The following is a 279,329-nucleotide window of genomic DNA, read 5'->3' on the forward strand; positions in this document are numbered from 1 at the left end:
ACTCTTTGCAACCCCATGAACTGCAGCACACCAGGCCTCCCTGTCCATCACCAACTCCCGGAGTTCACCCAAACTCACGTCCACTGAGTCGTTGATGCCATCCAACCATCTCATCCTCTGTCGTCCCCTTCTCCTCCTGCCCTCAATCTTTCCCAGCATCAGGGTCTTTTCAAATGAGTCAGCTCTTTGCATCAGGTGGCCAAAGTACTGGAGTTTCAGCTTCAGCATCAGTCCTTCCAATGAATATTCAGGACTGCTCTCCTTGAGGCTGGACTGGTTGGATCTCCTTGCAGTCCAAAGGACTCTCAAGAGTCTTCTCCAACACCACAGTTCAAAAGTATCAATTCTTCAGCGCTCAGCTTTGTTTATAGTCCAACTCTCACATCCATTCACAACCACTGGAAAAACCATAGCTTTGACTAGACGGACCTCTGTTGACAAAGTAATGTCTCTGCTTTTTAATATGCTGTCTAGGTTGGTCATAACTTTCCTTCCAAGGAGTAAGTGTCTTTTAATTTCATGGCTGCAATCACCATCTGCAGTGATTTTGGAGCCCAGAAAAATAAAGTCAGCCACTGTTTCCACTGTTTCCCCATCTATTTGCCATGAAGTGATGGGACCAGATGCCATGATCTTAGTTTTCTGAATGTTGAGCTTTAAGCCAACTTTTTCACTCTTCTCTTTCACCTTCATCAAGAGGCTCTTTAGTTCTTCACTTTCTGTCATAAGGGTGGTGTCATCTGCATATCTGAGGTTATTGATATTTCTCCCAGCAATCTTGATTCCAGCCTGTGCTTCCTCCAGCCCAGCGTTTCTCATGATGTACCCTGCATATAAGTTAAATAAGAAGGTTGACAATATACAGCCTTGACGTACTAATTTTCCTATTTGGAACCAGTCTGTTGTTCCATGCCCAGTTCTAACTGTTGCTTTCTGACCTGCCACCACCATTACCCAGCTATGAAAAATCACCACTGAAATTATGAAATTATGCCACTGATCACCAGGAAAATGGAACTTGGAGGACCATACATTAAGGGAAGTCAGCCAGATGGAGGAAGACCATAGCCTTTGATGTCCCTTCTAGGAAAAATTTAAAAAGAGAGAGAGAGAGAGATGCAAAGGACCCAATTTACAACACAAAAAGGGACTCTAAGAATTCAAGCACAAACAGAAGATTGCAAAAACAACAATAACAAAAACAGAAAAGAAAAGGTAGGGATGAATTAGGAGGCAGGAGCTAACATATACACAGAAATCTGTATCTCTAATAGATGCTCAAGAACAACCTGATGTTCAGCATATGGAACTTTGCTTGACCTTCTGCAATAACCTCTATGGCAAAAGAACCCAAAAAAGAATAGATATGCTGTATGTATATGTCATAACTGAATCAGGTGGTTTGTACACTGACAGCAAGCACAAAACTACAAATTTACTCAATTCCAACTTAGCTTCACCATGAGATTAAAGAAAAGGAGCAGAGGGGAAGCAATGTTTAGTTTATTCCCTGCAATCTCCCTGACTTGTTCTGTTATCCCATCCCTGGAGTCTGAGCAGGCTTCTGTCTCATGTCTGGACTGGAGTGGGGTTGAGACAACCAAGATTTTAAAAGATATGTGTAACCCTGTGATTTTGGCCCCACAGGGTACAGTAGTCATGACAGGCGATCACGGTAGCTGTAGAAGCACAGGTGAATGGATCGGTGGTGGGGCACATGCACACAATGCAGCATTTCTCAAACACAAAGAAGTAGGAAACAATGCCAAGTCCAGCCCCAGGAAAGAAAGTAGAGATGATCATTCTGAGTGATGTAAGGGAGACAGGGAGAGACAAGTATCAGATGATATCACTTCTAGGTGTAACATAAAGATGGATACACATGAACTTGCCCAGAGACACAGCCTCGCAGACTTAAAGATGTGGGGCATGGAGAAATGAGTTGACTCAGACTAATATATGCACACTACTCTTTATAAAGTAAATGACCAGGACCCACTGTATAACACAAAGACACTTAGCCCACACCCTGTAATAGTTTATATGGAAAAAACAAAAACAAAAACAAACAAACAAAAAAAAAATATATATATATATATATATCTACATATTAATGGAAATGAAACAAATTGTGGTAGAAGGAAAAAAAAAAAAACACCCACAATATTGTAATTCACCTGTATACTCCATTTCAAATGATGACATTAAAACAGAAGAAACAAAGAAGAAATGCTGACATTATTCCCCTCAGGGCACAGTGACCTGGGCTGGTGTCACACCCCTGGAGGCTGGTTAGCTTGGGTCCCAAGCCAATCAGAGTGTCCTGGGGCTGACATTGGAAATAAAGAAGGCTGAGCACTGAAGAACTGATGCTTTCAAACTGTGGTGCTAGAGAAGATTCTGGAGAGTCCCTTGGACTGCAAGGAGATCAAACCAGTCAATCCTAAGGGAAATCAGTCCTGAATATTCATTGGAAGGACTGATGCTAAAGCTGAAGCTCCAATGTTTTGGCCACCTGATGTAAAGAACTGACTTATTGGAAAAGACCCTGATGCTGGGAAAGATTGAAGGCAGGAGGAGAAGGGGACAACAGAGGATGAGATGGTTAGATGGCATCACCAACTCAATGGACATGAGTTTGAGCAAGCTGGGAGTTTGTAATGGACAGAGAAGCCTAGCATGATGCAGTCCATGGGGCCGCAAAGAGACACAATTGAGTGACTGAACAACAAATCACCTATATGCAAAAAAAAAAAAAAAGAATTGATAAATGCCTATGCATTAATATAACTGAATTGAGTTCTTGTACACTTGAAACAAACACAACGTCAGAAATCAACTATATTTCAATAGGAAATAAAAGGAAATTACTGGGGGAAAAAAGGAAGAGTGTGACATGAAGTAATGCTGCCACCTTGTGACCATTAACAACCATGAAGAACTGTGCTGCTGCGCATTTAATATTCACCAGGATCCAGATGGTTGTTGAGTCGCTAAGTTTTGTCCGACTCTGCATGGAGGAAGAATATTACCACAGTAGATTTCAATCACACTATTTAAAATATAGCCCATGAAAATGTGCTGAACATTACAAATTATTAAGACAAATAATAAATGGACTTCCCCTGTAGCTCAGCTGGTAAAGTATCTGCCTGCAATCTGGGAGACCTGGGTTCAATCCCTAGGTTGGGAAGATCCCCAGAAGAAGGCAAAGGCTACCCACTCCAGTATTCTGCCCTGGAGAATTCCATGGACTGTGTAGTCCATGGGGTCGCAAAGAGTCGGACATGAGTGAGCGACTTTCACTTTCACTTTCAAAGAATAAATGGTGGGATAGGAATGGAGAAGAGGTATTACTTTTATGGAGTTGGTGGAAAATAAATGGTAAAGACTATTATAGAGAGGTGCACGGCACAACAACAACATGGGAATTACTGTTTACATGCAGTTACTTTTACCCAGACTGATGGGCTGTAAATCACACCTGCCCTCAAAAAATTACATTGGTAAGCAGGGAAAACAAAAACTAGGGAGAGTATAAAAAATATAATTTCAACAGTTAATTTTACTCACACTATTTGTTTTTAAAGAAAGCCCTTGAAAACATGCCCAACATTGTGAACTGTTTGAGAGATTAATTTGCCCACTGTGAATGGCCAAAATGAAAATTTCTGGAAAAATAACTAGTGGTGAGGCCATGGTAAAAAGGAAACCATACCCTTTTATGTTGCTGGTGGAATGTAAACGGTAACAGCCACTACAGAGAACAGTACAGAAGTACCTTTAGAAGGAAAAATAGAACTAGTACATGATCCACAAGGAACAAATGAAGAGTATATTGGGAGAACACAAGATTTAAAAAACGCAGATGCAAGTAAGCATGCACTGCAGCACCATTTACAACAGACATGGCAGCACAGAAAATGTGAATGGACAGATGAAGGTATAAATAAGTGATATATGTACACAATAGAATATGACTCAGCCATGAAAAAGAATGGAAAAAAATCGCAGGAGCATAGATAAATCTTAGGGATAATCATACTGATTGAAATAAGTCGGAATGAAAAGACAAATATAATAAAATATCACTTAAAATCTTAACATATATGCCAACAACTTAATTGGGAAAACATAAACATATTCAAGAGCTTAGAAAACAAGCATATTTACAAAGAAAAAAGAAGGAAAGGCATAAATTAGGAGGTTAGGAATAATCTGGACACAATACCACTTGTAAGTGAACTCTAAAGAACACACATCAATGAATTAACTGAGAAAATACACATAGACTCAGAGACTTAAAAAACAAGCTTATGGTTACTAAAGAAGAAAGAAGGGGCATGAGATATATCAGGTGTTTGGCACTGAATTATACACGCTAATACATACAAAGTAGATTAATCAACAAGGACCTACTGTACAGAAAGGAAAGTACTAAACACCTATATGTGAAAAAAACTAAGCTCATCAGACATATCCATGGGTATAACTATTGTTGTTGTTCTTTAGTCATTAAGTCACGTCCAACTCTTTTACAACCCCATGGACTGTAACTGTCAGGGTCCTCTGTCCATGGGATTCTCCAGGCAAGAATACTGGAGTGAGTAGCCATTCACTTCTCCAGGGGATCTTCCTGACCCAGGGATCAAACCTGAAACTCTTTCATTGCACTGCAGGTGGATTTTTTTACCAGGAAGCCCACCTACAATAATTCTGTACAGCTGTGGGGGAAAAAAAAAAACACCTTTGTTACACAAGTCAAGAGACACAGCTTTTGGTGACTTCTGGCACATTTCGCTCCAATTGACAACAGGAACTCTAACTCTTAAGGCTCTGGTTGCCTGAGGAAACTGATTTGGGCATGAAGGAATGCAGCTCCCTTGTGGCAGTTTCCCATAACAACACCTTTAAAACTGCAGCACAGCTCAGCTCAGTTCAGTTCTAGTCGCTCAGTCGTGTCCCATGGCCTGCAGCACAGGCTCCCTGTCCATCACTAACTCCCAGAGTTTACCCTGACTCATGTCCATTGAGTCGGTGATGCCATCCAACTATCTCATCCTCTGTCGTCCCCTTCTCCTCCCACCTTCGATCGTTCCCAGCATCAGGGTCTTTTCCAATGAGTGAGTTTTTGGCATCAGGTGGCCAAAGTATTGGAGTTTCAGCTTCAGCATCAGTCCTTCCAACGAATATTCAGGGATGATTTCCTTTAGGATTGACTGGTTTGATCTTTTTGTTGGAACTGATGGGCTCCTAATATTTGCAAGGCCTTTGCGGCTGTAAAGGACACCTGCCCTCAAGCAGTGTCCCTGGGTTAATTAACAAAAAATACTTCAAAACAGGGCTGACTTTTAAGTGTGAGACTGTCAAGACTAGCACCATGACAGGCTCCCTGAACTAAGAGTAGGCCTAAGTTTCAGTTTCTCCCAAGGGTAGGGTAATTATCTGCCCTCAACAGGCCACCAGAGACCAGCTAATCAGTACGCGCCCAGTAAACCTCCGAGAAGGTCCCCTGGGAAGTCCTGCGTGCGTGAAAGTTTGTACCAATAAAATTGCTTTGCAAACATGTAACCAATCCGCTTGCGCCCACTACCCACTGCTTATGTTTGAAATCGAGCACCCTATAAATGTGCGTGGAAACGGGCTCGGGGCTCTCTGACTTTGCACCACTGCGTTGGTTGCAGCAGGGGCCCTGGCTCGAGTCAGCAATAAATTTCCCTTCCTTTGCGTGTTGCATTGTCATGGAGGTCTTATCTTTTCCCACTGGGGGATTCGGACAGCGGGCATAACATAAGAAGCCAGTTTCAAGAGGTAAATTGTATTCACAACAGGTAAAGTATTAGAACACATGCAAAAACACTTCACTAACTACTAAATCAATGTAAATCAAAACTACAATGAGGCATCACCACCCACTGGTCACAATCAGCTCAGTTCATTTCATTCACTCAGTCGTGTCCGACCCCATGAATCGCAGCATGCCAGGCCTCCCTGTCCATCACCAGCTCTCAGAGTTTACTCAAACTCATGTCCATCGAGTCGATGATGCCATCCAGCCATCTCATCCTCTGTCGTCCCCTTGTCCTCCTGCCCCCAATCCATCCCAGCATCAGCGTCTTTTCCAGTGAGTCAACTCTTCACATGAGGTGGCCAAAGTACTGGAGTTTCAGCTTCAGCATCAGTCCTTCCAGTGAACACCCAGGACTGATCTCCTTTAGGATGGACTGGTTGGATCTCCTTGCAGTCCAAGGGACTCCAAGAGTCTTCTCCAACACCATAGTTCAAAAGCATCAGTTCTTCGGTGCTCAGCTTTCTTCACAGTCCAAATCTCACATCCATACATGACCACTGGAAAAACCATAACCTTAACTAGACAGACCTTTGTTGGCAAAGTAACATCTCTGCTTTTTAATATGCTATTCTAGGTTGATCAAAACTTTCCTTCCAAGGAGCAAGTGTCTTTTAATTTCATGGCTGCAGTCACCATCTGCAGTGATTTTGGAGACCAAAAACATAAAGTCTGACACTGTTTCCACTATTTCCCCATCTATTTCCCATGAAGTGATGGGACCACACTGGTCACAATGGCCATCATTTAAAAAATCTCCAAATTCCTGAAGAGCATCTGAGTGTTAGTGTGTCTTATTCTCCCCAAGTTTCTCCCAATTTAGTAAATGGTACCAACTTCCACCTACTGATTAGGCCCTAGACCCCTGAAGAGCATATCAGTGTTAGTGTGTCTTCATTTCTCCAAGTCTCTCCCGTTTTAGTAAATGGTACCTACTTCCACCTTCCAAACAGACCCCAAACCCCTAAAGAGCATCTCTGTTAGTGTGTCCTCTTCTCCCCCAGTCTCTCCCACCTTAGTAAATGGTACCAACCTCCACCTCATGATCACTTTCCAAATCCATGAACAGCATCTCAGGGTCAGCGTGTCTGCTTCTCCCCAAGTCTCTCCCATCATAATAAACGGTACCAACGTCGACCTACTGATTCGGCCCCAAACCCCTGAACAGAATCTGTGTGTGTGTGTGTCCTCTTCTCCCAAAGTCTCTGCCATATTAGCAAATGGTAAAAACTTTCACTTACTGATCAGGCCCAAAGGCCTGCGCAGCATCTCAGAGTTAGTGTGTCTGCTTCTCCCCAAGTCCCTCCCATGGTAGTAAATGGTACCAACTTCCAGGTACTGATCAGACCCCACACCCCTAAACAGCATCTCAGTGTGAGTGTGTCTTCTCCCCACATCTCACACATCTTAGTAAATGGTGCAAACTTCCACCTTCCGATCAGGCCCCAAATCCCAGAAGAGCATCTGGGTGTTCTCCCCAAGTTTCTCCCAACTTAGTAAATGGTAACAACTCCCACCTACGGATTAGGCCCTAGACCCCTAAAGAGCACCTTCTCCCCAGGCACAGCCCCCATGAAGTGTGTCCCGGGTGCAGGGGGAGTTTCCTGAGTCTAGCTGGGATCTCGGATTTCTTTTCCTTCGAACAAGCTGTGTGGGGCCAGCAGCACTTGACTTGGCTCCACCCGTGAGTCAGGACACGGCATCCCCATGTCCTGGGGGACCCCAGGTGGGGTGGGGAAAGGGCACAGCAGCTGGGGTTGAAGGTCCGCACCAGCCTCTGTAGGGAAGTCCTGCCAGTGTGGACACGGCCCTGAGCCCCCTCACCACAGGCAGGAGAGCCTGAGTGGACGACCTCAGTGTGCTTCCTCCTGCAGGTCCCCCAGGCCCCCCGGGGGGGCGGCATCAGATATCACCCCCTGGACAGGAGCAACTGGAAGGGCAGGGGCCTCAGCTTTGTGCTCTGCTGGCCGCTGTAAATTCTGTTTCTTGTTACCCTGCTTCAATGCTGGCTATGCCAAATTTTATATGCTGTGCCAAGTCACTTCAGTCTTGTCCAATTCTTTGAGACCCTCTGGACTGTAGCCCACCAGGCTCCTCTGTCCATGGGATTCTCCAGGCAAGAATACTGCAGTGGGTTGCCATGCCCTCCTCCAGGGAATCTTCCCCATCCAGGGATTGAACCTGCATCTCTTACGTCTCCTGCATTGGCAGGCAAGTTCTTTACCACTAGTGCCACCTGGGAAGCCCCATTCCAAATTTTAGGACCATAAATAAATGGGACTGTTTTCTAATACATGCATGTGCTTCCTTTACTGGTTCTGTTGCATCGGGGTCATCATCGATATGCCTCCCCCAGGGACCTCAACCCCCATGACTTTGGGGGATGGGGCGCTGGGCAGCAGAAGCCCCCTGGGGTCTGCCTGGTTCACATCCTTGTTTCTTGCCCTGTGGGGGGCAGGGGGGACATCAGAAGAGGTCCCCCACCACTTTCCACACACACATTGCCTGCATGACAATACTGGGGTCCCCCCTGGAGCATGACACCTCCCCATGACCCCGCAAGGGAGGCACTGCTGAGGCTCCAGGGAAACAGCAGGCAGAACGGTCCCTGAGGGGGGTCCGACCCAGGCAGAGGGGTGGAGGGCCCAGCCCACGTGGGTCCCCAGGCATGACAGCCCCAGCCCTATGCTCACTCACACCCTCAAGTTCCTACCCCACCCCCACACCCCTGCACCCCTACCAGACCCCACCTCCTGGAGTCCAGTGGCTCCTGACCCTCCCCTCCCAGGGTCCTTTCCACCTTTCCCCTCCTCTGTCTCTTGATCTGTCTTGCTGTGTCTCTGTCTCTCTGTTTTTCTGTCTCTCTTTCTGTCCTCCTTGTCCCCTCCCTAGATCAGGGATTGTATGGACAGTCTATCAGCTCCTAAAAGATGCTGAAGTCGGGAGGGAGCGTGCACCATCAAGTCACTGGATGATGATCTAACACCCATCAGAGCTGGGAGCTGTAGGAAGGAAGAATTTTTTTCCCTGCCCATCTTGGTCTGGGGCTCTGTAACAAAGAACAGAGTCACTAGAGAAAAGCACATAGATTTATTTCATGTAAGCTTTTATGACATGGGAGCCCTCATGAAGAGATGAAGACCCTAGTTGCCTAAGTGTTTCTGGACTAAGCTGAGAGACGAGGTGACTGTGGGAAAGTAACTCAACACACAAGGCAGTAACATTAACAAGGAACAATCCTGACTCTCTCTGGCAATGAGACTGTCTCTCTCCTCCCAGTTCAGGGAAGGTGGCTCACCTTCCTGCGTTCAGGAAGAAAGGGGATCCAAGCACCCTTAGCTCAGAATACTCTTGCGTGTTCAGGGGCACACGTTCTGCCACCCTCCAGAGTGAGGACCCAGGCTCCAGGCTGTGGGAGTGTCAGGATCCCAGGGTCCCCACCTCACCTGTAGCCCCACATACTGCATGGGTCCCAGGGCTGCAGGGGATTCTGCTCAGGGAGGCCCCGCAGCTGGGGGCACATGGACCGGTGGGAGTGCAGTCGAGTGTGGGATGGGGGTGGATGGCTCCCAGCCTGGGTCCTCAGTGACAATGAAGTCAGGTTAGGGTTAAGCCCCTCAGGGGCCTTTATCTTCTCCTAAAATAAGGAGACAGTCATTGGAGAGGCCAACCCGTGCTCACTGCCACATCCCTGACTCTGGAAGCAGGGCCAAGGAGGGACTCAGGCCCAGGGATCCAAGGAAAGGCTTGCTGGTCCTTCCAGCTGTGGAGCCCGCCCAGGGCTGGGGCAGATCCACTCCCCGGAGGGGATGGGTGCCCCCAGGACAGGCCACCCCAGAAGTGGACACTGGCGGCAATTCCAGGGGCCCGTGCCCTCCCCCAGCCAAGCTCAGCTTTCCCCAGCTGAGTGTCTGCAAGACACGCCAGACACAGCCAGACGCCTCCACAGCCAGAGCCAAATGGGCACCCAGGACAAAAATAGCCATCAGATGACCAGAGGGCTGGCTCCCCACCCCGTCTAAGGCAAGCTGCTTGCAGCAGCTGCAGCTAAAAATAGGCAAGAAGTGGCCTGGTCTTTGTCAGAAGCACAGGGGGCAGCTCGGTCCTGTCCCAGGCTGCAGGTGAGCCATGCAGTCGCTGCGCTTCATCTCCGCGGAGGCCCTGGTGTCCCACCCCCCGGGGGCCCAGCAGAGCCTGGACGCCGTGGCCCACAATCTATATCCACTGCTCTTCAAAGCCAGCTACCTGCTGGAGCAGTCCGCTGTGATCCGCCTTCTGCTGGAGCGCTGGCCGCTGGAGGAGTTCCGGCTGGGCCCTCTGCTGGGTCCGAGTGCAGACCATGCGGGGGACCTGCGGGACCGGGCCTGCCGGGCCTGCCTGGAGGCCTGCGTGCACGGCCTGGCCGACCATTTGCTCCAGGGTGGGGGCCGCCGGCGGCTGCGGGTGGCCGACCTCACGGGCATCCGAGATGTGCAGGTGCAGAGGTGCCCCTGTGGGCGGGCACTGGGCAGGTGGGGCCGGACAGAGCTGCTGGCCAGGACCTGCTGTGAGCTGCAGTCGCAGCCCTGTGCCGCCCGGCACCCCGTTGAGGTCCTGGCCGATGTCTTCATCACTGCGGGCAACTTTGAGGTAGTGGCACGTGCCCTGGGCCCGGTGGGCCCCAGCCCTCTGCGCGTGCGCTGCCTCTCACTGCGGGCAGATAGCCTGGACCCCGGGCAGCTGCTGCACGTGCTGCGCCTGGCAGGGCCTCGCGAGCTGCGCCGTCTGGAGGTGGTGCACAACGTGCGTCTGCACGCGGGCCATGTGCAGCAGCTTCTGGCCCAGGGGGGCTTCCCGCGGCTGGTCTCGCTCACCCTGCCCGCCAAGGCCTTTGACGCACCCCCAGCCGGCACCCCCGCCCCCGACAGCGGGGAGCCACTGCTCGCCTCCATCTCCCAGGCACTCAGTGGGATGACGCAGCTCACAGAGCTGCACGTGGCCTTCTCCACGCTGACCGGGAAGCTGCAGACACTGCTTGGGTGAGTCTGCGATGACCCGAAGGAGGGGGGCGGGGGTGGGGTGGGGTGGGGGACATCTGCACTCAGCCCCTTAGCCCAGGTCAGGGCGGCCCAGGGCTGTGCGCAGACCTGGTTACTTACAAGGCACAAGACCCCATCCCTCTGGGTTTTGCCCAGCCCAGAGCAGCCAGAGAGGACCCACGGGGCGGGAGGAGGCCTGGCTGGGACTGGAGTTAGGGGCCACCTGGGAGCCCCATGCCTCAAAGGAGACTCTCCAGTTGGCAAGGAAAAGAGAAGGGTCCTGATTAGCAAGCAGGCAATATAGAAGTAACTCCATCACATTGTATTAATTACCTGTCGGTGTAACAAATCACCCCGGTGCTGGGGCTTATGTGGGCAAGACAGGAGCCCTGTGGGGGCAGCTGTGGTCTCTCCTGAAGGCCTGTCCGGTGGGAAAGTGGAATAATCCACTTCCATGATCATTTCCATGACTGTCAGTGAAAAAAAGTGAAAAGTAAAAGTCACTCAGTCGTGTCCGACTCTTTGCAGCCCCATGGACTCTACAGTCCATGGAATTTTCCAGGCCAGAATACTGGGGTGGCTAGCCTTTCCCTTCTCCAGGGGATCTTCCCAACCCAGGCCAGGCCTCCTGCATTTCAGGTGGATTCTTTACCAGCTGAGCCACAAGGGAAGTCCAAGAATACTGGAGTGGGTAGCCTATCCCTTCTCCAGCGGATCTTCCTGACAAGGAGTCAAACCGGGGTCGCCTGCATCACAGGCACATTCTTTACCATCTGAGCTATAGGCGACCTCAACTCCTTGGCTCATAGGCCCCTCCACAGGCCCTCTGGACAGAGGCCCAGCTCCTGTAAACTTCCCTGCAGAGTACGATGCCAATGCTGATGCTGCTGCTCACGGTGTGGTGAGGGCCGGTCACCAGGCCAGGGGAGGGCACCACCGCGGATTGCCACCTTGGCAGCCACCAGCTGTGAATATACTTACAAAAATTATGGAAAATAACTTCTTATTTCTGAGCCAGGGAGTGTGAGGACATCTTCTCTGGTTTAGGGAGCCCTTGGCTTACAAGAATTTTTCCTTTATGCAGTGGCTGGCCAGGGCCTGCACGGCCTCTCTTCCCTGGGGCACCTGGGCCCCCCTCCCCGTCCCCCATCTCTGCTCCTCAACCAGGTAGTTTCCCAGCTCAGGAAAGGCAGGCCCTGAACCCACACACAAACACAACTGCCGTGTGGCCATGCTCTGGGACCCTCGGGACAGTCCTGAGCTTGTGATGCCTGGGGAAGCATGTTCACAGCCAGACTACCCGGCACAAGCCTGCAGGGCCATCTCATTGGCTCCGCCCGACATCACCTGTTTGCCCTGACCCTCTGTTCTGCACACTCGCTGAGGGTCGTCCAAAGCCCCAGAAGGTCCAGGTGTGTGGTGTGTCAGGCCTAAGTGGGAGGGAAAAGACAGCTCTGTGGTCAGGGAAGGTCAGTTTCCAAGGTGACCTTTGAGCAGAGAGCTGACCCCTGAGTGGAGGGCCCGGGGAGAGTGAACCGGCAGGAACCCTGCAGGTGAAGGGCCTGAGCTGGGGCTGTGGCCAGGTCTGGGAGACACGGGAGGGGTGACCTGGGCTGGGGGGTGAAGGACAGGTGAGGAAGGGAGCAGGGAGGAGGAACAGGGGCGGGGAAGAGCCCCGGCCAGCCCTGGAGGCTCTGAGCCAGACTTGGGGTGACCAGCCCCACAGGACAAGGGTTGCCCTGGATCCCGTGGCTCACACAGCAGACCTGGTGGAGAGACGGGAAGACCGGCAGACAGGGCCGGCCTCCCACAGTTCCCAGGTTGGTGACTCCCTGAGAAGACTCACTGCTGAGTCGAATTACAGCAGACGGACACCAGGCAGATTTGCCGGGGAAGGCGCGGGTCTCGGGGGAGACAGGGCACACACCCAGGGCCTGTCCTGGGGGAGGAGCCCCGACTGTGATGACGGGCACATGCCTGTCTGCCTCCCTCCCACTTAGGCCTGACACATGACACGCCTACACCTTCTGGGGCTTTGGGTGGGCTCTCAGCGACCAGCTGACTGAAGCCCAAGTGTGCAGATATTCCGGGAAGAGAGGTGATGTCAGGGCGGAGCCAACAAGACAGCCCTGCAGGCTTGTGCCGGGTCGTCTGGCTGTGAATGCGCTTCCCAAGGCTCCACAAGTGCAGGACTGTCCCGAGGGTCCCAGGGCGCCGCCACATGGCAGTCGTGTTTGTGTGTGGGCTTGGGGTCTGCCTTTCCGGACACATGGGGAGCACATTGGAGAACCAGGCCCAGGGGTTTCACTGGGGGCTTGTTGGGAGGGCACCTCGGCCTGGCATGCATGGAGATTTCAGATCCCAGAAGGAGGCCTGTGTCAGCAGGCACCACGTGGCTTGTACAGACAGCTCATGCCAGGGGCCCCTTATCGGCTGAGTGGGGGGCCTTTCCCAAATCCAAGCTCCCAGACACACGTTGGCAGTCAGGCCTGCCCTTTGACTCTTTTCCACACAGGAGGCCCCCCACAAGGGTTGGGGCAGGGCAGCTGGGGAGAGGGCTCCTTATGGATGGATGTGGGCATGAGAGAGATGGCGGTGGAAATACTCCGCACAGGTCAGGGCCTGAGCCACAGCCTGCAGAGCCGCGGCAGGTGGACAGCAGGCACTCTACTGTGTCGGCAGCGGGAAGACCGCAGGAGCTCCGGGCCCAGAGTACAGATGCAGGGTGAGGCGGGAAAGGAGCCCCGCGGGCAGGTGGAGAGTGGACCCCCACATCCTGGCGCTCGGTGCTCAGCCAGGTGACCCCAGATTCAGGCCAGGAATCCCCAGGGCGGGTGTGGGTCTGTGAGAGCACCTGGGCAGGGCAAGAACTCCTACTCAGAGCACAGGAGGGTCTTCAGGTCCCTGGCAGGCTAAGAATAGACCCCTCCCTGCCCTAAAGCCTGCACACTCCAGCGCTTCATTCGGAGCCAAGCCAGGGTTTCGTTTCCTGCCAATTCATAGCCTCCTCACGGCCCCACAACAAGCTTGTGAACACACAGAGCCCTGTTGACAAAAGAGACTGATGATTTTGGTGGCTGAGGACAAAGGCCAGGCCTGTCTTCGGGTAAAGTTGAGCCTCTACTGCGGGTGGCTACACGCTGTCTGGTGACCCAGCCCTTCTGTTGCCCCGGGGCAGCCGCAGACAGGAAGTACAGGAAGGTCTTGCCTTGTTCAGATTATACTTGATTTACGGGCACTGAAACTTGAATTTCATATGATTTTCACATGTCACAAAATATTCTCATTTTGATTTGTTCAACTGCTTAAAAATGAAAAACACAGTCCTGTTCTCAGGCTGAGTGGAGTCCCGGGCAGGTGGGTGTGGCCCTCAGCCGCAGTCTGCTGTGCCCGAGACGGAATTCACCCTGAGACAGGATTCACCCCAAGGCCTCAGAGCACCCCAGGGCCTGCTCTCAGCTGCTATTTCCCACCTTGCCGCAGCCCCCTCCGGACGCCACTGAGAGTGCTAGACGTGGGCAACTGCGCCCTGAACCACGAGGACATGACCTTCTTGGCGAACTGCATCCACGCAGCCCACCTGGAGGTGCTGGACCTCAGTGGGCATTGCCTGGTGGACCTGTTCCCTGCCACCTTCCACCGGCTGCTGGGCCAGGCCGCCCCCACGCTAAGGGCCCTGACCCTGGAGGAGTGCGGCCTCGAGGACCGGCACGTGGGTGCGCTGAGCCTGGCCCTGGGCACCTGCCGCCGGCTGCGGGAGCTGCGCTTCCTGGGGAACCCGCTGTCGGGCCGCGCGCTCCGGCGCCTCTTCGCCGCGCTCTGCGAGCTCCCCCGGCTGCGGTGCGTGGAGTTCCCGGTGCCCCGGGACTGCTACCCCGAGGGCAGCGCCTACCCCCAGGACGAGCTGGCCATGTCCAAGTTCGACCAGCAGAAATACGACGCCATTGCGGCAGACCTGCGCGCGGTGCTGCAGCGCGCCGGCCGGGACGACATCCAGGTCTCCACACCCCTCTTTGGGAGTTTCGACCCGGACATTCAGGAAACCAGCAATGAACTCGGAGCTTTCTTGCTGCAAGCTTTCAAAACCGCTCTAGAAAACTTCTCCAGAGTGCTGAAGCAGATGGAGTAGGCCCCGCACGTCCGAGGCGGGTGCGTCCGCGGCTCGGACTCCGGGCTCGGCGGCTCGGACTCCGGGGTTCCCGCCCCGGGTATCCCCCCGCCCACCAACTGGGCGCCTCCTGGTGAACATTCAGGCGCTGCCGGAGGGCGGCCCTGCCTCCGCCCGACCCTCTGCTCTCCCGGCTCCCTGGGAGCAAAGACAGAATGGGTGTCTTCTTGAGCCCCATGCTCAGGGTTGTGGGGGAGCAGGCCGGATTCCCAGCGGTGGGAGCAGAGGAGCAGCCCAGGCAGTAGAGGGTCGAGTGAGCTGCAGGGGCAGGACCGGCACTCAGGTGCTGGGAGGACAGGCCAGTGTGAGCGCGGAAGGACAGAGAGGACACCTCTCTGGACACACGGATGAAAGCGAGCAGCTGAGGAGAGAGCGAGCGAGGGGCGCAGCGGCCCCCGGACGGCAGGGCGCAGGTGTCCACCGCGCTGCCCCGTGTGAGTACTTAAACTCCTGTCCAGGAGGACATTGGCTCTGCTGGTTAATGGCGCTCCCTGCCCTCTGGCCTGCAAGCGGGAGGCGAGGGCTCTGCTGGTGCCAGGCTGAGCCCAGAGCAGCCAGTGGCCTCTGGCTCTGATGCCTCCCCTACTCCCACCTCCACTGACCCTGGGCTCAGGGGGCTCCTGCTGGGGTTAGGGGAGGCTCCTTCTGGCAGCTGAGTCCTGGCGCTTCAGGAGTGGTCAATTCCAATGTTTGGACTTGGTTTCTTCTAAGATCAGATTTGTGCACAGTGCTGCATATTAAGATAATTAAATATTAATGCTAATAAAACAGAAGTGTGGCTTATTCAGATATGGTATTCTTTCTTTTTTAATCTAATGGGTGAAAAAAATGTCTTGCATTAATTTGTATTTCCTAGATGTTCATGAAACTGGGTGTGTTCATATGCTTGTTGGCCATTTGTATTCCTATGTTAACATGATTTATTTAAACAAAAAGTTCACCCACTTCTCCCCTTCCCCCACAGGACCCTTGCCTGTTCTAATCTCTTTAACTTACATGTAGAGTATATCATGTGGAATGCCAGGCTGGATGAATAACAAGCTGGAATCAAGATTGCTGGAAGAACTATCACCAACCTCAGATATGCAGATGATACCACTCTAATGGCAAAAAGCAAAGAGAATAACAGCCTCTTGATGAGAGTGAAAGAGGAGAGTGAAAAAGCTGGCTTAAAACTCAACATTCAAAAAACCAAGATCTTATGGCAGAGGGGAAAAGTGGAAGCAGTAACAGATTTTATTTTCTTGGGCTCCAGATTCACTGCAGGCTGTTACTGCAGCCATGAAATTAAAAGATGCTTGGTCCTTGGAAGGAAGGCTATGACAAACCTAGGCAGCATATTAAAAAAGCAGAGACATTACTTTGCAAACAAAGGTCCATGTATGGTCAAAGTTATGGTTTTTCCAGTAGTCATGTATGGATGTGAGAATTGGACCATAAAGAAAGCTGAGTGCTGAATTGATGCTTTTGAACTGTGGTGTTGGAGAAGACTCTTGAGAGTCCCTTGCACTGCCAGGAGATCCAACCAGTCCATCCTAAAGGAGATCAGTTCTGAATATTCATTGGAAGGACTAATGCTGAAGCCGAAGCTCTAATACTTTAGCCACCTGATGGGAAGACCTGATTCATTGGAAAAACCTTGATGCTGTGAAAGATCAAAGCAGGAGAAAGGGGTGACAGAGATGAGATGGTTGTATGGCGTTGCCAACTAGATAGACATGAGTTTGAGCAAGCTCTGGGAGTTGGTAAAGGACAGGGAAGCCTGGTGTGGTACAGCCCATGGGGTCGCAAAGAGTCGGACATGACTTAGCAACTGAACAAAACCAAATATACATAGTATTCCATAGGGCTTCCCAGGTGGCTCAGTGGTAAAGAATCTGCCTCCCAATGCAGGAGCCACAGGAAACGTGGGTTCGATCCCTGGGTCAGGAAGAGCCCCTGGGTCTTCGGGAAAGACACAGAGCGGGCCAGAGCGACAGCGTGGTGGCTTCTTGCTCCCTGCGCTCATCAGCTCTGCCCTTTCGCTCACCCCTGCACGTCTCCTCAGGTGATGTGCTGGTCAAGTCTCACTGGCACCTATTTCAGCCACGTGGACTTTGTTATTGCAAGAAGCTCCTGGGAGGCACAAGGCAAAATTTTGAAATGATTTTGTTCTAATTCTGAAGAGTAGAGTAGCTTCTGCTGTTTGTATCTCTCGAAGTTTTTCGATGAGACCTGGCCTCTGGGTAGTCAGCAGGTAGGACCTGGCACATGCGAGGCTGAGCCCAGCAGCTGTTGTAGAGAAGAGCCCGGGGAGACTGTGGCAACGTAGGACCTGAGATCTGCCACAGGAGTGGGCACACAGGGGCCTGCTGGTGGAGAACACTCCCAACTGTCCCCACCCCACCTTGAGGAATAGCCCACTTTTGTGGAACTGAAGAGCCTGGGAGGCTCGTCTGGAGCACTTCCAAGGTGCACAGGTGGCCCGAGTGGGACCTACGCCTCCCACTCATCCCCGGGCACTGAACTCACTTGCCGTGGTCCTGCTCAGCCCCAACACTGAACATGCTGCTTGCAGCCTGGTGGATCTTCCCTGCACCAGCCCAGCCCGACTGGTGGTCCTGAGGATGCCTAGTGATGCTGGCGGTGAATGTGACCGTGGGTACCCATCAGGGCCAGGACCACCCTTATGCTTCTCGTGCTGCAGACGGCAGAGCTCCCACACGAGTGCAAACCACACTCCACGGGGGAGAGGACAGAGCAGCAGGGTCAGGACACCGTCAATGTGCCACACGGTGGCTCAGCTGGGCTGCTCTCGGGGAGCCTGAGGTGCCGTCACCTGCCTGAACCCACCCGGTCTTACCAGGGGCCAGACCGTTGAATGGAATGGGGAGACGATGGGGACCCTGATGGACCCTATGGGACCACAGCCTAGACACGTGGGGACCACCATCTTTACCTCCCCTTGGCTTGTGTGGATTGAGAATTGCCCTTCCTCCAGGAATGCAGCACTGCTTCCTGCTGACCATCCTGGCAAGAAAGGGATGCAGCTTCAGGGGCTTCAATGCATCTGTCCCACCTTAACAGTTCTTGTTCCAGATGGTTCTTTACAATTGTATACGCAGAGCTGAGGAGACACCCGCAGACCCAGCGGACTCTCACACGGTGGCCATACCCAGAGACCCAGAGACTTCAGCCTGCAGCTATCTCATCAGCTGCCCCCTACTAGACCCAGGAACCCCCTCCCCTCCTTGGCAGCTGCCAGCAGCCCCGTGGAATGTGCAAATCCTTCCTTTGCTGGAGGGCCTGCAGGACATGTGCCTCCTTCAAAGCTGCCTGAGCCAGCTTTGATTCTCTGCTCCTGCTCCACTCAGAGGCCATGGCACCACACAACCCCGTGGCCCCCAAACTTGGCCACTGTGGGAGAACTGGTTGCTGTTCTTACCCTGGGGCCAGAAGAGGGAGAGCTGGTTTGCCAGCAGAGAAGATAAAATGAGATCTGAGGCCAAAAGGTAGTTTCTCCAATGTTCGAGATGTCGCTCACTAGCCATTCCTGGCTCTTCTCCAAGGTCTAACCACCACGCCCCATCCCTGCCCTGAGGTTCCATGAGGTGGCCTTAGTCAACCCCCCGGCTGTCTAAGCCAGCAGGACCAGAGCCCTGTCGAGAGCACAGCTGCTGTCAGGGTTCCTCAGATGGAGGTGAGCACCTCTCGCATAAACCCACAAACCCACCAGTCACTCAAAACTGACCTGGTCTCACTCGGGACAGTGCAGTTCTGAAGCCCGGCTGGCTGGGTCTGAACTGGACCCATGACCACCTGTGTGACCTTGGAAGTGATGGCTGCAGCGAAGAGTTCACTGCAGGCCTGAGAAGCTGCTGACAGGCTGGCCCTCGGCTGGCACCTGGGACCTGGACTGGGGAGGGTTCCCGCCACCATCAAGTAGTAGGAGTGGCTCTCTGCACCCAAACCCTACCAACAGTTTGCACCGGACACCTGCTTCCTATGGGAGTCTGGAATTTGGGTCTGTGCCAGGCAAACTGCCTGTGTGACTGGCCCTCCACAGAAACCCGGGACACTGTCTCCGAGGCACATCCACATGACCGTGTGACCCTTGGCGGGGGGGGGTGGCAGGGCTGGAAGCTGCATCTGGTCTCCCCCTTTGCCAGGTACCTATTCCTTTGCTGACCTTGCCTTGTCCTCTTTCTATGTGATGAGCCTCAAGTATGAGAACAGTCATGCATTAAGTCCTGAGACCTCCCAGCAAGCCATCAAGTCTGGGGTGGTCTCGGGAGCCCCTACCCCAAGGATAGTAAGAGTGCTCACTGCACAAGACCAGGGTCAGGATGACATGAGTGATGTGCATAACACAAAGGCCAGTTCATATTAGCTCTGTGGAAAATGGACCTAAGCTTGTAGTAAAAAATTGAGATAATCTGTTTCAAAAAGCCTCATAAGCAGTAAGGAATTACACACATAAAAAGTGGTATTGTTACTTTCAAATTGCAGGTGTTTTAAATATACGCCACTGCTAATATTTAGGTTGGTGAAAAAGTAACTGTGGTTTTGGATCCTAACTTTAAATCATTGTAACTATGCTTAAACACATTTTTATTAATCAAAACAGGAATCATTACAACCAACACATTTTTGCCAATGAGAAGTTTACTCATTCCTGTAGCATTAAAAATCCATGTCTTGGGATTTGATGAACTCTTGGAAAGCATTTTATGCATCCTACTGGTTGTGGAAGCATTCTCCCTGCAGTTGTTGAGATGCTTGAAGAAGTAGTAGTTTCTGGCAAGAGTTCAGGTAAATATGGTGGATGAGGCTAAACTTTGTAGCCCAATTTTTGTTCAACTTTTGAAGCGCTGGTTGTGCAATGTGTGGTTGGGTGTTGTCAGGGAGAAGAATTTGGCCCATTCTGTTGACCAACGCCAGCTGTAGGCAGTTTTGGTGCATCTTGTCAACTTGCCGAGCATACTTCTCAGATGTAATCGTTTCACTAGGATTCATAAGGCTGTAGTGGGTTAGACAGGCAGGAGACCACCAAAAGTGACCATGACCTTTTTATGGCCCAAGTTCGACTTTGGGAAGGGCTTTGAAGTTTCTTGTCGTCACCAGCCACTGATCTGGTCATTGCCGGTTGTCATATGAAATCCATTTTCTGTCACGTCGTAATCCGATTGAGAAATGGTTTGTTATTGTTGCACAAGTGAAGACTACACTTCAAAACACGATGCTTTTTTATTTTTTGCATAAGGCACCCACATTATTGAGCTTTACCACCTATCAAATCTGCTTCAAATGCTTAGCAACTGTAGAATGGTTAACACTGAGTTCGTTGGCAACTTCTTGCATAGTTTTAAGAGGATCAGCTCCGATGATGGCTCTCAGTTGGTCACTGTCAACTTCTGATGGCCAGCCAACACACGCCTCATTGCCAAGGCTCTCGTGTCCTTTACAAAACTTCTTGAATGGCTACTGCACTGTACGTGTGTTAGCAGTTCCTGGGTCAAATGCGTCACTGATGTTGCTAGTTGTCTCTGCTGATTTATGACTTATTTTGAACTCAAGTAAGAAAATCACTCAAATCTGCTTTTTGTCTAACATCATTTCCCTAGTCTAAAATAAACAGCAAGTGATAAATCATTAACAAAAAAACAGGACGTGAGAAACGTGCACTAAAATGATCTAAGACATAAGCTGGGGCTTCCCTGGTGGCTCAGGCAGTAAACAATCTGCCTGCAAAGCAGAGATGTGGGTTCAATCCCTGCATCAGGAAAACTCCCTGAGAAAGGGAATGGCAACCCACTCTAGTATTCTTCCTGGAGAATCCCAAGGACAGAGGAGCCTGGCGGGCTACAGCCCATGGCATCCCGAAGCGTCAAACACAACCGAGTGACTAACACTTGCACTTTCAAAACATAACTTCATTTATTTAAGAATGTATTTCAATATCAAATGGCAAAATTCAACAATGCAAAACCACAATTACCTTTGCACCAACCTAAATAAATAGTATCTGCTTACTGAATACAGACACAGCAAACTCCAAACACCCACAAGGGTTATCAAGTGGAAAGCAGAAACACTGATGGGATTCAGACCACGAAACCTTGCTGGCGTCACCACTGTCTGTTCCCATCTGTGAGGCAGTCCTCACTGCTACCTGACAACTTCTAACTGTAGTTTTAGGAGAGAGAAAAATCATTTGAGGAGAAAACAGAACTTATTTAGGAAGTGACAAAATGACTTATAGGGTGAACACTGTATTTGACATACTTAAAAACAATTTTACTCTAAAGCTATGAGGTTATCCTGTCCTGCTTAATAAAATATTGACCTGCTTCTGAGACTGTGTCCTTAGCTGCTGCAGGGTACAGAGGCCTTGCTGTCCTCCTCAGAGGGTGACGGGAATGGCCATTGCTGAGAGGTGGCGGTGTGCATGCACAGTCACAACTAGGGAGCGCTGGCAGGAGGAGCAGCGAACATCAGAAAACCCACAACCCATGACTCTGACCTAGAGCCATTCATTCCTGTCTTACTTTTCCAGTATGGCTTTCTCTACCTGCTTAAACTTTTTCAGTTCAACGATTAGTTCCCAGTATCTGAGATACAGCCACATGAGCCTCCCGTTTTGGCGCTTGTTGGTGTTCCAGACGTCACCACAGTGCGTATCATGCTTAAATATGTCAGTGAGGCCAGCTGCCATCTCGAGGTCTGCGGCCACCGGGTCAGTGGACGCGCGGACCAGCAAGCTCTTCTCGAGCTCAAGTCGCCTGCGGCGCGGGAGCACCAGGCTGCAGTAGATGCTCTGTCTCTCGGTGAGTGCGGCCTCGAACTCGCTCAGCAGGAGCCTGGCCCTGCGCTGCCAGTCCTCCTCCTGGCCCAGGCAGCGCAGGTACGCACTCCGCAAGGGCTGCCTCCTCTCCTGCAGGACCTGAGCCCGCTCCTGTTCCAGAAGTTTCTTCTCTTCCACCAACTTGCGCCCCTGAGAGATGAGGGCTTCTCGGTAACTAGTTGTTCTGTTCTGCTCCTTTTCAAGTTCCAGGGACAAGTGTGCCACGGCCCGCCGGCTTTCTGCGATTGTGGCATGGTACCTGGCTTCAAGGTCCTGCTTAAAGGCAGCCGTCCTCTGACGGTATGCTTCTCTCTCCTTTTCTATTTCTTTTCTCGACTCCCGAGACCAAATCCAGCCTGACACAAATAAATTGGGGGAGGAAAACACACATAATGAACATCAGAGCTCAAGTGCTATAATCTCTATTTACAGGAAACATAAAGCAGCTATAGAGCATTTCAATAAATTCTTAAGTCCTGAGATAAAATGATAATAGTTTGTATGAAGCTATGTGGGCTTCCCAGGTGGCTCAAATGGTAAAGAATCCACCTGCCAATACAGGAGACGCTTGTTTGGTTCCTGGGTCGGGAAGATCCCCTAAAGGAGAAAATGGCAACCAACTGCAGTATTCTTGCAGGGATAATCCCATGGACAGAGGAGCCTGGTGGCCTATAGTTCATGAGTCACAAAGAGTCAGACAAGACTGAAGCAACTAAGCACACATACAATATGCAAAGTGCTTCAAATCAGGTAAGGGCTCTCCAAAGAGAAGTACAACAAGACTGCAGAGACCCCTTCCAGCCTCCTAACGTTTGAGGGCTGAGAAAACCTACCTCTAGCCTAGCACCACGTGCCTATACTCTGGCCACAGGGCCCCGAAAGGCCATTGGCAAGGTTTAAAAATGACTATGGGCGAGTATGCTTCACAGTGTTGGCCAGGTTAGTACAGAACTGAAAAAAGTTCAAAGTGTGTTCAAAGCTGTGCCTGGTCATCACTAGTAAACAGGTAAGCCCAAGATGGCTGCTTATATCCTGCTAGGGGGTCATACAAACAAGAAGTCAGAATTTCAGCCTTGAGACACAGCTCCACCATAACCTCACAAATACAAGACACAAGGTGTGGGCAGCTGGGGTGGGTTACCCTGCTCTGCTCCACAAACTGACAAGCCAAAGTGAGAAAGAGAGCTGATGACCATGAAGCCTGTAGCTAGCTGGTGCCTGGTTCTGGGTGCTGTCACCAGACCTTCTCTATCCTATGAGTAAGAGTTTTGGTCTTTTCTGATAACAAGACAATAGACAGTGTGATGATTTCACTGGTATAGGATATGCCCCAAGTTCTAGATTGCTGCTTTTGTTACTGAGTCGCTCAGTCATGTCCAACACTTTGTGACCCCATGGACTGAAGCACACCAGGCTTCCCTGTCCTTTACCATCTCTTGAGCTTGCTCAAACTCACATCCACTGAGTCGGTGATGCCATCCAACCATTTCGTCCTCTGTCGTCCCCTTCGCCTCCTACCTTCTATCTTTCCCACCATCGGGGTCTTTTCCAATGAGTCAGCTCTTCGCATCAGATGGCCAAAGGATTGGAGCTTCAGCTTCAGCATCAGTCCTCCAAATGAACTTGAAATCAGGGTTGATTTCCTTAGGATTGACTGGTTTGATCTCCTTGCTGTCCAAGTAACTTTCACAAGGCTTCTCCAACACCACGGTCAAATGCATCAGTTCTTTGGTGCTCAGCCTTTTTTATGATACAACTCTCACATCCATACATGACTACTGAAAAACAACAGCGTTGACTATATAGACCTTTGTCAGCAAAGTAATGTCTGTGCTTTTCAATATGCTGTCTAGGTTTGTCGTAGGTTTCTTCCAAGGAGCAAGTGGCTTTTAATTTCATGGCTGCAATCACCATATGCAGTGATTTTCAGTTCAGTTCAGTTGCTCAGTTGTGTCGGACTCTGTGAGCCCATGGACTGCAGCACACCAGGCTTCCCTTTCCATGACCAACTCCCGGAGTTTACTCAAACACATGTCCATCGAGTCGGTGATGCCATCCAATCATCTCATCCTCTGTTGTCCCCTTCTCCTCCTACCTTCTATCTTTCCCACCATCAGGGTCTTTTCCAATGAATCAGCTCTTAGCAACAGGTCGCCAAACTACTGGAGCTTCAGCTTCAGCATCAGTCCTTTCAATAAATATTCAGGACTGGTTTCCTTTAGGATTGACTGGCTGGATCTCCTTGCAGTCCAAGGGCTCTCAAGAATCTTCTCCAACACCACAGTTCAAAAGCATCAATTCTTCGGTGCTCAGTTTTCTTTATATAAGTCCAACTCTCACATCCATACATGACTACTGGAAAAACCACAGCTTTGACTGGAGGGACTTTTGTTGGCAAAGTAATGTCCCTGTTTCTTAACATGCTGTCTAGGCTGGTCATAGCTTTTCTTCCAAGAAGCAAGTAGCTTTTAATTTTACGACTGCAGTCACTGTCTGCGGTGATTTTGGAGCCAAAAAAAAATAAAGTCTCTCACCGTTTCCATACTTTCTCCATAATTTTGCCATGAAGTGATGGGACTGGATGCCATGGTCTGAGTTTTCTGAATGTGGAATTTTAAGCCAGCTTTTCCACTCTCCTCTTTCACTTTCATCAAGAGGCTCTTTAGGTCTTCTTCGCTTTCGGCCATAAGGGTGGTGTCATCTGCATATCTGAGGTTATTGATATTTCCCCTGGCAACCTGATTCCAGCTTATGCTTCATCCAGCCTGGCATTTCCCATGATGTACTCCACATATAAGTTAAGTAAGCAGGGTGACAATATATACAGCCTTGACAAACTCCTTTCCCAACTTGGAACCAATCTGTTGTTCCATGTCCGGTTCTAACTGTTGCTTTCCTATCTGCATACAGATTTCTCAGAAGACAGGTCAGGTGGTCTGGTATTCCCATTTCTTGAAGAATTTTCCAGTTTGTTGGGATCTACACAGTCAAAGGCTTTGGCATAATCAATAAAGCAGAAGTAGTTGTTTTTCTGGAACTCTTCCTTTTTCAATGATCCAGCAGATGTTGGCAATTTGATCTCTGGCTCCTCTGCCTTTTCTTTTTTTTTTTTCTCTGCCTTTTCTAAATCCAGCTTGAACATCTGGAAGTTCACGGTTCACATACAGTTGAAGCCTGGCTTGGAGAATTTTGAGTATTACTCTGCTAGCGTGTGAGATGAGTGCAACTTTGTGCTAGTTTGAACATTCTTTAGGATTGGAATGAAAACTGACCTCTTCCAGTCCTGTGGCCACTGCTAAGTTTTCCAAATTCGCCGGTATATTGAGAGCAGCACCTTAATAACATCATCTTTTAGGATTTGAAAGAGTTCAACTGGAATTCCATCACCTCCACTAGCTTTATTCATAGTGATGCTTCCTAAGGCCCACTTGACTTCACATTCCAGTATGTCTGGCTCTAGGTGAGTGATCACACCGTCGTGGTTATCTGGGTCATTAAGATCTTTTTCATATAGTTCTTCTGTATATTCTTTCTACCTCTTCTTAATATCTTCTGCTTCTGTTAAATCCATACCATTTCTATCCTTTATTGGGCCCATCTTTGCATAAAATGTTCCCTTGGTATTTCTGATTTTCTTGAAGAGATCTCTGGCCTTTCCCATTCTATTGTTTTCCTCTGTTTCTTTGCATTGATCACTGAGGAAGGCTTTCTAATCTCTCCTCACTATTCTTTGGAACTCTACATTCAAATGGGAATATCTTTCTTTTTCTCCTTTGCCTTTAGCCTCTCTACTTTTCTCAGCTATTTGTAAGGCCTCTTCAGACAACCATTTTGCCTTTTTGCATTTCTTTTTCTTGGGGATGGTCTTGATCACTGCCTCCTGTACAATGTCACAAACCTCTGTCCATAGTTCTTCAGGCCCTCTATCAGATCTAATCCCTTGAATCTGTTTGTTACTTCCACTGTATAACTGTAAGGGATTTGATTTAGGTTATACCTGAATGATCTAGTGGTTTTCCCTACTTTCTTCAATTTAAGTCTAAATTTGGCAATAAGGAGAGTTCATAATCTGAGCCCAGTCAGCTCCCAGTCTTGTTTTTGCTGACTGGATAGAGCTTCCCCATCTTTGGCAGCAATAAATATAATCATTCTGATTTCAGTGTCGACCATCTGGTCCATGTATATACAGTCTCCTCTTGTGTTGTTGGAAGAGGGTGTTTGCCATGACTAGTACGTTCTCTTGGCAAAACTGTTAGCCTTTGCTCTACTTCATTTTGTACTCCAAAGCCAAATTTGCCTGTTACTCCAGGTATCTCTTTGACTTCCTACTTCTGCATTCCAGTCCCCTATACTGAAGAGGACATCTTTTTAGGGTGTTAGTTCTAGAAGGTCTTGTAGGTCTTCATAGAACCGTTCAACTTCAGCTCCTTCAGCATTACTGGTCAGGACATAGACTTGTATTACTGTGATACTGAATGGTTTGCCTTGGAAACAAACAGAGATCATTCTGTCATTTTTGAGACTGCACCCAAGAACTGCATTTCAGACTCTTCTGTTGACTATGATGGCTACTCCATTTCTTCTAAGGGATTCCTGCCCACAGTAGTAGATATAATGGTCATCTGAGTTGCTATTTAGAAACTCACTAGTCTGCCCTCTTGTAAAACCTTACTTAACACTCAGAAAGGCTGCCTGTAGTTAGAGCAGTGAACTTGGTGAGTGAAGTGGAAGGCTTAAAATTACAGCTACTATGTAGTTAGTTTTTTTTATTAGTTTTTTAATTTCTTTTTTAACTGAAGGATAACTGCTTTACAATTAATTCATTTTGAGGCTGGGAAAGGCCCTATGGTGACTTTCATTTTCCATTTGTTTTTTCAGACTCTTCTCTAGCTTTTATAGCTTTTTATAGTAATCCTTACTTTCAAAGTTCCTGCTTTCTGTCCCTGAGAAGGGTTGAGGAATATTATATTTCCTTCATTTTGGTTATCTTGCTTAGGTAATGCAGAGAAAAATTTTAATTCTGCATTCTTATAATTATTCTCCAAAAAAGTATTATTACAAGATTAAGAAATTATATCAAACAGATGGGTGTTAAGTGGCCTGAGCATAGTCTAAAGGTAAAGGCAGACAAAGGAAGTTGATAAATGCTACTCTTGTCTGTCAGGAAGCAGTTAACAAGAGGCTTGGAACCCTCTGGCCCTTATAGATTCCTGAATATTCAGGAATTAAGAGGAGAGGCATGCCTTTCCCGGGGCTGAGGAATCCAGGCATTTCTCATTACAGTGATAAGTATCCTCTTCCTTTTTATGAGCCAAATGGTAAGGGGTGATTGTTTGCAACTCTCTCTTTGATAGGGATCATCTTATGTTTTGCAAGTCTGGAATTTTAATCTTTGTCTTTGCTAAGAATAACCACCTTGTAAGACAGTATATATGCCCAAGCCCTGTTGATTAAAACACCTTTGCTCCATCAAAGCTTTGGTCCCCGTGTCTTTCTTTCTTTTCTCTCTCTATTTCTGGCTAATTCCTTGGAGCACGGAGGCCCACTGGGCTCACTTTCTTGCCCAGGCTTCTAAGACCCTCTCAAGAAGGTGCACTGTGCCTTCACCCACTTGAGAGGGCGTCTGGTGCCTACGTGCAGCAGCGCGAGCCCTAAGAACAGGACTCTATTGGCTTTCTGTGTAAACCAGGGGTTATCAGCCTCTTTCTCTCTCTCACTCTCCGGACCACCAGGTTCCGGTCCATTAAAGGACCAACACTTGTCAGCCTCCCCTTTGTCTACTCAATCCTGTTGACCTGAGAAATCCAGGCAAATAAGTCACTCCATGAAAAGTATGCTTGCTCACTTTGGCAGCTCATATACTAAAAATTTAAAAAAAACTGGAACGACACAGAGAAGATTAGCATGGTGCCTGCGCAAGGAAGACATGCAAATTGGCCAAGTGTTCCATATTATTAAAAAAAAAAACAAAAAACCTACCCCACAACAGGCAGCGCTTTTCCCAGTTTCTCAGATTCCTAAGAGAGACCCAGAACCACAGGGTATGACTCAGGGAGCACAACGTGCCACCGCACACCCGTCTCTCTGGCCTGACTAGCTACGGACCACTGCTTCTTGAGGGTCAGGGGAACCACCCTCATCATGAGACGGTTCTAACAGAAAGCGGTAAGCAACAGACAAAATCTGGACCTGAAACAAAGGCCTCAGTAGACCCTGGACTATGGAGTGTTAAGGCCCCCAGAGGGTGATTATTAAAACCTAGACTGGAACATCCCCGTAGACAGCAGTAACCGAATGGGAGGCCACAGCTGACATTTGGAGCCATCTAATAAAAACTGGTGGTGGAGAAGGAAGGGGAGAAGCCTTCTCCGCTAAGCTAAAAACCATAGCTTTGACTAAACGGAACTTTGTCAGCAAAGTGATGTCCCTGGTTTTCAATACACTGTCTAGGTTTGTCATAGCTGAAAAGACACTTGCTCCTTGGAAGAAAGCTGTGATAAACCTAAGCTAAATAAGGGAAAGAAAAACCTTGCAACACAGATGAATGGGTGTAGCAGTCATTTGATATCATTGAGACAGCTACTCAATCCTTTGAGGGGAAAAAACTTTTTTTCTGGCCTTAGAACAAAAAACTCAACATTCAAAAAACTAAGATAATGGCATCTGGTCCCATCACTTCATGGCAAACAGATGGAGGAAAAAAATGGAAACAGTGACAGACTTTATTTTCTTGAGCTCCAAAATCACCATGGACAGTGACTCTAGCCATCAAATTAAAAGATGCTTGTTCCTTAGAAGAAAAGCTATGACAAACCTAGACAGTGTATTAAAAGCAGAGACATCACTTAACCAACAAAGGTCTGTGTAGTCCAAGTTATGGTTTTTCCAGTAGTCATGTATGGATGTGACCAAACAGAAGATGAACCGTAAAGAAGGCTGAGCACTGAAGAATTGACTCCTTCAAACTGTGGTGCTGGAGAAGACTCTTGAGAGTCCCTTGGACTGCAAGAAAACCAAATCAGTCCATCCTAAAGTAAAACGGTCCTGAATATTCATTGGAAGTATTGATGCTGAAGCTGAAGCTCCAATCCTTTGGCCACCTGATGCGAAGAACTGACTCACTGGGAAAGACTTTGATGCTGGGCAAGATTGAAGGCAGGAGGAGGAGGCGACAGAGGATGAGATGATTGGATGGCATCACCGACTCAGTGGACATGAGTTTGAGGAAATACTGGGAGATAGTGAAGGACAGGGAAGCCTGGTGTGCTGCTGTCCATGGGGTCACAAAGAGTTAGACACGACTAAGCGACTAAACAACCACCATAAAACTGATGGGTTTTACATTGTAGTACCTGACTCTGAGCCACAGTTAGCTTCTGGTCTTGTTTTTGCTAAGCAACTGAACAACAACAACAAACTGACTCAGGGCTGAAAATCTGAAATAAGAACCATGAGGTTTCTGTGTCTTCATGTGGGAGATATACGGTATTACCAAAATTAATTTATAAAAGAGCTCTGCTTAATTGACTTAATTGTTTATACTGGAGAATAAAATGGCAATCCACTCCAGTATTCTTGCCTGGTGAATTCCACGGAAAGAGGAGCTTGGCAGGTTACAGTTCATGGGGTTACAAAGAGTCAGACACAACTGAGTGATTAAGCACAAGTGCTTGTATAAGTACTCAGGAGTATAAAACTGGCCCAAAAGAATTTTGGGTTCATGTGATCTAGGAAATATTCAACATTAAATTAATATCTGGTATTGAAGGTGACTTGTTCGTAGGTTTGACTAATACAGACATGTATTTAGAATCATCAATGTCAAGTACTGCATTTCTGTTATACCTAGGTTTATTAAAGGTCAAATAAGATCTTATTATACGTTGCAAATCTGTCATCAATAAAAATAATCTGAAGTGGAAAAAGAAAAAAAAACTTAAAAGGAAAGTAGAATACATGTTTTCAGTAAAAGAAGGTGTAAAGAATGAGAAGAAAATACTGGAAAAGAAAGTTCTACATGATCAAGATTTTCTAAGACTGGGACTGGGTAAATGGCTCTTGTTAGGAGTAGGCTGGGGCAAGACTGGATTTGGCTTCTTCGAAGTTTTCTTGAAATGCTGCTTTTAATGACAGTATGAGTTTTCTAGTGGCAGAAAGTGAAGAGGAACTAAAGAGCCTCTTGATGTGGGTGAAAGAGGAAAGTGAAAAAGCTAGCTTAAAACTCAATGTTCAAAAAACTAAGATCACGGCATCTGGTCCCATCACTTCACAGCAAATAGATGGGGAAAAGGGGGACACAGTGACAAATTTTTTTTCTTGGGCTCCAAAATCACTGTGGACGGGGACTGCAGCCATGAAATTAAAAGACACCCGCTCCTTGGAAGGAAAGCTATGACAAACCTAGGTAGCATATTAAAAAGCAGAGATGTCATTTGGTCAACAAAAATGTTCATACAGTCAAAGCTATGGTTTTTCATGTGGTCACTTAGGGATGTGGGAGTTGGACAATAAAGAAGGCTGAGCACTGAAGAATGGATGCTTTTGAACTGTGGTGTTCGAGAAGACTCCTGAGAGTCCCCTGGACTGCAGGGAGATCAAACCAGTCCATCCTAAAGGAAATCAACCCTGAATATTCTTTGGAAGGACTGATGCTGAAGCTCCAATACTTTGGCCACCTGATGTGAAGAGCCAGCTCACTGGAAAAGACCCTGATGCTGGGAAAGACTGAAGGCAGGAGGAGAAAGGGGCTACAGAAGATGAGATGGTTGGATGGCACCACCAACTCAATGGACTTAAGTTTGAGCAAGCTCCAGAAGATGGTAAAGGACAGGGAAGCCTGGCACATTACAGTTCATGGGATCCCAAAGAGTCAGACACAACTTAGCAACTGAACAACATATCTAAAAAGGCACTAAATCCATTCATGGTGATATGAGCTCCTGTGACTAGCAGAAAACCTTTTGTAAAATGAGTGCTTGACTGCATTCAACTTCCCCTTCACCAGAGTCTTATACATCGACCTTCCTCCACTTCCTCTGTGCAGCTTTCTCTGAGCTATCTGAGGTGCTGCCTCCCAGGCTGCAGTCCTCATTTGCCCCAAACAAAACTTAACTCTCAACTCTCACCTTGTGCATCTTTTTGTTAGTCAGCAAGTCTTTTGTCATTTACAGATAGTTATTTTTGTAGTCTGATATAATAAAAAGTGCTTCATCATCAAGAAGAGTCTCAGGAAGGTTGTGGAAGCTGTACACCAGCTCCACATCAAGCTGACAGCTATGTGAGGATTCCAGCCCAAACCAACTGCAAACAAGGAGCGATCCTGCCCCTGGGGCCCTAGACCAGGCATCCAGAGATTTTTACTCCCTGACAGGTAACATCAATACCCCGCCTCAGCCTTGAAGCCACAGAAATTGGAGCATCACCCCTCTGCTTTCCATAAGAACATGGGACTAAAATCTGAAGGGAGAATAAAACAGGAGGGAAGACAGCAGGGCACAACTTTTAAAAGAATGACATAGCCATTGGTGCCAGTGATAATGAACCTGTCTGCCAATGAAGGTGACATGGGTTCAATTCCTGGGTCAGGAAGATCCCCTGGAGGAGGGCATGGCAACCCACTCCAGTATTCTTGCCTGGAAAATCCCATGAATAGAGGAGCCTGGTGGGTTATAGTCCATAAGACTGGGAAGAGTAGAACACGAATGAAGCAACTTAGCATGCACACGTTGTTCAGTCACCAAGTGATGTCCGACTCTTTGCGACCCCATGGACTGTAGCACGCCAGGTTCCTGTCCTCCACTATCTCCTAAAGTTTGTTCAAAATCATGTCCACTGAGTTGGTGATGCTATCTAACCATCTTATCCTGTGACGTCCCCTTCTCCTTTTGCCTTCAGTCTTTTCCAGCACCAGAGTCTTTTCCAATGAGCTGGCTCTTCCCATCAGGTGGCCAAAGTACTGGAGCTTCAGCTTCAGCACCAATCCCTCCAATGAATATTCAGGGTTGATTTCTTTGAGGGTTGACTGGTTTGATCTCCCTGCCACTGGTTAGAATCAACTAGGTCCAAGATGGCAGGATCCACTGCCAGTGGACCTTAAGCCTCATTATACGCTCACTGTAAGACATCAGCATGCTAAATTACACAATGACCAGCTCTAGAACAGTTCTAAAGCCAACCATGAAAGGTCAAAAAGTAGGCTGTGGCCCATTCCTGGAAATCCCTGCTCCCGTACCCAAATGATTAGAATAATCTTCCCACTCATTAGCCTATGAAATTACCCAGCCCATAAAAGCTAACCACCCCACATTTCAAGGTCTCTGCCTTCTGAGATGGGCCATATTCTGTGGAGTGTGTCTTTCTCTAAATAAATCCACTTCCTACTAATTAAAAAAAAAAAAAAGGTCTCTTTGGCATAAGGATTATATCAACTGGTTATTTCCTAAGAAACAGCAGACATGGAAGAAACTTTGAAAAGCAAGTAGGAGCTACCCGTTCATAAGAAACACTTGGGGCTTCCCTGGTGGCTCAGCAGTAAAGAATTCACCTGCCAATGCAGGAGACGCAGGTTTGATCCTTGGACCAGGAAGATCCCCTGGAGAAGGAAATGGCAACCTACTGTAGTATTTTTACCTGGGAAATCTCATGGACAGAGGAGCCTGGTAGGCTACCATCCACGGGGCTGCAAAGAGTTGGAAACAACTTAAGAGACTAAACAACAACACAAGAAACACTTAAATTTATAAGGGAAGTCTCTAGTTGTGAGGGTGTCTCCCTGGTTGTACCAGGAACAGGTTAACCAAATTGCTTGAAAGTTATCAAATGAAAAGGCTACAACCTAAATCTGCACAAGAACCTTACCCTCAATTACTGTGCTTTTCCTGTTCTTCTCTGGTAACTAACTCTCCCCACCCCCAACATCCTCTTTTGTCTTTAGCTGAGGATGGTATTTAAGGTGAGAGCTTATGCCATTTTGGTGAGTTACTCAGTTTTCCTGGCTCTCTCCTATGTTGTTGTTATTGTATGTGTGCTCCGTTGTGTCCAACTCTTTGCCACTCCATGAACCGTATCCCACCAGGCTCCTCTGTCCATGGAATTTCCCAGGCAAGAACACTGGAGTGGGTTGCCATGCCCTCCTCCAGGGGGTCTTCCCAACCCGGGTACTGAGCCCACATCTCTTACGTCTGTGCACAGGCAGACAGCAGAGTCTTTACCAATAAGCCACCTAGGAAGCCCCAGCTCTCTCCAATGGGTAGACGTTAGGAACTTTGGTTTTATTTTCTCCTGTTAATCTACCTCTTAGCAATTTAATTCTTAGACCAGCCAGAAAAACCTAAAAGGGTAAAGTGTCTTCCTCAATCAACAATGACAAAACATAAAACCAACTCCTAACCATCAAGAAATTCATCAGGGATTGAAATGGCCAAAAAGTCCGTTCAAATTTCAAACTCAAACTTTTTGGCCACCCCAATAGTCAGGATAAAAACTAAGAGCTGGAAAAATTACAACTGACCAGTGACTGCTAATTTCCCTCAAGAGGTACAAAGTTGATTCAACGTAGAGAGAATTTCTAGTCAGCCTGAACAGAGGTTTCAGGGATGAAGTCTTCCAAAGACAGATATCCTAAACATTACACAGACATCCAAAACCGGTTTTCTTTCATGCCTACTTTATTCTTCCTCATTAGCGCTTATGAGGGCAACTGAAGCAAGGGAGCCCCCTTCAGAGCAACGAAGCTTTGAAAAGAACTAACAGTTACTAAATCACTCCACATAAAACACCTCTATCTTGTCTTATTTAACCCTCGCATTGCACTAAGATAATTATGATGTCAGAAAAACTGACGCTCAGAGGGTTAACCCATTTGACCAGGATACACAGTACCCATCTGTGTAAACAAAGACTGGTGCCTGCCATTTATGATTAAGTCATTAGCCACTGTAGTCAGTGACCTACACGTTCACCCTGAAAGGCATTCAGGGTGAATGCACTCTGTCTTGGATACATGAGACCCTAAATAGTTAAGATACATATTTATGGAAGAATTTTAATGACCCCAGATTCTTGCACCTTCCCGTATTAAAATCATTAACTTGAGATACCTGGCTTTTCTTTTATGACAAGGAGTAATCTTTCACCAAGATGTAGCCTGACCACATGTATTCCCTGGCTCCTCCTCTACCTCTGCAGAACAGGTCCTAACAGGTTATCTGAAAGGCTCTCTTCTGGGCTATAGGGCTTCCCAGGTGGCTCAGTGCTAAAGAATCCATCTGCCAATGCAGGAGACACGGGTTTGATCCCTGGGTTGGGAAGATACCCTGGATAAGGAAGTGATAACCCACTCCAATATTCTCACCTGGAAAATCCCATGGACAGAGGAGCCTGGCGGGCTACAAACCATGGTGTCACAAACTGAGTGCACACACGCACACATCCTGGGCTATAGTCTTCACAGCTCGCACACTGTGCATTTTTTCCCCAGTCAACATTTGTTAGGTTTCAAAGCCCAAAATCTCTGGGCTCCACACTCTCAGCCCAGAAAACAAGTTAGGAGAATCACGACTTACGAAAAGCAGCTAGTCCCAGCATTGGAACCAACAGGGCATAATTCCATCTGCTTCCATCACCTCCATCAGCCCTGGAATTGGGCCGGATATTCCAATTTGGGGGGTCATTTAGGTTATTCATGGAGATACACCTTGAAGTAAATAGCAATATCGTTAACCACAGAATGGAACAAAATACACTGCTCACAATGTATCATCTACAGGGGACCTGGTTTGCTCCCTGGGTCCTGAAGACCCCTTAGGGAAGGGGAAGGGCACCCACTCGAGTATCCTTGGGCTTCCCTGGGGGCTCAGCCGGTAAAGAAGCCACCTGCAATGCGGTAGACCTGGGTTCCATCCCTGGGTTGGAAGATCCCCTGGAGGAAGGCATTACAACCCACTCCAGTCTTCTTGCCTGGAGAATTCCCATGGAGAGATGAGCCTGGTGAGCTACAGTCCATGGGGTCACAAAAAATCCGACAAGACTGAGCGACTAAACACAGCATGTGGTCCATGTGAGTCCTGTTTTTTTTTTTTCCTCTCTTAAAGAACTTTGTTCAGATCTAGGTATGTTGCTGCACAGCAGGGAGCCTTATGAGATTAAAAGAAAAAAGACCTCAGACAAAAGCAACTCGAAAATCGTAGGGGAGCGTGATGTGTCTTAAAAAAATGAAATACAAATAGAAGGAGGTGAATATAGACCAAAAACAAAAACAAAAACCTCAATTCAGCATCAAAGACTCTTCATACGATTTCCAATAAATACTTGCTTAACACCTAAAGGTATAAAATCCTAATTGGCAATAAAGAAATGACACACACACAAAAGCTCAGTAGTTAATGTGAAGGCGCTTGTGGCCAGCACAATAAAAAATGTCAGAGATCTGAAGTACGGAAGCTCACGACCCTCAAAGCGTAGGGCTGGGAGCGGCACTCTGCCCCCGACCCCACAAACTTCAGGGCCTGAACTCCCCTTCGGACAGCGCGCTCCAGAGTGTGCCCGCGCGCCCGCCGCCACGAGACACGCAGAGGATCCCGAACCGGCCGGGCGCCCTGCAGGTGACCCCGGAACGTCGGTCCAAGCTGGCGGCCCGCCATCAAACTGCCCGATACCGGAACTCCCGCTCCGTCCCCGAGAGAAAGCGGGACAGGCACCCCGATACCGCCTCACAAAACTGCCGTAATCTCCAGAAAAACCCAACATTGTTCAGATATAAGGAAAAATCGGGGGAGCCCGAAAAGACTCCAAAACGAAAACTTACCTCCGGCCGGGAGCTCGCCGACCAGGTGCCCTGAGCGCCCCCGCCCGCCAGTAATTCTGCGCAGGCGCGGCGCTGCCCAGTCTCCCCCCCCCCTCCCCCGACCGGGCGCGGCGACGTAAGACCCCGAGCGCGGCGACGTAAGACCCCCGGGCGCGGCAACGTAAGACCCCGAGCGCGGCGACGTAAGACCCCCCAGGCGCGGCGACGTAAGACCCCCGGGCGTGGCGACGTAAGACCCGGGCGCAGCGACGTAAGACCCCGGGCGAGGTGACGTGCGCAGGCGCGGTCTGCGGGGAACCGGCCGACTGCTCCGGAGGGCAGACATGTCGGGGGTTGCCGCTGTGTCGCGCCTGCTGCGCGCCCGGCGCCTAGCGCTGACCTGCACGGTGAGTGTCCGCCGCGGGCGGGGCGCGGCAGACACCGGGTCCCGGGTCCCCTGCTTCGCGGCGAAACGCGGGGGAGGGCCCGCCCCACGTTCCGGAGCCGGCCGGGCGGCGGCGCGGTGAAGGTCACTGCCCCGTGGCAGCCCGGGGCCTGTCCGGGAGCCCGGCGCGGCTGCGAGGCTTCTTGCCCAGCCGCGGGCGCGCCCTCGAAGATTTGGCTGCTCAAGGTCACGCGGCGGGACGCGGCCGGACGGCCGTGGGCCCGTGAGGTGCGGTCTGAGCAGCGCCCCGGCACTCGACTTGCACCCGGCCTTGCTTCTGGGGCTTTGCGCGGCCCCTGGGCACTGACCGCAGAGCGGCCGGGGCGGTCGCGGGGCCGGTGTCCTCCTGAGCGTTTCCTGCGGAGCCCCGTGAGCCCTACTCGGTCGGTCTGTGTTGTGCTTTCCCGAGGCCTGGCTTCTGGACCGTGTCCCTTCCACTCCTGACAGTTAAGTCTTCCGAGTTGATCCTCTGGAATTTTGCTGAAGCACTGAATTTAGAGGGTTTAGTTACTTGGTCCCGTTATGTGAACTTGCCCAGCCACCTAGTTAGTGCTTTAATTACAAAGTAAAGATCGCAGTGAGAAGCAAGCCTTTCAACAATGTAGACTTGATTCGTGCCTGTAATTATACCCACAATGTTTTTCTTTTTAAAATCCTGGTATTAGAGGTTATGCTAAATGTGAGGAAGTTGAGTCGGACATTCTGCCAACCCCAGAAAGTGTTTTATAAATGTTGTCCCATGTTGTTGATGCTTACTGAGCAAAGGTTCCCCCCAGCTCCCCAAATCTTGGGCTGTAAGACACAAGGGTAGCAGGGGGTCCAGAAGCAGGTGATGAAGTCCATGGTCAATGGGGGTAGTTTTAGTCAACCAAGCATAAGCAGACTTCTGAGTGGGCCCTTCTTGTTAGGTGAGATGGCAGTTTCGTCTGGTGGTCATTGGGGAAGAGAGGACGGGTCTGTCAACCTGGACCGGAGCCAGACGATCCTTACTCCAGGCTGCACTTGACCTTCACCCATCACTTGCCCTTTGACAGTTTATGTACGTGTTGCTGTCCTTTATCCAGGCTGGGATATTCAGGAATTCAGCTCTGAGGTTTTAGCTGAAAGTGGAAGTCTCACAAACAACAGATTGGAGCCTGAACCTCTCCTTTCCTGTTGGCTTGATTGGAAGTGATCTTAGTGCAATCTGCTGTTAACTGCCAGCACTGTGCTTCACTGTCTCCATGATTCTTCACCAGGTGCTTGTGTTCGGGTGCTTGTGAACAAAATGGTGAGAGAGAGTTAGCAAAATTAAACCACAGGTTAGATCTACCAAAGATGGTCTTGAGTTTTAAAGTCTTTTATCTTGATGAAAGTAGCTTTTAAAATTATTTCCACCTATGTAAATTAATCTGTCTGCAAGCTGCTTAATGGAATTTAAGGTTGGCAAGAACAGAAGCAGCAAATTAGCAGAACAAAAAGAGAAAGGAATTCATAATCTCCCACTGAGAAATGTTCAAGGACTGTACTCAATAAGAATAATTTGAATAAAGTCCACATAAGATTTATCTTTATCCAATTCTGTGGTGTTTTCAAGTCATATTTACAGCTACTTTCGAGTTACAAAATTATCAAACCTGTTTTGCCTTTGTTTCCTTTTTAATTGTCCCAATATACTGACACAAATTTGCACGCTATTTGAAAGCAGTTAAATCAAAAGGAAGAGTAAAACCATTAACCTTATATAGTTGTTGCTTAACTTCAGGTGATATTTTTCCATTTCAACAAGCTATTCAAGAATAAATCAATTTATTCTAATGTATCGTTCTGAATATGTGTTAGTGGCGTATCTAGATTTACATTATTTAGGCCACTGTAGTAACTAGTAACATTTTGTTTCATTTCTTGGGATAATTACAATGGCACTGGCTTTCAGTTCTACATTCCATGTCCTGTTTTTCCTGGTTCATTTGAAAAATTGTGGCTGGTTTTGGTATGTACCTGGATATTCATCTTAGTTTGGAAGCCCGGAAATTTTTTCCCAGGGATCCCTGGATCATAGGGAAAGTATAGGATCTGGAGCCAGCCAGGCAGATCCAATACCTTGGAAAGACTCCACTGCTCTGTGGCATTAATGAGGGTTCTGTGAGGGAACATGTGAAACTTGTGTGGTGTTCCTCTGTGCCAGGACCTGCAGCTCACAGCCTATCCTCAGTTATCATGTGAATGATGTTTTAAACATCCTTACTTTAAAAACCTTTAAATTTTAAGTGAAAGTAATTGCACATAGTAGCGAAAAAAAAAAAAAAAAGTGAGTACAGAAGTTCTTGTAAGTGAAAAGAAAGAAGACCACCTCTTTCCCAGACCTGTTCTCTAGTGGAATCAGTTCTTAACTGATTTTGGTATTGATGCCTGCTATTTGCCTCCATTTCTCTAGCTAATATGCAGGTGCATTTTGTCCATTTTAGACATTTATTTTTGCTGGTAAATAAGGGTTTAGTTCTCCTGCAGAGGTATGGGTCAGCCGTGGACTGCCGCAGGGGCAGGGGCTTTGGGTGCAGCAGACCTGGGTATAGCATAAGCCGTCTTGGAGGAAGTCGCCATTAACCCCCCTAGGGCCACCAGAACTTACACAGGACTGGGGAAACAGACTCTTGGAGGGCACAAACAGAACCTTGTGTGCACCGGGATCCAGGAGAAAGGAGCAGTGACACCCCCCACCCCACCCCCAAGAGACTGGCCCAGACTTGCTTGCAAGTGTCCAGGAGTTTCCGGCAGAGGTGTGGGTTGGCTGTGGCCTGCTGCAGGGTTGGAGGTACTACCCTCAGGGGCACTGAGGGTAGCAGGAGGTCGCCACTATCTTCATTGCCTCCACCATAGTTTGGCCCCAGGTAAATAACAAGGAGGGAACACAGCCCCACCCATCAACAGAAAATTGAATTAAAGATTTACTGAGCATGGCCCCACCCATCAGAACAAGACCCAGTTTCCCCCTCAGTCAGTCTCTCCCATCAGAAAGTTTCCATAAGCCTCTTATCCTTCTTCATCAGAGGGCAAACAGATTGAAAACCACAATCACAGAAAATAACCAAACTGATCACATGGACCACAGCCTTGTCTAACTCAATGAAACTGTGAGCCGTGCTGTGTAGGGCCACCCAAGATGGACAGACGGGTCATGGTGGAGAGTTCTGACAAAACGTGGTCCACTGGAGAAGGGAATGTTAAACCACTTAAGTATTCTTTCCTTGAGAACCCCACAAACAGTATGAAAAGGCAACAAGATAGGACACTGAAAGATGAACTCCACAGGTCAGTAGATGCCCAATATGCTACCAGAGATCAGTGGAGAAGTAACTCCAGAAAAGAATGAAGAAACGGAGCCAAAGCAACAACAACAGCCAGTTGTGGATGTGACTGGTGATGGCAGTAAAGTCCAGCGTTGTAAAGAGCAATATTGCGCAGGAACCTGGAATGTTAGGTCCATGAATCAAGGCAAATTGGAAGTGGTCAAACAGCAGATGGCAAGAGTGAACATCAACATTTTAGAAATCAGCAAACTAAAATGGACTGAAATGGGTGAGTTTAACTCAGATGACCATTATATCTACTGCTGTCGGCAAGAATCCCACAATGAAGTGAAAGGCAAAGGAGAAAAGGAAAGATATACCCATTTGAATACAGAGTTCCAGAGAATAGCAAGGAGAGATAAGAAAGTCTTCCTTGGTGATCAATGCAAAGAAATAGAGGAAAACAATAAAATGGGGAAGATTAGAGATACCAAGGGAATATTCATGCAAAGATGGGCACAGTAAAGGGCAGAAGTGGTATGGACCTAACAGAAGCAGAAAATATTAAGAGGTGACAAAAATACACAGAAGAACTATGCAAAATGATCTTCATAACCCAGATAATCACGATGGTGTGATCACTTACGCAGAGCCAGACATCCTGGAATGTGAAGTCAGGTGGGCCTTAGGTAGCATCACTACAAACAAAGCTAATGGAGGTGATGGAATTTCACTTGAGCTATTTCAGATCCTAGAAGCTGATGTTGTGAAAGTGCTGCACTCAGTATGCCAACAAATTTGGAAAACTCCGCAGTGGCCACAGGACTGGAAAAGGTCAGTTTTCATTCCATTCCCAAAGAAAGGCAATGTCAAAGAATGCTCAAACTACCACACAATTGCACTCATCTCACAACGCTAGCAAAGTAATGCTCAAAATTCTCCAAGCCAGGCTTCAACAGTACATGAACCGTGAACTTCCAAATGTTCAAGCTGGGTTTAGAAAAGGGAGAGGAACCAGAGATCAAATTGTCAACATCTGCTGGATCATCAAAACAAGAGAATTCAGAGAAATATTTGCTTTATTGACAGCAAAGCCTTTGGCTGTGTAGATCACAAAATACTGTGGAAAATTCTGAAAGAGATGGGAATACCAGACCACCTGACCTGTCTCCTTAGAAGTCTGTATGCAGGTCAAGAAGCAGCAGTTAGAACTGGACATGGAACAACAGATTGGTTCCAAATCAGGAAAGGAGTACGTCATGGCTGTATATTGTCACCCTGCTTATTTAACTTACATGCAGAGTACATCATAAGAAAAGCTGGACTGGATGAAGCACAAGCTGAAATCAAGATTGCCAGGAGAAATATCAATAACCTCAGATATGCAGGTGACACCACCCTGATGGCAGAAAGTGAAGAAGAGCTAAAGAGCCTCTTGATGAAAGTGAAAGAAGAGAGTGAAAAAAGCTGACTGAAAGCTCAACAATCAGAAAACTAAGATCATGGCATCTGGTCCCATCACTTCATGGCAAATAGATGAGGAAGCAATGGAAACAGTGACAGACTTTATTTTTCTGAGCTCCAAAATCACTGCAGACAGTGACTGCAGCCATGAAATTAAAAGACGCCTGTTCCTTGGAAGAAAAGTTATGATCAACCTAGACAGCTTATTAAAAAGCAGAGGCATTACTTTGCCAACAAAGGTCAAAGCTATGGTTTTTCCAGTAGTCATGTATGAATGTGAGAGTTGGACTATAAAGAAAGCTGACCTCCAAAAATTGATGCTTTTGAACTGTGGTGTTGGAGGAAACTCTTGAGAGTCCCTTGGACTGCAAGGAGATCCAAACAGTCCATCCTAAAGGAAATCGGTCCTGAATATTCATTGGAAGGACTGATGCTGAAGCTGAAACTCCAGTACTTTGGCCACCTGGTGCGAAGAACTGACTCATTTGAAAAGACCCTGATGCTGGTAAAGATTAAAGGTAGGGGAAGGGGACTATAGAGGATGAGATGATTGGATGGCATCACCGACTCAATGGACATCAGTTTGAGTAACTCTGGGTGTTAGTGATGGACAGGGAGGCCTGGCGTGCTGCAGTCCATGGGATCGCAAAGAGTCAGACACAACTGAGCAACTGAACTGAACTGAAGGGTTTAGTTCACTTGCCCTACTACCCACATCCTCAGTTTTCCCATTGATTATGCATCCACTTTCAGAACCTTTACTGTGTAGTTCTGTAATTGTGTAGCTTGTACCTGTTCTTACAGAGTAGCTTCTTGGTCCTGATTCATAGGGTGCTGTGCTACATGAGGACTCTCCACTTTGCTCAGTTGGGGAGATAAGTATCTCTGCTCTTCTCACTTGTTGCTCTCTTTATTCTCCTGATTCAGTGACCTGTACTGTTATGCTAACTCTGTTAATATCTTAGGTAGATTTCTGCTTTCTTTTTCATGTTGCTCTGTTGCAATATTTTGATATTTTTGTCTTCAAAAAACATGAGATTAATAAGTGGCATAAAATGAGTTTTATCTAAAGACAGAAATTGGATTAAAATAAAATTGGACTCTCCAAATTCTAAAATCACTCCCCAAATCTGATTTAGGTACAAAAAATAGTGTTACTGTTTTCCACGGGGCGATAATGTGATAATTTGTTACAGATTTCATTACAGTAGCTACTGCTTTTTAAGCTAACCATGTGGGTGTGTGTGTTTGTCTGTCTTCATTCAATGTGAACATCCCAGAAAGAAGAAATAAATACTTAGGGAATCTCACAGTTTCTATTTTAATTTTAACTTGGTATCACAGAGTATGCTATTCTTATTGGTACTATTCGCTATATTTTTATTGTTCAGTTCAGTTGCAGTACTTTATGATATTTTCAAGAACATTTGTATTAAAATTCCTTCAGGGACTTGGTTTATGTTAAAATATGAATTTGCCATTTAAGAAAGTGTAGTAAAGCTGGAGAGTATTCTTTTAAATTCACATCTGAAGGAAAAAATTTAAGTTTTGTCAATAAAGGCAAATGTACTGGAAAAAAAAACAAATACACTTAACATTACCAATGAAAAATTCAAGAATCTACTTAAAACAGTTCAAATCTACTTAAAACTGCAAGAAACTACACTTTTTAAGTAGAGCTATTAAAATAAACTCAGATGTTTGCATCAACCACCACTCAGTTTCTGAGTTAGAGGGAACCTTCTGCCTCTGACGTTCCTCGCTGGTGGTCAGCCAGGTTATCCAACCCCTGCCAGAGTTCCTCATCTTAAAGAAGTTTGTCTGGTTTCAAACAACATATTTGCAGTTCATTTTGTATTTGGAAATTCTCCCTATAATCCACATGTGTTTGTCCCAAAGCATAGTTTCTTTTCTCCACAAAATTGAAACATCTCTTCCAATTGAAGAATAATTGAAGACATCCCTTTTGTCATTGCTGAATGTATTTAGTTCCCAAAACTGTTGTTCAGAATATTCCAAGTCTCTTTTACCAGAGTCTGCTAAAATGTGGTAAGCAGAACGAAAAGACTTGTTCCCTAAATTGCAGACCTTTCTTAGTCCATGAAGAATGTTGCCTCTCTTGCTGGGTTGTGATTTCGTTGCCACCCTTTTCTTGGGTAAATGGTTGTAGGAAGGGACGTTTTCGCTGAGGCTTGCAGTTGTACAGGTTGGCCAGGGACAGGTGTCCAGGCAGGGGGATGGAGGTGAAGTGTGACAGGCAGGGACATGGCTGAGCCGCTGCAGGTGTGGAGAGGGTGACGCAGGACCAGGAGCGTCCCGGGGCCTGGATGCGCGTGTCCATGAAGGGTCAGCCCCGGGCCTGGGGCAGCCTGGTCTGCAGCCTCACTGCCCCCTCCTCACTGTCAGTCCCTCGTCCAGTGACCCGCAGGCCCCGTGTACAGGGTGTGGGGCCAGTGTGAAGAGGGCTGGGGTGGACCCGGGAAAAGCACTCGGTTGTTTGCAGAGCTGCCGCTTAGGCAGCACAGGTGTCCTTCCCATTCTTCTCTAAGTACTGTAAGTCAGGAAATTTGAAAGTGTGCCGTTTACATTTTCTGGGTCATTGAATGTCCTGTCTGGAAACAAGCTTCATGTGGAAGGGCCTTTGCTGATTACCACTTCCTCAAGCTGGGCCTGGGTCCTTAGCCCCTACCTTAACCTTCAGAGCTAAGTGGAGGGTTCCAGGAAAGGTTTCTGGGTGAGAGCGTGCACCTGGGTCCATGAGAAGATTCGCGACTTACGAAATTAGAAGTCCTTGGTTCTCTGAAGACAGTTAGCCCTCCCTCTGTGTTTCAGAAGTGGCCGGCAGCATGGCAGACAGGAGCCCGCAGTTTTCACTTCACCGTTGATGGCAATAAGAGGTCGTCTGCTAAAGTTTCAGATGCGGTAAGTTCAGGGCTCTTTGTTGTAAGTGATTTTCTTGACTTAGCAGAGTAGTGTTCTATACCAGTTTTTTACGTACTTGAGTAACACACAGGTTTTTACTTAAATTCTCTTTTTAACTCGTACCCAAGTTATTTTTGATATGTTAGTAATTATAGTACAGACATGAATAAAGATACTGATGTTTTTGCTTGTAGCTCTTGTATATGTATAAGCAATTGAAACTTCAAGTGAAGTAAACAAAATACAGATGTCAGGTGAACAATGTTTACTGGAATGCGAGGTGACAGACGCCTTCTCAGCTGAATGTGGGCTCCTCTGTGTCTACAAGGCCCTTCCTCACTCTGTTGAAGAAACCGAAATTTGCTTTTGAGGCCCTTTTCATAGGCTCACAGTGGTGACTGAGTGCTATGGCACCTTCTCAGTCATAAATACAGTTTGGACCTCGAACATACTTGGGTTCTCGGTTGTCTCCCAGGTGAATGGACTCTGCTTATCTAAATGAAACAACATTTCACTCTTTTCATGAGAAACTTGCAAAGCATGGTCCATACTACTTTATAAGCTTAGGTTTGTCTAACCATGTATACACAGAGTAAATGTAAAAAGAAAAAGTAAAAAATGATAACTGTAAAGAGAAACCATAATTGGAACTGGTGTTTTGATCTGTGGCATTGCCCTCCACTGCGTCTATGGTCCCATGCTGTGAGTTTCCAGCCTTTCAGCTGATGATGGGTGTCCCAGCTCCATGGATCGGTGCTCTGCCGTGATGGGAGCACCCTTTTAACTTGAGGACGTGCCCACCGAGTTTGCCATTGCCGCCACGGCTGGTGTGCAGCCCAGCACGATGGAGGCCCTCCGGTGGTGGCAGCAACTCCTGTGTGTTGAAGTCCTTCACCGTGACCACAGCCTCAGTGTCCAGCCTAGTTGAACCAGTGACTAACGGGGACTTTTCTTTTCCAGATATCTGCGCAGTACCCAGTCGTGGACCATGAGTTTGATGCCGTGGTGGTTGGTGCCGGGGGGGCAGGCCTTCGGGCCGCGTTTGGCCTCTCCGAAGCAGGTTTCAACACAGCCTGTGTCACGAAGCTATTCCCCACCAGGTCCCACACTGTCGCGGCCCAGGTATGAGAAGGCGCTCCCGTGCTCACAGTGCCTGCGAGGTGCCGCTCAAGGAGTCCTGCCCTGCACCGTGCCCCCTCTGCTCCTGGCACTCGGTCCCCAGGGCTCTCTGCCCACTCTCACCGCCCACCCCTTGGGGATGCGTCCCTCCTGTTTCCACTGCAGTCACGCCCCTGCACCTGCCCCCATCATGGTGTGACCACCTCCCCTGCACTCGCTCCATGTGAACGAGCGGGCTGTGTGCTTGCCCTGTGTCTGCCGGAGACGCAGGGCCAGCCTCCAGCGCTGGGGACGGGCTCTGATGATGGCACGAATGTGCAGCAGAGAGCGGTGGCCTGTACTGCTCTGGATTTAGGGAAGGGGGTGAGTGAGGTGGGAACTTAGGTGACTTTATGGTTGTGGTTTTTCACTCTAGGCACACTGTAGGTAGTGCCCGGCTGACATGCAGGGAGTATCCTAGGGTCACACATGGCTGTCTTTTCTAGTATTCGGGCACATTTCCTTGTTGGCACAGCAGAGGATGTGGTGACTCTCTGGAACCAGTAGGAGCTCCTGTCGCCATCACACCTGGAGCAGCAGCGTTCTTCAGCCACCGAGCTGTCCAGATACTTTGTTCAAAAACTGTGCTTTTTAAACTGAAGAATAAGTAAAAAACTTCTGTGGCTAATTCATCATCTAAAAGGAAGAATAGATATAAACAGATAATTTTAAGTAGTATTGCAAAAATAATACAGTTTTTAGGTAGAGTGCAATATTAATAAAACGGAATGAGAAAAGGGTAGCATGACTTGAATGCTGGTTCTCAAGAAAAGAACGTTTAGTTGGGGAAGGATAACATTTGTGTGTGCACTAGGCTATGTATTTTTGCACTATTTATTTATTGAGAATTTTTTACTTACTAGATAAGCAAAACTCCCAAGTTTGACAAAACTGTTGCCAAGTCTGTGGGGAAACAGGAATTTTTTTACATCGCTGGGGAAGATATAAATTTATATAACCCCTTTGGAAGACAGTTTTATTTTCATATCATTTTTAAACCAGCTTTCTATATTCTGCTACCCTGGTACTTAAGATTTCTTATTAGGAATGTGTTTGGGTTTAGAGTCGGAGGAGGGAGGAAGGAATGAGTTAACTCGTGTGTGTCTGGCCGAGGCTCCTTGCTCTGTGCTAGCATCGATTTGGTAGCAAAACACACAGGAGGGTGAGGGACAGCAGCACCAGCTGGGGAAGGAGCTCAGGAGAGTCTTCCTGAAGAAGTTACTCTTGAGTAACAGTTGGGCAGAGGGCGATTAGAGAAAGTGTCGTGTGTGAAAGACGCTGCCTGAAGAGGAGATGGCAGATTGAAGTTTGGGGGTGAGGTGATGGCCAGCTGCTAAAGTTTGCTCTGTGCTGCGATCTCCTCAGTGACTGACGGGCTGGGCGGGGGGTGGGGGGGTGGGGCAGTGCCCAGCAGGGGGCAGCAGGGGTGGGGAGTGTGGCTCTGAGCCTCAGCAATGGGCACTTCCTGCCTTTAACGCCTGCGCACAAGCACTTCTGGGGACACTGTCATAAAACAGTAGACAGCTCTGAATCCCCTTTATGTGCCAGGCTTGGTAGGAAAGCGGCCTCACCCAGGGGACCTCAGTCGACACTCCAGACAACTCCCTGAGGGCTCGGGCCCCATGCCCTTCTCCCGGGTGAGGCGCCTCAGGCTAGGGGCCTCTAAAACCGGGCCCTGTCTGTGCACGGGGGGAGACCTGCTTCGGAGTCTGCCAGGTGGTGGGATCCGTCACAGACACTGGCACTCGAGGAGCTGGCTTTATCTGCATCTGTTCCATCAGGGGTGGCGGGGAGGTGGGCTGACGGTGCAGCTGGGCTCCCGCTGTGGTTCACAGGCTGCTGTGTTTCAGGGAGGGATCAACGCCGCCCTGGGAAACATGGAGGAGGACAACTGGCGGTGGCACTTCTACGACACCGTGAAGGGCTCTGACTGGCTGGGAGACCAGGATGCTATCCACTACATGACGGAGCAGGCCCCCGCCTCCGTGGTGGAGGTGCGTCCTTGCTGGCTGCGGGCACAGCAGCAGCCGGAGGCCAACTGGCCGGGCGGCAATGAGCTGCCAACACGGGAGGGCTGCTCCCCGGGGCTGACGTTCTCATAAAGGGTGTTCATCCTGGTCTGCAGATTGGTGTTGAAGTTCTGGTATCGGTTAGCCATGAGTGTCCAGGTCCTGTAAGATTCTAGGTGTCTCCTTTTATGTTCCTCAGCTGGAGAATTACGGCATGCCCTTCAGCAGAACTGAAGATGGGAAGATCTACCAGCGTGCCTTTGGCGGACAGAGCCTCAAGTTTGGGAAGGGCGGGCAGGCCCACCGCTGCTGCTGTGTGGCTGACCGCACCGGCCACTCGCTGCTGCATACGTTGTATGGAAGGGTGAGGCGCCGGGCCCACAGGCAGTGAGGGGCAACCTGGCCAGGCATGTGCAGGGTGGGAAGCAGGCCGCTCCGGGCCAGGTCACTGTCAGCCCAGGGGTCGCTTTCTAAGCAGCAGTTACTTGGTTAGTTGTTAATTTGAAAGTGTCTGTTTTTGGAAACGTAAGTGGTGGTCATTACATGCCAGGTTTGACCCTGGCCTCTGTCATGAAAGTACGAGAACAGAACACACGTTTTGAGACTTTTTCCCCACCTCTGAGTTCCTAAATTAATTGATTTAATACTTAACTGTTCAATCTGACTTATGACTTGAGGGACAGTGGTCACTGGATAATCACGGCCAACTTTGGCCCAGTAGTCAATATTCTGAACAGTGCTGCTCTTGAACTCTTGTTTTGCAGGGGGGCACAGATCATTGATTTTCAAGTCAGAATTGTGTGTCATGCAGGGGGCTGGTGGTTTGACAAGTCCCCCATCCTTTTCCAGGGCTGTCAGATCCCAAGTCCGGGCTGCACAGTCCAAGATGAACCCTCTGCTGTGGTGGAAATGTGCTTAGCGTCTCGTTTTACTTAGACTCGGTGGCCACGTGGCAGCAGGCCCCACGTAGCACAGCCTGGTCCAAGTTGGACCCCGTGGTCCATGGCTCAGCCCTGGCGGCGGCTGGGGGGAGCTTGGTGCTGCCTTTGGCGCCTATCAGGGCTGCTTGGAGCTGAGACAAGCCCCACATGCAGCCCCCTCTTCTGGGCTGTGTTCTTTGTACCAATGAGCTGGCATTCGTGGGTTGAAATCTACGGCTCCTTTTTGAATCCATTGTTCCCCTCTGGTCTGCCTGATCCCTCTCCCCTCAGATCGCGGTCTCTAACTGTTCAGGTTTACAGTGCCACTGCAAATGCAGGATCCCTTTTTTTCCATCTTCTCCCCCTTTCAGTCTCTGCGCTATGACACCAGCTACTTTGTGGAGTACTTCGCCCTGGACCTCCTGATGGAGGGCGGGGAGTGCCGTGGTGTGATTGCTCTGTGCATAGAAGATGGGTCCATCCACCGCATCAGGGCCAGAAACACCGTCATCGCCACAGGGTGAGAGCCTGCCTTTGTCATGTTCAAGTTCTCTGCAGGCGAGCTGCGTTTCGGAACTTCCTGTTTCTAGTGAGAATGGAGGCATCGCGGGGCGGTGGGTGCGGCCCAGGCTGCGGGTCACCTGCTGGGCTTGTACCACTGCGGGCCTGAGGGGTGGCACCAGCACCTACCTCAGGCGTGGTCAGAAAGAGTCAGCAGTTCCCAGCTGGGAGGACCTTCGATGAGACCAAGGCCTGGAGGGTCATGTGATGCTTTCTGGAGTAACATCTCTTCTGCTTTGGTGGGTGCTCTGTTTATATTGGTTTCTGGGATAGATAAGTGCTGTTTATTCACATGAAGAAAACGAGTAAAATTCCATCTTATATACTGTCAGGAAGTGAATCCATAAACATTTTTACGTTTTACTGTAAAAGGAGCATTCTTTCAGAGAAGCACACAGCACAGACATGCCCTAAAGCACAGGCATCCCTAGGCTCCCGTCACTGTGGCCAGGGCAGCTCGGTGCAGACGCACCAGAGGCGCTGCCCAGGGCGCGGCCCCGAGGGGACACGTGTGCTATAGCGTCCCTGCTGACCTGTGTTTTCCAGCGGCTATGGGCGCACCTACTTCAGCTGCACGTCCGCCCACACCAGCACCGGTGACGGCACCGCCATGGTGGCCAGGGCTGGCCTGCCCTGCCAGGACCTGGAGTTCGTGCAGTTCCACCCCACAGGTAGGACGCCTTGGGCTCCTCATCTTTCAGGTGATCAGGAGCTACAGGAAGGCCCCTCTGCAGTTACCGGTGCTTGCTTTCTCAGATCTCAGTCCTGAATCATGGCTTCCCCAAGGAGCTTCTTCCCAGGGTCCTCAGGGCGGTGAAGCCAGCGTCTTAGCTTCACCTCATCTTGGAGCGCTCGCGATGCAACGCAGTGGCTGTTGGCTGCCCCTCTCCTCGACGAGGCTGTTAGCTTCCCTGGGAGGCCAGAGCAGGTCTGCCGCTTTACCACTGTCCAGTATTGCCTGGAGAATTCCGCGGACAGAGGGGCATGGCAGGCTACAGTCCACGGGGTCACAAAGAGTTGGCCACATCTGAGCGACTAACACTGACATTCACAGCGCCCAGCACGCGGTAGGGCCGGAGGGAAGGCATTTGAGTGGAGAAGCAGCGCACGTGAACTTAGGGCTGCTGCAGTGACTGAGTGACAGGCAGGCCAGAGCCACCCCTAGGGAGGCAACTTGGGCACGGGCGTGGGAGAGGCCGGGGAGGGGCCCAGGGACGACCTGTCAGCCGAGGAGCAACCCTGTGCTGAAGAACCAGGCACACTCTGTCAGTGTGTTCTTCCCGACCCTGGCGTGAATGAGAAAAAGCAGTGTGTTAGGTGGTAGTTTTATTGTTATTTTTAACCAGTAAGATGTCTGAGACTTCTGATTTCCTCTGTAGTTAGATTTTTTGTTTTGTTTTTTTTGCTTCCTTTTCAATATATGAGAGATAAACTACTGGAAGAAATGGCTGTTGAAACTAGGAAGTCTGAAAAAAGACAGGAATTTGCATCTAGTTCTAAAAGCAAGGTAACCCTTTAGAGCACTAATCGAAGTGTTAGGCTTCAAACTACAAACTACATCCAGCTCCAGGCGTCCTTGTCCTCATCACCTTGAGGGAAGTCGAGGGACGATCGAGATACGCTGCAGCTCCCCCTCCATGCTGCCAGACTTGAGTCTGGCTCTGCACTTCCCAGCATCATGTTGGCGGGCTTGTCTGTGAAGCTGGGGAGACTTGGACTGTCCGTGGTGGGCACAGCCTCCGTGAGGGCTGCCACCATCTGCAGCCTCATCCGTCATCTAGTTGCTGCGGACACCAGCTTTCCAGCCAGGCTTCCTAACCTTCACCAGTCAACACAACTCCGTGGTGTTGAACAGTTAAAACCTGAGCTGTTAAATGTACACTTCGCCATGTTGAGAGGGTGCAGCACAGTCATGGTCGGGGCATTGAGCAGAACTGCGTGGATGCTGCAGCCAGACCTTCTGTGCAGCTGGGCCGCGCCACTTCTATGCTGTGGCATCGCCACCTGCCTTGGCTTTTTCTCTATCTTCTCTCCTGGGAGTTGTGCTCTTTGCACACCCTTTCCTTGCTCCTCCCAGAGTATCTTGGGAAAAGCATTTGCATCTGAAGTATAGACCCAGCAACTAGGTTGTAACTGTCTCATCGGTTTGTTCTTTGCAGGCATATATGGCGCTGGCTGTCTCATCACGGAAGGCTGCCGTGGAGAGGGGGGCATCCTCATCAACAGCCAGGGTGAGAGGTTCATGGAGCGCTATGCCCCCGTCGCTAAGGACCTGGCGTCCAGGGATGTCGTGTCCCGGTCCATGACCCTGGAAATCCGAGAGGGAAGGTCTGTGTGGTCATGCCCCCCCCCCCCCCCACCCCATCCTCTGGTGGCTGGGGTTCGTGTCTGCATTTCAGCAAGGGCTGGAGGGCTCCTGTGTGTGTCAGCTTGCTGCCCACCCTGGAGGCCACGTGCGGTTACCTCTGACAGTTGTCTGCTAGTTTATGGTCTCCAGAGACCTGTAGTTTGAGAAGTTTAGCAGTTAGCTCTGACTCCTTCTCAGATCTGTGGACCAGTTCGTGTGTGTGAGAGTGTGGTGGCTTTGTGTGCTTAGTCACTCAGTTGTGTCAGACTCTTTGCAACCCCATGGACTGTATCCTGCCAGTCTCCTTTGTCCATGGGGATTCTCCAGGCAAGAACACTGGAGTGGGTTGCCATGCCCTCCTCCAGGAGATGGTCCCAACCCAGGGATTGAACCCAGGTCTCCCGCGTGGCAGGCAGATTCTTTATTGTCTGAGCCACCAGGGGAATTTAACGGTGAGCTTCCAGTGCCTGTTGCTTAACCCTGGGTGGATGGGGGCTCTCACGGTGAGTAGGATTTGTTCTTTGTGAAGCAGTGTGAGGTCTCAGCTGAGGTGAGACATCAGGTGTCAGGTGTGAGGTGTCACGTCTCCCTGACACCGTGCCAGCCGTGGCGATGCTGGTTAAATGCCTGGGTTGTGGCCTTTGGACGCATCGTGTGTGCACAAGAAAGAAGGCAGGTTGTTCTTTGGCATGAGAGGACTAATGCATTCACCCAGCAGAACACGGCAGATTGTGACCTCCCGACACTCAGGTGTGAGCCTGGTGAAGGTAGGGTGTCCGCCGTCTTAACAGCTGCATCCCAGCACATGGGGCCCACTTCGGTGCTTGGCTGCCGAGAAGAGATGCCCCAGAAAGGTGGCCTTAGTGAAGGGGGTGCTTTCTCCTGGATCAAAGCAGGTGTTGCCTCATGCACCACGAAGATGCTGTGACCTCATATTTTCTGGATGTCGTTCTTGACCTGTTGCCTTGCTGTTCTCTTCCCCCAGAGGCTGTGGCCCCGAGAAGGACCACGTGTACCTGCAGCTGCACCACCTGCCCCCGGAGCAGCTGGCTATGCGCCTGCCCGGCATTTCAGAGACGGCCATGATCTTCGCGGGCGTGGACGTCACCAAGGAACCCATCCCTGTGCTTCCTACCGTGCACTACAACATGGGCGGCATCCCCACCAACTACAAGGGGCAGGTGATCAGCTGGGGACCCCCCAGAAGTGCTATGTGGTGTGATGGGTGCTGAGCAGGTGATAGGCTGCGGGACCCCCCCCCCCCCCAGAAGTGCTGTCTGGTGTGACAGGGTGATTGGCTGGGGAACTCCCCGCTCCGGGGCTGGGCAGGTGATAGGCTGAGGGGCTCCCCTCCCAGAAGTGCTGTGCGGTATGACGGGTGCTTCTGCTGGAGGGCGGGAGGCCTTGGTACTCCTCCAGTGTTTGCATTCACACCTTAATCAGCTGTTAGCATTTGATTAATTCTTCCTTAGTCATATATTAGGTCGTTTGCAGTTTTTCCTACATGAGTGCATGCTTTCAACAGTCATTTGTGAGCTCTTCACAACAGAGAGCCTTTTCATCAGTGTTTGAGCCCCTCGTCCGGTGAGGTGGGCTGTACTGACGCCTCCGGCCCTCCACCTCCCTGTTGAGTGCACTCCCGCCTGCTGCCCTCCCTGTGTTGCACCCACAGCTGGTGTGGGGCTGCGGGGGCACGTCAGGTGCGGGGAGGGTCTCCTGGGCATCAGATTGCCGTCCTTAGACCTCAGCACAGGTGGCCGGGGAGGGGGGTGGGTAGTGTCTCGGGGGAGGGGGTGTCCAGTCTTAACTCTTCTCCATTCTCTACCCCTGCTGAGGAGAAAGGGAGCTAGGCAGACTGTGCTTGCTAATCTTGGTCTCCTTCCCCAGGTTCTGAGGCACGTGAATGGCCAGGACCAGGTTGTGCCCGGCCTGTATGCTTGCGGGGAGGCCGCCTGCGCCTCAGTGCATGGCGCCAACCGTCTGGGTGCAAACTCACTCCTGGACCTGGTGGTCTTCGGCCGGGCGTGCGCTCTGAGCATCGCAGAGTCCTGCAGACCGGGTACGTGCTTCTTCCAGGAGCCTAGCTGTTTGCAGGGGCTTTGCTTTTTGGTCATATAGTGGGGAGGGGTCGGAGGGGGGTAGTCCTGGTTTTATCCCAGAGAAGTGAAGAGACAGAAATTCAGAGATTTTTATGGTGATAGACCCGAGACTAGACACAGGCTGGGTGGAGTTAGAAGAGTAACTTGAGTCAGGTGTTTTTGCAATTGTTCTGCTCAGAAGTCACTCCTGGGAAATTGTTAGTTTGAAGGGGTTTATCAGATATTACTTGCCTGGTGTGAATTATCTCCAAAGAAATGTTTTAAATAGTAAGTATAAATGAGCAAAATACAACTACATCTCTTAAGGGAGAAAAGGATGAGTTGACGCAAACAAGAGAAGCCTGGGTCACAGCTCTCCCCTCCAGAGAGGCTGGGTTTCTACCTGTGATTTCCCCTGTGGACATAAAGTAACTTCATTTGCTGAGGAAGAGATACCACGTGCTAGTCTGACAACAACTCTAGTGCCCACTTTGCTGAAGCTGGAGCACGATAGCAGTCTCTCAGAGCAAAGGAGAAAATTCGAGGTTCCCTTTCTTTTGACCTGAGAAGAAGGAAGTTTTATAAGAGCACCGTTTAAGGATTACACTTTTAAAACTTCTGGAAATCAGCAATAAGAGGGACAAACTACCCACACACGTAGCACCACGGATGAGTCTATGTCAGGTGGTGCAGTGCAGACCCGAGAGGCCACATGTGTGTGATTCTGTGTGTGGGGTTCTGGAGCAGGGAGACGGGCAGCAGGTGGTGGGGTTGCCACTAAAGGCCTGGGTCACGCAGCCCTGCCCGGCAGCACCAGCAGCCCCGCGAGGTTAGGCTGGGTGCTAAAATCATGGCCGTTTCAGCAGCCTATGTGTGCTACTGAAATCTGTAGACGTGTGCACCTAAGAGAAACTCAGCTTTACAGAACAACTGTTTTAAAGCATTCGAAACAAAAGGGAGCAAAGCCTCCCGTCTGGCAGAGCTCGGCCAGCGCTCAGCCTTGGAGAGAGAGTGACTGCAGGCCTTTGTCTCCTGAGCATCACACCTACATGCGATACCTTCTGCAGAAAACACATTTGTCATCCCCAAACAGCTTAAAAACCCTCAAAAGTGTTTATCTTTTTAGAAAGGCAAGAACAGCAAATCTTGAGGTTTACATAAGAGGGTAAAGAGCCAGGATCAGCAGGAGGCTGTTAGACACCCCCGGCCAGGTCCCTCCCATCCACCCCCACCCCCAAAGTCTGAAAATCAGAAGGATTGGGCAGAGAGAATGGCTCTCCTGCAGGGTGCGGTGTTTCTCCTTCAAAGATTAGTAATGCAAGATTGATTTGCATACATCTAATTTTTGATCTTAAGATATGTTTCTGTTCTGTTTGTGCAAAGATTACTTACTGGACACAGACTTTTTGCCAGAAATTTAGTCTTTTTGTTTACTCTTTGACCCCAAGTCAATAGATGCTTCCTTGGGGACAGGGTAGTTCAGGTAGAATATTATGTGTGCATTTTCCAAACTCCCTGAAAACAGTATAACACATTTGGTGGGGTGGTTTTTTTTTTTTTTTAAGGAGATAAAGTTCCCTTGATTAAACCAAATGCTGGGGAAGAATCTGTCATGAATCTTGACAAATTGAGATTTGCCAATGGAAGCATAAGAACGTCGGAACTGCGACTCAACATGCAGAAGGTAGGAACCTGGACAAGCTTTGGAGTGAGCAGGCCAGCTTCGTTGACAGCCCTGCCGTGGGGTTGCTGTTTCTCAGAGGCATGTTTGGGTCTTCGTAAGATTCAAGTGTGTGCTTTCCATACCGAAGGCTGGAAGGGGGAGCCCAGGGCAGAAACAGCAGCTCCCCGGCATTGGGACGTGGCTTTCTCTTTAATTTCACTTTAAAATGTAGGTACCTGTGGTTGGTGGCTAATCCATCAGGTAACACAGGTTTAGGTCAATTAAAAACAAAACAGCTAGGAATCCAATTATTTTAACATGGGGAATCTTGCTCCATGAAGGAGACCTTGCTCTGTCCACTTGAAATTTCTGTGTGGGAGCGTTTTCTGGAAAGAAGCCCGAATGGTTCCTGTGGCCATACACACAGACACCAGCAAAAGGGAAGAGGTGCATGTGGCCATTCTCAGAGGACTATGGTTCTCTCTTCACGAGTCTGGGCTTCGGAGAGGCCTCGTGGAGTGGTAAGGTAGGAGGGAACAGAAGCGTGGAGAAAGACAGTCCAGGGTACAAGCTTCAGGATGAAAATCAGTAAGCCCTGGCGTGTACAGCAGCATCCTGACTAGTTAGTATTCTTGTACACATGGGAGTTACTTAGCAGGTTTTTAAAGTTCTCACAGACTTCATTTTAAAATCCAGAGTAATAAACTCAGTCTGAATTTTTTAGTTTTTCTGTTGAAGTAAATATTTTATTTAAAAAAAAAAATGCCCAAGAGAAAACCTGAAGGTTTAACAGTTCTTGGCGTGGCTTCTCCGCGTGAATTAAGAGCTTAGAGGTGTCTCACGTCCCAGTCGATGCAGAGCCATGCCGCAGTGTTCCGCGTGGGGAGTGTGCTGCAGGAAGGCTGTGAGAAGATCAGCAGCCTCTACGGAGACCTGCAGCATCTGAAGACGTTCGACAGGGGTGAGTGCGCCACGCCCGCCCGCTGTCACAGGGTGCACAGTCCTTGTTCAGTGGGCCCTGTCGTCTTGACGGCTGCTTTGTGTGCCCAGGAATGGTCTGGAACACTGACCTGGTGGAGACCCTGGAGCTGCAGAACCTGATGCTTTGTGCTCTGCAGACCATCTACGGAGCCGAGGCCCGGAAGGAGTCACGTGGCGCCCACGCCAGGGAGGACTTCAAGGTGTGCCTTCTCCCCGGGCTCCCGTGGCCCGCTGGGCTCCCCGTGACCCGTCAGCCCCCTGCGGCCCGCACTCCCTCAGGGCAGTCTCCATGCGTTTCCCACAAAGCTGTGAGGAGAGCGCCTCACTCTCCTGATCACCTCAACACCTGTGTCCTCGTGTTTTTGGTGCTCCAGTGCTTTCCTCCTTCCGCTCAGTGTCTGCTGCTGCCTCTAGGGCTGGACGGGGTGGAGGCGAGTGCAGCCGGCGCTGCTCACTGACTGGCCCAGTGACCGGCCTGCCCCTGGTCTGGAAAGAGCTGTGGAGCCTCATCTCAGCTCACTCTTCTTTGAATGAACTGATTTTTATGCTGAGCTCACCTGCCAGATTCTGCAGAAAAGTGCACCTAGCACGTAGTAGTTAGATTTTCCTGGAAGGAGGTTTTTGGGGTGGCAGTCAGGTTAGGATTAGGCACATTTACTTTACCTGAGCCGCTTTAACACGACAGACAGGCAGTCTTTGGTCCAGGACCATGTTTGGACGGCTCAGCTAGAGGCTGAGCAGGAAGAACTGGATTTTGATCCACTAGACACTGGTTGGAGCTGCGTTAGATTTGCCAGGTACTTAGAAGAGGACATTTGTGAGCACGCTCGTCCTGTGTGCCTGGGACAGAAACCTTTCCTGGAAGCTGGTTGGTTCCTGTGGCTGAGATGTCACCGAAGACAGGCAGAACCCCCTCACCTGGAGTGGGTTGGGGTTGGCGGGGCTTGCCCCTCCCTGGGGTACAGGTGCAGCAGTCAGGGAGGTGTCCATTGCCCCAGGCAAGAGGTCTGGCCTTGCTCAGCAGAAGCTGCAAGTGGGTGGATGTGTGGGGTTTTATTTGAAGAGGTTTTGTGCGTCTTATCGGTTACCACATGCAGGGTATCCCTTAATAGCATTCAGCTTCTCTTTAAAAGTTTTGGAAAACTTAAATGGCTAAGATTAGAACATTAAATTAAAAAGGCTGAAAGAGAAACTTGGAGTCTGAAAGAGTACAGAGCAGAAAGACAAGGAAGGTATTTGATAAACTCAAGTGCATAAAAGACCAGTTAAATTCCAGTACCCATCCACTGGTTGTGGAGAGAAAATGGAGAAGTGGAGTTCCGAGCCGTGCTGTGCTGCAGGCCTGCTGCCAGCCCTGTGGCTCAAGGGCCTGACCTCATCAGCGCTGTGGGGGGATGGGATGGACAGGGGCAGGTAGGGGTCCTTGACCAGGCCAGCCCAAGGTGAGGGGTTGGCGGTTCATTGGTAAAGGCCCACGGATGTGTCTAGAGGACTGGCCACTGGCCAAGGGATCCCAGATCTTGTTCGTTTTATCTGCGTGTGGTGCGAGTTCTTGCTGTGTGCTCTTCTGGGTCAGGTCTGCACACTTAGTTTCAGTGGGAATGATGAGTTTGCCGTGCTTTCTGGTTGTCGGGCTGTATAGGGTATTTGTTGATGGCATTTTCTGAAATAAACTTACTTTCTGTGGCCTTAGGAGAGGATTGATGAGTACGATTACTCCAAGCCCATCCAGGGGCAGCAGAAGAAGCCGTTTGAGCAGCACTGGAGGAAGCACACGCTCTCCTACGTTGACATCAAGACTGGGAAGGTGCGTGGGGAACGGGTTCCACCTGTCCACACGGGCACATGGCCTGGCCCTCAGGTGACGCAGGTCAGCATTCGCTGAACTGTGAGGAACAGCGTGGATTTCAGTTGACTGCTGACAGATGAGAGACATCGCTGAAAACACACTGTCAGTCAGGCTTCTGCCTGGAAAGGAACCCAGCAGGGGCAGATGGTTCAGAGGGCCGCCTCCTGCTTACCATTTTGAAATAGTTACCTCAAGTATCGTGTGCATATAAACTTCCACTTAAAAGTAGGAAAAACTGCAAATACATGATTTACACATAATTAAATGATGACAGTGTATACAAAGTTTTACCTGCTTTTTAAGCGTTTTCAGTTTAAGTTTGAATTTGAAGCGTTGAGAATTTGATACAGTGTTATTTTAATTGTTGTATTCCATATGTGAACTTACATAATCTCAAGTTCGTTACTAAAGAATATTCCAGTAAATACCTTTGTTTTTAAGTTCCTGAATGTGTCTTCACACCTGCTTTTACGATTTTTCAAAAGCACAAGAGTGTTGTGTGTACATTTCTCTGCTCATCACTGGCTCTTCTTTTTTTAAGGTCTCCCTGGAATACAGACCTGTAATCGACAGAACTTTGAATGAGACTGACTGCGCCACTGTTCCCCCAGCCATCCGCTCCTACTGAGGAGACTGAGGCATCCCCTCTCCTGTAATTATGTATAATAGCTCACGCCTGCGTTCAGGTCGTAACCGCCTTCTTGATTGTGTCCTTGACGGACTGAGGAGGCCATCTGATAGAAATTCCTACCAGAGGCCAGTAACTTGCCAGTGATCACCAGCCAGGAAGTGTTCAGCCTGCCTTCATCCCTGCCTCCTTCTCGTGAAATAATAAAACTAGATGACACAAGTTACAGACTTGTGTTTATGTCCAGGTTCACCTGCAATATTGTACTGTTTGACTTGAGGCATACTTATTGACCTGAAATACAAAACATAACTACCTTTCTATTCTGTTGCATCAAAGTCCAGAGATTTTGCTGTGGTGTGTGTGTAAGTCATGAGTTTTGGTGCTTGACAGCAAATGAAGACAACAGACATTACCTGCTAGGTCTTAGCAGGCTAACGGTTTAACACCTGAGCGTGTGTCCTGAATAATTTAAACGACCAAACACTACGCGACGGTGATGTGGGCACGAATGGATCTTCCTCCCCATGCAGGTGCTGCTTGGAGCCGCCTCACGAGGTCTCGTCTCGAGGCTGGATTCTGTAGAATCCGGCCCGAGGTGATCGGGTTCCTTCATTTCAGATTGTTCTTCTAGGTTAGAGATTGCTCAGAACTTCTGGCTCAGTAGGTCCTGGGATTGGGCCTGAGAATTTGTATTCCTAACATGACCAAGGACCACACCTCAAAAACGGCCTGTGTCGAATGATGTGGTCCAGCAAGTATGAAGGAGGTAATTTTTAGGAGGAAAGAACATGTGGAAAGACTGCATGACAACCTCAGACTAGTTTGCCCAGCCAGTGGGTACTATGAGGAAGTATGTGCCAGGGCATTTTGTAAGCTGGGTGAAAGTGTTAACATGGGCATCGAGCAACATTGAAGTGTTAGGACAAGGAATTTAAAGCTGGCATGGGTATCCCTGAGGCATGAGAGGGTAACAGGAAGGCTGATGGTTGCAAAGGATGAGGGTGGTTTCTTGATGTCACTGCCACTAATTCTGAACCAAAAACAAACCTGTTTTCATGAGTATTCTGAGACCCGGGAAAACCACTGGGGAGTGGGTAATCTGGAAATGTAAGTCTCTGTGAAATTCCTTTAGTTAAGGATATGCAGGACAGAATATTTCATGCTGAAAATGTTAAGCAAATTGACAGACCAGAGAAGTAAAAGAAAAAAGAAGAGTCAAGATAACAAGAAAATAGAATACTGCCCAGAGAGCTGTAGATAATTTCTAATATGGATCAAAAAAAGGTAAGATACATCGTAAAAGATTCAGACCTGCAATAGCTGTAGCCACATCGCTGTTTATGTTTAAGGTCACTAAAATTAAGGTTTTCTTCCCCAGTCATCTTGGTGTGTTTCGGGTGCTCCAGGACCACATGTGCCTAGTGGCTGCCACACTGGATGGCAGATAAAGGCAGTTCCATCACTGCAGGAAATTCTGGGGGCCAACACCAGTGTAGATCTAAACCTATACCAAACCTCTGTTCAGTACATTGACTGCCACTCAGTAAAAAGCCAGAGTTAAAACTGGAAGGTCACTGACTTTCATACTGGGTTCTGACAAGAATACTGGTTGGAAAGGAAGGGGGGAGGGCAGGCACAGTAAGCCTGTGTCCTGGAATTCCATGCCAGGCTGGGAAAGGCAGAGAGAAGGAAGGGTCTCCAGTGTGCAGGAGCCATAGTGGTCCTGATAAGCAAATAAAGACAAGTAATGAGCCAGAAGGCAGGAGGAGAAGGGGACGACAGAGGACGAGATAGATGGCACCACCAGCAGCGGACATTAGTTTGAGTAAACTCCCGAGAGTTGAAGGACAGGGGAACCTGGCGTGCATAGGGTCACAGAGAGTCAGACATGACAGCTACTGAACTGAAAGCCAGAGTGGCTTCCAGGGGAAGCTGGTAAGGTCGATGATACAAGATCTTAGGTGTGCACACGTGTACAAGGACAGGACAAGGGTGTATAGCCTTGGTTGTCCATGAAACATGTTTCATGTTTATTAAGGGCTTACTGTGCCCAAAGATGAACAAGGGGTGGGTTTAAAAGTGTTAGTGCCAGCACTCTGTTTAGAACCAATGTTCAGAAAAATTCTAGGAATAACAGGCATTTTCCAATTAGAGAAATCAGACCAAAGGAAAGACTGGCCCAATAATTAGGGACTGTTGTCTTTCAGTTCATCTCTCTGCGCCACCCAGAATCACCATCTAAATGGAAAGCTTAGAACAGACCTAGTTAGGAGGGAATTGAATCCCAAGATGGGCGAGGAGATAGTGGCAAGTATATCAATACTTTAATGACTTCTGGCCCAGAGAATTCCACGGACTGTGTAGTCCATGGGGTCACAAAGAGTCAGATACGACTGAGCAACTTGTACTTCTTCAGCAGAGCCAGGGGTAGATGGTCAGCCTCTTTCTGTTACCAGAGGGTGGTCGTCACTGTTGCTGTCCATCTTTGTAAGGTGGTGTCAGGACTCCAGGCAACAAGACACCACCACCACCCCACGCCCCACCAAATGGATGGCAGCCATCTGGTTAGGACTTGCAGGCTGGGTCCTGCCCTGGAACCCAGCCCAGGGACCACTCCCATTACCTCTAGAGCTGCAGTCTTAGCCATCAGGGCTGAGGAGAAAGTGCCAGTCTAGTCTCTGATGAATCCTAGACTCATTTGTACATACGGAAACTTATGACCAACCTAGATAGCATATTAAAAAGCAGAGACATTACTTTGCCAACAAAGGTCCGTCTAGTCAAGGCTATGGTTTTTCCAGTGGTCATGTATGGATGTGAGAGTTGGACTGTGAGGAAAGCTGAGCACCAAAAAATTGATGCTTTTGAACTATGGTGTTGAAGAAGACTTTTGAGAGTCCCTTGGACTGCAAGGAGATCCAACCAGTCCATCCTAAAGGAGATCAGTCCTGGGTGTTCATTGGAAGGACTGATGCTGAAGCTGAAACTCCAGTACTTTGGCCACCTGGTGCGAAGAGTTGACTCATTGGAAAAGACCCTGATGCTGGGAGGGATTGAGGGCAGGAGGAGAAGGGGGCCACAGAGGATGAGATGGCTGGATGGCATCACCGACTTGATGGACATGAGTTTGAGTAAACTCCGGGAGTTGGTGATGGACAGGGAGGCCTGGCGTGCTGCGATTCATAGGGTTGCAAAGGGTCGGACATGACTGAGCGACTGAACTAACTAACTTAACGAAGGGGTATACTTGGGAGGGCGGGGGGTGGTATTTAAATCTTCAATTCCTAATCTCCCCTTTAAGACTGGCCATGGGACTGGAAAAGGTTTTCACTCCAGTTCCAAAGAAAGGCATTGCCAAAGAATATTCAAACTACCATACAATTGCACTCATTTCACATGTAAGTAAAGTAATACTCAAAATTCTTCAAGCCAGGCTTCAACAGTACATGAATTGAGAAATTCCAGATATACAAGCTGGATTTAGCAAAGGCAGAGGAACCAGAGATCAAATTGCCAACATCAGTTGGATCATAGAAAAAGCAAGGAAATTAAAAAAAAAAAAAAAAAAATTTCATCATTGACTACACAAAAGCCTTTGTGTCAGTTCAGTCGCTCAGTCATGTCTGACTCTTTGTGACCATGGCCTATAGTCCACCAGGCCTCCCTGTCCACCATCCAGGAAAACTCTTAACAAGATGGGAACACCAGGCCACCTGACCTGCCTCCTGAGAAACCTGTATGCAGGTCAAGAAGCAACTGTCAGAACTGGACATGGAATGGACTGGTTCAAAATCGGGAAAGAAGTACACCGAGGCTATATTATTGTCACCCTACTTATTTAACTTATATGCAGAGTACACTGTGTGAAATGTGGATAATTCACAAGCTGAAATCAAGACTGCCAGGAGAAATATCAACCTCAGATGTGCAGATGGTACCACTCCAATGACCAAAAGTGAAGAGGAACTAAAAAGCCTCTTAATGATGGTGTAAGAGGAGAGTGAAAAAGCTGGCTTAAAACTCAGTATTCAAAAGACTTAAGATCATGGCATCTGGTCCCATCCCTTCATGGCAAGTAGATGGGGAAAAAGTGAAAACAATGGCAGATTTTATTTTCTTGGGCTCCATAATCACTGCAGTCAGTTGCCTGCAGCCATGAAGTTAAAAGACGCTTGCTCCTTGGAAGGAAAGCTATGACAATCTGGTTGTTCAGTCGCTAATTCATGTCCAACTCTGCCGCCCCCTGGGCTACAGCACGCCAGGCTTCCCTATCTTTCACTGTCTTTCGGAGTTTGCTCAAATTCATTACCATTAAGTTGGTAATGCTACCTGACCATCTCATCTTCTGCCACCCTCTTCTTTTGCCTTCAGTCTTCACAGCAACAGGGTCTTTTTCAGTGAGTTGGCTCTTCGCATCATGTGGCCAAACTATTGGAGCTTCAGCTTCAGCATCAGTCCTTCCAATGAATATTCAGGACTTATTTCCTTTAGGATTGACTGGCTTAATCTCCTTGCAGTCCAAGGGACTGTCAAGAGTCTCCTCTGACACCACAATTCAAAAGCATCAATTCTTGGCCACTCAGCTTTCCTTAATGTTTCAAGTCTCACACCCATACATGACTACTGGGAAAACCATAGCTTTGACTATACAGAGCTTTGTTGGCAAAGTAATGTCTCTGCTTTTTAATATGCTGTCTAGGTTTGTCATAGCTTTCCTTCCAAGGATCAAGCATCTTTTAATTTCATGACTGCAGTCACCATGTGCAGTGATTTTGGAGCCCAAGAACTCCCCTTATATTTGCCATGAAGGGATGGGACCAGATGCCATGATCTTAATTTTTTGGATGTTCAATTTTAAGCCAGCTTTTTCATTCTCCTCTTTTCACCCTCATCAAGAGGCTTTTTAGTTCCTCTTCACTTTCTGCCATTAGAGTGGTATTATCTGCATATCTGAGGTTGGTATTTCTTCTGGCAATCTTGATTTCAGCTTGTGATTCATTCAGCCGAACATTTCGCATGATGTACTCTGTGTATAAGTTAAATAAGCCGGGTGACAATATACAACCTTGATGTACTCCTTTCCCAATTTTGAACCAGTCCATTCCATATCCAGTTTTAACTGTTGCTTCTTGACTATTAGAAGGACTGGTGCTGAAGCTGAAGCTTCAGTCCTTTGGCCACCTGATGCAGAGAGTCAACTCATTGGAAAGGACCCTGATCCTGGGAAAGATTGAGGGCAGGAGGAGAAAGGGGTGGCAGAGAATGAGAAGGTTGGATGGCATCACTGATTCAATGGAGATGAGTTTGAGCAAACTTCAGGAGATGGTGAAGGGGAGGGAGGCCCGGCGCGCTGCAGTCCGTGGGGTGGCAGAGGCGGTCATGACTGAGTGACTAGGCAAGGTAAGAGCGTCTGCTGCCTGCCCTGGCGGGCTCCAATCCTGTGCTGCTGCTGACCTTTGACATACCCTGAAAGGAGTCCAGGGTGGAGGCTGAGGCACGCTGTGCTCCAGGAAAACTGGTGGGACAGGTCTTCAGATAGATATTTTCAGGAACCGATTTTATGGTCCCAATCCTTGCATCTCATGTCTGAAAGTGAAAGTCACTCAGTCATGTCTGACTCTTTGTGACCCCAAGGACTATACAGTCCATGGAATTCTCTAGGCCAGAATCATGGAGTGGGTAGCCTTTCCCTTCTCCAGGGGATATTTCCAATCCAGGGATTGAACCCAGTCTCCCAAATTGCAGGCACATTCTTTACCAGATAAGCCACAAGGGAAGCCCAAGGATACTGAAGTGGGTAGCCTATCCCTTCTCCAGTGGATCTTCCCAACCCAGGAATCGAACCAGTGTCTCCTGTATTGCAGGTGGATTCTTTACAACTGAGCTATCAGGAAAGCCCACATCTCATGTCTAGAGAACCACTAAATCCCTTCATGGTAAAGTTAGCTTCTGGTGACTAGCAGAACACTTTTTATAAGATAAGTGCTTGATTGTATGAACTCCCCCTTCACCAAAATCACATATGTTGATCCCCCCACCCATACCTCTTTGGAGGTGTTTCTCAGAACTATCTGAGGTGTTGTTTCCTGGGCTATTTCCTTCATTTTGCCCCAGATAAAACTAAACTCACAACTCTCATGTTGTGCATTTTTTTTTTCTTAGTTGACAGATTTTAGGCCAGCATGTGAACTTTGGGTACCTTGCCATGAGGTTCTGGTGTAAGGATTACACACAGCAATATTTAAACACTAGGGTTGATTCAGTAATTGATTCTTCCCTTGAATGAATCATTTCCAACTCCTAGAACTAAACATAAAGTAGAATGAAGTAATTCTGGGCCCCATGGTTGGTGTTGGCTGTGGCAATCCAGGCTGGAGACTCAACCAAGGGTTGGTGGAGGCTGTGTCACTATGGGGAGAGGGAGACCAAGGCCAGCTAGAGTTGCTGAGGGGTTCCTTGCAGAAGTTGCCCTGTATACTCTGTGCTGGAAAACTTACAAACTGGGTGCAAAATCAGTTATTAATTTTGTAGTGTTCTAGAGAAAAATGCTCAGAAGGCAATGGTGCCCCACTCCAGTACTCTTGCCTGGAAAATCCCATGGATGGAGGAGCCTGGTAGGCTGCAGTCCATGGGGTTGCTACGAGTCGGACATGACTGAGCAACTTCACTTGCACTTTTCACTTTCATGCATTGGAGAAGGAAATGGCAACCCACTCCAGTGTTCTTGCCTGGAGGATCCCAGGGATAGGGGAGCCTGGTGGGCTGCCGTCTATGGGGTTGCACAGAGTCGGACACGACTGAAGCGACTTCGCAGCAGCAGCAGCAGCAGAGAAATATGAGCCAGAGGTGGGAGACAGAATAAACAAATTTCAGAAACTACAGATCAAAGAGCTGTGGAAAACTGTAGAAAAGATTAGTCAGCAAGTGATGTGAATGCTTTAGGAAGATAAAACTAGAAAGCACTTGAATTCATTAAGTCATGAAAAAAGCCACATTGTTGAGTTTGTAGAGTAATCTGTGTGAGTGCCCAAGTCAGAATACCTTAATCTCTTTGAGGAGTTTAAAGAACTCTACAGCATATGGTCTGGTGGTTAAAAGGGGCTGAGGACAATACAACTGGAGAATAACAACAGGTCAGATGCAGAGCCCTGGAAAATGAAAGTGAAAGTCGCTCAGTCCTGTCTGACTCTTTGTGACCCCATGGGCTATACAGTCCATGGAATTCTCCAGGCCAGAATACTGGCATGGGTAGCCTTTCCCTTCTCCAGGGGATCTTCCCAACCCAGGGATCGAACCCAGGCCTCCCTCATTACAGGCGGATTCTTTACTAGCTGAACTACAAGGGAAGCCCAGGTATACTGAAGTGGGTAGCCTATTCCTTCTCTAGTGGATCTTCCCAACCCAGGAATCAGGTCTCCCGCACTGCAGGCAGATTCTTTACCAACTGAGACACCAGGGAAGCCCAAGAATACTGGAGTGGGTAGCCTATCCCTTCTCCAGCGGCTCTTCCGGACCCAGGAATCGAACCAGGGTCTTCTGCAGAGCTTTGGAGTGCTGAATAATGAAATCCCTTCAGGAAAGGAAGGATCAGGGGCTTCCTTGGTGCTCGGCCCTTCCACAAACTAAGCAGGGGAGTAAGATGAACCTAGTCAGTGAGATTGCATCAGCAGCTCAACACTCTTGAGAGCCTGGAAGGCGGCGGGAGCGCCCTGAAGCTGGGCTTCCCTGCGCGGAGGGCACTCTGGCTCAGTCGAAGTCCAGACGGAGGCGGTGGTGTCTTCAACGGGCCGGAGGGACACGCTGGCCGCTCACCATGGTCAGCAGGGGACATCAGGGCCTGGTCACGTACGTGCAAACCGAGCTGGGAGCTCCAGGCCCTGTCAGACACCGGAGGGGACGTAGTGTGGTACCGAGAAAAAGTGGGTGTGGGGAAGGAACGCAGAGAAGCGCAGGCAGGGGCCGGGAGAGAAGTCCAGGAAAGCACAGGAATCTCTGGCGCGTTCTTCCGCTCCATCACCGTCCTTCCATGGCCTTCATTTGGTGCAAGGACGGTCCATGCTCGAAGGAACTGCCCCCGCCCATCACGTTCACTCTGTGCCGCGGGAGGAGCAGCTCCCACGCGCGTCCGTGACCCTGGAAGCCGCGTGGCCTCGGCCACCGGCTCCAAGCTGCACGCTGGACCCTGACACGCTGGCCGGACGCGGGGGCGTTGCCTGGCAACAGGGCAGCGACGGGATTGGTCGCGCTCGCTCCCGTGACCGCGCCCCTGGAAGTGGCGCGTCCGACCCCGCCCCCGCCGAGGCGGAAGTGGAGCCACCTGCCACCGCCCGCTTCTCAGCCGCGCCTTAGCAGTGCCTCAGCCCTGCCGCTCCTCGGCCCATGGCCGCCTACCCGTACCGCCCGGGCCCCGGCGCCGGCCCTGCCGCGGGCGCCGCGCTCCCGGACCAGAGCTTCCTGTGGAACGTCTTCCAGAGGTGCGGCCGACCGGGCGAGCGGGCACGGGCAAGGCCTCCCCTTCCCTCGGTGTCAGCCCCGGGCCTTCCCCGTCCTGCCCCTCGGCCCGCAGTCCGGCCTCCCTCCTGGAGCCCTGACTCCCTCGGCCCGCAGTCCGGCCTCCCTCCTGACGCCCTGGTCCCCCCGGCCTGCTCCTTCCCCCCAGCTTTGACCTCCTCTCCGCCCCCGGGCACTTCCCGGAGCGCAGAGCGGCCGTCCGGAGGCTCGGCCTCCGTCCTCCTCCCCCGAGAGCGGGGCCTTTGCTCTGGGACGAAGGTCTCCCGGGGACGCTTGTTCAGTTAGGGCTGTAGAAACGCGGGCTTGCCGCGGCTGCCTCAGACACCAGGCGGGAAGCCAGGCCCTGGCTGTGCGCAGGGGACCGTCACCGCAGTGTCTTCGGTACCCGGTCGTCCTTCCAGCGAATCGGCGCCCCATGCTAGAGTGATTTAAGGTCAGGGAGTGACTTAGTTGTCTAAGAGAACCTTTTCCTGTTTGTGAAAAGGACAAGATCTGGGTGGAATTCAGACAGGCTGTGGGAGAAAGGCTTGAGAGAAACGGAGAAGCAGCTTGGCCTTTTGGCAGGGGAGTTCCTCAGACAGTGAAAGAGACAGGCTTGCTTATTCCCCCGGGGACTGTGGGAGTGCGATAGTCTAGCAGCCAAAGGGAAAGAAGCAGGGAAATTAATTTAGGATTGACAGGAGAGGTAAACCTTGGTTTTGGCCCTGTATTGCTTTTCCTGCACTTTGAATCGCTAGTTTAACTAATCTTAATTTTTTAGGGTTGATAAGGACAGGAGCGGTGTGATATCTGACAACGAGCTTCAGCAAGCACTGTCCAATGGTGAGTGCACCCGGCCATCTGGACTTGTGAACTGCAGGCCTGACCACCCGTAGTAAATAACTTCTTTCCTGGATTTATTTTCCGTGTCATTAAGACTTAATCCCTAGCTTGTGGTGGAGGGCTTCCAGGTTTGTTTTGTTGAGTGCTTTCCTGGGTGTCCTGTCAGTGCTTCTCCGAGTCCTTGCTGAGCTGGGGGGCAGCTGCATGGAGGGCACAGGGAAAGCCTGAGAGTTGGAGGCTGGGGTGTGGGCTTCAGGAACCTGGCTTTGTACAGCCGATGGTCCTCCCGTTTATTGAAAGCTGTTGAATTTCTCTGATAACTGCATCTTGTGACTTCTGGGGAGGGGCACCAAGGTCCCACTGACACTGACAGGGAAGTAACTGGGGATGCTGGTGGCCCTGCAGCCGGATCTCGGGGCTCAGGCTTTTCAGTCGGTGAATGCTAGTCATCCAGACGGGGGCGAGAGGATCCCAGCTCTTTGTGCCGGTTCTGGGGGCACATCTTGGAGTCATCTTTTTGCTGGTCTCAGCATGATTAATCCATTGACGTGGAGACCTTACTTCAGTAATTACCTGACTTGAAATAGAGACCTTATTTCAGTAAATACCTGACTGTGTTTCCCTTCTTTTGATCCGTCAGACACCACTGTCTTTTTCTGGTCCTTAGTTTGCGGTGTCTTCCAGAGGGGTGCCATTTAAACTCGAAGAGGGATTGATTTTAAGAGGTAATGACAATGCTGAAAGGCTCACCCTTACCAACGAGAGCAGGCTGGTGTTGTGGGAGGTGGACGGTGCCTCCCAGGCCTGCATATGGACTGGAAGGGAGGTGTGCCCCCGCTGTGGGTACTCCTCTGTTGCTGTTGGTGAACGGTTGGTTATTTACAGGATCATACAGGTAATACTGTCTCTTGAGGATGTCAGTACTGCCTCCAGCTCAGCTGGTTGTTAAAGCAAATGGCTCTGTCAGAACACAGCCTTGAACCAGGAGCCTGCTGGAGAGGGAACGTGTTTAACACAGCCACTAAGTGTGCATCAGGACTATCTCACGGTGACCCTGTGGAATCACTTTTCTTGATCTGCCCCGAGGGAGCCCTCAGCCACTGGGGTGAGGGTGAGGCCGGGTGAGGCCTGACTGGTAGTCACTTAACCCAGAGGGAGGCAGGGACTCCCTCCCCCCACCTGCCGTGCTGCCTCTCTCCTCCCTGGGGATGTGCTGCGTTTTGTGTGGAGCAGTTTGTGACGGCTGTTCTACCTGTTTTGTGTGTATCTTATAAACTGTGATTTTTTTAACCAATCACATTTTCCTCTTCAAATTAGCTGCTAAAATTTTTAAATTTCTAGCTCTACAGTGCCGCAAGCTGAGAATTTTAAGATGTAAATTTTACTGATAGTCGGGGACCCGTTACTTCCTTAGGCTTTTGTCCTCCCATCCTGCATAACGAGAGTTTGCTTTGTTTTGCTGTGCTGTGAATATCTTTATAAATTCTATTAGGCTTTTTCTGCAGGAAGCCTGGTTATGAATGGGTACTGATCGCTCATCCTTTCTCAGCCCCAGAGTAGAGGTAGGTCGCACACTGGAATCAGGATGTGTGCACACATAGCTCGGCGCTCCCCCCACACCTGGCGCCATCCCACCTCCCTCCTCCTGTTGGCCCCCTGAAGGCACAGGCCCACTGTGGCTCTCACCCTGACCAAGCAGGCTCTGCTCCTCCTTCCAGGACGCCCGCCATTCCTCCTGGTCTGGGTGCTCCTGTCTCTGCACCCACGGCCCCTCCCTTTCCTTGGGTGCTGCCTGTTTCCTCCTCTCCTTCTGCTGGAGTTGTTTCTGCAGCTGTCTCTGGCTACTGGGCCTCAGCATCCTGGAGGAAGTTCAGGCTGGTCTCTAGTTTTCGGTTGTATCATGTTTCCTGGCCTCAGTCACTGAGGATGGACACTGAGTCAGTTCTCTTCCTGCTCCTCGAATTCCCAGAGTTGTTAAGATTGGAGTTATTTTGACTTTCAGTTTTCTCCCCAGAATGGACCTCTGTTTTCATATTGCTAAGTTGCTTCAGTCAGGTCCAACTCTTTGTGACCCCATGGACTGCAGCCTGCCAGGCTCCTCCATCCATGGGATTCTCCAGGCAAGAATACTGGAGAGGGTTGCCATTTCCTTCTCCAGGGGGTCTTCCCAACCTAGGGATTGAACCTGCATCTCTTAGGTCTCTTGCATTGACAGGCAGGTTCTTTACCATTAATGCCACCTGGAAAGGCTGTTTTCATATTAGGACTAGAATATTATTTCAGGAAATTAGTTTATTACTGGTGGACAAACTGAAAGCATGAAAGAGCATGGCTTCCCTCTTCAGTTCGCTCTGCGCCTCCGGGGCACTGGTAGAATCAGCTGAAACCGCCCTGAGGAAGTCCTTGTGGGCCCGGCACACTGAGTCCTTATGTCTTCTTTCCTGGGGGACCTTTCCCACGGCTGCTCTGAGGGAGGTGTGGTTAAGAGGTGTGAAGAGACACAGGACTGTCTTGCCATCTAAAATAACATGTCACAAACTATCTTCAGTTAGATACTTTTTAAAAAAATTTTTACTTCCACATTGTTACTTTGAATTATTGGAAATTAAATTTGCTTAAGCCCCTTTTTTTGTACTTCTGTAGATTTGCAGTAGCATAACATTGGTATACTTTGAGAAAGCATTTTTCAAACTGGACTTCATGTATTTATGGCTGTGCTGGGTCTCCGTTGCTGCAGAGGATTCTTTGTGGTTGCAGTGAGTGGGGTAGCTCTAGTTATGGAGCCCGAGCTTCTCACTGCGGCGCCTCCTGTCGAGGAGCACAGGCTCTGGAGCGCAGGCGCCATGGAGCGCGCGCTTAGTTGCTCCGTGCTGCGAGGGATCTTCCTGGGTGAGATCAAACCTGTGTCTTCTGCACTGGCAGGTGGATTCCTTACAATGAGCCACCTGGGAATCCCTAGTTGGACTTTAAATAATAGGTCATATAATACATTCTTTTTGAGGTGTTTTTCTAAAAATGGACTTCAGCTCTCCTAGAGACCCGGCAGTAGTGCCTCTTTGAGGCTGTGGATGAAGGTGACTGGTGGGATATGGAATTCCTGACCCTGTAGAAGCACCAGGGTCCTGGCAGAGTCCACGTGAGCCTGCAGGGTGTGCCCAGCCTGCCTTCGCGGCTCCTGCCTCCCCCAGAAGGGCTGGGCGGCCGGCTCTGCTGCAGTGAAGTGGAAGGGGACGGCCGGTGGTGCTGTGAAAGGTCCAGATCGTCCGCTGATTCAGTGTTGCTGCTGGATGCCGTGACAACTCTACCCACTGACCTCTCACTGAAATACACGTCTGTGCTAACAGGATGCAATTTCTAGAAAGAAAACTCTGGAGAGCAAGAAGAATATATTATCACAGAGCAGAGTGGCATTTTTCTCCTTTAAGAAAGAGTCTGATATAAATTTGTTAAAATCATCTGTATTCCTGAGGGTCGCAGAAAAACATCTTGAGCTTCTGGTGTGACCCCCCTGCCCCTCACCCACCGCCATGGAGCTGTGGCCCTTTCGTGTTCGAATTATGGGTGAAAAGAGTTATGTGTCCTCAGTGTACATGGAAATACTGTGTGTGTTTCTGTTTTCTTTGGTTCTTTCAGATGAGACTGAGGCAAGACTTATAGGAAGAGAGACTATATATTTCTAAGTAGAAGTCTGACAGGAAATCTTTTGCAGGCTTGGCTGTGACATTCCTAGACGCGTTGGTTACCGAGGAAAGCGGGTGGGAATGTTTGAAATTGGGGTTGGCCCTGAAAGCTGCGTGAGGGTCACTGGCGCCGAAGGGACTCTTCCTGCCCAGTGTGTCTTGGGCACCCAGCAGGCTGTTAGGTCTGCTTCTCTGCGTCGCAGTACATTTTCTTACAGGAGGTTGTAGGTTTTCAGGCCGACCCTCTGGTGTATTTGATACCTAGCATTACTGAAGCATTAAGTGCAGCGTCACTAGGGGCTGTCAAGCTTTGATGTTTAGTCTTAGGCCACAGGACCTGGCACGCAACAGAGAGTCTATTCACTGTTGGATGCTGTCGTGACCCCTCGGTTTCTGTGGCGAGTCGGCCCGGTTTGGGTGGCAGGAAGGGCCAGCTACAGGACCAGGAGCCTGCCTCTGCCTCCTGAGCTGGCCAGCCCGCGGGCCTCCTGTCTCTGCGCCGGCTCAGCCCAGGGTGGCCTCTGCTGTCCCCAGTCCCCATCCTCCAGCTCTGTCGGCTGGAGCTCCGGTCCACCCACATGCCCCTCTGCCTCCACAGGGGCCTGGCCTCTATCTTGCAAAGTGCCTGTGTTTGCAGCATCATTTAACTGTTTTACTCAAGTCACTTCTGTTTAAAATTCATTTGCCAATGTGACCAGGACACCCTCCTCACAATTGGGATGAGCAGTGGGCGCAGCCTCCTCTTCCAGAGTCTGCGGAATGCTGTGGCCACGCACAGGCCCCCGGTGGACGGTCCCTGTGGACTCCTGGTGTGGGCACAGCCAGCATCAGAGGGAGGCTGTGGGAGGCAGGAAGAGTCCAGCAGCTGCATTTGGTCCCTCGGGTTCCAGGTACCTGGTGAACATTCCATCATCACAGCTTATGAAGGGTTCTAAATTACCAAATCTGTCAGAGTGAACAGTTCCCTTCATAACAAATGTTTGGTAAGATCCCGTTACTGTTCTTAAATTATCATGGAATGATGCGTTCTTTTCACAGTTTCAGAGAAGATAGTGTGTTGCCCAGCCTGTTACTTTAGGAGGAGCACGTAAGCCTGTCTTCACGCTGTGGTTTCCAGAGCTCTTCGGCTGTTTCACTCACCGTGTGTGCAGCCGTTGTGGGTGCATGGGCAATGCTGGTCCTGGAGCGGTGGTGCCCCTGGGGGTGGGGTTTTCTGAAGTGCAGTTGTGACACTCCTAGCAGGGCTGAGCACCCTCTTCTCAGCTCACCTGGTGCTGTGGGTCTAGGGAAGTTCAGTGAGTGGTAAAATAGCCATTTCTAGTTATAAAGTGAGGAGGGGCAAGCTGCCGGGTGCAGGTCTTCATGAGCAGCTGTGAACGTGTGGCTGGACCGGAGTGACTCTTGGGCAGCGTAGACAGGACCCGTCGTCTGGGGGCAGCCTCCCCACTGAGGTCTTGTGGCTCTCAGGTCTTGATGTTGAAAGCTACTTACTTTCTCTGGCTTTGGGGGTTACAAACTGGGGATTCAGAGATTCTGCTCTGTCTTAATTCCTGCTGTTTGTTTCAGGCACCTGGACTCCGTTTAATCCAGTGACTGTCAGATCGATCATATGTAAGTATGGGCAACCCCGTCGGGCCTGTGCTCCTGGCTGATTGTCTTCCGGGTGTCCCGCCCGCCCCACCATCCCTGAGCCTTTACTCAGCGTCCGCCGTGCGCCCCGCCCTCATTCCCGCACATGCTTCCATTCCCCCTGGGTTGCGCGACTGTGACTGGAGGAAGCAGCTGAGTTCTCACATGACGAGTCACTCCGCTGGAGTGACTTCTGTGCACCCCAGGAACACTTCAGTTTCCTGAAGAGGCAGATGGCGCACTACGTTTTCTTACCAGTGTCTCAGACTGAGATTTCATACATGCATCTCTATCCATTTTGCATGCAGTTATATGTAAATGTAGTTACAAGTTCTTATTTGGACCTGAAATGAGGCTGATTTTTTTAAAATGAAAGGTGGATCTTGCTTAAAAAAAAAAGAACAACCCAAAAGCCGGTAGTTTTTTTCTCATTGGAACGGGCCTCCCTGACCAAGCCCTCTAAGGAGCTCCCCCTTGGGGACGCGAATCCTCTGGGGGATGGATGGGCAGCTCCAGGAACCAGACCTGAGCCTGGAGGGTTGGGTTGGGCTCCTTGATCCCTCTGCACCCCGGTTCCTTCCCGAGAGCGGGCATGCCCAGCTTTTAAGGAGCATCCTTCTGTGTAAATCATTCTTATTGTGGATCTACCAGGGTGTTCGGCTTGCACATCCCTCTTCACAGCCGCCTCACGCCCGCCTGGCTGATGTAGGGCTGGTGTTATCACAGCCCCTGGGGACCTGCTGGCCGAGCTCTGGGCTGGTCCTGGGGGAGCCCAGCCTGCAGAGCTGTGGGTGCACCTCTGCCCTGGTTCCTGCTGAGCCGTGCCCTTTCGCTTCAGCCATGTTTGACAGAGAGAACAAGGCCGGAGTGAACTTCAGTGAGTTCACTGGTGTCTGGAAGTACATCACGGACTGGCAGAACGTCTTCCGCACATACGACAGGGACAACTCGGGCATGATCGACAAGAACGAGCTCAAGCAAGCCCTCTCAGGTTTCGGTAAAACACTTGTCTTGACTGCATAGCTATTTCATTTTGGAGCCAAGGGCCATAACGTGTATCTTGTTGCTTTGTTCAGCTTAATGATTTGAAAGTAGCCTATGTGAAATTTTGTTTACATCGCAGTTTTACATTTTTGATGTTTCTTTATCATGCAGGCTTATATTTGACTTGGGGGCTTTTATGCGGTTTTCCATCCAAAATGAGATAAGGGCTATGCAGGAGTTTTCTTTTGTGAAGTGGTGTCGCAGTCACGCTGAGAATGTGGCTTTCAAAAAGTTTAAAGTGAACGAGTCAAGATAAAACAGCTTGCATATATAAAGCAGCTTCTGTTCCCTGACATGAGAATACATGGACCGATGATAAAATGCCCATGAAAGGCGAGCCTGTGGGTTGCATGGAGCGCAAGCGTGAGCACGGAAGCCCTCATTCTCAAGTGTGTACAGCCTGCGTGCTTGCTGTGCTGTGAGCGGTGCTCTCATGGCGCCTTCCAGAGCGGTCAGCAGGCCTGGTCCCGGGGCTCACCTGGGCCTGCGGGGAGCTCGGGGTTCATGAGGAGGGACGCAGTCATTGCACCAGAATTCTGGTTTGACGGGCGTGAACCCCCCGGCCCTGTGTTCGCTGGGCCCTTCTGTTAAAAGAGGCCAGTGTACTTTATTCTGGCTGTTTCTGGTTTCAGTGACAAAGTACATTTTGGTCCTTGTGGTTATCGCTGTGCTTCTTCCCCACCCCTCTTGCTCTGTGTTCGTCCTTTGAGGCTGTCTTCTCCTCTTTGTCTCTGTCTTGCTTTAGAGGCTGTGGGACCCCACAGAAGTTTGTTTCATGAGCCCACCAGGCGCAGGTCAGGATTTGGGCAGGACATTGGCCCCGGGTTCTCTGGATTGGAACTTGGAATGCAGCTGACCTTGCTGTGCCCGTAGGTGGGGGACTGAGCGTTAGGGGTGTCCCCCACAGAGCAGTCCTGGGCAGGAGAGAGCTGGAGGCCTGGCTGACTGGAACCTGGACCCTCTGAATTAATTTCCAGACTGGTGATCTCAGCACCGACCACAGTGTTTCTAACCTTGTCAGGCCTGGAACCCGCTTTTTCTTAGTGCCAGCACCCGTCATGTCCTGGACTCGGGTTGGAAACGCTGAGGTCGACCAGCTGGTCTCTGGCTCTCGGGCCTGCAAGTTCTGGTCAGACTTAGGAGGTCAGATGCTGACAGGCTCCACAGTGCAGGGCAGAGCCAAGAGCCTTCCTGACTTTCAACTTTTCCTGGAGAAAGGACATACTCTGTTGCAGCGTTTCTTCAGTTATTCCGCAGGTTTCCTTCCTGCCCTTGGCCTCCATTTCTCAGGACTCCTCTGGCTCCTCATCTCCCACCCAAGGTGACTTGTCAACCTTTTGCCGCTTACTTGTTAGTAACTGTTAGAAAACTTGCTCTGTTAGTGAAATTTCCTCTTTGATTTTTAAGACCAAGTGTCTGTCAGTCAAGCTGGAGCTGCATTGCAGCTCAGCAGACGCGTGAGGGAGCCAGGGCGGCTGAAACCCTAAGGTGCCCTCTGACCTCTCACCCCCCTACATGGGTCTCAGGCTAACCCTGGCAGGGCTGTGTGACCCTGAACAGCCCACCTGCTGGATTTGATGGTCCATCCGTTCATCTTTTAGGCTTTTATTCCTATTAGGTGCTCCATAATAGGAATAAAAGAGCCTCTTGATAACGGTGAAAGAGGAGAGTAAAAAAGGCTACTTAAAACTCAACATTCAAAAACCTAAGATCATGGCCTCTGGTCCCATCACTTCATGGCAAATAGATGGGGAAACTATGGAAACAGTGGCAGACTTTATTTTCTTGGGCTCCAAAATCACTCTAGATGGTGACCGCAGCCATGAAATTAAAAGCCACTTGCTCTTTGGAAGAAAAGCAATGAGCAACGTAGACAGTGTATTAAAAAGCAGACAACACTTTACCAACAAAGGTCTGTCTGGTTAAAGCTCTGGTTTTTCTAGTAGTCATGCATGGATGTGAGAGTTGGACCATAAAGAAAGCTAAGTTCTCAAGAATTGGTGCTTTTGAACTGTGGTGTTGGAGAAGGCATTTGAGAGTTCGTTGGACTGCAAGGAGATCCAACCAGTCATCCTAAAGGAAATCAGTCCTGAGTCTTCATTGAAAGGACTGATGTTGAAACTGAAACTCCAGTACTTTGGCCACCTGATACAAAGAGCTGACTCATTTGAAAAGACCCTGATACTGGGAAAGATTGAGGGCAGGAGAAGAAAGGGACAACAGAGGATGAGATGGCTGGATGGCATCACCGACTTCGATGGATGTGGGTTTGAGCAAACTGCCGGAGTTGGTGATGGACAGGGAGGCCTGGCGTGCTGCAGTCCATGGGGTTTCAAAAAGTCGGACGCAACTAAGTGACTAAACAGCATGTTTTGCACGCCAGGTACAGAGACTGGAAAGTAAGATGTGTGTAAGGCAAGGCCACACACTCCACTCGTTGGGGACAAACAGTCCTGCTGTCCCTGACAAAGGCAGGCTCCCCACCACAAGCGCCCCTCCAGCACTCCCGCCCCAACCCTGCACCCAGCCCCTGGCAGCCTGAATTCAGCTTGGTTTGTGGGGACGTCATGCGGGGGCAGTGAGCCTCCAGTTACTCGTCGCCCTCGCTGGCTGCTTTCCGTCTTGTGCTGCACCTGCCCTGCCCCTTTTAGTGCAGCAGAGTCCAAGCCCTGCCACCCACGCGCCCACTCTGCATCCCACAGCCCGGGCCGTCAGCTGCCCTGACCAGGTCAACGGCGTCTTTACGGTCGGGTTGACCAAGTTACGGCCCTGACAGGGCCACGGCAGCCCCCACCCCTGTCTGTGCCATTGGCTGCGTCTGTCCTCTGCCATAGTTTCTGACTGGCATCCGCTTTTCTTCCTGGTGCTGCAAGTGGGCGCTGGGTGGTCAGTGGAGGCACCAGGCCACCTCGCTAGCTTTTAGGGAAGAAGGGATTGTTCCCTCCACTGGAAGTGCAGCCTCGGGGGAGGGGCATTCTAGGAGGACGTGCATGACACACAGTGAGGTGGCCGGCAGGGTTTCCACCTGCCTCACTGGCCTAGAACAGGCTGCTGAGGTGGGTCCACATCTGGGATTTGGAGGGCGGAGTGGGCCCAGCGGTTCAGCGGACCCAGTGGCACCTGTCTGGTTCCGTGAGCCCCGGTCTCCGTAATGCTGTGTCCCTGTCACCATCTTGCCACCCTTCCCCAGCCTGGGTGGGAGCCCATGGAACAGCGAGGGCTGGACAAGCACTGCCCTGCGCCAAGTCCCAAGCGCACGCTCCAGCCTGGCCTCTGTCTGGCCACAGGCTGTGCCAGGTGTAGGAGGGTCCTGTCTGCTGCTCAGCTGCAGGGCCGGGGGCCTGGATTAGTTCACGGGATGTGAGGAGCTCGCTGACCACTCTGGAAGGTACTGTCACGCGTGTGCACGTTTGACTTTTTCAGTAAAGTGATGAAGTGCTTATACAGGTAATTAACTGTGACATTCACTCAGATAATAGGTGTACATATCCTTGCAAAGATTCCAGCGAGACTGAAAAGTGGTAAAAATATTTTGCACCTGGATGTTGTCTCCTGAATAAGTAAGGAAGCCACGGTCACACAGGTGGTGAGACTGGTGGGGTGGGGAGGGAAGGGCTGAGAGAGCCAGGGTATCCCTGCTGGAGGCCAGGCTACTCAGGCATTGGAGGGGGAGTCGAGTCACCAGGATGGCCCCTCTGGAGCTCCGTCTGAGTGCAGCTGCTGCATCCTCGCAGCCTTGACTTCCTGATGTCAGGGAGCGGCTGATGCGGGGGAGGGGCCATCAGTTAACTTCCTGTCCTTAAGTTTACACTTTGTCTCCTTGGGAGCCTTAGTGAGGTTTTATTTTGCAAAGCATTCTCTAGCAGTGAATAATCCAGGACAGCTGGGTTATTGACAGCTTCACCACTAGGTTAAGAATGAAGTAAAGTTTACCAGTAAGGGCTTTTAAGAAGGTTGATATTCCAGAAGCCCCTGCAGGGCGACTGTAACGCTGGAGTTGGTGTGAACAAGTGATTTTGTGGTCCCTCCAGGAGGGCGCCTCCGTGGGGCCGAGGGCACAGTGCAGAGACTCTGTGGAGCTCTCGGCGCCTTGCCATGTGCTTGCCCCCGGGCCTGACTGGGGGACCCCGTTGTGTTCTCGGGGGTGGGGGGAGACTGGGTTCCGGGGTGGGCATGGGGTTGACTCTGCCCGCCCCCCTGCAGGGTACCGGCTCTCTGACCAGTTTCACGACATCCTCATTCGGAAGTTCGACCGACAAGGCCGGGGGCAGATCGCCTTCGACGACTTCATCCAGGGCTGCATCGTGCTGCAGGTACCGCCCCCAGAAGGCCCGGGGTGGTGGGCAGTGGGCACCTGAGGCCCCGCGCTCCGGCAGTTGAAGTGAGTCAGACGCGTAAGACTGGCTCTAGAACCTGCAGAAGTGAGTGTGCTTTTTGGAGAAGTAACTAGTTCTGTTAAATGGAGGTGTAGACAGCGTGTCCCTCCTCCCCTGGAAACCCTGAGAGCCGTCCATTTGGAAGGGGTCCAGCGGGCGGTTTACATGAATACCTGGTGTTGTATTGTGTTTCTTCCTGAGTATTGGAGAAGGTTTTGTTGTGAGGCTTGCTCTGCGCCCTCACGTGAGGCTTGTGCCCCAGCAGGAGTCGGGAGCAGTGCCTGGTGGGCTGATGATTGCAGTGCCCGCCACCTCGCAGGCCCCTCCGAGCTGGCTCCTCCTGCGGTCCCTCGGCTCACCCAGGAGGAACCAAGGGCGGGCACACCCTCCAAGGGTGGAGGCAGCAGCACCTGACCCGCCTGGCTGTTCCCACACAGGCCCTGCTCCTGTCTCCAGGTGGGGGGCCAAGTTCCTTAGATTTCAGCCTTAGAAAACGCAGTGAATTGGTGTAAACCCTTATGTCTCTCAGAGTCTTTATTGTGAGAAGTCTCAATAATAATAATAGCGAAGACAACCCATGTGCCCATTATTTAGAGTCAGCAGTTACCACCTCACAGCCAAGTCCATATAATACTCCATTCGCTCATAATTCTGACACAGTTCCATTTATGGGAAGCAAATGTATTTTCCAGAAGTATTTCAGTAGAACCCGGCCCTGAAAGACACCCTTGCTGTTTACATCCAAACCATTTTGTTGTCTTTAGAATCTACAGAGAGGTGTGCATGAGGTTATCAGTGTGACTGGTAACCTGGGGGACATTCTCAGGGCTCTCCTTTTCACAGTGATAGTTGAATGACTGAGGTTTCTCTCCCTGACCTGCCGTCCTGATTTCTCTCCTGGGGAATCTGGGCCGGCCAGGCCCTGTGCTTCAGTGGCTCCTTGGAATGCCAGGTGTCTCCCTCTCCGGGTCTGGCGAGGTGAGGTTACAGGGCTTCTCTGGTGGCTCAGACAATAAAGAATCTGCCTGCAATGCTGGGGACCTAGGTTCGATCCCTGTGTTGGGAAGATCCCCTGGAGGAGGGCATGGCAACCCATGCCAGTTTTCTCGTCTAGAGAATCCTGTGGCCAGAGGAGCCTGGCGGGCTACAGTCAATGGGGTCACAAGGAGTCAGATATGACCAAGCGGCCAACACTTCGCTTCTGTGCTGTCAGAATATGTTAGGAATAGGTGTGATATAGAAATTTCACCAGGACCTGTGGGGTTAGGGTTTTCATTTGAGGTTATGTCCCCTAAGTAACCAGCTGATCTTTATGTCTGCATAAGCAAAGGTCATCCTGTGTCACTTTCAGCCCCTGGAGTAACAGGATCTGAGTCCCCACTGCCTGTAGACTGAGCACAGACTGTGGGCTGCCCACAGCCTGCCGCTGTCCAAGCCTGGTGTCACTGCCCCCACCCCTTAGAGAAGGAGCCCAAACTCTGCACAGAGATGGGGGTCAGAAAGGAAAGGCTCAGCTGCAGGCCACCTGCAGAAAGTCCTCAGAAGCCCTCAGAGGTGTTTTCTTCCATCTGCCTCTTTTGAGAAAGAAAAAGCCTTTTTGAAAGTTGTTTTTATGAAACAATGTGAAAATTGGTAGAAATCTTCAAGTGTAAAGAAAGGGAAACCACGCGGTGTCTCCCAGCAGAGGGGACTGCTGCTGTGGTTTCTGTGGTCTGTATCACACCAGCGTTGGCCACACAGGAAGTTCCAGCTCACCCCCACGTGGACCATCACCTGTGTCAGCCTGTTGATTGTTGGCCGTCGATCTGCCCAGCTTGGGACAGAGAGGGCCAGAACTGGAGACAGGTGTGGGAGGCTCAGCTCACAGGCCAGGCTGCAGCCTTGCTCGGTCCTGGAGCAGGTGGACAGGCAGCTGCCAAGGTCTCAGTGAGACTGGGCGCTGTCTTCTCCTGTCTCGGTTCTTCTGAACCTGTGGTGGTTTCCAGCTTCTGTCGTTCAGGCAGCGCTGACCTGGCCGCCCCAGTCCCTGTTGTCTGGTGACTGGACTTGTGAACAGACTGAGGGGGAGCCCTGGGGGCTGGTCAGCCAGGAGGGGATGGGGAGGGTGGGCATCGGGACAAGGGACTGGGCTGGCACAGAAGAGAGACCCCACCCTCTGGTTCTGCGGCCAGGCTCCCCCCCCCGTGGGGGGCAGGTTCTTGGGGCCCAGTGGAGGCTGGTTTCCTTTCATCCTGAGAAGCCTGTCGCCAGAACAGAGGGGAGCCTTCAAGGAGGGTCCTGGGAGAACGGTCTTAGGGTGGGAAAGGAGGGCCCAGGCACATCACCCACTTTGGGGAAACCTTGTTCTGGGGCCAGAGGCCCCACCAGGACCCGGGGCTGTGGCCTACACACTGGGCCCCCCCCGTCGCCCGCTGTCCTGCCCGACCTCCATCTCCTGGGCGGACCGGCCTGCCCTGCGGGTTGTTAGGGACACCTGCGCTGCCTCCCTGTGCTGGGGGTGTGGGGTGTGGAGACAGGAACTCTTCTGAAATTGGGTTCCTGAATGTCTGTTTACCAATACATTGTGTTCCTTCTGTTTGGTAAGTGTCAGGTCTAAATACCTGCTGTTTTTCCTCAGAGGTTGACAGATATATTCAGACGCTACGATACAGACCAGGACGGCTGGATCCAAGTGTCATATGAACAGTATCTGTCCATGGTCTTCAGCATCGTATGACCCTGCCTTTCTGCAAATACCAGCATGACTTATGGAAAAAAAAAGACTGAAAATGCCAAATCTCTTACCTTTAATGAAACAGACACCAATGCAGTTAGATACTGTTCTTTCTTTAAATTTTGTATAACTACTATTTGGGGACCCAACTGTATATATGTGGATAAGCTGGTTAACGTTTCCCGCTTGTAACAATAGTTATATCTTTCCATAGATACAGACATTTGATATGAGGCTGTTTAATTGTGCCATGAGGTAACATAATAATGTTTCAGGTATTCTGCTTGCAAAAAACTTACCATGTGCTTTTTTAGATAGCTCTAGTTCTAGAGTGGAAATACTTTATTAGCCAATAGGAACTTTAAATAATGTGGAACTTGCACAGAAGGCCACTCACGTGCCTTACTTTTTAAAGGGGGTTTACTGTATTCACTTGAATGTGCAGCGTAAGCAATAAAGCACACATATCCTTGTGCCCGTCTGTCTCAGCTGGACTCACGTGGAGCTCCAAGGGGTGCAGCAACCTGGGGTGTCCCCTGGCCCTGGTCATGGAGTCCCAAGATTTGTCCATCCTCTGTGACAGGAGTTGGTTTACATTTGGTAAAACTTTGGAAATACAAATCCAAGTTTAATTTGGAAAGGAGTGGTCTTCCTTTCACTTACTAATGGTGTACCTCTGCCCTCTGATGGACTTGGTCAGAGTTTTTCACACGTGACTGTGGAGCAGGGGTGCAGCCGGCCCCGCCCCATGTGCTCACTGTCCGGCCGGCCCCGGGTCCCTGTACCCGCACCCGCAGATTCGCTTCAGGCTCCTGTGCCCCCGCCCTTTAAAGGTGCCTCCCTAAACCAGGATTTGGGGCTGGGGCTGTGAGATTTGGGGTGGGCTTCTGGGTGGGTGTCAGTGACCCATAAATGGATCTGGGGCATCAGAAACAGGCGGTCCATTTTGGGGGACCTGTGCTGGTGGCAGATAGGCGCCTGGGGAGCTGTGAGTTTTATCTGCAGTGTCTGATTAGGAGGAACATCACTGAGCACAGTACCTGGGGCTGAGATAAAGAATCTGTGGGGCTCCACCTGGCCTTGTGAGCTCATGGTCGAAGGTCCAAGGGGTTCTCTGAGGATTCCACGCCTTTACCCTTCATGGATCTCTACACTTCGAAACACTTCTGAGGACACCAGCCCACATTCACAAGTTGTACTCCAGATGTCGGTTCCCAAATTCCTGACTCTTGAGGCCCAGGACATCCGGGTGTGCAGCTTGACTCATCTTGTACCTGGTACCCACTGCCTCAGCCAAAACTGCCCCTAGTCTATCTCCCTGTCTCCCACTGGATGGAGGTGTAGACAATGTGACCCACTTCCCCTCTGGAGGTTCCCCAGTAGCAGAGGTGTCGACAGTGGACCCACTTCCCCTAGAGGTTCCCCAGTAGACAGAAGTGTAGACAGTGGGTCCCTCCTCCCCTGGAGGTTCCCCAGTAGATGGAGGTGTAGGCAGTGGGCCCACTTCCCCTGGAGGTTCCCCAGTAGACGGAGGTGTAGGCAGTGGGCCCACTTCCCCTGGAGGTTCCCCAATAGATGGAGGTGTAGACAGTGGAGCCCACTTCCCCTGGCGATTCCCCAGTAGACGGAGGTGTAGACAGTGGGTCCCTCCTCCCATGGAGGTTCTCCAGTAGACGGAGGTGTAGGCAGTGGGCCCACTTCCCCTGGAGGTTCCCCAGTAGACGGAGGTGTAGACAGTGGAGCCCACTTCCCCAGAGGTTCCCCAGTAGACGGAGGTGTAGGCAGTGGGCCCACTTCCCCTGGAGGTTCCCCAATAGATGGAGGTGTAGACAGTGGAGCCCACTTCCCCTGGCGATTCCCCAGTAGACGGAGGTGTAGACAGTGGGTCCCTCCTCCCATGGAGGTTCTCCAGTAGACGGAGGTGTAGGCAGTGGGCCCACTTCCCCTGGAGGTTCCCCAGTAGACGGAGGTGTAGACAGTGGAGCCCACTTCCCCTGGAGGTTCCCCAGTAGACGGAGGTGTAGACAGTGGGTCCCTCCTCCCCTGGAGGTTCCCCAGTAGACGGAGGTGTAGACAGTAGGGCCCACTTCCCCTGGAGGTTCCCCAGTAGACGGAGGTGTAGGCAGTGGGCCCACTTCCCCTGGAAGTTCCCAGTAGACGGAGGTGTAGACAGTGGGTCCCTCCTCCCCTGGAGGTTCCCCAGTAAACAGAGGTGTAGACAGTGGGCCTATTTCCCCTGGAGGTTCGCCAGTAGATGGAAGTGTAGACAGTGAAGCCCACTTCCCCTGGAGGTTCCCCAGTAGATGCAGGTGTAGACAGTGGGCCCACTTCCCCTGGTGGTTCCCCAGGTGTGGATAATTGGTCCCCAGTGGGTGGAAGTATGGACAGCATGGTCCCTCTCCCCTAGGAGGTGCCATGCTTGTTTGTCCCATGAGCTCTGCAAGCTTAGAGGGAGGGCAGGCATCCTGCATTTGCACTTTGGGCCCCTGTGATGTGAGCCCCTCACCGTTCTCTGTCCTCCCCACCCCCCCCCCAGCCCCCAGCCCTGCAGTACCTTAGGCCCTGGATTCCCCCTGGACCCCAGGATCCGGGATCGCTGAAGCTGGTTGGGGTGACAGCAATTCCCAGCTTCACTGAGGAACCTGCCCAGTGCATGGTCTGCCTTCAATTTCTGGAGATCCCTGGGGCCTGTGCCCAGACAGAGCAGACATTGAGTTGCCTGCTCTCAGTGTGGGCCGGCCGCAGTCAGGGACCTGTGCACATGTGATTGGACACGTCCCCTGATTCAGGGAAGTAAGGGAGAGGGAAGTTGCAGAATTGCAAAGAGGTCTGATGTGATACAGATGTGCTCAGGTGGCACAGTACACAGAGTTGGTGCAGGTACACAAGCCAGTGGTAGACACACAGGTGCGTGGTAGGGGTACTCACAGGCAGTTCAGGCACACAGTGGGTGATCTGGTATATACTCTGCACAGACCCTCAGTGGACTCTCCGCGGGAGAGGCAGGTGAGTTAAGGGCTGGGGGGTCCCCGAGCCCCGCCCAGGCCGCCCAGGCAGGCACGCAGGAAGATGGGGACCCCTTCCCTCCAGGGCCACACCTGACTGGTCTCAGCACCGGTCGGCCACACGGGGGCGGTGCTGTGCCGCCTGATCCTGGGTCTCACCCAGACCCGAGCTCTGACTGCAGGGGTGGAATTTCCAGGAGCAACAGAGAAACCCGAGGGATCGGGGCACAGGTCGTGAGGGTGGAAACAGCTCTGGGGCTTTTTCTTCGTCAGGATGCTCCACGCTCAGGATGGCCCAGGGCCCCTGAGAGTCGGTTCGGGGATGGGGCAAAGGAAGGGCTGCCGGGAAGCCGGCCCAGCCTCCGGGGGGGGGGGGGGGGGGGCTCGGGACTGGGCCGTGCAGGGGGCCAGGCCATCTGCTGCCTCATGCCTGGTCACTCGGCCCCGCCCTTGGCTGCCTTCTCTCGCGCTCCTTCCCCACGGGTGTCATGAGCTGATGACCCAGCTCCGTGTCTGACTCCCAGGAACATGACGGATGTGCCCGAGATGCCGCCGTTCTCACCTAGCTTCCAAGCCCAGTTCTCCACGAAGAAGGTGGTCGTCCGGCCACCACCCTGGTCACCGCTCGTCACCACAGCCAGCTGGGGGAGTCACCTGCGCAGTCCAGGTGAGCCTGGTCAGAGGGGGAGCAGGCAGGGGCCCAAGGTGGGGGGTCGGGGGCTGCAGGAGGAGCTGATGTGAGGAGCAGTGTGTGGTGTGGCCGCATCACTGCGTCTCCCCTTAAGGGCAATTGTGAGGGTGTCTGTGAGCGTGAAAGTGTGCCAGGGCGCACGTGAGGATTTCATCAGTGTCCAGGCTGGAGGCACCAGGAAGCCAGCCTGTGTGAGTCTGAATGTACCTCTTGGGAAAATGGGTAAAGGCAGAGATTCTCACCTGTTGTGTGATGGTTAAAATATATATAACGGAAAGTTTACCATTTTAACCAGTTTTAAGTGTGCAGCTCACCGGTATGAAGTGCACGAAGTGTTGTGCAGTCACACTACCCTCTGTGTGACTCTCCGTCCCGTGAATCCGGGGCACTGTCCCCATGAACACCAACTCCCCACCCCCGCCCACCACCACCTGTCCCAGGAGCCCGACTCCTCTGGGCCCCGGTGTGAGCAAGTCCTGCAGGGTCTGTCCTCCTGGGACTCCTGCACGTCGCTGAGCACCAGGTCCTCAAAGCTCACCCGTGCTGGAGCCTGTCTTAGAATCTCCTTCCTTTTTAAGGCTGAATAATCACCTGTTGTATGAATGGACCACCGTGCAATCATCCCTCATCTGCTGATGGACACTTGAGTTGCTTCCAGCTCTTGGCTGTTGTGAACATGCTGCTGTGAACCCAGGTGGACAGGTTCCTCCTCGAGACCGTGCTTTCAGTTCTTTCAGTTCTATCCCCAGAGGTGGTCAATTATATGGTAGATCTATGTTTAATTTTTTGAGGGACTTCCATCCTGTTTTCCACTTGACTGAACCATTTTACATTCCCACCCACAGTGGCCAAGAGCTCCACTTTCTCCATGTCTTGCAACATTTATGTTTTGCCAACTTTTATGTTTTGACTGGTTTTTGGTTGTTAGTTCTATAAGGTCTTGTATGTAGGTCTTCATAGAACTGTTCGATTTCAGCTTCTCTGGCATTAGTGGTTGGGGCATCTACTTCGATTACTGTGATGTCATTCATAAAGGAAATCAACCCTGAACATTCATTGGAAGGACTGATGCTGAAGCTCCAATACTTTGGCCACCTGACGCAAAGAGCCAACTCACTGGGAAAGGCCCTGATGCTGGGAAAGATTGAAGGCAGAAGGAGAAGGGGGTGACAGAGGATGAGATGATTGGATGGCATCACCGACTTGATGAACATGACTTTAAGCAAACTTCAGGAGATGATGAAGGACAGGGAAGCTTGGTGTGCTGCAGTTCATGGGGTCACAAAGAGTTTGACACGACTAAGCGTTTTCTTCAAAGATGGAGAAGCTCTATACAGTCAGTAAAAACAAGACCGAGAGCTGACTGTGGCTCAGCTCATGAACTCCTTATTGCCAAATTCAGACTTAAATTGAAGAAAGTAGGGAAAACCACTAGACCATCCAGGTATGACCTAAATCAAATCCCTTATGACTATACATTGGAAGTGACAAATAGATTCAAGGGATTAGACCTGATAGACAGAGTGTCTGAAGAACTATGGACAGAGGTTTGTGACATTGTATAGAAGGCAGTGATCAAGACCATCCCCAAGAAAAAGAAACACAAAAAAGTGCAATGGCTGTCTGAGGAGGCCTTACAAACAGCTTCGAAAAGAAGAGAAGCTAAAGGCAAAGGAGAAAAGGAAAGATATACCTATTTGAATGCTGCGTTCCAACGAATAGCAAGGAGAGATAAGAAAGCCTTCCTTAGCGATCAATGCAAAGAAATAGAGGAAAACAATAGAATGGGGAAGACTAAAAATCTCTTCAAGAAAATTAGAGACACCAAGGGAACTTTTCATGCAAAGATGGGCACAATAAAGGACAGAAATTCTATGGACTTAACAGAAGCAGAAGATATTAAGAAGAGGTGGTAAGAATACACAGAAGAACTGTACAAAAAAGATCTTCACCACCCAGATAATCATGATAGTGTGATCACTTACCCAGAGCCAGACATCCTGGAATGTGAAGTCAAGTGGGCCTTAGGAAGCATCACTATGAACAAAGCTAGTGGAGGTGATGGAATTCCAGTTGAGCTATTTCAAATCCTAAAAGATGATGCTGCGAAAGTGCTACACTCAATATACCAGCAAATTTGGAAAACTCAGCAGTGCCCACAGGACTGGAAAAGGTCAGTTTTTATTCCAATCCCAAAGAAAGGCAATGCCAAAGAATACTCAAACTACCACACAATTGCACTCATCTCACATGCTAGTAAAGCAATGCTCAAAATTCTCCAAGCCAGGCTTCAACAGTACATGAACAGTGAACTTCCAGATGTTCAAGCTGAATTTAGAAAAGGCAGAGGAACCAGAGATCAAATTGCCCACATCCATTGGATCATCAAAAAAGCAAGAGAGTTCCAGAAAAACATCTACTTCTGCTTTATTGACTATGCCAAAACCTTTGACTGTGTGGATTACAACAAACTGAAAAATTCTTCAAGAGCTGGGAATACTAGACCACCTTACCTGCCTCCTGAGAAACCTGTATGCAAGTCAAGAAGCAATAGTTAGAACTGGACATGGAACAACAGACTGATTCCAAATAGGGTAAGGAGTATGTCAAGGCTGTATATTGTCACCCTGCTTATTCAACTTATATGCAGAGTACATCATGGGAAATGACAGGCTGGATGAAGCACAAGCTGGAATCAAGACTGCTGGGAGAAATGTCAATAACCTCAGATATGCAGATGATATCACCCTTATGGCAGAAAGCTAAGAGGAACTGAAGAGCCTCTTGATGAAAGTGAAAGAGGAGAGTGAAAAAGTTGGCTTAAAACTCAACATTCAGAAAACAAAGATCATGGCATCTGGTCCCATCACCTCATTGGAAATAGATGGGAAAACAGTGGAAACAGTGGCAGATTTTATTTTTTGGGCTTAAAATCACTGCAGATGGTGACTACAGCCATGAAATTAAAAGACACTTGGTCCTTGGAATAAAAGCTATGACCAACCTAGACAGCATATTAAAAAGCAGAGACATTACTTTGCCAACAAATGTCTGTCTAGTCAAGGCTATGGTTTTTCCAGTGGTCATGTGTGGATGTGAGAGTTGGACTGTGAAGAAAGCTGAGCACCAAAGAATTGATGCTTTTGAACTGTGGTGTTGGAGAAGACTCTTGAGAGTCCCTTGGACTATAAGGAGATCCAACCAGTCCATCCTAAAGGAAGTCAGTCCTGAATGTTCATTGGAAGGACCGATGCTACAGCTGATACTCCAATCCTTTGGCCACCTGGTGCGGAGAACTGACTCATTTGAAAAGACCCTGATGCTGGAAAAGATTGAAGGCAGCAGAAGAAGGGGACGACAGAGGATGAGATGGTTGATGGCATCACCGACTCAGTGGACATGAGATTGAGTAAACTCTGGGAGTTGGTGATGGACAGGGAAGCCTGGTGGCTGCAGTCCATGGGGTCGCAAAGAGAGGGCATGACTGAGCAACTGAACTGAACTGAACTGAACTGAACTATAGCAACTAAAGAGTGTTTTGACAGTAGCCATCCTAATAAGTGTGAGATAGTATCTTATTTATGGTTTTTATTTGCATTTCCCTAATGATCTGTGAAAAAGCCAACTCAAAACTCAATATTAAAAAAAGTAAGATCATGGCATCTGGTCCCATCACTTCATGACAAATAGAAGGGGAAAATGTGGGAGCAATGATCAGATTTCTTCTTCTTGGCTCTAAAATCACTGTGGATGGTGACTGCAGCCATGAAATTAGAAGACACTTGCTTCTTGGCAGGAAAGTTGTGACAAACCTAGACAGTGTATTAAAAAGCAAAGACATCACCCTTGTCAAGAATCTCTGACCATAGTGTGAGGGTTTATTTCTGGGCTGTCTGTTTCGTTGGTCTATACTTACCTGTTTTACAGATGAGAAAGGCAAGGCTCAGAGAGGACCCATAATTTTGCCGAGGTCATGTGGTCAGTGGTGCTCAGGCTGGGGTTTGGCGGAAGGATGCCCTGGCCCTCGTCTGTTCATGCAGAGGTGGGTGCACAGGGTGCCCATCGGACCCAGCCACTCTTCCCACCAGGTCCCCCTCCGGGCCAGCTGTGCTGGGCCCTCACCTGGCTCATATAGGTTCAGACTAGCTTCCAGTAATGAGGTCTCATTGAAATTGTCTTCAAACAATGCACAGAAACACAGAGGTAAATGTCTGCCCCAAGAACCCAGGAAGGGCAAATTCCAGGGAAAAGCTGACAGTCTCCTGAGAGCCTGGGGAGGCTCAGGAGGGCAGGGGCAGGGGAAGGGGGGCACTGAAGTTTCCCTGAACAGGGAGCCCCTCCACCCTTGAGCAGGACCCACCCCCTGAGATGTGCCCATAGGTATGCACAGCCCGACAGGCCCAGCGCTCTGCCCACCTCGAGCAGTGCCTCCCTCAGTGAGAAGGGCGGGACGGTTCACTCGGCATCTGTGAGAAGGCAGAGCAAGGACCTGAGGAAACAACTCAGAACTCCTGCCGTCCAAGGTCTCAGAGATGACCAAAGACATCGCATTCATCATAAAAGAACCACTTCTATTCAAAGAAATGATACAGAATGGAAGTAGAACATCTGGAAGGGGAAAAGCTAGAGAAAAGAGCAAACTGTGGGGAATAGAAATTCAGAACAGAAAAGGGCCTTTCCAGAGCTAAGGTGCATTCCGGAGGACTGCAGGGGAGCAGGGGCGCAGACAGGAGAGGGAACTCTGGGGGAGCTGCCCTCAGCCCAACAGGACAGTTTCTGAGAAGGTCCCCCACATTCCTTGAACTGGGAAGCTCCTGCAGGATGATCCACAGCCCAGATGGAGAAGGGGCTGGGTCCCCGGTGGACAGAGCCCCAAGGGTGGGCCCGGAGGGGCAGAGGCGGGGGCTGAGGCGGCCTGACTCATGGGCTGCGGAAGGCTAGCTTCTCGGACACCAAAGGATGCGGGGGACAAGGCAGGTTCAAAGAAAACCAAGTGAGTCATTGTTCATGGGGACCGGGTTGTGCAAGAAAGGAAGTAGCTGTAGTGAGCTGCCCGTCCTTCCCTCCTCCCCGGCCCCGTCCCTCCCCCTGCGCTCCTCCCTCTCCCCTCCCCCTCTTCCCTCCTCCCCACTCCCCTTCCCTCCTCCCCACCCTCCCCCTCCACCCTCCCCCTCGCCTATCCCCTCCCTCCCCCTCCCCCTCCCCTTCCCTCCTCCCCCTCCCCTTCCCTCCTCCCCCTCGCCTTCCCTCCTCCCCCTCCCCCCCTCCCCCTCCCCTTCCCTCCTCCCCCTCCCCTTCCCTCCTCCCCTTCCCTCCCTCCCCCTCCCCTTCCCTCCTCCCCTTCCCTCCTCCCCCTCCCCCTTCCCTCCTCCCCCTCCCCTTCCCTCCTCCCCTTCCCTCCTCCCCCTCCCCTTCCCTCCTCCCCTTCCCTCCTCCCCCTCCCCTTCCCTGCCTCCCCCTCCCCCTTCCCTCCTCCCCCTCCCCTTCCCCCCCCCCCCTCCCCTTCCCTCCTCCCCCTCCCCTTCCCTGCCTCCCCCTCCCCCTTCCCTCCTCCCCCCCCCCTTCACTCTCACTCCCCTTCCCCCGCCCTTCTGTCCCCACAGTGGCTGCTTCTGGGCTGTGAGGCTGTAGCAGGTTAGGGTTAGGGATGAAGTTAATAGATGAAAGTTCCTGCTGCCTGCCCCGCCAACAAAAAACCCAAACGTGGGGAGTGAGGGAGGTAGGGGTGGCCTCTGCCTGAAGCTGAAAGAAATGCTGGACAGCACTCCACTCAGAAGGAACAGTGCCTGCGAAGCCCCTGGAGCAAGAGGAGGGAGGGCAGAGCCTGAGGGGCTTGGCTGCACCCTTTTCACAAGCAGGGCTCCTGGGGATCCTGACCCCCACCAGGCTAGAGGGCACAGTCCCTCTTCCGCTCTGTGCCCTGTGGCGGGAAGCCCTGCCTGGCTGTGCAGCGGACCCGGGGACGCACTCAGGGAGACACACTCAGGGATGGCCCTCAGGCTGGGCTGGGGGGGGCACTGAGGCACTCCAGGTCCCCCCTCGTGCGGGGACAGAGAAAGCGCCGCCCTGAACGAGGGCTGCTTGGGCAGCGTGCTGTCCCCCGGGCCCATGTGGCCTGGCTCCTGGCTGGGCACCTGCAGAGTGACCGCATACCCCTGTCTGACCCTGAGGAGGCCTTGGCTGTCTGGGGGCAGGGTGAGGGGTTGGAGCAGGCCGGTGAACCCTGGGGGAGGGCAGGCGGGCACAGCAGGGATGGCAGTCAGGCTCGCGTAGCCGTCACGTCACCCGCCTCCCAGGATGGCAAGGCTGGGGTGTGGATGCGGACACCCCATGAGCAGCGAAGGCACCGGGGATGGTCTCTTTTCCAAACCTCTTCCCTGCCAGGTGGTGGCTGCCCTCTCACCCTAGGAGGATAAATGATCCAGGCAAGAGGAATTTGTCCCCGGCTGGTTGGACCTTCGTTGCCAGGGTGAGGAGGGCGGGGAGAGGGGGCAGACTCAGCAACCTGGAGCCTATTTACAGTTGGGGTTCCCGAGTGCAGAGGGACGGCAGGTTCTGAAGAGAACCCCACCCAAGTCGCAGCCCCAGAGGGAAACAGTGTGGGGGGGCAGTGGGCAGGGTGGTCACGATGCTCAGTCGCTCAGTCTCATCTGACTCTCTGTGACCCCACGGACTGCAGCCCACCAGGCTCCTCTGTCCATGGGATTCTCCAGGCGAGAATACTGGAGTGCGTTACCATTTCCTTCTCCACAGAGTGGTCATGATGGTGAATAAAACAGAGCACCCACAAACTGTCATGTGTCGCACTATCTGTGTGGACTGTGTCCTGTCGACCTCCTGAGAACACTGCCGGGGAGGCCCGGTGTCACCTTCGTCCTGGTGGGAATGGCACCCAGGGACTCTCACAAACGGGGTCACCCTGAGTCCCTGGGACTTCAGAGGGGGCACCGCCCTAGGAGGGGGTGCCCTGTTTGTGTCCAGTCCCAGTGACGGCCTCCAGGTCTGCAGAGGCTGCGGGCTCTGGGGCAGGCGCAGCCTACGGGCTGAAGGCAGGGTGGCTGGAGGCGGGGCGTAGACACTGGGAAGAGGCAGCAAGAAGCACTGAGTCGTCTCACTCAGGCAGGCTCCCCAAGGGGCTGGTGGGTGGGTAGGAATGATGCCCGGGCAGCAGGCTCGAAGGGGACACAGGGGGTGCAGGTCTCTGTCTACAAAGCTCTGCATCCTCCAGGCACCCACCCAGGGGTCTCCACCCTCCGTCCTGCTCTGAGGGCCCCCTACAGGCCTGGCCTTCACAGAGGGGACCCCATTACCCCTGCCATCCAAGATGTATCCTCCCAACGTCTTACACATGCTTACTCTTTCTTTTTAACAAAAAGGAAAAACAATGAAAGTAGTTCAAAAGTACTCTGTGCTTCTGCAAGATAATCAGAATTTGTGGCACTTTTAACAAGGAAAAAGAAATGAAAGTTCACCTGTAACCCAAGTTATGCACCCAGATTTTTTCTGTGCATAATGCACTTTACAAAAATCAGATCAAGATACAGCAGCTGATTTTAACTACTTAAAAAATACAGCCACATAGCTGCATGTTGCTCAATGTCAAAAGGTAATATACAATAAGAATTATAAAAGCTGACACTTTGAGTCCCTGTTCTGCATTGGGGACTCTGTTTTTCCTCAGGTAGAAGTGAATAGACCTGGTGAGTTTGCCTATTTGACACTGGAGCAAAAAAAAATCTGTGTGATTTCAGGCAAGAATAAGCCCTGTGAAAGGTAGAGGAGATAGACAGCAGGGTTTGATCTGGGGTGGATATTCTCTCTGAGGACAGAGGATCAGAGTGCCAGCCCTGCCAGTATCTGCAGAAGAGATTTCCTGGAATAGGAGCAAGTGCCAAGGTCCTGAGGCCTGTGGTCTGTGAGGTCAGGATGGGCCTGGGGCTCTGGGTAGGGGTGGGATGAGGGCTGGCTGTGGGGGGTGGGGGTTGCTGGGGCTTGCATGAAGACAGTGTGAGGTTCCCTGGGGACCCGGGAGGGTCTGGATTGCCCTGGCAACACAAGGAGGCCCCTGGGCCGAGGTCTCCTGAGACCCTTCAGACTTTGTGGAGAGCCTAGGGTGTGAGGTAAGGTTCATGGGTGTCTGGGAGGCTCTGGGCCATATATGCAGCTCCAACCCAGTGAGGGAAAGTGGACCTTCCAAAGTCTGTACATGTCCACCAAGATGGAGGCAGGGTGGGAGGGTCCGGTTGGAAGAGAGGGAAGGAGCAGCAGGAAAGATGGGAAGGGTCGGCTGGAGGCCTTAGCTCCTGTGAACCAGAAAAGTCCGGATCAAGACTTCCTCCTGGAAGGTGAAAGGTTAAAAGTACTATATTAATATTTTAAACTGTAAGACCCTTTGGTTTTAGCAATAACTCCACCGAAGCAGGTAGAGCAGGACATGCTACACTCACGTTACACATACTGATCCGGGTGCCGGGACCCAGCGGCTAGGGGAGTTTGCACCCTGCACCTCCGCACTGCGGTTAGGTGCGCACCGGTCTCAGCTGGCGGGCGGAAGGGGGCCGCGACTGGAGGCGAGGAATAGAGAGTCCGGGGCTCCCCGCGGGGAGCATGGGGGCCTCGAGGGGCACAGAGCAGCCTGGAGGCGACAGAGCGTTGAGGATTCCACGAGGACGCGAGAGACGCAGGGCACGAGCCCACCGTGGCTCACTCGGACCCGGGGACCACGGGGAGAGAGGGGCGCAGGGCAGGACCTCACCAGAGTGCACAGATTCGGAGGACCGCGGAGACAGGGGCGCAATGCAGGACCTCACCGGGCGGGGATGCAAGAGCCGACCCGGGGACCAGGACCGCGAGGGGTGCACGCGCGCGCCCCCTGCCGCCGCCGGGTCTCGGTCGTCTCGGGGCGGGGCGGCTCGCGTGCCGGGGTGGAGCTGTCCTTTCGCGGCCGCAGCCGCCGCCTGGTCCCTGAGATGCGAGCGCCGGCAGCCGTGCCAACACAGCTCCCGGTCCTGGCGGACGCCTCCCGCGGGCGCGCCCGAGCCTCCGCGCCCCGCCGGCCGGGTAAGTGCCCCGGGCGCGCTCCGCGGCTCCGTCTCCGTGGTGGAGACCCGCGCGCAGAGCCATCTCCCCAAGGGTCCCCCTCCACTCACCCCATCCTCACGTCTCCAGGCCCGGGAGTCCAACCGGCAGCTCCTCACCTAAAAATAAAACAAGAACTTTCGAGGGACTCCAGTGCACTTCCATTGCTTGTGGTCACTCAGTTTCCGACCTGGGAGCGTCAGACAGCCCCCTCCCCCAGCTTTGGAAGAGTTGGGCCGATTGCCCTTAGCTCTTGGCCCAGTTTCCCTCGGAAATGTTTCGGGCAGATGCTAGGGGTTGTGGGGGGAGACTTGGAACCGAACCCCTGAGCCCTCCCCAGGGCAGCTGGTGAGGGTGGGGGGCCCCAGAGCTGGGGGTGCGCAGCTAAGCCCCCTCCTTCCGGGCAGGGAGTGCCAGCCTTGGTTCTCACACTCGAGAAGGCTGAAGGCATGTGTTCCAGGAATTCACTGGGCTTCAGTTAGTGGCACCAAGAAAATTTTTCTCCCTAAAGTCTTACTTTGAGTGGTGGAAAATCCCCAGCTTGTGGGCACTTTGTGAGAGGCACTGGGCTGCCCACAGGGCAGGTGACCAGTCAGAGGTCAGAGGCCAGAGGCCTTGGGAGGTTAGCCCTGGGGTTCCTGTGTCTGTCTCCCAGTTGGTCTGAGGGGCTGGGGCCGGAGGCTGCCCCCTTGGAAGCGTCCAGCGGGTCTCCAGCTGTGGCTGCCCCGTGACTCACGTGGGGCCTGTGTGTGACCAGCCGCAGGCTCTGACCCTCGAGGGGCTGGGCGCAGACTGGAGGCATGAGAGCGTGCTCTGGGCACTTGCCCTCTCGCTCCGGGTACTCGACAGTCGTGACTGGACCTCTCCCGGACCGGTCAGCGGCCTGGCCCACCCGGGCCGTCTCCAGGGGCCTCTGGCGGAGGCGGGCTCCTGAGCCTGGCCGGTCTCCGCCCAGCGTCCGCCATCAGGGCCTCCAGCCTGACTTCTGCAGCCTCTTGGGCCAAAGCCCGATCCCGGTGGTCTCGGGACCCACTCGTGGGCAGGTGAGCGGCTTTCTGTCCCCCCCGGGGGGGTGCGGTCTGTGCTGGCTCCAGCCACCGGGGCCAGCAGACCGCGCCTGTGGTCTGTGTGCTGGTGAGGACTTCGGGGTGGTCCTGGGCAGAGCTTGGACTTGGACCTTGGGCTTTGTCCCCTCTTGATTTGGCCCCAGAGTGGGGCAGCTGCGTGGGCAGGGGCTCACATGCTGGGCGGGAGCCATGGGCACTGCTCTGTGGTGTGGGAGGCTCTTTTATTTTTGTTTTTTGCTTATGTGTATTTTCTGAAGTGGACAACTATCATTTTTACCATGAAAGGGTCTTAGGAAAGCCCAGATTTCTCCGAGCAGCACAGTCGGCATAGAGCTCCGGGAGGCCAGCCCCGCGCTGCTCGGTGGTGCGTTTCTGGGGAGTATGATCCAGGCCCGCCAGGGCTAAATCTGTTTGAGGAGAGTGTGCAAGTGGTCAGGAAAATGGAGCCCGTGTTGAAGATTCCTAGGGCACGACAAGGCTCTTCCAGGGAACAGCAGCATCCTGGGGTGCCTCTCCCACCCCTGACGGGGTGCCTGGCCTGTGCTTGTTTGCTCCGGTGCTTTTTGCCATAACTTGTGTTTTTAGGGCCTTACCACCCTGGGACTTTGTGGGCTGGCTGTGTGCACACTGGGGAAGGGCTGCTCCGGGGAGCCTGGCTCCATCTCATGTCCTGCTGCTGGAGGGGGTTTGTACGGAGGGAAGTAAGGGGTCAGCACCACCCCCTCGATGTGTCCCCCCCAGCTCATCTCCCCTGTCACCCCCACTCCGCGCCACCCCTGGTCCGAGCTTTGGGCTCGTTTAGGGAATAGTGGTGCTGGGGAGGGGTCTCCTGGGGCCATGCAGGTCAGCCCCCCTCCCCCACTTTGGGTCTTGATGGGGCTCAGTTGGTCTCTGAGTGCCCAGCCCCTCTCGGGTGTGGGGGAGCTTCCCTGCCCGGTGTCCGCTGAGGCTGGGCCGGGTCTGGGTGCGGCTCAGTCCTCTCCTACTGGCATTAAGCGGCTTTGCAATTCAGATGGCACGACTTCACCCTCTGGATTCCAGCCCCCGAGGCTCTGACCTGGCTTCCCAGAGAAGGGCAGGCCTGGTGGCCGTGGCTCCGGGTGAGCTGAGAAGGCTGGACCCTTCCCAAGCATCTGCCCACCTATCCCTGTTCTGGCCTGCGGCCACCAGGCCCAACTCACCCGCCCCAGCTCATCTCCAGAGCTCTTGTTTCCTCGGACTTGTCACCCCGCAGCCTCAAAGCCAGCTGTTGCCCCCCAAGCCCTGCAGCTTCCCCCCTGCCCAGAAACCACCCCAGCCCTGCCAGGAACACCCCACTAGTGCTGCCACCACTGGTCCTCTTCGCCACTCCAGGCATTTTATTTCTATTTATATAGGAATTTGTGTTCTTTGTTTTTAGTATGGTAACATTCAATTACATAAAATTGACCATTAAAGAATTTCCAGTCCCGTGGTATTTATTGAGTCTATTGCCAAAGCTGTGCAACTACCACCTCTGATTCCAAAACATTTTCTTCATCCCAAATGGAAACGCATATCCTTCAAGCAGTCACTCCCCCTTCTTTTTCCCTCCAGCCCCTGGCACTCATCTCCTTTCTGGACATTTCCTCTACATGGACTCGATGTGCACCCTCTGGGGCCTGCCTTCCGGCCCGTAGCATTGTGTTTCCAAGCTCCATCCGTGTTGTAGGGACGTTAGGGCTTCACTTCTTACGGCTGAGTGTAGTCCACAGCGAGGATGGACCACGTTTTGTTTATCTTTTCATCAACTGATGGGCATTTGGGTTGTTTCAGCTTTTTGGCTATGGTGAATAATGATGCTCTGAGTATTTGTGTGCCAGATTTTGTCTGAACGTATGTTTTTAGTTCTCTTGGGCTAGGAGTGGAATTGCTGGTATAGTATCGTGACTCTTGTGTTTCACTTTTCGAGGAAATTCTGAAATGCTTTCTACAGGAGCTGTGCCATTTTCTATCCCCACCAACAAGGCACTCAGGACCCATTTTCCCTACATCCTCACCAACATTTGTCATTTTCCTTTTTAAAAAAATTATAGCCGTCATCGTGGGTGTGGAGTAGTATCTCATTGTGAGTTTGATTTGTATTTCCCTGGTGACTCATGATGTTGAGCATCTTTTTATGTACCTGTTGACCATTTGTATGCTTTTTGAGGGAGAAATATCTATTCAGGTCCTTTGCTCATTTTTAATTAGGTTGTTTGTCTTTTTGTTGTCGAGTTTTAAGAGTTCTTTTTATAGCCTGGATACTAGACTTTATCAGATATGTGATTTATACTTAATATTCTCTGTGTGAGTGTCTCTTCACTTTCTTGATAGTGTCCTTTGAAGTCCACGTTTTAAATCTTGATGAAGTTCGATTTATCTCATTTTTATTTTCTTACTTGTGCTTTTGGTGAAGAATCCATTGCCAAATTTAAGGCTGAAAGAAACACAGCATCATGTTTCCTTCAAGAGTTTTGCAGCTTTAGCTCGTACCCTCAGGTCTTTAACTAACTGGCTGGTTTTTGTCGCTGGCAGCTGGCTCCCCCACCCTTCAGTGTGTGCATGTCCAGTTGCCCAGCATCTTTTGGTGAGGGGGCCCTTCTTCCCCATCAAACGGCCTCGTTGTTGAAAATCCATAGACCACACGTGTTTATTCTTATGCCACCTCTCTCTTCAACGCCTTTAAAGCCCTTTTATTATGAAAGTTTTCAAATCTTCTACAAAAGTGGAGAGTTTTATAATGAGCCCAATTTATTCATCAAGCAGCATAAACCCCACACTACTCCCCAGATTACGTAGAAACAATCTCTGACATGTCATTCTTTCACAGGTGTTAGCGTATACGTATCTCTAAAATGTGTAGACTTTTAAAATCAGCGTTTTATGTGTTTTTTTACTTAATTTTTTAAAATTGAGAGACTTTAGTTAATATAAAGAAGTATCAGCAACAGTGAAAAGAGAGCTCAAAAGGGTACTCAGGACTGAGGGAGGTGCCCGGAGGGCTCACTTGGGTGTGGGGGTTCAGGCTCCAGGAGAGTGGGGGTGGTTGCCCTGTTTCTCAGCCCCTGGCATGGGAGGGCAGGAGCACACAGGTGGTGGGACGTGTGGGAGCCGGAAGCCCCTGGTGGTGGAGGGTGTCCCACGGCGCTCACTGCAGAGGAGAGGTGCCAGGAAGGCCCAGCCCTGGGAGCAGGCAGGTGCCTGGCACACGGGGTCCCTCGGACCGTCCCCCGAGTCCCCCCGCTGCCGGGCGCCACCACGTCCCCCTCCTGGCCTCTGTGCTGTAGGTGCCTTATTCATCTGCATAGGTCGTAAACCCCACAACACACTGTTGTCGTTGTTTTAAACAGTCAATTATCTTTTACAGATATTTAAATGGTAAGAAGGGTCCCGCATTTTTACCCGTGCAGTTACCACTTCCTGTGCTTTCTGTTCATTTGTGGATCCACGTTTCCATCTGGTATCATTTTCCTTTGGCCTGAAGACACTCTTTCACATTTCTTATAGTGTGGGTCAGCTGGCAATGAATACTTTCAGCTTTTTCATGTCTGAACAAGTCTTTATTTAGCCTTAATTTTCCGCAGTGATTTCCACAGTGTCAGGAATTCTGCTTTCATGCCTTCTTCTCCAGTGCTTTAAGGATGTGGCTCACTGAGTCCTCTGCATCCGTGTTTCTCTGGCGGCGTCTGTGGCCACACTTACCTGTACGTCTTTGTGTCCAACACTGTGCTCCCTGGCAGCTTCTAAGATTACCCTCTTTATTGCTAGTTGTGAGTGATTTGACTTTGATGTGCCTTGTATAGTTTTTTTCCTCTTTCTTATGCTTGGGATACATTGACTTCTTGAATCTGTAGGTTTGCAATTTTCACTGTTTGGACAAATTTCTGCTATTATTACTTACTTCTGTCACCTCCTTTGTCCTCCGATTCTTTAGGGCCCCAGTTACACATATTAAGCCTCTTGAAATATCTAAATATTTGATTTTTATTTTGATGCTATTGTAAATGGTATGGTTTTTTTAAATATCTGTATTCAGTTGTTCATTGCTAGTGTATGGAAATACAGTTGACTTTTCTATATTGTCCTTTTTCTCTGTGACCTCGCTGAACTCAGTTATTATAAGAGATTTGTCATAGCCAAATTTTATTATTTCCTGTGTGTACCGTCATGTTGTCTGTGAAGGTTAAGGGGCATGATGACAGAAGACACCTTTGTATTCATGGTCTCTGGGCATGTATTCGGTCTTTCACTGTTAGGTGTGATGTCGGCTGCACATCTTTTCGTAGATGCCTTTCATCAGGTTGGGCTTTTCTGATGGCTCAGCTGGTAAAGAATCCACCTACGGTGCAGGAGACCTGGGTTCAGTTCCTGGGTTGGGAAGATCTCCTGGAGAAGGGAATGGCAACTCACTCCAGTGTTCTTGCCTGGAGAATTCCATGGACAGAGGAGCCTGGTGAGTTACAGTTTATGGGGTCAAAAAGAGTTGGACATACGTGAGTGACTAACACTTTATCAGATTAATTAAGTTCCTTCTATTCCTAGTTTAATGAGAGTTTTAAAAATCATTCTACATAGATTTGGCCTCATGCATTTTATATATGTTGAGGTGACCATATATTTTTTTCTTTTGTTCATAAATAAAGTGAATTATACTCAATTTCTTGAATTCCTTGAGCAAAACTCATTTGTGATATGTTATGCTCTTTACATATTTCTGGTTCCCATTTGCTAACATTTAGTTGAAGATTTTTGTGCCTGTGTTCATGAGGGATGATTTTTGTCTATAGTTTCCTCAAAACATCTTTGGTTTTGGTATCAGGGAATGCTGAACTTAAATAAATTAGTTGTCAGTTTTAAATTTGATTTTTAGATTTTTGCAGAGAATTGTATGGCTTCTTCCTTAAATTGGTAGACTTCACCAGTGACTCCACCTGGGCTTTTGCTTTTGTTTGTCGTAGGAGTAGATACAGGCTCAGCAGGTTATTTTTCCTGGGTGAGTTTGGCAGTTTATGTCATTCGGGAAACTGGCTCATCCCATCTGAGCTGTGGAATCTGTGGGGTGTTTGTCTTAGTCTCTGTAGTGACAGTGCTCATCGCTCAGTCATGTCTGACTCTGTGCAACCCCGTGGCCTGTAGCCCGCCAGGCTTCTCTGTCCATGGAATTCTCCAAGCAAGAGCGGGCTGCCTTTCCCTTCTCTAGGGGGTCTTTCCGACCTAGGGATTGAATCGGGTCTCCTGCGTTGCAGGCAGATTCTTTACCGTCTGAGCCACCAGGGACGCCCCTTAATCTCCCTGGACTGCCACAACAAGACACACTGACCCAGGGGCTTGAACAGCACCTGTGAATAATGAAGATTTGTTTCTCACAGTTCCAGTGGCTATGAAGTCCAAGATCACGGTGCCTGCTGACCTGACTTCTGGTGAGAAGGGGCTGCTTAGCTCGCACGCAGTGAAGAGTGTTGTCCTCTCTTTCCCTCTTCTTGTGAGGCCAACAGTTCTGGCAGTGCAGGGTTCCACCTGGAAGACCCCATTTAACCCTAATCGCCTCCTTGCAGACCCATCTCCAGGACAGTCAGATGTGGAACCAGGGCTTTAACACGTGAACTTGCAGGGCACACAGCTAAGTTCAAGGCTGTGTTCTCTTGTTTTCCTTCTGATGGTTGTGGTATCTGTAGTGATGTCCCTTTGTTACCAAAAGAGTGAGGTGGGGTCCAGCTGCTCGCTGCAAAATCTGTTATCAAAAGGTATGTGGGGTCTGGCTACTCGCTGCCCAAAAGTCAGTAAACAGGCCAGGTTGGTGGAAAGTTTATTTCAGATGCTGGCAGCTGGAACGGAGAGAGGATGGCAGATGTCTGTCCAAAGGCTGAGTCCCACCCCCTACTGGCAACCAGCAAGGCAAGAGCTTTTATAGACAGAAGTGATGGTGGTGGGGGGTGGGGTGGGTTTCTACATGCAGAAACAGCAGCAGCAGAAACAGCACAGTCAGCTCTGACAGTCGTCTTCAAATTGGTGGTCTTCACCATCTTCATCAGTGGTCTGACCAACATCATCTTGGTTGTTTTAGGTACAGTTAATTTTCAGCTCCAGGGTCAGTTTGTTACCGTTTCTTTGAGGCCAGTTCATGGGTACCGTCTGGTCATCATGTAGTTTTAAATTCTCCATCTGGTGTTTTAGTGTCTATAAGACGGCTCACAGGATATGGCTCAGAATATTATATATAGCCTTTGAGAAAGGGTTAAAGGTCCTTGACTGTGCTAATGACTGCATTATTATTTAGTCTCTGACTGTTCTCCTTTGTTTCTGCATTTCTCACTTCTCTGATTAAACTTATTCTTTGACTAAAGTTTTCTGCAGACAAAAGACAGATAGAGGAATTGGTAGGGGGCAAGGACCATAGGGTCCTCTTCTGTTTCACCTTCTTTCATTCATGATATTGGTAATTTGTCTCTTCTCTATTTTTTGATCAGCCTGGCAAGAGGTTTATCAATTTTGTTGGTCTTTTCAAAGAACCAGCTCTTGGTTTCGTTTATTTTTCTGTTTTTCTGTTTTAAGTTTCACTGAGGGACTTCTCTGGCAATCCAGTGGGTAGGACATTGCCTTCCGATGCAGGGAGTGCAGGTTTGATCTGTGGTTGGGAAGCTAAGATCTCACATGCCTCCAGGTCAAAAAAAAAACCCCAAAACAACAAACAGAAGAAACATAAGTTTTATTGATATTTCCACCTTTCTGCTTGATTTGGATTTGTTTTCTTGTAGTCACTTAAAGTGGAAGCTTAGGTTACTTACCTGGAACCTTTAATTTTTTCCTACAATAAACATTTAATGGTACGTTTCCATCAAAGTACTTCTCAGCTGTACTCCATAAAGTCTGATGTGTTGTTTTTTTTATTCAGTTCAAAATACTTCTAAATTTCTTTGAGACTTTCTCTTTTACCTGTAGTTATTTGCATACCAGATAGTTGGGAATTTTCCAATATGTTTCTAGTTTAATTCCATTATTATTAGAGAACATACTTTGTATGATTTTTATTCTTTTAAGTCTGTTAAGGATTACTTTACGTTTCAGAATATGGTCTGTCTTGAATGTTCCAACTACAAAGAGTGTGGACTCTGCTGTTGTTGGGTGAAATGGTCTATATATACTTCAATTAGTCTATGTCTGTTTTTTGGATATTCCACAACTTTTTGATTTTCTATATTGATTACTGAGAAGATTGAAGGCAGGAGGAGAAGGGCCCGACAGAGGATGAGATGGTTGGATGGCATCACCAACTCAATGGACAGGAGTTTGAGTAAACTCTGGGAGTTGGTGATGGACAGGGAGGCCTGGCGTGCTGCAGTCCATGGGGTCGCAGAGTCAGACACGACTGAGTGACTGAACAGCAATGATCAATTAGTGAGAGAGGAATGTTGAAGTCACTGGTGAATTATCTTCTCATTTTTTTTTTTAGTTTCTGCTTCATGCATTTTGAAGCTCTGGTGGTGCATTGTTATTGAGAAACATGGGCCCATCCATCCTCGCGCGACGTCCCTGTCCGTGCTGGTGACTCCTTTGTCTGAAGTCAGCTTTGTCTGACGCTCACTCAGCTATTCACATGGCTACTCCAGCTGGACTTTGGATTGGTGTATCTTTTTTGATCCATTCACTTTACCTACTTTTGCCAGTAGTCAAAGTGTGTTTCTTATGCTTAGAGTGGATTCATGGCATGTTTCCGGCATTGTCACATCACTTGCTGAACGTAGAGGAAAGGGTGGAAGTCATGAGTTTGAATCTGCTTCCTCTTCCAGGTTGGACACTCGAGGCCGGGCAGGGCTGCTGGCCTCCTCTCTGCGTCTGCTGGCGCGGAGCCTGATGCCAAGGGTCATTGGTCTGCAGGGCGTCTGTGAGGCTCAGCCCCACTGCACGGGAAACCGAGGTTCTGACGTGTGTCCTGAGGTGACGGGTAGGCTGCCCAGCCTCGGACCAGAGTCACGGGGCTGCTCCCTTGGCCGGCGTTTGTGTCCACACTGCAGGTGGCGGCCACCAGGCGTGGTCAGCGGGCTCAGTGCAGCTCTGAGTTAGTGGCCAAAGCAGATGCCCGGTGTGGTGGCATCGAGAGAGATTTTACATAGAAAAGAGGAAGCCCATGTGCCCAGAAGTGTAGACCTTGGGGGAGGTGGGCTGCTGGGAGGGGACAGATGGGCCACAGGCAGCGGGGGTGGGGGGCGCCTGCCCGGAGCCCCAACCCAGCGCTCAGCCCTCTGTGCCCGCGGCCCAGTGTCCTGCTGGAGCAGCGACTCCTGTTTCCAGTCGCTTTATGGGGTCTACCTGCCGGGAGCTTTCCAAGCACAGGGCTGTCTTCTCAGGAATGTGGTGACAGGACAGGGTCCTCGGGCCACCCTGGGGGCCCAGAGGCCACCCGTGGAGAAGGGGCGCGGCAGGAGCCTGCTCCCACGCTCGGGGCCTGGGCCTGGGGGCCGTGGTTCACACCCGGGCATTGTGCCCTCGCGCGCCTCGCTGGGTGGGCACGCCCTGGCCGCTGCCTCAGGGCTTGGGGCATTGTGTGGACACCCGGCTCCGTTCAGTGTGACCGACTTGATGCTCCCTCTCTTTTAGGGCCCGAGATGATGATCCCACCGGGGGAGTGCCTGTACGCCGGGAGGAAACGCAGGAAACCCGTTCAGAAACAGTAAAGTATCATGTCTTTGCTGACGGCTGCTGACGGAGGGGAGGCCTTGTGTTTTCATTAGAAAAAGTGAATTTCAGGAAGAAAGCGAGTGAGACAAGGGTTCTGTCAGGCCTTCCCGAGGGCCAGGCACCCTCAGGATCTTGGGGTCTTGGCTGCGGGGCGTGGGGGCAGGACCCTGGGCCACTTTCCCAGCCCTGATTGCAGCTGAAGTCTGGCCAAGGGGTACCCCCCCTGCCTGGGTGAGACTGTTTCCAGCTGGACACACCCCAGTGCCCTTGGGCTTCACCCCAAGTGAGAGGAGACCGAGGCTCATCCTCCCAGCCTCCAGGAGGCTGAGTTGGGGGGTACCCCAGGCGTGGCCCCCACCAGCCCTGTCTGTGGCTGCCCAGTGGGGCTCGGAGCCTCCATGCGGGCACCCTGCAGTCTTGCAAGTGGCCGGCCGGTTGCAGAGAGCAGCCCTCAGAGCCTGGGGCCAGGTTCTGTGATGCATCCACCGTGTAGGGCTATGTGTATGTGTGTGTGTGTGTGTGTGATCATATGTGTGCATGTGCAGTGTCACTTCCTGTGTGTGACACAGCTCTGTTGGTGTGTGTATGTGTGTGCACCTGCGGTTGTGTCTGTGTGGGTGTCCAGGTTTCTGTGACCCAGGCAACCCTTCAGCTCCTGGGGGCTGCAGGACCCGTGAGAGGTTGACAGGAATGGGGACCCCTCCAGCCCCAAGGACGGGCTGCAAGACTGGTGAGGCTGGACTTTGGAAAGTGGCTGTCACCTGAGTCAGCTGTGTTGCTTCTGTGACCTTGGGATGGGGCTGGGGGCAAGTGTGCGGCCTAGTCTGCGGGGGGCAGGGGGACAGCAGAGCTATATGCCCAGGGAGAGGCCGGGCAATGTCCTGAGCTCCTCTGCTCTGGTGAGAACACTTGTCTTCTTAGATAGGAAAAGAAAGGACCTGGAGACACAGCTGTGTGCCCTGGGATCTGGGGACTGGGGCGTGTCCGCCAGGATCCAGGGGGGCATGTCCACCAGGATCCAGGGGGGCGTGTCCACCAGGATCCAGGGGGGCGCGTCCACACCTGGGGGCTGAGAGCAGCCAAACCAGCCAAAACAGTGTTTATCAGGGCAGCTCCCCGCCTCTGTGCACGAGGGGCCAGCCGTGTCTGCACACCTGGCAGTGAGCCTGCGACAGTGTTCCTCGAGGGTTCCTTGTCCAGCAGTTCAGGACGCACCACGGTGTGTGGGCCCCAGCCCTCCGCCAACGCCTGCTCAAGCTGTCTCACGGGTGTCTACTGTGACATCAGGCCTCGTGTTGAACTCTTCCCCGTCTTTGCAGAGGCGGCTGCCCTGGCCGCGTGCTGGCTTTTCCTCATGGGCTGAGCAGGCTCGTTGAGTGTTCACGCTGGGAGTGGTGGACTCCTTGGCTTTGACACAAAGCCCACACTGCAGCCCCTGCCTGGCCACATCTGTGTCACCCTTGTGGACTTGGGGGCGCGGGTCAGTGATGCAGACAGAGGGGCGCACCCTGCTGTGCTGTGAGCAGTGAGTTTCCTGCTGAGCTGGGGAGCTGGTGCCTCGGCCAGGACTGGTGGCCAGCAGCAGCTCATCAGCTTGCAAGCAGGTGATTCAAGGCCAGACCCAACAGGCCCGTGTGTTCCTACAAGTGGCGTTGCTCAGACCAGGAGTGTGGCGTTTGTGATTTCACAGGTGTCACCACACTGGCCGGTGCTGGAGCTGAGCCCTGCCAGTGCATGGTGCTCCTCGGTTTTGGGGAATGTGGGTGCTTTTCTCAGACACAAGCCTGTCAGACACGCTGTCTCCTTTTCTGTGACTGTATGTTGACAGCTTTCGCTCACTTTTCTATCGGATTGTTTATGTTTTTGTGCTTCGTGATTTGTGAGAGCTTTTTGTACACTGGGGATACAGATTCTTGAACATGTTTCACATACTTTCCGCCAGTTTTTATTTCACTTGTGGTATTCTTTGCCATGCAAAAAGCACTTAATTTTCATGTACTTGAGTTTATTAATCTTTTCCTTTGTGGCTAATTTTATGTCACATTTAGAAAGGTCTTCCGTGCGTCAAGTTTATGAGAATTTTCCTAGAAGATCTTGAATATACATTTGGAAGTTCTGAGCCTTTGGAGTCTTTCCTGGTGAAAGGTGTGTGTTCTGAATCTGTTTCTTCTTCCCTGTGGCTGCTGGTGGTTCCCAGGATTTCTGTTGGATGAGCAGTGTTCTCTCTGATTTGTCATGGTATTGGGCATTCAGCTCTGTGATTTCAGGGAAGGCGGAGGACCCCTGAACACACTCACCCAGCTGTGCCTGTGGACATGGCCCTGCCGGCCTCTCTGGGCACCCGTGTCTGTGGGTTGCAGAGGCCAGGGAGGCGGCTGGGATGTGTACCAGGGCGTGAGCCCCATGTGCCAGCTGCAGTCCTGCCCCCTTGCGGAGGCTATGGGCTATGGGTGGGCAAAGAAAGTCTGGAGCCTGCCATAGATGGACTGCAAGGTGGAACCTGCTAGAAGCCCAGGTGAGAACGTGCTCCCCCAAGGCCCAGGGCTGGGCCCACGCTGAGCAAGCAGGGCAGGCTGCAGGGTCCCTGCCCCCAGCCGCTAGGGGCAACCGGGCCCCCCCCCGCCCCGTCCCCTTTGGGCCCCCGCTCCTCACCGTGAGGGGTGACCGGGTCCTTGCCCCCTGCCCACCGCGGTGAGGGGTGACCATGTCCCCGCCCCCCGCCGTGAGGGGTAACTGTGGCGGTGAAGTTCTCCGTGCTCTTGGGGGCGGCACCTTGCACTCTGAGCTCAGAGGTATGTGAGCAACGGGGCGCCCCCTTGTCTCCACTTCTGTCTTCTTGTGACTGGCTGTGACCAGAGCGCCCTGGGCTGAGAGTGCTCGCTGCACGTGGTCTGATCCGTGTGGGGACTCGGGGTGGCTCAAGAAGGCCCTCCTGAAACTGAGGTTAGCGAGGCTCTGTTGCGTCTGAGGCTCCTGTGCCTGCCATTCCTCCACGGCCTCACAGGCGACCTTGCCTGTGCCCCCGTCCTGCAGGCGGATCTGCACTTCCTGGGACTTTCCACAAACGGGACCTTCTCCATGTGGGAGCTTCAGTCCCCTGTCGTGATGATGTAGCTTCCTCCGCACTTGTGTGCCCCTCGTGTGGCTGAACCACGTGTGGTTACTCATCTCCAGTGACAGTGGGGTGGGTCCCGGGTTGGGGTGTCACCAGCAAAGCTGCTGTGAACATTTATGTTTGAGTCTTCGGGTGTGTGCCTTCATTTCTCTTGGGTGGGATTGAGTCCGTGTGCAGTCGAGGAGGGCTCGACTTTCTGAGAATCCACCAGACAGATGATTTTCTGAGCAGCTTTGCTGTCCATGCTGCTGGTGGCAGGGCGCGGGGCTCATCCGCCTCCTCACAGCGCCTGGGTGTCCGTCCTGGTCTCAGCTCCCCGACCGGCTGTGGTGGAGGCTCATCGTGACTTTATGTTGCATTTCTCCAGTGAGGAATGGTGCTCATGGCCTTTCCTGTGCTTATTTGCTGTCCACAGAGCTTCTCCCGTAAAGAGTTTGTCTAAATAACTCATCTGTCTTCTTATTGGGCTGTTTGTCTTCTTGTTGAATTGTGAAACTTCTTTAAGTGTTCTGTATATAGGCTCTTGTGAATATTTTTAGCCAATTAATCTATGGCTCCCCTTTTAATTTTCTTAATGGTGACTTTCAAAAGTCATTTTAAATTTTTTGAAAAAAATAAATTTACCATTTTTTTCTTTCACAGTATTTTTAGTGTGTGCCCTGAGAGTCCCAGGACTCCTTCCAGGGTCTCCAAGATTTTCTAATGTATTTTCTTGTAAAGTTTTATGGTACATTTTAGACTTAGGCCTACAGTCTGTTTTGATCTAATTTTGGTATTGTGTGAGGTAAGGATTGATGTTTACTTGTTTTCTCGGCTGTCCAGTTGATTAGCACCATTTGTTGAAAAGAGTTTCTTTTCCTATTGAATTTCGTTAGTGTCTTTGTCAAGTGAATTGACCAAAAGTATGTGGGTCTGTTTCTGGATCCTCTCTTCTGCTCCATTGATCTTTTTCCATCTTTGTCTGAAACCAAACCAAAATGGAACACTTAACTCCGAGAGGATTATGGTCAGTCAGGTAAGTCCTCCAACTCTGCCCTCTGACTGACGATCCCCTGCACATCCACATAAAGTCTAGACTGCTTGTCGTTTCTGCAAAAAGTCCTGCTGAGATTTCCGTCAAGGCTCCATCGATTCCACAAGTCACTTTGGGGGTAACACCGTCTTAACAGTACCCAGCCTTACTAGCTGACTTTCCATTGTTTGTGTCTCTTTCCTCAGCACTGTTAAGGTGTCAGGGTGTCTCCTGTTGGACTTGTCCCGGGTGTTTTAGGTTTCTGGCTTTTGGGTCACTCACCTCCTGCCGAGTCTCCACCCTGCAGAGTTGGGGCTTGCCCCCATGGCCCTGAGCCTGAGCCTGAGGTCAGCTCAGAGGGGCGCTTCCCTCCAGTGGCCCCTCACCCACCTGGTGGGGGCGAGGGTCTCTGCCCCAGCCCCTGGAACCAAGGCCTGGGGAGGTGTGTTGGGCTGCATTCGAGGGGAGCCGGGTGGTCGATTTGAGAAAGCTGGAAGGACAGAGCCTTCCCAGCCCCCGGGTCTTCATTCAGGAGTGTCCCCGGCGCCTCATGGGGTGGGAGTGGGGACAGTCACCACTCAGCCCATCCCAGGTGTGGGTGGGGGCCTGCTCCCCACAGATCTGCCCACAGCGAGGTCTTTGCCCTCCTCTGGCCCTGCATCTGCCCTCAGTGCTGCTCTGCTTTCTGGGGGGGAGGCCTTGAGTTCTCTCCCTTCTGGGCGGGGCTACCCTCTGGTTGGCACGTCCAGTCCACACGAGGCTGCTCCATCTCCCCATGCCTCCTGGCTCTGGATTTTGTTAGCAGATGACCAGTGTTGGTGTAGGCACCTCATTAAGGAAGAAAAAAGAAAAGAAACCAAAGAAAGTCACTAGATAACCAGAGAATGGGAGAAAATGTGTGTATCTGTTAAGGATCTAGTATCCTGAATATATAAAGACTTCCTACAACTCAAGAGCAAAGGAAATGGCAACCCACTCCAGTGTTCTTGCCTGGAGAATCCCAGGGACAGGGGAGCCTGGTAGGCTGCCGTCTATGGGGTTGCACAGAGTTCGACACGACTGAAGCGACTTAGCAGCAGCAGCAAGAGCAAACAACCCAATTTAAATTTGGGCAAAAGGCTCGAGTAGACATTTCTCCAAAGGAGATACAGAGATGGCCAACAAGCATGTGAGAAGATGCCCAACATTATTGGTCATTCATTCATTCAGTCAGTTCAGTCGCTCAGTCGTGTCCGACTCTCTGTGACCCCACGGACAGCTGCATGCCAGGCCTCCCCGTCCATCACCAACTCCCAGAGCTTGTTCAAACTCATGTCCATTGAGTCAGCAGTGCCATCCGACCATCTCATCTGTTGTTCCCTTCTCCTCCTGCCTTCAATCTTTCCCAGCATCAGGGTCTTTTCAAATGAGTCAGTTCTTCCCATCAAGTGGCCAAAGTATTGGAGTTTCAGCTTTAGCATCAGTCCTTCCAATGAATATTCAGTACTGATTTCCTTTAGGATTGACTGGTTTGATCTCCTTGCAGTCCAAGGGACTCTCAAGTCTTCTCCAACACCACAGTTCAAGTGCATTAGTTCTTGGTGCTCAGTTTTCTTTATGGTCCGACTCTCACATCCATACGTGACTCCTGGAAAAACCATAGCCTTGACTAGACGGACCTTTGTCGGCAAAGTAATGTCTATGTTTTTAATATTCAGTGATTTTGGAGCCCCCAAAAATAAAGTCAGCCACTGTTTCCATTGTTCCCCCATCTATTTGCCATGAAGTGATGGGACCAGAGGCCATGATCTTAGGTTTTTGAATGTTGAGTTTTAAGCCAGCTTTTTCCACTCTCCTCTTTCACTTTCATCAAGAGGCTCTTCAGTTCCTCTTCACTTTCTGCCATAAGGGTGGTGTCATCTGCGTATCTGAGGTTATTGATATCTCTCCCGGCAATCTTGATTCCAGGTTATGCTTCATCCAGCCCAGCATTTTGCATGATGTACTCTGCATGTAAGTTAAATAAACAGGGTGACAATATACAGCCTTGAAGTCCTCCTTTCCCAATTTGAAACCAATCTGTTGTTCTATGTCTGGTTCTAACTGTTGCTTCTTGACCTGCATACAGGTTTCTTAGGAGGCAGGTAAGATGGTCTGGTATTCTCTTCTCTCAAGGAATTTTCCACAGTTTCCATACAATCAAAGTCTTTAGCATAGCCCATGAAGCAGAAGTAGGTGTTTTTCTGGAACTTTCTTGCCTTTTCTATGATCCAGCAGATGTTGGCAATTTGATCTCTGGTTCCTCTGCCTTTTCTAAACCAAGCTTGTACATCTGGAATTTCTTGGTTCACATACTTTTGAAGCCTAGCTTGGAGGATTTTGAGCATGACCTTGCTAGCATGTGAAATCAGTGCAACTGTGCGGGTAGCTTAAACATTCTTTGGCTTTGCTCTTCTTTGGGACTGGAATGAAACTGACCTTTTCTAGTCCTGTGGCCACTGCTGAGTTTTCCAAATGTGCTGGCATTTTGAGTGCAGCACTTTAACAGCATCATCTTTTAGGATTTGAAATAGCTCAGCTGGAATTCCATCACCTCCATTAGCTTTGCTCATGGTGATGCTTCCCAAAGCCCACTTGACTTCACACTCCAGGATGTCTGACTCTAGCTGAGTGATCACACTGTTATACCATCACACATATGAGAATGTTATTTTAAAAAGGACAATAGCAAGTATTGGTGAGGCTGTGAAGTATGGCTGGTGTGGAAGACGGTTTGGCAACTCCTCAAAAAGTTAAACATAGAATCACAGGGCCATGGAACACGACTCAGCTCTGAGAAGTAGTGAAGTTCCACAGAGGCTGCCTGATGGACGAAGCTTGACTGTGTGATGGTCAGTGAAGGATGCCAGCCGTGAGAAGTCTGATTCCATTTTTAGAAATGTCTCAACAAACAAATCCAGAGAGACAGAGAACAATTGTGGCCACTGGGGGCTGAGAGATGAGAGAAGCCACTTGGTAGGAGTGTTACCTGGGGGTGAAAAAATGTTTTGGAGCTTGATGGAAGTTGACAGCTCTGTGAATGTCCTAAGTGCCAGCACGCTTTCACTTTGAAGCAGCTTTATGTTACGTGAATTACAGCTCAGTCAAGAGAAAGAAGCAGCGATGGTGGAGCTTCTGCTCTTGTGTGGTTTTGTGTGGCCTTGGCCCCCCATGGCCGCGTGGGTGGGGGGTGCCCGGGGGTTTCTGACCGAAAGGACTGTGTGGGGCAGGTTTCCATGTACTTACAAGTGAGCGTGCGGTAGAGACACGGGACCTTCTGGACCCAGGAGCCCGGAGCCCCAGAAGGCTGCTCCCGACCTGGGGAGCGTGGGCCCGGGGGAGGCGGCCCCTGCCCAACTGGCCTAGCCTCGCTTTCTAGGAAGGAGGTTAAGGAGATGTTTCTGCGCGGAGGGGGTAGGTCCAGGGGCGGGTAAGAGGGCCCGTGAGGGCGGCCGCGGTGGGCAGGATGTCCAGCCTGGGCCGCTCCCTTGTAGGGAGCTTAGTAGGAGTGTTAGTAGCCTTAGTAGGAGGGGGAGCAGGCCTGTGGCGGGGGCCCTGGCCTTCCGCTCCTGAGTGGAGGGGAGGGTGGAGGGCACCATGGTGCCCAGGCCGCCTTGCTCACCTTGGCCTTGTTAGCACCTTCCAGCCCTGCTGAGTAGGGGCACGCGGGCCCAGAGGGGGCACGCGGGCCCGTAGGGGCCATGCAGGCCTCAAGGGCAGGACCCAGAGGAGCTCCCGAGAGAGCTGAGCTGTGTGCCCAGGGCTGGTGCCTGCTGCTACTGCAGAGTAGCAGCGCAGTAGCTGCTTTGTGCTCACCCCAGCACAAAGAGGCCACAGGGCCTTCCTGCTGGCTCTTCCCCATCTCTGGGCCTCCCTCCAGAGCTGCGACCAGTGGCTGGCATGGTTGGTGCGGCCAGTGTGGCCGATGTAGCTGGTGGGGCGTCTGTGGCTGGTACAGCTGGTGTGCCCAGCATAGCCTCTGTGGCTGGTGTAGCTGATGTGCTCAGTGTGGCCTCTGTGGCTGGCGTGGCCTCTGTGGCTGGCATAGCTGATGTGCCCGGCGTGGCCTCTGTGGCTGGCATAGCTGGTGTGCCCGGCGTGGCCTCTGTGGCTGGCATGGCCTCTGTGGCTGGCGTAGCTCATGTGGCTGGCATGGCCGCAGTCTAGCTTGTGCATCTCCAGGAACTGGTGCCTTTTCATCCCGTGAGGCACGTTTTTGCCAGCAGCCACTTTTTGTAGCCAAGTGCTCCTCCTGAGGTCACTGCCTGGGACGCTTTCCACCTGGGAGTCCCAGCCTGACTGAGGTCTTCCCCTCACAGGAGGCCTGCTGTGGGTGCCGAGAAGTCGAACCCTTCCAAGCGGCACCGTGACCGCCTCAATGCCGAGCTGGACCACCTGGCCAGCCTGCTGCCGCTGCCGCCCGACATCATCTCTAAGCTCGACAAGCTTTCCGTCCTGCGCCTCAGTGTCAGCTACCTCAGGGTGAAGAGCTTCTTCCAAGGTAAGACCCTCACCTCTGTCTGCCCGGGCCTCACCTGGGCCCACCTGGCTTCCTCGGGATGGGCCTGTCTTCGCTTCTTGTCTGGAACCCTTTAGAGGCAGAGTGCTGAGTGTGACTGACCAGAGCAGCTCTGGTGGGGAGGGGCCTGGGGCTGGCTCTCCCCCTGTTTGGCTCACCTGCCTGGGGATGCTGTGCTGGGCCAGGTGCGGCCCTCCTTGGTGCAGGGCAGCTGGTGTGTCCGTCAGGCCCTTGCAATGCGCTGGGTACTTGCTCGTGCCTGGTGCCCCTGGGCAAGCCTTACTCTTCGCGTGGCCTGGCTGAGCTACTGGGGAAGAAATGTGGTTTTCACCGGCCTACTTCAGCCTTCGGCCATCAGCCCTCAGCCAAGTCTGAGCTTCTTACAAAACTGTGCATTTATTCTGTCTTCGGGCAGAGGTAAGATGAGTGTTTACAGTGGGCACGTGTGGACACCAGGGGGTGGCGGACAGCAGCTGACCACAGGCTCACGCTCTGCTCAAGGCTCTGGGAGTCAATGCGTGCACAGCCTCCTGTGGCCGAAACCCACCTCGGGCTGTGGTTAGGAGGGCCAGCCTCTGAGGCTGTGGCCCGGAACCACAGGGACCCGGGCCATACAGTGCCGGCCCCGCTGCGGGGCTGGGGATGTGCGTGCGTCCGACGTGCCTGAGGTGTGGCAGCCACTGTGCCTTGCTGGCTTTCTCGGCCTGGGAGGGAACTTTTCCTGAGGACTCAGGCTGCTTTCAACCTCTACACCCCCAGGGACCCGCTCACTGCACCCTCCAGCTGGGCCAGCGCCGACCAGCCTGGCACCGGGCCCTCCCGGCCTTCCCTTTGTCTCCTGGAGCGGGAACCCCAGTCTTCCCGCCACGGCTGGCCCTGGAGCCCCCTTTGTGTGAGGGTGCTGACAGGGTCTGGGTCCCACTCCCGGGGTCCCACGGCCCCTCCCCTGTGTCCGGCTCCGATCTGGGGCTGGACCCCTGTTAGGGGTGCGCACGGCACACTGGGTGGTACTGACCCCAGTGAGCCGAGCTGTCCCTCGTGGAAAGGACCTCTGTCCCCGAGGGAGGCTGAGCACTCAGGGCTGTGTCTGCTGACCCAGGCTTGGTACTGGGGGTGGGGAGGTCCTTGCTCCTTGTGACACCCACGTGTCCACCCCCCACACACATACACGCGGGCTCAGGGAAATCATAGGGTGAGGACATGGGCAGAGTTTTGACAGCTTGGGCTGGAATTTGCCCAGCACCAGCCCAGGTTCGTCCCCCAGTAAATCACCCAGACCCCCCTGCCCCACCATGGCTGGAGGCACAAGCTTATGAAGCATTTTTGGAAAAGTAGGCTTGGAGGGCAGCAGAGAATGGTGGGTGCCATGGGGACAGGAATTTGGGGGGTCACCAGGAGTGTTGTGCTGGCTGGAGGGCTTCCAGGAGGAGGCGAGGGGGTTGGTGTGGTCTGTAGGCCGCATAGAGGCAGCCCCATCATGGAGCTGTCGAAGGGACCCTTGCTACTTCAGTCCTGCACTGAGAAGGCCCCACCCTCCCCAGCTGTGGTCTGGGCTCCTCCCCCATTAACTGGCGCCCTGCCCTGCCAGTGCCCCCTCCCCGTGGCCAGCCCCGAGGCCCCCACTGATCCCCAGGTTCACACTTCTTGCAACCACCAGGAGTCCTGCGTTCTCCTGCGTGTCCCACTGGCCCACTTGCAGAACTGGGCCTGAGTTCTGTCTGAGTCCCTCCCATGCCCACAATCTCCTATCCCTCCTTAAAGCACCTGTATTTCCCTGGATCTCGGGTTATGGTTGCCCGGGCCTTGGATCTCTGATGGGTGCAGGAAAATGGGGAAACTGAAGGGGTTATGTGGTTCTTTGTGTGAAGTGGGCCACTTTCCCAGCTCCTCCATTCCAAGTGGAAGTTGAAAGTGACAGTTCTACAGGGGCTTCCTGTGACATGTGTGCGTGCTCAGTCGCTTCAGTCGTGTCCGACTCTCTGTGACCCCATGGACTGCAGCCCACCAGGCTCCTCTGTCCATGGGATTCTCCAGGCAAGAATCCTGGAGTGGGTTGCCGTGCCATCCTCCAGGGGATCTTCCAACCCAGGCATCAACCCACATCTCCTGTGGCTCCTGCATTTCAGGCAGATTCCTTACTGCTGAGTCCCTGGGGAAGCCTTCCAGTGACACTACTTCTACATTAAACATCAGTACCTCCAGCTGCCGGGACCTGCGGTGTGGGGCCCAGGGCACGTGGTTCCCAGCCACCGTGGACTCCACGGTTCCTGGGTGCTGAGTCCTCAGGGGCTTCGGGAGACCAGGGGCTGCGGCCAGCTTTCTGCTTCAGGGTCAGGCCCTCAGGTGTCTGTCGGCCGCTCCTGAGTGCCTTCCGGGGAGGGCTCCATCCTGAGTGCCTCCCAGGGCTCCATCCCACAGGGGCCCTGCACCTCCCCGAAGGAGGGCCCATGAGCTCACCGTCCCCAGGGCCCTGCCATGGGGGCATCACACACCCGACCAAGCCCCCACTGGGGCTGATGCACAGACTCGCTAAAGCTTTTCTCACCCATCCAAGCACTAACCAGGCCCCAGGGCCCTGCCGTGGGGGCACCGCGGACCTGACCAAGCCCCCACTGGGGCTGACGCACAGACTCACTAAAGATTTTCTCTCTCATCCAAGTACTAACCAGGCCTGACCCTGCTTAGCTTCTGAGGTCAGAACAGATCAGGTGCATTCAGGATGGTATGGCTGTAGACAAGCCTTTATCCCTGAGAGGGTTTTACTGTCCAGGTTTCCAAGTCTTACTGAAAATGCATCAGGTCTTTAGGTAGGAAAAATGCAGATGTGTGAAACAGCAAAAGCAGCCATTCAGCACTGGTGTGACCTTGGTGTGGAGTCCAGGCCCTCGTCTTGGAACCGCAGGCCCTGCTGGTGCTGCCGGTTCTCCAGCCCCGTCTGTGCTCACAAAGGAGAGAGTTCCAGGAAGGCATAACAGGACCTCTCCGAAGGCCTGGGGATGCTGGGGGCTCACGGACCCATATTCAGAAACTCTCAGACCCTGACTCCCAATGCCTGGTCTCCATCCCCACTGTGTGGTGTCCACCCCATTGTGAGGTCTCCATCCTCACCGTGGGGCCTTCATCCCCACTGTGGGAATCTCCATCCCCACTGTGCACTCTCCATCCCCACTGTGGGAATCTCCATCCCCATTCCTGGGCCTCTGTCCCCATTGTGGGGTCTCCATCCCCGTTGTGGGGTCTTTATCCCCCACTGTGTGCTCTCCATCTCCACTCTGGGGCCTCTCCCCACTGTAGGGGTATCCATCCACACTGTGGGGTCTCCATCCTCCATTGTGGGGTCTTCAATCCTTTTCTGGGGTATCCACCTCCATTGTGGGGTCTTCATTCCCTTTATGGGGTCCCCACCCCCCATTCCAGGGACCCCATACCTGTCCCCAGGGTTTCCCCATGCCCGGGGCTTCCTAAGTGACCCATGTGGACAGCTGAGCCAGGTGTGGGGCTGCTCAGGAGGGTTTTCTGTTCACCTTCTTCCCACAGAGGCTTCCATCTGCCTTTAGGACACTGATAGGGGACTGGTCACTTCCTCTCTGGTCACTTCCTCGGGTACAGCTGTGTCCAGCCAGGCCAGGGTTGGTGGCCTTGTAAAGACTTTGGTTCTGTTGTTTCCAGGAGTTCAGGTATCGGCGTGGTGTCCGCCTGAATGCATGCTTCCTCTTAACCAGGAGCAGAGTGCTTCTCCTGCACTGTGCCCGATCCCTCTCCCTGCCCCAAGGCAGGGGGATGCCCCATCAGGTCTGTGGAGCCCTCATGCTGCCAGTGGGTGGCCCTGCTGGTCACAGCTGGGGGAGGTAATGAACTTGACTTCCCTATCACCCTTTTGTCTCAAGGATTCCCAAGTTTGTGATCTTCCTCAGGCTGTACATTTTAGGGGAAATTCTAAACATTTTCCTGAATTCATTCCCTCTGCATAGTTAGAAAAAAGTCGAGCTATAAAAATTGGATTTTAATCTCTGCTTCCTGACTCAGAAATGGATAATTTCATTAAAGCTTCCATAAAAAGTCACCTTTGGGAAGGACATGAACTGGAAAGTTCCAGCCTCCAAGAGTAATAATGGCCTGCAAATTTGCTTGTAGTGTCGTGTTTGTGTCAACTTTCATGAATTTTTAAAAGGCAGTGAGCTTATTTAATTAGTTAACTTGGTTCTGAGTAGACTGAGGGCTGGTGCTTCTTAGTTATAAACCCTTTGCTTGTACCCAAAAGAGGGATTTTCCACTCTTGCAAGTTTCGCTGTTTGCAAGAAGGAAAACTGGGAACTGATCACAGAAAAGGGAGGCACGGTGGGTGGAGAATGTGAAGGACCCTTGGGGGGGCGGGAGCCGGGTTCCCGCTAGGACATGTGGCCCAGGACGTGAGGTCCCAGGTGCCCCCTTCTCAGGCCCAGCAGATGATGCTGCAACATTGACCCAGGCAGGAGACTCACTGGACCTGGGCTTCAAGGGCCTAGAATGGGGACCAGCATGCAGATGACCAAGGACCCCAGTCACCCTAGCCTGGCCGGTGGCATGACCCAGGACCCCCGGCCCCCCTACCCTGGTAGGTGGTGTGACCCAGGACCCCCTGTCACCCTAGCCTGGCTGGTGGCGTGCAGGCAGGACCCCCCATCACCCTAGCCTGGCTGGTGGCGTGACCCAGGACCCTGGTCACCCTAGTCTGGCCAGTGGTGTGTAGGCAAGACCCCAGTCACCCTAGCCTGGCAGGTGGTGTGACCCAGGACCCACCATCACCCTAGCCTGGCCGGTGGCATGACCCAGGACCCCCCTGTCACCCTAGCCTGGCTGGAGGCATGGAGGCAGGACCCCCATCACCCTAGCCTGGCCAGTGGCGTGACCCAGGACCCTGGTCACCCTAGCCTGGTCAGTGTCGTGCAAGCAAGACCCCAGTCACCCTAGCCCAGCTGGTGGAGTGACCCAGGACCCCCAGTCACCCTAGCCTGGCTGGTGGAGTGACCCAGGACCCCAGTCACCCTAGCCTGGCCGGTGGCAAGACCTAGGACCCCCAGTCACATTAGTGTGGCCGCTGGCGTGCAGGCAGGGCTGTGGGTGGGATGAGCAGAGGGAGGGGACACTCAGCAGACAGACCCAGGAGGGGAAACCACAGGTTTGGCCTCCCAGGATGATCCAGAGATCCCTGAGCTGTGAGGACACACCCCTGCTCACTGTCTGCCTGGCCCGGGCAGCCCACCTGCACTCTCTGTGCCAGATGGACCCTGGCCCCAGGCTCTCCTGAGCTGGGTGGGTCTGCTTCACCCGCTCCGGGTGGCAGGTCCACAAGCCCCGTGTCCTAAGCTATGTCCGGGACACATGGGACACTGGACTCCTCTGCGGGTCAGAGATAAAATTCTCCCCGAGTCTTAGGATCCCGTGACCTGGGAGTGCAGTGGATGCAGCTGAGCTAAACTGTGCAGTTCTCAGCTTTCACTGACGAGTCATCCTTCCCTGATGAGTTCTGCTGGGAATGAGTGTCTGTGATCCCGCAGAGCACATCCTGAGGCCTGGCCCCACTGTGCCGTGGGGCGAGGCGGGGCTCTGAGGGGTGCGAGCTGGGACCCCGTCCCTGAGAACGAGCACCCTTGCGGGTGGAGGCTCCAGGGGGCCCTCCCCACTACGTTCTGCAAGTGGGCGCTCCCACCTCTGAGTGGCAAGGCGTGCGAGGCCTCTGAGATGCTGGGAGCCGGGTCGGGACCAGACTGCCCTGCCTCCATGGGGCTGCTCCGTGAATTCCTCCCCTCTGGGATGTGGCTGTGGCTGGTCTGGGGCTGCGTCTCCTCTCCAGCTCTTCCCCTGTGGGAGCCCCACCCCCGCAGCACAGACAGCTTCTGGAGGACAGCCCCTGGGGTCTTTCCAGCAAAGATGTGCTGCTCTGGGTCATGTCAGGCTACGTGCAGGCTCCTCATTCTTTCACTCTCTCCTGGTTCCTGAGTCCTTCCAGGACCTGTGTCCCCCACAACACAGGAAAGAGCGTTGCTTTTCCTCTCACTGCTGTGGGATGGACCAGGGGCAGTCCCGGACCTTCCCTGTCCCTTCTGGGTCATTTAGGGTCTTTCGGTCACTGGTACTAGTGTGATCAGTCCAGCCGAACAGTAAATCTCTGAAAGAATTTCAAGTGTGAGCCTTCTCGCTGCCTAGTCTGAGGGTCCAGCAGGCAGGGTTGGGGTGGGTGGGGAGCCGGATAGTGATCCCAGAGCCATGGTTTCTAGCCTTTCCAGGTGAGAGCAGCAGCACGAAGAGGTGAGTTTGGAGGAAGTCTGCCTGGCGCTGCCGGAAGCTGGCACCCAGGTGGTCTTGGTGTTTTCCCGGCCTCTGAGGACCACATGCCTGGGGTGTCTGTCTGCCTCGGTGGCTGACATGTGTCACCCATCCTCTCTAGTCACTTCCTTGCACTTCCTTCCTTAACACAAGTGTCAGACGGCCACATGCCTACAGGCATCCTCCCGGGAGGAGCTGAGATACTCTCAGCAAGTGTTTGGATATTGTGGCCCCACCTGCTCCACAGGAGACATACGTCTTTGACGGGCCTGGTTGATACATGGTGCTTCTCACTTGCAGCCCAAACACCTTTGGAGTTCTTGAACATAGAGAGACAGCCACCCCACGGGCCCCTGGAGGCATGTGCAGGCCTCACAGGGCCATCACGAAGCTCCTCTCGCTAGGCGCTGGCAGGGGCAGGGGCCTCCAGCCCTCTTCTGGTGCAGGTTGGGGGGTGGAACCAACAGCATCACCCTCCAAGGAAGTCCTACTTCCAGCCTCAAACATCTCTCACCTCTGACATCCTATCTGAAGCCTTGCCAAGGTCATCTGGGGCCAACAGTTGGAACATGTTGTGGTGGGGCCTTGGCCCAAATTGAGACTGAAAGTTCCACATTAACAGCAAGCTCTAATGCAGGTAAACAGAACAGTGGCTGTGGTCCTCACCTCCCAGGATTTACAGTCCAGTGGGGAAGGTCTGCCACCAAGCACACAGACTCTTCCATTTCCAGCAGATACAGTGTCGAGTAACTGTAGCCATCAGGCAGATGACATGTGAAATACAAGATGAAATATCTGAAACCTTTAAATATGTATTGCTCAATCAGCAGAAAATTAAGGAATACTCAAAGAGACTAAAAACTAAGTGCAGTTGAGAACCCAAAGATAAATTTTTAAAAAACATTTTTAAAGGATGTACCTCCTTTAAAATGCAGAAAGAAGGCAAGGTTTGGGCTGCAAGGAGGGATGGAGAAGGGTGTCAATCAGAGCAAACACTGATGTGTGAAATAGTAATAATGGCATATGGTAAGAGCAAAAAATGAGAAAAATAAAGCCCTGGCCATGACAGTATATAAATTTGGAGAGGGAGATTTGAGTTAAAGATTTCAACATTTCTTGTATTAATTAAATTTGGAGGTTGAGTAACTAATTCATAATAAAATTTTCAGGATAATCATCAAGACAACAGAAAGGTTTAACTTTCAAAATAATGGAGAGAAAAAAGTAGAATGAGAAAATGTAATTAATCAAAAGAAAAAGACAGGAAAGAAGAAAAAAGAAACGTGGAAGAGTGTAACAAATAGAAAGCGTAAAATTCCAAATGTGTCATTAGTTACAGACAATGTAAGTGGACTAAATAGGCCAACTAAAAGATAAGGATTATTAGAGTGAATATCTCTGTTTACAAAAGGCACAGAAAGGTTGAAAGTAAAAGGATGGAAAAAGATATATTGGAAAAATACTAACTGAAATACATTTGGTGAAGCTATATTAATGTCAAAAAATTGATTTGAGGGTGAAAAATATTACTGGAGATCATGAGAGCCTATCATTTAAAAGTCATTAAGCATTTTATTTTGTCAAGCAAAGAGAATAACTTTAAATTTCTGTGCTTTTAATAACATCATCTCAAAAATATTAAACCAATATTGACAGAACTATAAGGAAAAATACATGAATTCATCATCAGAAGAAAGATTTTAGATAGTTCTCTCAGTACTTGATAGATGAGATAAATAAAAATCGGTAACAATTAAAGATTTGAGCAGTGCAAAAAAGGGTTAAACATGGACATACATAACACTGTACTCTGAAACTTAACACTCACATCTTTTCAAGCCCACATGTAACTTGTAAATATATTGAAAATATGCGTGCATGCTCAGTCACTTCAGTCATGTCCAACTCTTTGCCACTGCATGGACTGTAGCCCACCAGACTCCTCTGTCCATGAGATTCTCCAGGCAAGACCACTGGAGTGGGTGGCCATTCCCTCCTCCAGGGGATCTTCCCCACCCGGGGTTCAAACCTATGTCTCCTGCACTGCAGGTAGATTCTTTACCCACTGAGCCACCTGGGAAGCCCAAACTGAAAGTATGTTGGTCAATAAAGCAAGTCACAATAAATTTCAAAAGACAAAATCATGAAGAATGCATGCTGAGCCCTCAAGCCAGTTAAGCTGGAAATCTGTAGAAAAGATGACTTGAAAGCCCTTACATTTGGAAATAAACACATTTGTAAATAACATAGACCAATGTAGAAAACATGACAGAACTGAGGAAATATTTGCAAATCAAAATGTGTGTGTGTGCTCAGTTGTGTTGGACTATTTGTGACCCTGTGGACTGAATACCACCAGGGTCCTCTATCCATCAAAATGTGTGGCTGCAGCTAATGCAATTCTTAGAAATAAATCAACTTGAGGGTCTAATGTGAAAGAAGAAGGGATGAAAATTAGCATTCAGTGTTGATAAAGTGAGCTAAATAAAGAACAGTCATAGGAAATAATAAAGCAGAAGGTATTTGTGAAATAGAAAGGTAACATACAATAGAATTCCTTTAAAATGATAAAACAATAAAGATCTGGTGAGACTGATCAAGGAAAAATAGCAAACAGTATTAAGAAGTAAAAGGAATATTATATAGCATATTATATATAAAGCATGATGATATATGCTGCAAATATTTAAAAGATGGCTTGAAATTATTATGAACAAATTTATGCTAGTAGATTTGAAAATATAGTAAATGCTTAGAAATATAGCTTATTAAAATTGAAGAAGAAATAAAACACCCAAATAGTCATATGGCTATTTGAATGAGTGGTTAAAATCTTCCCACAGAGAAAAATCTAGGCCCAGACAGTTTTAAAGCAATTTCTACTAAATGTCAAATGAAAAATCAGTCCACCCTATACTGAATCCATGGTACAGAATTGTAACAGAGGTCCTGATGTGAACTCACATTGTGCGCGCGCACACACACACACACACACACGTGTGCCTGCACGTGTGTGCATGTGTATGTGTGTTCCAGCTCTGTCTACTGAAGGGGCCACCCCAGAACAGGGGACACAGGTGGCCTTCAGACCTCGGTTTCCAGACACAGTTCACCACTGAAAGGGACTCATGCCTTCTGGCCTCTGTCCAGAGCAGGAGCAGAGAAAGGACAAGATGAGCCTGGACCGTCCATGCTGGACAGCAGGCTGTGTTCAGAGCACGAGGGGACATACCCCCAGACCCAAGCCTCCTGAGGAGACATACCCCCAGACCCAGGCCTCCTGAGGGGACATACCCCTAGACCCGGGCCTCCTGAGGGGACATACCCCTAGACCCAGGCCTCCTGAGGGGACATACCCCTAGACCCGGGCCTCCTGAGGGGACATACCCCTAGACCCGGGCCTCCTGAGGGGACATACCCCTAGACCCGGGCCTCCTGAGGGGACATACCCCTAGACCCGGGCCTCCTGAGGGGACATACCTCCCGGGACCCAGGCCTCCTGAGGAGACATAACTCCCAGGACCCGGGCCTTCTGAGGGGCTCCCCTAACCAGGTTGGGACAGTCTCAGCATTAAGATGAATGTGGGTGGTGACAGATGATAATCCAGCAAATGAGATGGGATTCCCTAAATCTGCATGGATATAAGTAAATGAACAACTAAACAGACACCATGATACCTGACCAAACTGCCAGGAGAGAGGACTCTAGATGGGTGACTTTTGAGCGGAGGTGAATTATAAAATGCCCAGTTGGTAACCACTGTAGGAATAATTCAGGCTGGAAATGTCAATGGACACTAAAATTGGTGAAAGTAAGAAATGGAATATTTGAGTCTTGAAAAACAAAGTACTAATTAGCTACAAAGAGGGAAGCCCTGCAGTGGGGAAAGCCAGCACACTGTCCCAGTGACCGAACGTGGCATCTGCGGTCCCAAAAGAAACCGACCCCGTGTGCCAGGCTGCAGGATGTGTGAGGACACTGCTTAGTTTTGTGATGTTCCCACCGGACATGCTGAGGACACATCAGCAAACCGGACCTCAGGGGCAGCCTGCAGAGCGGCTTGTCCCATCTTGAGTCAAGAAGGACTAGGGGCATCTAGATGGAGAGTAGCCTGTGCCTGACTGAGAGGATGCTCTGGGCAGTCGGTGAAGTCCCGGGGTGGAGGGGGGTTCTCTGGGCAGAGGACATTGGGTGTTGTTCTTACAACATTTCTGCATGCTTGATATTGTCTCAAAATAAAACACAAACGAAAAGAAGAAGTAGAGAAAACTGTGGACCGGGGAAGCAGCTGAGGGTTTGAGTCAAGGGGAGGAGCTGGAGGAGGAGCAGCGGAGAGGGCGGGGTGGGGGGCTGGCAGGAGCTGATGCTCCTAAAGCTCGCCTCGAATTTTTAGGGGAAGGAACTAGTCCTTTTGCAAGGGAAGAGTGTGCTTTGAGCAGCACGGTTTCTTGCAGCCACGTTACCACCAGCGGTTCCATAGGTTGAGCCAAGGGCCCCTGAGGGGACAGGTGCTGGGAGGGAGTGAAGGGGGCTCCTGGGAGCAGCTGACCCAGCTCACCTGCAGCCGCTTCATGACCGGGCCCTGGGGTCTCCCTTCTCCAAGCGTTTGCTCAGGGTCATCTCTTTGGAGGCTTCCTCCAGCCTCACTGGGACCTTCAGTGCTGGGCTGTGTCCCTGGACGGGGGTGGAGACTGACTCGGCCATAGAAGGCCCCAAGCACCTGGGCAGAGACCTCCCCCCCGCCACCCCATTGCCCAATCAACCCTGCCTGTGGGTGGTGAGTCAGGCAGGACTGTGGTGGAAACGACCCCTGGAGTCACTGGTGGTGACCAATGGGCTCCAGGTTGGGTGACGTGCAAGTTCTTTACTTGGAGGCTTCTTTGTAACTTTATTTACAAATTCATCCTATGCCCATGCATCAGACACTGTGACAGCCAAGCTGGCCACTCCTCCAGATCCGGCCTGTTCTTGGCTGGAGCTGCCCTGAGGACAGTCTGCCCCTTCAACCTGGAGTGCCTGACTTGGTGTTATTGTAGATAAGCAGGAGCTGGAGAAGGAGCAGCAGAGAGGGTGAGGTGAGGGGCTGGCAGGAGCTGATCTTCCTAGAGCTCATCTGGAATTTTTAGGGGAAGAAACCAGTCCTTTTGCAAGGGAAGAATGTGCTCTGACCATCCTCTTATCTATTTGTCTGTGAGTTGCAGCACGTGGCATCTTCGTTGCGTCATGTGGGCTGTTTCACTGTGGTGAAGGGCTCTCTAGTGGTGGTGACGTGGCCTTGGCCTGCGATGGCTTGCGGTGGGGCTTGGGTCCCCAGCCAGAGAGAGGCCAAGTTGTGTCAGTGAGAGCCCCAGATCCTGGCCACCAGACTAGTTGTCAGTGACCAGGCCTCTGGCCCTTCAGCTTTGCAGAAAAGAATTCCCACAAAGATGGAAAGTCCATGAAGCAAGTGTTTATTAAGGGAAATAAGTACAGTATATATGGACAGACACATGGGCGGACTCAGAGAGAGTCTCTAGACTTGTGTCCTTGTGGCAGTTTGAATTACCTTTATGGGGCATTTCTTCTGGGTTTCCTTCGGCCAATCATTTTGATTTCCTTGGTTCACAGTCCACATTTTGATGTATCTCAAGATCCTCCCATGTGTTTGCATGCATCCCTTAGCCAAGATGGATTTTATAAGGCATATGGGTAGAGAACATCCCTTGACGTAACTCCCCCTTTGACCTCCAAGGAGTCTTTATGTGCATATGTGGTCTCCTGACTTCTAGAATGAGATATATGTGGTCTGGGCAGGGCCCAGCCTGTCTTAATTGTCCTGCTATCCTCATTTTGGAGTTCCAGTCCACAGGGAATGACTCTCCAATTACTTTACCCTGCAGGGTGGTATCTCCTCCTGCCTAAGTGGTGGGTGGGTTTATTTGCCCCACAGCTTGTGGGGTGTTGGTCTCCCCCATTGAAAGGCAGAGTCTTAACCCCTGGACCATGAGGCAAGTCCCTGTGTCCTGCTTATCTTGACACCATGCAGTTCCTCATGGAATAACTACTTGACTTTATAGCACTGTTTTTTTTTTTTTCTTTTTGGTTTTGTCTGCTTTTTCAAAACGTTTCTTGAGCCCTGGGCTTGCCAATGTACACTTCCCTTCAGACTGTTGAAACTAAGTGAGAAACCTGAATAGTTGACCTACCACCAAGAGCATGTGGAACCAAAACGCGTGTAAATAAAATTCCTTTTTCTTTTTCTTCCCAAAGAGCTACTTTTAGTTGTGTCTCCCCCCCACCCCTTTTCTCTTTTTAAATTTATAGGTTTAGTTTAATTGGAGGATAATTACAATATTGTGATGTTTTTCCCATGTGCTCAGTCGCTTCAGTTGTTGTTGTTGTTCATGGGGTCCAACTCTTTGCGACCCCATGGACTGTAGCCCGCCAGGCTCCTCTGTCCATGGGATTTTCCAAGCAAGAATATTGGAGTGGGCTGCTGTGCCCTCCTCCACAGGACCTTCCCAACCCAGGGATCAAGCCTGTATCTCCGGCATCTCCTGCATTGCAGGCAGGTTCTTTACCCCCTGGGCCACCTGGGAAGCCATACATCAGTATGAACCAGTCATAGGCATACATGTGCCCCTCCATCCTGAACCACCCCCACCCCTCCAGGTTGTCCCAGAGCACCAGCTCTGGGTGCCCTGCTTCATGCATCAAACTCAAACTGGTCATTTATTTTACATACGGTAATGTACGTGTTTCAATGCTACTCTCTCGAATCATCTCACCCTCTCCTTCTTCCACTGAGTCCAAGTCTGTTCTTTATATTTGTGTCTCCTTTGCTGCCTTGCACATAGAATCACTAGTACCATCTTTCTAGATTCCACATACATGCATTAATATGTGGTACTTGTCTTTCACTTTCTGACTTACTTCACTCTGTTTAATAGGCTCTAGATTCATCCACTTAATTAGAACTGTCTCAGATGCATTCCTTTTTACAGCTGAGTAATATTCCATTGTGCATATGTACCACAACTTCCTTATTCATTCATCTGCTGATGGACATCTAGGTTGTTTCCATAACCTAGCTGTTGTAAATAGTGCTGCAATGAATATTGGGGTGCATGAGTCTTTTTCAGTTCTGGTTTCCTCTTGGTGTATGCCCAGTAGTGGGATTGCTGAATCGTATGATAGTTTTATTCCAAGTTTTTTTAAGGACTGTCCATGCTGTTCTCTATAGTGATTGTATCAGTTTGCATTCCCACCAACAGCGTAGGAAGGTTCCCTTTTCTCCACACCTTCTCCAGCTTTTATTATTTGTAAACTTTTTGATGATGGCCATTGTGGCCGGTGTGAGATGAAATTTCATTGCAGTTTTGATTTGCATGTCTCTAATAATGAGCGATGCTAAGCATCTTCTCATGTTTATTAGCCATCTGTATGTCTTCTTTGGAGAAGTGTCTGTTTAGGGCTTCTGCTCATTTTTTGATTGGGTTATTCATTTTTCTGGTATTGAGCTGCATGAGCTGCTTGTACATTTTGGAGATTAATCCTTTGTCAGTTGCTTCATTTGCTATTATTTTCTCCCATTCTGAGGGCTGTCTTTTCACCTTGCTTAGTTTCCTTTGTTGTGCAAAAGCTATATTTGAGGAGATAACAGTTGAGTAGATAATAATTGAAAACTTCCCTAAAACTTGCACTGCAGCATGGGGATTAAGGAGAGAGCACAGTTCCTCTGCAGGACTTGCAACCCTGGTCTCCTGCCTGCCAGACCCCAGAAAGCCAGTGAAGAGGACTGGGCCAGGCAGCGGTGGAGACGGGGGCTCCGCTTTCCTGGTGCCCGGAGCCAGACTGAGCTGTGAAACCTCTGGAGCTTCCCTGGTTATTTTGGAAAACAGGGAAATTCTTTCTGTAAAAAACCCACAAGCTGATGCAGTCTGCGTCCTGTTTAGAACACCTGCGTTCTAAACATAGGCACATTTATTCACACGCATGATGTTTCTTCTCACCTAACTGAGCTTGGGGCTCTGGATGCCGTTGGAGTCCCTCCTCCGCACCCACCTAACTGTGGAGCTCAGAAGGACACGCCCCCACGCCCCCACCCACTCCTTCGGGGCTGAGATGAGAGCTGGTCCAGCCCTGGCCGCTTATGCCCACATGCTTCCGGTCACCTTTCCTGTGCTGGGCGGGCAGACTCTGGCACGACAGCACATAACCCTGTGAGCACGTCTGTTCTTGACAGCGCAGGTGCAGAAAACCACTGTCCAGAAGGAGACAGAGCCGGCCGGCCCCTCTGTGGACCCCTTTGCTGTCGAGTCACAGGACAGCACTTTCTGCCAGCCTGTGTGATTCACGGTCATGCTCCAATGGCAAGACAAGGAGTTTATCTTTTAGTTCTTGAAAAGCGAGGCGTGGGAGAGAGTTTGAATGTCTGAAAGCTGAGGTGCTCCATGAATGTGATGCCAGAGTTGCCGCGGGGTCTGCAGGCACGCTGGGGTGGGAGCTCAGGTCAGAGTGGGGCCCCGCATTCTCCATCTGCCCCCCAGGCCTGGCCACTGGTTCCCCCAGCAGGTGCACCGTGCTGCGTGGGACCCACACGTGCTCCTGGACTTGTGGGGCCTCTGGGCCCGAGTGGTATCCCCAGGGTCACCCAGAGGGGCTGGTGGTGGGGGCAGGGGTGAGCGAAGCCAGTTAACCCCCCAGTCTCTCGGGAAGGTTGGTTCTCTACGTCCTGGGCCCCTGTCTCAAGGACGGCACGCGGTCCCTGCGGGAAGTGACAGGGCACGTCGGAGGGTTGAGTTCGCCTGCTCCCCGAGCCTGGTCTCAGCTGCTGAGAGGGGGTGGCCAAGAGTGGCCACCACAGACGTGGCTGCGGTCACTCCCGTCTCAGTTCTGCTGCTGTGACAGACACACAGACGTCACCTCTCAGTCCTGGAGGCCGGAGTCCCGAGGTCAGGCGCCCCATGGCTAGGCTCTGGTGAGGGCTGAATTCTGAATTGTCCTCACCCGGGAAGGGGTGAGAGTGCCCCTGGGGTCTGTTATAAGGACACTCATCCCGCTCGTGGGGCTCCCCTCGTGGCCCAGAGCCCCTCCTGACACCTTCACCTCAGGGGCCAGGAATGTGGGCACACAGGTGTCTGCATGGAGGTCTGTGCCGAGTTGGTGGCAGCAAGACACGGAACATCAGGGCACTGCTGCCCAGGCCCCTCTCGAGGCACATCAGGTGGGTGGTGTGCTGGACCCCCAGCGGCCCACCCCCATCTCAGGGGGCGCCGAGGTCCCCGGACCCCTGCTCTGAGCCTGTGCTCCTCTGCCGAGCAGGCCTCAAAGGGCATCTGGGCTGGAAGTGTGCAGGAGAGGGGGGCAGGCCTGCTCCTTGGGGTCCCAGGGGCTCCACGCTCTTTACCTCCCTCCACACTGACCTCCCTCTGTAGCATGGAGGGAGCTGGGCTGCGCTGTGGTCACACCAGCTGCCTCCGGAGGGACACACGGCCGAGCATGAATGCGGCCCTGGGCGCACGGGCCAGGGTGGTGTGCTGCTGGAGGGTCAGAGCTGGGCTGTGTGTGCAGTGACCTGTCCATTCCAGGAGCTGCTGCTCATCAGAGCTGAGGTCCAGCCCAGCTCCCCGGGGTACCCTGGCTCCTCTCTCATCACCCTGGTGGCGGAACTCCTGCACCCCATGCCCAGACAGCCCCCTGCTCCCCACATTCCCTGTGTCCATAATCTGGACTCACCTGTCCTGTCCCTGGGGACCTGGCCAGGAGCAAGGTGGCTTCTGGGCATCATGCACTTCCAGAGGCAGAAACGGGGCATCTCCAGGTTTCTCCTCCACCAGGGACACTTGGCACCTCTCGGTGGCCAGACCCAAGCACAGCACCCTGAGCAGCGACAGGTGGGGCTGGGTCCTTGTGCCACGTGACTCGGCCCAGTGTGGCAGCTGCCCTGAGTCTCCTCTGTGTGAAGGACAGGGAAGGAGGTGAGGTACGGAGGGGCTGAGCCCCCAAGGGCAGCAGCCTCTCCAGTCTCCCCCCCAGGCTATGTGTGCAGCCCAGCCCACACAGGGATGCCCGCCGTCTGCATGATGATCACACACAGCCTCTCTCCTCCAGACAAGCAGCTCAGGGTTGGACTTGGACATTCACTCATGTCCAACTCTTTGCAACCCTTTGGCTGTAAGCTGCCAGGCTTCATGGGGTTTTTCGACAAAAATACTGGAGTGGGTTGCCATTTCCTCTAGGAGATCTTCCCCAGCCAGGGATCAAACCCATGTCTCCTGTGTCTCCTGCATTGCAGGTGGATTGTGTACCACTGAGATATCAGGGAAGCCTTTCAGGGATGCAGGGAGTCAGTGAAGTGAGGGAAACTGGTTCTGGTTGGTTCTGGGGTCTACTGGCGGGCAGCTCAGACAGGGCAGTGAGAACCCTCTGCTGTGGCCAGAGCTCTGGGGCCTGCGGGGGGCAGGGAACCCTGGGCCTCCGGCTGAGCCCCAGGTCCGGCAGTCTCAGGGCTCAGGCTGGACTGTGTCAACCTCAGGAAGTCCGTGCGTTTCTGGGCGGGGTCAGCCCTGACCGGCCGCCTCTTCTGCCTGCAGGCCCTGAGCTCTGTCTGCAGACAGTGAGGAGACCGACCCCAGTCTCTGCCCCGGGCCAGGATAGCTTCCATGGGGCTGGGGGTCTTGGCGGCCCCTCCCACTGCCCCTCAGAGACCAGGTTGTGGGGAGGAGGCCGGCTGCCTGCAGGGTGGGGCGGGTGGGTCGTGGGTGCTGGCCGGAACCTGTGTCATGTGACTTGGCCCTCTCTGGGGACAACACAGGGCTGGCTGGTGGGGATAGCAGCTCAGTGGGGGCACAAGACCCTTAGACGTGCGGGCTCCTATCCCTGGCTGGACCTCAGGGGGTTCCTGGAGCCCTGGGCCTTGGAGCACCCCCACCAAGTCCTTCTTCGCGGGGCCCAGAGGCCGCAGCGACTCCTCTCCAACTTCCACAAACTTCCCCATGGACCCCACACACACACACCTGCTCTCTGCTAGCTCTTCTCCCTGGCATGTTACCGGGGCAACCAGGAGCACACGGCAGAGGAGCGTGGTGGTGGGCTTGCCCTTTGTCTGAGCGGAGGCCTGGCGGGAGGGCACCAGAATTGGGGTTGTCTGCAGAGACCCTGTCTGCAGCCCTGGCCTCCCCTCTGGGGCCCACTCAGATGGAGCTGGAGCTCAGTCCCAGGTCATCGTGGGTGAGACCCCCCAACCCCGCCTGCCATGGCAGGGAGGGAGAGAGGCCAACCCTGGAGAGAGATGCTGAGATGAAAGAGCAGACCCAGATGCTGGCCACAGGGCCACGGGGAGTGCGGGCTGCTCCCCCCACCCCTGGGGTGCTCCCCCAACCCCCCACCCTGGGGGTGCTCCCTACTCTCTCTCCCTCCCCACTCCCCCACTGCTGTGCCATCCCCCATTAAGAGGACTGGCACCACCAGCCCCTGGCCCTGGCTCTGACCCCTATCCACACCAGAGTTTGCTGCCCTGGCAACTTCCGGCCCCCTGACCTGGGGGGCTGTGGCTCAGAGGGGTTTTCAGAAGGCCCCGCTCCACCGCCTCCCCCCCCCACCCCCACCCCCGTCCCCGCCCCGGCCCCTGCCCTGGCGGGGCCTCCGGGAGAGCCTCGGAATCGCATTCGGCTTCTTCCAGTCTCGCCGCAGGCCTGGGGGTGGGGCGCGCGGGCGGCCCTGCTCGCACGCGAGGCCCTGGCCGGGGGCCAAGCGGCTGTCACTGCGGCGCTGACGCCCCATCGCGTGACAGCGGCCCGCGGAGGCCCTGCCGGGCGTGCCCCGCGGAATGTGGCTGCGGAGGCGGGAAGCTGGGGTGCCTGCTGGGGGCGCACGCGATGCTGCCGCGCTGTTGGGGGGGTGGGGAAGGGAAGTTGGAAGGGGACCCCCACTTCTGCCTCCAGAAGCGACCTCCGCTCCCCAGGCCGCCTGTGTCGGCTCTGGCCCCTGCGAGCCTGTGTCCTCCAGTGGGGGGGGGCGAGGTCCCAGCAGGGGTCAGCGAATCCCCTGTGTGGTGACGTCACCGCCTGGGGATGCCCCCAGGCAGCTGTAGGCAGCAGCACCCCCACTCGGGGGCTGCAGGGCTGAGAAGCAGGAGAACCTGGAAGCCTGTCCCCAAACCTCCCCTTCCCCTTGGTGGGGGGGTGCCCGCAGTGAGCTTTGCAGTGGGTCCCTTAGGAGGCCTCGCTGGTCTGGGTCCTGGAGGGGACAGCCCTGGTGCCCTGGGTTGGGGAGTGGGGTCCTGCCCCCCTCCTCCTGGCCTCAGACCACCTGGGAGACGTGGCCTCTGGGTGGGCGGTTGGGCCAGACCCTCTGGGAAGCCCGCAGCAGGGATGGGAGTGGGCCTGGGCGTCAGCCCACTCCCTCCTGGGTTTCTCAGCCTCTGGAGCCAGGCTGTGTGGTCCTCAGTCAGAGGCGGGGGGGGGGGGGGGGGGGGGGGGGTGCGCCCGGGCCCCAGGAGGTTCTTGCAGACCCCAGGGCAGCTCCTGGTCTCACTGAGCCTCCGGTCGGGGGCTGGCTCCAGGAGTCTTGGGCACTCACCCTTCTGCTTTCTGAGCAGAGAGGCACACACAAGGGATTAAGTGTTAGCTCCTCTGGCTTCTGAGCTCAGGATTTTTCGGTGCCTTGAAAACCAGCAACCATGAGAGGGGCTCCGATGCTGGAGGGAGAGAGAACTTCCCCTTCGTGGGGAGGGAGCCCGGCCATCTGTGTCTCTGCCCGGGGCCCAGGTGGACTGTCCTGTTTCCTGGAGCTCAGCACCTTCTGCTGGGAAATGGGTTGTCTCTCCTACAGGAGAGGGAGGGGATGGAGCGCAGTTTCTGAGGAGGAGGCAGGGGATGGAGCACAGTCTGAGGAGGGAGGGAGGGGATGGAGCGCAGCTTCTGAGGAGGGAGGGGATGGAGCGCAGCTTCTGAGGAGGAGGGAGGGGGTGGAGCACAGCTTCTGAGGAGGAGGGAGGGGATGGAGCGCAGCTTCTGAGGAGGAGGGAGGGGATGGAGCGCAGTTTCTGAGGAGGAGGGAGGGGATGGAGCACAGCTTCTGAGGAGGAGGGAGGGGATGGAGCGCAGTTTCTGAGGAGGAGGGAGGGGATGGAGCACAGCTTCTGAGGAGGAGGGAGGGGATGGAGCACAGCTTCTGAGGAGGAGGGAGGGGATGGAGCGCAGCTTCTGAGGAGGAGGGAGGGGGTGGAGCACAGCTTCTGAGAGGAGGGAGGGGATGGAGCACAGCTTCTGAGGAGGAGGGAGGGGATGGAGCACAGCTTCTGAGGAGGAGGGAGGGGATGGAGCGCAGCTTCTGAGGAGGAGGGAGGGGATGGAGCGCAGTTTCTGAGGAGGAGGGAGGGGATGGAGCACAGTTTCTGAGGAGGACGGAGGGGATGGAGCGCAGCTTCTGAGAGGAGGGAGGGGATGGAGCACAGCTTCTGAGGAGGAGGGAGGGGATGGAGCACAGCTTCTGAGGAGGAGGGAGGGGATGGAGCACAGCTTCTGAGGAGGAGGGAGGGGATGGAGCACAGTTTCTGAGGAGGAGGGAGGGGATGGAGCACAGCTTCTGAGAGGAGGGAGGGGATGGAGCGCAGCTTCTGAGGAGGAGGCAGGGGATGGAGCACAGTTTCTGAGGAGGAGGGAGGGGATGGAGCACAGCTTCTGAGAGGAGGGAGGGGATGGAGCACAGCTTCTGAGGAGGAGGGAGGGGATGGAGCACAGTTTCTGAGGAGGAGGGAGGGGATGGAGCACAGCTTCTGAGAGGAGGGAGGGGATGGAGCACAGCTTCTGAGGAGGAGGGAGGGGATGGAGCGCAGCTTCTGAGGAGGAGGGAGGGGATGGAGCGCAGTTTCTGAGGAGGAGGGAGGGGATGGAGCACAGTTTCTGAGGAGGAGGGAGGGGATGGAGCACAGCTTCTGAGGAGGACGGAGGGGATGGAGCGCAGTTTCTGAGGAGGAGGGAGGGGATGGAGCACAGCTTCTGAGAGGCGGGAGGGGATGGAGCACAGCTTCTGAGGAGGAGGGAGGGGATGGAGCGCAGCTTCTGAGGAGGAGGGAGGGGATGGAGCGCAGCTTCTGAGAGGAGGGAGGGGATGGAGCGCAGCTTCTGAGGAGGAGGGAGGGGATGGAGCGCAGCTTCTGAGGAGGAGGGAGGGGATGGAGCACAGTCTGAGGAGGAGGGAGGGGATGCAGCGCAGCTTCTGAGAGGAGGGAGGGGATGGAGTGCAGCTTCTGAGGAGGGGGGAGGGGATGCAGCGCAGCTTCTGAGAGGAGGGAGGGGATGGAGTGCAGCTTCTGAGGAGGAGGGAGGGGATGGAGCACAGCTTCTGAGGAGGAGGGAGGGGATGGAGCGCAGCTTCTGAGGAGGAGGGAGGGGGTGGAGCACAGCTTCTGAGAGGAGGGAGGGGATGGAGCGCAGCTTCTGAGGAGGAGGGAGGGGATGGAGCACAGTCTGAGGAGGAGGGAGGGGATGGAGCACAGCTTCTGAGAGGAGGGAGGGGATGGAGCTCAGCTTCTGAGAGGAGGGAGGGGATGGAGTGCAGCTTCTGAGGAGGGGGGAGGGGATGCAGCGCAGCTTCTGAGAGGAGGGAGGGGATGGAGTGCAGCTTCTGAGGAGGAGGGAGGGGATGGAGCACAGCTTCTGAGGAGGAGGGAGGGGATGGAGCGCAGTTTCTGAGGAGGAGGGAGGGGATGGAGCACAGCTTCTGAGGAGGAGGGAGGGGATGGAGCACAGTCTGAGGAGGAGGGAGGGGATGGAGCGCAGCTTCTGAGGAGGAGGGAGGGGGTGGAGTGCAGCTTCTGAGGAGGAGGGAGGGGATGGAGCGCAGCTTCTGAGGAGGAGGGAGGGGATGGAGCGCAGCTTCTGAGGAGGAGGGAGGGGATGCAGCGCAGCTTCTGAGGAGGAGGGAGGGGATGGAGCACAGCTTCTGAGAGGAGGGAGGGGATGCAGCGCAGCTTCTGAGAGGAGGGAGGGGATGGAGTGCAGCTTCTGAGGAGGGGGGACAGAGGCCACAGCAGGGCCACCGAGGGGACCACGGGGGCGGGCTGGGGCTTCCGGCGGAGCCCTGTGTTCCTGTGGACACCCTCAGCCTGGACCAGGGAGGTAGGGGGTGGTGAGTTTGGCTGCTGCCTGGGTGTGTGCGTGTCTGTGTCCCTGTGTGTGTCCTTATGTGTGTGTGTGCGCGTGCCTGTGTATGTCTGGTGTTTCTGTGTCTCTGTGTGTATGTGCACGTCTGTGTCCCTGTGTGTGTGTGTGTGACTGTGTGTGTCTCTGTATGTGTGTGCATGACTTGTGTATCTCTGTGTGTGTCTGTTTCTGTGTGTGTCTCTGTGTGTTTGTGTGTCTCTGTGTGTGTCTGTATGTGTCTCTCTGTGTGTGTGTATGTCTGTGTGTTTCTCTATGTGTGTGTGTTTGTGTGTCTGTGTGTGTGTCTGTATGTGTCTCTGTATGTGCATGTGTCTGTGTGTGTGTGTATGTCTGTATGTGTCTGTTTCTGTATGTGTCTGTGTGTGTGTGTATATGTGTGTCTGTGTATGTCTGTGTGTGTGTTTCTGTATGTGTCTCTGTGTGTGTGTGCGTGTGTCTGTATGTGAATGTGTGTGTGAGGGGTCTCCGTCTGCAGTGGGCCCCACCCAACCTGGAGGGAAACTGGGGGCCTGGGACCCTGCATTTCTGACCAGCTCCTGGGGAACCCCATGGCCCCTGGAGGGAGTGTTTAGCACAACTTCTGGTTTGGGAAGAGGTGTTGGGGAACTCTGCTCTGTGCTTGTATTTTACCCCAACACAAGACAAGGTGGTGATGGCCTGCAGGGCCCTTGGTGGCACTGACATCCCCCAAATCAGGGGAAGTGGAAGCGCAGTCCTAGAGGCCTCCATGGAGGCGTCAGCACCAGGCCGGCTCCTGGTTGGGAACCCTCATAATTCCAGGAGCTGATGACAGAGCGTGGAGTTCAAGGCTGGGATGTGGACGTCTGTCTGTCTGAATGCTTCACCTCAAGTGCAGATGAGGCCAGAGTGGGGGTGGCGGGCAGCAGGGGGCTCTGGCAGGGGTGGGGGTCCGCAGGGCACTGGTCGCTCCAGTCTGGGTCAGGCCAGGGCTCCAGGACGGAGAGACGTGAAGGGGTGTGCAGGGCTCCTGGCGACTGGTTCCCTTGAACAGTGGTGTCCCATTTGGGGACCTGCCTAGGCTTGGGTCTTGAGAGGGGAGCTTTGGGACCCCTGGAGTGTTCCTGAGGCGGGAAGGGGGTTAAGAGGCTCATTGGGGAGGCGGAGGGCAGGGCGGGGTGGGGTCTTTGGAGTGCAGCCAGTCGAGAAGCCCCATCCCTGAATGTCCCCCACCAGCTGTCCGGCGCTGCCCTGGGTACCTGGGAGGAGAGCAGACCTGGGCTGGCGTGCCGGCAGAGGGTGGGAGCCGGGGACACAGGAAGAGCATGACTGACTGTGCCCCCCTCAGCCCTGCAGGAGAGGCGCCCGAGGAAGCCGGTAGCTGCTGCCCCCTCGCCAGGAGACCGGGGTCCACGTGGAGGGTCCACAGGCTCAGCCATGCTGGAGGGAAGGCTGCTGCTGGAGGTGAGCCCCCCCCCACCCCCGCCCCGCACTCCCGGGTCTCCTGGCCATGTTGCGGCGTCAGTCATGACCGTTCACAACCACCAGGGAGCTCAGTCTCTGGAGGGCTTGGTTGCAGGTGGGCTCCAGGACCCCTGGGCAGCATACACGGGTGACCTCCAGGCTGTGGGCTTCAGATGGGAACCTCGCTTCCCCTTCTGCATTTTCTGGTTTTACTTGTTGATGCAAGAACCTAATAAAATACCGAGCAGGCTTTTCCCCTCAGACTGAGGACAGAAAATCATGCACTGTGAGTCCCGGGCTGACCCTGTTGTTGATACCACACAGTGGACATCACGGGCGGGGCGGGCCTTCTCACCGGAGAGGGGCCTGCCTGGTGGTTCTGAACTGCTTTTCCTGACCAGATAAGAGAGGTGGGGCTTCCTGGGTGGGATCAATCACTGCTCACAGGGTGAGAGCACTGCGTGGCTACCAGAGAGATGCAGGCCCCCCCGGGAGGGCGGGGGTGCAGGCCGTCTCTCCCCGGGGGGTTGGCGTGCGGGGACCAGCCCCCAGCAGGCTGCCCGTAACCGGCGGCCGTGGTGCCCTTGGAGCTGGGCTGTCCTGGCCGTCCTCCCGGGCCCCCGTGTCTCTGGCGTGTCTGCCCGCAGGCCCAGAGCTGAGCCTCTGGTTCTGGGCCCCCAGCCTTGTTTGGTGGGCAGTTCTGCCCCCAGATGATGCCAGCCGCAGCCTCGTGCCCTCTGAAGTTCGGCATGTATGTTAGGGGATGGGGCGGAGGGCAGGTACACTCAGCTGGGAGAAGCCCCGCAGAGCAGCCGCCTGTCCGCCCGCCTCTGAGAGCAGCTCGGTCCCTGCAGGTAGCTGGTCTGCAGCCCAGGCTGCTCCACGGCCCACAGCCCCCTCCCCACCAGTCACACTGGGCCTGGCATGATTGTGGTCACCTGCTGATACCCACTCGGGTGCCCCCACCCGCCAGGCCAGCGCCCCACTCGGGGTCTGAGTGTTGCACGGGGATACGCAGTGACCTTGGCAGTGACCACAGGGCCTTCCTTCCCTCATGCCCCTGACAGCTCTTTCCCGGCAGCCTCCTCCATGAGGGAGGGGGGCCCAGCAGACACCTTTTCATCTCAGCCAGGCTCCTGCCTCAGCGCTTTGTTAGCGGTGTGGACCAGGAAGAGAGGGTGGAGTAGTGCAGGGACAGGCAGACTTGGCCGACTGGCTCCTCAGGGTCTGCCTCCCGGCCCTGCTCTGCCATGTCTGCTCAGCGGCCCCCCCACCCCCGATTGGGCCCCCCGACAGCCCACATCACACTGCACCTTCTCGTGCTGGCCACATGCCCCCCCCCCACCCGCATCCCACAGTCCCCAAGCCTTGGCCTTGCCGAGGGGTCTGGATGCTCGGAGGCCCTAGGAGCTTATAGACCATCTCTTTCCCAAAGAGGTGAAAACATGTGAGGGCAGACGGTGTTCTCGCAGGTGACAGGGTTTGCATTTGAGTTTGCAGGGTGCTGGGTCCTGCCACCCCGGGGCCTGTGGAGCAGAGAGTAGGCCTAAGAGTAGAGTGCTTTGGGAAAGATATTTTCAGAAGAGGAAACGTTCCCATATTCATTACTTATTGGGTTTGTAGGAAGCAAATCTTAAATGTTATTTTTCCTTTGAAGCAGTTTTTTTCTGTTAGTGCTAGTGATCGTGGAGAACGTCCTGCCAGCCTGGATTTCATTCTTGCCAGATGATAACTGGCATCACTCTTTCCCTATTCACGTTCAAGATTAAAATGACATCTTAACCATAAAATCGTGTTTAAAATTTCTCTCTGCGCTATAAACATAGAAGCCAATGCACACAGCTTGCTGTCCCGGTTAGAGCACCAGGCACCGTCCAGCAGCCGGGACCACCTCCCGGGACCTCACTTCCCTGGTGTTTCCGGGCTGTCCTGCCTCCACGGGGGAGAGGCCTGGGCCTTTGTGTTCATGGCCGTGTTGTGGGCCTTGGGCCCCCCCCACCAAGGAGGGTGTCTCCTGCTTGGCCGGGAGACACCTTGACCCCTTGACCCTGGCTAGAGATGAGGTGTCCTGGGCTGCATGGGACTTTTCTGAGCTGTGTCCTTTCTGGCGGTGTAGGGAGACAGCACTGAGCAAGTCCTCCCCCCAAGGTTTCCCTCCTGCTCTCCGTTTGCAGCCAGAACCCCACCCGCCCCCAGCTCCGCATCCTGCGCCTGAGTGTCCGAGCGGCCGGCACCTGCAGTGTGGGCATCTCATTGCACTGGCCCTCCCAGCCGCTGAGGCCTCTGGGCTGCTTCCAGGCTGTGCGACTGTGAGTAGAGCTGTGGTGAACATTCACACACAGGTTTCTCTGCACACAGGTTTTCCTTTGATTTGGATGATGGGCGTGTGTGTGCTTAATTTTGCAAGAGACGGCCACCCTGCTTGCCTGGGCGGCTGTGCCGGCGCGTCCCTGTCACAGGGACGGAGCTCTGCGCTGCTCCAAGTCCCTGGTGTGCCCAGTGTACCAAGCCGTTTTAGGAGCTGGGCCACTTGTGGGTTTGATTTGTGTTTCCCTCATGACCCATAATGTTGAGCATCTTTTCGTGAGTCTCTTTGCCATCCACAGATCCTCTTTGTAAGCTGTCTGCTCAAGTCTTTGTCCACCAAGAGAAGATCGGGTTGTTGCTTTCTTAGCTGTTGGGTTCTGAGCGCGTGTAAATGCTCCAGCATGTCTCCCTGTGTGTAGGTTCTGTAGTGTTTGCTCCCAGCCTGACTGGTCTTTTCATTCTCTTTTGTTTTGTTTTGTTGTTGTTGTTGTTGTTGTCTTCATTCTTGACAGGGCCTTGCAGAGAGTGAAAGTATTAACTTTGACAAAATTCAGTCTATCCATTTTTTAATAATAGGTCATGATTTTGGTGTCAGCTATAAGAAATCTTTACCCACTCCAAGGTTACAAAGATTTTTCTTTTATGTTTGAGTCCAGCATTTCATACTGTTGCATTCAGTTTTAAGTTTTACACTCAAGTCTGTGATCTATTTTTAATTTAGGGTAAGGTGGGAGACATAGGGCAAGATTTGTTTATTTTTGCATATGAAGTCTAGTTTTTTCAGAACCATTTATTCAAAAGTTGATCCTTTCTCTATTGAATTACCTTTATACCTTCATAAAAACATCAGTTGGTCATAGTTTTGAGTCTGTTTCTGGACCCCACCTGGCGCATTGACCACATGTCTAACCTTCCACAGAGAAACACCTTGCTGCCTTAATTACTGTGTTGTTGTCGTTCAATTGCTCAGTCGTGTCTGACTGTTTGCCACCGCATGGACTGCAGCACGCCAGACTTTCCTGTCCTTCACCATCTCCCAGAGCTTGCTCAAACTCTGTCCATTGAGTCGGTGATGCCATCCAACCATCTCATCCTCTGTGTACCCTTCTCCTCCTGCCTACAATCGTCCCCAGCATCAGGGTCTTTCCTAATGAGTCAGCTCTTCACATCAGATGGCCAAAGTATTGGCGTTTCAGCTTCAGCATCAGTCCTTCCAGGAATATTCAGGGTTGATTGTCTTTAGAATTACTGGTTTGATCTCCTTGTTGTCCAAGGGACTCTCAAGAGTCTTCTCCAACACCACAGTTCAAAAGCATCAATTCTTTGGTGCTCAGCCCTTATGATCCAACTCTCACATCCATACATGACTGCTGGAAATACCATAGCTTAGACTATTTGGACCTTTGTGGGCAAAGTAATGTCTCTGCCTTTTATTATGCTTATTTTGCTTTTTATAGATGTCTTAGATTAAGAAACCTATAGATGTCTTAGATTAAGAAATGGAGAAGGCAATGGCACCCCACTCCAGTACTCTTGCCTGGAAAATCCCATGGACGGAGGAGCCTGGTAGGCTGCAGTCCATGGGGTCGCTATGAGTCGGACACAACTGAGTGACTTCACTTTCACTTTTCACTTTCCATGCGTTGGGGAAGGAAATGGCAACCCACTCCACTGTTCTTGCCTGGAGAATCCCAGGGACGGGGGAGCCTGGTGGGCTGCCGTCTATGGGGTTACACAGAGTCGGATATGACTGAAGCAACTTAGCAGTAGATTAAGAAATTTCCCACTATTCTTTCATCTCTGAGAGTTCTTATTATGAATGGACATTAAGTTTTGTTAGATGTTTTTTCTGCATCTATTGAGATAATCGTGGTTTTTCTTCCTGAGTCTCTGTATATTTAATATTGTGAATTACATTAATTGGTTTTCAAATGCTTACTCAACCTTGCATGCCCAGAATAGATCTTATTTATATATTGCTGGATTAAATTTTGCTAATATTTGTGGAGATTTTTGTACTTATGTTCATAAGAACTATTTTATTGTTTTCTTGTAATGCCTTTGTCTGGTTGTGGTGGCATGCTGATGGAGGCTTCATAACATTGGTTGAGAGTGTTCCCTTTTCTTTTTTTTCCTGAAAGAGCTTGTGTAGAATTAATGTTATCCCTCCTCAAGTGATTATAGGATTCACCAGAGAAAACAACTGGTCTGGGGATTTTCTTTAGTTTATATCATAGAAGATTAAACTGTGAATGCATTTTCCTTAATTAATAAAGGACTTTTCTAGTGCGAATTTGAGTAGTTTGCGTATTTCAAGGAGTTGGTCTACTTCATCTACATTATTGATTTTATGAGTACAACGCTGTCCATGGTTTTCACATGTTGCCCTTTTAACGTCTGTGGGTTCTGTAGCTTTGTCTCATTTTCCGTTTCATTGGTAATTTGTGTTTTCTCTTGGTTTTTCTTAGTCACTTGGGCTAGAAGTGCATTCACTTTATTGATTTTTTCCAAAGGCACACAGCTGTTAGTCTCACTGATTGTTGCTGTGGGCCGGACACTCGTGTCCCCCTGAGCCCCCCAAAATCAATGTCATTCAGATTCACACTAGACTGACCCCCAAAGTTAATGTAAGTCAGACTCACACTGTACTGGAGACCACCCTCCAGCGTGGCGGTTTGCAGGTGAGGTGGTCATGAATGGGGTTGGTACCCCTATGAGAGATCCCAGAGGTACCCCTATGAGAGATCCCAGAGAGGCCCTGCCCCTCCATCCTGAAGGACAAGGCTGTCTGTGAGCCCAGCTGCTGTCCTCGGGCGAGGTGTCCGCGGAACATTAGCCACGTCAAGTCATCTGATGGCGCTGGCAGTTTCTATGTCCTTGCTGGTTTTCTGTCTGGTCCTAACCTTAAAGATACCTTCTGGTGTGACTGTGGGCTTCTGTCCTTCTCTTTAGGGTCTATCAGTTTTCCTCTGTGTTCTTTGGGGCTCCATTGTATGCTGCAGACTTAACTTAGGATCATCACATTTTCTTCTTGAATTGACCTTTCTATCATTATCACTAAACACCTCTTTATTGTAGTTTTCCTGATGTCTGCTTTGTCTGACACTAATACAGTCATTCCAGTTTTCTTCTAAGTCATGTTTCCTTGGCATACCTTGCTTCATCTTTTCATCTTAACCCATTTGTATTATTACATTAAATGTATTGATGGTGTATTTGGGCCTTTTTTTGGTTTTGTTTTTCTGAGTCCAGTCCAACAGTATCATTTTAATTGGTGTATTTAGGGCATTTATATTGCAGTAATCATTGACATTATTGGATTTCAGTCTACCATTTCATAATTTTTCTATATTTTGTTTCTTTTCTACGTTCCTTTTGACTTTAGTAATACTTATTAGTATTCCATTTCAGTATCTCTACTGACCTTTGCTGCTTAATTTTGATATGCTTGGGCTTGGGTATATGCTGGGTTTATTAGATTGTCTTATTTAGGGTTCACTGAACTTTCTGAGGGCTTCCCAGGTGGAGCTAGTGGTAAAGAACCTGCTTGCCAGCTCAGGAGATGAAAGAGACTCATGTTTGATCCCTGAGTCTGGACGATCCCTTGGAGAAGGGGCATGGCTACCCACTCCAGTATTCTTGCCTGGAGAATCCCATGGACGGAGGAGCCTGGTGGACTACATAGTCCATAGGGTCGCAAAGAGTCAGACACGACTGAAGCAACTTAGCATGCATGCACGAGCTACCTGAGCCTTTAAACTTACGTCTTTCACCAAATTTGGGACTATTTCCAGCCATAGTCTTCAAATAGTTTCTATTGCCCCTGTCTCTTTCACTTCAGAAGCCTCACTGCCCAGCTGTTAGGCCTTCTCACCCTGTCCACAGGGAGTGAGGCGCCCCTCACTTTCCCCCCACATTTTCTCTCTCAGGCTGGTCACTTCCTAGTGTGTCTTTACTGGCTCTTCTGTGTCACCTCCATCCTGCCCTTCAGCCCATCCAGTGAAATTTTTACTTCATATATTTTATTTCTCATCTAAAATTCTCAGTTTTTTTCATGGCGTCTATTTCTCGTCTGAGATGCTGCATCTTTCCTGGTGTTTTCCTTGCTCAGTGCTTCCCCTTCTCTCCGGGAGGAGGCTGGCCATTCTGTACCCCTTCCCTGACCGCCAGCTGGCGGCCTCTGCTTCCTGTGCCCTGAGCGCAGCCCGCACACTCTGGGTCTGTGTATGCGCAGTGATTGTGGCTGTGCGGCTGGTCGAGTGAGGCGCGGGTTCCTGGCCTGTTCTCAGAGCCTGTGAACTTGTTACTTTACACAGAAGAGGGCCTGTGCAGACGGGACTAAAGGTGTGGACATCCAGGCTTCCCCACGGGACACGCAGCTCCGAGGCTGCACAGGGGGCCCGCGCCTGCTCCTCGAGTCCAGCATTGCTGAGGGGTCGTGGGTCTCTGGGAGGAGGCTGATGGAGCCAAACCCAGGAGCCCCGAGAAAGCAGCTGCACAGAGACGGCCATGCGGAGAGGAGAGGATGCACAGACAGGCCACGCGGCCCTTGGGCTCCTCAGACAAAGGGACACGCACCCATGAAAGAGACTGCTGGAGATCTTAAAAGCACTCAAAATTAAAGGCATGAGAGCAAAATCTGGAAATCTGTGGAAGGGCCCAGAGTTTGAGTCCTCCTGCGCGTAACTGAGGAACAGGCGGAGAAAAACAGGAAAGTTGGGGAAGTTACCAGACCCCGGGGACCTGTGTACTTAGAGCTGCAGAAAGATCAGAGGGGGGGAAATGGTCACGGAAGCGACCCGGAAGATTCCCAGAGCCCGGGACTGAGTTTCCGGCCCGAAGGCCCCATGGCGACCAGGACAGAGAGAAAGGACCAAGTGTTTCCGTTCAGTTCAGTCGCTCAGTCATGTCCCACCCCACGGACCGCGGCACACCAGCCCTCCCTGTCCATCACCAACTCCCGGAGCTTGCTCAAACTCATGACCAATGAGTCGGTGATGCCATCCAACCATCTCATCCTCTCTCGTCCCCTTCTCCTCCCACCTTCAATCTTTCCCAACGTCAGCATCTTTTCAAATGAGGCAGTTCTTTGCATCAGGTGGCCAAAGTATTGGAGTCAAGTATTGATCAAACCAGTCAATCCTAAAGGAAATCAGTCCTGAATATTCACTGGGAGGACTGATGGTGAAGCGGAAGCTCCAATACCAAACATTTGCCTCTGTGAAACTGAACACCCAGGACAGGAGGGTCGGCTCTGAGACAAGGAGGCAGAGTCGGGAAGGCCATGGGGAGGTGCCCGAGGGGTGGGGGCACCTGCCTGCCTTAGAGGGGTGGGGGCACTCCTGAGCATCCCAGTTCAACTTTCTCCGCATGGAACAGGCCGTGACCAGTGGCAGGCAGGGACCTGGAGCCTGGGGCCCACCGGGAGGTGGGGAGAAAGTGGTGAACCACTCGCTGTGGAAGGGCGGGGTAAGTCATCGCCCAGCGGGCACTGAGGACAGTGCATCCCCCCATGCCCACTGAGAAGCATCTGGAGCACGGAGCAGCTCAGGTTCTAGCAGAGCCGTGATGCTGCTCAATCAGCAGAAGCGGGGCTGTGGTGGCGGTGGGGACACATGGACACCTGAAACCCCAGGGAGCCTGGGGCAGCCTCTCAGGGAGCTGCGAGCAGGCAGCCCTCACACCCTGTGCTTACTCTGTCCCTCGTCCCGCTGGGTGTCCATTTGATGCTCAGGTTGCCCCGCTCTCTGGCATCCCGCAGCTGGGACGGCGTCTCGCTGTCACCGCCAGGCTCCCGCTCCCGTTAACTGGCCTTGTGCTGCACCACAAGGCCTGGCCGGAAGTCTAGCCTCCTTATTCTTCGTGTAATTACTCTTGCTGGAGGCTAATTTCTGCCCTTGTATTTTGTAATTTCTATTGACTGTACTTTCCTGGGTTTCTTGTTCTTCTCTCTAGCTCCCCATTCAGGTCGCGCTTTCTTGAGCTAAAGGAGTCATGCACTCTGCTTTTGTTCGCAGGGATCACCCAGTGGCCCTGCATGGACACAGTGACTGTCCAGAAGTTGAATCCTGGATGACACAGGTCCTGCAGTTCTCCAGGCCCCTCTGAGGTTCTGCACATGCCCCCCCTCCCCACAGCCCCCGAGCGCTTTGCCGTGGGGCTCCTGTGAAATCTTTCTACATCTCACCCGTGCTTTCACACTGGGATCACAACTTGGCCGAGTATAGATTTTTAAGTTCAAAGTTTTTCCCTCAACCTTCATAAATCCTGCCTCACGATTTAGCCTCACGATTTGCAGCCTGGTGCTGCCACCAGGGTCTGAGGCTTGTTCTCTGTGGTAGGTCCGCTCTGGCTCTGTCTGGAGCTTTTGTGAGCCTGTCTTTGGCCCTGATATTCTTGAATTTCACTATGGTGTGTCTTTCGTCTTGTTTTTCCTGCCTGGCGCTCTGAGTTCTTTCCTGCTGAGGCCTTTCTTCTCCAGTTTGGATATTCTTCCCGTTGTCCCTCTGGGCTGCTGGTTCCACCTCTGGAGCCTGCGCCCAGGGCCCCGGGCAGACCTCCCATCCGCAGCTCTTTCTCTCGTGGTCTGTCTGGTGTTCTCTGCTGCCCCAGGGCCAGTCCTCCAGGCTGTGCCCATCACATGGACCTCAGCAGTCCTCTGTCTGTGCTCTGCTTGGTCACTCAGTCCTGTCCGCCTCTCCGCCAGTCTCCTCTTCATCCCTACATTTTCTTACCTAGTAAGTGTTTCCCCTTGATTTGCTCGCACTATTTCTTCTTATCATTTCATTTTGCTATTTTCTTACCTCCTTAAATCTGTATTTTAAACTCATGCTCATCTCATCCTCTGCTCTGTGCTGCCCCATCCGCTGGGCATCCCCCGAGCTGTGTCCTGGAGCCTGTGTGCTGGGGGCCGGAAGGTCAGGGAGAGGGGGGTGGGCCGGGTGGACTTGCCTCCTTGGTGAGGGTCCCCTCTAGAAAGGGCCGCCCTGGGAGGAACCCTGGTCTGGGGTGTGCATGGGGCGGGAGGGGTGAGTGCCTGGGATACGGCTCAGCTTTGCCCTGCAGCCCTGCTTCCCTCATCCTACCAGGCAACGCAAGGGGCCCAGCAGAGGAGGACAGGGTTCCTACTTCTGTTCTCTACGCCCCCCGAATGCCCAGCCCAGGCTCAGGCCACAGCCCTCCTCATCCTGACCCAGACAGCCCTGGGCCCCCACTAGGATAAGGAGGGTGACTTTGCAGGGTGGGGCATGGAGCCTGTGCTGGCTCGCCCTGTGCAGACACGGAAGCCTGAACCTTGCTGCAGGGCAGGGACACACAGGGTCACTGGGTTGTGCTGCGCCTCTGCCTTTGAGGCCGCAGCAGCGTCCCTGGGTTTCAGCTGTCAAGATCCTCCAGGGAGGGGTGGCAAACGGGCCAGCGTGCTGACTCCCGAGTGAGGGGGTTTTGCCATTCCTGCTGCCGGCCCTGGGCCTGGGCAGGTGACTCACGTGGCCTCGTGGCACCCACGAGCCTCGAGGAAGCACCGTGAGAGGACCTTGCGTGTCTGGGAACCCTGAGGACCACGCTCACTCAGCAGGCTGTCGACCCGTGCCAACCAAGCTGGCGCTGTTTCTGGAAAAGCCAGCACAATTCCCGGGAAGTTCTCAGGAACCACAAGTGACGTGCCGAGAACGAGAGTGCAGACTTTCTCACCTTCGGGCTGTTGCTTTCCTAGAGAAAGACCCAGAAACCCCTTCTCCTGGTTGGGAGGAGGGAGCAGGGGTCAAGTGTATACCCTCCTGGTGGGCTATGGCTGAGGACTCCCTGCTACAGTTTCCTCCGCTTAGTGCTGGGCCCACGGGTCCTCAAGAAGCAGGGGCACAAAACCCCAGAGCCCACACAGTGGGGCACAGAATCAGCCGGCAGGGGTGGGAGGCGAGGCGGCCTGGGGGCAGGGTCTCAGGGTCGCCGTCAGAGGGGCCGGGCTGCAGGAGGGGGCATCGCACACCCGGGATCCCGACTGCTGGATGGTAGTGTTGGCGAGGTCGCAGGTATGCGTCTGAGGCCCTCCTACCCCTCGGCTCTGGGGAGAGCACCTTGGTGTTCGTGTACCTGCACCCACGCATTTTCTGGATCCGCTGAGCGGGCTGCTGCAGGGGCTGCTCCATCTCCCACTCTGGTCTCTGCGCTCAGAGAAATCCTGTCTCACCTTCTGCTGTGACCCTGTTGTTCCCAAACTTCTTTGATGTGGCTCTTCTTTCAGGGACGTGACAGGCGTGAGTAAAAGTGTAAATTCCCCAGGGGCTGGCCTGTGGGTGGACACAGCCCTGAAGGGCAGGCTGCCCCCACTGCACAGCAGACCCCAGGCCCCACCCCACCTGTCTGACGTCCACTGAGCATCCCAGGACAGTACCAGCCTCAGGCTATGTCCACCGTGGTGCAAGGTTGTACTTTCTGTCCATCCAGCAGTCTCCCTGTGGTCAGAAGCCCACAGCTCCTGGCCCTACCGCTGAAGATAGTTCAGCTGTTAGGAGCCTCTGTATGGCTTTTAGACCTAGAACTCTCCGCTGTGTACCTCCTGGCCGTCCATGGTCACTTCAGCTGTCCACCTTGAACCCCTGATCGTCCATGGTCACCAAGCAGAGCTTCCTGGTCAGTTACCCCTGTGGCCACTCAGGCCCTGGGCTCTCCCGGACTTGGCCGTATGTACCCCAGGCTCTGCCTTCACTGAGCCCATGGTCATAGGGAGGGTCCCAGTGGGGACTTGAGCGGGGTGAGGCCGCAGGCCAGCCCCCTGGAGGAGGACCTGCGGGCCGGCTCGCGCCTGCTGCATGGGCTCCATGTCAGCCTTGCTGTTCATCGCTAGGCCCTGAGACGCTGCGGGCCCGCGTCATCTGCAGGGTTTATCACTAGGGAAGAGCTCCTGGCTCACTCTGGGTCACCCTGGGTTCACGGAGGAGCAGCTGAATGTCGTGGGGCCTGAGAACCTGCCTGTCCCACAGCCAAGGCCATGGCCAGTTTGTTCCACATGAAGCCCGGGTCCCCCCCGTGGAAGCCGGGTTCCCCCCTGCCGTGGAGCCCGGTTTACCCCTGGTTTGTTCCATGTGCAGTCTGAGGGCTCACACCAGCTCCTCCCTGCTGTGCCGGCAGGTCAGCTTTCCTGTGTGATGACGACTCTTCCGCAGGGGCTCTCTCCAGCTCCCAGCGGCGCTCCCCCTCCTGCAGGCCCCCTTGGGCTCCCCGGGGGCAGAGGAACGGTCTAGAACCTGTCCACAGGTCTGGAGTGACCCTCGGCTATGAGGCTGAGGCTGGTGGCCCCCGGTTGGAGATTTGGGGGGTGAGTGGGGGCAACCCCTCCCGCCCCAGGACCCCGGCAGGATGGACTCTCAGACTAAGCACTGCTGCTCCCTTAGGGTTGCCAGGAGCACCTGTTTATCGATTGCCCATAACTGCTTCTCAGGAGCTAAACTTAAGTTTATATTCAGAGAGTCGTCTCAGTCTTCAAACAGGCTTTGTTTTCTTTTTAGGAAACACTGCCAACACTTTTGGTAAATCACTCGTTCCAGCACAAAACCCCAAGTTCTAATTAACAGGACCAATATTAATTTTGCCCTTACTCTGTGTGGGTGCTTATTTGAGCTCAGAGATGGTCCCTGCTGTCATCCCTATTTTTTAGATGAGGAACCTGAGGCCCAGAGAGGTTAAGTAGTTTGCCCAAGGTCACACAGCTGTTGAAAAAGCAGCCTTTGGTTGAGGTGTTTTTGAAATGGTCACGTCTGCCCAGGGAAGGAAAAGCGATGTCTGCAGTGGCCATATTCTGTGTCTGGTTCTGGGCTCCGCTCCCACCGGCCGCAGGAGGGTCCAGGGCCAGACTCACCGTCCAGACACCTGTACTGTGCAGCTGCTCACCTGGAGAGGATGGCCCCGGGGCCGTGGATAGTGGACAGGGCCAGGCAGCACAGCTGCGGCGCCCAGGGCCCGGGGGTCCACACCTGCCTCCACCGTTGTGGCTCTGCCCCGTCAGCTCACTGCCTCTTTCAAGAGCTGTTTGCAAGTACCGTCGCCCTCCGAGGCTGGATCCCAAGGCCAAGTTTACTGTTTGTGGGATCTATAAACAGCCGGCGAGCCGTCCCCAGCAGAAGCGCCTCGCACGCACACGAGCCCCGCGGCGAGGCCCAGCGAGTGATCTGGCTCCAGCAGGCCCAGCGGCCGGTGCCCTGCTCGCGTGACTGGCGGCCTGGCCTGTGGTGTTGCCCTGTTGCCACGGCGACAGCTCTCAGGGGAGGACCCAGCTCCCAACTTCCCTTCATTCCAGGGAGGGGCGAGGAGAGGGGCTGCTGGAACTGTTCCTTTTCTCTCTTCTTTTTCCTCTGCTGTGACCTTGACGAGCAATCTTTGAAGTGCTCGCCGGCTATTTTTTTCTGCCTGCGTTGGAAGACATCAGGATGTTCAAGGGCTGTCCAGAGGAAGTGCTGCTTGCTCAGCCGCTCGCCCCGCTCCCCACCGCGGGGCCGCCAGCGGGGGCCGGGGCAGGACAAGTGGCCGGCCCCGCAGTGGCAGGTGCGGCTCCCGTGACTGGCTGTCATTGAACGTGGACGCGGTTGTTTCTCCTCTTAAAAAAGCGCAGCCTTCAGCTTGGGGCCAAATTCTTTTCTCCACTTGGAGAAGTGATCTCATTTTCCATGTACCATATTTAAAGAAACACAAAAGTCTTGCAGGATTAAAAGAGAGAGAGAAAACAAACAAACGTTTGCGATGCATATTTGCTCCGGCCGTCCCACATGTGCAGCAGTATTTGGCGTGAGGTTTCCAGGCCAGTACGTCGATCTGATATTGAATCCATATGACTCGGCAAACAGCATTTATGGTCGTTTTTCTTTTTAAAATTTCTGCCTGGTGAGTTAAAATTAAGGTTGTTTTCGGCTGTGACTAATCTCGTAAAATCTTTTTTGAGACGGCATTTGATGCACTCAGACCATGAGCATCTCTTTGGGCTTTGGACTGTTATTAGTGGGACATTGTGAGTCTGGGCTGCCTCTGAGACGGGAAACGCTGCGTGGACGGCTGGTGGTGCCCACCTCACCCATTCCCGCCGCCGGGGGCAAGTGGGAGTCCCCACGCCCACAGCTTGCCCTGTGGAGGGGGGGAAACAAGGCTCTCAGGCTACCACCGGCCCAGCCCCGCGTGGCGTCTGGGCTTGGTCACCTGGGCCACTTGGCCACTGGTCAGTGAGTCTATAAGAAGGAGGGACAGTAACCTTGTTGCCACAGTAACAGAGCCATACCACAAGGCCACTGAAGCCTGAGGTGGTGCCACCCTGCTTCTGCCCAGATTCCTGGGGTGGGACTTAGATGGGCAGCCTGCAGGCCCCTCCCGGGATGTCCCTGCCAGCTCCAGGTCAGGTGCGAGGCCCGTGGCTGCCCGCTCCGGCTTTCCTGGCTGGAGGGCTTGGTCACGGTGGCCGCAGCAGCAGGCTGCACCAGCCCCCAGGGCCTTGGCCACTAGAATCTGCCGGCTGTGGTGCAGGGTGGGGAAGGAGGCGGGCACCCTGAGCAGGTGTTCCACTGAGCCCCTGGGTCACAGGAAGCCAGGTTTATAGGGGAGGCGCTGGAAGCCATCACAGGAGGGCCATGGGCAGCGGTGTGAGCGCCAGCCCTGCCCTCATCCTGGGGGACGCCCAGCTCTGGGGGCAGCAGGTCCCACGTGGTCACACACCTCCTCTGCACAGCAGCACTGCAGTGAGGAAAGGTTGTGGCCTTTTCTCCTTGCCTTAGGCGTCTTCCATCCATGTAGTGTGCGCTCATCCCCGGGAGCCCCTACCAGGAGCTGAGAGCAGCCCAGTCGCCCATTGAGTGACGAGGGATCGGCAGTGCAGCCTGTGCGTGCAGTGGAATATTAGTCACCCAAGAAGAAGAAGGGAATTCCGACACAGGCTCTGCACGGATGAGCCCGAGGATGTTGTGCTGAGTGCCTGAGCCTGGCCCAGAAGGGCCAGTCCTGTGAGTCCACTCAGGAGGCCCCTGAGGAGTCGGGCTCCTGGAGACAGGAAGCAGATGGTGGTGGCCGGGACTGGGGAGGGCCGGAGTGTCAGCCTGGGAAGATGAGACGCTCTGGAGATGCTGCTGCTGGCGGCCATACAACCACAAGGCTCGCGGGGATGAGCCGTGTGCGTGAGAGTGGCTAAAACGGTGAACTTTCTGCTGCATACATTTTACCACAATATGAGAAGAGTTGACATTTTGAAGTGTGGTTCTTGTACGTGTCGGTGTCTGAGGGACATGGGAGTCCAAGCCTCAGTGGTCCAGCTCGTCATAGATTCTGAGGCTGACGGTACTTCTGAAAATCCTCCGGGCCGGTGGACAAGGACATGCAGGTTTTGTGTTTTTAGGTGAAGTTTCTCTGAAGTGGCACAGAAACTGTGAGGGGCACTGTCCAGACTTGGCACCTCCCAGTGGGTGGTGGGAAGTCCGCGTGGGGACCACTCACAGATGGGGCTCTCCACACCCAGCCTCCTCTCTTGTTGATCGACCCACACCCTGCCGGTCAGCACGCAGGAAAATCTGGCCTCTGTTACACTGTGTAACAGCCCAGACATTTCGCGGGTCTCCCCACCCCCACCAAGAAACTTGGGATCTCCTAGCAGAGGCATGTGGGGGGAGAGTCAGACATGGTCACAAACCTGTGACCCCCCCCACCGGGATGAGCGCGGGCAAACACTGGACTTTCCCCCAGATGCCCAAAGGAGTGTGGGCAGTGTGAACAGGCACTTCCCTGGAACTGCACAGGAACTCATGACAAATGCTGCCGTCTGTCTGGGAGCACAGACGTTCCGGTGGACACGGTGTGCATAGGGTCGGTTGTCAGTTCATTGGAGTTCGGGGGTTGTGGCTGGTATTTTAATAACAGGCTTTTGGTGAGACATGGTCGCCGGCGGCAGACTGCTAGGGGCAGGGGTGCCTCAGGGGGCTGTGTGCGCTTTGGTTTCTCGTGCAGGAGACTCAGCGCAAAGTCTAAATCTGACTGCAGATCTCCACCTTGCTGTTTGCACCTCTGTGTCAGAAACTCATCCAGAACTGTGAAACAAGGCGAGCCGTTGGGTGTCACTTCCTTTCCAAGTCATGTGGGCACAAGGCTGCTGGAGGATTCTCCGGGGGAATTTCATGTCTGCATCTGAGGCAGCAATCTGATCTCAGCTGTGAGCCTCTGGCATCTCTGATACGTCTTAGGCTGCTCTAACATCTTAGTGACTCCCTCTTTTTCTAAAAAAATTTTTTGTTTATTTATTCATTTATTTGGCTGTGCTGGGTCTTCAGTGCTGCATATGGGTTTTCTCTAGTTGTAGCGCCTGGATTTCTCACTGTGCTGGCTCCTCTTGCTGCAGAATGTGGGCTCGAGGTGCTCTGGCTCAGTAGCTGGGGCTCGTGGGCTTTGCCCCTAGGCATGTGGGATCTCCCCGGACCAAGGGTCAAGCCAGTGTCAGCTGCACTGGCAGGCGAACTCTTATCCACTGTACCACCAGGGAGCCCGCTGGTGCCTCCCTCTTGGATCAGACCTTCTGCTGAGCGCTCACTGTATGTTTGCCTGAGTGCTGTGATGCTTCTTCTCTGAGAAGTACTCTACCAGCTAGGGTGTGGCTTCACAGCAGAGCGAGGTCCCGTGTGAGGCTGTGAGGCTGTGTCCCTTTCTGGGAGTTTCCTTGGGAATCTTGTGTGATGTCACGTTGGGCAGAACACATGATTTCCTTTTGGGCCGGACATTGCACTCCATTGATAAATTCATCTTTATGATGGTGAGTCACCCTGTCCAAGACCAAAGGATGTCTTTCTATTGTTCACATATAATTTGGTGTCTCTTGAGATGTTTTAATGTTTTCTTCACATCAATTTTGCGTTTTTCTGATTGAGTTTGCAAGTGTTGGGTCTTCTAAAGAGGATTTTATCCACCAGGATGTCTTCTGATATGGTCATTATTCTAGTATGTAAAGGCTATTGACTATATATTTAATTTTATATCCTTCCTGTTTACTTAATTCTTTTACTTGGGTTACTTTATTATTGATTCTGTAGAGTTTCCCAGACAGATCAAGGAGTCCTCTGCAGGTAGTGACCCTTTTACCTTCTCGATGTTATACCCCCCGTTGAGCCCCCTTCTAGTTGCAACAGTTAACACCCCAGAAATTACACGGCAGGCCTCAGCAAACCTTTTCTGTAAGTGGCAGATGGCGTTTCAGGCTTCATGGGCCACGTTGTCTCTCTTGGAACTATTTAACCTTGCTCTCATAGTACACATACGTAAATGAACAGGTTTGGCCACCGTGTTAGGTGGAATGGAGGGGCACTGTAGTTTACACACCCCTGGAGTGGGATGTCACGGGCATCCTTGCCTCGCTTCCTGATCCTCCTGGAAACCAGCAGCATTTTTCCTCATTAATTAAGTTGCTACCTTAGGAATAACATGGACACACACACACACAACATGTTCACACGCATTATCATATTAACATGTATCCATAATTCCTATTTTCTTGAGTGTTTTTTAATCAGAAATGAGTGTTGAATTTTGTTGAAAGCTTTTTTTGCCATCCATGAAGATGGCAAAAGTTATAGATTTTTCTCCTTAGAATTATGAACTTGCTTGTCTGGTTAGTTGCTCAGTCATGTCTGACTTTGGAGTCAGATGGACTGTAGCCATCCAGGCTTCCTTCTCTGTCCATGGGATTTTTCAGGCTAGAATTCTGCAGTGGGTACATATGCCCTTCTCCAGAGGATCTTCCTGACCCAGGGATAGATAAGCTTGGTGTATTATATTAATGAATTTCCCAATATTGAACCAAACTTGCATTCCTGGAATAAAGTCTCTTGGTCATGATGTATTCTTTTCATAATGTGAAATTGAAATCTGTTTGCTAATATTTCATCTAGCATATTTGGAATCAGTAGTCAAAGTCTGTAATTTTATTTTTATTGAATTTCCTTACCAGAATTAACTGTCCATGTTATAGTTCTTAAGAATTAGGGAATTTTCACTTTCTATTTCTGAGACAATTTAGGGGGCATTGTTATTATCTGATTTTTAAAGATTTTTAAAACATCTGGGTCAGGCACATTATCCTGGGTTAGTGCCTTGATAACTTTGTTTCTTCTACAGAAATTGTGCTTCAAGGTTTCTATCTCTAATGGGTTAATTATGGTAAATTATTTAATTTCTTGAGTATCATTTTTAATATTTCCTTACTGTATTTTTAATGTCTGTAGGGTGTGTAATGATGTTTTCTTTAAAACTCCTTGTGTCAGTAACTTGTATTTTTCTTGATACTTGTATTTTTCTTGATAAATCTTCTAGGAGTTTATCAATTTTATTAGTCTTTTTAAAGAAGCAATTTTCCACTTTGTAACAATCTTTATTATTTAACTATTTAAAAACTATTATTATTTATTTAAATAATATCTGAAACTTTATTATTTAACTATTTTCATTGTTTCTTCTTTTATTTTTAATTTTTTTCTCCTTCTTGCTGTTGTTCAGTCTCTCAGCTGTGTCCAGCTCTTTACAACCCCATGGACTGCAGCACACCAGGCTTCCCTGTCCATTACTATCTCCCAGAGTTTGTTCAAACTCATGTCCATTGAGTTGGTGATGTCATCCAACCATCTCATCCTCTGTCGTCCCCTTCTCCTCCTGCCTTCTATCTTTCCCAGCATCAGGGTCTTTTCCAATGAGTTGGCTCTTTGCATCAGGTATCAAAATATTGGAGCTTCCGCTTCAGCATCAGTCCTTCCAATGAATATTCAGGACTGATTTCCTTTAGGATCAACTTGTTTGATCTCCTTGCAGTCCAAGGGACTCTCAAGAGTCTTCTCCAGCACCATAGTTCGAAAGCGTCAATTTTTCAGTGCTCAGCCTTCTTTATGGTCCAAATCTCACATCCATACATGACTACTGAAAAACAATAGCCTTGACTAGACGGACCTGTGTCAGCAGAGCGATGTCTCTGCTTTTTAATGTGCTGTCTAGGTTGGTCATAGCTTTTCTTGCAAGGAGTAAGCGTCTTGAATTTCACGGCTGCAGTCACCATCAACAGTGATTTTGGAGTCCAAGAAAATAAAGTTTGTCATTGTTTCCATTTTTTCCCCAATTTGCCTTGAAGTGATGGAACCAGATGCCATGATCTTAGTTTTCTGAATGTTGAGTTTTAAGCTAGCTTTTTCACTCTCCTCTTTCACTTTCATCAAGAGGCCATTTAGTTTCTCTTCGCTTTCTGCCAAAAGGGTGATGTCATCTGCATATCTGAAGTTATTGATGTTGATGCTGGAATCTTGATTCCAGCTTGTGCTTTATCCTTCTTCTTACATTGTGTTTAATTGTCTCTAGTTTCTTGAGGAGGAATTAAAACACACTTGGTTCTTTTGAAGCCGTCATCCTAAGCTTACTGGGACTTTACGTTGCCTTTTCTGATTATATGTAACTTGCAGTTCATCACCTCTGTGTGTCCTCATCATGACAGGGTGCAGAGTTGTAAAGTTGTACCTGTCCTTGTGGCTCTCCATCAGTTCTTAGAGGTGTGAGGCTTTGGATTTAGGTGGCTGCCATTATCCTATCACTTCATGGCAAAGAGAAGGTGAAAAGTGAAAGCAGTGACTGATTTTCTTCTCATGGGCTCCAAAATCACTGTGGACCTTGATTGTAGTCATGAAATTAAAAGACACGTGCTCCTTGGAAGAAAAGCTATGGCAAACCTAGACAGTCTATTAAAAAGCAGAGATGTCACTTTGCTGAGAAGGGTCTGTATAATCAAAACTATGGTTTTGCTAGCTGTAGTCATGTATGGATGTAAAAGTTGGACCATAAAGAAAGCTGAGCACCGAAGAATTGATGCCTTCAAATTATAGTACTGGAGAAAACTTGAGAGTCCCTTGGACTACAAGGAGATCAAACCAGTCCATCCTAAAGGAAATCAGTCCTGAATATTCATTGGAAGGACTGATGCCGAAACTCCAATACTATAGTTACCTGATGGGAAGAGCCGACTCATTGGAGAAGACCTTGATGCTGGGAAAGACTGAGGGCAATCGGAGAAGGGGACGACAGAGGATGAGATGGTTGGATGGCATCACTGACTCAATGGACATAATTTGAGCAAGCTCCAGCAGAGAGTGGAGGACAGAAGAGCCTGGTGGGCTATAGTCCATGGAGTTGCAAAGGGTCAGACATGACTTAGAGACTGAACAGCAACATTATCCTGGGCTCCCTAGAAGTCTTCAATACCAGTAATTTGAAAGCTCCTAGAAATTGATATTTGTAAATCCTAATAGAAAAATCAGCACATAACATGCACAGGTATTTTACCAAAAAAGAAATACAAGTTACCAATGAATGTGTGAAATGTTTTTCAATCTCATTAATAATCAAATAATGAAAATTATAATGATGGTAAAATAATTTATCACATAAAATTGGCAAAAATTAAAAAAAAGAAAGAAGTACTCAGTGTGGTCAAGAATTAAGAGAAATTAATATTATAATGTATTGCTGATAGCTGCAAACTTCATGGATGTTAATGTAAAGTCTCTAAATGTCTGCATGTTAAAGATTCCAGCTGAGATATCATGAACTTCACCGTCCAGCTGCCTAACTCTCCCTAACCTCCCGCTGTGCCCTGGCCCCAGAAAATCAGGCTGTTCCTGCCTGCCTGCAGGAGGTGATACACAACTGAGTGAGCCATTCCACACTTGGTGTCTGACACTTACCAGGACCCACACTCTCTGGACCGCTGTCTTTCTTATCAGGATGAGGAGGATGCCAGACAGGCAGGCAGACAGCTGGCTGACAGGGTGGGCATTGATCACATGCTCGCGTGCCTGTGGTCCCTCATGCACCCTCACTAGCCATGGCTCTGGGAAGCCTGTGCAGGAGGGGCTGGAGGGCCTGCTTTTCAAAAAAAGGGAAATGTTAAATCGAGCCCAACTCAGTGCTGCTTCGGCTGCTGCTACTGCTAAGTCGTGTCAGTCGTATCTGACTCTGTGCAACCCCATAGACGGCAGCCCACCAGGCTCCCCCGTCCCTAGGATTCTCCAGGCAAGAACACTGGAGTGGGTTGCCATTTCCTTCTCCAATGCATGAAAGTGAAAAGTGAAAGTGAAGTCGCTCAGTAATGTCCGACTCATAGCGACCCCATGGACTGCAGCCTACCAGGCTCCTTAGTCCATGGGATTTGCCAGGCAAGAGTACTGGAGTGGGGTGCCATTGCCTTCTCCGCAATACAGTGCATGCCACAATAATTACAGATATAACAGATTTAACAATCATTAAGATATTGTGAATAACATACATGAGTAAATTTAAAATAAACATGCAATGGATGCATTACTGGAAAAAATTTTAAGATGCCATAACTGATATAAGAAAAAATCCTGAATATACTAACAGTCATAAAATAAACCAACATGGTGCCAAAATTCACCCCCTTTTCACTCACCATCTCCCCAAAATGCACCCAGACTGGAGGATCTTAGAGGTGAGGTGAACCAGATGTTCTAGGAATACGTTTTCCTCATCATAAATAAGTGGGCATAGAAAATGAAAAAAGAAGGAAAGGATGTTTGATGATTAGGTACGCTTGAACACCAAAATGAAGAGAGAAGCTTATAGGTGGATTTCCTTGAATATAGATGAATATTTCCCAAGTGAAATGCATCAGTTCCAAGAACGCATTAGAAATGATGATCCAAAAAGATTTACCCTCCATAGGCAAGAATGATTCACCATCAGAAAATCTGTCAATGTAACTCACTACCTTAATAGACTAAAGAAAATCTATGTGATGATTTCAGTAAGTACAGAAATAGCCCTTGTTGGAGCTCAACATTTTTTCATGATGAAAATTCCTAGAAAAACCAGAACATGGTATAGAAGAGGATGCACGAATGGGAAAATCCACCTTGTGGTGTGAATGTTCCTGTTGTGTTTCAGGTACTGGTGTGTCTCATCTCACCATGGTGATGTTTGTATTTTATAAAACATCGTTTGATAATCATTAGAAAAAGAACCCAAGTCATGAGCCTTATAAATGGTGACCAAGTTCTCAAGTCACGTGCTGGCTCAGGACATTTTGTGAACAGTCATAAAAAAATTAAAAGCAGGCCTTTCTGGAGGTTATGAATTCAGACCACAAAACAGGGAAGAAATGGTTGAAAAGCCAAACAGAACCAATGCTTGATGTTTTTACTGTGAGTGATGTCATGTGAGTGATGTCGGTGTTCTGTTTGTTCTAGTCCCTCCACGGCTTCGCTCTGGTGGTGAGCGCCGAAGGGATGATCTTCTACGCGTCGGCCACGATTGTGGACTACCTGGGCTTCCACCAGGTGAGCACAGCGCCCGTCTGCCGCGGTTCGGTCCCTCCACCTAGGAGGTGTGCATGTGTGCTTAGTCGCTCAGTCATGTCTGACTCTGCGACTCCGTGGACTGCAGCCTGCCGGGCTCCTCTGTCCGGGGAACTCTCCAGGTGACAATACTGGGGTGGGTTGCCATTCCTTTCCAACCCAGGGATCAAACCCGGGTCTCCTGCATTGCAGGTGGATTATTTATCGTCTGAGCCACCAGGGACCTTGAACTTTTAAACTTCAAGGTTTAAAACATTTCTAAAATCAAACTTTTTCTTTTTTTAAATCACTGAGCTTTTGTCAGGTGAGATTTTGCACACCCGGCTTTGTCTGGGGCTCAGGGTCACGGCGAGAGGCATGACGGTGTCTTGGGTGTCCCTAGTCTCAAAGCAGCGGCTTGTGCCGCCTGCAGCCCAACCTCTACGCTCCGCGATGTGAGAGGCTGGTCAGGGCCAGGGCAGGGACCTGTCCTGAGCTGTACTTTGGTGTCTCAAACCCCAGATGCAAGGTACAGTCAGGACGCAGTGTGCTCCAGAACCGCTCTTGCTGGTGTGCAGATAGCTCGCCCGGAATGTTGCCCCGGGTCAGCACAGCCTGGACGGTTCCAGACCTCAGGGCAGAGCGGGATGGATCCAACCATGGATCCAAGGAGGCGGCTCAGTGAGAAGCCCCAGGAAAGGAAGTGGGACCTGGCTTGGCCTCTGGGAGGGAAAAGTCTCATGAGCAATCCCAGCCCAGAGTCACATGCTGCTGGTGAAACCTCCTGGTTCTGCAGCTTGGACGGCTGGGGTCTGAGGACAAGCTGGGCACAAATGTGGCCACTTCCCCCACCAAAAAAAACAGCTGCCCCCTCCCGCTCCCCCAGCCCTCTGCAGGGAGCTCACAGCACAGGGTTATAAACTCCAGGAAGTCACCAACTGCCAGTCCTGGCACCTTCCCTGAGGAATTCAAGATAAAAACAGGTGGATTTGAGAGAGAACAAGACAGAACCTGGAAAAACCCAGAATATAGTGTGTCTATGCTCAGGGCCTCATCCGAGGGCAGAGCGTGCAGCGATTCAAAACCTTGACTGTAGAGAATGACTGGGAGTTTAAAAACACAAGGTGAGCCAGAGAGAGGTGCAGGCACAGCGGGTGGAGGGCAGCGGGGCTGAGTTGGGCCAAGAGCACATTGGAGACCCCCTTGCCGGCAGCGCCATGGTAGCCCTTGGGAGGCGGACAGCCCACCAAGAGGCCCGCCCGCTGGCGTGCTTGCCTAGAGGCTGGAGACCAACCCCGCGGAGCCCGGCACTCTGCGGGCCAGGCAAAACATTCGCAGCACCCGGGTCAGAGCCCAGAGAGGAAGGCGATGGGGCGCCAGACGTGCAGTTAATACCGAAAATATTCCCGACGGGCCAGAAGCCACGGCCGCCCGGGCGTTGGGGGAGAAGCCTGGAGGTCGGGCGGCCTGAGGGCATCCGGCTCCGCCCCTTAGCCGCCGGCCTCCCCAGCGAGCTGCAGGACGGGCCTCCAGGCGCTCGCTCCGCGCCTCTCCACCCGCCCGCGTCCTGCGCAGCCTCCTTCCGCAGTCGCTCCGCGGGGGCCGCGCTGGCGTCTCTCGAGCAGCGCCGCTCTCCCAGGCCCGCCGGGGCGGAGCGAGGCAGTGGGCGCGACGATTCGAGCCCCAGGTAATGACGCCTTCCTCGCGCCCCTGGGCGTCGTGTGCAGCACCCGGATCTAGAAAAATGTGGTCGCGTGTGCCCGCTGAGAATATTTGTTTTTTTTGTCCCAGTCTCTGTCGCCTGAGTTGCTCTGTAAACTCTCTGGATACCCACATCACCTGCCTTTGGCTATGTAATTTGAAGGTCCCATCCCCGGGTTTGGTTTCCGTGGGAAATGCAGGTGCCCTGTAGAGACCTGATTCCAGGTCTGAACTTGCTAATTGGAGCTTTTGTTTTCTTGGAACTCGGTTATTTCCTCTGAAGTGTTAGAAGTTAAAAAAAAAAATAGTTTTGCCTTTTATTATAAGGAAATTGTTTCCAAATGCCATTAAATCAGGCGGTGCCTCTAGTTTATGTAAAACGTTTCATGAACATATTAGACCAGCCCTGTGCTATTATTGTCAGCTTCTTGGGCAAAATGCTTTACAAAAAGTCAGGAACCAGCCGTTTCCTGTGGCAACCTGAGTGCATCGGTTCAGTATCTCCTGTTTCAGTGCTCTTTGAGATGAACAAATAGGCTTTAGATGTATATTTTAGTTGCCCTCCCCTTTGCTGCTACAAGACGTTGTCCATTCTCTCCGAGGTCAGCAGTGGGGGCGTCCCGTCCCCAGGTGAATCAGGCCGGATGTGAGGGCCTGTGGCAGGAAGCAGTTAAGGACCCTCAGGCATGGAGAGCGGATATACATGCTCTCTGAGCAAAAGGCAAAGATGGTCACTAATGGAATGAGCTGTTTGTGAAAACGGCTGTGCTTTTATCCTCAACTCTGCGGAGGGTGGTTCAGAGCCAAGATGGAGACGATCTGACCTGACCAGAGTGGGCTTGTTCTGTGCTCTGTGAACAGCTGACACGCCACTCTCCCCTGCTTCTCACTCCCCCACGATTTATTCTTCTTGACCTCGTTTGTAGGGATCAAACCCTAGACATTAGGAAAGACGAAGGGAGGCCAGGCTAACCGCTACGACCTCGGTATTCTTATCCCAGAAAGCGTCGACATTTAAGTGTGTGTGTGTTAGTCGTTCATTTGTGTCCAACTCTTTGTGACTGACTCCATGCACAGTAACGCGCCAGGCTTCTCTGTCTAACAGCTTCAGAGTCGCCGGATCTGCCATGCTCCCCCCAGCTCTGCTTGTCCTTCTCCAAGGGGATCTCCTCCTGTGTCGGTTAAGCTGCAGACCCACCCCTTGTGTCCCTTTCGTGAATTATCTGACGTGTGTGGAGACAGCAAATGGGGCAGCAGGGTGCCCCTGGGGTTCTGCTGAAACTCACCAGGGAATACGTGGATCACAGTGCCTATTTATTAGTTTACAATGAGAAATATCCAGCTCTCAGACATCAGCACAGTTTTCTTTCCTTTAATCAAAACCATGGAGGGGAAAATGTCATCCATCAAAGAAGGATGGAAAAACACCAAATTCCTAGTAATGAGTCAAGCACATTATACGTAGTACTTCCAATCAGAAAATATAAAGCATTACTTAAAGAAATTAAAGATCCAGAGCACCGAAGATTTGATGCTTTCTAATTGTGGTGCTGGAGAAGACTCTTTTTTTTTCTTTTCTTTTTTTTTTTTTGGAGAAGACTCTTGAGAGTCCCTTGGATAGCAAGGAGATCCAACCAGTCCGTCCTAAAGGAAATAGTCCCAAATATTCATCGGAAGGACAGATGCTGAAGCTGAAGCTCCAATACTTTGGCCACCAGATGCAAAAAGCTGACTCATTGTAAAAGACCCTGATGCTGGGAAAGACTGAGGCAGGACAAGAAGGGGAGGACAGAGGAGGAGATGGTTGAATGGCATCACCGACTCAATGGACATGAGTTTGAGCAAGTTCCAGGAGACAGTGATGGACAGGGAGGCCTGGCGAGTTGCAGTCCAACTCGCAAAGAGTCAGACATGACTTAGCAACTGAACAACAAGAAAATGGAAAGATATGCTGTGAACTGGAGGACTTAATATTATTATCATAAAGGTGACAGATCAAGTTATAGAATAACTGGAGGAAAAAAAAAAAGAATAACTGGTGTCCCTGGTGGCTCAGTGGAAAAGAATCCACCTGCCAATGGAGGAGACACAGGTTCAATCCCTTGGTCAGGAAGATCCCTGAAGAAGGAAATGGCAACCCAGTCCAGTACTCTTCCTTGCGGAATCCCATGGACAGAGGAGCCTGATGGGCTACAGTCCATAGTGTCTCTAAGAGTTGGACCCAACTTAGCGACTAAACAACAACAACAAAGGACAAAGACTGTGTTGCTTTTCTGGGAGGAAACTGGACAAGCTAATTGGAGATGCAGAGATCTGAGTGAATCCAGCACCATGGGGAAGGGCATTGATGATCTCTGGGACATACAGTCCCAGACACAACACTTCATGCCCAGCTCAGTGGCTGAGACCAGTGGGGTCGGTGCAAAGAGGACACATGGCCTCAGGAGATGGGAGGGTCACAGCAGATTTGGGTTCACAATGAAACCGATGTTGCCAGGAGGTAGGCAGGTGCTGGTCTTGTCAGTAAATGGTGCTTCATGGACTGAATCCTCTTGAAAAAAGTGAATCTTGGCACCTACCTCACACCACGCAGAGTCAATGGTAGATGGTGGAAGTTTCTAGAAGTTAACAGGGCAGAGTCAGGAGGTATCTGAGGAACAAGCACACAGAGAGTACAGAAACCCTAAAGCCCTGACCATGAAGAGAGACTGACGGATCCAGCTGTGTCAGACCCATGAGGAGGGCGGCAGGCCCAGCAGTGGGGAAGATGTCTGCCAAGGAGTCCACCCGAGACAGGACTGCCGTCCAGGAGGGCGGAGGAGGTGACACGGCGGCCAGGCGGCCCCATGGAGAGTCGCGAGGAGGACAGCAGCCGGCGGCGCGGCGGACACGTTCATCTGAAAACCAGTGAATCTGTGGGTAGGCGCTCCCTTCATTAGTCCTCGTGACGCGCTGATTAAACGTGGAACAGACACCGTTACACGTGGCTCACAAAGAACGCAGGGCGCCTGGGCTCGCACACGGCCGGGGGAGAGTGCTCGCACGCTCACTCTGGCGGCTGGCGGCTTGCTCCGCTGGGGCTGAGGCCCTCCACCCCGTGGCCTACATTCCAGTCCGGGGTGCGGGCCCAGCAGAACCACCCTGGAAGACACCGCAGCTGCGCCGGTGAGAGGCCCGGACGCAGGGAGGGACGCCCCAGCGGCAGTGTGTCTCACGGCAGAAAGCCACACCACGGAGGGGCTGGACCACTGCTTCAGGCGCCAGGGGCCGCGTCACCACCGAGGGGGGACACAGAGGACACGGGGCTCCACCTGAGAACAGAACCAGCCCGGGGTGCGGGGGCTGTGCCCGGGTCGCCTCCGTGGAGGGTGGGGGGAAGGGTTCTGAGTCCTGACTGGGTGGGGAAGCTGCGTGACTATGACGTGGGCACGTTTCACACTCTGTGTTAGGCCTGCATCACAAAATTGCATGAGGAAAGCTTCATTATGGGACATGCCCTTGTGATGCTAGAGCCTCCAGGTGAGGGGGAGCCTCCAGGTGAGGGGGGCCTCCAGGTGAAGGGGGGTCTCCAGGTGAGGGAGGCCTCCAGGTGAAGGGGGGCCTCCAGGTGAGGGGGGCCTCCAGGTGAGGGGGGCCTCCAGGTGAGGGGGGCCTCCAGGCGGGCACCATCTCTCCTCGGGCTCTTCCTATAACTGTGGTCCTTGAATGTCAAACAGGTAACCGCGGGAAGGTAGAAAATGAGTGTGATTATAACTCGAAGGCTAAACTCTAATCATGTACGCACATTCTCTCCCACAGTCCCAGACACAGTTTTCACAGAAAGAAGCAGACGCTGAGGTCAGAAGTGTTGTAGTCCTTGGTCAGTGTTGTCCAGGCTCTGGCCTGAATGAGGACCACTCATGGTGGACGGGGACACACCAGACCTTCCCTCCTGCTGACGCCTGCAGCACCTTCTGATTCTCATGCACCTAGAGGCCCCCCTTACTTGGCAGCTCCCACCTCACCTGGCAGGTCCCCCCTCACCTGGAGGCCCCCTTCACCTGGATGCTCTCCTCACCTGGAGGCTCCTCTCACCTGGAGGCTCCTCCTCACTTGGCAGCTCCCCCCTCACCTGGAGGCTCTCCTCACCTTGAGGCCCCCTCACATGGAGGCTCTCCTCACCTTGAGGCCCCCCTTACCTGAAGGCTCTCCTCACCTTGAGGCCCCCCTCACCTGGAGGCTCTCCTCACCTTGAGACTCCCCCTCACCTGGAGGCTCCCCCCTCACATTGAGGTTCTCCCTCACCTGGAGGCTCCCCCCTCACCTGGAGGCCCCCCTCACCTGGAGGCTCACCTCACCTGGAGGCTTCTCTCACCTGGAGGCTCCCCCTCACTTGGCAGCTCCCCCCTCACCTGGAGGCTGTCCTCACTTTGAGGCCCTCCCTCACCTGGAGCCCACCCCCACCTGGAGGCTCCCCCTCACCTGGAGGCTTGCCCCTCACCTGGCAGTTCCCCCCTCACTTGGAGACCCCCCTCACCTGGAGCCCACCCCCACCTGGAGGCTCCTCCTCACCTGGAGGCCCCCTTCACCTGGAGGCTCCCCCTCACCTGGAGGCCCCCTTCACCTGGAGGCTCCCCCTCACCTGGAGGCTCCCCCTCACCTGGAGGCTCCCTTCACCTGGAGGCTCTCCCTCACCTGGAGGCCCCCTTCACCTGGAGGCTCCCCCTCACCTGGAGGCTCTCCTCACCTTGAGACTCCCCCTCACCTGGAGGCTCCCCCCTCACCTTGAGGTTCTCCCTCACCTGGAGGCTCCCCCTCACCTGGAGCCCACCCCCACCTGGAGGCTCCCCCTCACCTGGAGGCCCCCCATCCACTCTGAGTGAGGCTGCCTGTCACCCCTGAGAAGTGCCTTGTCTGTGAAGCCCTGACCCTTCAGGAACTTCTCTGTCTAGTTTTTCCAGTTGAGAAACAACGGAAGCTCAGCAATGGGCCAGCTGAAGGGGCGAAGGGGCTTCTGTGGGACTGGGGCCCCAGGTGGGTAATGGGTGATGCCATGCGGTTCAGGTGGGAAGACGTGCACCAGCCTCGTCGTTTGTCGACACTCTGGATGTTTTCTCTGGCAATACCAACAATCGAGTCCGCTGAGGTCTGCCTTCATAGCCCAAGGCAGGGCCTCGGTGCCCCGGACTGCAGGTTCCCAGTGTGGACCTGGGAGGGTGGGGTGGCCTCTCTGCTTAGATCGCAAGCAGGTGGGGGTACCCAGGACCAGAGAGAGGGTTGTGGGTCGGAGGGTCCCTGCAGCATCCTGCCAGGGCAGCGGTCAGGCCTGGAAATGCCAGCCTGGCCCCGTCTCACCGTAAAGGTGTGCTTCCCTAATTAACTTTGTGATCCAAGTGTAACAAAGAGGCTAGAAGGCGACCAGACATAAGTGCACAGCTCGATGAGGTTGGAGTCAGCTTTGAACAGCTTGATCCCAAAGGAAGTTTGGTCTCTGAGCCCCTGATCTGCCCCCAGAGGCACTGCCTGGCCTGGGGGGCACTTTGTGGGCTGGATGCCTGGTGTCCAGGCAGTGTTGGTTGCCTCCTGTGGGGAGGGACTTTCTCTTCATGGGTGTGACTTGCCTTTGACAGATGGATGAGACGTGTTTGTGGTCATTAACCCTGGAATACAGTGCAGACATTCCCTCGGGGTAAGACTAAAATGACTGTCTCATGTTGCAGACGGATGTGATGCACCAGAATATTTATGACTACATCCACGTGGATGACCGCCAGGACTTCTGCCGGCAGCTGCACTGGGCCATGGACCCTCCCCAGGCAGGGTGTGGGCAGCCCCTGCTTTCGGAGACAGGTGAGTCCTGGGGGCCCTGGTCTGACGCAGACTCGGAGGTTCCTGAAACACGTGGATGCCTCCGCAGCAGTTGCCCCTTTCCTCCTCCTCCTGTTGAAGTGGCGTCAACGCCCCTTCCTCCTCGGAGACCTCCTCCTGCACCCCCACCCTTCTCAGGCGGCTTCCCCAGGGGGCTCTCTGGCTCCCAGGGCACCTGTGTCTCCTGCCACGTCCCTGTGCCCTGTAGGGTATGAGGCCCAGAAGCCAGGGACCCTGCCTCTAGTTTTGCAAACTCCTCCTCAGACATCTTCTAGGAAATTCTCTCCACCCACCTGAGATTTACCTGAAACAGTCTCCCAAATGTTGCTGTCTGTTCGGGGACGTTGCCCACTGTGGGCAGGACCCCCAAGGTGTCCCAGATCTGCAGCCCCTGCCCAGTGAACATACCAGGCAGGCGCCCAGGTCCCTGAGATGTCAGAGCAGATGAGAGCTCGGGGGTCAGAGCGAGTGACCTCCCCTGGGGTGCGGTGCAGGGAGATGGGGTCCTGGGTCTACCACACGTTCCCCATGGTGGTCAGGAGTTCCAGGAGTTTCCAGCACGCCTTCACACGGCAGCGTGGGTCACCTTCTACAGGTAGAGAAAACACAGCCCCAGGTGCTGACCAGCTTTACAAGCTCAGAACAAAAGCCTGAGCTGATGGACACTCACGAGGGGTGTGGGGGTGTGCTCAGGGAGGGAGGCCGGTTTGGAGCAGGCCTGTGCGTTACGTGCTGACAGCTGCTGTTGGCGCCACGAACTTGCTGACCAGGGTGTGTTTCTGCTTTCTCCCTGGTCCCCCCTGTCTGTGCCCAGGAGAGGATGCCATCCTGGGGAGGCTGCTCCGGGCCCAGGAGGGGGGCGTGGACCTGCCCACCGAGTACTCGGCCTTCCTGACGCGCTGCTTCATCTGCCGCGTGCGCTGCCTGCTGGACAGCACCTCGGGCTTCCTGGTGAGTGAGAGGGTGGGATGGCACCTGGGGGCTCCTGGTGAGAGAGAGGGTGCAGGATGGCACCTGGGGCCTCCTGGTGAGAGAGAGGGTGGGGACGGCACTTGGGGGCTCCTGGTGAGAGAGAGGGTGGGGATGGCACCTGGGGGCTCCTGGTGAAAGAGAGGGTGCAGGATGGTACCTGGGCCTCCTGGTGAGAGAGAGGGTGCAGGATGGCACCTGGGGGCTCCTGGTGAGAGAGAGGGTGGGGATGGCACCTCAGGCTTCCTGGTGAGAGAGAGGGTGGGGATGGCACCTGGGGGCTCCTGGTGAGAGAGAGGGTGCAGGATGGCACCTGGGGGCTCCTGGTGAGAGAGAGGGTGGGGATGGCACCTCGGGCTTCCTGGTGAGAGAGAGGGTGGGGACGGCACCTGGGGGCTCCTGGTGAGAGAGAGGGTGCAGGATGGCACCTGGGGGCTCCTGGTGAGAGAGAGGGTGCAGGATGGCACCTGGGGGCTCCTGGTGAGAGAGAGGGTGCAGGATGGCACCTGGGGGCTCCTGGTGAAAGAGAGGGTACAGGATGGCACCTGGGCCTCCTGGTGAGAGAGAGGGTGGGGATGGCACCTTGGGCTTCCTGGTGAGAGAGAGGGTGGGGACGGCACTTGGGGGCTCCTGGTGAGAGAGAGGGTGGGGATGGCACCTGGGGGCTCCTGGTGAGAGAGAGGGTGCAGGATGGCACCTGGGGCCTCCTGGTGAGAGAGAGGGTGGGGACGGCACTTGGGGGCTCCTGGTGAGAGAGAGGGTGGGGATGGCACCTGGGGGCTCCTGGTGAAAGAGAGGGTACAGGATGGCACCTGGGCCTCCTGGTGAGAGAGAGGGTGGGGATGGCACCTTGGGCTTCCTGGTGAGAAAGAGGGTGGGGACGGCACCTGGGCCTCCTGGTGAGTGAGTGGGTGCAGGGCCGGTGCTGTGTAAGTCCAGGCCTGGGCCTGGCACGGGGCTCCAAGGTCCATGGGAGCAGTTGGCAAAGCAAGGGCTGGTGTGTGGGTGCCTCGAGGGAGCCTGGCCTTGATGGGGCAGGGCTGAGTCACGGGAGGTTAATGAGAATGAAGTGGGGCATCTGCAGGGGCGACACCCCGCACCCCTGCTCATCCTTTATTCAGGCGATTGGTTGGTTGTCCAGAAGGCCTTTTGTTTTGATCATACTTGGTTTTCAGTTTTGTGGAAAACTAAGATGGTTTTTGCTCCACATGGATGCAGATAGATTTTACCTAACACTGAGGCAGAGGTTGAAACCTAGGTTGAAGTGAAGCCCTGCCTGAAGCACAGAGAGGAAACAAGCAGAAGGACTCGGTGTGGAGGGTCTCGGCGTTTTACCACAAGGCTGGTCGCTGCACGTGCAGGGAAGGGCTCCGCAGTGGGGACGGAGGCCCTGAGCACGGGGGGTGGACAGCTCGGGTCCCGGGCTCACCCCAGCCCCCCCTGCCTGCATTCAGCCTGCTCACACCCAGCGGGTGGGGCTGCCCCCGAGCGCCCTTGCTGAAACCTCAGGACAGGCAGTTGATGTTGGGTTTTTAGCTCAAAGTCAACCACGGTGGGAATGTTCACACCAAAGACACTGCCTGGTGCCGCAGACCAGGGCTTTTCCCCCAGGACTGGAGGTAAGGTGCCCAGCATGGCCGGGCCTGTGCCACACCAAGCTCGTGGCCAGCACACCTAGAGGCTTTCAGGCATTTGTGCACCCCATAAATTCATGCACAGATGGGGAGATGGAAAGACGGATGGGTGGATGGAGGGAGGGACAGATGGAGGGATGGAGGGAGACACTGACTGACAAGTGGCAAGGAGAGTGTGCAGCACTATTCGCCCACTCAGGGCAGGACACCCTGGAGTCATGTGAACTTACTCAGTTATAGATCAACATTCCATCAGAGAGAGAGCTTTCATTTTCTTTATCACACACTCCAGAGTTACCGTCTGGCTTTTTAACTCACACCGTATTCTCACATTCATCCAAGTCTATGCCCCAACCACTAATGCTGGAAAAGCTAAAGTTGAATGGTTCTATGATGACCTACAAGGCCCTCTAGAACTAACACCAAAAAAAGACGTCCTTTTCATCATAGGGGACTGGAATGCAAAAATAGAAAGTCAAGAGATACCTGGAGTAATAGGTAAGTTTAGCCTTGGAGTATAAAATGAAGCAGGACAAAGGCTAACAGAGTTTTGCTAAGAGAATGCACTGGTCATAGCAAACATCTCCTTCCAACAACACAAGAAATGACTCTACACATGGACATCACCAGATGGTCAATACCGAAATCAGATTGATTATATTCTTTGCAGCCAAAGATGGAGAAGCTCTATACAGTCAACAAAAACAAGACCGGGAGCTGACTGTGGCTTAGATCATGAATTCCTTCTTGCCAAATTCAGGCTTAAATTGAAGAAAGTAGGGAAACCACTAGACCATTCAGGTATGACTTAAATCAAATCCCTTATGATTATACATTGGAAGTGACAAATAGATTACAGGGATTAGCTCTGATAGGCAGAGTGCCTGAAGAACTATGGGCGTAGGTTCATGACATTGTACAGGAAGCAGTGATCAAGACCATCCCCAAAAAAAGAAATGCAAAAAGGCAAAATGGTTATCTGAGGAGGCCTTACAAATAGCTGAGAAAAAAAGAGAAGCAAAACACAAAGGAGAAAATGAAATATATACCCATCTGAATGCAGAGTTCCAAAGAATAGCAAGGAGAGATAAGAAAGCCTTCCTCAGTGTTCAATGTAAAGAAATAGAAGAAAACAATAAAATGGGAAAGACTAGAGATCTCTTCTAAAAGAAAATCAGAGATACCAAGGGAACACTTCATGCAAAGATGGGCACAATAAAGGACAGAAATGATATGGACCTAACAGAAGCAGAAGATATTAAGAAGAGGTGGTAAGAATACACAGAAGAACTATACAAAAAAGAACTTCATGGCCAAGATAACCACAATGGTGTGATCACTCACCTAGAGCCAGACATCCTGGAATGTGAAGTCAAGTGGGCCTTAAGAAGTATCACTACAAACAAAGCTCATGGAGGTGATGGAATTCCAGTTGAGCTATTTCAAATCCTAAAAGATGATGCTGTGAAAGTGCTGCACTCAATATGCCAGCAAATTTGGAAAACTAAGCAGTAGCCACAAGACTGGAAAAGGTCAGTTTTCATTCCAGTCCCTAAGAAAGGCAATGCCAAAGAATGTTCAAACCACCACACAATTGCACTCATCTCACACGCTAGTAAAGCAATGCTCAAAATTCTCCAAGCCAGGCTTCAACAGTACGTGAACCGTGAATTTACAGATGTTCAAGCTGGATTTAGAAAAGGCAGAGGTACCAGAGATCAAATTGCCCACATCCACTGGAACATCAAAAAAGCAAGAGAGTTTCAGAAAAGCATCTACTTCTGCTTTATTGACTACGCCAAAGCCTTTGACTTTGTGGATCACAACAAACTGTGGAATATTCTTCAAGAGATGGGAATACCAGACCACCTCACCTGCCTCCTGAGAAATATGTATGTAGGTCAACAAGCAACAGTTAGAACCAGACGTGGAACAATGGACTGGTTCCAAATTGAGAAAGGGGTATGACAAGGATGTATACTGTCACTCTGCTTATTTAACTTATATGCAGAGTATGTCATGCAAAATGCTGGGCTGGATGAAGCACAAGCTGGAATCAAGATTGCTGGGAGAAACATCAGTAACCTCAGATATGCAGATGACACCACCCTTATGGCAGAAAGTGAAGAGAAACTGAAGAGCCTCTTGATGAAAGTGAAAGAGGAGAGTGAAAAAGCTGACTTAAAAGTCAACATTCAAAAAATGGAGATCATGGCATCTGGTCCCATCACTTCATGTAAATAGATGGGGAAACAATGGAAACAGTGAGAGACTTTATTTTCTTGGGCTCCAAAATCACTGCAGATGGTGACTGTGGCCATGAAATTAAAAGACACTTGGTCCTTGGAAGAAAAGCTATGACCAACCTAGACAGCATATTAAAAAGCAGAGACATTACTTTGCCAACAAAGATCCATCTCGTCAAAGCTATGGTTTTTCCAGTAGTCATATATGGATGTGAGAGTTGGACCGTAAAGAAACCTGAGTGCCAAAGAATTGATTCTTTTGAACTGTGGTGTTAGAGAAGACTCTTGAGAGTACCTTGGACTGCAAGGATATCAAACCAGTCAATCCTAAAGGTAATCCAAGCATGAATATTAATTGGAAGGACTGATGCTGAAGCTGAAGCTCCAATACTTTGGCCACCTGATGTGAAGAGCTGACTCATTGGAGAAGACCTTGATGTTGGGAAAGATTGAAGGCAGGAGGAGAAGGGGACGACAGAGGATGAGATGGTTGGATGGCATCACTGACTCGATGGACAGGAGTTTGAGCAAACTCCAGGAGATAGTGGACAGGGAAGCCTGGTGTGCTGCAGTCCATGGAATCATAGAGTCGGATACGACTGAGTGACTTAGCTGACTAACTGAACTCATATGCTCTAGATCAGGAAAATCAAGTCGTCCCTGAGATTTATTGCCATGAGTGGATGGCATTTTGGGAATGGAGGGTTATGGGGCCAGTCCTCAGAGATGGTTGGCTCTAGCACGTCCTCCCAGGGGCCTTCCTGGTGACTCCGGCCTGATCCAGGGATATTCAGGCACCTGAAGGAGGACTCACACGCCCACGAGTGTACACATGAGAACACGCTGGAAGTTTAGAGAAAGTTACAGGGAAACCCAAATGATTGGAAGGCAGTGGGGAGCGCCTGTCCCCAGGGGCTGGCATGGAAGACGTGTTGGTTTCCGTCCTTGGGAATGTGAGTTCCGAGGCCTTTGGCCATTGACCAGTTAGCGGCTAATTTACCCTGTGACCGAGCCTTTGTTTCTGTCTTTGAAACACCAGACGATGCAGTTTCAAGGGCGGCTGAAGTTCCTCTTCGGACAGAACAGGCGGGCGCCCTCGGGCGCGGCCCTGCCCCCACGGCTGGCCCTGTTCTGCGTGGCGGCCCCCCTGGCCCTGCCCCCTGGCGTGGAGGTGAGGATGAAGACCGTGTACCTGAGGGCGAAGCACAGGGCGGACGTCCCGGCCTCGACCGACGCAAAGTGAGTAGAGGCCCCAGCAGCCAAACCCGTCCTCGTCACTGCTGGGTCACACGCAGTGTCTGCACACATGCATTTTCTGTCTGTTCTCACTTCATTTCCAGCAGGGAGTATGATTTAAAAACAAAGCTGCTACATCATGTGAGAAGCAGCTATTAGAGAAAAGAAAGCCTGTCACTAGTATTTGTCAACCATGGCACCAAACACTTCTACCTGCCTCTCGTCATTCCCCAGCCCCCCACTCAGAGCCTCGGAGGCAGTGCCGGGGCCCCGATCCCCACAGGGATAGGGGCGAGGCTGTAGCCTCCGTTTGTCCCCTCCATCGACTCCAGGCTAACAGGGGCACATGCTGGGGACAAGGACTCCACAGGTGTCCTGGCCTTCCAGCTCAGAGGGTGAAGAATCTGTCTGCAATGCAGGAGACCTGGGCTCGATCCCTGGGTCAGGAAGATGCCCTGGAGGAGGGCACGGCTACCCACTCCAGTATTCTTGCCTGGAGAATCCCATGGACAGAGGAGCCTGGCGGGCTACAGTCCATCAGGTTGCAAAGAGTTGGACATGACTGAACAACTAACACTTTCACTTTTAGAAAGTTAAGTTTTCTAGGACATTCCCAACTACAGTCTCTGGAACGGTTAGATCTGTGCTGTGTGGGTCAGGTTCTGGGACAGGTTAAGATGCTGTGTGCCTGTAAACTGTGTTTCCTGCTATGTGAGGAGGCCCTGGGGAGGGGGACGTGTCGGAGGTCTGTCCGTCTTCTTCCTCAGTACCCTCCGCTGTGCCCTGCCCAGGGACAGAATATCAGGAGACGCAAGACCCCAGCCCACTTCTCTGTCACTCCTCAGCACTCAGGTTCCCCCTTGGACCTCAGCTCCAGTTCACAGGACCAGGAAACCTCCCATTGCTGCCTGGGGTGCATGGTGGGGGCGGGGGACTGCTGCCTTCAGGCATAGGCACCTCATCACAGCTTCCAGGTCCCACGGGCCCGCATGCTAAGGCAGCAGTTTTCTGGAGCATTTAAAAATTAAATATGTATGCTTTTTTTTTAAAGGTAGAAAATGTAAAATAAGAGGGAGGTAAAACAGGATACTCATGGGAAAAAACTGTAGAAATAACTGATGAAGCGACCAAAACATGAGGCGCGACAAAGCACAGAGGTTGCACCCCCCAACACACCTGGGCGTGTCTTGTGGGCAGGGAGCCCCGGGCGCTGGCCGGCTGGATGGCCCTGCCCACACCCCAGACCCGACATTCTCCGCCTGCCTCTGTCTCTCAGAGTCCTCCGTGTGTTCACATTCTCTGGGCTAGCGATGGTGACTGAGCCCACACGCTGCACTTTCAAATTCCCAGCCCTGTGATCAGATGGAAGGAAAATCCTCCCTCTATCACTTCTCCATAGCAAAGTAATGCTCAAAATCCTCCAAGCCAGGCTTCAACAGTATGTGAACCGAGAACTTCCAGATGTTCAAGCTGGATATAAAAAAAGCAGAGGAACCAGAAATCAAATTGCCAATATCTGTTGGATCATCGAAAAAGCAAGAAAGTCCCAGCAAAAAACATCTACTTCTGTTTTATTGAGTATGCTAAAGCCTTTGACCGTGTGGATCACAACAAACTGTGGAAAATTTTTCAATAGTTGGGAATACCAGACCACCTGACCTGTCTTTTGAGAAATCTGTGTGCAGGTCAAGAAGCAACAGGTTAGAACCAGATATGGAACAACAGACTGGTTCCAAATCAGGAAAGGAGTACGTCAAGGCTCTATATTGTCACCCTGCTTACTTAACATATATTCAGAGTACATCATGTGAAATGCCAGGCTGGATGAAGCACAAGCTGGAATGAGATTACCAGGAGAAATATCAATAACCTCAGATATGCAGATGATACCACCCTTATGGCAGAAAGCAAAGAAGAAGTAAAGAGCCTCTTGATGAAAGTGAAAAAGTAGAGTGAAAAAGCTGGCTTAAAGCTCAACATTCAGAAAACTAAGATCACGGCATCTGGTCCCATCACTCCGTGGCAAATAGATGGGGAAACAATGGAAACAGTGAAAGTAAGTGGTTGCTCAGTTGTGTCCAACTCTCTGTGACCGCATGGACTATATAGTCCATGGAATTCTCCAGGCCAGAGTACTGGAGTGGGTAGCCTTTCCCTTTTCCAGGGGATCTTCCCAATCCAGGGATCAAACCCAGATCTTCCACTTTGCAAGTGGATTCTTTGCCAGCTGAGCCATAACGGAAGCCCAAGAATACTAGAGTGGGTAGCCTGTCCCTCCTCCAGTGGATCTGCCTGATGCAGGAATCAAACCAGGGTCTCCTGTATTGCAGGCAGATTCTTTACCAACTGAGTTATCAGGGAAGTGAAACAGTGAGAAACTTTATTTTTTTTGGACTCCAAAATCACTGCAGATGGTGACTGCAGCCGTGAAATTAAAAGATGCTTGCTTTTTGGAAGAAAAGCTATGGCCAACCTAGACAGCATATTAAAAAGCAGAGACATTACTTTGCTGACAAAGATCTGCTAGTCAAAGTTATGGTTTTTCCAGTAGTCATATATGGATGTGAGAGTTGGACTATGAAGAAAGCTGAGTGCCAAAGAATTGATGCTTTTGAACTGTGGTGTTGGAGAAGACGCTTGAGAGTCTCTTGGACAGCAAGGAGTTCAAACCAGTCCATCCTAAAGGAAATCAGTCCTGAGTGTTCATTGGAAGGACTGATGTTGAAGCTGAAACTCCAATACTTTGGCCACCTGATGTGAAGAGATGACTCATTTGAAAAGACCCTGATGCTGGTAAAGATTGAAGGCAGGAGGAGAAGGGGACGACAGAGGATGGTTGGATGGCATCACCGACTCAATGGACATAAGTTTGAGTAAGCTCCAGGAGTTGGTGATGGACAGGGAGGCCTGGCATGATGCAGTTCATTGAGTCGCAAAAAGTCAGACATGACTGAGTGACTGAACTGAACTGACTGATCGCTTCTCCAGGAGGAGTGCTGTCCCCTGGCGGCCACACGGGGAAGCGCAGATGGGGAAGCCTTCGCGGTGGGTGTGGACTCCCGGACCACCTGCTGCTGCCTGGGCGGCGTGGACATCTGGATGTCCCTTGGAGGGCTGGCAAGGGTCTTCACGGTGAGGCTAGGACACTGTACAGAAGGGGACTGTGCAGCAAATACTAGAAATACGTTGTAAACAGCATTAAAACTCAGGGAGATTGTCACAGAGTGCCAGGCTCTGCGCCCTGTGTCAACAGAGCAACTTCTCGTCCGCTCTCCATTTGACACTGGATGGTGCATGTATGTGGACGCGGTCTTCTCCGTCGGTCTCCCCCACTGTGTCCACAAGTCCATTCTCTGCATCTGCATCTCCAGGCCTTCCCTGCAGATAGGGTCATCAGTACCATTTTACTAGATTTCCCATATATGCGTTAATATATATTTATTTTCCTTGGTCTGACTCACTTCACTGAATAACAAGCTCTAGGTTTGGCTGGGGGAAATGGAGGGGATATATATATAATTATGGCCAATTCACGTTGTTGTGTGGCAGAAGCCAAAATTGTAAAAATTTAAAAAACAAAAATTTTAAAAAATAAAGAAAAAAATTGGAAGAGAGGAAGAGCCCTTGAACGTTTTGGGAAAGAAGGTTCTGTTGCCTTCTGGGTTTTCTGGAGCCCAATTCTGCCCTGAACTCAACTCCTTGCTGCAGCACCTCCTCCCGTCCGTTCCCCTCTGAGCTCAGAGGCCGTGAGGCGCGAACCTGGGGAGTCTGAGGCCCAGGAGGCTGGCTCTGGATGGAGCATCGTGCTCGCTGGACCCAGTTCAGGTTCTTTGCAATTCTTCCTGAAGGGGCCTTTGTGACACAGCCTCGCTCCTGAATGCTCACGGGTCCTGTGTGTGAGCTGCATGCTCTCCACCTCTGTCCTGTCCCTGCTCTGTCTCTGTCTCCTCCTCTGTCTCGGCCTCCATCTCTGTCTCTCCCATGTCTCTGTCTCTTCCTCTGTCTCTGTCTCAGCTCCTGCAGAGATGCCCATGAGATGGAGAGTCAGGGCCACTGCGGGGCAGGAAGCTCTGGCTGTGGGACCCGCTGGCCAGGGTTTGAATCCCACTCCTGCTGTCGGGGCAGCTTCAGGCAAGTTGCTTAACACTTCAGAGCCTCGTCTTTTTCTTTTGACATATAAAGAAAATATGATCTGTGGGATAAGTTGCAAGTTGCCTTAGGATCTCTGACTATAAGTTCTATGAGACACAGGTGTGTGTGTGTGTGTGTGTGTGTGTGTGTGTGTGTGTGGGCAGTGGTTCAGTGGCACTAACTTAGTGCTCACAGTGACTTTGTAAACTACTGCAAGTAACTACCGCAGGTCACAGGGATCTGCGTCTTCATCCTGACCATCCAGAAGAGAGCAAACACGCCGAAACCCATTCTGGCAGCAGTGTATGTCTGTTTTCTGAAGGAAATTCATTAGTGCTTCACTGGCCTGAAAAGTGAGGTGAATTGGAATTTCCAGCAAGTCTGTAACTGAGAGAAGATTATCCAATCTCTGCAGACTTTCACACTGGGAGTTACCATATCTTCTGCTCCTGGGTGGCAGCAACACCCGTCGTGTGTAATTTCTGCCCTCGACACACATTTAATCTACTTGTTGCCTTGCGCTTTTCTGTCCTTTGCAGAGCAAAAGCTGCCTCAAGTCTCTGCGAATCAGAATTGCATGGAAAACCCAATTACTTAGCAGGTACTCATCACAGCTGTCTCTACCACCTTTTCAAACAGGTGAAACGACCGTATCCCTGGAGGTGGGGTGGGGGCTCGATGCTGTCTGCAGCTGGGGGTGGGTGGGCGGAGCCGGTCTCACGAGCACTTTGTCACCTGTGCGGAGGATGAGTGTCCACCCGCTCCAGACACTGCTCAGCCTCGCTTTTCCAAATGCTGACAGGGAGAAGCAATGGAGAAAGCGGCCTCTCCTTGTTCAGGACGCCAGAGGACGCCTGCCGCTGGGGCCGGGTCACAGCCCGGGGCCCCTGCCTGTGCCTCCGGGGCGGCCCTGACCTGGTCCTTGACCCCGAGGGCGCCGCAGGGTAAGTGACAGAGTCACAGCATCAGCGGCCCTCGCCCTCGGCAGCTGAGCCTCCCTGGGTGGGACGGGGGACACACGGAGGGCACCCACAGCCGCTCCTCGCCCTGGAGGTTGTCCTCACTGCGTGAGGACTGGCGGGGGACACCGACTCCCCAGCCTCTGTCCTCACCTTCGCTCAGAAGCCCTCTCCCCTCGCTCCCAACCCAGCCCCCCTGCCCCACCCCCCGGGTGCTGGGGGACTGTGGAGGGGCCCTTCGGGGAGGGAGGGGGCTGGCCCGGGGTCCTGAGGCTGCAGCCGGCACCTGCCCAATGCAGGGTCGCCCCCGCGCCCTGTCCTGTCTGACGGGCGTCCCTTCCCGCAGGGCCGGGGAAGGAGAGGAGCTCGGGGGGGTCCCGCGGGACGCGCCCCCATGCAGCTGCTGCCTGGAGCCCCCGGGCCCTGTGAAGCATTTGGACTGGCCAGCCGGGAGGCACAGTCAGGACGGTGGCAGTGCCAAGCTGAAGCTGGAGCCGGGCAAGGCCAACCCGTTCCCTGCCGCCCCAGCCCGCGGCGCCTGCCTGCCCTACCCGGGCACGCAGGGTGCTGTGCACACCCTTCGGAGCTCGCCCGGCTCTCACCCACCCAGGCTGCCCCCCGGGGCCTGTGCCGGCCGGACCAGCAGAGCCCTTCGTGACGGACACCAGGGTCCAGTGCCGCCCCCCACCCCTGGCCCCTTCCCCCACGGGGTCTTGGACAACAGGGTCCCTCGGCTGGCAGTCCAGCGTCTCCCGGTGGGCGGCTACCCAGCTGAGGACAAGCTGCGAGGCCTTCTGATGCCCCCGGGAGCCCCAAGTCACTCCACATTGTCACTCGACGTGCCCATCAAGATGGAGAGTGACTCGGGGTCCGAGGACGCGGCAGACGGCTACTGCGTGTCCCCGACCCAGGTGTGGCTGGGGGCTGGCGACCTGGCCAAGAGACAGCTGGTCACCTTCCCGACTAGGATGCACCTGAAGATGGAGCCGGGCGCCAGGCACCCCCTGTACAGTGCACCCCCCAGGCCTGGCCTGCTGGGCGCCCCCCCCAGACCCAGCAGGGGGCTGGCCCCGCTGCACCCCGCCTCCTGTGCCTGTCTAGAGCCCCCGCCCTGCCTCTGTGTACGGGGCCACCAGCCCCCCAACCTGGGCTGCAACTGCCGGGCTCCCGGGCCGGCTCCCACAGTCAAGCTCGAGCCCCTGGACTCTCCCTTGTGGGTGGCTCACGGCCAGGGCGGGCCTCCTGGGCTATTCTGCAAGAGTGCCCCAGCCGTGGGGATGCCCCCCAGGGACGCGCAGTGCGCCTTCCTGCCCTAGAGCTGCTGGTCCTGGAGCCAGCCGGGCCCCGCGGACAGCGCTCCGGCCCGAGCCTTCCCCGAGGGAAGCACGTGCAATAGCAAGTTCACTGAAGGTCTTAAGTGCAGGGTGGTCATCAGTCTGCTCAAGGGTGGCAGGGTTCTCCTCTGAGGAGCACAGCTCCCCACCCCCGCCCCAGGTCGTCTCCCCGGCGCCTCGAAGGGAGCAGACCTCGGGGAACAGCCGCACCCTGGCGGTCCACTGCCAAGACAGCTAATTGGGAGTAATGCTCACTGAATGGCAGGTGGCCACGTGCTCGTGCCTGGGAGGAATCTAGAAGTTCAGCCAGAAGAGGCTGATGGCACCGGGCCGCCCTCCACTCTAACAGGCAGTGTGTGCTCGAAACACTGGCCTAGGCCGAGGCCGGCCCGGAGGGAGGATTGGCCAGATCTTGTGTGGTTCTTCTGCAGTCTCTCTGGTGTTTCAGCGGCCTTCGAAAGGGGTCCGTGCTCATCTGCCCCCGTTGCATCACGTAGCCTGGAATGCACAGGGTCTGGATTGGAGTCCAGAAGCACAGCACGAGGGCAAGGAAGGAGTTGATCCAGGTGTCAGGCTGTCTTGCTGACTGCAGGTCTTCAGATGGCTCTGATCATCATGCCAGAAGGAATCAGTCGAGACGAGACAGACAGGCAGCATTTTATAAAAAGGAAGAAATCGTGTGGACTTCCCCCATGGTCCTGCGGTTAAATGCCTGCAGGGGGTGTGGGTTCGATCCCTGGTCAGGGAACTAAGATTCCACATGCCGCAGGATGTGGCCAGAAAAAAGAAAAAAATTTTGAAGGGAACCCATTCTGAACGTAGGAAATTTAGGTGCAAAAGAAGAAATCAGAAAGCAAAGGCCACCCGCAGTCACCACGGATAGCTCATGGCTAAGGGCAAAGTTCACCACACCTTCCGGGAGACCCCACCCCACAGGTGCAGACCCCACAGGTGCAGTCCCTGCAGGATGTGACTCCAGAGCCACCACGGGGCAGGAGGAAGCGGGTTGTAGGCCCCTCCTCCTTGCGGCGCGAGCATCTGTCCTCGGTCACCCCCTGCCCCGAGTCTCAGGACCTGCAGGAGCCCCAGCGGGGACTTGCAGTCCCACCGTGTTCAGCAAGGGGTCTTCCTGTCATCTGTTGGCTTTGGCGTGTCAGCGTTCAGCTCCTGAGTTGGTGAAGCTTTCTGCATTCACCTTGTCAACTCAGGATGGGGCGGCAGGACTGGGCCTGGCGGACTGAGGCATGCCTGGGGGCGCCCGTACCTCTCGGAGCTCTTCTTCTTGGAAGGGCTTCCCCAGGGGTGTGGTGGGGTGGAAGGTCTCTTCCCAGAGTGACAGAAGTTACCAGTCAGAGCCCGGGTCGGGTGTGGTCAATTCATGGCCTCATGGGATCCCCAGGGCCTGCCCAGCAGCCTTCTCTTCCCTGCCCACCCCCCGGGGGGCCCTTGCAGAAAGTGACGTTGGTGCCGTGCTGCCCCCCACCCTTGCCAGAGTCTCCCCCTCCCCTGTTGTGATGGCAGCACAGCCGCCTGTCAGGACCACCTGCTTCCTACCCCCCACCCCCTCCGCTGCCGGCTCAGCACCCCTCTCTGCTTGGTTCTCATGCTGAGCCCAGCCCATGGTGTAGATTTCATCCCTAAGACATGGGGTGGAATTTCAGAAACTGCCTCCTTCCTTTCTATTCATGCCAAGTGCCCAGCTTCTCACGGAAGCCCTGTACCATCTCTCAGAAGTGACTGTCAGCCTCTCTGCAGCTCCCTCTGTGAAGGGAGGGTCCTTAAATGCACCCTCCGCACAGGGGTACCCCTTCCTGTCTCGGCGTAGTAGCCAGCAGTCTGCATGTGTGAAACCCTGGACCAGAAAGATGGAGTGGAGAGACGTCATTGCATGTTTGCACACTGTAGCCGGAACCCAGCGAAGGATAGCTGTGGCTCGAGGAGGTGCAGCAGTCTGCCCTCAAGGCCGTGGTGCCTGAGCGTTCAGATGCACCTGCTCCCCTGGACTACGTGCACCAAGTTGGTCCCAGCAGGCGTGTGGCGAGTCACACTTTGTTGATGCAGAATTCAGCACCTGGACATCAGCGCTTGCTTCATGCTCGAGACGCTGTCACGCTGGAGGCCCAGGTCCTAACGTGCTGGGACAGCACGAACAGAACCTGCCTCAGTCAGCACTTTGTCATTTTACAGCCCTGCCCCCTGAGAAACTGTGTGCGGAAGGTGATGATGGAATGTGGAATGTCAGATGTGGCCACTTCTGTAGATGTGGCCATTCCTGCTTTAAAATGTCAGGTAACAGTACTGATTTCAGGCCTGTATTTTCTGTTGCTGGTAGCTTTTGCCTATATAGCTGAAAAATATTAAAATCAAAGATGATGTAAGAATGGGATGGAAGGGAGGAGATAAACACAACTTATATATTTTTGTAGTTTCTATTGGATGAAAAAAGTTTTTAATATCTAGACAGACTTGTTGAATTGTTAAAAACAGATACACTACAATACAACTTTTGTACTTTTGTATATTTCCTCAGTGCCTTTAGAAAGAGCTTCCAAATACATTTCTGATACTGTGGTTTGTATTAAATTTATGATATCATTGTAAAATAACTCATATGCTGTATGTGTTTACTGTAAATGGAAACATCTTCTTGATTCTCCAAATGAAATATTTTGTTTCCTTTAAAGTGTGTGTAGGCTAAGACTACATTGTAAGACTGTCCTTTGCCACCAGACTCGGGGCCGCTATAAGGGCAAGAGTGGACTTGGGGCCGCAGGAGGAGACCCCCTCCCTTTCCTGCCAGACCCTCCTGCCCAGCAATGAGGGTTGGGGGACACCCTGGACTCAAACTGTGCTGTGAGGAGCAGATGCTTGGCCCAATGTCACATGTCTTGTAGGGTCAGCCCCACCCTGCTCAGGACCCAGGGACAAGTGCGTGGCAAGGGCCAGGAGGTCATCTGGGCCCAGGCAGAGGCCACCCCCCCCCCACCCAGGGTCAAGGGAGGTCATCCAGGCCCAGGCAGAGACCTGCCCCCCAGGGTCAAGGGCGTCGTGTTTTCATTTCCTTCATTTGATCGCAGAGCACCTCCGCACAAGCGCCCAGCACCCCGTACGGCACTAGGATTTGCCCCGGTGCCAGTCCAGCCCGGCCCAGCCCCCTTCCTGCATCCTACAGGCCATCACCTCGGCCCTGCTCCACGGCTCTGTGTCCCTCCTGGGGAGACCAGGCCAGCCTGCCCCCGCCTGCTGGGTCCCAGCCAGCCGCTCCCCAGCCCTGAGGGCCAGCGGCCCAGCCTGCCATCCCCACACCCGCCTCCTCTCCCTGTGTTCTTCAGTCTCATCACGGGGAGACCTGGAGGCGGGCGTCACCCCACCGCATGCCTCTCCCACTACCCAGCCTGCCGCCAGCGGACGTGTGGGTTGTCTCCAGACTTCCGCTTGCCCAGTGGCTGCCCCTCTCCCTCTGTGCTTCCGGGGGACTGAGGACGCCCCCCGAGGTGCTGACGGCACTCCCCTCACCAGGCGCTGCCCAGGCATCCCCCACGGCACCCAAGGGACCCTGCACAGCCTCCGCACAGCCCATTCCAGGCTGTAGAATGAAGACGCCAGAGGCTGGGTGGCTTATGGACAACAAGCATTTCTTTCTCACAGTTTCGGAGGCTGGGAGTCTGAGACCTGAGTGGCAGCAGGGTCTACTGAAGGCCGGCTTCCAGGTCGCTGGGTGTCTCTGAGGCGTGAGGGGGCACTCAGCTGTTTCATGTGCATCTCCTTCCTTCACTCTGCTGCTTGTTGAGTCCCTGCTGGATGCCAGGTCCTGGGACAGCGCTGTGGAGAAGGAAAGGGCAACCCACTCCAGTATTCTTGCCTAGAGAATCCTGTGGACGGAAGAGCTTGGTGGGCTGCCATCCATGGTGTCGCACAGAGTTGGACACGACTGAAGCGACTTAGCAGCAGCAGTGGGGACAGTGCTGGGGACACACTGGGGAAGAAAAGATGCAGAAATCAGGTTGCTGAAGCCGAGGTCCCTGTGCACATATCCAGGGGACAGGGGATAGACAGGTGACCAAAGGACTGTGTAGGTTCTGTGACATGTGGGGAGGGGCTGGGTGCTGCTCAGGTGGGTCAGCTGGGGCCTGGTGACCCAGGTGGTGGTTTTGTGGGCAAGGCGGCTTTGGGCCAAGACTTGACAGGAACCATACAGATTGTGTGTGGAGGAAGCTGGAGTGAGAGGGTGAGGAGAGAGCGGGGAAGAAGTCAGGCAGGGGTGGCGGGTCACAGGCAGGTCTGGGTGAGGGGGCCTCCAGAGGGCTTGCAGTGGAGCTGACCCTGGGCGGTGGTCTGAAGGCCAGACGGGCTGTAGGGAGGCGAGGGCCCCCAGCCATCACAAAGACCATGCTGGTGCCGCGAGGTACCTCATCTTGATTTCTTCCCCAGAGAGGTGAAAGGCCCTCTGCTGTCTGCCCTGCACTTGTTTGCTGTTTTTAGTTGAACCATGGGCGTTATTTTAAAATTCAGGATAGCTGCACTTTGTCAGTTAAAGTTTCTCTCTCAATCTATGTCTTGTCTTTTTCTTTAAGGACTAAAATAGACACAAGAGTTTAAAATCTTGGCACAGCAAACTATCTTTTTCCTGGTGGTTTATGTGTTTGTATCTTAAAATAACTCTCTCTGGCAGTGCCTCTGACATAAAGCCCATTTGTCTGGTATTAACATCACCACAACCGCTTTTTCGGGTCCAGACTAGCTGGGTGCGCAAACCTCCTCCAAAGTTAACCATCCTGTTTCTTCATGTTTTACATGTTTTTCTTACAATAACTAGTTGTTTTGAACTTGCGTCCTGATAATCAACGTATCTGAACATGTCTCCACGCCTCCTTTTGTGTTTTAGTTGCCAATGATCCATCAGCTTTTCTTTTCCTAGTATTACTATGGCGCTGCTTGCACTTTCTCTTTGTATTTAACAAAGTGTAAGCTACAGCTTAACAAGATCTCCACTCTCTCAGGACGCTTCAGAGACGTACCTTGCTCCCTTCTTTAGTCCGCCGGGCTGGGGCCTTTCAATAACCGCTCCTGGTGTCTTCTGCTGAGTGCTGCCTTTCCAAGAGAGCTTCTCCACTGAGGAGGGCACCAAACCCAGGTAGGCACAGGCTCCCAGCTCTGTCTTCTTGGGATCCTCTCCTGACCCAGAGACCCCAGCACCTGGGAGACATTGCTTTTTGGGGTTCTGTTGTTTGTTTTCCCTGGTCCACTCTTGCACTGAGGATGTTTCAAAATGCCTGTACAGTCAGAATTTCAAGCATGATTATAATTTCTGTTTACATTCTTTGTTCCTCTAGTGTTCAGTCACGCAGCTGGTCCGACTCTTTGCAACCCCGTGGACTGTTGCCCGCCAGGCTCCTCTGCAGATGGGGATTCTCCAGGCAAGAATACTGGAGTGGGTTGCCATTTCTTTCTCCAGGGGATCTTCCTGACCCAGCATGGCGCTATATTTTCACAAATTATTAGGGACAGATGAAATAACAGAGGGATCAGTCCTCAGAGCCAGTCAGGCGCTGAAGTCCTGGCCCTTGGAGAGGGATCTGCTGTCCGCTGACTGTAGGTTCCGGTTGGCATGGCCACAGGTAGGGGCTCACACAGCTCCTTCCTGGCCCCCTGCCTCTGTGAGCCCAGGCCTTTGCACACATGCTGACTGGGTCTGTGTGCTCAAGCGTGTGTGGTGTGTGCATGTGGTGTGGCGTCTGCATTTATGTGTGTGGCATGTCTATATGTGATACGTGTCTGTGGGGCGTCTGTTGTGTGTTTATGTGTCTATCTATGTGTGTGTAGTGTCTGTGTGTGTGTTTACGTGTGTGCGGGGTGTGCGCGCGCCGCAGCCCCGCTCTGCCCGCTCTGGTCTTGCGCGCACCATGGCGCAGCCAGCCCTCACAGTCACTGAGCCCGCGCGCCCCGCGCCCGAGCCGCCAGGCCCCGCCCCTCCCAGTCTCGAAGCAGGAAGCGGAAGTGCCAGCCAAGCGCTCACTTCCGGGCGGTGGAGGCTGTGGAGGTGGTGGAGGCTGTGGAGGTGGCGGAGGCGGCGGTGGTGACCCGCTAGGTGAGGCTGCGGCAAGCTGTGGCGGCCGGGTGGCGGTCGCGGTCCCCGCCCGCCGCCCCTTTCCCCGGTTCCAGCAGGTGCGGGCGCGGCCAGGAGGCGATGAGGGCGGCCGGGGGGGTGGGTCCCGGGGTCAGCTGAGTCGCATCTAGAGGCTCGCTTCCGTGAAGGGGCCGACGCCGCTCCAGGCCAGGAGGAGGGAGCGGGTGTGGACCTGAGCGCGCGGGCGGCGGCCGGGAGACCCGCGGCCGCCTCGGGCGCCCTGGACCCGGCGCAACCTAGGGCCCGGAAAGGGGGCGAGGAGACAAGGCGCCCCAGCCCAGGTCCGTGAGGGCGCCAGAGGCACTCGGGTCCCGCCCCTCAGAGTCTACGGGGACTTGGGTGTTGCTCTGAGAGCGTTTGCGGAGGGAATGGGGAGCGTCTTGGAGATCCCTGCACGGAAAACATGCATGGAAACGGGCGGCTGACTAAAGATGTCCGCTCTCTCGTTTGCCGGACGCTCACCGAGCTCTCCGGCTCGGATTTTGGTAGAGCCGGCGCGAAGGCAGGAGTGCGTTATCCTGAGGAGAGCGTCGTTTGCCCGCTCACCTGTTCACTAGGGCTGTTAAATAGTAAGACGTGGGATTTGAGACTCTACAGGTAGTGATTTTTGAGGCGAATCGTAGGGTGGGTGCTGAAACTTCCGCGGGGATGGCGAGGTGTATGCTGGCCCTGGGTCTCCGCGTCTTCACCGGGGCTTCCTGCACAGCCGCCCCTCAAGGGAGTTCAGGGCGGGTGTGAAGGCTCTGGAAATGGGAAAGGGGACCTGTCTGGGGGAGAGAAGTGCCCTGGAGACTGACGTCTGATGTGAGTAATTTGGATTCCTCCATATGCTAATGTTTTTTGCCTGTAATTGCGCCTGCTCCACTTTAAGGTAAAATTGACTTCTGAAAGTTTGTTTCTTATCCAGGAGTTCATAATCCTAGTTCTGCTTTCAGGTTTACTGGGTTAATGATCTCAGATGCTCTCCTTATAGCTCTGCTGTGGACAGCTGACTGTTGGTGGAGGGGGTAAGTTTTGTCACTAACATTTCTACCTTCCTAACACATCCCCCCTCCCCGTTCCCCATCTAGCTGTGGACACAGGATGCCTCTAGTATGACAGGTGCAGAGATCCTCCCTGCTTTGTAACCATGAAGGAGACTGATCGGGAGGCTGTCGCGACAGCAGTTCAGAGGGTTGCTGGAATGCTGCAGCGCCCAGACCAGCTGGACAAAGTGGAGCAGTATCGCAGAAGAGAGGCCCGGAAGAAGGCCTCTGTGGAGGCCAGATTAAAGGTGGGGGTCAGAGTGGCCATCAGCACCTGCTGCGCTCCCCAGGGGACAGGGCCTTTTATCTTGAGTTTCAAGTTCCGTTAACAAAGTTATAACTGCCTGATTGGACGTTATGAGGATGTGGAAGAAGGCAGACTTGAACATTACCTTGATTTAGCACGTTTTTTTCCAATAATATATTGCCGGTTAGTAGATTGACAAATTAGACAGGGGGATGTTGAAAACACCAAAGGAACAACCCCTTTAAGCATCCAGAAGTGTCCATTAAGCTTTTTAAAAAACACTAGCAGCGTAACGGTTTTTCTTCTTTGGTAAACGCTCTTCCGCAGAGTATGTCCAGAGAACATTTTGTTTGGGTCCTTCTAGCACACGCTTTAGTATGCTGACTGTGAACCAGGCATTCTGTTGGCCTCGTGGCAGGAAGGAAGAGAGCTCTGTGCGTTTATTAGTGTGTGTGAAAGTGAGGCAAGAAAGAAAGGCAATCTTTTATGATGTGGATTGGCTTTCAACTTAATTCATGTGGAGAAATTGGGTTTTATTAAAACACTGCTTGCCTGGTATAGTTATAAAAATGTTAAGACCATGGCCTGCTGACTGGCTGCACAACAGTCTTGAGAATTTAAGAGAGTGCATTTGAGGAAGGTTAATTCTCTCACTGATATGATAGTGAGGTTGCCTGTCTAGTTGAAAACATTGGTGCCCAGGTTAATGGCAGGTTTGACGATACAGGATGTGGGTCATTGATTTGCAAAGCAAAGCAGCCAAAGACCTGTTGGACTAACTTGAAGCAGTTTTGTATCAATTTAAAAAATAGTTTAGACCTGCTACATTTTTATTCAGAATTTTAATCTCTTCTAGAAATTCATGGATGAACTAGCAGTTGTGTGGTCTGTTGAAATCATTAGTTATTTTTAAGTGCTACTTGATGACTCATGGATGATAGGTGTTCCTGACTTCCACTGTGCTGCCCTGTCTTTCCCTTCCTATTGCCATCCACCTGCTGCTGCTCCTTCATGCTCTCTCCCTTCTGACTGACTGTGCGGCTCCCTGGGCGGCACGTCCACGGGCCCTCAGAGTGAGTCTGAATCTCGGATGCACCAGTTCTGCGTCTGGGGCCCAGCCATCCTGGGGCGGAGTCTGGTTCTGGCTTGAATGGCAGGAAAGCCCTCTCCACTCAAGTTAATGACAAATCCTGACTATTTCTCCATTTAGATCAGGCCTGTTAGGAAGCTGAGGATGCCTGCGAGATGGTGTGCAGAGTCCTAAGGGACCATTTAAGGAGGTCTATGGGACCCAGGGCATTCCCACAGTGGAGTCTAGCATTTTCAGGCCAAGGGCTGCATGAGGAGTGTTAGGAGGTTTTCTCAACAAAGCTTACAGACATTACTGTTTTGTTTATTGACTGTTCTCTGTTACTACAGCGCCTCTCTTCTATGAGCCTCCAGGTCCAGCCTGGCTCTGCTCACCCCGGGTGTCTTCCCTAGGCTGCAATCCAGTCACAGTTGGACGGCGTGCGCACGGGCCTGAGCCAGCTCCATAACGCGCTGAATGACGTCAAGGCCATCCAGCAGTCCCTGGCGGATGTCAGCAAGGACTGGAGGCAGAGCATCAACACCATCGAGAGCCTCAAGGACGTGAAGGACGCGGTCGTGCGACACAGCCAGCTTGCCGCCGCCGTGGAGAACCTGAAGAACATCTTCTCAGGTAGCCGCCGGCGGACGTGTATCCTCAGCCTGCTTGTGTTGTGGGGGGTTTCAGCTGTCCTGCGACGGCGTGTTTTGTGGGCCCACCCAGAGTGGGTGAGAGGTGTGGTTCGGCCTGCACAGTTAGGGTCTTCTTTGAACATGGATGGGTGGTCTGCTGAGTAGATAAGGGCTGGTAGAGTGTGGTTCTGAATATTTTGGGACCGAGGGACAGATGGAGAGTCGAACAAGCGCACGTGGGGAGGGATGCGCGCTCTTCCCTCTGCTGCGACGTGGCTCGCGGGACCCTGCCAGGCGCAGGAGAGGTCCCGGAGGGAGCAGCTCCCAGGCAGGAGGCCTGGGCACAGGCTGGAGGCTGGGGGCGGCCAAGCCCTGGAGACTCAGCCCTGATGGAGGTCGGGCCTGGAGGAGTCCTTGGGGCTGATGCGGTGGTGAGGGGGCGGCAGGGATGTGAGTGACCCTTTCAGAATCCTGTCCTAGTACCTCATTGGCATGAAGAAGAGTGCTCCGTGTCAGCCGTCACCGGGGCAGAGCCTCCTCGTGCTCTGCCCCCGAGAGCTAGTCCGGGGCTAGCTTTGTCACGGCCATCAGCATCCCAGCCAGAAACCTCAGGGTGATCTGACCCCTTCCCTTCCCTCCTCTGGTGTCTGGTCTCCATGTGTTCATGCTGCTTGACCCCTGCATGTAACCTGGTTCAGCTCTTCCCCTCCACCCACTGCTGTGAACCACGGCGCGGGTGCGCTGTTCCTCTGGACTCGCGTGTCTGGTGGCAGCGTTGTTGAGTACTGAGCTGTCCCTCTGTGCATTCTCGTTGCCCTGGGCCTGACAACTAGGGCCGTGTTCCGAGGCCCTGCTCTGCCCACATCAGTGACCCAGCACTGCCTGCTGCAACGGGCCCCTGGCCACAGCCCCTCCTGGTGACCTTTGGCAGCCTGGAATTGGACCGGTCCCCCTCCCAGGATCTCCTTTATGATGTTTAGAGCCTTCTTAGTTGATTTCTGTCTTATAATTTCTTGTTGACTGTCATTTTCTTCTGGTTTTGTAAAATGAACACCAGAAGACTAAAAAGTTACCTTTTCATCCACATGGCATTTGGATCCACATAACCCAAGTGACCAAAAAGCTACCAGTTCATCCATAGAGGTTGAAAATAATGTATTTCTTTTGATGGAAAACGGGGCTGTGATGTAGATGTGGTTTTCGTTAGGAGCGTGTTTTTACTGAGAAAATGTTGTGCTTCTTTGTCTCCCTTCAGACTTTTATCATTGCCTTTAATTCTGTAGTGTTATGAACAGAGCCTGTTTGTTTTTCTTTTCTCTCTTTAAAATATATAAAATATGCACAATATAAAATCTATCATCTTGATCATTTTTAAGTGTACAGTTCTGTAGTGTGAGGTACTTTCATATCGTTGTGAAGGCATCATCACTGTCCATCTCAGGGACTGTCTTCACCTTGAAAACTGGAACTCTGCACAGAGCTGTGTGTAAATTATGTCTTGGTAAAACTGAAAGAAAACACCTGAAAGTCTGCAGCTGTTAATGATAGCTTCCCATTGCCCCTCCGCCAAGCCCCTTACTGGTTATTTGGACTTTCTGTTTTTTGGTGGTTTAGATTTTGTGTTTTTTGGAATTTGCACTTCGTCTGGTTATCCAACTGGTTGGTGTACGTTTGCTCACAGTGCTCTCTTCTAATCCTTTTTTTCCTGTAGAATTGGCAGTAATGCCCATGCTTTAACTGTTTAGTATCTGAGTCTTCTTTTTCCCTCAGTTCATCTGGGTAGGGTCTGTCAGTTGTTAATCTTTTCAAAGAACTACCTTTGGTTTTCTTGATTTTTCTGTTTTTTTTTTTTTGTTTCAGTTTTCTGTTTATCTCTGCTTTAGTCTTATTTTGTTTCTTTTGATAGCTTTAGGTTTAGCTTTCTTTCCTTTCAGTTCAGTTCAGTCGCTCAGTTGTGTCTGACTCTTTGTGACTCCATGGACTGCAGCACACCAGGCCTCCCTGTCTATCACCAACTCCCGTAGTTTACTCAAGCTCATGTCCATCCGGTCAGTGATGCCATCCAACCATCTCATCCTCTGTCATCCTCTTCTCCTCCTGCCTTCAATCTTTCCCAGCATCTGGGTCTTTTCCAGTGAGTTAGTTCTTTGCATCAGCTGGCCAAAGTATTGGAGTTTCAGCTTCAACATCAGTCCTTCCAATGAATATTCAAGACTGATCTCCTTTAGGATGGACTGGTTGGATCTCCTTGCAGTCCAAGGGACTCTCAAGAGTCTTCTCCAACACCACAGTTCAAAAGCATCAATTCTTCGGCACTCAGCTTTCTTTATGGTCCAACTCTCGCATACATACGTGACTACTGGAAAAATCATAGCCTTGACTAGACGGACCTTTGTTGGCAAAGTAATGTCTCTGCTTTTTAATATGCTGTCCAGGTTGGTCATAGCTTTTCTTCCAAGGAGCAAGTGTCTTTTAATTTTAATTTCATGGCTACAGTCACCATCTGCAGTGATTTTGGAGCCCAAGAAAATAAAGGCTGTCACTGTTTTCTGTTTCCCCATCTATTTGCCATGAAGTGATGGGACCGGATGCCATGATATTAGTTTTTTGAATGTTGAGTTTTAAGTCAGCTTTATCACTCTCCTCTTTCACTTTCATCAAGAGGCTCTTCAGTTTCTCTTCACTTTCTGCCATAAGGGTGGTGTCATGTGTGTATCTGAGGTTATTGATATTTCTCCCGGCAATCTTGATTCTACCTTGTGCTTCATCCAGTCTGACATTTTTCATGATGTACTCTGCATATAAGTTAAATAAGCAGGGTGACAATAAACAGCCTTGACATACTCCTTTCCCGATTTCGAACCAGTCTGTTATTCCATGTCCAGTTCTAACTGTTGCTTCCTGACCTGCATACAGATTTCTCAGTAGGCAGGTCAGGTGGTCTGGTATTCCCATCTCTTGAAGAATCTTCCACCGTTTGTTGTGATCCACACAGTCAAAGGCTTTGGCGCAGTCAATAAAGCAGAAGTAGATGTTTTTCTGGAACTCCCTTGCTTTTTCAATGATCCAGCGGATTTTGGCAATTTGATCTTTGGTTCCTCTGCCTTTTCTAAATCCAGCTTGAACATCTGGAAGTTCTTGGTTCACATAATGTTGAGGCGTGGCTTGGAGAATTTTGAGCATTAATTTGCTAGCATGTGAGGTGAGTGCAATTGTGTGGTGGTTTGAACATTCTTTGGCATTGCCTTTCTTCGGGATTGGGAGAATATTAAAAGTAAGTATACTTGACTTAAAATGTTGTGTTAGTTTCTGGTATCCAGCAAAGTGGTTTAGTTGCACACATATATGTATGTATATTCTGCTCTTTTTCATGTTCTTTTCCATTATAGGTGAGGGTTTACCTTACTCTTTTCCTGGTTCCTTAGGTTGTGAAGTTAGGTTGTTGATATGAAATCTTTCTTCCTTTTTAATGTAAGTGTTTATAGTTGTAATTTGCCAATATAGCTATAATTTCCATTTTCCAGGCCCAGGGATTGAACCTGTGTCTCTTACATTTAACCTGCATTGGCAGGTGGGTTCTGTACCACTATTGTGTTTCCATAAAGACTGTAAAACTTTTTGTTCTAATTCTGTGAAAAATGCCAGGTAATTTGATCGGGATTGCATTGAATCTGTAGATTGGTCTAGGTAGTATAGTAGTATGGTCATTTTCACCATATTGATTTTCCTATCCAAGAACATGGTGTATCTCTCCATCTGTGTCGTCTTTGATATCTTTCATCACTGTCTTAACAGTTTTCTGCATATAGATCGTTTGTCTCCTCATTGTCATTCTTGTTCAGTCGCTAAGTGGTGTCTGACTCTTTGCCGCCCCTGGATTGCAGCATGACAGGCTTCCCTGTCCTTCACTATCTCCTAGAGTTTGCTCAAACTCATGTCCATTGAGTCAATGATGCTATCCAGTCATCTTCTCCTCTGTCACCCCCTTCTCCTGCCCTCAGTTTTTCCTAGAATCGGAATCTTTTCCAGTGAGTTGGCTCTTCCTATCAGGTGGCCAAAGTATTGGAGCTTTAGCATCAGTCCTTCCAGTGAATAGTCAGAGTTGATTTCCTTTAGGATTGACTGGTTCGATCTCCTTGCAGTCCACCCACTGTGACTAGTCGCTCAGTCTTGTTCAACTTTTTGTGACCCCCATGGACTGTAGCCCACCAGGCTCCTCTGTTCATGAAATTTGCCAGGCAAGAATACTGGAATGGGTTGCCATTTCCTCCTCCAGAGGATCTTCCTGGCCCAGGGATCAAACCTGGGTCTCTTGCATTGCAGTTTCTTTACCATCTGAGCCACCAGGAAAACCCCCCCTTGCAGTCCAGGGCACTCTCAAGAGTCATTTTCCACCACAATTCAAAAGCCTCAATTCATCAGCTATCAGCCTTCTTTATGGTCCAACTTTCACATCCATACACGTGACTTCTGGAAAACCATGGCTTTAACTATATGGACTTTTGTTGACAAAGTGATGTCTCTGCTTTTTAATATGCTGTTTAAGTTTGTCATAGCTTTTCTTCCAAGGAGCAAGTGTTTTTTAATTTCATGGCTGCAGTCACCATCTGCCTTGATTTTAGAGCCCATAAAAATAAAATTTGTCACTGTTTCCACTGTTTCCCCATCTATTTGCCATGAAGTGAGGGGACCAGGTGCCTTGAATTTAGTTTTCTGAATGTTGAGTTTTAAGCCAGCTTTTTCACTCTCCTCTTTCACTTTTATCAAGAGGCTCTTTAGTTCCTCTCTGCTTTCTGCCATAAGGGTGATGTCATCTGCATATCTGAGGTCATTGATATTTCTCCCGGCAATCTTGATTCCAGCTTGTGCTTCATCCAGACTGGCATTTTGCATGATGTCCTCTGCATAGAAGTTAAATAAGCAGGGTGACAATATGCAGCCTTGATGTACTCCTTTCCCAATTTTGAACTAGTCCATTGTTCCATGTCCGGTTCTAACTGTTGCTTCTTGACCTGCATGCTGGTTTCTCAGGAGACAGGTAAGGAGTTCTGGTATTTCCATTTCTTGAAGGATTTTCTACAGTTTGTTGTGCTCCGCAGTTAAAGGCTTTAACATAGTCAGTGATGAAGTAGATGTTTTTCTGGAACTCTCTTCCTTTTTTGATGATCCAGTGGATGTTGGCAATTTGATCTCTGGTTCCTCTGCCTTTTCTAAATCCAGCTTGAACATCTGGAAGTTCTTGATTTATGTACTACTGAAGCCTAGCTTGAAGGATTTTAAGCATTATTTTACTAGCATGTGAAATGAGTGCAATTATTTGGTAGTTTGAACATTCTTTGGCATTGCCCTTCTTTAGAATTGGAATGAAAACTGACCTTTTCCAGTCCTGTGGCCACTGCTGAGTTTTCCAAATTTGTTGGCATATTGAGGGCAGCCTTTAACAGCATCATCTTTTAGGATTTGCAATAGCTCAGCTGAAATTCCATCACCTACACTAGCATTGTTTGTAGTGATGCTTCCTAAGGCCCACTTGACTTCGCATTCCAAGATATCTGGCTCTAGGTGAGTGACCACATGATCATTGTTATCCGGGTCATTAAGACCTTTTTTGTACAGTTCTTTGTATTCTTGCCCCCTCTTTTTAATCCAGTTTGCTTCTGTAGGTCCTTGCTGTTTCTATCCTTTATCGTGCCCATCTTTGCATGAAGTATTCCCTTGGTATCTCCAGTTTTCTTGAAGAGATCACTAAATCACATTCTGTTGTTTTCTTCTTTTTTTTTTTTTTTTTGCCTTGTTCATTTAAGGCTTTCTTCTGTCCCCTGGCTCTTCTTTGGAACTCTGCATTTAGTTGGGTATATCTTTCCTTTTCTCCTTTGCCTTTCGCTTCTCTTCTTATCTCAGCTATTTGTAAGGCCTCCTCAGACAACCACTTTGCCTTGTTGCATTTCTTTTTTTGTCTCCTTGGATTGGTTTAGTCGTATGTATTTTGTTCTTTGGATAAAATGATAAATGGGATTGTTTCCTTAATAATGCAAGAGATTTCTGTTCATTAATTTGTCCTGCACCTTTATCAAATTCATTGATTAGCTCTAATTGGTGACATCTTTAGGATTTTCTATGAATGTAATAGTATTATGTCATCTGCAAACAGTGACAGTTTTTATGTCTTCTTTTCCAATTTGGATTCTTTTTATTTCTTTTTCTTCTCTGATTGCCCTGGCTAGAACTTCGAAAATTGTGTTGAATAATAGTGGTGAGGGTGGGCACCCTTGTCTTATTCCTAATCTTAGAGGAAATGCTTTCAGTTTTTCCACCTTTGAGAATGATGGTTGCTGTGGGTTTGTCATATGTGGCCTTTACTATGTTGAGGTAGGTTCCCTCTTTGCCTGCCTTCTGGAGAGTTTTATCTTACGTGGCTTTTGAATTTTGTCAAAAGCTTTTTCTGCATTCATTGAGATTAGCATATGGATTTTATTCTTTAATTTGTTAATATGGTGCATGACATCGATTGATTTGCATATATTGAAGAATCTTTCCACCCTGGAGATAACTCCTACTTGGTCATGGTATATGTGCTTCTAATGCATTGTGGGATTCTGTTTGGTAGTATTTTGTTGAGGATTTTTGCATCCATGTTTATCAGTGATGTTGGTCTGTAATTTTTTTTGTTAAACCTTGGTTTTGGTATTAGGGTGGTGATGGCTTCATAGAATGAATTTGAAAGTGTTCCTCTGCGATTTTTTGGAAGGGTTTGAGAAGAATTGAGTGTTAGCTCTTATCTAAATGTTTGGTAGAATTTGTCTGTGAGGCTATCTGGTTCTGGGCTTTTGTTTGTTGAAAGATTTTTAATTATAGTTTCAATTTCATCACTTATGATTAGTCTGTCTACTTCTTCTTGACTCAGTCTTAGAAGGTTATACCTTTCTAAGAATTTGTTCACTTCTAGATTGTGCATTTTATTGACATATAGTTGGTGACAGTAGTCTCTTATGAGCTTTGTATTTCTGCAGTGTCAGTTGTATTAATAATTTCTCCATTTTCATTTCTAATTCTTTTATTTGAAACATCTCCCTTTTTTCCTTGATGAGCCTGGCTAAAGGTGTATCAATTTTGTTTGTCTTCTCAAAGAACTAGCTTTTATTTTAGTTTCATTGGGTTTGCTATTATTTTCTTCATTTCATTTACTTCTTTGATTTTCATAATTTCTTTTCTCTAGTAACTTTGGATTTTGTTTATTCTTTCTCCAGTTGCTTTAGGTGTGAGGTTAGGTTGGTTGTTTAAGATTTTTCTTGATTCTTGAGATAGGGTTGAATTACTAGAAACTTCCCTCTTAGAACTGCTTTTGCTGCATCCCTTAGGTTTGGGTGGTTGTGTTTTTGTCATCATTTGTTTCTATGTATTTTTTAATTTCCTCAGTGATTTCTTATTTCGTAACATGTTGTTTAGCCACCATATGTTTATGTTTTTTGCAGGTTTTTTTTTTTCTCTAATTTATTTCTAATCTCATAACATTCTGGTCAGAAAAGATACTTGGTACTATTTCAGTCTCCTTAAATTTACCAGGGCTTGATTGGTGACCCACCAGGTGGCACTAGTTGTAAAGAACCCACCTACCAATGCAGGAGACTTAAGAGACATAGGTTTTACCCCTGGGTGGGGAAGCTGCCCTGGAGGAGGGCATGGCAACCCACTCCAGTATTCTTGCCTGGAGAATCCCATGGACAGAGGAGCCTGGCCGTAGGGTCACAAAGAGTGGACACGACTGCAGGGACTTCGCTGGCACATGTGATCTATCCTGGAGAGTGTTCTGTGTGCACATGAGAGGAGAGCGTATTCTGCTTTCAGATGGAATGTCCTATAAATGTGAAATGTTTCAAGATAATAGAAGAATAAAATGTGACACAGAGACATGAAGGGAGCAAATGATGTCGGCAACGTGGTGCCGGTAAGCTTGCTTGATGCAGGGTCACTGCAGACCTTCAGCTGGTAGAAACGCACAGCGTCTGTGAGGCAGGTGTGTGCACCTGCTCTCCTCCTCCGGCTCCTGCGTGTGCACGCAGGTCAGCCCAGTGGTGACACACAAGCCCTGGAGGCTCTGTCCTCTCTTCTCTAGTTTTTTTCCTTTTTATCCTCATGATTGATAATTTCCTTTGTCCTGTCTTCGTTTGCTGATTCCTTCTTCTGCTCACTCAAATCTGTTTTGAGAATCTGAAGTAAGTTTTTCATTCAGTTACACGTCTGTCCACATTTGCCTGTAGTTCTTTGAGCATGTTGGGGAACTCGTCTTCGAGTCCTTGTCTGGTCCACTGTCTGTCCTTCTCCGGGATGGTTTCTGGTTTTCCCTTTGACTCTCTTCTCTTCTCCATCTTTGGTTGCCTTGTGCTCTTGTTGAGCAGTGGACGTTTGAATCTAATTAACACCTGGCTCTGGAAGTCAGATGTTCCTCTTTGCCAGGGTATGCTGATTTTATTTATTAGTTTTGCTGTTTTGACTGTCGTAGGCTATGTCTCTGTTGAGGACCAGGCTGGCATGTAAACTTAAAGTCTTCTCAGGTCTTTCTGAGCCTGTGCCTCTCCTGGTCATTTGTAGTCAATTTCTACTTTTCTACTGTGCTGAGAGCTGAAATCCTGTTCATGCCTTTCCCTGGAAGGTGTGAGCCTTCAGTAGCCCCCACAGCTCCACAGTGTGTGGCCCCTCACCTGAGTCCTGTGGGTGTGGTGGTTGTCCAGTGGGGGCGGGTTCCTGACTGCCCTTGTCTGCCCTTGGCCTGGCACCCCGTGCTGCCCTGCGTTGGTGTTTCACGGTGCCATCTTTGCCTTCCCCCCAGTGCCCGAGATCGTGAGGGAGACGCAGGACCTTATAGAGCGTGGGGAGCTGCTGCAAGCCCACCGGAAGCTGATGGACCTGGAGTGCTCCCGGGACGGGCTGATGTATGAGCAGTACCGCATGGACAGCGGGAACGCACGCGACATGACGCTCATCCGCAGCTACTTCGGGAGCACGCAGGGCCTGTCCGATGAGTTGGCCAAGCAGCTGTGGGTGGTGTTGCAGAGGTCGCTGGTCACCGTGCGCCGGGACCCCACCCTGCTCGTCTCCGTCGTCAGGATCATTGAGAGGGAAGAGAGGATCGACCGGCGCATTCTTGACCGGAAGAAGCAAACTGGCTTTGTGCCCCCTGGAAGACCCAAGAACTGGAAGGAGAAGATGTTCACCATCCTGGACAGAACGGTGACCACCAGGATCGAGGGTACGCAGGCAGACACCAGGGAGTCGGACAGGATGTGGCTTGTACGCCACCTGGAGATCATACGGAAGTACGTGCTGGACGACCTCATCGTCGCCAAGAACCTGCTGGCGCAGTGCTTCCCACCACACTACGAGATCTTCCGGAGCCTGCTTCGCACGTACCACCAGGCTCTGAGCGCACGCATGCAGGACCTTGCGGCGGAGGACCTGGAAGCGAACGAGATCGTCAGCCTGCTGACCTGGGTTTTGAACACTTACACCAGGTAACTCCCCCTTCACACACGGCCTCTCCTGTTCCATAGGCCGCTGGCAACCTGCACAGCTGCTGGGTCCTCGGCGCAGGGCAGGCACCTGGCACCCGCAGGCGTTGCCTCTGGCAGACGCGTTTCCTTCCTGGGCTGCCTGTGATCCGGGGTTGGGCCGTGCAAAGGCTCCTGTGCTCGGGGGCTCCTGCGCCTGGACACTGGTGAGCAGCTCAGCATTGCGTGTGCCCCGCGGTGACCTCAGGAGCAGGAGGTGTTGGCCGTCTAACCCAGAGGCTCCGTGACCTGCACAGTCATGTGGCTGCTGAAGGGGCCCCAGTCGCCCTCGCTGGCTTCTGACACCCCGAGTCTGGTTTCTCCTCCCCTGTGTGCTCAGAGAATCAGCCATCCTTTTGCTCTTCGGCCTTGAGGTTTTTGACACTCCATGAAAGGGCTGTGAGTCACTGTGTGCCAGCATTATTTTGAGGTTGGACTTGAAGAACAAGGTGGGGTTGGGGGGTTGTCAAAGTCTTTAAGGTTAGCTAGTGAGAGGGAGAAGGCAATGGCACCCCACTCCAGTACTGCCACCTGGAAAATCCCATGGACAGAGGAGCCTGGTGGACACGACTGAGCGACTTCACTTTCACTTTTCACTTTGCTGTGTTGGAGAAGGACATGGCAACCCACTCTAGTGTTCTTGCCTGGAGAATCCCAGGGACGGGGGAGCCTGGTGGGCTGCCGTCTATAGGGCCACATAGAGTCGGACACGACTGAAGCGACTCAGCAGCAGCAGCAGTAGTGAGAGGGAAGCTCAATTTATCCTAGCCTGTCTTGTCGCTGATGTGTAGAAATTGAACCTCTTGTTGTAGTAGTAAGGTTTGGGGATGTTTTTAAACTATTTCTTAATTGATGAATTTGATTAATTAAAATTTAGTTACTTATAAATTAAAATTTAATTGCTTTTATTTATTTGTTTTTTTGTGCTGGATCTTCGTTGTTGTGTGTGAGCTTTCTCCAGGTGCAGCAGGTGGGGGCTCCTCTCTAGTTCTAGTGCACGGGCTTCTCACCATGGTGGCTCCTGCTATTGCGGAGCACAGAGTCCAGGGGTGCGGGCTTCAGCAGTTGTGGCGTGCAGGCTTAGTTGTTCCACGGCATGTGGCATCTTCCCAGATCAGGGGTTGAACCAGTGTCCCCTACCTTTCGAGGCAGATTCTTCACTACCATGGAAGCATGGTTTGGGGATTTCTTTGGTCTGTGTTTTGTTTGTTGTTTGGTAACTGCTTATAGTAAAGAACGTGTACATGTGTGCCGGAGCCTGCCGGCAAACGAACTGGTCGAGAACGCAATTACCAGAGTACCTGAGAAATATAAGACTTAGAAAGACTTAGACAGACTTAGAAAGATGGGGTTGAGAGGGACAGAGTCAGCTTGCGTCTGACTCTGCCAACTTTATTGAAGAATACCACACCTATATATATGCTAACAGGAGTTACTAATAGATTAAAGGTTTGCATATGTGCAGAGCTACAGGCACAGATGTTTTAAATTCCTCCACTTAAGATCAGTAAAGCATCACCCTAGCGCCCAACATGATTAAGATCAATAGAACACTAACTAGATAGAAAACAGGCTTCAATCATGACGAGTTTATCAGCAACAGGTGAAAGATCGCTACAGCAATTTCCTTGAGGGAGGTGAGAAAGGCCAACCTGTGCTTTAATAAATCAGGGGTGGCGGGACAGAGAGGGACCTCTTGATCTCTCTCAGAGCCAAGGAGGAGCCTGAGCAGTCAGGCTGGCTCCCCGCATCTCCCCCTTTTCTTTTGACTAATGGCCTTTATATCTCCCTCAAAGGAAATGGCTGCATTTGCAAGTGGGAAAACATCAACAATCTTTTATATATCATTTCAGATAGGCATTGACAAATGCAAGAACCAAAGGTTGTATTCACAAATCCATCAAGTGTTATTTGGGGCTACGCATCTTATACTAGGATTATTGTTCCAGTCTGACCCAGGCCACACAAAGGACTTATTAGTATCAAACGTCACATCTATCACAATTTTACATTTGTAGGAAAGTAACAGTCCCATATGTTTCATCAGGTTTCCTGGGAGTGTTCAGCCTTCAAATGTTGGTATATGAGTCTTTTGCTCCCAGCAAATGTCAGCAGGGGTCAGTAGCTGTCCTTTTTCAGGGGTCATCCAGAAATATTCATCCCAAACTTGATAATAATCACCTTCAAATCGATCAAGAGCACTGGGGGAAAGCTTGATTAATTACTGCACATGCTAATGTAAGAACAGTATAGGCCAGAGCAGATCGAGGTTGAGCAGCATCAGCGGCCATCCTTCTTGCTTGTAAGATGAGCTCATGCATCTGCTGATCTGTCGGGAATGCATTTCTCTGCTGTAGAGACAGCCGACTCATTTGCAGGTTCAGTGATCTTCTCCGTCTGGCGTACCAGCCTTTCCAGGAGCCAGCGCGGTGTTTTAGCATCCTGTGGAAAAACACATACATAACCCCTCCCCCAAATTAACACTGGATCCGGACCATGCCATGAATTGTCTAATGGGTCTTTCCATACATCCATCTGCCAACACCTAGATGAGGGACTGGAAGAAATTGAGGACAAACAGAACAAGATTTAACAATTTAAAAGGCTGTAAGAGATTGAAAACAGACTTTGTGAACCACTGAAAGTTCGACTTCTTGAGCGAAGGTATATCCAGTCTGCCAGGAAAAAGAAGTATTATTAACCACAAAAGCAGCAATTCCATTAGAAGATCCATCAGTAAATGATTGATAATCTGTCCTGTAAAAGAATCGAAAGCCAAAGCCCATGAATCATTAAACTGAAAAAGCCATTCCTGTTGTTCTTTAGTATAAGGCACACAAATGTCATGCAGGCTGTTTAAAATTTGTGGAGGGAATACTAAAAGCAAAGTGATGACAATCGTTAGGATGTAGAAGTATCGTGTAAAAACAATCTTTTAAATCTATAATTATTTTATAGGTTGCACGTGGTATCCCAGCAGGTGAGGACAAGCTGGGCTGGAGTGGTCCCATAACCACCATAGTTTCATTAACTTTGCAAAGGTCTTGTAACAACCTCCACCTGCCGAACTTCTTTTTAATAAGAAATATGGGGGAATTCCAAGGGGAGCTGGATGGCTCAATATGTCCTAATTGCAACTGCTCCTGTATCAATTGCTCAACTGCAGAAATTTTCTCTTTAGTCAGGGGCCACTAATCTACCCAGACAGGTTCATCAGTTTTCCAACTGATTGGGTCTGCATCGATTACAGGAGAATCAATAGCCCCCGTTAAAAACAACCTAATCCAGATCTAGAAGGTTTAGAAATAGGCATAACTGGTTGGGTAATACCTTGATTATTTCTTAATTATATTTGAAGGTGCATGGGCCATAATTTTAAGTTCCCCCGTGTAGTCTGTGTCAATCACCCCTTTCATAGTCCAACTACTTCTACCAATAATTAGTCCTACAGTTCCTTTTAGTAACGGCCCGAAAACTCCAGTTGGAATGGCTTGCGTTCCCATATCAGGAATTAATATTGTGCAGGTGGTGGCACACAAGTCCAATCCTGTGCTGCCTGGGGTGGTTCCGAAAAGGCTTTTAATACCGAGTCGATTAGATTTGGCTGAGGCTCGGTCTGAAGTGCCCCATAACATTGCTCTGGGGTCCGAGGCTGGCCCCTCACCCAGTTTCCCGACTGTGGAGGAAGAGGTTTGCCCTTCTATATCCATTTTTGATCTACAGTCCCTGGCCCAATGTTTTCCTTTTTTTTTTTTTTTTTTTTTTGCATCTGGGGCATACATCAGGATTCTTTGTACTATCTAAATTATTTTTCTTAGGACATTGGGCCATACGATGTCCCAGTTGTCCATATGAAAAGCAACTGCTGGGAGGCCCTCCCTTTTTCACACTACCCTTGTTCTTAGTCTGTTGATATAGAACTTCCTTGACAGTTTTTCCCTGGATAGCAGCAGCCACAGACAATTCCTGAAGATAGGAAGGGCCAATGTCAGCACAAATTCTTATATAATCTGTTAAACCCTCATACTCAAAAGCCTGCTCTTCTAAATCATCTCGGTCTTCAGGGGAGAGTTCTGAATCAAAATCTTGCTCGAGAACAATAGTCTCAGCATTTTTTCTAGGACCTGGAATTATTGGGGAGTCATATATGTGCTCTGCTACCCTCTGGGGAATATTCGAACATTTGGGTGTTATAAGTTTCAAAGCTGTTTCAAGTTTCTTGCTTTCGTGTTCTGGGTTCAAACAAAGTCCATAGGGAATAAGCATCAAGAGGAACCCTATCTGACCCATGGAGAGTATAAGCAGTTTGAATTTGTTCTCTCACCTTTGCCCAAGTTTCCAAGTTAACAGTTCCTTCCTCCGGGAACCAAGGACAAGTTTCCTCTATGAAAGCAAGAAATCTTTCCAGTTTCCGTTTAGACACCAAAAACTCCTCTAGCTTTTAACATAATTTTTAACATAGAAACAAAGAACTATCTACTACTATTTTGCCCCATGAGTTTTACTCTCAACTATACCCTCTCCACCCGCAATCATCCACAATGCCTGAACTCGCAAATACCTCCCGCGGGAGAACCTTCGGTCTTCGGGTGGCTGTACGCTGGAATCCGTCCATGTCCCTGTTCGGGCGCCACTCTTGCCGGAGCCTGCCGGCAAACGAACTGGTCGAGAACGCAATTACCAGAGTACCTGAGAAATATAAGACTTAGAAAGACTTAGACAGACTTAGAAAGATGGGGTTGAGAGGGACAGAGTCAGCTTGCGTCTGACTCTGCCAACTTTATTGAAGAATACCACACCTATATATATGCTAACAGGAGTTACTAATAGATTAAAGGTTTGCATATGTGCAGAGCTACAGGCACAGATGTTTTAAATTCCTCCACTTAAGATCAGTAAAGCATCACCCTAGCGCCCAACATGATTAAGATCAATAGAACACTAACTAGATAGAAAACAGGCTTCAATCATGACGAGTTTATCAGCAACAGGTGAAAGATCGCTACAGCAATTTCCTTGAGGGAGGTGAGAAAGGCCAACCTGTGCTTTAATAAATCAGGGGTGGCGGGACAGAGAGGGACCTCTTGATCTCTCTCAGAGCCAAGGAGGAGCCTGAGCAGTCAGGCTGGCTCCCCGCACATGTGCACATTTCAATACAGGAAAATGTGAAGAGAAAGAAAACGTCTGTTGTGACTGACGCACTTGCAGCCACTGGGCTGGGCTGGGGCCTCCGATCTCCCTATGCGCCGGCCACCCGCCACAGCCATCCCTAGCGCATAGGCCCCGTGGGTCACCCCCGAGGAAGGCCTCTCATCGTCCCCTTTGCTCTGAGGCCTGGGGGACTGTGTCCAGGGTCAGTCGGCCGGCCGGTGGGGAGCAGGACTTGAGTCTGGGATCTGGGCCCCTGCCGTGGTCGACCCACCAGACTGCGGTGTGTGCACTTGTGTGTCTTGCGTGATGTCGGTCTTACCTTGTTTCTCATTCACCATGTGGTTAAGTGCTGTTCTCTCAGTGGCAGTTCTTTGACGCCTCCTATTGTTCATCATGTTCTGTTGTGTGGGACTTTCTCAAGGGAAACATTGCGCTGTTTCCACACTAGAAACATGTTCATGCAGAATTAAGGTTCTTGGGGCAGAAATAGTCTAGACTGTAAATGGTCTTTGGGTGTTTGTAGAGTGTCGTGAGGTACTTTTTAATGCAGGAAGATCTGGGGTTCCTTACGGGTGTTGGATGCTGTTAGTACCTAGGGTTGTCATTCTGGACCCGTGCTTAAGGAGTCATCAGAGCGGTCAGCCCTGGCCTTCTGGGAACTGAGTCTCGTACCTCGCTTTCATGTTTTTTTGTGAAAGCTCTTTCCCAGCGCTCGGTCCACACTCCGGCCTCCTCGGCCCCAGGGGCTGGGTGCAGACATCAGATGGTGCCCACTCTGGGCCCTGTCCTTTCGCAGGAGCATCAGGGTTAGCGCCCGCGCCACACATCTAAACCCAGGGCTCATTCCCTGGCTCCTGGGGCCTCCTGCCTGCTGGGCCCTGCGCGTCCCCAGGGGCCATGGGAGGCAGACGGACCTCCCCTCCAGCCTCAGGGCTGTGGGAGGGGCTGCCTCGCTCCAGTCCCCGGAGCTGAGCGAGCCCCGGCCCGGGAGCAGCCCTCCTGAGGGGTTCCTGCGTGCCTGGTGGTCAGTCTGTCTGTCTCCCGCCTGCCTGGTGGTCAGTCAGTCTGTCTGTCTCATCCTTCCGCCTGCCTGGTGGTCAGTCTGTCTGTCTGTCTCATCCTTCCGCCTGCCTGGTGGTCAGTCAGTCTGTCTGTCTCATCCTTCCGCCTGCCTGGCGGTCAGTCTGTCTGTCTGTCTCATCCTTCCGCCTGCCTGGCGGTCAGTCTGTCTGTCTGTCTCATCCTTCCGCCTGCCTGGTGGTCAGTCTGTCTGTCTGTCTCATCCTCCCACCTGCCTGGTGGTCAGTCTGTCTGTCTGTCTCATCCTTCCGCCTGCCTGGTGGTCAGTCTGTCTGTCTGTCTCATCCTCCCGCCTGCCTGGTGGTCAGTCTGTCTGTCTGTCTCATCCTTCCGCCTGCCTGGTGGTCAGTCAGTCTGTCTGTCTCATCCTTCCGCCTGCCTGGCGGTCAGTCTGTCTGCCTGTCTCATCCTCCCGCCTGCCTGGTGGTCAGTCTGTCTGTCTGTCTCATCCTCCCACCTGCCTGGTGGTCAGTCTGTCTGTCTGTCTCATCCTTCCGCCTGCCTGGTGGTCAGTCTGTCTGTCTGTCTCATCCTCCCGCCTGCCTGGTGGTCTGTCTGTCTGTCTCATCCTTCAGCCTGCCTGGTGGTCAGTCTGTCTGTCTGTCTCATCCTCCCACCTGCCTGGTGGTCTGTCTGTCTGTCTGTCTCATCCTCCCACCTGCCTGGTGGTCTGTCTGTCTGTCTGTCTCATCCTTCAGCCTGCCTGGTGGTCAGTCTGTCTGTCTGTCTCATCCTCCCACCTGCCTGGTGGTCAGTCAGTCTGCCTGTCTCATCCTCCTGCCTGCCTGGTGGTCAGTCTGTCTGTCTCATCCTGCCTGCCTGCCTGGTGGTCAGTCAGTCAGTCTGTCTCCCGCCTCCCTGGTAGTCAGTCTGTCTGTCTGGCCCCCCCTTTGCCACAGCGTGGAGATGATGGGGAATGCGGAGCTGGCCCCCGAGGTGGACGTGGCCCTTCTGGAACCTTTGCTCTCCGCAGACGTGGTCTCTGTACTGCTCGACACCTACATGTCCACTCTGACTGTGAGTCACGGTTGGTCCCACACGGAGGAGGGGTGGAGGGAGGGCGGCCCCTTCTGAATCGAATGGAACCTCCTCCGCTGGAGGCCGGACCTGCCCATCCCCTGGGCTGAGTGCAGAGCCAGGAGCAGGAGGGGCGGGTGGGGTCAGGGCATCTCCCGAGCCCTCGGGGCCCAGGGTGAGGGGTGGCGGGCAGGCTGCTCTGCAGCTGCACCCCCAAGATGGGGTGTCGACTCCATGGCCGGCTCTGTCCTCCCTGTGGCTCAGTCCAACATCATTGCCTGGCTGCGGAAAGCCCTGGAAACGGACAAGAAGGACTGGGTGAAGGAGACGGAGCCCGAGGCCGACCAGGACGGCTACTATCAGACGACACTGCCTGCCATCGTGTTCCAGGTACGCGCCCGCAGAGCCTCACACACACACGCGCGTGCACGCACACACAGACACACACACAGATACACAGACACACACACAGACATACAGATACACAGACACACACACACACACACACACACACACACACAAACACACACACACACCCGTGTGGGGCCTTGAGGGGCTTCACACATACATAGTTGCATGCTGACCTCAGGGAGAGCCTTTTTCTCTCCAGAGCTGGGGAGCCAGGGGTCAGGCTAGCCAAGTAGTTTTGCCCATGGTCACAGAACCCTACATCTTCTGTGTTCCTAGTGGTTTTTTATTTCAATCTAGAAGCTATTGGGTTGGCCAAAAAGTTCTTCAACTTTTGAATAAAAGGCACATTTTTCATTTTCACCAAGAACTTTATTAATCAAAGTATTCACTGTTCTACTACCTTCTGCCATATATCCAGGCAACTTCATAATCCCATCTTCCCAAAAGTTTTTTATCTTTTTGAGCAAAGAGCTGTTCCAGTTCCTTTTATAGTCTTCCAGAGAACTGAAATTGTTTCCATTAAAAGAATTTTATAAAGACTGAAATAAATGGCATTCTGAAGGTGCCCTGTCTGGTGAACACAGCAAATGAATCAGAACTTCCCATCCAGGCTGTAACGCTTTTTGCCTGGTCATCAGAGACACATGCAGGTTTATGTTATGCTGATGGAAGATGATGTGTTTTCTGTTGACTAACCCCCAGATGCTTTCATTAAAAGCTTTTGCACAACAAAGGAAACTATAAGCAAGGTGAAAAGACAGCTCTCAGATGGGGAGAAAATAATAGCAAACGAAGCAACAGACAAAGGATTAATCTCAAAAATATACAAGCAACTCCTCCAGCTCAACTCTAGAAAAATAAATGACCCAATCAAAAAATGGGCCAAAGAACTCAACAGACATTTCTCCAAGGAAGACATACAGATGGCTAAAAAATTCACCAATTTTTAGAAAGAAAAAATGCATGCTGATATGAAGCTGTCTGGACACAGTCTAACAGAACTGTTTGAATGACGTTAAAGACAACTAAGTGCTACTAGAGCCGTCTTATGGAAGACACCAGACTCATGTTTTGGCCAACCCAGTAATTATATGTTACGTGTCTGGTGCTTACTTCCTGAGGTAACTGGCCAAGGTTCGTGTCTTCATAAACACAGCCTAGGCGAGTCTAATCTGATGTACTTTGGGGGAGCCCTGTGGATTTCTAGGGTAATCGTGTGCTCGTACAGTCAGTCTGCTTTTTGACGCCTGCTGTGTCCTTGAGTGGGCTTGCCTGCCTCCTTCTGGCCTGTTCAGTCTCTTTTCAGAAGTGTTACTGACCATGTTCACACACTCCTGAAACACGGAGCTGGGCATTGGGTGGGCCGTGGGTGGCCTTGTTGGTCTCTGGCGTGTTGGGCCCACCCCTTCCTTTATTTGGAGACTGACTGTGATGATGGGGGCAGGCTCTGCCTTCTGGTCCTTCCCCACCTGTCCTCATCTGGTGCCCCTGCTCCTGGGTTTATTCTCCCAGTTCTTCAAAGGGACCGACATGCCGGCACCGGTCCCCACGTGACCTCAGCTGTCCTGGCCCCCGGCTTCCCGAGAGAACGTGTGTCTCCCGGGGGGATCTGCAGGTGATCAGGAAATGGTTCGCTGGGGGTTTTGGCTTCTTTTTTCAACCTGCTGAGAAAGTTTTGTGTGTTTGTTGAATTAACTTTGTTATTTTTCAAGTGGCTTCATTTTTTTCTCTGAATTTGGGTTGTCCTAACTACCAGTTAACTTCTGGGGGACTGATATGGGAAACTTGTATCCTCATGACTTTATATCAAAGTTCATAAGTTCTCCAATTTTTAGATGTTCGAGCAGAACCTTCAAGTTGCTGCTCAGATAAGTGAAGATTTGAAAACAAAGGTACTAGTTTTGTGTCTTCAGCAAATGAATTCTTTCTTAAGTAGGTATGTATTCTTACCAGTGTGCTAATTATAAAGTGTATTTTTTATTATTATTATTTTTTTTAATGAAAAGCTAAACTGTGTTGATCTTAGTCTGGCTAGTATTAAAAAAGACTATAAGGTTGGATTCATCATAGTCACCTTCTTCTGTTATTTAGAACTCACACCCTGACTTACTATCTGCCTTTTGCATGAGGGCACCCCCTGGGGTCCTGGGTGTTGTGGGGGCCCTGAGCGGGGTCAGGGAGGGAGGCTGGAGCTCCTGCAGGGGTGGAGCCGGGAGCCGCCTCCAGGCTGCCTTCCTCGGGGGCTGGGGAGGCCACCTTCCCTCAGAAGGAAGGAAGGTACTCAAAGACTAGTACCACACAGGGATGCCCCCCACCTCTGAATTGTTCATGAAGGAGATTTTCAGACACAGACAGAGGCAGAGTGACACAAGAGCTTCGCCCACTGTCCAGGTTCAGAGCTGTCCACTTAAAGCCACCCTGGACCTCATCTAGTTCCCTTCCCCTGTTGTGCTGAAGTACAGTTGACTCAGAGCAAGATGCAGGCCCTGGAGGGTGGCCCCCCGCTGCAGCTGCAGGTCCACAAAGCACCTCCCAGGCGGCCGTCCTGCCCATGGTCCCAAGTCCACAGCTTCAGCCAGCCTCGGCTCCCGTTGGGCAGCGGGCACAGTGACTGAGAAAATACATGTGGCCGTGAACCTGTGCGGTTCAAACCCACGTTCAGGGGTCAGCCGTGCTTGACTGCGGATGCCAGAGCCTGTGGTGTGGCTCGCCTGCTTGCCTGCCCTGACCTCAATGCCCTTGACTCGCACACGACAGCCATGAGCGGCTGCCGGGCCCCTGCAGCACCGTGCTGTGTTTGGGGTCCCCACTGGTGTCGGACCTGCCTGCTCACACAGTGGTACACCCAGGCCGGGTCAGCGGACGGCCTGGCCCGTGGAGACCACACGCCCTCCTGTCAGTGCCCCGGGCTCTCCCACCAGGCCTCAAGCTGCCGTCTGCCCCGGACCAGACCCTGAGAGAGGCTGAGGCCTCTCTGTGTCTCCTCACTGCTAGGCCGGAACACAGCAGGCCCATGTCCTCCGCACGCCTGCCCCGGTGGCTCAGGTGCCGACAGCCCGGCCCTGCATCGAGGCCCCGTTGGCCTCTATCCGCGAGAGTCCTGTGCCGAGTGGGACGTCTTGTGGGGATTCCCCTGCGAGGCACATTGTCCTTATCAGCCTCAGCTGTATGGTTAGCCGAGCCATGCTTTGGGCAGAACACTGGAGTTAATGCTTAATTACTCCCCTTCAGTCACCCTTGTTCAGTTTGCTCCGTCCTGAAGATGCTCTGAAAACGTGCGCAGATCGCAGGTGTGCTGTATTCTGCTTCTGCGTCTGTCTGAGCACCTCCAGAGAACGTTCAGAAGTGAAGTGTGCGGCTGTCTCCGTTTCTGCTTCTGACTTCTTAAAGTCTGATGTATTTTCAGTTTGATTTCTTTGGGGGAAGTTTCAGAAAAGGACGCTTTATCCAACATTTGATTGTGCTCCCAACACTACTGTGTGAGTTTCTAGATGAGTTACATGTCAGATAATAGTTTCCCAGGTACAAACGTTTCAGAATATTTGTATAATCAGAATATAGAGCCATATTTCAAGGCCTGATATGAAATTCATAATAAAATGTTGTAATCGACGAGCTACTGTTAGCGTAGGCCGCCCCCTCCCCGGTCTTTCACTCTGGGCCCCCGTGAGGGGTCCGTGGGGGCCGTGTGCCGGGCGCGGGGCTCGCCGCGCTGACTGCCCCGTGTCCGCAGGTACAAGGAGGAGGCGCAGCTGTACAGAGACGAGCACCTGCGGAACCGGCAGCACCCGCACTGCTACGTGCAGTACATGGTCGCCCTCGTCAACAACTGCCAGACCTTCAAGTGAGCCGCGGCGGGGGCTGGCGGGGCGGGGCGCGCCCTCAGCCACCTCACGGCACCCTGTCTTGTCTCCTGCAGAGAATCTGTAGTCAGTTTAAAAAGGAAGTATCTGAAGCACGAGGCGGAAGAAGGCATTTCTCTGAGCCAGCCAAGCATGGATGGGGTTTTGGACGCGATTGCTAAAGAGGGCTGCGGCAGCCTGCTGGAGGAAGTCTTCCTGGACCTGGAGGTGGGCACTTTCTCCCCTGCCCTGTGCTGGGCCCTCCCGACACGGTGTTGCATAGACATGCTTCCAGGAAGTGTCCCAGCAGTTTCGGGGTGGGAGCTGGTGGTGTTTGCTGGCAAGTTCTGGACTGAGCCACGCACCGGCCTGCACTCTGTCCTCAGCTGGCTCAACTGTGAGCAGAGGATGGCTCACAGTCAGGAGTGAGGCCCAGGCAGGTCACCTCAGAGGCGTGGAGTGTGACGAGCACGCGAGTTTACTTAGAAACACAGAAATGGCTCACATTATCCAGGGATGGCAGGAACCAGGATATACTAAAAAGCAGAGTCATGATGACTTGGGTCCTGCAGGGAGGAGCTCCTGGGGTTATGGGCAGGATATTTCATGATGTCTGTCTGAGAAATGGTTAGAAAACAAAGGAACTGTTTAAAAAGACAACATAATAGAGAAATAGACAAAGGACATGAGTAGTATTTCACATGGAAGGGAGTAGTCTATGTCCTGAGTAGGAGACAGAATGCCCAGTCTTAGCGATCTTCTAAGAAATGTAGATTAAAACGGTGTTTGTGTTGCTTACTGGGCTGGCACAGATTAAGAACATTTCTACCACACAGTGATAGGACTTGAGGAAAAAGAGAGACTCTTGTATTCTCTACAATACTGTGAATTGGTGCGGTTTTGGGGGCAGTTGGTATAAGTGTTGGAGGCAGCAGTCATGAGGGTTGTAGTTTGCTACCTTTTGACTCAGCAGTTCTGGTTTTGGGAGTTTCACCTACAGAAACATACAGATTTACCGCAGCTTTCTTTATAATTGAAAAATGAGACATTTTAAATGTCCATCAGAATTGAGTAATTAGTTACAGAGCATCCACACAATAAATAGATGTAGTCAGTTCAGGTGAAACATGCATGCACAGATGCCTCCATCAAGTGTAGTGTAAGTCTCGTGTGGGAAAAGTGTGTGTGTGCAGGGTTTCTGCACAAGTGTGGCGGTCATGATCACAACATCAGGCAGGTGTGCGAAGGTGGACTCTCGGCACCCCATTCCCCATGACGGGCCGTCACGAGGGTATTTTCTGTGGTTTCTGCTTCCAGCAACATCTCAATGAGTTGATGACAAAGAAGTGGCTGTTAGGGTCAAATGCTGTAGACATCATCTGTGTCACTGTGGAAGACTATTTCAATGATTTTGCCAAAATTAAGAAGCCGTATAGAAAGGTAAGAAAGATCATGGGGCCCCCATGTGGTCTCAGTCCCCAGGCATCTCCTGTAGAATCTGGTGTCATTAGTTCTCAGGGTGAGAATTCAGGGGTGGTTTTGGGCCCCAAGCAGGTTGGAGACAATGGTGTCTGAAGGTGACGGGGCGTCCACCATGCTGCCCATGGCCACGCTGGCACAGCTGCAGTCCCAGAGCCCCATGGCGGCAGGGCCTGCTCAGCAGGGGCCGTGCCGAGAGAGGGTGGGGCACTAGCCGCGGCTCTGACGAGAGGGCAGGAGCGGCAGTGCCCTCTGCTCGTCTGTGCTCTCAGCTCTGTGCTGAGTGCCACTCAGCAGAGGGCACACTGGTCCCTCCAGGCCCCGTGAGATGCCCTGTCCCCATTCAGGGGTCTGGCAGCCACTGGGGCAGCTCGGGGACAATCGTCAGGGCCTTGGGCGGGTTTTGCTGTTGTTGCTTTAAAGTCAGGATTTCTGTTTTTGCCCTACGGAAACGTGTGTGTTTTGATACCGGGCACTCGGGTCCAGACACTTGGAGGCGTGTCTCCAGGTCCTCTCAGGGCTCCATGGAAACGGTTGTTTCATTTTCGAGCAGCGTCACCCTATGGCTTCGTATCTTCTCTTCTTGCTGCCCTGGCTGGGATCTCCAGGAAGGGGCATCTTTGTCTCATTTGAAAGTTTAAATTCTAACTCTGTCATCAGAGTGATGCAGGGACAACCTGGTGTTTTGGTTTTTTATTTTATTTTTTTGTTTATTTAGGCTGCCCTGGGTCTTCACTGTGGCTCAAGGGCTTTAGTGTGTGCAGACTCAGTAGTTGCCTGTGTTTAGCTGCAGCATGTGGGATCTTAGCTCCCCAACTGGGAATCTAACCCAGGGCCCCTGTGCTGGGAGCGAGCTGTGCTAACCCCCAGACCTTGAGGGAGTCCTGACCCTGATGACCCCGTCTCAGTGTCGGGAGCCCCTGATGGTTAGAGGTTAAGGTTAATTCAGTTTTTAATTTCTTGTTGCTTGTACAGTTTTTGGTTCCACCTTTAATTTTTTTGAACCTTCTCTAACTTTGATCTGACAGTGGTGTGTAAAGTCCTCAGCCTGGGCTTGTGGCTCGCCCGCTCCTGTGGGATCATCTGCTCTGCTGAGAGCCTGGCCTCACCCGGATCCCTGAGCTGCTGGGCACTGTCTTGCTTTGTCTTGTTTGGGGACCTTGGGGTCCCCCTCACTTCAGTGCAGGGAAGGAGCTTCCCGGCTTCCCTGGTAGAAGGGGCTTCTCATGTCTCTTCTCAGGGCCCTGATGTTGTGTGTTGTGTTGGCACTTTTGTGCTCACATGTTCACAGGTGACTGCCTGGGGTCTGTCTATCACTGAGGGTGGGCCCTGGAGAGAACCACAGCCTTCTCCAACATACTCCCAGAGTCATGCTGTCCACAGAGACCAGTGTTGAGGAGCCTTCTGATCACGGGTGTGACGTGGGAGGGGCCAAGCAGGGGCCTGGCCGGAGCCCAGTCCTCGCACTGGGTCCACATTCCCCATGAGCTGAGTCGCTCAGAGGTGTGTGGAGGCCCGGCAGGGCGAGGAGACCAGCCCCAGTGCCCCAGGGCAGCCCGTGAGCCCCTGAAGGGGTCTCAGGCAGGGAGGCAGAGCTGGCACCCACCGCCTTGCCCCCACAGGAAGCACGCAGCAGCCGGTTTGTGCCCAGAACATGTTGGGCAAGGCTGCAGGCAGGGCCCGACCCCCCCCCCCCCCGCAGGCGCTTTATTCTAGGACCGGCCTGAGCGCACCTGGGCGGAGCCAACCTCTGGCTGCGGCCCTGTGGCTGCCGCATCTGCCCTTTTCCCAAACATGAAACACGGTGAACTTGCTGCCTTGCTAAACTCGAGTTTGTAAGAAAGCCTCAGAACTCTGTAGACACCGAAATCGTGTCACTGAGACGGGAAGGCTGACCGAGCCCTGTCCGCAGCGGATGATCGCCGAGGCGCACCGGCGCGCGGTGCAGGAGTACCTGCGGGCCGTCATGCAGAAGCGCATCTCCTTCCGCAGCGCTGAGGAGCGCAAGGACGGCGCGGAGCGCATGGTGCGCGAGGCCGAGCAGCTGCGCTTCCTCTTCCGCAAGCTGGCTTCCGTGAGTGCGGCCACATCTTCCTGCTGGGACCGGCCTGGCCGGGGGCGGGGGGTGGGGGCGCTTAGTGTCCCAGTCCGTCAGAAGGCCTGGGCTGCCTCCCGCCTCTTCCTGAGCCCTCTGTGAGGAGCGAGTCCTGAGGGGTTGCTGCGAAGGAGGTGGGCACTGGGCAGCCGGGCGGAGCCCCGGGTGTGTACACCGCTCAGCGCCGTGCGGACCCGCAGGGCTTTGGAGAGGAGATGGACAGCTACTGTGACACCATCGTCGCCGTCGCAGAGGTCATTAAGCTCACGGACCCTTCCCTGCTCTACCTGGAGGTCTCGACTCTGGTCAGCAAGTACCCGGACATCAGGTACCAGCAGAGTCTCCCCTGAAGTCTCTGGGGAGGGGGAGGGTCCCAGGCGTTAGGTGGGAGCCCCCGGGGTGGGGGGAGTGTGGCAGCTCTGGGCTTCTGTGAGGACCCTGAGGCCTGCAGATGGCGACGTGGGCAGAGCATGCTTCAGAGACGACCGTGACGCGCTGGAGTCATGGTCCAGGCATCCCCATGTGTGGTGTTCCAGGGGAAGGTAGCCAAGCAGACTGGTTTCTGGATGCTCGTCCTGTGCTATCTCCGGGCCCTCCTGCGTGTTAGTGGGGGAGGGAGGGAGGGGCTCCCCTGCGGCTGCATCCTGACACCCCCTCGCCCCCAGGGATGACCACATCGGGGCACTGTTGGCCATGCGGGGGGACGCTAGCCGGGACATGAAGCAGACCATCATCGAGACACTGGAGCAGGGCCCGGCCCAGGCCAGTCCCGACTACGTGCCCATCTTCAAGGATATCATGGTTCCCAGCCTCAACGTGGCCAAACTCCTCAAGTAGCCCGTGTGACCCCGGCCTTAGGCGGCCGCGGGGTCAGAAAGCACTGCCCTTCCACCCCCCGACGCTGCCCTATGTGCACACTTCCCAAACTGCTGTCAGAGACGGACAGCTTCCTGCCCCCACCTCACTGGTGATGACGTTGCAGGCCCGCGCAGAAGCCACTTTCAGGTTTCAGATGCTTGAGCTCAAGGTCAGGCCTCCCCGGGAGTAGACCTGCCAGCAGGCGATGCGGTGGGTGTGGCTGGTGAGCCCGCAGGCAGGTGGACGATGCCAGGAGCGCCCGCGAGTGACTCTTACACCAAGCAAATTACAGACCTGCACCTGAGGTTAACAGGGAGCCTCGGGGGAGGTCTCGACTCCAGCACTGCCCTGCTGGGCACGCTCTTGGCGGCCGCACTCCACGGTGGCTGCGGGATGGCTCCGGCGTTCGCCCCTTCTCCTTGCAGTGTGTGGGTGCTGGGCTGCTCTGAGGGTCTCGTCCTTCCTTACGCATCTGGAACCAGAGTGGATGCCATGCTGTTTCCTCCTCACGAGAGGCAGAAAATTCGCATGGAGGGCTCTCGTCTTGGAGGAGTTACATACAATCTTGGAGACGTGAGAGACGGTTCTCACATCCGATCCTGGTGGGAGGGCTCTCTTCTTGGAGGATTCACAGCCTAGATGGAGACGTCAGAGATGGTTCTCATGGCCGATCCTGGCACAGAAGAGACTCTCCCAGACTTCCTGTCAACTGCTGTCTGCTAGCACACGCGTCAGTCCAGTCCAGTTCCTGCTTGACAAGACTTAAGTGTATAGGATTTAGTCCTGTATGGTCTCTGAATTAATAAAGTTGAGTGTTAGCAGTCATTAGTTATTGCCCCTCAAGATAATGAAAATAATTTGTTTTTCCACTTAATGAGAGAATTTCTACTCTGAGTTACTTCTTGTGTAAATACCCATGGTGACTGCAGGTGGTGGCAGCTGACCCAAGTGACCTGCCCTCTGGTGGCCACCACACACCTGCACCATGGTGGGCCCTGAGCTGAATGCTGGACACACCACGTTCTGAGGGCCAGGATGTGCTGGATGGCGTGGTGGGGGCCGTGGCGGAGGGCCGCTTCCGGTGGGTGGGTATGGTGTCCACACTGATGCCCAGGGAAGGGGCATCTCCAGGTCACTCAGTGCAAGGCCCGCAGGCACCTGTGCTGAAGGCCAGCGTCTGCCCCTTGCTCAGGCACCATGTGCCCGTTGGAGAAAGTGGGTTCAACGGTGGGCAGCCTGGGGCCCACGCTGGGAGCTGGCTTCACAGACTCATTGAGTCGTGGCATTTTTTGTAGAAACACTGCTGTTCGGTGGAAGCACATCTTTCAAGTCAGGAAATGTCTGACTCGGGTTTATTCAGTGAGTTTCCAAAATGCCAGGGAGAAGGGACTCCTGACCCCATGTGCTCATTGCACTGCCTGGCATGCTGTCCCACTGCACCTGCGTCATGAGATCCGCGCTCCCCTAGTGACACAGGCAGAGCCTGGAAGCGGGGGTGGGTTTCTTCCCACACTGAGGACATCAGTCAGGGCTGGTGGGCAGCACAGGTATCCAGCTGCCCTGGGGCCCTCCTGTGCGGGAGGAGGACGTGGGTCCCTAAGCAGACGTGACTGTCCTGACAAGGTGACGCCTGGTGAAGACAGGGTCGTGGTGAGGCTTCTGCCACCAGAGGCTGCAGAGGCTGGAGGACTCGCCTATGGGGCTCAGGGGGCGCAGCCCTGTCCCGCCTCGTCCTGATTGCCAACTCCAGCAATCAATGTTGTGTTTCAGGTGGTGGGGGGCAGCTTCAGGAAAAAGCCCCTTACTTGCTGGAGACTGCTTTCCACCAACGTGGAAAGGGCTGTATTTACTGAGTCCTCTTAGAATGTCTATGGCCTACATTTTGACTTGCTAGTTTCCTTTTTTCTTAATTTTTTATTGAAGGATAATTGCTTTACACAATTTTGCCATTTTCTGTCAAACCTCAACTTGAATCAGCCTTAGGTACACATATAACCCCTCCCTTTTGAAACTCCCTCTCATCTTCCTCCCCAACCACCCCTCTAGGTTGATAGCCCCTGTTTGAGTTTCCTGAGCCAGACGGCAAATTGCTAGTTTCTTTATACAATAAAATTTCAGGGGACCTCCCTGGTGGTCCAGTGGTTAGGAATCCGCCTTCCAATGCAGGGGATGTGGCTTCAGTCCCTGGTCAGGGACGTAAGATCCCACAAGCGATGGAGCAGCTAAGCCCTCACAGCAGCAAAAGATCCTGTGTGCCACAACTGGGACTCAATGCAGGTGAAAATACACAATTACAATAAAGTTAGAAAATTCAACTATTAAAAGGTGTGTCTCTGACAGGGAGCCCTGGAGGATGACCCACTGGAGAAGACTGCCAGCCCCAGGCGGCTCCACCTGGGGGCTGGGATCCACTGGGACGTGTAGGGCTTGGTTTCCCCACACTGGCCACAGGACTGGAAAAGGTCAGTTTTCATTCCAATCCTAAAGAGAGGCAATGCCAAAGAATGCTCAAACTACCATATACTTGCACTCATCTCACATGCTAGTAAAGTAATGCTTAAAATTCTCCAAGCCAGGCTTCAACAGTACGTGAACCGTGAACTTCCAGATGTTCAAGCTGGATTTAGAAAAGTCAGAGGAACCAGAGATCAAATTTGCAATATCTGCTGAATCATCAAAAAACCAAGAGAGTTCCAGAAAAACATCTGCTTTATTGACTATGCCAAAGCCTTTGACTGTGTGGATCACAGCAAACTGTGGAAAATTCTTCAAGAGATGGGAATACCAGACTACCTTGTCTCCTGAGAAATCTGTATGCAGGTCAAGAAGCAACAGTTAGAACCGGACAAGGAACAATGGACTGGTTCCAAATCGGGAAAGGAGTACATCAAGGCTGTATATTGTCACCCTGCTTATTTAACTTACATGCAGAGTACATCATGTGAAATGCTGGGCTGGATGAGAAACAAGCTGGAATCAAGATTGCCAGGAAAAATATCAATAACCTCAGATATGCACATGACACCACACTTATGGCAGAAAGTGAAGAAGATCTAAAGAGCCTCTTGATGAAAGAGGAGAGGGGAAAAAGCTGGCTTAAAACTCAACATTGACAAAACTAAGATCATGGCATCCAGTCCCATCACTTCATGGCAAATAGGTGGGGAAACAATGGAAACAGTGACAGACTTTATTTTCTTGGGCTCCAAAATCACTTCAGATGGTGACTGCAGTCATGAAAGATGCTTGCTCCTTGGAAGAAAAGCTATGACCAACGTAGACAGCGTATTAAAAAACATTGCCAACAAAGGTCCATCTAGTCAGAGCTATGGTTTTTCCAGTAGTCATGTATGAATGTGAGAGTTGGACTGTAAAGAAAGCTGAGCGCTGAAGAATTGATGCTTTTAAACTGGGTGGTGGTGGAGAAGACTTGAGATTGCAAGGAGATCCAACCAGTCCATCCTAAAGGAAATCAGTCCTGAATTTTCATTGAAAGGACTGATGCTGAAGCTGAAACTCCAATAATTCTCCAATACTTTGGCCACCTGATGGGAAGGGCTGACTTACTGGAAAATACCCTGATGCTGGGAAAGACTGAAGGCGGGAGGACAAGGGAATGACAGGATGAGATGGTTGGATGGCATCACCGACTGAATGGACATGAGTTTGAGCAGACTCCAGGAGTTGGTGATGGACAGGGAGGCCTGGCATGCTGCAGTCCACTGAGTTGCAAAGAGTCCAACACGACTGAGCGATTGAACTGAACTGCACACACTAGGGTCTTTGTGTGCAGCCTTGTCTCCCAAGCTCTGGACCCAACTGTCCCCACCTATCTCTCCAGCCCCAGGCCTGCCCCCTGTGGACCTCTTTGGTGTGGCAAGTGCTTGGTCCTCCCACTCCGGCAGGCAAAGTGCTGGTGGCCACCATCTCTGCTTGTGGTGGGGGCAGGGAGGGGGGCAGGTTCCCAGGGCTCAGGCTCTGCCCGAAGACTCTGCACTAACTCTGAGCCTCATGCACACACACACACACACACACACACACACGCTCACATGCACACAGGCACGCATCCACCAAACCCGAGCTTCACACACACACACACACACACACACACACACGGTGCTCAGCCTGTGCCCTCAAGCCTCTGCACTAACCCTGAGCCTCGCACACATGCACACACACACACACAAACACAGATGCATCCACGTGACCCTCACTCATACACACACACACACACACACAACAGAGGCACATCCATGTTAATTTTAGTGCCAGAATACTGTGCCTGCAGGAGAGGCGGCCCCTTAAAACCTCCTTGGTATGATCTCACTTGTAAACAAAATTTTCACCCAAAGTGTCTTGTAATATTTTTAATAGACTTGATCAGGCTGCTGCAGGGTCTGTGGTGGGCTCCTCCCAGACACTGCTGACAGCACACTGGCAGTGCTTTAAGGCACGTGATCGTGATGAGAGTCACACAGCTTGACAGGGTTACATTCACAGAACCAGCATTCACAAGTTTAACCACTTATAATGTAAAATACATTCCCATTCCAGTTTCCATGAAATTCCTCCATTAAATCTCTTTAACAATAGAAATCAATAGTTCATTGAGCACTGCACTAAAATTATTTTCAAGAAAATGTAGAAGTGAGAGAATGACTCCTAAATTTATGTACTTGATAGTCTATATCACAAAGTCGGCCAAAGTTCAGTATTAAATAAATAAGAATCTTCCTAATAAAAAATTTTATGTTTTCTTAAGGAAATACATTCATAAGACTTTGTTTACATTCTGTTTTACAATGACAAGAACAGCTCAGATTCTAATTTATGAAATGTGTACACAGTACTGCAGCTTATAATGCTGTGTCACAGACCAAACACAGTCTCTCTGGCTGGATGTCTCGGTGGAACCTCGGACACTGCTCAGCCTGTGCAGGTTGACAACAGGCAGTGCCTGCTGCCCGTGGCACAGCTGGCCCAGGGAAGGTCGGTCACACAGTTTAATTAGTCTACAGTGTCAAGTGGGTGTCTCAGCCTCTGACCCTGCAGTGAGGAATCAGATCTGGGTCCGGTGGTCCAGGAGAGTTAAGGCAGCTGGAGATGCTGAATGGCTGGGCTATGGCACCTGGACCAGCCCGCCTGCTCCAGACGAACCACCCCTGCAGGAACAGATGGAGAATGTGCCTTCCGCCAGGCCTATGGGACAGACGATGGCTGGCTCTTATGCTCAGAGTGGGTCAAAGTGGCTGTGAATGTGAGAACAAGCATTGCAAACCACGTCACTCCTGTCCCGGTGACAGCTGAGCGAGCAACTTGGGTGGTGAGCAGACCTGTGCATCAGCCTATGGACCATCTCTGGGTGACATGGGCCACAGCCACCCTCCCTGCCGCTCCCCGTTTCCCTCAAAAGTGCAGTGAAGACTTTCCACCAGGGCCACTGGGGCCCTGTGAATTGCCATGGTCCGGGGGGGGGGGGGGGGGTGCAAGGACGCACAGAAGATGTGGTCACAGCACAGCGGACAATTCCCTGAGCAGGGCTGAGCTGCTTCACAGAAGCTTCCGGGAGCCCCTGACCCTCTGCTCCTTGACTGCCTCGAAAACCCTCCTGAGGAGCGGGTGAGGACTGAGGGCTCTGTCCAAGGCCACATCCCTGAGCCACTGAGGGTGCGGTGGGCGTGGGGGGGGGGTCCAATCCCCCTCATCCCCTGTCTGTGGTGAGCAGACCTGGGGTCTCCAAGGACCAGCTGTGACTCTAAAGAGGACTGCTTGCTGACAGATGCCCACACACCTGTTGGGACTGTGTGGGCGTGCCCACTGGGTCACTGCAACCCCTAACCCAGCCCGGGCCATCATCCAGCATCAGGTGGGGCAGCTCAGGCCACAGACCAGGGGCTTGGGGACGTTTGGGACCTGGTGTGCAGAGGCCCCTATTCTGAGGCTGGATCTGTGCCGGGTGAGCAAGCATCAGGCTCTGGGAATCTCAACACAAAAAGGACGAGCAAACAAAAGATGCTTCTGCAGCCGTGCCTACAGTCCCTAAGGTGACAGGTGGTTCAAAGATATGGTGAGTGGTCACATCCCACCCTGGGGTCAGGGCTCCCCCGACCCTGGGGCTGACAGTCCAGGGGGCTTTGGGAGAGGCCAGCCTGGGTGGGTATCATGGTGGGCAAGTCTCATCTGGTTTGGGTCTGTTTCCCCAGCAGAGCCGATAAGAATGGACACAGGTGGCAGGAACTGAAGCACAAACTGTCCCTGAGTCAGGGGTGACCATGGAAACGGCAATACACAAATACCGTTTCAGCTCAAATCCAGGACAGGTGAATAGAGGGCCCGCAACGGAGCCTCCCAGATGATGGGGAAAGCTCACGCCCACTTCCCACCCATAGCGGCCTCTCCAAAGGAACCCCAAGGAGTGCCTTGGCTCCCATCTTGCAACTCATTTGGTCCCGAGGAGTTCAGCTCCTGTGCATCCCAGCACCTAACCGGATCGGTGAGTGTCCAGGGCTACTCCAGGTCACCAAAAGATACCTTGGGAGTTGAGGCCACAACCCCAAGAAAATACGGCCATGCGAGCAGACCCCCGGATGGGCAACTGCGGCGGGGGTGGAGACCATGCATGGGGTTGGGCAGTGACGGTGGCTCGGCTGGGAGGGGCAGGTGGAGACCCCTAAGAGGCGAGGTCATGAGGGTCAAGGTCATCCCCTGGGGCGAGGTAATGGGTGCAGATCCTAGGAGGGTGGCTGTGATGGGGGCAGAGACCCCCGGGGGGCGCAACTGTGGAGGAGTGGAGCCCCCCGGGGGCGCGGCCATGGCGGAGTGGAGCCCCCCGGGAGGCGCGGCCGTGGCGGAGTGGAGAACCCCGGGGGCGCGGCCGTGATGGGGGCAGAGACTCCCGGGGGCGCGGCCGTGATGGGAGCAGAGACTCCCGGGGGCGCGGCCGTGGCGGAGTGGAGCCCCCCGGGAGGCGCGGCCGTGGCGGAGTGGAGAACCCCGGGGGCGCGGCCGTGATGGGGGCAGAGACTCCCGGGGGCGCGGCCGTGATGGGAGCAGAGACTCCCGGGGGCGCGGCCGTGGCGGAGTGGAGCCCCTCGTGAGGCGCGGCCGAGGCGGAGTGGAGCCCCCCAGGGGCGACGTCAAGCCTGCAGACCTCGTTGTGGTGGTGGTGGTGGGGGGGGGCGGCAGTCACAGAGGCGTCTCCTCCTGCTCCAGAGCGTGGGGCGGCGCGTGGCACGACGGCGGCAGCGACGCCAGCTTGAGCAGCGCGGGGCGGCGGCGCGCGCGAGGCCGCTGGAACGAGCGCCGGCTGTGTACGCGGCGCGCCGCCGCCGACCGTGCGTGCGCGCCCAGCAGCCAGCGGCGCTCCGGCCCCGCCCCCTGCGCGGGCCCCGCCGCGGGATCGGGCTCGAGCTGTACCGCGGGCCCGGGGCTTCGCGGGGTGGGCGGGGCCTGCGCGGGGCTGGGCGGGGCCGGGTTGGGCGGGGCCGGGCTCGGGGCGCGCGCGCGCGGAGGCTTCTCGACGGTGGGCGGGGACGAGCGTCCGGTCAGCGGAGCATCGGAGCCGGTGTCACCTGCGGGAGGAGCGGGCGTGAGCGCGGGGCGGCGCGGCGCCCTCCGCCTAGGCAGGAAGCCGGGGTCACGTCCCAGGCCCAAGTCCGGTGCGAGGCCCGGAGGCGAAGCCGCGGGAAAAAGACGGGCGCCAGCTCTTGCGGTCCCGCGGGCGCCTGCCTGAGGCGGCGAGCCGGGCCTCGGGGACCCCTCCCTGCCCCGCCCGCTGCACTGCCCTCCGAGTGAGGGTGTCTGCCGAGCCCGCTTCCTGCGGGCTTTCCGGGGCCGCGGGCCTTGAGGGAGAAAAGCTCGTGCCCTCCGGTGCCAAGGTCGCAGAGCCGGCGCTCTCCTAACCGACAGCCCGGAACAGGCGACCCTCATACAGCGGGACCCTCGCACCTCACAGCTTCACACAGCGGGACCCTCACACCTCACACACTAACTCAGCGGGACCCTCACGCAGCGGGACCCTCACACAGCAGGGACCCTCACTCAGCGGGACCCCTCACACAGCGGGGACCCTCATACAGCAGGGACCCTCACACAGCTGGACCCTCACACTCTCACTCAGTGGGGACCCTCACACTCTCACACAGCGGGACCCTCATTCAGCGGACCCTCACTCCGCGGGACCCTCACACCCTCACTCAGTGGGACCCTCACACAGCGCGGACCCTCACACCCTCACTCAGCGGGACCCGCCCCTCCCCTCGCTCGCGGGAGAAGCAGGAAGTCATCTGCGCCTGAAGAAAGAAGCGCGGCTGGAAGAGAGAGGCTGAGGCTGGTGAGAGCAGAGTGAGGCGGAGGCGGCAGCTGAGATAGAGAGCGACGCGCAGGGCTGAGGCGGCGCCGAGAGGAGAGGGAGACAGAGCGGGGGCCGGCGGGCCAGTTACATGTGTGTGGACTCGGGCGGGGCGGCATGCGGCTGCTCCTCGGGGCCGTCGGCCAGCAGGAACGAGTCCACGGACTTGCCGCTGAGGCGGAAGGGCGCCAGGCGGTGGAAGTTGCCAGGGGAGTTGGGGATCTGCAGGCGGGCCCTCTGGGAGGGCACCACCGCCTCCCCGGGACACAGCCAGGGCGGCACCCCAGAGAGGATGCCGGGGCTTTCCTCCGGGGAAAACGCGGGGTTGTCAATTCCTAGGAGAGAGGGCGGCGGTCGTCAGCTTCCCTCGCTCACCGGAAGGGCAGAGAGGGAGGCAGCGGCCCTGGGTCAGACAGCAGCTCGTCCTCGGCCACACGGAAGGTCACCTGGAAGGTCTCGGGCCTCTGGGGTTCCGGCCCTGCGCCAGCTCTAGCTCGCCTCTCTCAGAACGGAGGCCTCCGCCTGTGCCCGCATTTGCGCGACCGCGTGAACCGCGCTCCACCGCCTGGGCCTCCCTCCAGGGATCACCTGTGGGTAGTGGAGGGCCGTCCCCCTCACCTGAGGGGGAGTCTGTCGCTGTGTCCTGCGCGATGTTTGCCAGGAACTCGATCCCCCCACTCATCTCAGCATCATAGTTGGGGGCTTCCTCAGTGTCTGAGAGTTCCAAATCTGGTGACAGGGAAGGGACAGCGTAAGGGGACAGGCTGTAGGCGCAGGTGACCTCATCTGAGCCCTTGACCAACTGCCCCGGACCACTCACGGCGGTGTCCTCATGTCTGCCGCCCCCACTTAGCAGCCTCTAGGCAGCTCAGTAAACCGTGGTGCCCACCTGGCCACACCAGCATGGGGTTGGGCAGAGAGGACCACACTCTGTCTTCTCGAGGAGGGGCCCGGGCAGGGGAGGTGGGGGGCGCACAGAGGAAAGGGTCGGGAAGCCCGGGTCGCAGCCCTGCCCCTAGAGTGGCTGCAGCCTGTGAGGAGGGCCCTGGTGCCGAGGGGGCGGGTTTCCTGGAAGGACAGTCGTCTGCACCCGGCTACCCTCAGGCGCCCCTCAGCTCCTGCTGACCAGCGTCCAGCCGTGGCCCAGCCTACCTTTCTCCTTGATGGTGAAGTCCTGCAGGGAGCTCACCATCGGCAGTTTCCCATTTGGAATGCTGCTGTTTCTCTGAGGAGCAGAAGGAAACCGCTCACAGCTCTGGGTCCTGCCTGATCCGCCTGTCAACCCCAGGGAGGCCTCTGCCCTGTGGCCGGGGTGCCCCCTCCGTGGGGCCCGCCTGAGTGTGCCCTCTCACCCGCTTCTGGGCGCGCTCCCTCTTGAGCAACTTAGCGGCCTTCTTGTGGGGGTTGATCCCCAGCTTGGCCGACTTGAAGGACTCCAGGCGCTTCCGCATGGTCCTGTGGAAGATCTCGGTGTCCTGCTTCTCGTCCTCATCCGCGGTCAGCCCGTGCCGGCTGTAGAGATGTTTGTACTGTGGGGGGTGACGGGGGGTGGGCGGGGTGATTAGGGTTAGCTGGTCATGTCCTCAGGGCCTGGACTGCCCCCGGATGCGGGCTTGAAACCCCACCCTCCCAGGAGCGACCTGCACTAAGTAGGGATGTGCTTTGCCCTGGGGCAGGACGGGTGGGGCGCCAGCTCTGGCAAGGGTGCACCCACCTCCTGCCGGGGCTTGTACAGGTACTGCTGCAGCGTGTGGTGGGTGATCATGTCCTCTGCATCCCGGATGCTCTGCCGCCGCTGCTCCAGGGACTGCATGTCCAGGCGCACAGCACTAACGTTCTCCCTCCTGCAGGGGCCTCGGTGAGCAAGTGGGCATGACGACCTGCCCTCCCTCCTGCACCCCTGGGGCCTGGGGTCGTCCTGGTGAGACCTTCTCCGCCTCTTGTTTAAGACTGACCCCACAGTGCGCCTGCCCTTCCAACGCCCCAGCAGTGATGCCCAGAACCGCCCTGCACTGGCAGGGCAGAGGCTGGATGCCTGGAATCGGGGACCAGCGCCCCTGTCTTTGGTGGTGGGGGAGGGGGCACTCCTTAAGCGGGCTGCTGGACCCTGGCTCACTGCCTCACTCCAGCCATCCGACCGACAGGACAGGTGATAGACGCCATCAGCTCTGGCCCTGTTTCCCATTTGGGCAGCCCCAAGAGGCCCACTGGCCATGCATGTGGCAGGTCACAGGGAGCCTGGGGAGAGCTTGGCCCAAAGCAGCCCTGGGGACCTACAGGAGGTAGGAGACGGAGGCCTCCACAGTGGAGGGGCGTGGGGTGCTGAAGTCCACGTTGACCATGTTGTCCGTGCTGGGGGAACGGATGAAGGCCAGGGACCCACGGCGCTCTCCCTGTGGGAGGAGGTGGCCTTGTCAGTCACTGGCCTGGCCCCAGGGAGCCCTGTCCCGGGGTGCTGTGCACTGACCCCGAGGCACCTGGGAGAGCCAAGACCCCAGAAACGACGGTGGAGGCCACGCTGGAGCTGGGAGGCTCACAGAGACTTGTACAAAGGACCTGGTGCCTCGGGGAGCATGGGGAATCCCCATGGGATGGGGGAAGAGGCCCCATCCCCATGGGGGCTCCAAACCAGCTGCCCTAGTTTTCCCCAGAAGAGAAACCCCAGCCTCCAGAGTCAGACGAAAACCAGGCAGAGCAGAGTCCACAGGCATGGAGGTCACACTGCCGAGTGAGGTGCCCTAGAGCAGCTGGCCCTCCGGGGAAAGGTTGGAGCTGGGAAGGGCAGCCGGGTGGGGGCCAACCTGCTCTGGCAGAGCTGGTGCTGCGGGCGTTGCTCACAGGCACAACCGCAGTGCAGAGGAGCCCACAGGCCTGCGTCATAGGCACCACGGTGGCAGGCAGCGAGGGGAAGGGAGGTGGTGCCCTGCTGGGAGCCTGTCACCAGTGGGGACTGGGGGCCATAGAGGGTCCCCAGGAGAGGATGCAGCCAGCAGGGGTCACCACCCACCTTCCCAGCCCCAGGGAGGCAGCGAGGCCTCAAAGGCTCGCGGTCAGAGGGGCCGGGATTCCTGCTCTGAACTTCCTCAGCTGGTCGGAGGTGCAGAAGACAGGCCTTCCGCCCATGGCCTTGCCCTGGCTGGAGCCAGGAGCTTGTGTTCACTGGGGTCTGTGACCTCAGACCCAGCACCGCAGAGCTGGAGCTGTGGTGAACCCCACTTTCAGGGTGCCTGAGGGCCCGTGAGCTCAGGTGAACCGCGGCTGAGGCAGCGAGAAGACCGTGTGTCTCCCACCAGCTGCCCCCACCCCAGCCCGAGCCTCCGGGTGCAGATCCAGCACTGTCCACATGCGGGTCTGTCTCGCCTCTTGCCCCCCTCTCCCCACACTCCTACAAAAGAGCAGACAAGACGGCTAGTACCTCGGCTACGTAGCTGATGGCATCCTTCAAGTTGAGCTCGTGGAAAACGTTCAGAATCCGATCACGAGACTTCTGAGCCGACCTTCTCATGAGGATTTTGCTGAGGAATTTCCTATCAAAATTGGACCACCTGCGAGGACGGGTGGGTCAAACCAATAGTGGTCGGCACTTGGCAGGGTCTGGGTGAAGCCCTGGGATGGAACCCTGGGAACATCCAGACTTGCGATGGACACAGCGTGTAGCCACTGGACGGGACACTCAGTTTCCATTTACTGTGACAGCCACACAGGCGAGCTTTGAAGTGAAAGAGATGACCCTCCATGTGCCGCTGAACGCCGCCTCACGGCCCTGTGGCCGCTCTACCTTCCTGTCCGACGGCAGAGTCGTGCATGCGTGAAAGTGGGCATAACCTTCTCCTGTAATGTGGTCATGCAGATTTCCTCATAACTCTCTAGGAAGATGGGGGGAGGAGGGGGATTCCAGGAGGAGGAGGGGATTTAAAGGGGGGAAAGGGGTCCCAGGAGGAGAAGTAGGAGGATTCTAGGAGAAGGGGCTTAAGGGGCTTCAGGGGCAGGAAGGCAGAAGGGGGGTCCCAGGAGGAGAAGCAGAAGTATTCTAGGAGAAGGGGCTTGGGGGGCCTCCAGGGGCAGGAGGGGAGAAGCGGGGACCTGAACAAGGTGGTGAGTGGCTCTGGGTCCTCCGAGGGCAGTATTCTGAGGTCACTGGGGCTCAGTGGGGAAGGGTCATGGTGATGCCAGAGATTCACTCTATAGCTTGTGGGTCCTACAGTCGCTGGTTAAAGAAGAAGGGGACTAACAACTGAAATGAACGTGCCTCTGAATTTTCCTGTTTCAGTTTGTCAGGGGCCACTGCAGCCACTCACTTATCTCTCAGATAATTGTGTCCGATTTGCCCTGATATGTCCTCGATGGCCGAGAGGATGTGGTCGAAAGCCTTTGGGAGGAGAGGCAAGTGGGTCAGCGTCACCTGGACGGCCCCTTCCTCCTCCTCCCTCCTACCTTGGCCCTTCCCCCTACCCGGCCGTGCAGCTTCTCGTTGAGCTTGGGGTCTCGCTGTTCACTTCTCTTCACCTTCAGCCACTGCACCAGGGGCTTAATGGTCAGGCCCTGGAAGATAGGCACCCTGACCCTGAGGCTGGGCCAGGCCTTACCCCAGACCCACACCCCACTGTGGCCCACTGATCCCGAGCCCACCTACCCCAGTGGGGCAGAAGGGGCCACCCCTTGGCCAGGACCCAGGTCATCTGTGCCCACCTCCCGGCAGAGGAAGCCCTGCCACCTGCAGGTCACTGGACATCCATGGACACCCCTGGCCAGCTCCTTAAGAGTATCCAAGAGCCAGGCAAAGCGGGGCCCTTTCCTTCCTGGTCAATGAAACATTAACTGGGGCTTTGTTAACAGCAACAGCCAAGGAAGGAGGTTTCTAGGCCAAATCGTGCAGCAACCCTTGTGGGGCCACATGAAAATCTACTAAACTGCACCTAGTTACTAAAATTATCAACCCAGTTAGGCCTGGCACCTGGGAGGGTGAGGCCCCACCACCACCCGTACCTGGAAGATGACGGTGAAGAAGATGACGATGATGGTGGTGCTGACAAACAGGTTCTTCTCCTTGACCTTGTTCTCGTCCAGGAGGACCACCAGGGCGTAAGCCACAGCTCCTCGGAGGCCACCGTAGGACATGACCACCTGGTCTATGATCTCCAGCTGCACCATCCGGTACCGATTCAGAATCCAGGTCTGCAGGATGACCCCTGTGGGGTGCAGCGTGCACTCAGCAGTTGGGGGGAGATGCAGCCCCTCTGTTCCTGCCAGCACCCCTTGCAGCCGCAGTGGGGGAGGAGTCACTGGGAAACTGCCTCCTCCCACGAGTGAGCAAGCAAGCGAGCTAGAGAGCGGGACCAGGAGGCACCACTGTAGCCCCGCCCACAGGTCCCTCGTCCTCTTTGGAGCTCTCTGGGCCCCTGCCTGCCTCTGCACCCCCAAGCTGTGCTCCAGCCGCTCTGGAAATTCCCAAGTCTCAGTGTGACCACACATGTGGCTGCCCAGCAGCTCCAGGACAAGATGCCACCCAACTGCAGGGCCTCTGTTTCCCTGAGCCCTCAGTCCAGTGACTGCAGGCAGAGCAGGTGGGGATCATCCAACTGCCTTCTCCCCTCCCCAGCCCTGGGTCAGCACTGCATACCAGGGACTAGTGACCAGGGCTAGGTGGGGCCCCAGGGGCTCCTGCCTCTCACGTGCCATGGTGACTGATAGTAGCCCCAAGTGACCACATCCAAAGTAAGTCAGTGGGAAGCCACATCGGTTCCCCTGGCTTCTGGAACCTTCCACATGTACCCCAAGGTCGTCTTATTTCAGTAATGAGGCTATAAGACTGTGAGAAGGCCTGTCCCTTCACTGAGGGTGTCCAATGTCCTGGCCAGCCTTAGGTTTCCCCAAGGTCTCGAACCTGTCATTCACTGTGCTATAGGGCTGGTGGCCAGGGGCCAATGTGTGTCCCTGGTTCTTCAGACTCCCTGCTGCCAATGCCTGCTGTTGGCTGACTATGTCCCCTCACCCCTCTGTCATCCTCCACCGTCCCCTCAGCCCTCCTCATCCACATCACTCTCCATCATCCCCTCATCCCCATCATCCTCCATCCTCATCCCCATCACCTTCCATTGTCCCCTCATCCCTCTCATCCCCATCACCCTCCATTGTCCCCTCATCCCCATCATTCTCCATCATCCCCTCATCCCCCTCATCCCCATCACCCCCCTCATCCCCATCACCCCCCTCATCCCCATCACCCCCCATCCCCATCATCCCCCTCATCCCCATCATCCCCACTGCCCCCTCATCCCCATCATCCCCACTACCTCTACCTCTGTCATCCTCCATTGTCCTCTCATTCCCCTTTATCCCCATCATCCCCACCACCCCATCATCCTCCATCATCCCCTCATTCCCTCTCATCCCCTCATCCCCCATAGTCCCCGCCACCCCATCACCCTCCATCGTCCCCTTGTTCCCCCTCATCCCCCCTCATCCTCCTCATCCCCCTCATCTCCATCATCCCCATGACCCTCCATCGTCCCCTTGTTCCCCCTCATCCCCCTTGTCCCCATCATCCTCCATCGTCCCCTCATCCCCCCATCCCCATCCCCCTCATCATCCCCACCACCCCCGTCATCCTCCATTGTCCCCTTATCTGCCCGTCATCCTCATCATCCCCCCATCATTCCACATTGTCCTTGTGTCACCCCCCATGCTCTCCACACCCTCACCTATGGCCCTGTACACAGAGATGAAGAGCAGTGTCAGGAGCACGAAGGCTGTGTTCCACTTCCAGATGAGAGGGTCCACAGCCGAGATGCCCAGGAACATGAAAATGATGGTCTCAGCCCCGCTGGCCAGCATCTTCATGGTGTAGCGTACCGTGGTGGCTGACTGTTCCGAGATGTTGGCCTTTACGTACTTCTGGCAGCAGATGCCACAGAAGGTGATGCTGGCACACAGGACAGCCCACCATGAGGGCTCAGGCCAGGGCTCAGCTCCCACCAGACCCCGTGGGGCTCAAACCTGTCCCCTGGAAGGCAGCACCTTGGAGCCCCTGGATCCTGGGCAAGCATCCCCCGCTACTCATCAGCACTCCTTGTGAGCACAGGGCTCCTCCTGGGGCTTGGTGCCCTGGGCTGGCTATCCTGACACTGTCTGTGGGCTTCTGGGGGCCTGGGTCCCACACTGGAGGAGAGGGGGCTGCCTTGGTTTCTGTCCACACACTGAGGGGGCAGCTCTGAGGGTCAGAGCCCTGGGAGGGGCTGCTTGGGGACAGAGCAGGCGCTGCAGCCCCTGGGCAGCTCTGTGAGACGCCAACTCCTTAATTAAAAGACTAAATAGATCAAATTCTTCTCCCCCAGAGCGAGTTCCCGCCCCGCCCAAAGTGCCAGGCCTCCCCTGGGCAGGTCCGCCGGGCGCGCGGGGGCTGGCGGGTGAGCGACCAGCGAGGGGGGACTCACGCCAGAATGGCCGACAGGGACAGCATCTCGGACGTGAGATAGGACAGGTAGGAGAGGACAAACACGAAGCCGGGCTCGATGATGCGCACGTGCTTGGTGAAGCGTGTCACCAGGGAGAGCAGGAAGGCAAACACGATGCCCACCAGCGTGCCCCCCAGGCTCACCACGAAGAAGGACACTGCAAGGACAAGGAGTGCCACTGGCCTCTGAGCAGCCCTCTATGGCCGCGGCGTGGGCGAGCTGGCCTAACTGACCATTCCCCATTGAGGTCCCGGGTGACCCCAGAGGCACCAGCAGCTCGGCAAACAAGAGGCTGATTCTCTAGGCGGACAGAGGCTCTGGCCTCCACAGGGAGGGGAGAGTGCTGCGCCAAGGGAGGCCCGGCTGCCCCGCCGCGGGGGCAGCACTGAGACCAGCAGCATTGGTGGGGGGTTGACAGCAAGGACCAGGCTCTGGGCTCCCAGGAATGCTATCTGTAACTGTTCCTGCCCAGAGGGATGCCCAGGACCCCGGATACAGGATCCCCATTCTCCCGTAGGTCTGTGGGGGCAATGATCCTCGCCGCCCAGGGTGGCTGGGGCCTGGAAAACCACATTAGTGGGACCTGCCGGGGAGGGAGGGGGCCTGTCACCAAGATTTTGAAATGGAAGAATGTTTCCCTGCACAGGCTGTGGGTTCCAGCCTGGCACAGATGCTGCCCTGCAGGGTCCATGCTCCGGAGAAGACACTGGCCCTGGCTCCCCGCTGGAACACGACCCGCCAGCCACACACCTACTCCTTTCACGCAGTCCACGCCGGTCACCTTGTCGCCACCCAACGTCACAAAAGATTCAAACACATTGTACAGGACCTGCGGGGACAGAGACAGACAGGACATTGCCAGCCTGCGGTCAGCACTGACTCCTCCCCGTCTTGGGCACCAGGCCTGTTCAGACTTGAGTCTCGGGCCCCAGGCCTTGTGAGACTTGGGCCGAGTGAGGAGACCATGGCAGCAATCTGAAGGGAAAGTGAAAACCACCGGGGGAAACTCATCTGGGGCAGTAGTGTGGGGTCTGGGGCAGAAGGACAGTCTGGGAGGAACAAGAACCCTCAGAGGAAACCTGGTCTTCCCGCCCACGGTGAAGCAGGGTGGCCACAAAGCTGGCCTGCTGTAGTGATCCTTAGTTCACTTCCTAAGACACACCCAGAGTTTCATTTGCAGTGACTTTGCCGTTATGTGGCCCCTGTCTGTGGGGAGGCACCCCTGGCATCTTTGCCTGTTGACATTTAAACCTCATCCTGCTATGACATGGTGATAAATGCCTAACCCCTCACCCGAGGCTGCGGGGCTGTGTGTGTGGGAGGTGCCTGCTGTGCTCTGAGCGAAGCTCCTGAAGGATGCGCTGGCTCCATGTCCAGGGGAGGGGCCTGGGGGTGACCCGGGTTGGGGGGCTGTGGGGCCCTTGGGAAGAAATGTTTCTGTGTCCCCAGGTCTGTGCTCTCCAGTGGGGAGAAGGCCCTCACGGGGCAGATGGCAAAGCTGTGTTTATGGAAGGAAACCTGGTGGTGTTGCTGCACGGAGACTGTGTGGGAGGGATGGGCGCAGCTGTGAAGGTCGGGGGAGCAGAGCACAGCGCCCTGCTTCTTCGGCTTCCTCCTTCGTGAGGAAGACGAGCCTCACAGGAGCCAGGGAGGCGCTTCCTGGCTTGGGCAGAAGTTCACACATTTATGGGACATGGAGGCTAAAGGGCTTTTACAGCAAAGAGGAGACTGGATGTCCACTACATCTGCGAACCTGCAGGGCTGAGGAGACCCCAGGCGGGTGCTCAGACACACCACTGACCAGCCCTAGGGAGGCGATGGCTCCGTGCTGGCCCCGGGACTGCAATTCCCCAGAGCCCATGGCTGGCATGGGGAGGATGGCCTCTGATATCCGGACAGGCCGCCCTTCTCTCCGGGCTACCCAGAGCCGACGTGGACCCCCAGCCCTCAGGCCACGGGCACACTGGGCCTGGCTGAGCTCTCCTCCTCGATCCCCATGACACCGTGATCACCCACAACTCCACCGTCAAGGGCGGGGACCCAGCCTGCAGCCGAAGCTGGGATGCCAGCAGTGAGGCCCTGGAGCAGGACTGGGAGGTGCCTCCTGCCGGGCACTCACCACGGTGACGGCGTCATTGAGCAGGGACTCCCCGAAGACGATGATGAACAGCACCTCGTTGACGTGCACCTCCTCAAACACAGCCAGCACGGCCACTGGATCCACGGCGGCGATCAGGCTGCCGAACAGGAGGAAGTCCAGTAGCCCGATGTTCAGGTCTCCTGGAAGACGAGTGGGCCATTGAGGGGAGCCCTCCTCCCCGGAGGGCCAATCCTCCCCGCACTGGCCCTGCCAGGAAGGTCCCAGGGACGGGACTGTGGGCTCATGGCTGCCAGACTGCGTGTTCCAGGACCCTCCCCCACTGCGGCCTCGCCCACCCACAGGGTCTCTTGGTGGCCCGGAGTTTCTGGGTACTGGGCTGCTGTGCCCAGATGCCCCAGGGACGGCCGCCCCCTGGCCCACCTGTGGCCACTCAGGCTCACCCTTCCTTGGCGGTGTGCCCCAGCCTTGGGGCAGACCTCAGAGCCTGGAGCTGGGCTGACGGTCAGCAGAGACCATCCCTGTCTGCCGGCTGCAGGGCCGGCCTCCAGGTATCCCCTGGGCGCTGCCCTGCTCCGTGACCTTGGCTGACACCCAGCCGTGACCACTCCATCCCAAGGACGGAGCACAGGCCTCAGATGGCTGTGGCCCCTCAGGGAGCCAAACCCCAGAACGTTCCTTTGGGCCTGGGGGCAGAAGTGGCCTGAGACTGTCCCAACTACCTGAGGGCACCGCTGGGAATGACACTTTAACATCACCTGCCTGGCCCCTGCGGCCCACGCATTGGGGAGAACTGGCCAGGTGTGTTTGGTGCCATGCCAGCCTTGGGAGGCTTCCAGGGCTGAGCTTGGGGTTGGTGCTGAATGGCTGTGGGGACTTGAGAACGCCCGCACTGCCCAGGGATGAGGACAAAGTCCTAGGTGACTCCTGCAGATAGGGTGCCTTAGCCCTGTTTCTCAATGTGTCTTTGACACTGTGATTTCAAGGGAGGTCGTGAGCCCCACTGGGGGGCTTGTGGGTGCATGCTCTTCTGTCAGAGGGCCTGTCCCTTGTCTGGTTGAGCTGATGGAAGTGTTTGAGGCCAAAGCTGAGTCGAGACTGCTGCCCAGGGAGGTGGAAGCACCCTCACCTCCCTCGTCACCCCCAACACCGGGAGCTCAGCCCGTGGAGCCCAGAGGCACACGGGAACCAGGCTGAGTTCAGGGCCGTGCCATCCGGCATGTATGTGCGGCCTTGGTGAGCAGGGCCCCACCTGCTCGTTTCCCGGGTGGATAATGACCGACTCCCAGGTGGGTGGGGTGCACCTCAGAGGTATGCCAGGGCTGAGGTTAGTAACCAACTGGCAGGAAACATGGGCAGGGGGAAGAGCCATAGACACAGATCCCATGTGATGGAGGAGAGGCTGGCCTGCCTTCTCCCAGCCAGGTTGAGTAGATACGACACCCAACCTTCGGCACGGGGGCAGGTTTACCTGGGCTCCATGGGCATGGGGCTCAGGTATCGCCTTCTGCCAGAGGCCGCCTCCTCCTTCCCTGGGATCTGAGGCTGGACCCGACCTCCCTGCCAAGGGGGAGGGACAGCAGCCGGCTCGTTCCCACCGCCCCACCCACCAGCCAACCTGGTCGGACCAGACTTCATTCCCAAGCAGGACACATGTCTCGGCCTGAGGACGGGCGTGGACTGGCTGTTGATGAATTAAAACCCAGGAGGGTTAAGTGGCCACTGGTGACATCTCTGGATGACCCCCACACTCACTCTCCTTTTAGGTCTGTGTTCTTTGTCTTGTGCTTTCTTAGATGCAGCTGCTGGGAGCCTGCCCCGAGGACCCCTGGGACCCTCCAGGAGCCCCCCACCCCCCGGGGGGTGGCCGTGCCCACTCACCCATCAGGCCACTGAGGAAGACACCATAGAGCGACAGCCCAGTGGTGGCCGCGTTCCACACAGTGCCGATGACCGCATACAGCAGGATGGTACCCAGGTTGCCAAAGAAGAGCCGGTTGGGCATGAAGTAGCCGGCGTCCAGCACAATGGGCGGCAGCAGGTAGAAGAAGAACACCGTGGGCGTGAGGGAGAAGGAGGCAATGTGGTCGGCCGCCAGGACAATGCCGCCCAGCACCAGGCCCAGTACGATGAGCAGGGCACTCTCAGGGACCACACTGGTGACCTTGTGGGACAGGTGGAAGCCTGTGGGGGGAGCGGAAGTCAGGGGGCCAGCCTGGCTCCACGGAGAGGACCTGAGCTTGGGAAAAAAGGCCCCCCACCCGGGGCTGTGGCCACCTCCCTCCCGCCCCTGCTTGTGTGGCTGGGAGGCCCTGCCAGTCCATCCGGCCCTGGGACACCCTCCTCAGAGGTCTCCCTGTCTCCTGCTCAGAAAATGGCCCGCAGGGAGTCCCCATGCTAGAGTCAGGCTGGAGGGGCTGCATGGCTGCTTTGACAGAGGCCAGGTGAGCAGAGCGCAGGCTCCCACGCCCCAGGCCCCACAAACCCCCTCTGACCTCACTCCCATGCTGTATCTGGTGCCCTGGGCCCCCACCCTGCCTGAAGCCCTGCTGTATCTTCATGGGAGCGCCCCATGCAGGACATCCCCCCTGCCCCCCAGGAAGACAGCCTATAAGGCCAGGCGCTCCAGGGCGCCCCAGCCGCAATCACCCCCACCACAACAGTCACGTGCTTGGGGACAGCAGGACCCCAAAGGTCCCCCCACCAACAGTCAGGCCCCTCGGCCCCCTCGCCCATCAGCCCTGCCAGGACCTCAAGGGAGGTCACACTACTGGGGCCACTTCTCCTTTGTTTTATTTTAAGACCAAGGAAAATATGGCAAGAATCCTGTGTTAAGTCTGATTTCAAAATAGTTGGAATATTGACAGAAGAGATGGATGTTTGAGATAGTTCTCTTTTTCACTTATGTTCAGATCATAAACTCCTTCAAAATTCGACTTTAATTGAAAAAAGAAGGGAAAACCACTAGACCATTCAGGTATGACCTAAATCAAATCCCTTACGATTATACAATGGAAGTGAGAAATAGATTCAGGAGATTGGATCTGATAGAGTGCCTGAAGAACTATGGACGGAGTTTTTTAACATTATACAGGAGACAGTGATCAAAACCATCCCCAAGAAAAAGAAATGCAAAAAGGCAAAATGGTTATCTGAGGAGGCCTTGCAAATATCTCAGAAAAAAGAAGTGAAAGGCAAGGAGAAAAGGAAAGATACACCCATCTGAACACAGAGTTCCAAAGAATAGCAAGGAGAGACAAGAAAGCCTTCTTCCGTGATCAGTGCAAAGAAATAGAGGAAAACAATAGAATGCGAAAGACTAGAGATCTCTTCAAGAAAATTAGAGATACCATGGGAACATTTCATGCAAAGATGGGCACAATAAAGGACAGAAATGGTATGGACCTAACAGAAGCAGAAGATATTAAGAAGAGGTGGCAAGAATACACAGAAGAAATGTACAAAAAATATCTTAATGACCTAGATAACCACAATGGTGTGAGCACTCACCTAGAGCCAGATATCCTGGAATGTGAAGTCAAGTGGCCATCACTATAAACAAAGCTAGTGAAGGTGATGGAATTCCAGCTGAGCTATTTCAAATCCTAAAAGATGATGCTATGAAAGTGCTGTACTCAATATGCCAGCAAATTTGGAAAACTCAGCAGTGGCCACAACACTGGAAAAGGTCAGTTTTCATTCCAGTCCCAAAGAAAGACAATGCCAAAGACTGTTCCAACTACCACACAATTGCACTCATCTCACATGCTAGCAAAGTAATGTTCAAAATTCTCCAAGCTAGGCTTCAACAGTATATAAACAGAAAACTTCCAGATGTACCAGCTGAATTTAGAAAAGGCAGAGGAACCAGAGATCAAATTGTCAACATCCATCATAGAAAAAGCAAGAGAATTCCAGAAAACCATCTACTTCAGCTTCATTGATTACACCAGAGCCTTTGATTGTGTGGATCACAACAAACTAATGTGGATCACAGCAAACAAAATTTCTTAAAGAGATGGGAATACCAGACCACCTTACCTACCTCTTGCAGAACCCGTATACACATCAAGAAGCAACAGTTAGAACCAGCCACACAGAACAACAGACTGGTTCAAAATTGGGAAAGGAGTACACGGAGGCTGTATATTGTCACCCTGCTTATCTAAAGTATATGCAGAGTACATCATTCAAAATGCTAGGCTGGATGAATCACAAGCTGTTATCAAGATTGCTAGGAGGAATATCAATCACCTCAGATATGCAGATGACACCACCCTCATGGAAGAAAACGAAGAAGAACTAAAGAGCCAATTGCTGAGGGTGAATGAAATGAGGTGAATGAGGAGAGTGAAAAAGCTGGCTTAAAACCCAACATTTGAAAAACTAAATCATGGCATCTAGTCCCATCACTTCATGGCAAATAGATGGGGAAACAATGGAAACAAGGACAAACTTTATTTTCTTGGGCTCCAAAATTACTGAGGTCGGTGATTGCAGCCATGAAATTAAAGGATGCTTGCTTCTTGGAAGGAAAGCTATGACAAACCTAGGCAGTGTATGAAAAAGCAAAGAGATTACTTTGCCTACAGTGGTCCATATAGTCAATGCTGTGGTTTTTCCAGTAGTCATGTATGGATGTGAGAGTTAGACTATAAAGAAAGCTGAGCGCCAAAGAATTGATGCTTTTGAACTCTGGTGTTGGAGAAGACTCTTGAGAGTCCCTTGGACAGAAAGGAGATTAAACCAGTCAACCCTAAAGGAAATCAAGCCTAAATATTCATTGGAAGGACTGATGCTGAAGCTAAAACTCCAATACTTTGGCCAGCTTATGAGAAGAGCTGACTCATTGGAAAAGACCCTGATGCTGGGAAAGATTGAAGGCAGGAGGAGAAGGGGACAACAGAGGATGAGATGGTTGTTTGGCATCACTGACTCAATGGACATGAGTTTGAGTAAACTCCAGGAGGTGGTGATGGACAGGGAGGCCTGGTGTGCTACCGTCCACGGGGTGGTAAAGAGCCGGACACGACTGTGTGACTGAAAAACTAAGTTCTGTCTATTAAAAAGTCTTCTTTTGTATTCTAAGGATTGTCTCCTGAGATGCGAGGACCCAAGGGCAGCGGGGTCGGGGGAGACAGAGCACAGGGTGTGATCCACGAGGGTCCAGCCAGCAAACTGAGCCTGGCTGATGCACACCAGCCACCTAGGACCTGGGTTCTGGTCCAGGAGCCCCACACCCTGTCCTTGGCCTGTCTCCTCACTGGCGACCTGAGAACATTTAGGGGCTAGACACTGGCTCTCGGAAAGTCTGCCTGTCTTCCCCAGGACAGTCCTCCCCAGGTCGGGCTGAGGTGCAGTGGGGCAGGCGTGGGCCCTGCTCTGTGGCCCAGGGAGCCTCAGGTCTCAGCCAGTGGAGCAGAATGGGCCCTGAGGCCCTTAGGACCCGCTGGGGGCCCCTCAGGAGCCCGCAGGCCTCCTGGGATCAGGCACCGCGGCAGCAGCGGGTCATCTGGATGTCAGGACAAGGTCCCGCTTCTTCCTCTGATGGTTTTCACGGGAGGCCAGTGAGGGCAGCCACCCAGGAAGCCAGTGGTGGGGTCCCACCTTCACAGATGAACTCAGAGGCCAGGAGGCTGGTGCCTCATTGTTTCCACGGGAAACGGTTCCCAACCCACAGAGGGGCCACCGGCTGCACGGCCCGAGGTGCCCACACAGGATGCTGCCTGTGAACTCAGGGAGGGGGGCCGGAGTGGGGGCCGCGCTTCCTGGAAACCCTCTGGCCCCGCCCTGCTCGTCAATGGGAGGCCTGCAGGCTCTCGACCCCCGGAGGGCCCTCCAAGCCCAGCATGGGAGGGTCCCTGACGGGGAGACAGGCAGGAGCCCAAGAGCCTGGGCATGGCCGCACCTGCTCCCTGCACGCAAGTGCCCAGCCGGCCACCCACCGGGGACGGAGGGACGCATCTCTTCCTTCACAGCCTGCTCCTACCCCTCAGCCTGGCCCGGAGCCCTCCCTGTGGGCCCCAGGCCCCACCCGGACGCTCAGCTCAGCAGGCCTGGACCCGGGAGTCTGTGCTGGTCCCTCGGAGTGGTGGCGTCATAGAAAGGCCTGGGCTCTCACCTCTCCTCCCAGGGCCTCACGGAGCCCACAGATGGCGGCAGGTCCTCTCCTCTCCCTCCTGCCGCTTGGCATCTGGGAGCTGAGTTAGAAAGTCCGCTGAGAGCCAGAACCACGGTACAGCCTGAGTCCCCTGCTTGCTGGGCCACTATGAGGCTGTGCTTCTCCCAGGCTGCATGTGGCTTCCGCTACTGCGCCTCAAAAGCCCCAATGAACCCCGCATAAGCTGTGTGGAGGGCGGCCCTGCCAGCCCCAGCAGCTGTTCCCCAGAAACCTGTGCCCCCTGCCCCGGCCAGGCTCCAGGGGCCCACGTCTGGTGACCACTGGTTGGGGGCCGCTCTGAAGAGGCCAGCACGGCAGAGTCATCAGGTCCAGGGCCGGCTGTGGCCAGTGCCAGCCGACCCCAGCACACCCCCTGCCGAGACAGCAGGCCGGTTTCAGCTCAGGCTCAGAGTTTGCTCTTCAGTCAAACATCTCCCCAGAGTAGACGTTCATGGTGGGTCTCAGATCACAGTTGTCTCTGGCAGCTGTGGGACCAGGGGGGCAGGAAGGCGCCAAGGAGCCAGGTGACACTTAACGATGACAGCAACAAAACTCTGCCCTTTGGGACTCGGAGTCCTAATCCTCTGCCACAGTCCTGAAAGGTTACTAGAAAACCGTAATGATTTGGGCAAAGGGTGGGTAAGACACAGGCTGACCTCTGACCAGATGCTCCTGCTTGGAAGGAAGCCCTGAAAACCCACAGAAAAAGTGATCTGAAATTTTTACCCATTGAGAGAAAATACACACGCACACACATACACAAACCCACACACATACACACATATACACACACAATGTGGACAGACAGGCATGCTATTCCAACCTCTGTGTCCGTCGGCATTGGACACGCACCTCTGAGCAGGGCAGGGCCTGATAAGCACTCATCCGTGTCCTGCCCAGACACCCGCCTCACCTGCCCATGGCAGGGGGCACACCTACCCCTCACCCCAGGCAGCTGGGAAAGGGCATCTCCTGGAGATTTAATCTGTCTCATTGTGAGTGAGGCTGAATGTCTGATATCATTTGGGAGACATTTCTTCCTGTTCTGTGACCCATGTATCGTGGCCTTTGCTACTGTGTTACCGGGTTATCAGCCTTTTCTTATCAATAGGCGGTTCTTCACACACGTGCACGGGTGCATTTTCAATTTCAAAGGTCAGTTCAGTTCAGTTACTCAGTCGTGTCCGACTCTCTATGACCCCATGGACTGCAGCACGCCAGGCCTCCCTGTCCATGGCCAACTCCTGGAGCTTGCTCAGACTCATGTCCGTTGAGTCAGTGATGCCATCCAACCATTTCATCCTCTGTCGTCCCCTTCTCCTCCTGCCTTCAATCTTTCCCAGCATCAGGGTCTTTTCTAATGTTTACAGTTTATTTCTAAGATCTCACTGTGTTCGTTCTTTTCCAGTTTTTATTTTCACCACTATTTTATTGTCTCACTGTGAGCGCCTGTCCTACTGCGTCTGTGTTCTGCTCCTTGTCTGTGATGTCAGAACCCGCGGGAACTTTGCCGTTTCTCGCTAACATTTTTCTCCAGGGGAGCCCTCTATCCCCTGCTCCCTCCCCCACCCCCCATCACATGGCTCTGTCCACCCCCACCGCCCCCAGGAGCGGGAGGACACCCTGAGGCAGGCTTGCTGCCATGTGGTCCACATGCCGTCGCTTGAGCTAGGGATCGGGGCAGGCAGGGCCATCTCTCCCTGTGGTCTGAGGGCTCCGGTGTCTGGTTGGCCCCTGGTTCCCAGTAGTTCTGGTCTCAGGGGAGGGGGAAGCAGCAATCCATGGGGTGGGCGTGGGGCTTCTCTTCTCTGTCTCTGCCCGTAGCTCCAGGTCTCTGCGTGATGGGAATTCCTTGCGAGCAATCCTCCAACCCGGAGGTCAGGCCACATGGCTCTCCCCTTCTCTCGTGACCACAAGACGGCAGTCTGCATGGTAATGAGCTAATTAAGCTGAAGACTTGATTGATTTTAAATGGCAATTTGTGAGTGGCTCAGCCATTAAGCCCATAATGGGCATTTTAGGAGCTAGTGGGCCAAGCGCCAAGCGCCCTGGGCAGGCACACCTGCTGTGGCCAGCCCAGAGATGCTGTCCACCCGCCAGGAGGGCGGCCGCTCCCTGTGGGGTCATGTCCCTGCAGGCCAGACCCTCCCTTCAGCCTCGGCCTGAGTGTGGTTAGGACAGATGCTCCTGTCACAGCTTCCGTGAGATGACCGGGATGACTGGTGGCCAGAGCACCCGCTGGGCCCTCTCCTTCCCGCCTCTGAGGCCCCGGGTGGCTGGGTCTCCTGGGGAAGCCGGGAGGATGGTGGGGGAGTCGTGGGATCGCCACCTGCTCCTCCCCGCCACCTCCCAGCACCCCGGTTTACACTGGGGGAACCTGGGGGGGCCTGGTGGCCAAGGGCCCAATCACCCTCCTAACCTTCATCTCCTGTATTCTGAAGACAGAAGGGCCCACAAAGCAAGTCAGAGCAGTGACCTCGGCGCCTCGGGCCGCACTGCTGCACAGTCTCCACGTGTGGCCCCCCAGAGCCTGTGCCGTGGACATGGAGCCCAGGCCGCGGACACAGACCCTGACCATGGACACAGAGGGCCCTTGTCCCAGGGGAGTGCCCTGGGAAGCGAGTGTCGGGGGCAGCCTTCCCCATCAGAGCCGAGTTTGCCAGGAAGCCCACAGGCCAGGAGGACAGAGCCCACCTGAGGTTTCCAGGACTCAAGCACCTCGTGTGTCAAGGGCCAACACGGGGCCCAAGTGTGCGTCCACTGTGGGGCCAGAGCCAGGTGGAGACCCACAGGGCCACGTCACGGGCAGGAGCCACGGGGGTGGCCAGGACCCAACAGAATCACAGGTTTGGATGCCGGGCAAGCGCGTGACACGTGGCCAGGACCACACAGAGCGCTAGTGCCCAAGGGAGACAGGACGGCTCTCTGTGTAGGACAGACCGGGGGCCCCGTGGAACCACGTGAGGCTGTCCTGGGGCGGCCCGGCCTTCCACAGGGACCTCCGAGCCCGCAGGTCACTGACGGCAGAGGCCTGGCGAGTTACAGCTAATTGAGCTCAGCCACGCGATGGTCACAGCACGGGACACATGCCTCGACCTGTAATTACAACCCTCGGACTGATGTTAAAGGTCAGAGGTGCCAGTGCCAGCCAGCCATTCTGGAGGGGCCCCGAGCAGGGCGGGCACTGGGAAGTTACTGCCAACCATCTTCACGCCCCCTTGGAATGCAGCCTGGGACCTCGGGCCCGGGGTCAGGCTGTCCGAGGCCACCGCCCCTGGGATCTCTCAGCAGATTCAGCTGAGTCCACGCAATGCAGAGGCATGGTAAATTCCTTGGTTTTACTTTAACGTGTACATTCAGACCTGCTTCAGAGCAGCCAAACAGTGCAATGCTTCCAGAGAGAAGGGTGGGAGGCCTGGGGCTCTGCCTGCTCCAGGGGACAAGTGGGTCCACGTGGGACCTGGGATGTCACACAGTCAGGTAAAAACACACAGACACACACACAGGACACAGAGACACACAGGGACACACAGTCATGGGACACACAGACACGCTCAGGGATACCCAGACATAGGGACACCCAGACACTCAGGGACACACAGACAAACACTCGGGGACACACAGACACACACACAGGGACATACAGACACAGGGACACCCAGACACTCAGGGACAGCCAGACATGCACACAGGGACACCCCACACACACATCAGTGACACAAACCCACACAGGTCCCAGTTCTGACCCTCCAGTACTCTCTACAGCCATGTTGTGGTCTCCCTGAGGCCCCTTCCTGGACAGACACTGGCCCAAGGACCCGCATCTTGTCTTCAGAGGCATCCACCCAGATGCCATCCTCTACAGGGCAGGCAGCAACCACACGGCAGTATGACTGATGATGTCACATGTAATTATACACTCTCAGAATCAGTTCAGTCACTCAGTCATGTCCGACTCTTTGTGACCCCATGGACTGCAGCACGCCAGGCCTCCCTGTCCATCGCCAACTCCCGGAGTTTGCTCAAACTCATGTCCATTGAGTCAGTGATGCCTCCCAACCATCTCATCCTCTGTCATCCCCTTCTCCTGCCTTCAATCTTTCCCAGCTTCAGGGTCTTTTTCAGTGAGTCAATTCTTCGCATCAGGTGGCCCAAGTATTGGAGTTTCAGCTTCAACACCAGTCCTTCCAATGAATATTCAGGACTGATTTCCTTTAGGATGGACTGGTTTGATCTCCTTGCAGTGCAAGGGACTCTCAGGAGTCTTCTCCAGCACCATATCAAAAGTAATAAACAAAAGTGTTGTCAAGTGAAGTCACACGTGAGCGGCCCTGTCCCTGCCCACAGGTGGGTCTGCAGCCACCAGCCGCTCTCCACAAGCTGCACCTTCTCCCCAAGAGCCTTCTCACCCCTCCTCTGTGTCAGTCTGCTCTGCGTGTCCCACAGACAGAGGCGCACATTTAAGCTCTGCTTTCATATGATTTCATGACTGGCTCTAAGAGTTTGTGACAATTACACCTCACAGCACCAGTGGAGTCGCTCCCATTGTCACAGCAAAGGAACCACTGTGAAGAGTTGTCCAGACATCTGTCCCCTGTTAATGACCATGAGGTCTGGAAAAAACAGCCACAACACTGAAGAGAGCCCAAAGACAGAAACCAGAGGGACCTACACTTTGAGGAAGAGACCAGCACGAATCAATTTCTGTGTTTCCTTATGACTGTTTTTTCCAGAGGGCAGGTCTTACCTGGGGTCATGAAGAGTAGCCAACACTCAGACAGAAGCCTATAGCCTGACTGGATTGAAAAATCAGAGCTCAGGGTGATCACAGTAACTGAAAAGGGAGGAGGCAGATCCCAGAAAGGAAAGAGCTTGACAGGCCAAACCCCAAGTTCTGTATGAACTCTTGAAATATCTGGCTGACCCTTGAATCACACACAAGAGGCAGGTCCTGAGATGCCAGCAGAAGCTAAAAATCCAGAGGGTTCAGCTTTTGTCACCACAGGGAGACACACTTGGAGTTTCAGCCCAGCTCTGGCAAAACAACAGTGACCAACAGCAATCACAAAAGTCAATGCTGTCCAGAAGAACAGAACAGAATAGCGTCTCTACAAGGCATCAGCCACAGTGTCCTGGAAACAATGCAAAATTACCAGACCTGTGAATAAACGGGAAAACGGGATCCACAAATCGGCGGAGACCTCAAGGTGATCCAGATGCTGCTAAATCCTTGTAGCAGACAAGGATTTCAAAACAGCTATTGCAACCATGCTCAAGGATGTAAAGGAAAATATGTTTGTAATGAATTAACAAAGAGTAAATCTCAGCAGTGGAATAGAATAGGATTTGGCTTTTTTCTTTTTTTTTCCCCTAAAAGAGCCAGACAGTAAATTGTTTAGGTTTGTGGGCTATACATTCTGATTTTCAATTACTCAATTTGCCCCTGTAGTGCAAAAACAGCCATGACATACATGAAGAGACGGACACCACTGTGCTCCAATAAGACTTTATTTACAAAAACAGTCAGCCAGCCCATGGGCGTAACCTGCTAGCCCTTGAAATAGAAGATATCTAAAAGAACCAAATTGGAACTCTAGAACTGAAGAATTCAATATCTGATACAAAAAAAGTCAACGGATAAGCTTAACAGCAGATAGAGACAACAGTAGAAATTATCCAAAGTACAAAGAAAAAGATAAAAAGTGGACAGAGCCTCAGTAGTGTGTGTGATGATAACAGAAGACACAGCATAAGTAAAGTTGGAGCCCTAGAAAGAGGAGAGGGAAAACGGGGTAGAAAAATCTGAAGAAATGACAACCCAAAGTGTCCCTGATTTGGTGAAAAATATAAACCTAGAGACTTGAGAAACACTTCACATTACATGATTTCTACTGATCTGTGTCCCAGTGAAGCTGGAGAAGGTGTGAGAAGAGCTAGGGTGCAGGGCAGGTAAGCCTGAGGGGGCCGGGGCCTCAGAAGAGAGGGGCCGAGGGGCTGCTCTGGCTGGGCCCCAAGCAGGGAACCGTGGCAGAGGCCCAGATGCAGGCGGTTCACGCAGACAGTCACAGGGCATGCTTGCTGGAGTAGCTGGCGACCAGGTCACTGAGACCTTACTCCACGAAAGGATTCACTGAACACGAGCTATGGCAGGCAGACACCAGCCAAAACAGCCGAGTCAGGAAGAAGTAAGGTTTCCGTCAGGGTCACACAGACCCCAGCACCACACAAACCCTCTCTTTGCACGAGACGTGAAAAGGGCCCGGAAGGGCATGTACTCAGTGACTATGCTATCATAGAATGAGGAAGCTGGAGGCTGGTGGCCCTGGAGGCCAAACAAACCAGAAAAGGCATTCTTCAAAGTTCTAAGAGTCAAGAACAGAAAGTTAATTACATCACAGGGAGCCATGGTGAGACAAGACAAGCCAGCCTCAGTGGGGCTTGGCGGCTGGCTGGGAACCTGAGGGTAACAGTCAGACCTGCCTTGAAGTCCACCAGAGCCAGGACACAGGACACTTCACTTTGCTGGGAGCAGGGCGGGCGGTGCTGGGCTTGGAGAATCTGCAAACAGATTTCCTGCCGGAGAGCAGGATTACATCTCATTGCCCTTTACCATCTGAGCCACCAGGGAAGCCCTCCATTGACCTTTATACTTTCATGTGAAAAATTTCAGCAAGGTGTTTTCTCCAAGGACATGTTTTCTGCAGATAAAGTGTGTGGTCAATGTTTCAAGGTGTCATAAACCATGTCTGCCGTTCACGTGGCGGCTCTGCCGCCGCAGCCACCACTATCAGGGTGCTTCCAGCACGGCCCCCAAAGCCAGGACTTTGTCACGGGCCACTGCCCGGAGCCAGAGCAGCAGGAAGTCGTGGGACTATTGATTTCTGATATGGATACTGCGCTGCAGAGGGCAAAGGGTTCCTGAGGCGGGGAGGCCGTCAGAGGACCCCACATGGGCACCAGGTCGCGAGAGAAGCTGGACTGAGAAGCTGGTTCTCATCCCTGGAGAACAGCACTGCCAGCGCCCTCACTGCGACCGCTCTGCACCCCCAGCACGCAGGAGGCTCAGGCCCCAGTGCGGCGGCCGCCCCGGGGCCCAGTGCGGCGGCCGCCCCGGGGCCCTTCCCTGGAGGCTGCCCCGGGGCCCAGTGCAGCAGCTGCCCCTCCCTCACTGCGACCGCTCTGCACCCCCAGCACGCAGGAGGCTCAGGCCCCAGTGCGGCGGCCGCCCCGGGGCCCAGTGCGGCGGCCGCCCCGGGGCCCAGTGCAGCAGCTGCCCCTCCCTCACTGCGACCGCTCTGCACCCCCAGCACGCAGGAGGCTCAGGACCCAGTGCGGCGGCCGCCCCGGGGCCCAGTGCGGCGGCCGCCCCTCCCCCACTGCTGGCCGCCTGTTGGTCCCGGGACCCCCATGGCCCCCCGCCCACCACTGCTGGCCCCCCTGCTGGCCTCCAGGGGCCCCCATGAGCCCCCCTGTTGGGGCTGCTCGATGGAGCCCCACCTGTCTGAGGGATCAAGAGTCAGGGTTTCTGCACATTCGAGTGCTTTCTGTTCTGAGGTCACTAGCATGTTACTGTTTTATCCCTTGTAAGACTAGGCTTCCTCATCGTATGAGGATAAGGCTAGACCTTTCTGGGAGGCCATAAAGATGAAAGTCAGATTCCTGCAAGGAAGGTGGATTACATGCTTCTTTCTCAAGCCCAGAAAAAGCAAAAGGGCTATGGTGTCATTTATTTTCGGGCCAGCAGGAAGAAGGGACCTGAAAATGCTGGCATCCTGGCCCTTGACCCTTGCAGCCCACAAACTCCTGCTGGGCCCCGTGAGATCTGGCTGCCTGCAGGCAGGGACAGCCCACTGGCCACCGCCGGGGGCTGGGGATGGGAGGTCTGGGGCCGCATGATGCAAGGAAACCCGCAGGAAAAGGAGCTGCAACCTCGACAAAAAAGTGCGTTCAGTGATTACAAACCTTTTGCTAAATATGAGAAAATACTGGAGCAGAAACCAAAGACTCACTGGAGGAGCTGGAAGATGAAGTCAGAGGCCTCTCAGAAGACAGAGGACAAAGACCGAGGCAACAGTGCGGGGGGGCAGCTCAAGAGAAGGCGCACGTGTTCCCCCGGGGGAGCTGGCGGGGAGGCTGCCACGGGCTCTGCGCGACCTGCCCACAGGGGTCCCACGCTGTGTCCCCCGAAGCGCATCATCGCTGGGGAGTGGGGGTCCCCAGCATGAACCCCGCGGGTCAGAGGTCGCTGGGGGCAGTCAGTGTCACCTCCACTGCACAGCCAGACCCTGAGCAATAGGAGAGTCATGTCTGGTGGAAAATGAGTCCACACAAAGGGGGCTTCCCAAGGCCGAAGGCATGGAGTACCCGGCGAGGTGCCCTTGGAGGGCAGAGGCTGAGGGCAGGTGCCAGCCCTGCAGAAGGGGCGAGGCAGCGAGCAGGGGGGTGGAGTCCAGCAGCCTAGGCGGGGGCGGCCGTAAGTAGGACATTCGGTGTCCGTTCGGAGGAAACTGCACCGCTGACCCTGGACGGCGTCGGCTTCAGGAAAACGGACGGCCCTGCCGGGGCCAGAACAGCGCGCGCGCTGCCCCACGGCCACCTTCTGTGTCCCCAAGTGCGCAGGCCTTCTTGTAACAGGGGGGCTCTGCTCGGCAGGACTGGGAGCAAGAGGCTTTCCAAGGGAAACGGTCCCCTGAAGCCCAAACCAGCGTCCACGCCTGCCGCCCGACCCAGGACTTCCCTGCATGGACACGAGGCTGTGGCCCCCGCCCCGCACACACCTCAGGGGCCGCGACGGGAAGGGGGCCAGAGCGCAGACCAGGGCGTGGCTGTGGGCCTAGGACCTTGCTCCCCAACGGTGTGTCTCGTTTAACTTTAACTGTCCGCGGTAAGGCCGGGGCCGTGAGGATGTGGCTGAAAACAGCCAACCCTGGTCCCGCGGCTCCTGGAGGCGGGCAGGGACGGTGATGCGAAGGTCCCACGTGCCCCGGCAGCCCGCTCTCGGACGCGGCTACTGCGGCGGTGGGCGCAGGGCCAGGCCCCTGCAGGGACAGAGCGCGCGGTCCACCCTCCCACGGGCCACGGGCCGCCTCCCTCCATCGGGGAGATGCGCGCTGGGCACAAAGGCGTCACATCCGCCTCCCAAGAGGTTCCACGCGTCAGCACCGAAAGGAGCCCTGGGGAAAACCGGGTCCCCATGGAAAGCCTCGGGATGCCTCTCACAGCCAGTCCCCTGAGTGCCCTCTGGGGGCGCTGCAGAGACCCTTGCAAGGGTCGTCCGTCCCCGCCCCCCCCCGCCTCCCGCACAGGCTGGAAGCCGAGGGGTGGGGGGTGGCGGGGATGATGTTGGGAAGAGGGTCCCAGAGCTCCGGGGAGGGAGACCAGGACTTGAACCCGCTCCCCTGGTTTGCTGAGAGAGCTGGGCCTTGTCCCTGGGCGGCCGCCATGTGCGACCACCTTGCCCCTCCAGGTGCGCCCTGTGGGCGCACCCCAGGGGAAGCAGAGGGGGTGCTGGGCCGGGAAGGCCTCTGGCCCCCAAGTGCAGGCTGGACTCGGCGCTGAGAGCGCCCGACCTGCAGAGCGTTCTTGGTTCTGTCGAGTTAATGAGTAAGAGATTTCCACAAGGGGTGCCACATTCTCTATCCCAGGGCCTGCCCGGAAAAACTGCCCTCCTTTTCCAACTTATCTTCCAGAAGGTAGGGTGTTGGGGGGTGGGGCTGGGGGACCGCTGGACATGGGGGTGTGTCCACAGGCCCCACCTCACATGCTCACCCCTGAGGCTTGCTCACTAACTGTATTTTTAAATGGCAGTCAGCTGACCCCTCCCCTCAAATCCTAGCAGCACGGTACTGGAGACCCCAGCCCCGAGGGTGTCACTAGTGGTCGGGGCTTGAGGTGCCCCTGTGTGGAGCCGACACGGGTCACACAGAGGTCACTCCTCACCCAGCTGGCTCCATGCAACACCCTCTCCAGCTGCAGACTCAGTGGGTGAAAGCCAGCGACCTGATGGGGCCGCTAAGTCATCCCTACCCCCAACAGGGGGGCCGGAGCTGCAGGGACAGGTGTGGGGGCAAGAATGCCCAGCCCCCCCTTACCCACACTAGAGGGTACTGGCCCTGTCCTGGCCGCCACCGTGAGGTCCTGCCTCCCACTACTGACCTCAGACTTAGTGTCTGGAGTCATTGTGTCTGTTTTGGCATTTTCATTTTCATTCAACCATTATTTGTTGAACTCTTATTAAGCTGAGCACTGTGCAGGGTGACTACGAGTTCACAGAATGTCCACCAGGCACCTTCTAAGCACCTGTTAAGATGCTGGACCTGGTGGTGTCCCCACCGAGGAGGCTGAAGTTGACAGTTGACAGTGCAGATGGGACCAGCTGGCCTGTAGCCTGGGGCAGGTGCATCACGGCCTCAGACCGACTTCAGCTTCTCGGAAGCCGGTGAGACCCTTGGTTCTCAGGCCAGTCCCAACACCTCACATCAGAGCTTCCAGGGTGAAGAGGGGTCAGCAGCTTGCCCACAGCGAGGCCTCTTGCCCGTCATAAGGTCTCTTAGGTGCTGTGACATCCCAGGCAGGAGCCAGGCATGGGGGGCCCTGGGGAGCCTCGAGTCCTATGAGGCTGAAGGCAGCCTCCAGGAGCCCAGCCCAGCTGTGCCTGCTCAAGGTAGTGCCCGCTGCCCACCCCGAAGCCCCACCTGGGCCTGGCCCCCAAAGATCTATGAGCCTGAAGCCCCTTGAACCTGGGCCTGGCCCCAGCCTCACCCCAGAAACTCTGATGTCAGCTGTTGGAACTGGCCTCAGAACCAGGGGTCTCACCGGCTTCCCAGAAGCTGAAAACAGTCTGAGGCCGTGACACACCCGCCCTGGGCTACAGGGCAGCCGGTCCCGTCTGAACTGTCAATGAAGGAGCAGGAGGACAGCTTTGCCGCCTCGGGGTTTGGAAGGGGTGGCACGCACACTTGACGTTCCCAGGCTCACCCCGCTTGGCTCCCGAGTCCCTGCAGGTGCGGCCGGGGTTGGATACAGCCTCCTGGGAGCCTCCGTCCGAACTGGCCTCTGCAAAGCAGCTGGAGGCAGATGGACCCCCCCACCCCTCCCGCAGGCAGAGCCACAGCAGGCCTGCTTCCAGCCCTGACTGTGCAGGGCCCTGCAGGGCCTCCAGGCACAAGGCCTTGTGTCTCCCACTCTCTGACTAGAGGAAGCAGCCTTCATTCCGCCTCCATGACCTTCCCTGAGTTCCAAGGGGCAGATTCAAGCAGTTGTTCATTAGGGAAGGGAGGGGATAGAGACCAGGGAGGAACAATCAAGAGCAGTCTTGGGGCAAGGTCCTGTTTTCCCATCAAGGGAAACACACCGTGTCTCTGAGCCATTCTGCAGATACAGAAACCCCTCCAGGTGGGAGCATTAATGATTAACGATATGCTGCCCGCAAGCATGCAGACCCCAGACCAGTCGGACCTGAAGGCTGACGATGTGGACTCCTACTTAGCTCACCACCCGCCCATCAGAAGAATGTTCATGAGCTGATCACGCCCTCTGAACAATTACTGTGAAACTTGTCACTGTCCTCCCCAGTGGGGACACAAGGCTTTGGGGGCAGGAGCCCACCGTGGACCCCTTTGCCTGGCAAAGCCATAAAGCTCTCCTTTTCTACTTCACCCCAGACTCTGTCTCTGAGATTTGATTGGCCTCGGGTGCCAGAAAAAGCTAAGCCTCCGACGTCAGCCTTGGAGTCCTGCCCTTGGAGGGGCTGTCTGGGGACTACTCTAGCTGGAAAGGCCTCTGTGAGCCCGGGACACAACTCTCGGGGGCCAAGCCTCCTTCCCCCGCCTCCGATCCCCAACAGGCTCTTCACAGTGGCCCTTCCTGGGGCCAGGAGAAGCAGCAGCTTCTCCTGCTGGGGGGAGGTGTTTCGTGTCTAGGCCATCACTGCTGACTGTGTTGGGGTATGTGCATGCATGCTAAGTCGCTTCAGTCGTGTCCGACTCTTTGCAGCCCCATGGACTATAGCCCGCCAGGCTCCTCTGTCCATGGGATTCTCCAGGCAAGAATACTGGAGTGGGTAGCTATTCCCTCCTCCAGGGGATCTTCCCCACCCAGGGATCGAACCGGTGTCTCCTGTGACTCCTGCACAGCAGGTGGATTCTTTTCCGCTGGGCCACCGGGGCCTGGGGGTGAAAGCAATGCACACACCAGACCCCGAGCCTGTCGCACGCCCCTTGAGGACACTGGCAGGGAGAGCTGGGACCCAGAGTCACATGAGGGCACCTCAGGTCCCCAGGTCCACGGCCACACGGAAGCTAGATCTGAGTTGGTGCCACGGGTGAAACCCTCAACCCACGGGCTCGAGCTCACAGCACAGAGCGCATGGCCCCAGGGTGGCCCTGTCCAGCCGGGTCCACGTCGAGCGGGAGGGGCTGAGCGGCACCAGGACCCCTCGTGCAGAGGGCCACGTTCTAGGAGAGCAGGCTGCGGAGGCTGTGGGCCCGTGTCCGCTCCGCCCCAACGTCCAGGCCTGCTAAATCTGAGAAGGAGCAGAGCCCTGTGAGCTGGTGGCCCCTCACCCTTCGCCTTGTCCCAAAAGCTGCTGGAGACAGACGTTTCCAGCTTCCTGCCTCTCTTTCCTGGCTGAGAGCTCACAACTGACTGGACTTCGGCATGGTATCTCTGCAGGTGGCGAGCTCCCTGGAGCTTCCCAACTTACCCAGGAGGAAAGGGACCCTGCCCTGCCCTTCTCCATGAGCCCACACCTGGCCACCCGTGCCTGGGCCACGTCTGCGCCTGAAGCGCAGAGTCTGACTGGGGCCTGGACCACCGGGCTCAAGGCTACCCGAGTCCACGCCCCTAGCCTGTCCCCTTCCCCACTGTCCGGCCCTGACCCCCCACGGGCTCCCCGGGCCCCGACGGCCTCCCCTCCCAGCAGCACCAGGCTCCCTGGTCGGTCTTCGCCCGAGCCGCCTTCCCCAGCCCCTCTGGCTTTGCCAGCCCCACTTTTTGTGGCCCGTCTCGACTGTCCCCCAGACGGGAAGCCTGCAGAGCAGCCACCACCTGGCCTCAGCCTGGACTCTGACCCCCGTGTCCAGTGAGCCCCGGGGCCTCTCCGCTCTTTCTAGAACGGGTGCATAAACACTTGGCCTGCAGGTGTGGGCTTGAGACACAGTGGCTCCAAGGACAGCCCCACGACCTTGAGGCACTGCCCGGGGCCTCAGCACTGGCCCCACAGGCCAGTCAGGCTTGCAGAGATGAGCGGGCACCTCACCCCCTGCCCCGGGACGCAAGGGGCCTGGAGGCCAGGACGCGCCCCACACAGCCACCTCAGGGCCTTCGCAAGACCCTGGGGGCCCCTGAGGGCCACCTGGACCCAGGCCCCCTGCGGGCCACCCGGACCCTGGCGACGCCCACCAGCTGCAGGCTCTGTCCCGCCCAGGCCCCGCCCCCCGCCCTCCCTGCTCTCGCCGGCACGCAGCGCCTTGTGTCCCGTGGCTGACCTTGCCTGCCCCTGGGACTGACACACTCTGAGGGACGTCTGGTCTGTTTTATCGGAAGCCATGGCACTACCAGGCATGTGGCAGCATTAATGTTGGCAAAGTGAATGTTAAACGAGTGCTAGGAGCTGTGGCTACTAAGAATCCAGCGCGTCGGCCGCAGTAATAAACAAACATTTAGGCCCGGAGGTGGTCACTGCGCGCGGACCCTGGGCCAGGCTTCTCACGGGGGCATGTGAGCCGGCCGTGCAGACGCTGTGGCCCGTGAGTCTGAACCCGTGGGTCTCCTCCATCCAGTCTTGTGCCAGAGGCAGGGCAGGGTGTGAATGCAGAGAATTTCAGCTCGTGGGGGAGTTGCTGTGGGCCAGGCCTCAGGGGCAAGCTGCCCCCGCCGCAGAACCCCAGACCCCTGCCATGCTCTTGGGGCTCTGAGCAGGTCCGGCCTTGCAAGCACACGGAGGGGGGGGGGGTCACCGGGCACACCCCTCACGGGAGGCTGTGTGATAATTCAGATAAGAATTTGAGGAGCTTCGGGAGCCTCTTGCTGGGCTGGCACCTAGAGGCTTGGCAGTGTCCATCCCTTCACTGTCCGGCGCTGTCCGGTCAAGCACATGTGTCCGCGCGCAAACCTGCAGGAGCAGGGCCGGGGCGGGCCGGCCTCCAGGCCCTGGGCTCTGTGCCGCCTCTGCAGGGCTGCCCTGCCTCAGACAGAAGGCCTGGGTGCTGAGGGGGAACCTGCGGGCCCGTCTGATGGGTTCTGCAGGCAGGGCTTGGGGGGAGAGCAGCCTTCGCAGGCCCCTGGGTTTCCCCGGCGCCCCTCTGACCTCCGCCCTGGACAGATGGAGGAGACAGACTTCACAGCATGAGAAGGGGTGGGGCAGGGACAGGAGACTCGGGCAGGGCCGGTGGGGGGCGGGCGGGAGCAGGTGTGCGGCCGCCCTGGTGAAGTGGGTCTCTCGCAGGAGCGCCCCCCGGCGCCCCCAAGGCTTCCTGGTTCGGGGACGGGGCACCCAGCTGAGCCCCCCTCAGCCCGGGGAGGACCACACAGCCTGGACCCCAGTGTGGGGAAGTCAGTCCCTGGGCCCAGCAGGGGCAGAGACGGAGGAGCCCCATCCCTGAGCGATGGCGGGGTGGGCGAAGGAGGGCCCGGGAGAGCCGGCCCTGGCCTGCCGGGACCCCACCCGCTCCACGCTCCCACTGAAGGGCGCTGGGAGCCTGGGCAGACAACGCGGGGGGCCGGTTGGGCAAGGGGGCCGGGAGGGCCCAGCAGAGGGGTCAGTGAGCTTGGGCCCCAGTCTTAGAGCCCCATGTGGTTCTCTCGGATGCCCTTGTGGGAAGTTGCCAGACGGATGTCTCCCTGGGGCGTCCCATCTGCCAAGCAGGCAGAACCGGGGTGTCAGCGCCTCCCAACCTTTGCCCCTTGTCCCCGGGACATTCCAGAGAGACACCTTAGCTCCAAATGCCAATTGTTTTACAGCCACAGTAATTCTCTCCCAGGCGGTTCCTGAGAAGGGAGACTTTACACCTTCAGCATAGGAACACCGCTCCTGTGGAGACTCCAGGGAGCGGCCCTGGTCTCAGGCCTTGGCCGACGGGCCTTGATCCATCTGTCCTGCCAGGCTGGGGTCCACTAGGGCCAATGGGCTCGTCTACGCTGGGGAGCACCCACCAAGCCATCCTGCGGCTCACCCAGCCTTTCCCGGTCACCCCCTCCTCCAGACCCTCTTACAGATCCCCTCAGGGATGCGAGGGAAATTCAGTGGGAGCCACAGGAGGAGGGTGCTCCCACAGGGAAGAGGGACACGGGCTGGACCCGGCAGTGGGGGAGCTGACAGAACCGGGGCCCTCAGCTGTGAGAGCAGAGCCCTAACTACCGGGCCACCACGGGATTCCCACGGTTGCCTGCTGTCGACTCCAGGAGGTCAGTGCTGGCCACCGCTCCCCACAGCCCAGGAGCACCCCTCGGGGCCTGCACTGGTGCCCGGGGCCCGCTCCGGCACCTGGGGGCTGCACTTTAGAGAAACCACTGACGTGGCAGCTGGTCAGGACAGAGGCCCTGGGTGTCCCAGCACCCGGGGTCTGTGCCCCCTCCCCCGTCGGGGCCGGGGCTGGATCGCACCCTGCTGACCCGATGAGAAGCTGCGTGACAGTGCTTTACAAGTGACAGGGCCCGGGCCTACGGAGCAGAGCCTGGGCGGATGAGGACCCCAAGGCTGGGCTCCAGCAGGCACATGGACAGGAGAGGGACTCGCGTCTCCAGGGGCCAGGCTGCTGCGGCCTCTGAGGCCCAGGTCTGGGCAGGGCGGGGGTGTGTGTGAAAAGGGTCCCCCTGAGGCCCGAGGCCCCCAGCTACTCCTCAGGGTGCCCGGGGGACCCTTCTGATTAGGAAAGACGCCCCCTACGCCCCCTGCGGAGTCCCTTCCTCCCAGGCTGGGTGAAGACGGAGGAGGCAACTGAACACTGACCCCTTGCAAACCCAAGGGCCACGTGGGAAGGGCAAAGGTCTCTGAGGACCACTATGGCTGGGGCTTCCACACCCACCAGCTCCCCCACCCAAGCTGCCTCGTCTGAAGCCAGGAGGGCCGACAGGCACCCGTCTTCCCTAGAGTGTTTCTGCTGGGGTCGGGGCGGGGGGTGGCTTGAGGGCCTCCCTGAGAGAGGCGGGGGAGAAGGAGGTGGTGAATCCCCGCCTGCCCCTGTGGCTCCTGGCCCAGGAGGAGAATCACGCCTCCCCACAGCTCTGGCCAAAAGTCAGTGCTGCCTTCACCCCCCCACCGCCCACCCTGGGAACGCCGCGTCCAGGGTGGAGGGCAGGGGAGGGGCGTCCTGCCCTCTGCCCCACTGTGGCCTTGAGGAACACCTACTGCTCGGCCCGCCCCCCTCTAGGCCCCGGTTCTGGAAGCTGCCCGGATACCCCAGCCCGGGCGGACCCCCACCCAGTGCAGCCCCAGCTTCAGGATCCAGCTCGGCCGATGTGGGCCCATGGAGTGTTGGACCCAGGGGAGGCAGAGGAGACAGAACGGGAAGAGGAAGAAGGAATCCAGCCTGCTCCGAGGCCCCAGTGGGTCCTGGCCGGTGGCTGCAGACTCAAGATCCCTGGGGAGCACGTCACCCCCCCCCAGGGCCCCGAGCTGGCGGAGAAGGAGAACTTGCCTCCCAGTGGGGGCGCCGAGCACACGGGTACTTGGAGATGGCTGGATGCGGCGAGGCCTAGGAGGCGGCGAGGGGAGGGGGCGCTCCAGAGGCGGGGATCACAGGAAGCCCAAGCTGAGCCACCGGAGGGCCCTGGGGACCTGTGGGGGTCAGTGCAGCAGGTCCCAGAGGACGGGGCGAGGCTGGGAGGGGCCTGGGCACAGAGGGGCCCGGCTTGCGTGCTGTGGTGAGAAAGCGGGGTGGGGGCCCAGCACCTCCACGAAGGAGCGGCCAAACGCAGGGCAGCGCGGGGGCCCAGGGCGGAGGGCAGCCCCTCAGGTCTCTCTGGGGCCCCCTCAGTTTCCTTGGCGTGGCTCCCCAATCCTCCCCCAACATCTGCCTTTCCCTGCCTCAAGGGGAAGCAGCAGTCCCCCTCAGGTGGAGTTGTTGAAAGGGCGAGGGGTGGGACAGGAAGACCCCCCTCAAGACTCAAGACGGAGCAGACTGGAGCAGGCTACACCCCCCTCCCCACTGCCAGAGAAGGTCCCCTCGGGAGGAGTGCCCGGGAGGTGGGGGGAGGCTCTTCCTGGAGAGTAACACCCGCCCCCCACGTGCACGCCCCGTGTCCCAGCCTGGGCTGGACTTGCACAGAAAGTTCACGCTTGCTCTACACCACAGTGGTGCTCCAGTTCCTAGGTGCGGACCCCAGGCAGTCGTGGGTCCGCCCTGCAAGCATTACATGGTTTTGTGGAAGAGAGAAGAACCCCCAGTTTGCTCCCAGGGGAGCCTCAGGTCAGGGTGCTCCTAGAGCCCCAGGGAGGCTGCACCTGCCCAGCAAGTGACCAGTGTTGGCAGGCCCCCCGAGGCGGAGACATCCAGGGCAGATGCGGCATGTGAGACCATATCCCCCTGCTCACATTTCACTTCTGACATCAGGAACTCCCACAAAAAGCCAGCGAGTGGGGGGCACTTGGGGCCGGGCAGGCACGGCCAGGGAACTGAACAGAGTGGTAAGGAAGAGGCCAGAGAGCTTGAAGAAATAGAAAGACGTGACGGACTTAAAAGGCAGCTGGTTGGCAGAGCGGACACATGCAGGCAGGGCCGAAGCAGAAACAATCTGTAACCAGCTGCCACCAGGACCCCCCCAAGCCAGGTCCAGAGTCCTCGGACAGACTCTCCCCAGAGCGGCTCCTCCCATACTACTGAGGAGGCCAAGGCCCCCCAAGCCCCCCATCCCGAAGCCACTGCTGACCCGTCCCAGTCTCGGCTGTTCTGTGAGTGTGTGGGGGTGGCCTCAGACACCCTGCTGACAGAGCTTCTCCCTGCTCCCCTTGCTAAGACACAAATGCCATCACATGTCCACCACCCTGGAAGACCCTCCGGTGTGGAAACTTTGGTCCTCAGCTGCTCCTGAGAAAGCCGACCTTCCTGTCACCTTGCCTGGAGTTTCCTGCAATTCCCACTTTGCCAGCTCAGCGGAGCAAGTCGAGAGGAGTGATCTTTCAGACCAGGGTTTTTAACAGAGAAACACTATCAATGGAAAACTCACTCCTATAAATAGGATTTCACTGCGCTTCATGTTGAGTGGCACCGTTTTTCTTTCTACACTGGGGACGGAGTGCTCCAGTGCTGGAAGGCAAGGACATTCCCTCTGTCCTGCACTAACGACCCAGACAAGCCCAACACACCAGAAAGCTGGCTGCCGGAGCCCCGCGCAGAGCAGCCCTGGGCGTCTGCGGGCAGAAAGAGCCGGGACTGCGGACAACGGGGAGCCAGGAACTGGAGGAGGCTGCGCCCCCCGGGCCAGGACCAGGTTACCGTGGCCACGCGCAGCGCGCTCCGGGTCCGGCCAGGCTCGCCGGTCTCTAAGCCTCTCCCTGAGCGACCTCAGTTCCGGTACTGGCCTCTGCGGTCCCCGACCTGACCTCTGGGAAGCTGGCTGAGACGCCGCCGCTTCCACAGGGAAGACCGCGGAGCCGGAGGAGCCCGGGAAGAAGGCGGAGCGGGCGGCCAGCTGTTCCCTGGGGGCGCAGGAAGGGGCTTGCAGACCCCGCGGCCGGCCGCCGCGCCCGCGGAGCCCCAGGCAGCTTACCGATCTTGGCCAGGCTGGCCACGAGGATCCACAGCGCGATGATGTACGGGTCCTGGACGTGGTGCCATTTGAAGGTGACCACCTGGAAGCCCTGGGTCTCCCCGTGCGCGCCGCCAGGCTCCTCCTCGACGCCTCGCGCTCGCGGCAGCTCGCCCAGCGCCAGCAGCAGCGCCAGCAGGAGCCCCCACCTGGGGCCCTGAACCCAGCGCCCCGACATCGCTGCGGTAGTTCAGTGCCTTGTCCGGATGCTCATGACGCGGGAGCCCTGGTGCGCTCGGCTGGACGCCCGCGGGACTCGCGTTGGGCTGCGCGGAGCAGAGCGCGCTCTGGGCGCAGGCTGCTGTCCGGATCCCCGCCCGCCGGGGTGGCCTTTAATCCGGCGGACCCCTCCCGCCCCGGGGCGGAGCCTTCCCGCCCGCCCCGCGTACACGCGAGCGCCGACCCAGCCGCCGGCTCCCCGCCAGCCCGCCGGCCGCTGGCGCACACCCACCCGGCCCGACCGGCCCCCGGTCCCGGCTTCCCACCCGCGCGCCCCCGGCCCCTCATCCGCTGCCTCGTCCTCGCCCCGCGCGCTCTTTCTCCCGCCCTCCGGGGACCCGGGCGGAGGACTCAGCCTCGCCTGCCGCCTCGCCTGGGGGCGGAGGGCAGCGTGGGAGGAGCTGGGGGAGGGGGCCCGGGATCCCCGTGGCGGGGTCGGGGCGCAGTGCCTTGGGCGCCCCTCGGGGGCCCTTCATCGGCCTCCAGAGGATCCCCGGCTGCTGTGAGCACCACTGCGGGCGCTCCTTAGCCCTCCAGGCCCGGCGAGGAGCTCTCCGGAGCCCCCTGGTAGCCTGCTGGTCAGCACCTGCCATGTGTCCACCTGGAACCTGTGTTTCCTGACGGGAGCCGCTGAGCAACAAACCAGGGCCTCCCCCCAGAGCCTCCGCTGGGCGGAACCAAGCCCCCCTGCCCTCCCCACCCGGGGCTCCCCTCCTCCTTTCTTGAGGGCTCCCCCCTCTGACCTGGGAGCTCTGTGCCGCCCCGCACCCCTGGACCTCCAGTGGAGGACTCTGGGGCACTTTCTCCCCCAGGGCTTGGCCTCAGTCCACCGCCAGGCCTCGGCCCTGGCTGGTCTCTGCTGCCAGCTGGACGGCCCGTCTGGCCCGGGGAGAGGCACACACCACCCCCCTGGCCCCCAGAGCCCACCGCAGCTCCTCTGCCAGCGGCTCCCCTGGGACTCAGGCAGGCGCCCACCTCCAGGCCCCCAGCCTCCAGTCCCCCTGGCCTCCAGTTCCCCCCGGCCTCCAGGCCTCCAGCCCCCCCGGCCTCCAGTCCCCCCAGCCTCCAGCTCTCCTAACCTCCAGTCCCCCAGCCTCCAGGCCTCCAGGTCCCCAGCCTCCAGCCCCCAATCCCCCTGGCCTCCAGTCCCCCCGGCCTCCAGTCCCCCCGGCCTCCAGCTCTCCTAACCTCCAGTCCCCCTGGCCTCCAGCCCCCCGGCCTCCAGCCCCCCGGCATCCAGCTCTCCTAACCTCCAGTCCCCCAGCCTCCAGGCCTCCAGGTCCCCAGCCTCCAATCCCCCTGGCCTCCAATCCCCCTGGACTTCAGTCCCCCCCGCTTCCAGCCCCCTGGACTCCAGGCCTCCGGGCCCCTGGCCTCTGGTCCTTCGGCCCCCGGTCCCCCTGGCCCCCGGGCCCCCAGCCTCCGAGCCTCCAGCATACTGTCCACAGCACCTTCAGAACTCCCCAAAGCCTGCCCGCTGCTCAGTGCCTATGGCCAGCCCACAGTGGCTCAGAGCCCTGCCCTTCCTTCACTGGCCTGTCTGCCTCTGTGGGCCCCTCTCTGAGAGGATGGGCCCCGGCCCCTCTCTGAGCCCCTCGGTGCCTGCCCTGGGGACCGCCGTCTGCGTCCCCTCTGCTTCCTGAGGTGCCTGCTCTCATGTCGCTTTCTCCTCCTGCTGCTGCTAATCTCAGTTCACAGGGGTGACTCAGGTCTCCCCTCCTCCAGGCTCCGGGCAGGTCTGCCATCCCCGTGGGAACGTCTTTCCATGAGTGAAGGGTTCCACAAAGGACTCGAAACTGCTTGACACACAGAGCCCCCGGGAGATGCTGGTTGGATGCAGGGACAGACGGATGGGCGGATGTGTGGGTGCAGAGGTGGGTAGGGGCATCTTTTAATGCCTGAGTCTGTGCCAGGATCCCAGGAGACTTGAACAGTGTGACTATCCCTTGGGTCTTCTGGGTTTTGCTGGTGGGAAGTGGCCACCAGTGGTGTGATGGAGAGAAAGCAAGTTCAAATTCTGCTCCACAGGAGAGCTTGCTGAGTGGCTGAGCTCTGAGTGGGGGTGAAGCTGGCTGGCTCATTGGGAAGATGCTGCAAGGGTTTCAGTGCTCCCCGGGTGTCCCTCTGCCTTGAGGTGGCCTGGGGGTCCGGGCAGGGGGAGGAAGGCCAGCCTCAAAGGTTGCTGTGAGCGCGGGGTAGGGGTGGGGGTGGCGCCCAGCAGCAGGACGTGGCCAGCGCACTGGGCCATGGTGGCTCAGCCACGTCCGTGTGTCTGTCCCCAGCTCTACCCTCAGCCTCCTGTCCCAGAGACAGCCACCAGACCAGCTCGGGGTGCTTGCGGCCCAGTCCACGCCATTCCTTTCTTGGGGCTCCGGGCGAAGCCTTCAGGAAGAGTGGCCTCTGCGCGTTCCCGTCACGCAGGACACCCCCATCCCTGCTGGGACGATGCGTGCCCACGCGTCCTGTCAGCCCCTGGGGTTTGAGCCCCCATCCTAAGGACTCGCAGCCTTCCTCCTGAGAGGGGCTGCTCTGAGACCCACGGAGCCGTTCACAGGGCAGAGGAGCAGAGTGTTATTGGGTGGACTCACGGATTCTGCAGTGCCATTGTTGGCTGTGGCTGGGGTGCTGCCAGGAACAGAGGAAGGGAAGCAAGCCCCTGCGGAGGGGGTGAGCCCTGGGGCACCTTGTGTGACGGGCAGCGCTCAGGTGAGGAATCTGGCTGCGGGGCTGTGTTTGTGGGCATCTGCAGGATGAATGCATCTCCAGGGTGGATGGTCTGAGAACCTTGCCAGCCTCCCCAGCGATCCTGGTCAGCATCACAGTGTGGGGTGTGCACCATCCCCCCCCGACCCCTCCCTGACCCCTCTGCGCCCAGCTGCCGGCCCCTCCCCTTGATCACTTCTCCAGTGTTACCCCTTGGACTGCGGCCGTGGGTGGGTGGGCAGCCTCTAACCAGGTGTGTGGTTTTAGGCAGGGCTGCAGCTTGCCCCGATCCAAGGCTGCCATCCACAGAGGGACACAGCAGGAAGACCAAGTGCACCCAGAGGGCTGTTTGCATTTTGTGTGAACGTCTTGAGAAGTGTCCTCAGGACTCTGATGACTGCCCTGCTCACAGCGGCCTTCAGACAGCCGTGAGCCACCCCCTCTACCCGCCTCCCTTCCATCCCCCTGGCCTGGGTCACCAGGGGGGTCTGCCTGCAGACTCATGGCCTCAACGAAGCACCCCAGATGGGACGAGGTGCAGAATTGGAGTCTGGGAGTCCAAGGTCAAGCCCGATGGGGCTCGGTTCTGGTGACGAGTCCCCACGTGGCCTGTCCCCAGGGCAGGCAGGAGCAGGAGGAGGGCTCTCCCTTCCTCTTCCCATAAGGCGCTGATCCCATTGGATCAGGACCCCACCCTATGATCTCACATCACCATGACTGCCTCCTGACGACCCCTCACTGAGTGCCATCACAGTGGGCGGCTGGGGCTTCAGCACAGGAATTTGACGGGGAGGACGCAGGTCAGTCCATGACACCCATGGCAGAGCCACAACCACACGGCATAACCTAAAATGCGAAAGCAACGCAAGGAACCAGTCCAAGCCCTGAACGTCAGAAGTAAGAAAATCGAGAGGAAAACATCACGTCTAGTCCATCGTGGTACTTGTGGTTATGAATTTCGTTCACAGGGTTGGTGAGAAGCACTTTATGAATGAAGAAGCAACGGCTTACCACTTTTGCTGGCAACACGCAGGGATGAGAGTCCTGTGACTGTAAGATGTGGGAGGGGGGCTTCCCTGGTGGTCTGGGGGTTAAGAATCTGCCTGCCAATGCAGGGGACACAGGTTCAATCCCTGGTCTGGGAAGATCTCACATACCTAAGCCTGTGTATCACAACTCCTGAAGCCCGTGTGCCCTAGAGCCTTGCCCCAAACAAGAGACACCGCCGACGCTCGCTTTACCCCTGCTCGCTGCAAGAGAAAGCTGTGCAGCAGCAAAGACCCAGTGCCACCAAGAGGAAAGCTGTGGGAGGCGTCGTCAGCCTGCCTGAGTGGCCACCCTGGCTCCCCTGGAGGCCTCACTGTGCAGTAATTCCCGCACAGCCTGCACGCCTGCCTGCTGAGCACCTGCCATGTGCCAGGGGCTGTCCAGGCCAAGTGCTCTGGGGGCTGTCCACAGTCTCTGTAGTTGCATGTCTGTGTTCTCCTGTTCGACCCGTGTGGTCTGCCCGCTGGCCTTTGCGGCCTCAGCTGAGCCTGGAGCCTTTGGCCTCAGGCCAAGCTTGCAGGGAAGAGGTGTTAGGATGTCTATGCAAGCGCATTCTGTCCCCAGCCCTGGGGTCGGACTCACATTCCCAGCACTGCCAGGTCCCACTGCCAGGCCAGGGTCTAAGCTGGGATAGAGGTTCCAGGGGTCCTGGGCCCCCCAGAGTGAGGCACAGTCTGGACTTTGGGGGCTGGGCTGAGTGCAGACCTTGACCTCGACCAGGGGCCATGCTGATCCTCCCCCCTCTCTGGAGGACAAAAATGACCCTGGACCCTGCCCGCAACCCATGCTCCTGAGCTGGGACCCCATAAAACCCCTTGTGTGGGGGCATGCTTGGACCTCAGGTCTGGTGACCTGCCCTCCCAGCCCCTAGGCCAGCTCAGTGGCCTTTCGGACAGAGCTGGACCTGCCAAGGCCCACGGAGCCCAGGACAGCCTGACTTCCGGACTCACGCTGTGACGACCAGCAGAGGTCAAAAGAGCCTTCGCTAAAATCGAAAACCCACTCTGGCCAAGACAGGCAAGAGGAAGGGATCAGCAAACTCCAAGCAGAGTGAGCTCGTTACCCATAGACAGGCAAGAAGAAGGGCTCAGCAAACTCCGAGCAGAGTGAGCTCGTTACCCATAGACAGGCAAGAGGAAGGGCTCAGCAAACTCCGAGCAGAGTGAGCTCGTTACCCATAGACAGGCAAGAGGAAGGGCTCAGCAAACTCCGAGCAGAGTGAGCTCGTTACCCATAGACAGGCAAGAAGAAGGGCTCAGCAAACTCCGAGCAGAGTGAGCTCGTTACCCATAGACAGGCAAGAGGAAGGGGTCAGCAAACTCCGAGCAGAGTGAGCTCATTACCCATAGACAGGCAAGAAGAAGGGATCAGCAAACTCCGGACGGAGTGAGCTCGTTACCCATAGACAGTCAAGAGGAAGGGTTCAGCAAACTCTGGACAGAGTGAGCTCGTTACCCATAGACAGGCAAGAAGAAGGGTTCAGCAAACTCTGGACAGAGTGAGCTCGTTACCCATAGACAGGCAAGAGGAAGGGCTCAGCAAACTCTGGACAGAGTGAGCTCGTTACCCATAGACAGGCAAGAGGAAGGGCTCAGCAAACTCCGAGCAGAGTGAGCTCATTACCCATCTGATATCGTAAGTAGTGCCTTTAATCGCTGAATAGTTAGTGGAGAGGGTCTGAGAGGCTGTCCCAAGGCCAGGACCTGTCAAGGGCACCTGCCCACTGTCTTCAGAGAGAGAACAGAAGGGGTAGGAATGGGGAGGGGAAGAGCAAAATGGCCGTCTTGGCAGGTGAGATTTCTGCCTACAGGCAACGTCCCACGAACTTGGACATGCGGTTAGAATTAAGAAGTGGATGTGCAAGGCTACCGGCTACAAACCACCTCCAGTTCTACCCCCCAGCAACAAATTCTTTAGGAAGTGAAAGCTAATTGAAAAGTACTGTTTACACAACATCAAATATATGAAATACCTAGGGAAAAATCTGGACGTGCAAGATATGCAAGACACTGTGGGAGAATTCTCCAGAGACTTTTCTAGGCACAAAATCTTTATAGATTTAATTTCATCTATAAATCTCAGCCTATTCAGACTTTGTGATTCTGTTTGTGTCCATTTTGGTAAATTGAGTTTTCAAGGATTTTGCCCTTTTCATCAAAAATACCATGTTTATTTGATGCAAAGCTCACCATAATGTTTTTTAAGTTATTTGTTCATTTGTGGCTGTGCTGAGTCTCAGGTTCTGCGCGGGCTCTTCTTCAGTTGGGCCGAGTGGGGCTGCTCTCAGCCCCACTGAGAGAGGGGGGAGCGGGTCTCTCACGGTGGAGCCCAGGCTCTAGGACCCTCGGGGCTCAGTAGTTGTGGCTCCTGGGCCTGGTTGCTCCACGGCCTGTGGGCTCTTCCCAGACCAGGGACGGAACCCGTGTCTCCTGCATTGGCAGGCAGAGTCTTCACCACTGAGCCACCCGGGAAGCCCCGTCGTGTTTCATGATCCCTTTTAAGCTTGTGCGATTCTGGGTGACGTGTCGCTCTCCTTCCTCGTGCTGGTGACTTCTGTCTCCTCCCTCGTGGGGGTCAGTCCTGCTGGAGGCTTGTCCACACCCAGAGCCTGCCCAGTGCTCTGGGCTCTGGTCCTGCTGACGCTTTCTGTCGTCTGCCTTCTGCTTCAGAGGCACCACTGTCACTTTCCTTCTTTCTCTGATTTTCTTTGATGTTCTTTTTCTAGCTTCTTGAACTGGAATCTTAGTTCACTGATTTTCAGTGTTTCTCTTTTTTAACATATGACTTTTTCAATTTAAAAAGTTGTAAAGCTCTGCCTGATAACCACTTTTCTGCATTCTGGTGGATTTAATATGTTGCGTTTTCCTTATCAGTTCAAAATATTTTCTGATTTCCATTGTCATTTCTCCTTTGACAAAAGTTACTTAGAAGTGTGAGGCTTACATGGCGGTTGCTAAATTTCCAAATATTTGGGAGCGGAGTGTTTCTTGCTGTCTTTCTGTAATTGAAATCTAATATAATTCCAGCATGGCCAGAGAATATACACTGTGTGGTTTCAGCCCTTCTACATTTGTTGAACCTCGCTTTGTGATTTAGAGTCTGGGCTATTTTGGTAAATTTTCCACACACCCTTGATAAAAGTGTGCATTCTGCAGTTGAGGGATGTAGCATTCCATAATCAGTCCGTTTGGTCAAGTTGATTAATTGTGTTGTTCAGATCTGTACTTTTACTAATTTCAGTACCTAAGAGGGATGCTAAAACCTTCTTGAAGGCGGATTGTCTGTGTTTCAGTTCTGTCAGCTTCTGCTCTCCGTGCTCAAGCCGTGTTGGAGGACGGCTGTGTCCTCAGGTTGAACCAGCTGCGTCCTCGTGGTGGGCCCCTCCTCTCTCCTAATGCTCTTGCCTGAAGTCTCCTCCGACACCCCTGCAGACGCTTTTGATAACGTGTGTGTGGAGCACCCTGGTCCTTTCTTTGGCTTTCAGTCTGTGTCTTTTTGTTCAGAGTGCATCATTGGTTTTCTCGTGGGGTCTGATGGGGTTTATGTTCACACACGTACTTGTAACCAGCAGTATGTGACTGGCAGCCGTGGGTCAGGGCCCAGGCATTGCCAGGGTGCTTCCTGCCGCGCTTGGGCAGCAGGCGTCTGTCTCTCAGCCGACGCAGCGCCCACCCGGGACTCGGCTCCACTCTGTCGCTTGCTCAGGCTTAGCTCAAACGCCTGCATATGCACAAATGTTTCTTCTGCCTTTGGGACTCATTCATTTCCCAGGAGTTTTCTTCTATATTCACTTTCCGTTGGCAAAGGTTATCTTGACCCGCTAGGCTGCGTGCGTAGCAGCGACACCCCAGCTGCCCGGTCAACCCACAGGAAGTGGATCCTTGCGTGTGCATGTCAGAACAGCACAGCGGAGCCCTGGGGACGTAGGGTCGGCCCTGGCAGCGGTGGCCACATGGGGACCCCCCATTCCTGAGTTCCCGTGGTCCCTGCTCGCTCGCCCCTGCCCTGCTGTGTTCTGAGTCGCTGTTCACGCAGATCTAGGGTGTTGTTGGAATCTCCAGGGCTTCTCACAGGTGAGTGGTGGCTTGGGGCTCCTCCGCTGCACCCCCCCCCCCGGAGGCTCAAAGCCCCCTGTGGACTCGGATGCGTCCGGGCCAGGTGCAGTGGGCTTGCTGGGCTGACCTTTGGGGCGGCTTCATCGACGGATTTGCCCACACTTCAGAAATTGGCTCTGGGCCTGGCCCAGTCCTCCCAGGCCCCCTTTGGGAGGGCCCATTCACCCCCTGAGTCAATGCCACAGGACTTGCAGCTAGACACCAAGGCTGTGTGCTGGCTGGGGACCCCCAGCGCCCGCCCGACCCACTGTCTGTGAATAGCGGCCCTGATCCTCCAGGAAGCATGGTGCTGAGTCCTGGGGCCGTGGGGCTGTGCCCATCGTGCATGAAAGGGCATTCGGCATGGGTGGGGGAGGCCACCAGCCAGATCCTGCAGGTCACATGGGGCTGGGCCCTGGTCGAGACGGCTTCTGCCCTCCCAGGCCTGGTCACTGTGGCTCCTGGACGTCATTGAAGAGGAAAGGAGTTGGCTGAGTACGCATCGTCCCTGACGTGCTCCCCACATGCATCCGCCCTCTGGGGCGGGCAGATCAGGAGGCTCCTGAGGTCTCTACCCTCACGCTTCCCTGGAACCAGAAGGCGTGGGGGAATCGCCTGGGCCTAGACCCCACCGGCCTCGGGCAAGCTCTTGTTTGTGTGGAGCAGGCCAAGTTCCCCAGAGCGGCCTCCTGCCCGGAGCACAGCTGTAAACGCCCCACTGTGTCTGCATCCCACGCCGTGCCCCGCAGCGGGCCCCTGCCCCCGGCGCAGATGGTGACCGGGGGCAGGCATGACAGCCGTGCACGGCTCCTCCGACCTCCCAGGGCCCATGTGGCACAGGAGCAGTGGGTGCCAGAGCCCGTGGCCCCCAGGGCTGCTGGCGGAGGACCAGGTCCTCTTGGGCCTGAGCACCTCGCTCGCTTGGCCCACCCCCCTTCTCGGCAATCAGTAGTGTCAGCCCAGGCCCAAAGCAAACCCTCGCCAGGAAGGCCAGGGGACGATGGCGACATGGGGCGGCTGGGCTTGGCCCAAGGGACTTGGCATGTCAGGAGGACTTGGGAGGCCGGGGCCCAGAGCTGGCGTCGCCCTGAGAGCTCCGTGCTCCCCAGCAGGCCGCTGCACTCTGCAGCCACAGGCTCGCGTGCTCCAGGGGTGATCCCCCTTCCCCGGGAAGGGGTCCGCTTTTTTAAAAAATTTATTTTTCATTTTAATTGGAGGCTAATTACTTTACAATACTGTGGTGGTTTTGCCATGAATCAGCCACGGGTTTACTGTGTTCCCCATCCTGAACCCCCCTCCCACCTCCTTCCCCATCCCATCCCTCAGGGTCGTCCCAAGTGCACCAGCCCTAAGCACTTGTCTCATGCATCAAACCTGGACTGGCGATGTTTCACATATGATAATATACATGTTTCAATGCTATTCTCTCAAATCATCCCACCCTCGCCTTTTCCCACAGAGTCCAGAAGTCTGTTCTTTGCATCTGTGTCTCTTTTGCTGTCTCACATATGGGGTCATCATTACCATCTTTCTAAATTCCATATATATGTGTTAATATACTGTATTGGTGTTTTTCTTTCTGACTTACTTTACTCTGTCTAAGGGGTCAGCTTTTTAAATACTTTCTCTCCTGATAGCAGTTCTTCAAAAAGCCTCCAGAGTGGTAATTACCTGGGCAGCTCAGTCCCCAGTTGTGGAACTAAGATTCTGCTGGCCAAACAGCAAGGCCAAAACAGGAGAAAAAAAGAACCTGTAGATATTCATCTGGGAGTAACTTCAGAACACCTGCTAACGTGCTGGGAGAGGGGCCTGTGAACACAGTCGTGCACCTGCCCTGTGGCCTCATTCTTAAGTGTGAGCAGTGTCTGCGTGTCCAGCTACGGATTCAGAGTCAGAGGCCTTCTGTGAGCCTGGGGTTCATGGTCCCCTAGGTGCTGGGTTGGGAGGTGGACCTTGGCACCTGGAGAGGCAGGGCCTGGGGTGGCAGAGGTTGCTGGCACTGGGAACAGGACCAGACCCCCATGCCCCCATTGTGGCTCAGGCTGGTGCCCCGCCTAGCTTGGGACCACCACCGGTGGGACAGACCCGTTACCAGAGATGCCACGGGCTTTGGTGTGGGAGCTTCACACCGTGGGCTCAGGTGGGGACTTGCTGGAAAAATCGATGAGCAGAGTCTGAGTCCTGAAACCCTGGAGCCCTGCTTCCCTGGGCCTCGGAACTGCTCCATCCCCCAACCGCCTGGTCAAGTGGCCCTGACTGGCCCTGGTGCCACCTGGATCCAAAGGCAGAGAGACGCGACTCAGGGAGCCGGCTTCCCTGAGGCCGGCCCTGGGCCCCCAGCAGGCCAGCTGAGGATGGAAAGTTTTCGGGAGAGGAATGTGCGCGGCGTGGTGGGGAGGTGCATTCCTAGGCAGAGGCCGGTGAGCAGGACACTCATTTGCACAAATTAGCCTTTTAGATGGTGAGGCCACTCACGCAAGACTGCTCGGCACAGGGCGGCTTCTGGGGGACTCGATGTCCAGGGCATGGCTGCAGCCCTGCCAGCCCCCATGCCGCCTCTCCACCCTGGCCGGGAGGATGGCGGGGGGACAAAGGGCGCTGTCTGTGGGATGGTCAGCACGGGGCGGGCCATGTGGGCTCCAGTGCCCCCAGCCCAACGCCTCTGCTGGTGCTTTGATGACAGAAGCGCCGCTGCCCTGCCCGGTTAGGCCGGGACACACTGTGCCTGCGGCATCCCAAGTGACTCTCCGAGAGGCCGCAACACAGCAGCGGGCAGGGGCCGGCGCGGCCTGGGGCGCTCACACATGTCAGCGCAGGAGGCAGGCCCCAGCCCTGGCACCCGCTGTCCACCCAGGCCGTCCAGTGGCTGCTCCTTGGCCTCCCAGTCCCTGGGCCCTTCAGAGCGTTCTGCCCCGAACCTGCGGTGGTCACAGGAGGGGGGCCGTGGAGGGGGTCTTCTGCCAAGACGCTGCAGGCCACAAGCACTTCATGCGGCCCAGGGTCTGGGGACCCCTGTGGCCTCTGAGGGGGCCAGCCCTGTTGGCCCAGAATCCCCTGAGAGGTCCCCCAAACTGAAACGAGTTTCCTGGAGCAGCCTGTCCCCACTGGAGGAAGAGGACCCAGGTAGCCACCTGGTCCCTGAAGACCGTGGTGTCTCCCTGCAGGCCAAGGAGCCATGGGGACGGGGTGGGGGCGCTGGGGTCTCTGGCCTCCTTGGTGAAGGGTTGGAGCTGGTGGGCAGGGCGACCTCAGTCTCCAAATGCTTGTCCCCAGGCTCCCAGACTCCCCTGCCTCGGCCCCGGCAGGCCGCTGCCTCTCGGGGGTGCACTGGATTCCGGGGGACACCGAAGCCACAGTGGGAGCTGGCCGGGCCCCATGGTCAGCCAGGACCTGCCTTGGTGTGTCTCCCACAGGACTGTCCCGAGTGAGGCTGCGCGCACGGCCGTAGCTGGGGCCCCGGCAGGCACGGACCCCTCCCCTGCACCACCACTCAGGGCCTGAGACGTCCCAGGCCTGGGACCCTCGTCACCTGTCACCCCTGCCAGGGCCTCTCCAGGGATGCCGCTCACCAGCCCCACAGTCAGGGTTGTCAGGCCAGCCTCCAAGTTGCCCTTGGTGGAGACCAGCGTCCTGAGGCAGCAGGTCAGCCGGCCGCCCAGCAGTGGACATCCTCCCAGGACTGTGGGACACGCTTTGCAGGGCTGCCTGGCCCCGGTGCGTCCTGCCTGTGTCCGGTGACCTGCTCTGGGCACGAGGTTTGCCGGGCGTCCTGCATGCCAGGCTCCTGGGACATGGGCGTTCACGGGGCTGGGGTGCCGTGGGGCATGTGGCCTTTTGGTGGTTCGGTATCACCACCTGTGAGACGAGGGCAGACGTGGTTCGAGGGAGACAAAGGTTCGCCCCAGGCTGAGCATCTTGCCCCGAACCTGCAGTGGTCGCAGGAGGGGCGCCGTGGAGGGGGTCCTCTGTCTAGACGCTGCAGGCCACAAGTGGGCAGCTGGTCCGCGGGCACCCCTGGGCTGAGTCCCGGGATCCCAGGTGCTCACCTGCAAAGTGGCTGGAGAAGCCCTCGTGCCATCTGCAGCTCGGGGCTGGGTGTGTGCTGTCTGCCCTCCGCCAGGTTCAGGCAGCTCAGACTAGCTCAGGGGACCCCCCGGGGCTTGCCGGGGAGGGCTTGCTCCATCCTCACCAGTGCCCCCCTGACCCAGAGCCGGGCTGGGCACTGCCCAGGGCCAGGCAGCGAGGGCGCCAGTGGCTCAGGCCATCCCGGGCTGGCCCTGGCTGGGCTGAGGTCAATTGGTGGCTGTAAAGGAGACGTGGCTGTGGGACTTCTTTCCAGAAATAGGACTTGCCAGGTTTATGGAGTGTAATTCTGAGGAAGAATTGGGAAAACAGCACCATCTGAGTCACGCTTAGTGACCCCAGAAAGGGTGTGGAAAGGCCACTCCCCACACTTCCTGCAGCCCCCCGGCCAGGCCAGCTGCGTGCAGAGGTCACCACACAGATTTGGGACGCTGGGGACAGGACAGAGATTCAAGGGTGTTCCTCCCCAGTTCAAGCTTGCTTCCTTGACCGGCTCCAGCCAAGCCCAGGGTGGGCCCTGGTCCACCTGAGGACCCAAACCTGAGATGCCCAGACAGCCACTGCCAGGAAACACCAACTGCAGTTCAGATTTCAGGAATAATATTTTAAAAAATCAATCTTTCACACTCTTGCGTTTCAGCTTGTGAAAACAAGGCTGTTTTTCTTGGATGCTCGCTCGGGGTCCTCCTGAAGAACCGCTGGGCTGGCCCCCTCGTGGCCAGCTCACCTCCCCTGTGACCAGCCTGAGAACAAGAGTGGACGCTGACAATATTTCCTCAGTAATCCTGCAGTTCTGACACTGTATCAAATGCGTACCATCTGCTCATGATCAGCTCACAGGCTGGACTGTCATGGGGAGTCCCTTGTCCCCTGAGTTTCCCTCTGGGTTGGGACCGCACTGCCCTTTATTTAACGCAGTTTGGCGTCCGTGAAAATGAACCAGAAAGAACAGGAGGGGTCAGCCATACCGCTTTGCGGTTGCGTGGATGCCCCCACCCCCAGCGCTGGCCGCCCCCCCAGCTCCCTGCTCAGGACATCAATGGACCTTCGTGCTCACCTGCCAATGAATATGCTCATTGTTCTGCCTTAAACTTCCCTATTTAGAGATTGGGAGTCACATACGCAGAAAAGTAAGGGCAACCGCTAACCCCCAGTCACTACACCCCGACTCACTCTATACCCATGGGAACCGCACACAGGTAAGCCCCACGGCTCCCAGCCCCCTTTGAGAGAGGAGGGCCTCTACCCCGGGCTAGCCAAGTGACCGCTCCACTGCCCGCGGGTGCGCACAGCAGGGCTTCCTGTGACCACAGAGCTGCGGAGGCAAGGACGGTGAGGGACGCTGGCGGTGCGGGGCCTGCAGGGGCCATGCACGTGGGCTGTCCTCCTCCGGGCGAGCGGCCCTCCTCTGGGAGCCCGGCTCCCCCAGCCACAGGCCTGGCCTGGACAGCTCCCGGTGGCATTGGTGTGCACACCCTCCTGGGCCCAGGTGCGTCCCCCGGGCAGACACCGTCCTGGGCCCACAGCTCAGGAAACTGAGGCGGGATGGCAGCGGGTGGAGTGTGGAGGGCTGCCCCCCACGTTTGTGTGGAAAGCTGCCCTCGGCCAGGGCTGGACGTGTCCACAAAGCGTGTGTGTGTGTGTGTTCGGAGACTCGGGACAGTGCCTGGGCCCCCTGAGAACAGCCACGGGCGCTGCCCTCTGACACGTGTCTCCTTTTCCTCCTTCGTGCGCCGAGAAGGGTGGCAGCAGGGTGTGCGTGAGAAGGAGGGTGGAGGTGAGGCCTGGACACAGCAGGGGCCCCGGGTGGAGGGCAGGGCCGGAGGTGCCCCAGGAGGCTACTCCCACCCGCAGGAGCACCTGGGGAGCAGCAGGCGCGGCACTCGGTCACCAGCCCCTCCCACTGGCCGCCTGGCCCAGGAACAGTCACAGCTGAGCCCGCCCGCTGAACAGCGTGTTCCTGCTGAAGCCCTGGCATCCGCGCTCTGCCCGACCTGCCACCGGGACGTGCTCGGGAGGGAGCTGCCCGCAGGCCCATGGGTCACCTTACAGCCTCTCACCCTGGCCTTGCTTCCTGGCACTGCTGTCTGTGAGCCAAGAGGGAAAAGCCCGTGGAGACGGGAAGGTCTGGGCTCCCAGGGGTGACCTGAGTGACCGGCCCCTCATCAGGACTGCAGCCTGGGGCAGCCGCTGGCACAAAGTAGTGAGAACAGGAAAACCTCAGCTTTTAATACAGACTGCCATGGAGGCATCACCCCACAGCCCCTCAGAGGTGGTGCAGATGTTGGTGGAGTGTCAGGGGTCCCAGCACCAGGGGTCCCAGGGGTCCCAGCTCCAGGGGTCCTAGCTCCAGGGGTCCCAGCACCAGGGGTCCCAGCGCCACGGGTCCAGGGGTCCCAGTGCCGGGGGTCCCAGCACGGGGGCCCAGCCACCCTTGTGCGTGGCCCCATGTGGGTGGCCGGGGGGCAGGTCTGCACCCTCCTTTTGGACCTTCCTCTTGACCTTGGTGAGGTTCACAATAAGAGGAGGCTCTTATCAGGTGTTTTCCCTCCTTCTCATTAAATGCTTATCAAACAATAGTGCCAGTGCTGGTGAGATACCTACGGGGTGCAGGATTACGTATTAACTCTGCTAATTAATGTGTATGGCAGAGGGTGGCTCAGACCACCGTTCACAATGGGACAATGGCTTCCAAGGAGAGGTGGGGCCACAGAACCTCCCCTCTGGTCCGGGTCAGGGCCCCCTCCCCACACTGGCCACCCTTCTGTCCTCCCCTCCAGAGCAGCAGGAGCATGGGGAAAGGCAACTGCTGAGTCCCAGAGGCCGGTGTCCTAGGCCCCGTGGCTGGAGAAGTGGCCCCTGCCCACCTCTGAGACAAGCCGGGCTCTGGGCGCCCCCCGCATCCCCTGCCCTCTGTCCTCCCGCCACGGGGGGACCCCCAGAGGCCAGCCTTGACCTCTGCACCTTCCATTTTCTCCTTGTCCCGAGCCGGCTCAGCTCAGATCACCTCCTGCCTGCCCTTCCCTCAGCCTGTTCAGGAGCCAACCCAGACCCGTCTCACCCACTGTGAGGACCACGATGAGGTCCGCAGCGTGGCCACAGCACAGGCCTCAGGCTTTGAGAGTCTGCCCAAAGGTGCGTCCTGTCCCTAGACCACTGTCCCTAGCTGTCCCGGGTGGCACCCAAGCCCGGGGTGTGCCCACCGAGGTCGGGGGGGGACAGGTATGGACCAGCCCCACCTGGGGTCGCCCTGGGCCCCGGATGAGCTGGGGCCTGTTCCTGAGCCCGCAGGGGCCTCGGTGGGGGTCGGATGAGGAGGCTGGCTCCAGCCGGCGGTGGAGGGAGGCGGGGCTGGAGGTGGGGGCCATGGGAGTTGGGGAGGTGAAGTGCGGAGGGTGCGGACATCTCCGCCTGAGAATCAGCTCAGTGAGACCCCGGGGTCTGGGGCGGCAGAAGGGACAACGGGTGCACTGGGGGACCGCCCCTCCCCGCCCATCACAAGCAGCCTGGGGTGCGGGGAGCACAGAGCCCTCAGTCCGCCAGGAGCTGCTGTGCCAGCCTTTTGACCCTTTGTCCCCTGTCCTGGGGGCTCTCAGGTTCCTGTTCTCCATCCCCTAAGCAACGTCCCCCATTAAAGCCACAGGAGAGGGTGGGGCCTGGGCGGGGCCAAGCCAGTCATGACCCAGCTTCAGGACCCCCCAGTGCCCATACCTTCAGCTGCGGGCAGATTGAAATTGGGGGTAAATTGTGGGGAATCGTGGTGCACAGCTATACTTTTATTGCCCTGGTGGAGTTGCACATTTTTTGTGGGGTTCAAGTGAAAAAGCAGTGTGCCCTATTTACAACATCTAGGACATGTCCATCTGCAGATGAATGGATAAGGAAGTTGTGGTACATAGGCACAATGGAATATTACTCAGCCGTGAAAAGGAATGCATTTGAGTTGAGTCAGTTTTCTAATGAAGTGAATGAACCTGGAACCTATTATACAAAGTGAAGTAAATCAGAAAGACAAATACTGTACATTAATGCATATATATGGAATTTAGAAAGACAGTACAGGTCATCCTACGTGCAGGGCAGCAAAGGAGACGGACGTAAAGAGCAAACATTCGGACTCAGTGGGAGAAGATGAGGGTGGAATGATTTGAGAAATTAACATTGACACATATATTACCATATGTAAATTAGATGTCCAGTGCAAGTCTGATGCACGGAGAAGGGCACCCGAAGGCTCTGGGACAACCCAGAGGGACGGGGTGGGGAGGGAGGCGGGGGCAGGGTTAGGAGGGGGCAGACACATGTATACTTGTGGCCAGTTCGTGTTGATATATGGCAAAAATAATATTGTAAAGTAATTATCTGCCAAATAAAATTAATTAATTAATTAAAACACAACAACAAAAAGAAAAAGCAGTGTGCCAGGCCCGCCATGCCACCCTAGATCCCCAAGTCCCAGGAGAGGACCAGGCTCTCGTCCTGCTTCCTACTTTTGGGTCATGGTGGGGCCAGCTGGCCAAGCCCCCTTCAGAGAGAAGGCGGTTGTTAGTGCAGGAGGCGCCCAACAAAAGATACCTTCCCCTCAATTTTGCTCTGAATCTAAAACTGCTCTAGAAAAATAAAGTCTTAAAAAATTTAAAAAGATATCAAAAGTAAGAAAAGATACCACTGTCCTGTCTGGACAGGACATGCATTTAGGATTGAGGATGAGTGGGACGTGGCGGTGGTCTGTGCAGGGTTGTGACACTGGGCTGGTGATGCCTCCCTGGTCTGTCCAGGCCCTTGGCCTGGAGGAGGACGGGCTGGCCTTTTGAAAGGCGGGGGGGCTGTCAGCCTGTGGCTGCAGCACCAAGAGGAGACAGAGGCCCAGGGGATTTGCTCCCCCGGCCTCATGCCTTCCTCCGGGGACACTCGCTGGGGCCTTGTCACCACCAGACCTGAGAGCCAATGTGGTCAGGGCCATGCTCGTGGGGTGGAGGGTGTGGGGCACTGATGGCCATCCCCCAAAACTGTGACCCGGGCCACATCCCTTCAGCCCTCGCAGCCCTGAAGTCTCTGCTCTGCGCTGCCCTGGGCCCTGAGTGGTTTATGGCACCCTCATCAGCAAGAAGTGATGAGCTGTCAAGGGCAGTTGACGGAGCTGGACACCGTGTCGTTTGAACAGTGAGGAAAAGCAGCGGGGCTAGGAGCTCGTCAGAGCAGAGGCTTGTCCCCTCCTGATGGCGGGAGGGGCTCCTGCCTGGACTCGGGTGGGCAGGCGCGGTGCCTGCAGCTCAGGGCTTCCAGGACAGAGCCCGGCACGGACACCCACCGGCTACGCCCGGGGACCCGCTGCCTTACTGCAACTGATGCGCAGAGCCAGCCTTCCCAGGGGAGGCGGCAGCCCCAGCCACCCACAGAGGCCTCCTTCCTGCCCCCAGGCCTTTTCAGGCCCCGTCTGGGCCCCCAGCCTCGTCGAAGGTCCAGAACAGGAGAGCCTCAGGTTGCCGCCTCTCCCCGCAACTCAAGGCCACGAAGGCCACACTCCCCACCCTGCAGATTCAGCCCTGGACCCCTAGGGGTGCGGTGGGATGTTCCCACAGTCCCACAGCTGCTTCCTGGTTCCCGCAGCCTCAGCCTCCGTGGCTGCTGGCAGCTCTGGTCAGGTACCAGGCAGGTGTTGGGCAGGTGCCGGGAAAGCGGTGCAGGAATGTGGCTTTATCCCGCCAGAGCCAGGAGTGGCTGCCAGGGTCTTGTCGGGAAATACAGCCCCGCAGTCCTGCCCGCCACTGTGTGACCCTGACCTTGACCCCAGGGAGCCCGCACAAGGTTTTTCCACAGTGTATGGCTGTAGAACCCTGCCCAGGCTATGACCCACCAGCACCCTCCACTGGGGCTGGCCTGGGCCTGGGCAGGCCTTGGGACCACCTCTGTCCTTGACTTCACTGCAGCCTTGTCACCTCACTGTGGCCTTGTCACCATCATAGCCTGTCACCTCATTGTGGCCTTGTTACCTCACTGTGGCCTTGTCACCAGCACTGTGACCTTGCCACCTCACTGTGGCCTTCTCACCATCATTATGGTCTTGTCACCTCACTGTGGCCTTGTCACCTCACTGTGGCCTTGTCACCAGCACTGTGGCCTTGCCACCTCACTGTGGCCTTGTCACCAGCACTGTGACCTTGCCACCTCACTGTGGCCTTGTCACTGTCACTGGGGCCTTATCACCATCATTATGGTCTTGTCACCTCACTGTGGCCTTGTCACCATCACTGTGGCCTCCTCGCCTCTGTGGCCTTGTCACTGTCACTGGGGCCTTATCATCTCACTGTAGTCTCGTCACCTCACTGTGGCCTTGTCTCCATCACAGCCTGTCACCTCACTGTGGCCTCGTCACCTCTGCGGCCTTGTCACTGTCTCTGGGTAATGCTGCTCCAGGCTAGGGCACCCTGTACCTGTCCTTTTAGAAGACGGGTGAGTGGGTCTGGGAGATGGCCCCTCTCCATCAGTAAAGTCCCCAGAGTCACAGGTGTGGGCACTGTGACAGCCACCCCCCGCCTTCCCGCTTCTGGAACCAGGCAGCAGTTCTCCACAGCTCAGGCTAGACCTGGAGTGTCCTGGATGGTCTGGAACGCGGTTCCTACCTGCACTGCTGCCCGCTCACATCTGGAGGGGCGTACCCAGGACCCCTGGGCAGAAGAGAGGGCTAGCGTGGGGCCTGGGAAGCAGAGGGCATGCTCTGGGGCTCCCAGAAGCCTCCCTAGGCCCGGGTCTTCCTCCTGCCACACTGACCCCGGCAGAGGGAGTTCCCTAGGGCCTGTGGTCCCGGACCCAGGCCCCAGGCCCCACCGGGCCAGGGAGGAGAGCGCCATGTCCCCAGGCTCAGCTGCAATGCCGTGGGCGCCGGCTGGTCTGTCGTGTCCAGGGCTGCGGTCAGGGGCTCAGGGTCAAGGCTGTTCATGACCGGCCCCAGTGAGGGGACAAGCCTGGGTCTGGCCTGAGGGAGTCTGGACTCAGAGACATGGCTGTTAGGGGGCAGCCTGGTGAGGCAGGGGAGGGGGTGGGCCGGGGCGGGGGTTCCCCAGGCAGGCTGGGCCCTGGGGGCCAGCGGGGCGGGGCTTGTCTAGGTGCTGCCTGGTGCCGTGGAAGATTCTCCCCTTCCCGTCTGTGCCGCTTGGCCCAGGGCCTCCAGGCCCGCGGAGCAGTCAGGGTGGGGCGGGGCTCCTGTGGGCGGCCTCCCCCCGGGACAGCCTGCTCTGCGTGGGCGCTGCTGCTCAGGTGGACCCAGGGGCTTCTTGTTTTGCTCACCTGAGGCCAGGCTCCAGGTGGAGAGAGCCCTCGGCCCCCACCTGCACTGGGATCCCAGCCTGCAAGCCGTCAGCCATGGAGCTGGGGCTGGGGTCCTGCCCCTGAGGTGACGTGAGCCACAGGAGACCCCTGCCCAAATACCACACTGGGCAGATGTGTAGGACAGGTGCCCCAGTACCTTTGGAGCTGTGCTCTGTGGGTCTCACCGGACCCCTGACATTGTGGCCTTGCTCGATTCTGCAGGCACCACCTGCCCAGGGTCCTTTAGCAGAAAGTGCAGGAGGACTGAGTAACCATTTTGAGCCAAGTTTAATATTGTTGTTGTTCACTCGCTAAGTTGTGTCTGACTCTTTGCGACCCTGTGAACGGCAGCACGCCAGGCTTCCCTGTCCTTCATTATCTCCTGGGGTTGGCCCAGACTTATGTCCATTGAGTCAGTGATACCACCCAACCATCTCATTCTCTGTCATCCCCTTCTCCTTAAGCCTTTAATCTTTCCCAGAATCAATATTTTTTCCAATGAGTTGTCTCTTCGCATCAGATGGCCAAAGCTTCTGCTTCAACATTAGTCATTCTAATGAACACTCAGGACTGATTTCCTTTAGGATGGACTGGTTTGATCTCCTTGCAGTCCAAGGGACTCTCAAGAGTCTTCTCCAACACCACAGTTCTTCAATGCTCAGCTTTCTTTATAGTCCAACTCTCACATCCATACACAACTACTGGAAAAACCACAGCCTTGACTAAATGTACATTGGTTGACACAGTACTTTTTAATGCGCTGTCTAGTTTCCTTCCAAGGAGCAAGCGTCTTTTAATTTCATGGCTGCAGTCACCATCTGCAGTGATTTTGGAGCCTCCCAAAATAAAGTCTCTCACTGTTTCCATTGTTTCCCCATCTATTTGCCATGAAGTGATGGGGCCAGATGCCATGATCTTAGTTTTTCTGAATGTTGAGTTTTAAGCCAGTTTTTTCACTCTCCTCTTTTACCCTCATCAAGAGGCTCTTTAGTTCCTCATCACTTTCTGCCATTAAAGTGATATCATCTGCATTTCTGAGGTTATTGACTTTTCTCTTGGCAATCTTGATTCCAGCTTGAGATTTATTCATCCTGGCATTTGGCATGATGTACTCTGTATAGAAATTAAAGAAGCAGGGTGACAATATACAGTCTTGTCATATCCTTTCCCAAACTGGAACCGGTTGTTCCATGTCCGGTTCTTACTGTCGCTTCTTGACCTGTATACGGGTTTCTCAGGAGATAGATAAGGTGGTCTGGTAATCCCATCTCTTTAAGAGTTTTCCACAGTTTGTTGTGATCTACACAGTCAAAACACTTTAGTGTAGTCAATGAAGCAGAAGTAGATATTTTCTGGAATTCCCTTGCTTTCTCTATGATCCAACTAATGTTGGCAATTTGATCTCTGGTTCCTCTGCCTCTTCTATATCCAGTTTGTACATCTGGCATTTCTTGGTTCATGCGCTGCTGAAGCCTGGCTTGAAAGATTTTGAGCATGACCTTGCTAGCATGAGAGTGAGTGTGTGGGCGTTTGAACATTCTTTGGCATTGCCCTTCTTTGGAATGGGCTTCCCTTGTGGCTCAGCCGGTAAAGAATCCTCCTGCAATGCAGGAGACCTGGGTTTGATCCTTGGGTTGGGAAGATCCCTGGAGAAGGGAGCAGCTACAGAGTCCAGTATTCTGGCCTGGAGAATTCCATGGACTGTCCGTGGGGTTGCAAAGAGTCAGACACGACTGAGTGAATTTCACTCACTTGACTTCTTTGGAACTGGAAAGAAAACACTTTTTCCAGTTCTGTGGCCACTGCTGAGTTTTCCAAACTTGCTGACATTATTGAGTGCAACACTTTCCCAGCATCATCTTTTAGGATTTTAAATAGCTCAGCTGGAATTCAGTCACCTCCAATAGCTTGTTCGTAGTGATGCTTCCAAAAACCCACTTGACTTCACACTCCAGGTTATCTGGCTCTAGGTGAGTGACCACATCATCATGGTTATCCAGGTCATTAAGACCTTTTTTTTAATAGTTCTTCTGTGTATTCTTGCCCCCTCTTCCTAATCTCTTCTGCTTCTGTTTGGTCCTTTTTGTTTCTGTCCATTATCATGCCCATCCTTGTACTAAATATTCCTTTGATATCTCCAATTTTCTTGAAGAGATCTCTAATCTTTCCCATTCTATTGTTTTCTTCTATTGCTTTGCATTGTTCATTTAAGAAAACCTTCTTATCTTTCTTTGCTGTTCTCTGGAATTCTACATTCAGTTTGGTATATCTTTCCCTTTCTCCTTTGCCTTTCACTTCTTTTCTTTCCTCAGTTATTTATAAAGTCTCCTCAGACAACCACTTTGCCTTCTTGCATTTTTTCCTTTGGGATGGTTGTGATCACTGCCTCCTTTACAATGTTATGAACTTCTGTTCATAGTTCTTCAGGCACTCTGTCTATCAGATTTACTTCCTTGAATCTGTTTGTCACCTCCACTGTAAGGGTTTGATTTAGGGCATACCTGAATGGCCTAGTGGTTTTCCCTACTTTGTCCAATTTAAGTCTGAATTTTGCAATAAGGAGTTCATGATCTGAGCCATAGTCAGCTCCTGGTCTTGTTTTTGCTAGCTGTATAGAATTTCTCCATCTTTCGAGAAAATGTATAATCAATCTGATTTATGCAAAGAATATGATCAGTCTGATTTCAGTATTGACCATTTTGTGATGTCTATGTGTTGTCATCTCTTGTGTTGTTAGAAAAGGGTGTTTGCTATGACAAGTGCATTCTCTTAACAAAACTGTTAGCCTTTTTCCTGTTTCATTCTGTACTCCAAGGCCAAACTTGCTGGTACTCCAGTTATCTCTTGACTTCCTACTTTTGTATTCCAGTCCCCTATGATGAAAAAGAGATTGTTTTTTGGTGTTAGTTCTAGAAGTCTTATAGGTCTTCATAGAACTGGTCAACTTCAGCTTCTTAGGCATCAGTGGTTGGGCATAGACTTGGATTACTGTGATATTGAATGGTTTGCCTAGGAAATGAACTGAGATCATTCTGTCACTTTTGAGACTGCACCAAGTACTGCATTTTAGAGTCTTCTGTTGACTATGAGGGCTCCTCCATTTCTTCTAAGTGATTCTTACCCACAGTAGTAGATATGAAGGTCATTTGAATTAAATTCACCCATTCTGGTTCATTTTAGTTCAGTGATTCCTAAGATGTTACTGTTCAGTCTTGCCATTTCCTCTTTGACCACATCCAATTTACCTTGATTCATGGACCTAACATTCCAGGTTCCTATGCAATATTGTTTTTTACAGCATCAGACTTCAGAAATGAAGCCATTTCTGCTTTGGCCCAGTCGCTTCATTCTTTTTGGCGCTATTAGTAATTGCCCTCCACTCTCACCCAGTAGCATATTGGACACCTCTGACCTGGGGGGCTCATCTTCTAGTGTCAAATCTTTTTGCCTTTTCGTACAGTTCATGAAGTTCTCACGGCAAGAATACTGGAGTGATTTGCCATTTTCTCCTCCCTCGGACCACGTTTTGTCAGAACTCTTCACTATGACCTATCCGTCTTGGGAGGCCTGCACAATATGGCTCATCTTTTCATTGTGTTACCCAAGCCCCTTTGCCACAACTAGGCTGTGATCCATGAAGGAATAACGTCAATGTGGACCTGGGATAGTCTTGTCTTTGGGTCGGGTGCCATTTATACAGTCCCTTTGTTACCATAAGTGTCAGGACTCCTGTGGGATCTGTGCTTGGACTGGGGTGGGTGGGGCTGAAGGATATGTGCACACGGACACGCACTTAAGTCCATAAAGTGCGTTTCAGTAAGCGGCTTGAACAAGGAACTGATTAAATTACAGTGTAGTCATCTGATGGATGTTATGCTTCCTTTAAAATTGGAAAGAATTTTAATGACATGGGAAAATGTTCACTATGTGACATGAGGTAAAAAAGTCAGGACCCTGATACGTGCCATGTGGTGGTGATGACAGAGGAGAGGTGGTCACATGTAAATGCTGACTGCCACTTTGTCCCCACAGTATTCCAGACCTACAGCTTCGGGATGCTTTTATCTCATTAACTTTTGCTTCTCTACAGCTTTCAGATCTCTTACAGGGAACATCTGTGGCTTACAAATGGATTGAATAGAGTTATTCGGACAGTTTGTGCCCAGCATCTGGTCTAGAATGAGCTGCGGGTAATGGCCAAGCGTGCTCTGAGGAGAGCCCAAACCGGCCACAGGAGGGGGCACAGCCCCAGGTCCTGCAACTTACGGTATTTCCCCCCCACCCCCGCAAGTTTGCAGTCTGGACCAGCCACGCAGCACTTCCTTACGGGAAGGCCCTAGAGGTGGCAAGGTCCCAGGAGATGCCTGCTGCAGAGCGCCCATTGTCACCACGGCCGGTTTATGACATGGGGAATAAACAAGCCTTTACCTTTCACCAAAGCACTCGGGTTGTTATTTAGGGTGGACACCCCACTGCTTTATGCTAGGCCCAGCGCGGAGCTCCTATAAATAGAAAGCCTGAGGGCGGCACCCGGGAAGGTCGCTCAAGAGGCCCCGGTCCCCCGTCTCGGGACCTTGGGAGGCTTGCTTAACTTTTATGAACCCACGGCCGTCCTCACATTGCTGTCCTGTGAGTAACCGCGTGAGCACCAAGTCTCAGCATGCAGGGCAGCCGCCCAGGTCCCCTCCCAGAGGGGCCAGGGCCCCCACCCTCACTGGGAAGGTTTGAAGCCCCACCTTAGGAAGGCAGCAAACTGCACCCGGTGATGGTCACTGGGCCAGGAGGCGGGACACCCAGGGTGTCCGCAGCTGTGGGTCCGCGAGCTCTCCGCAAACAACTCTGCCCTGGGGCCCCGCCCCAGCTCCCGCCACACACAGCAAGCCGTGTCCCTGTTCCTGGGGCCCGCACCCAGCTCCTTTCAGAGAAGACACCAGCCACGTGGTTAAGGACTGGACCAGATCTTCTCTTGAGCACGAACCAAACCCAGACGTGCCTCCTGCTGGACCAGATGAAGGGCAACAGCTGTGTCCTGTGGATTCTTCCGGTTCAGAACATCTGCTTTAAAGGACAAGCATGCAGGCTCAGTCGTGTCCGACTCTTTACGACCCCATGGTCTTTAGCCCGCCAGGCTCCTCTGTCCATGTGATGCTCCAGGTGAGAATGCTGGAGTGGGTTGCCATTCCCTTCTCCAGGGGATCTTCCCAACCCAAGGATCAAACCTGTGTCTCCTGCATTGGCAGGCGCATTCTTTACCACTCAGTCACGGAGCAGCCCAGTGTAAAGGACATAACCACCAATACTTGTAGGGAAAAATTAGCCAGAAATGGGAATGAGTGGGAATGGGTGGCCAGGGGCTCACTGCCTGGCAGGAAGCTGGTGGTGCTGGGGCCTTGGTGTCCCTAGGGCGAATCTCTCCTCTCCAAGGTGCCTGGGCCACGTGCAGCCAAGATGCGCGTCAGGCAGAGGGCAGCATGGACACTCAGGGATGTGGCCAGCAGACCAGGGGTGAGCCCAGCACAGGTTGGGTTCCACCTCTTGGAAGTGCCCAGGGCAGTGCCCTGGGGCCCTCCTGCGCTGGAGGGTGAGGGGACAGGAGAAGACCTCTAACTTCTCCACTGCTTATCACAGAGACACACCTCTCTATCCTCCCTAAGCTGAGGATGGTAAGATGTTGAGAAGTGGTATGTGGGGGACTTTGATGCTGAAAAGAAAGGTACAGCCATGCATCTGTCTTCCTGTGGAGTTTGGGGGTGTCTTTCCTCTCTGTGACCAAGTGGAGAAGTGAGGTGAGGATTCAGGTTTCTGGAGAACAGAGTTGCCTGGGAGCCTGACCTCTGGGCCCCTGGGACCTCTCTGCATCAGGGGTCAGCAGGAGGGGCAGAGAGCCCACGCCCCGGACTCTGGGAGGTCCCTATCCAGGCTCCGTCCTCTTGACCTTGCACCTTCCCTCCCCACTTGAGGATGGGGTGGTGGCCCTTGTGTGCCTTTCAGGGACCCCAGGACTCCTGGAGCTTCT

General features: G+C 53.5%; 7 protein-coding genes, 2 long non-coding RNA genes and 1 other non-coding gene across 16 annotated transcripts; 7 read left to right on the forward strand and 3 right to left on the reverse strand.

Annotated features, from left to right (window-relative positions):
* The first annotated feature begins 9,827 nt into the window (after positions 1-9,827).
* Positions 9,828-15,804, forward strand: LRRC14B (leucine rich repeat containing 14B). Its single transcript, XM_020896724.2, has 2 exons — positions 9,828-10,866; positions 14,350-15,804. Exons 1-2 carry the CDS (start codon positions 9,977-9,979, stop codon positions 14,993-14,995), a joined length of 1,536 nt encoding a protein of 511 aa, XP_020752383.2. The 5' UTR covers positions 9,828-9,976; the 3' UTR covers positions 14,996-15,804.
* Positions 15,805-20,925: 5,121 nt separating this feature from the next.
* CCDC127 (coiled-coil domain containing 127) lies at positions 20,926-35,745 on the reverse strand. Of its 3 annotated transcripts, XM_020896740.2 has the most exons (3): positions 35,662-35,745; positions 34,421-34,551; positions 20,926-22,213 (listed from the first exon to the last, which is right to left on the reverse strand). In XM_020896740.2, exons 2-3 carry the CDS (start codon positions 34,539-34,541, stop codon positions 21,558-21,560), a joined length of 777 nt encoding a protein of 258 aa, XP_020752399.1. In that variant the 5' UTR covers positions 34,542-34,551; positions 35,662-35,745; the 3' UTR covers positions 20,926-21,557. The 3 variants fall into 3 exon arrangements, with proteins under 3 accessions (XP_020752399.1, XP_070332517.1, XP_070332516.1); XM_070476416.1 differs by lacking the exons at positions 34,421-34,551; positions 35,662-35,745 and adding an exon at positions 23,314-27,785; XM_070476415.1 differs by lacking the exons at positions 34,421-34,551; positions 35,662-35,745 and adding an exon at positions 23,376-27,784.
* Positions 27,711-27,813, forward strand: LOC139038342 (U6 spliceosomal RNA). Its single transcript, XR_011491334.1, has one exon. It is a non-coding gene; the product is annotated as a U6 spliceosomal RNA (small nuclear RNA).
* Positions 35,746-35,913: 168 nt separating the features above from the next.
* On the forward strand, positions 35,914-58,193 carry SDHA (succinate dehydrogenase complex flavoprotein subunit A). The gene is made up of 15 exons (XM_020896739.2): positions 35,914-36,047; positions 43,651-43,740; positions 44,701-44,862; positions 46,749-46,892; positions 47,107-47,271; positions 48,199-48,347; positions 48,935-49,059; positions 50,548-50,716; positions 51,721-51,916; positions 52,623-52,794; positions 54,379-54,497; positions 55,326-55,437; positions 55,527-55,657; positions 57,151-57,264; positions 57,848-58,193. Exons 1-15 carry the CDS (start codon positions 35,985-35,987, stop codon positions 57,932-57,934), a joined length of 1,998 nt encoding a protein of 665 aa, XP_020752398.1. The 5' UTR covers positions 35,914-35,984; the 3' UTR covers positions 57,935-58,193.
* Positions 58,194-66,230: 8,037 nt separating this feature from the next.
* Positions 66,231-81,187, forward strand: PDCD6 (programmed cell death 6). 3 transcript variants are annotated; one of them, XM_020896735.2, is made up of 6 exons: positions 66,233-66,411; positions 67,209-67,270; positions 72,517-72,561; positions 73,418-73,570; positions 77,827-77,936; positions 80,617-81,187. In XM_020896735.2, exons 1-6 carry the CDS (start codon positions 66,317-66,319, stop codon positions 80,713-80,715), a joined length of 564 nt encoding a protein of 187 aa, XP_020752394.1. In that variant the 5' UTR covers positions 66,233-66,316; the 3' UTR covers positions 80,716-81,187. The 3 variants fall into 3 exon arrangements, with proteins under 3 accessions (XP_020752396.1, XP_020752394.1, XP_020752393.1); XM_020896734.2 differs by having other exon boundaries at positions 66,235-66,411; positions 73,418-73,576; XM_020896737.2 differs by lacking the exon at positions 73,418-73,570 and having other exon boundaries at positions 66,231-66,411.
* A 2,966-nt stretch (positions 81,188-84,153) lies between these two features.
* Positions 84,154-88,065, forward strand: LOC139038221 (uncharacterized). The gene is made up of 2 exons (XR_011491140.1): positions 84,154-84,384; positions 84,987-88,065. It is a non-coding gene; the product is annotated as an uncharacterized lncRNA (long non-coding RNA).
* Positions 88,066-103,148: 15,083 nt separating this feature from the next.
* AHRR (aryl hydrocarbon receptor repressor) lies at positions 103,149-179,078 on the forward strand. The gene is made up of 10 exons (XM_070476383.1): positions 103,149-103,221; positions 111,694-111,875; positions 134,656-134,771; positions 156,329-156,418; positions 163,816-163,945; positions 164,778-164,914; positions 169,852-170,051; positions 174,719-174,780; positions 174,982-175,123; positions 175,485-179,078. The coding sequence occupies exons 1-10, from the start codon at positions 103,157-103,159 to the stop codon at positions 176,452-176,454; spliced, it is 2,094 nt and encodes a 697-aa protein (XP_070332484.1). The 5' UTR covers positions 103,149-103,156; the 3' UTR covers positions 176,455-179,078.
* Positions 179,079-182,462: 3,384 nt separating this feature from the next.
* On the forward strand, positions 182,463-211,875 carry EXOC3 (exocyst complex component 3). 3 transcript variants are annotated; one of them, XM_020896732.2, is made up of 13 exons: positions 182,463-182,560; positions 183,670-183,872; positions 185,354-185,573; positions 194,400-195,081; positions 202,248-202,365; positions 202,630-202,755; positions 204,612-204,712; positions 206,510-206,620; positions 206,696-206,846; positions 207,936-208,058; positions 210,010-210,171; positions 210,393-210,520; positions 210,858-211,875. In XM_020896732.2, exons 2-13 carry the CDS (start codon positions 183,729-183,731, stop codon positions 211,027-211,029), a joined length of 2,238 nt encoding a protein of 745 aa, XP_020752391.1. In that variant the 5' UTR covers positions 182,463-182,560; positions 183,670-183,728; the 3' UTR covers positions 211,030-211,875. The 3 variants fall into 3 exon arrangements, with proteins under 3 accessions (XP_020752391.1, XP_020752392.1, XP_070332518.1); XM_020896733.2 differs by having other exon boundaries at positions 182,500-182,637; XM_070476417.1 differs by lacking the exon at positions 182,463-182,560 and adding an exon at positions 182,756-182,880.
* LOC139038222 (uncharacterized) lies at positions 196,464-200,252 on the reverse strand. Its single transcript, XR_011491141.1, has 2 exons — positions 199,679-200,252; positions 196,464-197,559 (listed from the first exon to the last, which is right to left on the reverse strand). It is a non-coding gene; the product is annotated as an uncharacterized lncRNA (long non-coding RNA).
* Positions 211,876-219,276: 7,401 nt separating the features above from the next.
* On the reverse strand, positions 219,277-254,151 carry SLC9A3 (solute carrier family 9 member A3). Its single transcript, XM_070476418.1, has 16 exons — positions 253,821-254,151; positions 230,834-231,136; positions 228,974-229,134; positions 227,605-227,683; positions 226,834-227,011; positions 226,102-226,322; positions 224,387-224,589; positions 223,853-223,942; positions 223,699-223,769; positions 222,816-222,945; positions 221,678-221,793; positions 221,115-221,244; positions 220,753-220,929; positions 220,553-220,625; positions 220,019-220,129; positions 219,277-219,735 (listed from the first exon to the last, which is right to left on the reverse strand). The coding sequence occupies exons 1-16, from the start codon at positions 254,035-254,037 to the stop codon at positions 219,488-219,490; spliced, it is 2,508 nt and encodes an 835-aa protein (XP_070332519.1). The 5' UTR covers positions 254,038-254,151; the 3' UTR covers positions 219,277-219,487.
* Positions 254,152-279,329: the final 25,178 nt, after the last annotated feature.

The sequence above is a fragment of the Odocoileus virginianus genome, chromosome 14 (assembly GCF_023699985.2).
Source record: "Odocoileus virginianus isolate 20LAN1187 ecotype Illinois chromosome 14, Ovbor_1.2, whole genome shotgun sequence".
Taxonomy (NCBI): Eukaryota; Metazoa; Chordata; class Mammalia; order Artiodactyla; family Cervidae; genus Odocoileus; species Odocoileus virginianus.

Bases quoted from the DNA above. Each gene is read 5' to 3' on its own strand.
- AHRR (XM_070476383.1), top strand. From the start codon at position 103,157: ATGATGATCCCACCGGGGGAGTGCCTGTACGCCGGGAGGAAACGCAGG. The intron at 103,222-111,693 runs GTAAAGTATCAT...TTCCCCTCACAG, and splicing joins AGGAAACCCGTTCAGAAACA to GAGGCCTGCTGTGGGTGCCG. The intron at 175,124-175,484 runs GTAAGTGACAGA...CCCTTCCCGCAG, and splicing joins GACCCCGAGGGCGCCGCAGG to GGCCGGGGAAGGAGAGGAGC.
- EXOC3 (XM_020896732.2), top strand. From the start codon at position 183,729: ATGAAGGAGACTGATCGGGAGGCTGTCGCGACAGCAGTTCAGAGGGTT. The intron at 183,873-185,353 runs GTGGGGGTCAGA...TGTCTTCCCTAG, and splicing joins CTGTGGAGGCCAGATTAAAG to GCTGCAATCCAGTCACAGTT. The intron at 202,756-204,611 runs GTACGCGCCCGC...TCCAATTTTTAG, and splicing joins TGCCTGCCATCGTGTTCCAG to ATGTTCGAGCAGAACCTTCA.
- SLC9A3 (XM_070476418.1), bottom strand. From the start codon at position 254,037: ATGTCGGGGCGCTGGGTTCAGGGCCCCAGGTGGGGGCTCCTGCTGGCG. The intron at 227,012-227,604 runs GTGTGTGGCTGG...TTGTCCTTGCAG, and splicing joins GGACTGCGTGAAAGGAGTAG to TGTCCTTCTTCGTGGTGAGC. The intron at 221,794-222,815 runs GTACTAGCCGTC...CTCCTCCCACAG, and splicing joins CCATCAGCTACGTAGCCGAG to GGAGAGCGCCGTGGGTCCCT.
- LRRC14B (XM_020896724.2), top strand. From the start codon at position 9,977: ATGCAGTCGCTGCGCTTCATCTCCGCGGAGGCCCTGGTGTCCCACCCC. The intron at 10,867-14,349 runs GTGAGTCTGCGA...ACCTTGCCGCAG, and splicing joins AAGCTGCAGACACTGCTTGG to CCCCCTCCGGACGCCACTGA.
- CCDC127 (XM_020896740.2), bottom strand. From the start codon at position 34,541: ATGAATAACCTAAATGACCCCCCAAATTGGAATATCCGGCCCAATTCC. The intron at 22,214-34,420 runs GTAAGTCGTGAT...TATTTGTGTCAG, and splicing joins GCTGGGACTAGCTGCTTTTC to GCTGGATTTGGTCTCGGGAG.
- SDHA (XM_020896739.2), top strand. From the start codon at position 35,985: ATGTCGGGGGTTGCCGCTGTGTCGCGCCTGCTGCGCGCCCGGCGCCTA. The intron at 43,741-44,700 runs GTAAGTTCAGGG...TTTCTTTTCCAG, and splicing joins CTGCTAAAGTTTCAGATGCG to ATATCTGCGCAGTACCCAGT. The intron at 52,795-54,378 runs GTACGTGCTTCT...TTTTTTTTTAAG, and splicing joins CGCAGAGTCCTGCAGACCGG to GAGATAAAGTTCCCTTGATT.
- PDCD6 (XM_020896734.2), top strand. From the start codon at position 66,317: ATGGCCGCCTACCCGTACCGCCCGGGCCCCGGCGCCGGCCCTGCCGCG. The intron at 66,412-67,208 runs GTGCGGCCGACC...TTAATTTTTTAG, and splicing joins CTGTGGAACGTCTTCCAGAG to GGTTGATAAGGACAGGAGCG. The intron at 72,562-73,417 runs GTAAGTATGGGC...CTTTCGCTTCAG, and splicing joins GACTGTCAGATCGATCATAT to CCATGTTTGACAGAGAGAAC.